General features: G+C 44.9%; 5 protein-coding genes across 6 annotated transcripts; 4 read left to right on the top strand and 1 right to left on the bottom strand.

Annotated features, from left to right (window-relative positions):
* Window positions 1-71110: 71110 nt before the first annotated feature.
* On the bottom strand, window positions 71111-81795 carry maneal (mannosidase endo-alpha like; the record flags this gene model as incomplete). The annotated part of the gene is made up of 4 exons (XM_084312901.1): window positions 81276-81795; window positions 80195-80304; window positions 74883-74959; window positions 71111-71747 (listed from the first exon to the last, which is right to left on the bottom strand). The coding sequence occupies exons 1-4, from the start codon at window positions 81784-81786 to the stop codon at window positions 71111-71113; spliced, it is 1335 nt and encodes a 444-aa protein (XP_084169027.1). The 5' UTR covers window positions 81787-81795.
* A 20276-nt stretch (window positions 81796-102071) lies between these two features.
* LOC311226537 (protein lin-28 homolog A-like) lies at window positions 102072-220403 on the top strand (the record flags this gene model as incomplete). The annotated part of the gene is made up of 4 exons (XM_084311957.1): window positions 102072-102288; window positions 196393-196568; window positions 207555-207733; window positions 220184-220403. The coding sequence occupies 4 exons, from the start codon at window positions 102072-102074 to the stop codon at window positions 220401-220403; spliced, it is 792 nt and encodes a 263-aa protein (XP_084168083.1).
* A 7637-nt stretch (window positions 220404-228040) lies between these two features.
* pdik1l (PDLIM1 interacting kinase 1 like) lies at window positions 228041-255698 on the top strand. Of its 2 annotated transcripts, none has more exons than XM_084313052.1 (3): window positions 228041-228168; window positions 234852-235147; window positions 250122-255698. In XM_084313052.1, the coding sequence occupies exons 2-3, from the start codon at window positions 234863-234865 to the stop codon at window positions 250863-250865; spliced, it is 1029 nt and encodes a 342-aa protein (XP_084169178.1). In that variant the 5' UTR covers window positions 228041-228168; window positions 234852-234862; the 3' UTR covers window positions 250866-255698. The 2 variants fall into 2 exon arrangements, with proteins under 2 accessions (XP_084169178.1, XP_084169179.1); XM_084313053.1 differs by lacking the exon at window positions 228041-228168 and adding an exon at window positions 228464-228769.
* A 1172-nt stretch (window positions 255699-256870) lies between these two features.
* LOC311226536 (replication protein A 32 kDa subunit-B-like) lies at window positions 256871-260723 on the top strand (the record flags this gene model as incomplete). Its single annotated transcript, XM_084311956.1, has 5 exons — window positions 256871-256969; window positions 258243-258362; window positions 259819-259899; window positions 260327-260421; window positions 260648-260723. The coding sequence occupies 5 exons, from the start codon at window positions 256871-256873 to the stop codon at window positions 260721-260723; spliced, it is 471 nt and encodes a 156-aa protein (XP_084168082.1).
* A 441-nt stretch (window positions 260724-261164) lies between these two features.
* Window positions 261165-283966, top strand: ppp1r8a (protein phosphatase 1, regulatory subunit 8a; the record flags this gene model as incomplete). Its single annotated transcript, XM_084312904.1, has 7 exons — window positions 261165-261214; window positions 266548-266608; window positions 269536-269689; window positions 271212-271429; window positions 273785-273929; window positions 280101-280165; window positions 282825-283966. The coding sequence occupies 7 exons, from the start codon at window positions 261165-261167 to the stop codon at window positions 283182-283184; spliced, it is 1053 nt and encodes a 350-aa protein (XP_084169030.1). The 3' UTR covers window positions 283185-283966.
* Between the last annotated feature and the right edge of the window lie 4392 nt (window positions 283967-288358).

The raw sequence follows: 288358 nt of genomic DNA, 5'->3' as shown, positions 1-288358 counted from the left end.
TTTCAAAGGTAAGCATGAGTGTAACTCCATCCACGGCTGGCAGCCAACTGACTGTCAGGACCCCTTGTGCAGGTATACATAACAGGGAGGTGCGCCTGGCGCGCCTGGCGCGCCTGTCGTAAAATGATATATTCAAGGCATGAATATTACACTTGTTTCAAGCAACACTGTCACTTGATTGTGAGGACGTTCTTGTTTTGAAACAAGTTAATTGATCTCAACACACACACACACACGCACGCACGCACGCACGCACGCACGCACGCACACACACACACACACACACACACACACACACACACACACACACACACACACACACACATGTTCTTCATTCCTTCTATTTTTCTTTTTTTCTTTTTTTCATACAGTCTGATATCCATGTGACCTAACATGTGACTGACTAGATCCCTCAATCATAGGCAAATAACTATATTAGCTATCCATGTTCAAAAGGTTGCTCAGAAGCATAGTTTGTGGATTTCTCTAAGTATTTTTGCATTAAGAGGGTGTGACTACGTCGGTTCACCTCCCTACACCCTGCGGTCTGGCTTCTATTGAGCTCGACAGGAAGAGGCTGCGAGGGAATCAATTATAACTGTCCTCATTTGTCTGTGTAACTAAGTCACGTCTGCCTGCATTGCTCCAATCAATCTAATTAATGTCCCCAGGCACGTGCACACATATGGCCCAAGGGGGGCTTGAGCCCCTGCCCCTTTGGCCTCGAAAGTCCAAAAGTGCCCCTTTTTTGGCTGGTGTTAATTATATAAAAAAAAATCTATTTTTTTTTCTGTAATTCTATCAAATATAAAGAGGGAAATAATATCCATGAAGAAATACACCTCATCAATTTAAAAAGTACTCCACTCTCCAACCCCCTACAAATGGTTTTGTCTCAATCAATCAATCAATCAATCAATCAATCAATCAATCAATCAATCAATCAATCAATCAATCAATCAATCAATCAATCAATCAATCAATCAATCAATCAACGTTGCATCTGACTTCCAACATTCTGAATCTGACATGAAAAGCAGAAAATAATTAACAACTTACAAACATGTAATTCACTTCTCAAGTTCTGTTTTGTATAGTTTCTCAAACTTTTTACACCAAGTACCACCTGAGAACGTAGCTGGCTCTCCAAGTACCACCATATGACCGGCGTTAAAATACAGTCTATTCAGCTATGCACAGTTCACGCAGGAGGGAAATGTTTTCCTAATACCATTATTTATTGTTAACTTTTGTCAGACACAGCCACAATGTACAAAGGGATAGCACTAGAACTAGCAAACGCTTCCACACAACTCATACAATGCAAGGGGCATTGAGAACATAATAACTAACATTCTCACATAGCAAGTGAGAAAATTATAACAACTGTATTTCAGCAAATGTACTTAATTCTCTCTCTCACACACACACACACACACACACACACACACACACACACACACACACACACACACACACACACACACACACACACACACACACACACACACACACACACACACACACACACACACACACACACACAATTATTTTGTTACAAAAACTTAATTTCCTGCATTCTGGTGCAGGAATTTCTGAATTTTTACCCTTTAAATGCCAGTGTTTGTGATGGGCATAACAAATTATTGTAAAAAAGAAAAGAAAACACATATTCAATACATTTTTGAATGTTTACCCTTTAAATGCCAGTTTGTGTGATGGCATCACAAATTATTGTTAAAAAAAAACACACAAATACAAAATCAAATGGGACATGGACAGGATCAAGTACCTAGGGGTGAACATCACAAGAGGGGTGGGGGGGCTATACGATGCAAACTATACACAGATAAATCAGAAAATCAAGAGAGATCTAGAAAGATGGACGGTGATGCCCCTAGATTTCAGTTCAAGGATCGAAATCATTAAGATGAACATATTACCAAGGTTACTATACCTATTTCAATCCCTACCTATATTAATACCACAAAACAATTTAGGGAATGGGATAGACAGATATCAAGATACATTTGGGGGGGGAAAAGGCCAAGGATCAGATATGTGACTCTACAATTACCAAAGGAGAAAGGAGGGATGGCAGTGCCCAGTTTAGAAAGCTATTACTATGCAGCACAGCTTAGAACAGTAGCATGCTGGTGCAATGTGAACTATGAGGCCAAATGGAAAGATATAGAAACCAAAAGAGAGGGATTCAAAGTGCAGGCACTGATAGGAGATAGGGAGCTGTTCAGAAGACAGGAACAACTACTAGATCCAATTACCAGATTCACTATAAACATATGGAACACAATAGTAAAGAAATACAAGCTAGAAAAATAATCTAAGATACTGAGATGGATAGCACACGACAACAAATTCAGACCAGGGATAGAAGACCATGGGTTCAAGTGGTGGGAACGGGGGGGTATAACAGCAATGTGCACAATGACAGAAGGAGGGGAGATGCAGACTCTACAAAAATTGAAAGAAAGATACGGACTAGAGAATAGGGACCACTTTAGATATTTACAGATTAGGGACTACTATAACAAGGAAATAAAGCAAGATAGAGACAAAGAACAGAATGGGGTAATTAAGATAATGGTAAAGTCATACGAAGGACGGAAGGGGAGGGTGATATCAGCACTATATCAGGCAATAATGGACAGTAAGGGAAATACAACATGGGAAAGAGAGTTGGAAATAGAGATAACAGAGGAGGAATGGTATGACACATGTAAGACACAACAAACAACCACAGGATCAAGGATATGGAGGGAGTTTGGGTGGAAAAATATAATTAGATACTTTATAACACCAGAAATACAGGGCAATTACACACCAGCAAAGAAAACATGTTGGAGGGAGTGTGGACAGGAAGGGGTGAACCATACACACATATTCTGGGGATGTCAGAAGATAAGGCACTACTGGGAAGAGATAGGAGGGATAATAAATGAAATAATAGGATACGAAATACCCCAGGGAGGCCAAGTGTTGTATTTGGGGAATCTGTCACAGGAAGGAATCCAAGGGGAAGACAAATATTTGATTAAGATATTGATAGTGGCAGCCAAGAAAGCTTTAACTAAACTGTGGTACAAGGTAGAAGTGCCGACAAAGGATCAATGGATAGAGTTGGTAGAGGGGATACAGGAAATGGAGAGAATCACACATCTGCTGAGGCTGCAAAAAGAAAAGTTTGAATGGAAATGGGGAAAATGGGAAGAATACAGGAGGGGAAGTAACGACATCACAGAGGTTTGAAAACGATACAAGGAAATGAATAAAAATGTAAATAAATAATGCAAATGTAGAATGGACCGAAGGACCCATGTCACACTTTTTCTTTACTAATTTTTTGTCTATTTGTTTTAATTTATGTACTGTGTATTGTCTATGAATGTTGTCTATGTATGTTGTTGAAAAAATGAAAATAAAAATTTAAGTTTAAAAAAAAAAAAAACACAAAAAGTAAAATATTTTCAATATATCAAATGCAAAGTACATTTTTCTGGGGGGGGGGGGGGGGGTTATTACAGGCTAGGCATGTGTCAATGATTAGCAGCAACACAGATTTTGATGGATTTTTTGTAATGTCAGATTTAACACAAACTCTTTTCAGAAAAGTGGGAGTATTTCATTTTTTATCTGACATTACAAAAAATCTAAAAAAATAAATGGTTATGATCAGGGCTGAAGTTGAATTAAAGATGTATGACTGTTTAGACTGCACTACTCTCTGTCACAGTGATCTCCTGGTTGTTCCCCACTTAGGTTATCTAACTATCGCGCCACCGCAACCAGAAACACTGGCCTGGCCTGCTTCTAAGTTCAGTGGCCTGACTGCAAAATGTTTTTTTTTTTGCTTTTTTGTAAATGTTTTCAAGTACCACCAGCAGTACCACCAAGTACCACTAGTGGTACGCGTACCGCAGTTTGAGAACCACTGGTTTAGGTAGTTTAGTGATTAATAATTAATCTTTTCTTTACAGCCAGTTTAAAAAAAAATTATGTTTAACCTCCTCCGCCCGTGTGGTCCGGTGCCGGACCGCAAATGACATCACATCATAAATCAAGCTCTCCAGACTGTCTGACATAATTATTATTATTTTTTTTTTTAAACGTATTCAAGAATAAACATCATAACCATGTCACAACAGCAGTTATAATGTATATTTTCATCAATACGTTTGTTTACCAATAGGTTAAAGTGTTAGTGAGATTTTAGTTTAAAAAAATTTGTTGTAATCACAGAAATCGGCCATTTTGAGTCATTTTGAGAAGAGGACATCCAGAGCTTTCAATGAGCGTTGGAATTTTTTAAAACTACACTTCCCAAAGGCTTCTATTTCTATATAAAAACTATTCTAAAAAACAATTTTTTTATGTAAACATGTAGGTACCCCTACAGAAAATGTAGTATCATATATATGTCTGTTTAAAGGTTTAATTAGTCTCTTAATACACCAATGTACCATATATACACACCATATACAAATGCATATAGATACATGTATACATACCTATACATAAAAAAAGGAGGTACTACATACCCAAGTACCTCAATTGAAAATAACACAACTTGAGGTGTCTGCAGTACGAGACAGGTGTAGGCTGAAGCTACCCTTTTAACACCACTTCATATTTGACTTCAAACGGTTACGTCCAGCTGGAAATAACGGGACCATGCTGGAAATAAGTGTTGTCACTTTTGCATGTCATCCCTTCGATTTGTTGTGTCTTTGGATCCATAAATAAAATCAATCAATCAATCAATACGTCAAACAACAAATATCAAAAACAAAAAAATATATATACAAAAGAAAACAACTTCCATATCCTGTACCCACAAAATTACACAACTCTTGTTGCTCTGAACAGTGGGATTTCTGCAAGTTAATCATCCTCTTTAGTTCAGCCATGAAATTAACGTAGCAAATTTGCACTGATGAATGACCCATTATGAATATGAAGTGTGATGGCAGTATGGTGATAGTTTTGAGCTCCTCTGCTTTCTTTGGTGAATTAAAGGGTAATTACACCCATTCGAAGATTTTACATGTGTTGTTCCTGTGCCCCAGGACAGTATTTGTGAACATGCACTTTCTCCTAAAGCTAGAAATCTGAGAGAGAACCCTTGAATTTATGATGTCACTTTGATGTAAAACTCCAAGACTGCTCCATAGACAATGAATGGGGTCATTGTCTTTGTGGACCCATGCAATACGTGTATGTATGCATATTTTCACCCAAATTGTGTTTGAATTCTGGTTCAGACCCGTTTGCATTTCTAGAATCTAAACCTCTAGTCTAAATCTAAATCATACAGGGATATTGAAGGGACTGGATGCAGGCAAACTGCAAAGAGGAAACAAAGGCTGCGTGTTATACGAAGTCAGTCAGTACCAGGGTATTAAGACTAGCAGTCAGTGCATTAAGAGTACCAGTCAGTACCAGGGCATTAAAAGTAGCAGTCAGTACCAGGGCATAAAGAGTAGCAGTCAGTACCGGGGCATAAAGAGTAGCAGTCAGTACCAGGGTATTAAGAGTAGCAGTCAGTACCAGGGCATAAAGAGTAGCAGTCAGTACCAGGGTATTAAGAGTAGCAGTCAGTACCAGGGCATAAAGAGTACCAGTCAGTACCAGGGCATAAAGAGTACCAGTCAGTACCAGGGCATAAAGAGTAGCAGTCAGTACCAGGGCCCTCATTTATCAACGTTGCGTACGCACAGATATGTGCGTAACCCCTGCGTACGATCATTTCTAAGCAAAGTGTGGGACTTAACAAATTTAACTTGTGCTTGACTTTGTGCGTATATCTAAGCACAGCTCGGACCATGCGTAGCTGACGCCCGGTGGTAGAAGATGAAGCCTGCATGTCTGCAACGTGGAAATAAGCTTCCGTGCATTACTTCCAACACTGGCGTGTTCAACATATAACCCGTAATTCATTATAGTTCATTGTAAAATAGCGACAGTAGTGTAATTATAACGGGCTCACGCGCAAACAAGAGGTTGGCTGCTTGTTTGGCACAGGGGGGCAGACGCAGAACACCCACCTCCAAACGCGATTAAATATTGTTTCCAATAAAAAGCGACATACTATTATTTTGTGTCATGTTTCCAAATAATATTGGCCACAACGAAATGCTTTCTACTTCAATTTGTTGGTTAGAATAGATTACCTTGCTCCGTTGAAACTTCACTGAGACTAAAAGTAAAAGACAGTATTTTTTTCTTTTTGTGAGCTCCGCGCACAGACGTGATAATAATAATAATAATAACAATAATAGCTTCATTTTATATAGTGCCTTTCAAGCGACCAAAGGTCGCTTTACATAGATAGGGGGGGGGGGGGAAATAACAAAGTAATAAACATAGTGGACATACACAACATATGAATATGATGATGGGATTCAAGTTCGCGTTTTTATTGATCGGCTATACATGGCACGGTCCATCTTGATATTTTAGATGGATCGAGCAATAGCTGTTACTGTACCACCCATGTAGCTGTCAAAGCTCCATCACAAATGCAGTTATGTGAATAGAAAGGGATTCCACTCAGTGATGGGCATTTGCCTGATAAATGTCGTTGCTGCCGGGGGGAAAGGAAGGCATGCTGCATGTTTTCAATTCATTAAATAAAACGGATACTTTTTGCAAGGGTTTACTGACTGTCATACAAATAATCAACCAACTACATACTGTAACTTTTCAGCGCATTCTTATTTACATTGTGACAACAGCCTTGTGAGCTCCCGCACACAGACATGATGGAATTCAAGTGCAAGTTTGTATTGATCACATATAGGCAGGCTACATCATACATGGCAGTGAGATTCATTGTTCTTGTATATGCTCTCGTATTATTGTTTATATAGGCTACCCAATACCGACATCAAAATAGATTGTATGCATCTACAAATCATATGCAGCAGGTCGAAAATTTACGGGAAATCCGTCGCGATTTGGAATAAAATTGAGGAGAACTTTAATCCCTGGGTATTAATCGAACAAAACGGAAAAAGGCAGTCATATTCCAGCACGGTCTTTATTAGTTAATATGGTCTTTAAGTTAATAGATATCATATCCGACATCACCGTACATGTACATGTCTGTCAGCCTACGTATTTCTCCATAACACGCTTCCCTCGGCTTAGTCCACTTTTCCACATTTCATGGGGGTTGTAACTGAGGGGTTACAAAACCCTGACTGTATTAAAGATTGTGATAGATTAAACCACTACTACATATTATTATTATTATTACTTGCCAGACAGTACAGTTAACTATGGCAGACACTCAGAATAGACGGCACGGTGACAAGGAGATATCATTTACAGTATTTATTATTATGCAGAAGATACAACTGATAAATTACTGGGTCGCTCTTTTATGGCGAATGATATTAGAAAGTCAACAAGTAGCAAAGTCAGTGGGAATGAATAATTCCTAGGCTAGGTATACTAGACCAGACGCCGCCTGGCGTGGGATGGCAATATAGGGGGGCAAAACGAGGGTACAGCTGGAGACTGGTGATATCCTCCCAGAGTTGTAAGCTCCAGAGGAAGGAAGAATGTACGGATACTCAGGCTGTTCACTTGAAGAAAAAGGGGTTCTCATACGGATCCGGTCTTTATAATCCAAGTGCTCGGCAGCAAGGTAATAGCTGTAATCCAATGCCCGATAGCAATGATGATAGCCAGCCAGCTTCGTCCCCGAAGCTAGCCCGATGTAGAATCTTCAGGGTAGTTAAATCCAAACGACGAGGGTATTAACGATGCTCTTCTCCACGGTACTACGTTTCCACAATCACTATAATCCAACCAATAATGGTTCTACAATATCGCCGCGGTAGGTTCCAATGCGCACATGTCCAATAGTTCTGCTACTAGGCCCACCTCGTGTGCTGGCACTAATTACTTTAAGTCCACACACACTTGCTAAGGTTCACGCTAGTTACTAAACGAACAAACTGCTTGTTAATGCTGCACACCGAACGAACTGCTGTAATACGATTCACACTAAATGACAACTCTTTACTTCACATTAAGTTAGGTCGAACTTGACTCTGCTATACGCTAGGTTCCACTACTGCTGTTGCATTACTCCGGACGAACTTCACGTTACTGCATTAGGTTGAACCGGTACGAACTGCTACTGTTTGCGCCTTCCACAATATATATACTTAGAGGGCTTTCTAGTGCGCAGCCGAAGCTCTTGTCTGGGATCAATGCGCTGGCCCCAGGCATGTCCCAACATGTCCAGACTCGTCTTTGAACTTGTCTCAGGGGCGCGATTCTAGGCGCCGCCGACGTCAAGGGCATTATCCAATGAGGAAAGTGAATAATGCTATGATTCAAACGAAGGCTTAAAGGGATATAGCTTATATATATAAATAATATACAAGTTATATAAAACAATAAAACGTAGATTCTCAATGTTAATCTGGCCCTTCAGAACAGCCGCCTCCTAATTAGTCCGCACCTAATTAGTAAAGGGAGCACAGATTAATATTAGGGTCCAGTCAACTTCTCCATACTTTGTTGTGAGGAGTGGGGCAATCTACAAAGTCAGTGGGTCATGGTCGTCGTCAGGGGAGTCAGGGATCTCCGGCAGCTCTATCAACTTAGCCACAGGTCGGGTGTAAGTCCGCCCTTGGACTATGACTTCTGCCGCTCTGACCTTCCCATCGGCACCAGTAATCACTCTGCTCACGCGGCCGGCCGGCCACGTAGCTCGGGGTAGTGACTGGTCTATTATCGTGACGACTGTGTCCACCTTCAGGTTGTCCCTGTCCTTTACCCACTTCTGACGGGCTGGAAGGGATGGTAGGTAGCGTAGGAGGAAGCGGGCCCAAGACTGGTCGATCTGTGCTTGGTTGTGTCTCCACATCCTCTGTCCGTTCCTGTCGTCCTGTCTGTACACCGTCTGAGGAGGGGCCGGGTCCGGCCGCCCCATCAAGAGGTAGTTTGGGGTGATGGGTTCGAGGTCAGCTACGTCGCTTGGAGCGTAGCTGAGGGGGGTGGAGTTCGGAACTCCCTCTTCTTGAGCCCACGGTTCTCTCACAGGCATCTTCGTCCGCCTCAAGAGTGGGGCTGCGCGTCCGAACACTCCGTCGACCTTGACTCTCATAGTCTTCCGATCCAGCAGAGCGATGGCGTAGTTGTCCTCTTTGGGCCGAACCATCCTGCGTTCGGTCTTGAATGGCATCGCGTCTAATGTCCATAGCCTCTCAACGGGCTGTACGAGAGTGTTGTCTGTGTCGCTCACCTTTGTGTAAAGGCAGCGTGTGGACGTTGGTTGGCTGGCAGGTCCATAGAGGGGGCCCTGGAGCGTCCACCCCAGTCAGGTCTTAACCGCGGCTGGGCATCCTTTGGGTCCGATGTGGGCCGCCTTGGTTGGGACAATGAGGTCCGCGTGGTCGGAGCCTATGAGCAGGGTCGGTGTGGTGCCGTCGATGAGCGGTATAGGCAGTCTGCGTAGGTGCGCGTACTTCTCCATCAGCTGTGGGATGGGGTAGTCATAGCGTGACAGACCTATGTCGTGGCCTGTGAACGCCTTGGTGATGCTGTGCCGCTTCTCGGGCTGCTCGACCGCTGCTATAGTGAATGAGACGTTTTCACCCTTTATTGTTTTTAAGTCTCGATGAATGGTACGGATTGTCATTGTTTCCTCGGTACCCCGCAGGCCCAACTGGGTTGCGGCGGAAGCGAGGAGGAGAGTCTTTTCTGACCCGTCGTCGAGGACGGCGTAGGTGTCGAGGACCTTGTCCTCGTAGCTCAGGAGCACTCTGACCACCTTGATGAGCACTCGGGGGCTCCCACTATACGTGGGGTCGATGTGGAGCACTTCTGTTGGTGAGTTGCCTTGTAGAGCTACTCTTGTCTTGTGGACCTTGCGCAGTGATTCGCAGTAAGCGGAGTCATGCGTGTTAGCCTTAAGCCGCTGATCCATTTCAGCGGGGGTCAGTGTCTTGTGGTCGTCGCACTGTGACAGCCAGTGTCCGCCGTGGCAGTAAAAACAGGTGATCTTCCATTCCTCTTTGGCAGGGGGGTTGAGGCTGGCCTGTGGTGACCCCGACTCGGCCTGGTACATCACCGTGATGGGCCTACTTTGGTTTCCTGGTGGGCGTTTATTGCTCTCATGCAGGACTTCTAGGTGGGTGCCGTCACACTTGCCGCACCTTTTCTTGAGGCGGCACTCAGCTGCCATGTGGCCGCGCGCGCAGCGGAAGCAGCGGCGGTTATCCTTAAGCCACTGACCTATTTCGGCTGTAGTCAGTTCTTTGAAGGCGTCGCACTGTGACAGCCAGTGTTCACTGTTGCAGTACTGACAGGCAGCCTTCCATTTCTCCTTGGCGTGGGGGTTGTGACTCGTCTGCCGTGACACCACCTCGGCCTGGTGCATCACGGTGACGGGCCTGCCGTTGTCTTTAAACCTTCTCTGTCCATCTTTAGGGTTAGAGCCACCCCACGCGAATGTGTCTATTCGTAGACTGCTGACCTCCCTGGCTAAGAAGTCAGCAAGGTCTAGGAGGGATTGTTCTGGGCCGTGGGGGTCACGGTGGTCTCTTTGCCGCCGAAAACTTTCTTGGCGGGCTGGGGGGAGCTTCTCTAGTATCCGCTCCACGTTGTGTTAGGGTTTGTAACCGACCCCAAGCGCAACGGCACAGAGAGAGTTGTTTCAGAGTTAGCCAAAAACAAGGGCGTGTTTATTTTCAGAGTCACAAGATTGAATTAGGTGGAGAACAGAACAAACGGGGAATCTGGCATGTGAAGAATGTTTGCGGCTCTGCAGATTCTCCCAGAAGGTGATGGTGAGGAATTTGCTTGTGACGTCTGAGCCGCTCTGCAGATCCCCACAGCATACACTCCAGGTGGAAACGGAGGGGGAGAGAGAAATCCCAGTTAGCTCAGCGCACAACAGAAACAGAGAGGTGACTGATCCAAAACAAATATCCAAGTGACTTGATCTTCGGTGTGATACACACAGTTAGCAGAGTCCAGAGAAAAAACAATACGGTAATCCAAGGTGTAAATCCAACAACAAAAAATAGGTGAGAACAGTATAACAAAAACGGGATCTCTTCGGTGTTTCACAAACACACAAAAAACGAGTGATCCAAAAAGAACTGTTTCCAAAAACTCACCAGAGCGCAACGCATAAAGCGGGCAGATAAACGAGGCGTAGCTTCGTACGGGGAATCAGGTTCTCCAACAGGGATACTTCACAAGAGTCCTGGGGAGCAACAGACAGCGACGGGAAAGAAAGGCAGATGCAGGGAATATTCAGAACGATCCAACATCGATATTAGGGAGATCAGGGTATATAAAGCCACGGGGCGCTAATGACAAGCTGAGACAGCTGCGGGATGAAATTGATCATTGCTCCAGAAGCGTGTGGTGGGGAGAGCACCAATCAACACGGCATCTTACAGGAAAGAAGCGTGAGGCGGGGAATGCAATTAATTAACAAAATACCTTAAAGGAACGGAGCGAGTGGGTGGGGAGCGGACAAATCATCACAGTACTTTAGGAAGCCTGTGGTGGGGAAAGAACCAATCCTCACACGTTGGAGTTGGCGTATAACTCATACATCCCCTTCTCCTTCTGTGACCCGAGCATCCCTACCAGGGATTGTACTTTAATGGATAGGTCATCCAGGGCTCTATTGTCTTTAGCTGGGGGGAGGCGTTCAATCTCCCGTATCTCTTGAATTACATAGTCCCATGTACGTCCATAACGCGCGTCGAGGGCCACCAGGGCATCAGAGTAGGGGGTCCTTGAGTTAGAATATGCCAGCGCTATGTTGTGCGCTCTGGGTACTTTAAGGTGCTTGAGGAGGATGGCATATTTGTAGGACTCGTCCTGTACTTCGGACATAATGGTCTCTAAACACATGCGTAGTTCAGTATACTGCGCTCTGTCTTCACGCGTAAAGTCTGGGAATGTGGGTGTCCCAATGTAAGATGCCATGGATGGCTGTGACACTGATGCGCGTAGGGGGAGAGGCCTCCTTGGCGAGTTTCCCCGTACGTGGGGTCATGGGTTAGTGCTGGGTGGGAACCAGAGGCCGGGCCCCCAGGTACTGCTCCTCGGACTGTTGATTAAACTCACCCTTGGGACGGGTTGGGGGTTCGTAACGCAGCGTCTCGGGGCTGAGGTCGGGGCTGTACTGTTCCTCCTGGACCGAGATGGGTTTGTGCGTGTGGGCTTTGTGTCCTCCCTCGTCCTCCGCTAGGCTTTGTAGTCGCTTGGTTAGTTTCTCGGCGACGTAGGCAGGTTCTTCCCGTTGGCTGGGTCCCGTATAGATTGGTCGGGGAGGGGACTCGGCGACGTAAGCAGGTTCTTCCCGTTGGCTGGGTACCGTGTAGCTTGGTCGGGGAGGGGAAGGTGCCCTCGACCCGTGTCGTGATGATCTCCGGGAGCTCCGGGTGGAGGAGTGGGGAGTCGCCCTCTGGAGCACTTGCTCCATCATCTGCGCCTGCAGACGGTCTCTTTCCGCCTCGCGCTGTGCATTGGCGCGCTCGCGCTCCATCGTTTCTTCAGCCTGGAGGCGCCTCTCTTCCAGTCGGATCTGTTCGCGCTCGCTCTCTCGTTGCGCTTGGAGACGTTCTCTTTCCGTTGAAGAATGTTCGCGCTCACTCTGTAGGCGGTTACGCTCACTCTCTTGTTGCGCTTGGAGACGTTCTCTTTCCAGTCTGATGTGTGCGCGCTCACTCTCTCGTTGCGCTTGGAGATGTTCTCTTTCCGTTGCAGAATGTTCGCGCTCACTCTGTTGTTGCGCTTGGAGGCGGTCACGCTCACCCTGGATGCGGTCTCTTTCGGTTGAAGCTGTCAGCGTGGCGATCAAGACCTGCGCCAGCCTCTGGTCGGTCTCGCTCGGGGATGACGCTGATGAGGGTGATCTGGAGTTTACAGGACTTGGCGTTGACCTGTTCTCTTTACTCGCTCCGAGGTCCATCTCGAGGGCGCTGCTTCTTATCTTCTCCCGCACTCCGAGGTCCATCTCGGAGACGCGGTACTCTTTTCTTTGGTGCGCGCCGAGGTCTATCTCGGGTGCGCGCTCTTTATCCTCTTGCGCTCCGAGGTCCATCTTGGTGGCGCTATGGTCTTTGGGCATAGTTACATCATGTCCCGCTTGTCCCCCCCGTCAGCTAAGTCAGTTTCGTTTAAACCAGCTTGGGTCTCTACTAGTGGGGCTGACAAGTCGATAGGGTTGGGCATACTTAAACTATAAATTTTATCCGTGCTTAACGTCTTTTTAGATAAGCTAGGAGGTAAAACGACAGCGTAGTCCTCCAATTGTGGAGGGGGCTGGCGTTGGCGCCTAGGGCGCACTAGTTTGGGAGAGCCGTTTGGAGAGTGTCCACCGCTGGCCATATTACTATTAATATGATTTGTATTACTGATACCCTCCGGCTCGAAGGACCAATTGTAACTGAGGGGTTACAAAACCCTGACTGTATTAAAGATTGTGATAGATTAAACCACTACTACATATTATTATTATTATTATTACTTGCCAGACAGTACAGTTAATTATGGCAGACACTCAGAATAGACGGCACGGTGACAAGGAGATATCATTTACAGTATTTATTATTATGCAGAAGATACAACTGATAAATTACTGGGTCGCTCTTTTATGGCGAATGATATTAGAAAGTCAACAAGTAGCAAAGTCAGTGGGAATGAATAATTCCTAGGCTAGGTATACTAACTAGACCAGACGCCGCCTGGCGTGGGATGGCAATATAGGGGGGCAAAACGAGGGTACAGCTGGAGACTGGTGATATCCTCCCAGAGTTGTAAGCTCCAGAGGAAGGAAGAATGTACGGATACTCAGGCTGTTCACTTGAAGAAAAAGGGGTTCTCATACGGATCCGGTCTTTATAATCCAAGTGCTCGGCAGCAAGGTAATAGCTGTAATCCAATACCCGATAGCAATGATGATAGCCAGCCAGCTTCGTCCCCGAAGCTAGCCCGATGTAGAATCTTCAGGGTAGTTAAATCCAAACGACGAGGGTATTAACGATGCTCTTCTCCACGGTACTACGTTTCCACAATCACTATAATCCAACCAATAATGGTTCTACAATATCGCCGCGGTAGGTTCCAATGCGCACATGTCCAATAGTTCTGCTACTAGGCCCACCTCATGTGCTGGCACTAATTACTTTAAGTCCACACACACTTGCTAAGGTTCACGCTAGTTACTAAATGAACGAACTGCTTGTTAATGCTGCACACCGAACGAACTGCTGTAATACGATTCACACTAAATGACGACTCTTTACTTCACATTAAGTTAGGTCGAACTTGACTCTGCTATACGCTAGGTTCCACTACTGCTGTTGCATTACTCCGGACGAACTTCACGTTACTGCATTAGGTTGAACCGGTACGAACTGCTACTGTTTGCGCCTTCCACAATATATATACTTAGAGGGCTTTCTAGTGCGCAGCCGAAGCACTTGTCTGGGATCAATGCGCTGGCCCCAGGCATGTCCCAACATGTCCAGACTCGTCTTTGAACTTGTCTCAGGGGCGCGATTCTAGGCGCCGCCGACGTCAAGGGCATTATCCAATGAGGAAAGTGAATAATGCTATGATTCAAACGAAGGCTTAAAGGGATATAGCTTATATATATAAATAATATACAAGTTATATAAAACAATAAAACGTAGATTCTCAATGTTAATCTGGCCCTTCAGAACAGGGGTGTTCCATTACCGTATATGGTTAATTATGGGCGGTGCTATATGCAAATACCTAAAACTGTGCACGAGCTGCAGCGTAGGATCAAAGTTATATTTATCAAGACAGGTGTGCGTACGACCTGTGTACGCACGTGTGATAAATCCAGTTTTTTTTGTGCGTACACACATTCTAAATTCTGTGCTTACGAACGAAAGTAGAAGACTTTCTAAGAACTGTTGATAAATGAGGGCCCAGGACATTAAAAGTACCAGTCAGCACCAGGTAGGGCTGTCCCCGACTAAGGATTTGGATAGTCGACTATGATTGGCCGAAATTAGCCGATATTAGTCGACTATGAAAAAAAAATTGGAAGAAAAAAAAGTATAATTATTATTATTATATTTTTTGGGCTGTGGGGTGCTTAATGTCTGAAGGAGTCACGCTTCTAGGCCTCTTTTCTTTTGGAAAGAATGATACATTTTTTATTTTTTTATTTTTTGTATTCGACTAATAGGTTGGCAGTCGACTACGGCTCCTTTCGATCAATTAGTCGACTATTCGACTAATAGGGGTCAGCCCTAGTACCAGGGCAGAGTAGCAGTCAGTACCAGTGCATTAAGAGTACCAGTCAGTACCAGGGCATTAAGAGTACGAGTCAGTACTAGGGCATTAAAAGTACCAGTCAGTACCAGGGCATTAATTAAGAGTAGCAGTCAGTACCAGGACATTAAAAGTACCAGTCAGTACCAGGGCATTAGTACATACTGTAGATGTATGTACAGTGTTATAGTATTATTATATACAGCGATACAGGTACAGTATAAAGGCCTCATACTGGTCAGCAGTATAACTATTAAGGAATAGGTATAGATATAGTATCTACAGGTATGTAAAATGATTACATGCAGATGTGGATAAATATATATATATACAGTAAATATAAATATATATATGTACGGTATATTGTTCATGCTATCATACAGAGTTATGTGTGTCGACTATAGTTTGATGTAGGTTACAGTGTAAGGCAGTAGACAGTGACAGTTTTCCCACATTGTCTGATGTGAAGGAGATCTAAGGTAGGTCGTTTGTTGTCAGTTCTAAGCTGTTACCATGACACATCAATACGCTATTGCTTTCTACTCCAAGCCCTCAACAAATGGAAGCATTTGCATAATCGGCATGTTAGCGAATTAAACATTATTTCTAGCAGATCACAAGGTCATAACCATACGTGTGCAAAGTTATTTGATTTGGGTGTTGTTACATGCAGTGTTTCTAAAATGAATTATATCCATTATTAGTTGGGGGGGAAAAGTTGTTGTATCTATTAGGGCTAATTGTTGTATCTATTAGGACTAGTTGTTGTATATATTAGGGCTAGTTGTATCTATTAGGGCTAGTTGTATATATTAGGGCTAGTTGTTGTATATATTAGGGCTATAGTTGTATCTATTAGGGCTAGTTGTTGTATATATTGGGACTAGTTGTATCAATTAGGGCTAGTTGTATCTATTAGGGCTAGTTGTATATATTAGGGCTAGTTGTATATATTAGGGCTAGTTGTTATATCTATTGGGGCTAGTTGTATCTATCAGGACTATTTGTATATATTATAGCTAGTGTCGTAACTTATATAAACATACTAGGTTAGTTACAGTATACACAGCCTGCTGAATGGAGAGAAGACAGTGGAATAGGCTTTTCCCCCAAGGGGGGAAATAAGTCGGCAGTCCACAACAGATATTGAATTAACCCATTGTTTTATTTCCTGAGGCCCAAGTGAGAGAAGAGCAGCACAGCACACAGGGCATAATCTTTTAACAACTATGAATACATGGTTATAGACACTCTCACATTCCTGGAGCCCATCATATTGGCTTTACACATCTAATCAAACTAACAGTTCAGTTTTATACATTCAAACAAGTCTATACTCACATATTCACATGCTTGTCAATTGAAGAAATGGGGACAGAGGAGGCCCAGACTGGGTGTCTGACCTAACCTCTAATACTTTTTAAATGTGGGTTTTATACTCAATATGACATCACACACTGTCTGGCCTTGTCTGGCCAATTAAAAGTTACATCCAAGGCCTTGTCTCTGCTCTGGGCCGGTCTTTCCAAATATGGTCATGTCATTTCACACCTGACGTCCTGCTGCCTGTGGCATCTGCTTATTCCTCCCTCCATGAGAGGAAGATCCCTCAAAGTAATTTCTTGTGTAACATTTGAATAATAAAAAATGTCTAAGGTCTATCCTCAGTGTAATGAGTTACATATATCCAGAACTAAAACAATGTATTTGTTACCTATAGTTCAATACCAGACATTCTATTTAAGATGACACCAAACCTGTATTTACCAGACTGAACTTATGGATTGGATACTGAGATTTCCATAATATATATATATATATATATATATATATATATATATATATATATATATATATATATATATATATATATATATATATATATATATATATATATATATATATATATATATATATATATATATATATATATATATATATAACATTTTAACAGAGAAGTAGAATAATTGTTCTATTATCCTCATAGACAGTTGAAATTCTAATGACATTCAAATATCCCTTTTTATCTAACAAGTCAGATTAATGTGATATAGCCGTGACAAATTATGCCATGCAGTGTTGGGAAAGTTCACTTTCTACATGAACTAGTTCAGTTCACAGTTCACAATTTTTTAAATGAACTAGTTCAGTTCATAGTTCATAATTAAAATGTTTGAACTAAAGTTCATGCTTTCAAAAATGAACTAATTTAGTTCTTTTTAGTTCTTTTTTGATATTTTTTTTTGAATATATTTTTCACGTACAGTTACTTACATTACAAAAACACACATTGGGACAAGGAGTGGGGGGGGTCCTCCAGTTCATCTCTATGCCATCATCCACACCATAAGCAAGCAAAAACAAAACAAAAAGAAAAACAAGCAGAAAGGAAAGCAAACCAAGACATGCACTGTACAGTATTGCACTTGCCTCGAGCCCATTCACATGTAGACATACATATATTTATTTTTTCCTATCCTAGGTCTGTCCATACACTGGGCCTTTAGAAGGATCCGAGAAATTTCAACAGGAAAATAGTCTAATAGTGGGGCCCACACCTCCTGAAAGGAAGCGTTGTTGCCTCTATGCATTGCACAGTGTCTTTCATGGGGTAGCACACCGAAGATCTTTCTATACCACATTTGTAAAAATGGAGGCTTATCCTTAATCCAGTTTATCAGAATGCATTTCCGGGCTAAAAGTAGAAGTTTATCAAATAGTTTGAATTGTAAAGGGTGTCACCCCTCCTACCCAACTTACTCAACTACTGCAGATTTCATCTCTACAGTATATTTTCAAAAACATGAGGAAAAACTTTGCTTGAATTGTCTTTATTATGAAAACTAAAACAGGACGTTTGCATATTCTCAATGTTGCTGTCGACGACTCTACGTCGGTGTACGGACTTGCTTCTTCAAACCGGGGGACAAAGTTTACAGACAAACGTTAGATTGTTTCCGTCTGAGTCAGTACTGACTTTAACGTTAAACTCTTTTAAATGCTCAAACGCCGACGCAACGTCTGACTCTGAGTGAGTGCTGCTGCAGCTCTCGGCTCTGCTCGCAGATTCCGCTGGTCCACTGTTGTTGTGAGGAGGAGTCTGATGACGTAGCAGGGGGTGACAGGCGCGTTGCCAGATCGGGTGGATTTCCGCATAATTTTGAAGCCTGTTTACAGTGTGTTTTAACTGGGTTTTCGGCTGAAATGCTTATGAAATCTGGCACATCTTTGAACGCCGTTATAATAGAGTGCTGAGAATGAACCCACTTTTGAACTCCGTTACACAGCGCTGAGAATGAACGCGTTCTCAATTACGTTCATTTAGCGGATATACAGTACGTTCAGTTCAAGTTCGCCCAAAATACGAACGCGTTCATGAACGATCGTTCATTGAACGCATTCAGGTACATCACTGATACCATGATTCTTGAGATATATTTCCAGAGCAAGCTGGGGCCTTGGTCAGACCACCACCTGTCTCTACTATGAGCTAGTCACAGTGAGGTGTGACCTTTGGTCTCATTGTTTTAGCGCTGACCACATTAACATTCTCCATTGTCTGTGTTTCTCTGAGTATACAGTCAGAAAAGTTTCCCACGCTAAGAGTAGTGAAACTCCCTGTCAGGAACAAATCATTCATGTATTCTATATTAAACACTACAGTTCAATACTAAGCAGTCTATATTTGAGTTAAACTATAATAACAGACATTGGCATTTACAGTGATGTACCAACAGCCTGCTTGGCAGTTACTTAAACTAATACTTTTGAAATAGTTCTCTAGAGACTGGTCTAACCAAATCGGTGTTCCTGTTTGGTTCCCAACTTTCACAGCATGCGACCTGTGCCCAAAATGCTTTGATCAGCAGCTGAACCCACTCTGCTCCAAAAGGTATTTACATGATGTTATTGCATTGCTCATTGAAGTGAATCATTCCAAGTCAATTTACCATACTAGTTGTATCTATTAGGGCTAGTTGTTATATCTATTGGGGCTAGTTGTATCTATCAGGACTATTTGTATATATTAGAGCTAGTTGTATATATTAGGACTAGTTGTTGTATATATTAGGGCTAGTTGTATCTATTAGGGCTAGTTGTATATATTAGAGCTAGTTGTTGTATATATTAGGGCTAGTTGTATCTATTATGGCTAGTTGTATATATTAGGGCTAGTTGTATCTATTAGGGCTAGTTGTATATATTAGGGCTAGTTGTATATATTAGGGCTAGTTGTATGTATTAGGGGTAGTTGTATAATATATTAGAGCTAGTTGTATTGTTACATCCCAATGTATATATTCCCCAGTGTGTGTCTCCATGTGTGTGTGTTCTCCATTTTGTTTGTTTCCTCCCTCCAGCCATTGTTCCCTTCACCATTGGTCAATTCTTCCATTATTGCAATACAGCACCGATTGGTGGATGGCTTCAGACTCCAACACTCAATCCACACCACCCAATCATGGATCACCCCACACCTGTTAAAACATGGCTTCTCACTTCAGTCTTTCTCTCTCTCTGGCATGAGGCTAGGCTTGTTGTCATTTTGGTAAACCTGTAACTTTGACAGTATTGCATTTCATTTATTGCCTTTGGTGCTTAGTAGTAATTTCCTTGTGTGTGTATGGCCACAGAGAGAGCATTGCTAGCCATAGTTTGTTTTTGTATATATTCTGCTTTTGTTTCTGTATAATTAATGTGTTTTTCTCTCTTTCTCAGGAAGCACAGATGGGGTGAGCTGCCATTTCCTTTGGACATTGTTTTCTCCTGTTTTGGTTAGGTAAGAGTAGTTTAGGTAATGTAATCTCTTTTACCATAGATTAGATTGTGTTTATTTGGAGTATAGTGGTGTTTGTTTGTTGTTTTGGCCTGGGCTCACCCCTGAGCTACATGTGCTTCCTTTGCCTCTATTCAATAAATATCATTGTTGTTTACAAACCTGGTCCATCTTTTCTGTCAACCAACTGTTATGTTACAGCCCTTTACCCTTAGACTCACAGGGGTCGTAACATAAATGGGGGCTCTGCCTGGATTTTGTAACCCGTGTTCAATTGTTGGTTGATGGATTTGGTGAACTGTGTTTGTTTACACTTGTATAGTTATTAATTAATTTGTGTAAAAATGGCATTTGTGTAAAAAAAAATAATGGCAGTTAGTACTTTTGATCTGGGGAAATTCTTGAGCAATCCTACTTGGGAAGCGCTAGATAGCTGCCGCAAGGCAGACTTAGTGGAGATTGCCACACATTTTCAACTCTCGGTTCAACAAAAGCATCTTAAGCAGGATATCAGGTGTCTTGTGGTAGATAAGCTGTTGGAGCAGGGGACGCTTGTTTTACCTGCGGTCTCTGATGAACATGCAAGTCCTCCTGGTGAACCTACGGAAGCACCGCCTTCTGAGGAGCAAGCCCATGGTGCTGAAAAGGCAGGTGTGAACGTCACATTGCCACATTTTCACTTGACCTCTCCTGTGTCAACTGGGTCTCGAGAAGGGGCCCAGGTCAAGGTTAGAATAGCCCGTCTCCAGATGGAGGCTCAGGAGAAGGCACAAGCACGTGAGGCGGAGTATCGGCTTCGTAAAATGGAGCTTGAGGCGGAAAATGAAAGGGCTATTAACATCCGTAGGTTGGAGCTTGAGGTGGAAAAAGAGCTCAGACTGCGGGAGTTGGAGCTGGGAGACCAAAGGAGTGGATCCAACTCTGCTACACCGACTCCTCCACAAGGCCCGGGTATGTCCTCCTCCACAGCTTATTCATCACACACTTTTGATATAAGTAAACACATTGCTTTGGTGCCTCCGTTCCGAGAGACCGAAGTTGATACTTATTTTAATGTGTTTGAGCGTATTGCTGCTTCATTGCGCTGGCCAAGAGAGGTCTGGCCTTTGTTGCTTCAATGCAAATTGACTGGTAAAGCCCAAGAGGTTTGTTCAACACTTTCCCTAGAAGATAGTCTGTTGTATGATACTGTGAAGGCTGCCATCCTTCGTGCATATGAGCTTGTGCCCGAAGCTTATAGGCAGAGGTTTCGCAGTCACAAGAGAGCTGTCAACCAGACCTTTGTAGAGTTTGCTAGAGAGAAGGGAACTCTCTTTGATAAATGGTGTGCAGCAAGCAAGGCCTCAGATCTTAACTCTCTCAGAGAACTCATTCTATTAGAAGAGTTTAAGAATCGTTTGCCAGAGCGTATTGTAATTTACCTGAGTGAGCAGAAAGTGTCCACTCTGCAGCAAGCTGCTGTATTAGCTGATGAGTTTGCGCTAACCCATAAAACTGTGTTTGTAGATAGGCGTGACTCGTTTCCCCCCCATGATTTCTCTCAGAGACCTTCTGTCCCCAACCATTCAGAATTCACACACCCCCGACCAAAAATGTCACCTCCACGCTCAAAAGAGGAGCGGACATGTTACTACTGTCATAAATCTGGTCATGTTATTTCTGACTGTTTAACATTGAAACGTAAGCAGCAACCGTCCTCTCAGAACTTTAGACAACCCAAAGGGGTTGGTCTGATTAAAATGGCACCTGATTCCGATCAACAGATGCACAATGATCAGGATGTTCTCGATCCTTGTTTCAGGCCATTTACTTCCAAGGGTTTAGTTTCCTTGACAGGGGATCCAAAAGATCAGTGTACAGTTCAGATCTTACGAGATACTGGAGCCTCACAATCCTTTATCCTCTCTGATGTACTACCTCTGTCTGAGAAATCTTCCTGTGGTTCTAGTGTCCTAGTTCAAGGTATTGAGATGGGTTTCGTGCCAGCCCCGTTACACTGTATTCATGTACAATCTGATTTGGTCACTGGTTTCTTTAAAATAGGGGTGAGACCTTCCTTGCCAGTTAAAGGCATTTCCTTTATCATGGGAAATGATTTAGCTGGAGGACAGGTGAACGCTGTGCTGGAAGTGTTGGATCACCCAGACACAGATTCTCTGCCTGATGACTTGTCACAGAACTTCCCTGAAGTTTTTTCTGCAAGTGTTGTCACTCGGGCTCAATTGAAAAAGAGAGGTGATGAAATTAATTTGTCTGACTCTGTTTTTGCTTCAGCCTTTGTCAGGGAGGAGTTGCTGGCTCCAACTTCTGATACCGCTGACAAACCACCGACTCATAGTAAGGTACCCCCACAGACAACTGTAACTAGTTCCGACGCTTTGAAGTTACCCGTTACTCGTGAAATGCTAATTACTGCCCAGAAGGCTGACCCTTCTCTTGCTAAATGTTTCTCTTCTCTTGAAACAGAACAGAGGAGAGAGTTGCATTCTTATTTTGTGGATGAAGGAGTTTTGATGCGTACATGGAGGTCCCATGGTACTAGACTGGCAGAGCATGCACAATCGGAGATAGGGCTACCAGATCAGGTACCAGACTGGAGCACTGTTTATCAGATTGTTGTCCCTGCAGTTTATCGTCAGCATGTACTGTTCTTGGCCCATGACCACCCTTGGTCTGGACACTTGGGAGTCACTAAAACATACAACAGAATACTTCAACATTTCTTTTGGCCCGGTTTGAAGTCCGATGTAGCACAGTACTGTCGTACCTGTAGTACTTGTCAGATCACCGGAAAGCCAAACCAGGTAATTCCACCTGCTCCCCTCTGTCCTATACCAGCGGTCGGTGAACCATTTGAACATGTCATAGTTGACTGTGTTGGTCCGTTGCCAAGGACCAAAGCCGGCAATCAGTTTTTGTTGACAATAATGTGTACCGCCACCCGTTTCCCTGAGGCTATCCCTCTTCGCAGAATTACAGCGCCTGTAATAGTTAAGGCTTTGACGAAGTTCTTCTCCACGTTTGGACTGCCTAAGGTAGTACAAACGGACCAAGGCACCAACTTCCTGTCTAGGTTATTTGAGCAAGTGTTACAGTCCCTGGGTATCCGACATATAGTGTCCAGTGCCTACCACCCTGAAACTCAGGGGGCTCTAGAACGTTGGCATCAGACCTTAAAGTCCATGCTGCGTAAATATTGCTTAGACACAGAGAAAGATTGGGATGAGGGTGTCCCCCTTGTTCTATTTGCTGCGCGAGAGACCATACAGGAGTCTCTTGGTTTCAGTCCTGCTGAGCTCGTTTTTGGGCACACTGTTAGAGGGCCTCTGAAAGTTCTTAAAGAACTGTTCATGTCAAAGGGTGCCAGCACACCCACTAATGTTCTAGATTTTGTTAGCCAGTTTCGAGAGCGACTGCATCAGGCGTGCTCTCTCGCAAAAGAAGCGCTCTCTTCTTCCCAGAGAACTATGAAACGGCGCTATGACGAGAAAGCTGTTTCTCGATCTTTCCAGCCAGGTGATAAGGTTCTAGTCCTGTTACCTATCCTTGGTTCTGCTCTTTCCGCTCGTTTTTCCGGACCGTATGCAATAGACAAGAAGATAAGTGATACAGACTATGTGGTTCGCACCCCTGATCGTAAACGTCACTCTCGTGTTTGCCACATCAATATGCTTAAACCATATTTTTCCAGAGATAGTGTGCAGGTGAAGACCTCAGACCAGACAGCCGGACTGGCCGTCTCTGCTGTTGCCTCAACTCCAATAGTTCCGGACTCTCCTGACGTTAGTGGTGAGGACGTAGATGGCTTGGAGTTGCGCAATGCAGCCCATCAGGGTGCTAGATTGTCCAACACTGAGATGTTATTGAACCTACCCACTCACTTAGCACACTTACCTGAGGAGCAGCGAGAGGACATCACAAATTTGATTCAGGCCTACATGGCTCTGTTTGGTGATGTTCCCTCCTGTACTTCTGTATTGGCCCATGATATTAATGTTAACAATGCTGTGCCTATCAAGCAACATGCATACCGTGTTAACATCACCAAGAGGGCCATGATGCAACAGGAGGTTGACTATTTGTTAAAACATGGTTTAGCCAAGCCAAGTTGCAGTCCCTGGAGTTCACCTTGCTTGTTAGCTCCCAAATCGGATGGAACTCCTAGATTTTGTACTGATTTCCGAAAGGTAAATGCTGTCACCGTGCCTGATTCCTTCCCACTGCCCCGCATGGAAGATTGTATTGACAACCTTGGATCTGCCACCTATGTTAGCAAACTAGATTTGTTAAAGGGTTACTGGCAGGTCCCTTTGACCCCCCGTGCCTCGGAAATCTCGGCGTTTGTTACTCCTGACAATTTTTTGCAATATACTGTAATGCCTTTTGGAATGCGTAATGCCCCGGCCACTTTCCAGCGACTGGTGACCCTAGTCCTGGCTGGTGTTCCAAATTGTAATGCCTATCTCGATGACCTGGTTGTCTATTCGACCAACTGGCGTGACCACATGACAACCTTGCAAACTGTCTTTGACCGCTTGGCTGGAGCCTCCCTGACCCTTAACCTTGCCAAGTGTGAGTTCGGCAAGGCTACGGTTACCTATCTTGGTAAGCAGGTAGGACAAGGCCAAGTGCGTCCGGTGGATGCAAAAATATCTGCAATCACAACTTTTCCAGTGCCTACTACTAGGCGGGAATTGCGTAGATTCCTTGGGATGGCTGGGTATTACCGTGGTTTTTGCCGGAACTTTTCTTCTGTCGTCACTTCTCTCACTAGCCTGTGTAGCCCGTCCAAACCATTCATTTGGACAGCTGATTGTCAAAATGCATTTGATAATGTTAAAGCTCTCTTATGCAGTTCCCCTGTTCTCTCTGCTCCAGATTTCTCCCTGCCGTTCCAGCTGGAGGTGGATGCCAGCGGGGTGGGAGCTGGAGGGGTGTTATTACAGGAAGATCATGATGGTGTCAGTCACCCGGTTTGTTATTTCTCCCGGAAATTTAACAAACATCAACTAAACTATTCCACTATTGAAAAGGAGACTTTGGCTATGTTGTATGCGTTGCAACATTTTGAGGTGTATGTCGGTTCGAGCGTATTACCAGTGGTAGTATACACCGACCACAACCCATTGGTTTTTCTGTCGCGGATGTACAACCACAATCAGCGCCTCATGCGTTGGGCGCTCATAGTGCAAAATTATAACCTCAGCATAAAGCATAAGAAGGGGTCTGATAATGTGTTGGCGGATGCTCTGTCTCGTAGTTGAAATCTCTGTTGCTGTCGACTCGTTGTCTGTTGCTGTCTACTCGTTCTACTGTATATTGCTGTCGACTTGTTCTATTTTGCTGTCGACTCGTTCTACTGTATATTGCTGTCGACTTGATCTATTTTTTCTGTCTACTCGGTCTATGTTGCTGTGGACTCGTTTTATGTTGCTGCTAGTTTTTTCATAGCTCTTTGTTTTGGAGTGCATGTTATCTCAGAGATGTTATCTCATTGTTAAAAAAAAAACATGTTTAGTTGGTGTTAAGTGTCAGACATGTTTTTTGTCTTATGTATGGGGGTGTTACATCCCAATGTATATATTCCCCAGTGTGTGTCTCCATGTGTGTGTGTTCTCCATTTTGTTTGTTTCCTCCCTCCAGCCATTGTTCCCTTCACCATTGGTCAATTCTTCCATTATTGCAATACAGCACCGATTGGTGGATGGCTTCAGACTCCAACACTCAATCCACACCACCCAATCATGGATCACCCCACACCTGTTAAAACATGGCTTCTCACTTCAGTCTTTCTCTCTCTCTGGCATGAGGCTAGGCATGTTGTGTTTTTGGTAAACCTGTAACTTTGACAGTATTGCATTTCGTTTATTGCCTTTGGTGCTTAGTAGTAATTTCCTTGTGTGTGTATGGCCACAGAGAGAGCATTGCTAGCCATAGTTTGTTTTTGTATATATTCTGCTTTTGTTTCTGTATAATTAATGTGTTTTTCTCTCTTTCTCAGGAAGCACAGATGGGGTGAGCTGCCATTTCCTTTGGACATTGTTTTCTCCTGTTTTGGTTAGGTAAGAGTAGTTTAGGTAATGTAATCTCTTTTACCATAGATTAGATTGTGTTTATTTGGAGTATAGTGGTGTTTGTTTGTTGTTTTGGCCTGGGCTCACCCCTGAGCTACATGTGCTTCCTTTGCCTCTATTCAATAAATATCATTGTTGTTTACAAACCTGGTCCATCTTTTCTGTCAACCAACTGTTATGTTACAGCCCTTTACCCTTAAACTCACAGGGGTCGTAACATGTATCTATAAGGACTAGTTGTATATATTCAAGCTAGTTGTATCTATCAGGACTAGTTGTATATATTCGAGCTAGTTGTATCTATAAGGACTAGTTGTATATATTAGAGCTAGTTGTATCTATAAGGACTAGTTGTATATATTAGAGCTAGTTGTTGTATCTATTATAGCATTTTCTTTTATATATTAGGGCAATTGTTGTATCTATTGGGACTAGTTGTTGTAGACTAGACTACTAGACATTCCAGTAATCCAGGCATGAATAATAGGACACGTTTACACGTTGACACCAGGGGCGGATTTAGGATTGTAGGAGATCCGGGGCTTAGCCCAGATGGGCCCCCCTTTTTTTTATACTTTTTATTTTTTAATTTCTTTTAAAAAAAAATGTTTTTCTTTTTTTTGCAGGCAAGGGACAGATTTTTTTTTTATTTAATGAACCTGTACGTGCAATTTCCTGCAATATAGAGCCTTCAATCTTGACCAATAAAGCTGCTCTTTTCACTATAAAACTCAGTTAACCATAACGTAGTTATGGTTAGATTTTTTTATTGGGGGGGGATATATCATATTTTTCATATAAACAAAAAGTGGTGGAGCAAGATCATACCTTTGCTCCCCCAAGTTCAATAGTGGGAGAGCAGAGATGCTCCGAATGCTCTTATGGCCAGGCGTCTATGATTCACTGATACAAAGTAAAATAGTGCAGTGCAATAAAATAGTTAGTAAAATAGAATAAAATAATGCAATAGTGCATTGCAATAAAATAGTTATCATCGTATTTTTTCGGGAGGCCGGTAAGGAGTGCATTACAGTAGTCGAGTTGGCTTGAGATAAAGGCATGGATCTGGTTTTCAGCGTCCTTTTGATTTATAAATGGCCGTACTTTAGCTATGTTTCTAAGGTGGAAGAATTAAGTGTTTGTCAACTCGTTGATTGTGATTTAAAGCTTAGGTCTGAGTCTACCATAACACCAAGACTTAACTCACTCAAATACAGTTAGCAGCTGGATAGACCACAGATGGAAATTAGCTTCTGCTAAATCTGGTGCAAACATATTTTCATGTAACAATTATGAATTGTAAAAAAAAAAAAAAAAAAATTTAAATAGATTCGGGGCTTTTCAGAATACATCCGGGGCTTGAGCCCAGGTAGCCACCCCCTAGCTCCGCCCCTGGTTGACACGGTTAATTATAGTTGTTGAAAAGTAGTCATGGGGTTGAAACGTCTTCTACAGAAGACAGAAGCAGGACCTCTATAGCGCCTGACCACAAGACTTGCTTTTATCGAACATTCCTCAAATTCTTAATGGTGTCTGTCTTCCTCCCGCTGAGTCAGACCCTCCGCTGCGGGTTGATGTTGGAAGGATTGGGGGAGTTTGTTTCAGTCGGCCAGGGTGGTACTCAGCACTCGGCACTGCTCCGTTCTCTCAGAGCTTCTTATTGGGACATTTATTCTCCAGACATCCTGGCTGTCAGCACATCCCAATGAGCCTATTTATCCACATCCACTCAGGAACGCTGACATCACACATGGTGGTGGGGGGGGGGGGGTGGAGACTACAGAGCTGCTGACATCACACATGGTGGTGGGGGGTGCAGAGACTACAGAGCTGCTGACATCACACATGGTGGTGGGGGGGGCGGAGACTACAGAGCTGCTGACATCACACATGGTGGTGGGGGGGGGGGGGCGCAGACTACAGAGCTGCTGACATCACACATGGTGGTGGGGGGGGGGGGGGCGGAGACTACAGAGCTGCTGACATCACACATGGTGGGGGGGGGCGGAGACTACAGAGCTGCTGACATCACACATGGTGGTGGGGGGTGCAGAGACTACAGAGCTGCTGACATCACACATGGTGGTGGGGGGGGGCGGAGACTACAGAGCTGCTGACATCACACATGGTGGTGGGGGGGGGGGCGCAGACTACAGAGCTGCTGACATCACACATGGTGGTGGGGGGGGGTGCGGAGACTACAGAGCTGCTGACATCACACATGGTGGTGGGGGGGCGGAGACTACAGAGCTGCTGACATCACACATGGTGGTGGGGGGGCGGAGACTACAGAGCTGCTGACATCACACATGGTGGTGGGGGGTGCAGAGACTACAGAGCTGCTGACATCACACATGGTGGTGGGGGGTCGGAGACTACAGAGCTGCTGACATCACACATGGTGGTGGGGGGGGGCGGAGACTACAGAGCTGCTGACATCACACATGGTGGTGGGGGGGGGTGGAGACTACAGAGCTGCTGACATCACACATGGTGGTGGGGGGGGGGCGCAGACTACAGAGCTGCTGACATCACACATGGTGGTGGGGGGGGGCGGAGACTACAGAGCTGCTGACATCACACATGGTGGTGGGGGGGGCGGAGACTACAGAGCTGCTGACATCACACATGGTGGTGGGGGGGGGCAGAGACTACAGAGCTGCTGACATCACACATGGTGGTGGGGGGGGCGGAGACTACAGAGCTGCTGACATCACACATGGTGGTGGGGGGGGCGGAGACTACAGAGCTGCTGACATCACACATGGTGGTGGGGGGTGCAGAGACTACAGAGCTGCTGACATCACACATGGTGGTGGGGGGGGGCTGAGACTACAGAGCTGCTGACATCACACATGGTGGTGGGGGGGGCGGAGACTACAGAGCTGCTGACATCTCACATGGTGGTGGGGGGCGCAGACTACAGAGCTGCTGACATCACACATGGTGGTGGGGGGGGGCGGAGACTACAGAGCTGCTGACATCACACATGGTGGTGGGGGGGGGGCGGAGACTACAGAGCTGCTGACATCACACATGGTGGTGGGGGGGGTGGAGACTACAGAGCTGCTGACATCACACATGGTGGTGGGGGGGGGGCGGAGACTACAGAGCTGCTGACATCACACATGGTGGTTGGGGGGGGGGGGGTGGAGACTACAGAGCTGCTGACATCACACATGGTGGTGGGGGGGGGGCAAAAAATATATATATATATATATATATATTATTATTATTATTTTTTTTTTATTTTCTTTTCCACGGGAGCGTGTACAGCATTGGAGGTTATGCCAAGACGAAGAGGACGGTCGTTCGGCAGATGGACTGAAGATGAAAGTTGTTGCATGTTAGAAAGTTCAGTCAGGTTAGCCATGTCGGCTTAGCTAAAGGCAGGGACAGCACGTTATCGAGTGCTAACGTGTGGTTCAGTCGGACTAGCCATGCCGGCTAGTAGCTTAGCTAAAGGCTAACTAGCGTTAGCTAACCTAGCTAGCTAGCGTTAGCTACGTTATCGAGTGCTAACGTGTGGCAGATAAACAGGAGAACAGACTCCCAAGTTAATCCCAACGGGGGGGACAATATGGGGTACAGGTAAGGTACAGGCGGCCGGCGTGCGTCTGACTATTTCCACTGGAGCGCGTGCAGCATTGGAGGTTATGCCAAGACGAAGAGGGCGGTCGTTTGGCAGATGAACTTCGTCAACTCCACGGTTGTCTCCTTCCTCTTGGACGTTTGGTGAGTTTTTAATGCACTCTATTCTATTCCCGCCGTGGATGTGGATCTCTCTCTCTCTCTCTCTCTCTCTCTCTCTCTCTCTCTCTCTCTCTCTCTCTCTCTCTCTCTCTCTCTCTCTGGCCTTGCTCTGGTGGAGGGTGTGCCACTGTGTGTATGCCATCATGTTAACGTTAGCCTCAGTTAAACCTTGCGACGCCTCGTTAGATGAAGCTGTGTTCTGAGGTGTCCTGTGTTCTGAGCTGTGTGCTGAGCTGTGTTCTGTGCTGTGTTCCGCATGTGTTCTGTGTTCTGAGCTGTGTTCTGAGATGTGTTCTGAGCTGTGTTCTGTGTTCTGAGCTGTGTTCTGAGCTGTGTGCTGAGCTGTGTTCTGTGCTGTATTCTGCATGTGTTCTGTGTTCTGAGGTGTCTTGTGTTCTGAGCTGTGTTCTGAGCTGTGTGCTGAGCTGTGTTCTGTGCTGTGTTCTGCATGTGTTCTGTGTTCTGAGCTGTGTTCTAAGATGTGTTCTGAGCTGTGTTCTGTGTTCTGAGCTGTGTTCTGAGCTGTGTTCTGTGCTGTGTTCTGCATGTGTTCTGTGTTCTGAGCTGTGTTCTGAGATGTGTTCTGAGCTGTGTTCTGTGTTCTGAGCTGTGTTCTAAGCTGTGTTGTGTTCTGAGCTGTGTTCTGAGCTTATATAGTGCTTTTACTAACTATATTATATTTCTCTCTCCTTTGGTCAGGGGCATTGCCGGGTCTGTGCAGCGATAACACTGTATATTGACTGTAGAACGGGAGCTGTCTCTCGCTCTCTCGCTCTCTCTCTCTCTCTCTCTCTTGCTATATGTTGGCTGTATCATGCCCAGCCTCGGGCAGCGCTATTATTTAAGAATATGTTGACTGTATGAAAAAAATATATATATATATTATTCTTTTTTTTTAACCCATTCTCTGCCACCACTTTGATCATCCTAAACCATTCTCTGCCAGTACTATAAGTCTATGGAGATGTTCACCTTCTTTGCAGGGCTATAACTTTTTAAATTCTATTGCTAAATTGACATTACTATGGCCCATTCAACATCGATTAGCTATCGTTCAGGATGTAGGAACGTTTTACTTTTTCATTCACACATTCATACGAAAATACTGTCTAGAGTATAAATATGTTTTTATCGTTTTCTGCAGTATTTCCTAGAACGTGAGATATAGACATAAATGCATATTAGATTATCAAATGCCGTTTGATACCGATCAACGTTATATAAAAAATGTCAACTGTACATGGTCCTAAGCGTTATGACTGATCATCCGCGGGTGAACGGAGGGGGGGGGGGGGGGTCGTTTATAATTCCGTGACCGACGTTAAATGATTTATGTAGTATGGGTGATATATAGATCAGAGCAGTTTGTATCGAAAATGATAAAGAAAAACGCTAAAACTCACGGCAGCTTCCTCGTAGCGATGGGCGATGAGAGTGGAGCAAACAGATCCCAGTTATGTGATGTGGATCGATGCGATCCAGTTCCGGTTTGTATAATACTAATATACGCCCAAATCATGTGGATTATTGAATTATGGCAAATATCCATATCCACGGTGTGTGCCTTGAGTCCAGGGACGATAAACGAGTGGCCGGACGGAATAGGGAGACGCACCGGTATCACAAGTGATCCACTTCCGGTTGCAACTCGCCGATCAGCCACCAGGTGGCAGTATTGAAGCGTTGCCTTTTTTGAAGCGTTTTACCTTTAGGGGGGGGCTCGCGTTTAAATCTCGCACAGGGCCTCGCATTTGTCCCAGGCGGCACTGTACACATGAATAAGCAATCTGAGGAGGACGCAGCTGATATCCTGTATAGCCTCCCCATATGGCCGTTTGGTGTCGGGAGACAGCAAATTATATTAATTATAGCGCAATATTGCAAGTGACGAGAATTTGGCGTCGGTCTCTACTGCGCATGGGTATTGGGCATGAACGGCTCCGTATCTGATCTGCGCAAATTACATGGCACTGTTGTCGGCGAGTTTTCAAAACGAAAACACCCTTTCAGCGTTGCCGCTAGGAAAACGCGTTTTCCTGCCAAAACGGCGTTTCCTTTTAACTTGGACATGCATACGTAATCATTCGAAAATACAACGTTGCTGTTTTCTCCCAGTGTAACCATGGCCTTAGTACCCTGTAATACTCTGTAGTATCCTATAGTACCCTGTACTACCATGTAGTACCATGTAATACCAGTTATTTAACAACTTCGGACCAAGTCTCGCTGAAGTTTATCCTCTCCTCAAGACTGCAAGACTCTCTGGTTGTGAGATGGGCTGGTTTGAGTGCATGAATGTCTTCTTTAATCTTATTTTCAGTACCCCAGAGCTTCACTTGTCCATGTTAATTACCCTCAACCAATAGCCTCAAATCCATAGCCTAATACTAAATCAGTAAGCCAATGTCGTCAAACAGCAACCTCTAGGCAAAGGGGCCTCACTTGGTATTGCACTTTGTTTACATTTTTATTCACAGTATAGTAAATTACTATATCAGTATATGTATAATATGTTATATTAGCTATAATATAACATTATATATATATAGATACACATGTTACAGCTATCTTGTAACTTATTATACTGTCAATTTCTATATAGTTATCAATTATGTCCCTCATGCTGCTATATGCGGATATGAAGGGGATCAATAAAGGAATATCTTATCTTAACTTGGACAAATATGTTTTTTTTTAACAGATTGTTCAATAAACTACTGAAAAAGGCTGAACAGCATCTCTACGGCCAATACACTCATCATGCTTTATGCCGCGTTCACATTACGTGGGAAGTAGCGGAAGAACCAGAGGACATCTCGTTGCTACAACTAGGAAGCCTTCACCCGTTGACTCGATGAAACGCCAACATCCATACTTTCGCAATTCGTGACGCGAAGTGGGAGATATCGGGGTCTATAAAAAAATCCCATATGTCCTAGTAGGAATTACCACTAGGAGGCTGCCGTGAATGGTTTTTCCCAGTCGGAAGCTGGTTCTTCCGCTTCTTCCCGCGTAACGTGAATGCGGCATTACACTCAACCTATTAGTGACATCACACATGCAACTCTGATTTCAGGGAAGTACAGAGAAGCTATCCCTCTCCAGGGGAACTTGAATGTTTTAAACTCCAGGTGAACTTATTATCCCTTTGGGATGAACTTTGATTCCCCTTTAAAGGTTAAAAAAGAAAAACCTTATCTGAATCCTCATTTGAGCTGCATTGAGTGGTGTATACAAATTTGAGACATTTTGTAATGATGGTACACTACTGATAATAACTGGGATATCTGCTTATTATCGTAGCTATTGCGTAAAATAACTAACAAAGTAACTGAAAATTAGTATGTATTACATTTGACAGTAACCCCAACGAATAAATGGAATGGAATGCCAAGTTCAGTATTACATTGTCAATATGTTTATAGAGCTGTGGTTGTTTTGTGTCATGTATACAAGCCTATTGTCTATTGTAATGAATACTGCATACACAGTCGACATGGTAAATACATCTGATATCAATAAAGAGACTCATGCCAGATTTCATTAGACTATGTAGTTATCATCCTCTTTTAAACCCTCTGATGTTGTTCAGCATAGTGTCCTTCATGCTTACATTGATATATTTTGCACATATCCCTGTGAAATGGAGCAGAACTTATCTACACTCTTTAAAGAGGAACTACAGACAATTTCAGAAGTCATACAAGGAAAAAAAGAAAAATTGTGAACAAAAGCAACTCTAGAGTGCTAAAACTCTTTGTGATGTCATCAGGTAAAAGGTCTGGAGCTGCTCCATAGACAATCAATTGGTAAAGATGTTATAGTTAACACTGAATATATTCTGAATATATTCTGAGTAGAGGTACATTTTCTGTTTCAGCACTGAGACCGCTATACAGAATTTAGCTAAGCTAATTTGCATATAATTTTTTTTGTGTGTCCACAAAATCAGACTCCCATTCATTGTGAATGGAGCAGCTCCTGTCTTTAATACCCGATAATGTCACAAGTTTGAATCTTATTTCTCTGGTTTCTGGTTTTGGGAGAAAGTAGCTTGACTTCCTCTTTTAATATCGCTCGTACAGAACACCACGAGTACAGAACAACAACTTACCAAACTTGATAACAAAATTATGCAGTTATGCATGTAAACACAGGTTGTGGATACCAAACAGAAGGTAAAGACAACTTTGAACTTTGAACAGTAATCCAGAATTATTTTATTGTACTGTAAAAAAAACTGAGATTTTATATGTCTGCGCTCATTTTACGCTTGCTATTATTTTACTTATTTTTACTTTTATCTCTACACCCCACTATCCGCTGGGGGCATACTATGACCTTTATCATGTTTTGTAACAGATTACAGAAATGCAAGAAGCCTATTGAAATGTGAGGTTCTGATATGGTTTTGATTAATATATCTACATTATTTTATCCCACTTTATGCTTTGCTCTTGCTGCTTGTTTTACATAAATGTTATGTCTTATTTCTTACTGATGTAAAGCACTTTGAACTGCAATCCCCTGTATGATAGGTGCTATACAAATAATGTTATTATTATTATTAGAGAAATATGCTGCTATCTTCCATGTCCTAAATGTCCTAAACGATGTACGCTACTGGTTTATGTAGGCCGGTAGTTCTCAATGTGGGGCCCGGGGACCCCCAGGGGTCCCTGAGACAGTGCCAGGGAGCAGTGGCGGCTGGTCCATAGAGGGCGCTCGGGCGCTGCCCCCCCCCCCTGGTGGAGAGAGAAGGAGAAGAAGAAAGTGTTTTTTGATTTTAGACCCCTAAAAATATAATAAACATGTTTAAAATAAATAATAATTACTCATTTTAAGTATGTTTGTGTTTAAAATGCACAATAACGTTAATATCAGCTCTATCTTTAATCTTTCAAAATGTTCAGTTGCTATCGCATGCACTTATATGTGTTTCACCACACATATGAGTGCATGCTTACCAACTGTTTGCCTGTTTTACTGCAACACTACTATCACCGACATCTAAGAAGGGAGATCCCTCCTTGAATGTCCCTTCTAAGGTTTCTCTCCTCCACATTGCCTGTGGTGAATTTATTCCTATTGCTAGGTTTTAGTGAGTTTTTCCTTGCCTTCGCTTGGGGTATGTCTGGGAGTGTTGCATTTATAAAAAAAAAATCGACTTTATGGTGTTTTTGTTTTGTTCTTGACTTATGGACAGGGTGAGCAGCTTTAAGTACCTGGGGGTCCACATCTCAGAGGATCTGACATGGTCAACACACATAGACACAGTAGTAAAGAAGGCGAAACAGCGCCTCTACCACCTGAGACAGTTAAGGAAGTTCAGAGTATCGGGGAAGATACTCCAGTCCTTCTACTCAGGAGCTGTAGAGAGCATCTTGACCGGAAACATCACTGCCTGGTATGGAAACAGCACGGCACAAGACAAGAAGGCCCTACAGAGAGTGGTGCGCTCAGCCGAGCGTACCACGGGTATTGCACTACCTCCCCTGCAGGTTCTATACAACAAGAGGTGCAAATCCAGAGCCTGCAGGATAATGAAAGACCCTCACCACCCCAATAACAGCCTGTTCCAGCTGCTGAGGTCAGGCAGACGCCTGCGAACCCCAGCTACTAGGACAGAGCGGCTTAGGCTCAGCTTCTTCCCCCAGGCCATCAGAGCCCTGAACAATGAACATTGAGTGCCACAGAACACTGAACTACCCACACACAAGCACACATGAACACACACACGACACGCACGCTGTGCACGCTCACACACTAGCAGCCACTTAACACTTTAACATGAGCGGGCACACACTCATGTCGCACACACGCACACTTATGGCCAAAAGGAAAGGCCACTTTAAATTAGAATAACAGGAACAGTGTATTGCACTACCAAAGCTACCTAGCATGTCCTATATGCTCTGTAAATAACTATGTACAGATACCGAGATGTCACACCATGTTACCTGTTAATTGCACAATGTTGTTTTTGATTGGATTCTATTATATGTTGTACCACTGTATTGCACATCGTTGCGGGCAAGACCACCCGCATTTCATTGTATACTTGTATGCCGTGACAATTAAAACTCTTGACTTGACTTGACTTATTGTGATGTTTCTTCTTGACTTGTTTAAAGAAGACGTGTCCGGCCCATGGGGACATTAACACTTTGAATGCCCAGCAGGGGGCGCTCATTTAGTGCTTGAATGCCCAGCACCACTCCAATGTTAACGTTAATATCGCCTAATCTATGTTTTAAATTATGGCTGTGTCTAATCTGCCCGTCGCATTATCAATGACCCATTTCCAGTCAACATTGTCGAAGCGGATTGTTTTTTTATCGGTTAATTTCCATTTGATAGCATTTTGAAAAGCCCTCGTTTTCACGGAAAAAATAAGAGATTCCATGATAATCGCCCTTTACTGTAATATTCTAGAACGTTGTCATTTTTCGGCCTATTTATGAATCGTTTTCAAATAAACGCTAGATTATCGATAGTATATGTGTACGTGTGCACGCTGGTGCTGCGCACTGAAAATCGATTCTCTCAGTTCCTGATCACTCTTACAGTCAAACAGCCATATCACATTATAGGGGAAACGCTTATATCTCTGTGAAAAAAGGTCTGATTATCCTAATACTGGTCAAATGGATTCCTTACCTGAGATCAGATGGTATCCAAATGGATTATTCCAATTCCTGATTGCCATTCCGAAAATCGGTCCTTTTATTGATCCAATGCTACGTACTGTAAAACACAGTAACCACGCTGTCCTAAGAGTCCAGGATGAAGCTGATCGACTCCGGTTACATGCGTGAGAAGTAAAATGTGGAGTCCGGGTTTTTTTTTCTCATGCATTTTCATTGAATCCAATCCAAAAGAGTGAATTACCATCTGGGAGACGATAGGGGGCGCTTTTTTCACATCTGTGCGCCTGGGGTGGCTGAATTACCAACGGTAGACTCGGTTGATGAAATATGAATTCAGATCGCTAATAAAAAAAAAGAACGAGAAAAAACGAATATTCTCGTTATGGGCATTCAACCCGCGGGGGGTAAACCCGAGAAAACTCGGGTTGGGCATTCAAAGTGTTAACATGTGTTGTCGGCCGGGCCTTACAAATAAATGTGATTTGATTTAATATATCAAATATAAATCATTGTTTGTTTGTCATCCCCCCTCTGTTTGTGCGTCATGTTATCCGGGTCTCTTCTGGGTGCTAGCCATTAGCTCCTCACTTAGTGGGCGTCATTGCGCAACGCAGCCGGTCCTAGCCAGAGCCTAGCATGGCTAGCAACTAAATTGAGCCAATCAGCGTCTATATGGGTCATATCATGTGATGTCTGAGGGCGCTGTTTTTCAGCACTCGGCAGAGTCACGTGGTGTGATAGACCACTGCATTTTTGCGTTACATTGAGCTCATGGAGGAGAGATAATCACAAGATACTGTACATTCAGACAGTGTTGGATCTAACAAAATGGATTTATATGGACACTTTTATTATCATGGAAAGTTCAAGCTCGGACCACAAAGCTTCTCGAAGCATTAACGCGATGGCTTGAGGCTCGTTCCGTGATGCAACAAAACAACAAGTGAGTCTATAACAATTATGTACTGTTCTGTAGTTACTGAAACTGATTGAATATGGCAAGATTCAAGAGGTTTATTTGTCACATACACAAGGCATACAGTGAAATTATATAAGGCACTGCGGCTCTCTCTCTCTCTCTCACACACAACGCAGTACGCACACTCCGAGACTCGGGCCACGTTATGACTTATGTCATAAGTGAAAAAACAACTCACCAAAATGGACTATTTTACAAAATAAAATATCTGGATGTCCCCCCCCCCCCCTTTCCTACTATACGGAGCACCGGCAGGGAGTCCCCAGCTAATAATTTAATATCACTATTATTTCATTAACTAGAGGTTTTCCCAGAGAGAGAATGTAGGCTATTGACTATTCTCTCATCATCTCCCCTACTGTATAGACAGCTATTCTGCACTAAATCACATTGAACAATTACAATATTCCCCCTATAGACAACATCTTATGAAATGGAGGCCTGTGGCTCAACACAAAAAGGTTTGAGAGCCATTGATGTGGGCTACCTGAAGTTCTGCTGTGCTGCATCCTGTGCCGTCTGTCCTTAATGTATTTTTTTTATTTATTACATGTCTGGTGGCGCTCAGTTTATTATGGATTGGTCTACAAACATATCCCTGGGGTATTGTGGAAAACAAATTGACTTTGACACAAATGCTGCTGCTCTTGCCAGATTATTTGTACACTCTGTCCTGCTAGAAACATGTATTTTGACATTTAGGTAATAATGAGATAACATTTTCAGAGACAACTCTTTCTTGGGAAATAAAATGGAAAAGCATTATTACATTGTCATTATGTTTCATAATAACTGCAAACATACTAAAAAAGCAATAATTGTTTTGTTATATAACCCACGGTTGAGGCGGTTAGGTGGCCGAGCGGAGATTGCGTTCGTCACCAACCCCGGAGCTGTGAGCTGGATTCGCCTGTTCGAATCCATCTCACAGCTCCGGGGTTGTCACCAGCTTGGCTGGCCGTCTGCACTAATACAATTGGCTGTATTAGAGGGTGGGAGAAGCTGGCGGGGTGGGTCCGGGTCGTTGTAAACAGCGACTCCTACAGTTCGGTCGGGGCGCCTGCTAAGCGCGGATAGGACTTGAGGGGGATAGTGTGGTCCTCCCACACGCTACGCCCTCTCGATGAGAATCCGCGCTGCCAGGTGAAAAGAAGCGGTGATTGGCTGGACGTGTGTCGGAGGAAGCACGTGGTAGCCTCCACTCTCCCAGATGATCTGACTGTGGGGGGTAAGTGCGCAGCGACCAGGAAGGGACTGGGAATTGGCATACGACTAACATTGGGATGGGAGAAAATCGGAGGAAAATGGAGGGGGAAAAAGATCAAAAAAAAAAAAAAAAAAAAAACCCACGGTTGAACATCTAATATGATAAAGACTTTTAAGCTTTTTCACGCAGTAAAGGGTTGCAATGATCCTCTCGTGTTGGAAAAGCTGTCTTAAACTTAAAGGAACAAGCCAGAGTCATGGGAAATCCACTTAACGTCTTCTCCAGAGTCAGACAAGATACTGTAGATACAAATTTTGTTAGGGATCGGTGTTGGCGAGGACCCAATAGCGGAACAGAACGAGGAAAGAACAGGCAGGACACAGAGGGTAGAGGTCAAAATTATAGTTTTACTTAAAAGGGCAGCAACAAAACAAGGAATATCTCAAATGAGAGCACACCACAGGCTGGCAGAGAGTAGGTACAAACTAACTACAAATAAAACACTAACAAAACAAGACAAACTGAAACACGAAAACAAAAGGTGGAACCAAACAAACACTAGGAACACTTACTGACACAAGGAGACTAGGAACAAATGACAGCATGGAATGAGGGTTACAGCAAGGACAGGATAACCAGGAAACATGAACATCAACAATGAACCGACACTGGAGGACTGGAAAGGCATAACATATATAGACAGACTAATTAACAACACAAGGGTGATTGGGAAACGAGACACACCTGGGAAAGAACAGACTAAACAAACTGGGGTAAAGACTAAATATACAACACAAGACCAAACACACTGGGGACAACACTAAAGACAAGAATAACAACTAACAAAAGCACAAGAGCACACAGGGTAACAGACACACCGGGAGGGACAGCAAAATGGGGAGAAAACAGAGAAATACGGACATCTTAACAATACATAAATGGAGGAGGAGGAGTAATGAGAGCATCTGTCCAGTAGGTGGGGGTACAGGACCACAGATGGAGAGAGAAACAGAGGGGGCTTGAACCTGGGTGAAGAGGGAATGAGGGTGCAGTCTTTGGATGGGGGGAGGAACGTGGGGAAGAACAGCTGGACCGTGACAAATTTCCTCTCTGTGCGTTCAGTAGAAAGCTATCCAGCTACAAGCAGGCCTAGCTTAGCTTGGAAGTACGGACCACTAGCCTAACTTACAAAAGGAGAGGTGTTCTTGGCCAACAGTTAGGCTAGCTGGTCCATATCCACTTCCATTAATTTGTGCTAAGATAGTCTAGCTTGCAGCCGGATAGCTTTCTACTGGACGCACAGAGAGGAAATTGGTATCTATATTCTGGTCTGACTCTGGAGAAGACGGTAAGTGCATTTCCCATAATATTGGTGTGTTCCTTTAACAGCTTGGTGATAATGTTGCAGGATGTACCAGTATCTGCTTTAAAGCTGTGTGGTATATTCTAAGCACATACCTAAGGTTATTTACAGTACACTGAGGTTGTTATCTGGAAGGAGGGAAAGATCATAAGTGATAGAATGGTCTCCTCAATCTGACTTCAAATATAGCCAGCAAGGAATAAACGTGCAGTCAAGACCACAGAGTTATAATTCAAACTCATGTATTTATTGCCGAGAGGCCCAAAGGTGAGAATGCATCAGTTACATACAGGGATTATTCATCATTTTACATAAGACATGATGTACAAAAGGGTTGATGAGGTTTACATATTTATAGCCCATTCACGGTGGCTCTCACATCAACACAAGTCTGCACATAAAATTATTCATGTTTATCAATGGAATAGACTACTACTTTTGCAACCACATGGTTAAACCTGGTCTAATTTAGGCATCTTACTTTATATCACAACAAACAGTGATTATTCCATACAGTTTACTCACGTCGCGGCAAGAGCAGTCTGTGGAAGTGGTGGAGGCCAGAAATCCCTGGGGGTGGGAATCTGGCCTGTCTCTCTCATCAATACATCCTTATTTATACTCTGATATCTACCAATCCTAGCACATTCTAATAATACGGTTGGTCCAATTAGATTTGTTGATTCTATATATGGAGTCTCCTCTGTTCCTTGGGTCCCCAATCAGATGATCTTCTGGGGGAGGGTCCGCCCCCCCTGATTTCCTTGTCGGTGTTGTTCTTCAGTAAACAGAGGGGTCTGCTTTTGGCCCCCTCCTTTGCTGCTCAGGTCTTCTCAGTCCAGGGGGTCTGTGGCTCTTGATGAGCACAGAGTCTTAACCCTAAAACCTTTTCTATATCTGTAGCTTTAATGTAATGAGTTACATATGTATTCAGCATTTAACCCATGTGGAGTTTGTCTATATTTTAATACCAGATTCCCTATATAAAGTATACTGAATTAATAGTTCCTTGGTTTTAGATTCTAGCAAGCTTTACAACCAGAGTGAAATAGCATTATTACTTAACCAGTTTGACATTCTAAATGATATTCAAATACCTTTTATCTACTACTTCAGATAGATTAATATGATATTGGTTGAATTAGTTTCAGTCTAACCTTCTGTAAGTACATTCTTCTTTTAGCAAGTCTGTTCTCTGTTTAGACCAGCTGCCCTCTGCAAGTGGGGTGTAATCACCTACATTTACATACAGTCAACTCGAGAAGGTGTTGTTTGTTCTATAGATTAGCCATTGCTTGAGTGGGGGTTGAATGACTGTTGGGCTGGTCTGCTGGTGCAGCTGTTTATAGCATGGTTCCTCATTTAGCACTGACAACTGAAACTCAGTCTGTTCCAAACGGTACACCAGGCTCTTTGCATATATTTCTAGTTATAGACATATGGATTATGAAATACACAGTCAATGTTACCACAGCTGCACTATGGAAGATCGCCACCCTGTGGCCATGAAATATAACTGCACCTTGTTTAAACATAGCGGATGAGAGAGAATGGCAACAACAAAGACATTTCTTCAGGCAATTCTTCTCTGCTAACAAGTTAACGTCATCAAACGGTCAGACATGTTACGACGCATCACTGTTGGCAGGGTTTTCTCTTATTCAGCTCAACTCTGCACAACTCCCATGATTTATCTTGCTATGGAAGCTGTATTTTTTCCCATGAAAAAGGTTACATGGCAGGTTTAAAATAAGTCTGTGATGGCAGGATTTTGTCTAGACGATAACCATATCAGGATGGAGTTGGACATTGGGGGGAGGGCAGACATGGCTGGGAACTAGTAGCCGAATAGCTCTTCCTGATAATAAATTGTTTCAATTACATGTAGGTCTATGCCCAATGCCTTTCATACATTTATAACGCGTTTCACCATGCCAAGTCAAGTCAAGTCAAGTCAAGTCAAGAGTTTTATTTGTCACGGCATACAAGTATACAATGAAATGCGGGTAGTCTTGCCCGCAACGATGTGCAAATAACATATAATAGAATCAACATTGTGCAATAAACAAGTAACATTGTGCAATAAACAAGTAACATGTTAGGGCATATTGGTATATGTACATAAGTTATTTACAGAGCATGGAGGACATGCTAGGTCCTTTGGTAGTGTCTTTCTGTACATGCTAATTTATACAATCTCCGGTTATACTATACTATTTTTAAAGTGACCTTTCCTTAGTGGCCATAAGTGTGGGCGTGTGCAGCATGAGTGTGTTGTGTGTTGCTCATGTTAAAGTGGCTGCTAGTGTGTGAGCGTGTACAGTGTGTGTGTTGTGTTGTGTGTGTGCTCATGTGTGCTTGTGTGTGGAGAGTTCAGTGTTCAGGGCTCTGATGGCCTGGGGGAAGAAGCTGAGCCGAAGTCTCTCTGTCCTAGTAGCTGGTGTTCGCAGGTGTCTGCCTGACTTCAGCAGCATGAACAGGCTTTCATTATTCTGCAGGCTCTGGATTTGCGCCTCTTGTTGTATAGAACCTGCAGGGGTGGTAGTGCAATACCCGTGGTACGCTTGGCCAGTGTTCGAATTATGAGGGGGCCAATGGGGGCTCAGCCCCCATAGCTATAGTCTGAGCCCCCATAGTCAAGACCCCCTGTGGGGGTCTCTCAAAAAATGTATATAATTCTTTTTTTTTTGTACGAATTAGTATTATTTATGTTACCTAAATAAATTGTTAATAGATCATATTTTTCTTTTCAGTTTTTAAAAGAACCGAGTAATTCATGTTGTGGAATAGGCTGCATTTCACCTCCAAGCCGCTATGCTACTCAACCACCACAATGCTGGGGTCCGAGTCAGTGGAACTTTTGGAAAAATAAATATGACTGGTTATTTGCCAAGGAGGGATGCATTGGCTGCCTTCCATGTAAAAACGCCAAGATATTGTTAAATAAATCATTTGGAGCCCATTTGGCAGAGCAGTGGATGAATGGGACTGTGACTAGCTCTCAGAGCAAGAAGTTGAGGAAGAAGATATAGTCGTCACTACTCGCTTTGGATAAAAGAGGTCAGTGGTTTGAATCCCGGCTCTTCCAGTCTGCATGTCGGTGACATGCTGCAGTAGTTACTTTTCTTCTTGTTGTTCTAAGAAGATGCTGCTACTATTTTTCATACAGTTCTTGATTACCTGTGCACATTTGTTTATAACATTATTTATTTAGATTTATACAAGTATTTATTTTATGTTCATTTTATTATCCGATGATAATGTTACTTACTGTATCCTGATAAATGCTGCTGTTGTGCCATACAACTATTTATTTTCCATTAGATTATTTTGTTAGTTTTTGATTTATAAGTGCAGAGACAAATAAATGTTAATTCAAGTTAATAAATTTGGTCTCATTTTTCAAATTAAATTGTTGTATTTTATCAGATGCAAAATGCAAATAAGTAAATATGGCATTATATATCAGAGGTGAGTAAGAAAATGAACAAATATTGATGGTTAAGAATGAGCCTGAATAATGACATCACACAATAGTCTAATGATTAGAATGTTGTGTGATGTCATTATTACTTAGTATTAGACTAATCCTAATGAGATATTCCTCTAAATATGACTTCGAAAACAGCCACAATTCCAGGAAAAAAAATAGTAAAAAAAAATATTCAGGGGGCCCCCATAGCTCTCAGGTGATAATTCGAACCCTGCGCTTGGCTGAGCGCACCACTCTCTGTAGGGCCTTCTTGTCCTGTGCCGTGCTGTTTCCATACCAGGCAGTGATGTTTCCAGTCAAGATGCTCTCTACAGCTCCGGAGTAGAAGGACTGGAGTATCTTCCCAGATACTCTGAACTTCCTTATAGTCTATTTGCCAACACAATGAACCCGGAAATTTTGGAACTACCAAACTTTTATGATAGATATGGACAGTATGGGTCACCAGCACTTAGAAACTGCCGGATGCTAAGTTGTACATGTTGGGCAACTTTTTTTATTTGCATAATTAGCTACATTTGCATAATCACCTAAATGGACAAATCTCGGAAACTACTTGATCAATTTCAACAATGTTGGAGTGGTTTTGGGTGTTATTCGGGATGCTGAATCCATTTATGATACTCAAGAGTTTCGGAATTGCAATATTTACTGGAATTTACCAAATTTCAATTTCAAGAGAAATTCTGCTGAATAATATTATGGGGAAACTTACTCCTTGCTTACAAGTCTTGGTTATCATAGACTCAGGTCTACTGTAAGCTTTAAGTCCCACATTAACAAGGTGACAAAAACATAATTCTTCCACCTTAGAAACAAAGCTAAAGTACAACCATTTATAAATCAAAAGGATGCTGAAAAACGGATCCATGCCTTTATTCCAAGCCGACTGAAGAAAATACTTCAGCTTATTCAACTCTCAGCTAGGCTATTACACTGGCTTCCGGTAACATTTCAAATTGATTTGAAGGTCCTCCTCCTTATGTACAAAGCCCTAAATGGAACCAGACCAAGCTATATTGGCAATTTTCTTGTCAACTACATGCCCCCAAGAACACTACGACCATCTACTTCTATCATCTTGTATTTTTATTTTCTGCATTGCATTTATTCTGTCTATTTTATGCTCATTTGATGTATTCTAGTGTATTTTCTGCTGTGAAGCACTTTGGGCTGCAATTCTTGTATGGAATTTGTACAAATAACGTTTATTATTGCCATCCTTAGAGTTATTTGCTACAGTACCTCTATCTAGCAGGGCTAAAATTATTTGAAATGGTTTTGTTAACCCTCCTGTTATCCTCAAATTGAGTTTACACGACTTTATCCTTGGGGACATTTTGACCCCAGCAGTTTAAACCTCCAGAAAATGATCATAATCAAAACTGTTACCCAAATGTATGTTTCAGGTGCTTCATGTTACTTTGTTGATTACCTAAATAACCATTTAAATAAAACATTACCCCTACTCCCCCCACCCACCCAATTATACATACATAATATATATTATGTTGTTCAAGTGGGGAGTGGGCCCATGATAACTTTCCGTTTTTGGAAGCATCTGCACTAAGGGTCTCATTCTCATCAGAGGAGGATGCCTCATAATCAGGGTCTCAGACACATTCTCTCCTATGTCACTTTCACAGTCAAATATTTGTGACAAAACTTCACTGGCAGAAAACTTTTTCTTCAAGGTAATTTTCAAATTAGAGTTTAGAAGGCTGCTATGCAAGCTATGTTTGCTCCTCCCCTATGTTGCGTAAAGTTTAGGTAGTCAAAAATCACAAATAACAATAAAAATACAGTCCGGGATATACATTCTAAAATATATACATTCTAAAATATACAGCCAAAAATATACAGTAAAATGTACAGTAATAAATGTAGAATTTTTTTAATAAAAATGTTTAAGTGTATATGTAAAAATAAGAAGTCAAAAGTCCAGGAAGATTACCAGAGTTTGTACTGTCACTCTGTGGTGAGGCAGTGAGGCACAGTGATGCGTTGTATACTCTGATGGTTGTTGAAATTAAGGACTTCCTGTGCCGTTCAGTGTTGCATCTAGGGAGTCTTAGTCTAACACTGAACATGCTCCTTCTATCAGCCAAGTCTGTGTGTAGCGTGTGGGAGGGGTTGTCCATGATGGCGTGGAGCTTAGCAAGGCTCTTCCTCTCTGACAGAGGAAGAGTCTAGCTCCACCCCCACCATGTTTACTGGCTTCAGACAGTAAAAGAAAAGAAAAATAAAGACCAAACACTATACAAAATATACAAACTAGTACAAGTACACAATGCAAACAAATGCAAAGATGAGTTAGAGAGGTAGTGCAAATCTTTTACTAATAAATAGATACAATATGGTGTAGTGTTAAAACATGTTTAAAGTGAAGAGTGAGTTAAAGGTGAGTATTATTCCATACACATGGAATATGTATCTCGATACGATAGAGGGCACACATTGTGAAAACAAAGAACAATTTACCGCCTAATAGAGGCCTTGCACAGAGTGTTTAGAATGCCCATTTCTCCTTGTTAGGGACCAAGCAGTGAGACAATGAGGAAACGGGAGTTGTAGATGAAACCTGGGTTTTTATTTACCCACAAGGTGCAAAACCATTGCAAACCAAGAATTTGATAACTAGGCCTATAGATGGGTTTCTCGTCCACATCAGCAAGGAGGCCAAAAGGAACGTAATAATCCTGGTCAGAACAATGGGGCAGACTGTATAGAGGATACTTTGTAGGACATGACCTCGAGAACATTTGAAACTGTTTGGGGAGAGATTTCACAGACACAACCAGGAATGAGGAAGATATGGATAGTGGTTTACCATTGTATCTCTTTGTTCCTGGATTGTAGCCAGCTCTTCATAACAACTCATCAACAATAGTCTTCCGGGATTCTGAAATCGGGGAGGAGATAGCGGGGGGAGCAAATTAATGAATGTGGATGAGAGCCGTGATGTAAGTGGTTGCAGCTACGGCTGTGGGGGTGCTGGAGACATGATCAAATAGACTTGTATGCGCCTGAATCTCCTGAACACGGCGCGACCCATTCCTAATCGATCAGAACTAAATCGGCAGAGAAAAAGCCCATTTTTAAGCACCTATTCCCCATGCACAGATTGCCCACGGATTGTGACGCCACGCACACCCGCCCTGGACTGTTCCATCAGAGGGGGGAGCTTCGGTGGTAGTGTGAGTGGCTACAGACCACTGCACTTAAATATAAACATTAGTCTACCTGGAGACTCAATGAGGTAATTGTAGATGTCGCCATAAGACGCGTCTAGCCATTTAGTGGGATCATTGTTTCATTATCCTGTTCGGCTGAAAGGACACTGGCCACCGAAGCTCGCCCCTCTGATGGAACAGTCCAGGGCGGGTGTTCGTGGCGTCACAATCCGTGGGCAATCTGCGCATGTGCATGGGGAATAGGTGCTTAAAAATGGGCTTTTTCTCTGCCGATTTAGTTCTGATCGATTAGGAATGCAACCACTTACATGACGGCTCTCATCCACATTCATTAATTTGCTCCCCCCGCAATCTCCTCCCCGATTTCAATGTAACGCGGAAGTGTAATGGTCTATTAGGCGCTCTACAAATGAAAGTTATTATTATTATTATCATTCTGTTTACAATTGAACATTCCATGAAAATTATCTATAAATTCTGCATCTTCTGAAACATTTATAAACAGAAAATTCATAAAAAATTGCACCACAATTTGGTAAATTCCAGTAAATATTGCAATTTTGAAACTTTTTTCTTCTCTTAAGTATCATAACTGGATTCAGTATCCCGAATAACCCCCAAAACAACTCCAACATTGTTGAAATTGATCAAGTAGTTTCTGAGATTTGGCCATTTAGGCAATTATGCAAATGTGTGCTAATTATGCAAATAAAAAAAGTTGCCCAACATTTACAACTTAGCATCCGGCAGTTTCTGAGTGCTGGGGATCCGTACTATCCATATCCATCATACAACTTTGGTGGTTCCGAAATTTCCGGGTTCACAATGGGGCTCTATGGGATGGAAAATATACTATTAACTGTCTCAGGTGGTAGAGGCGTTGCTTCGCCTTTTTTACGACTGAGTCTATGTGTGTTGTCCATGTCAGATCCTCTGCGATGTGGACCCCCAGGTACTTAAAGCTGCTCACCCTGTCCACGGTAGCCCCGTTTATCCTCAGTGGTGTGTGTGTCTCCTGCTGTCCTCTCCTATAATCCACGATCAGCTCCTTGGTTTTACCAATGTTCAGGAGCAGGCTGTTGTCCTGGCACCAGCGTTCCAGTACCTCAACCTCCTCCCGGTAGGCCTTCTCGTCGTTGTCCGAGATCAGCCCCACCACCACTGTGTCGTCCGCAAACTTCACTATGGAGTTGGAGCTGAACTTGGCCACACAGTCATGTGTGTATAGTGAGTACAGCAGGGGGCTTAGAACACAGCCCTGGGGGGACCCGATGCTCAGGGTGATGGTGTTGGAGGTCTGACCCCCCACCTTCGACACGAGAAGTGGGTATCGAACTGGAAGCCTTCCGATTACCAGGTGACCGCTCTACCTCCTGAGCCACTTCCTCACTTCCACAGAACTTCTTCACTTTTACAGATGGGGGGGGCTGCAGCCAGGCTGTCCTTCAACGGGCGGTGTGTGTGTGTGTGTGTGTGTGTGTGTGTGTGTGTGTGTGTGTGTGTGTGTGTGTGTGTGTGTGTGTGTGTGTGTGTGTGTGTGTGTGTGTGTGTGTGTGTGTGTGTGTGTGTGCTGGCGCATTCATGCATTTTTTATATTTTTTTAAGGTATTGATTGAAGAAATGTGTTTTTATTTGACAGCGAAAGATTTTCGGCTGTCCTAACAGTGGTGGGAAGTTCGTTCCACCATCTTTGATGACCCTCCCGGAGCTTGGATAGGAGTGGGTCTGAGGGGGCCAGAAGATGCAGAGCAGAGGGGTCTTAAGGTTGTGTAGTTAGAGACCTAAAGCTAAGCTAGAGACCTAAGCTAAAGGAGGAAAGTATCAGGGCATCGGCATATTTGCCGGGAGCGTGTTCTCAGACATTCCAGGGGATTAATATGGAGAAGAGTAGTCAGGCAGCGTCTATTCGAAACCCAAATGGTTCGTGCTTCCGTGTTCGTGTTTTCCGCTCTGATTGGCCACTGACCTACGCTACGTTTTGCAGACGCCGGTATGAGCGTAGAAATAATGCGTGGAGAGCGGAGAGCAAGAACAGAGAGACTCAGACTCAGCTTCTTCCCCCAGGCCATCAGAACACTGAACACTGATCCCTCACACACAGGCACACATGAACACGCACGCACGCACGCACGCACGCACGTACGCACGCACGCACGCACGCACGCACGCACGCACGCACGCACGCACGCACGCACGCACGCACGCACGCACACACACACACACACACACACACACACACACACACACACACACACACACACACACACACACACACACACACACACACACACACACACACCAGGGGGTGTAATTATGTAAATAACATGCAAAGTGGTCTGCATTGGACACGCAATCGATTACGTGGAAAACTTTCAGATTTTTCACAGGTGAAATTCATTCATTGCCTGGAATTGTTTGTAATTTGCTGCAAATGGGGTTTTGAGGGCCTATCCCATCAGTCACTGTATTGTACGTCATACACATCCTTTTAAGCCTTTAAGAACAGCCCACAGGCTTGTCTACTTAATTACTTCATCCCTCATTAGCTACCACACAGATGTGCATACACGCACACTGCTCAATACACACACACACACACACACACACACACACACACACACACACACACACACACACACACACACACACACACACACACACACACACACACACACACAGATATTTTTTAACATTACCCATTTCCAACAGAAACCACAGTCCTATAGTATTTTGAAACAGCTGATAGCCCACGTTACCTGTGAACCTGCTCTGGCGCGTAGTAATACACTGGCATTTCTCAAGAAACAAAAGGTATCTACTCTGACCACTATACAGTTTGCACTGGAATTGAAAGCTGTAGACTTCTATCCATACTTGTGTGGCTTTTTTGTGTGTGTTATTTATTTATTTATTTATTCAACTCAACATTAGTCTCTGCACAATTAGCCACAAACGTATTTTTTATACTTTTGTAAAAGTACAAACCTAACTGAACTGGGTGGCGTGAGTGGACGCCGCACGAGATAATAATTCACTTTCCTCCTCAACACATCACATAACAGAGATAAATGGTCTGACCATTGTTTTTGTAGATGCAGACCTTTGACTGCATTAAACCACGCACACAATCCTCAGGAAGAGGTTTTGTAAGTAATGTGAAATTGATTTGTCTGGCTCTGTGCCTGAAGCCTGTTTCGTGACTGCTGCTGTGGGTGGAAGCAATCTTCTCCTGCCGTTGGATAACTTCTTTCCCACCATCACCAGAAATGAACATGAGTGGTCAACACCTAATTCTGCCCTCCAGTACTACCGATGATGATGATGATGATGATGATGATGATGATGATGATGATGATGATGATGATGATGATGATGATGGTGTTGTTGTTGTTGTTGTTCTTGTTGTTGTTGACATAACCTACGAAAATATCTGTTGACAGAGTCACTTATGGGGCGGCAATAAGTTGGTCATGACGACAAGGTCTTCTCACTTAGCCATTAAACGGCGTGGTTTATTATCACATTGCACCCAACAGTACATGAGAGTCCTTCTCTTGTGAGAGCGACGGAGGAAGAGACAGAGGGGGAGTTAACATCTCCTTTTATACCTCTTACCTGGCGCCAGCATTAATAGCTCCGCCTATAGCGCCCTCTTGTGGAAACAGTTAGACAGTTACATGCAATCATACATAACATCTAACTTCAACACTCCCACTTATGGTTGTCTTGTATACTGTACAACTATTTCAAAAACATCTTTTAAAGAAAATAGCAGTTCAGAGCATCAAAAAGAATATGGCAGTCAATACTACATAACAGTCAATATTTATACACCAAACATGACCTCTGCAAATCTTCTCAATTTCAGTTTGGAAACAGGCTTCGTCATAGCGTCTGCTACCATGTCGTCTGTCGGACAATAAATCAGTGTTATCCTTTCTTCCCTGATGACAGATCTGATGAAATGATATTTTATATCCACATGTTTACACCTCTGTCGGCACACAGGGTTTCTCGCAATTGCAATGGTTCCCTGGTTGTCTTCATAAACAACAGTTTTCTGTGAGAGTGGGTTTTAAGCAGAGCCCAATCGCTGAACACAGGAGAGGAGAATGGAGCGTTTCAAGGGGTTTTAATGGTATTCCCAAGCAGGCAAGAATTACATCCAGAAATGTACAACAGGTATGAATAGGGGGATAACGGGGGCAGGCGCACTCCAGTGCCATTGCAGACGGGAGACACGGTTTCGTGTTTGAGAGAGGGAGCTGGAACTCCTCGGTAAGCTCCAGAGGAGTGCGTGGTGGATGGAAGGGAGGATGAAGAGCAGTGCGTGGTGAATGTGAGGGGAGAAGGAGGGGGAGTGAAATACGCTCTCGCTGTGATTATGACAGGACCCCCCCCCCCTCTACGGGCGCCTACTGGCGGCCCAGGCTTGTCAGGGTTTGCCCGATGGAAATCCCGGACGAGGTCTGGGTCCAGGATCATCTGGCGGGAGATCCAGCTGCGCTCCTCCGGGCCGTAGCCCTCCCAGTCGACCAGGTACTGGTAGCCGCGGCGCCGCACGTCCAGCAACTCCCGGACTATGTAGGCCGGGTGGTCGTCGATGACCAGCGGAGGAGGAGGCTCCAGAGCAGGGGGAGACAGGGGACTGGAGACCACCGGCTTCAGCTGGGAGACATGGAAGGAGGGGTGAATCCGCATATGGGAGGGGAGCTGGAGTCTGACGACAGAGGGATTGATGAGAGACAGGATTTTGTAGGGACCAACGAAACGGGGGGTTAGTTTACGGGAAACAGACTTGAGCGGCAGGTCCCGAGACGAGAGCCATACCATCTGACCTGGTTGATAGTCGGCGAAGCGACGGTTCTGGTCCGTGGAGCGGAGAAGCGCGGCCCTTGTGTCCTCCCAAATTCTCTCTCCAGCGCCCTCTCAAGCATCTACGCTGCATTTTGGACTATAAGAGTTTGTCAGCCAAGCCGTCATCCGTTTTGTCCAATGATTGCTCCATGATCCAGTGGCGTTGCGTGGGTAAAATAACAGGGGAAACCAAAAAAAATTATTAAAAAAAAAATTATTAAATATTTTTATTAATAATATATATTTTTTTTAAGTCAAGCAGTCACCATGTACACTACAGTATGGCTCGGCGGCCAGTCAAACTTTATTTTTATTTATTTAACAGATTGCAGAATGGGTACAATACAGTACGGCTCAATACACACAATTGTATAAGGGGATGCAGACCAGAGAAAGACGTTTGTCTTGTTTACATCAGGGTCATTAATACTGCTCGAGCATTGGTTCATTTTTGGTCCGATCTTTCCTTGCACGATTTTGCGCGCCGCGTGGGAGCAAATTCGAGACACATATTCGGTTGCAAAAAGGTGTCCCACGGTCTCCTCTATGGCCATGCATATTTTCACGCGGATCGGAATCACGGCGCGCCCGTGCGACACTTTTCCGTTTCGGCGAGTTTATTCCACGCTTGCGGCTTTCCTTTTCTAAGCATTTTCGGGGCTACATGAGAATGAGTAAAAGTTGCGGGACGCCCAGATGTTTCCACGATAGAAAGCTCGCATGGATCCCATAATAGGCTCACTTAATACAGCGTTTTTAAAATCACACAACATTTTCAGGGTCGCGAGCCGACCTTTTCCCCTCGTTTTCGATGATGGAAGTGATTTAGGAAAAGCTTCGGCACGCCGAGAGGTACCCGTGGATTTAATCTCGCGAGGATCGGGGCAATATTCGGCCCATGGGAGCAGTCACGGGTTAATACAATGTTCAGAGTGCAGAGGGGAGGTGTGCAGAGGGGATTCCACACTCATGATTCTTCTCACAGCCCCGTTTTAAACTTTTAGGGTGTGGCAGTCAGCTCGAATCTGATTGGCTAGTATCGGTTTTGGACTCTACATACATGAATCACATGGTTGAGGCTGGAGAAAGAGACCTACCCCCTGCCTCCTCTCCTCTATAGCTGCAGTGAGCACAGTGAGTCTGACAGTGTGTTAGAGAGAGTGAGAAGGAGAAGAGGGAGACATTAAAAAAAATAAAAATAAAAAAATTATAACACATGCACAGATGAAAAAGAATGTAAACTATATTAAAAAATATATATATATATATATATATATATATATATATATATATATATATATATATATATATATATATATATATATATATATCTTTTTTCTTTCATATTTCATATTTGATATTAATTCATATTTTAATAGGGAAGCCTGGCTTCCGTTGGCTTCCATAAGGATTCGCCACTGCCATGATCAGAATACCAGGGCCGTCATTTATCAACAATTCTTAGAAAGTGTTCTATTTTTGTTCAGTTTCAGTGCCGACCTTGTTTACATTTTTACCCCGTTGAATGCCATCATCCACTTCAATGTTAGCGTTAAACACGCCTAATCTATGTTTTAAATTATGTGTCTAATCTGCCCGTCGCTTATCAATGACTTGTTTCCAGTCAACATTGTCGAAACGGATTGTTTTTTAATCGGTTCATATCCTTTTTATAGCATTTCGAAAAGCTATCGTTCTCTCTAAAATTTACGGAAAATTGAAAGATTCCCTCATAAACTGCATTTATTGGAATATTCTCGAATACACTAGACACGTTGTCATTTGTCGGCCTATTTATGAATCGTTTTCAAATAAACGCTAGATTATCCATAGTATATGTGTACTTATGCTATAGACGCAAGCTGAGAAATCGATTCTCTCATTTCCTCAAGATCACACAGCCACACACACACACATGGCACATAGGGGACACGCTGTTATCTCAGTGAATACAGCTCCGATTACCCCAAGACTGGTAACATAGACTCCTTACCTTAGATCAGATGTTCTCCAAAAAGATTATTCCAATTCCTGATCGCCATTCCAAATATCGATCACGCTTATTGATTGATTATTGGCTGCTGTAAATATATATTCCAGGATGATTTCCGTCTTGCGATCAGATCCCTCATCATCAGATCCATCGCCAGCACAATGGAGCCAGTTGGCTCCACCTCTACAGATCTACAGATCCCAGGTCAGTCTAATCGACTGACCTGCAGTTACACAGCGATAGACGATAGGGGGCGCTTTTTTCCCATCTGAGCTCCTGGAGGGGCTGCTGTACCAACGGGAGACTCGGTTGATGAAATATGAATTCAGATCGCTAATAAAAAAATTAAACGACATTTGTCGTCGTCGGCACTCACCGGGGGGGGCTGATAAAACGAGATATGTCGTCGCTGGCACTCAATGTGTTAAGCACAGAATTTAGAATGTGTGTACGCACAGAAAAATCGGGATTTATCACACGTGCGTACACGGGTCGTACACACACTCAGTGTTGATAAATACCATCTGTTCTACGCTCCGCGCTCGTGCGTGAGTTTAAGTATTTGCATATAGCACCGCCCGTAATTAACCATATATCTGGTAATGAAACACCCCCATGAAATGTGGAAAAGTGGACTAAGCCGAGCAAAGCGTGTTATGGGAGAAATACGCGACAGGCTGACAGCCATGTACATGTACGGTGATGTCGGATATGATATCTAGTTCTTCCTAAAGACCATTGCTGCCTGGCAGCGCAAACACTAATAAAGACCGTTAACCACTGTTTGCCATTGGTGTCATTAATAACCATGCTGGAATATGACTGAATTTGATTCCAAATCGCGACGGATTTTCCGTCAATTTTCTACCTGCATATGATTTGTAGAGGCATACAATCTATTTTGATGTCGGTATTAGGTAGCCTATATAAAACAATAATACGAGAGCATATACAAGAACAATGAATCTCACTGCCATAGCCTACGCCATGTGTAGCCTATTATGTGAGCAATACAAACTTGAACTTGAATTCCATCATGTCTGTGTGCGGGAGCTAAATAAAAACGTGCACTGAAAAGTTACAGTATGAAGTTGGTTGATTATTTGTATGACAGTCAGTAAACCCTTGCAAGAAGTATCCGTTTTATTTAATGAATTGAGAACATGCAGCATCGCCTTCCTCCCACGACATGTATCAGCAACGACATGTATCAGGCAAATGCGCATCACTGAGTGGAATCCCTTTCTATTCACATAACTGCATTTGTGATGGAGCTGTGACAGCTACATGGGTGGTACAGACAGTAACAGTCTATTGCTCGATCCATCTCCAATATCACGATGGACCGTGCCATGTAGCCTATGTATAGCCTGCCTATGTGATCAATAAAAACGCGAACTTGAATCCCATCATCATATTTATATGTTGTGTCTGTCCACTATGTTTGTTACTTTGTTATTCTTTTCCCCTATGTAAAGCGACATTGGGTCTCTTGAAAGGCGCTATATAAAATGAAGCTATTATTATTATTATTATTATTATTATTATTATTATTATTATTATTATTATTATTATTATTATTATTATTATTATTATTATTATTATTATTATTATTATTATTATTATTATTATTATTATTATTATTATTATTATTATTATTATTATTATTATTATCACGTCTGTGCGGGAGCTCACAAATAGACTGTCTTTTAGACTCTCAGTGAAGTTTCAACAGAGGTCATCTATTCTAACCAACAAATTGAAGTAGAAAGCATTTGTTGTGACCAATCTTATTTGGAAACATGACACACAAAATAATAGTATTTCGCTTTTTATTTTAAACAATATTTAATCGCGTTTGGAGGTGGGTGTTCTGCGTCTGCCCCCCCCGTGCCAAACAAGTAGGTCAACCTCTTGTTCGAGCGTGAGCCCGTTATAATTACACTACTGTCGCTATTTTACAATTAACTATAATGAATTACGGGTCATATAGAACACGTGCCAGTGTTGGAAGTAATGCACAAAAGCTTATTTCCGCCTCTGCACTGCAGTCTCCATATTCTACCGCTGGGCGCCAGGTACGCACGGTCGGAGCCAGTGGCGGCCGCTGTGAACTACATTTTGGTGGTCGCAAGTTCATTCATACTACACTAGTACACGTATCATCATCAATCCAATAATGAACACAATAAGGACAGTTTCAAAAAGAAACTCAAAGGAGCCATAATCCGGAAGGAAATTAATATATGTCATGCATGAGTGTAGCTGCAGCCATGTTATCCAAAACTTCTTCTGATTACTTTGTGTGTTTTTTCTTTTCTTTTTAAAGGTATGGTGAAATTGATGTTTTAGTAACATTGATGAGCATTCTAAAAGCAATTCTTAAAAATATTCAATTTTAAAAACAATCTTAAATTGTATTTAACACTGTATTTTGTATTTTGGTTTTGTTTTGTTTTTTTGTTTTCTGTTTCTTTGCTTGCATGTAATTTTAGCCATCTTAATTGTTAGTTTCATTGTGTATTGTATGTTAAGTACTGGCTTTTAATAATTCTGTTTTGCAATAATTGTTTTTGTATGTTTTTTTGTGTGGACCCCAGGAAGACTAGCTGGTTGCCATGGCACCAGCTAATGGGGATCCGTAATAAAATCAAATCAAACACATATATATCTTGTCATTTTAAACAAGTTACCATTCATTCATTCAGCCATTATGCATCATGCGCTGCGAAATTAACACACTGTGTAGAGAGAGAGAGAGAGAGAGAGAGAGAGAGAGAGAGAGAGAGAGAGAGAGAGAGAGAGAGAGAGAGAGAGAGAGAGAGAGAGAGAGAGAGAGAGAGAGAGAGAGAGAGAGAGAGAGAGAGAGAGAGAGAGAGAGAGAGAGAGAGAGAGAGAGAGAGAGAGAGAGAGCGCGTGCGTTTGAGTTTGAGCGTTCTGATGTGCCATAGCCCATAGTTTACCAGACCAGGATTTTGTCAACACAGTTGGAACCTGGAAGCGATATAAAGAAACGAATTGCCAATAAATGTGAAGTTATCAACCTCTGTTGTCAAGCCTCCTCAATATACCCCCCACCCCCCTTTCCTCACTAATGGAACTGGTATCGCGGAATCACGTTAGTTAGTTAGTTTAGCATTAGCTGAGTGGCTAACAGCGGCTAACGTTAGCTGAGTGGCTAAGAGAGAGAGAGAGAGAGAGAGAATTAACTCACTTTGTTTAATTGAAACGTGGTCCAGCCGGAGGGCTTGATAAAGTGTATGTCCACTGACTGTCCCACAGTCCCAGACTGTTGTCGATGTATATCCACTGCCCACTGTCCAGACTCCAGACTGCATCACAACACAACAGCATTGAACATCCTGCAAACTACCTGCCGTTCTATCGCCCACTTCTAAGCCAAACCGAGAAATGCGGCTACGGAAAAGTACTGGCGTCGGCGCGTCGGCCAATCAGAGAGCGTCTCCGAGAAATGCGGCTATGGAAAATACTGGCGCTGCTTGCTTAGAATGATAATAGATCGCTTGGGAAAGCGCCCGGCTTCCATCATAATACATCATATTTCAATGCACAGCGCGTTACGCACTGATTGGCTGCGACGGATACAGCGATGAAACCAGTGCACGGCGTGCACGCCCACTGTAAGCGCTATTGCGTCTAGCCCGAGAGAAATGCGGCTACGGCTAGCCCGAGAGAAATGCGGCTACGGAACGTATTCTCTATCAGACAGTAACTTCCTGTTCATGAAAACAATTATTTATATTTGATATATTAACGTTATATTGTGCATTGGAAACACAAACATACTTAAAATGAGTAAATATTATTCATTTTAAACATGTTTATATTATTTATAGGGCTATACAAAAAAATATATATATATATATATATATATTTCTTCTTCTTCTCTCTTTTAACCAGGGAGGGCGGCGCTCTAGCGCCCCCATTGACCAGCCGCCACTGAGCTGTGCGTATATATACGCACAAAGTCAAGCACACGTTCAAATTGATAAGTCCCACACTTTGCTTAGAAATTATCGTACGCACGGGTTACGCACATATCTGTGCGTACGCAACATTGATAAATGAGGGCCCAGGATCCTATGACAAAGAAACTATAAAAGAAGGAAGGTCCAAATAATCACAGTCGGGGTCATCCAAATTGTGAAATATTCCATCACGTCGGGGTCACCAAATTGTGAAATAATCACTTGACACAAGACCAAATAATAAATAGGTATTGGTCAGGTAGTTAGGATTGGATTACAACAATTAACACAGACTCTCGTCTCCTAACAGGAGCTGTTGTGAGGAATGCGAAAGCATTCCCTGTATGAACACACAGCTTTACAGTGAATAACAGTTGATTGTACACACTTGTTTAAGTAATTTACAATAGATATAATTATAGACAGATAGATATGGTAGATTATAGATAGATACCTTTCATGGATATTCTTTCATTAGCAAAAACCTGCCTGGATCTGACACCTCCCCTCAGCTGCCTTTTCATTACAGTTTGTAACAGAAACACGCTTATGGCCCACACTCCACTCAGTTTCTGAGGTGTTTCGCAGTCAGAGGGGAGGCTGAACTGGTCACTGCACAGTGGCGGACTTAGGCTGTTTTAGTGGCAGGGGTGAAAAGAAAAAAAGGGGCAGCAAGCAAAAAGCTATGATGCGTCATGTATGGTGAAATAGTCTTCATCCTTGATTAAGATTAACATTATGTAGACCTAGTCTAGGCAATCCAGATTAAAAGTATATAACTATAAAATATTTTCGCCACTCAAAAGGGCACTTTAGCGTGACATCTTTCAACTGTGGGGGCACATGGTCAGGTTTAGACCATTGAAATGGCACCAATGGGGCACATCCTCTAGTTTTTGCCACTCAAAAGGGCACTTTATGCCCCTTTTCCACTGCATGGTACCTACTCGACTCTACTCTACTCGGCATTTTCGGTTTTCCATTACCAAAGTACCTGGTACCAGGTACTTTTTGGGTACTTTTTGGGTACTTTTTTAGTCCCTGCTCTGTCGAGGTTCCAAGTGGGTAGAAGTGGTACCAGAAAAGTCACGTGAAACACTGCAGACCAAGCCTCGCGTAGGATTTCATTATGTTTGCAGCAGGAGCAAGTGCAATAAACAAAAAATTATACAGTCACTGTGTATTCTGCCTCATTTATTGATGAAACAAAACCGACATCAACACAATTTGCCACCGAGCGGAGAGTTTAGTCTCACAAAAAGATAGCTGCTTTGTTAAGCTTGTTGTGCTTGTTGTGCTTAGGTGCTAATGTGCTAGCGTTTTAGCATGGCTATTGTACATAGCGTGATTAATGTTATGGTTTGACACCGACCCCAAACGCAACGACACAAGAGAGTAGGATTCAGAGTTGCCAAAAACAGGGGCTTGTTTATTGAGACTAATTAAACAGCATAGAATAGGAAGAGTCTAAACAAGACAGGAATTCAAGCAAGGATGAAAATGTTCTGCTGCTCTGCAGCTTCTCCCGAGGTGGTAGTAGGGGGTAGCAGATGCTGACGTCAGAGCCGCTCTGCAGACTTCTCTCGGCAGAATCTCCGAGGTAATGCGGGACCGAGAGAGAGAGAGAGAGAGGGAGCGAGTCAACACAGGGTGCAGGTAGAACGAGCAGGAGAACAGGAGAGGTGACTTGTACCCAAAAACAAAAGTTATCCAAGTGAACTAATCTTCGTGTAAACACACACAGTGAGCAATGTTCCAAAACACAATCCCAAGTGAAAAATATCTTCGGTGCAAAAATAGACACTGAGAGCGAAGTCCAAAATACAATCCAATGTGATAATATCTTCGGTGTGATAAACACACAGTGGGAGATGTTAGGTCAAAATATTATCCCAGTGAAAAACAATCAAAAAGGCAACCGCTGGGTGAGTGACTGTCTGATAAAAAGGTGGTAATCTTCAGTGTTATAAAAACACACGAAAACGGAATTTGATCAAAGACAGTCATTAAAAACTCACGGCGTTGTGCGTAAAGAGCGCTGGAACAGCAGCGGAGCGAGCGCGTCGCCACGGGAAAAAGGTGTCCAAGAGGAAGGCTTCTTGGATATCCTGGAGGTAAAGCACAGGGAACAACAGCAGCAGCAGGAACGGCGAATGCAAACAGAAAATATCAAAACGATCCAACAAAACTTGAGTGGGGAAACGGGCTATAAATAATACGGGATTGATTGATTGACAAGCAGTGACAGCTGGGGGATGTGATTGAAAAGCGTGTGGACGGGAGAGAACCAATCAACGACGTCTCTGGGAAGAAGCGTGTGAATGGGGGAATGAAATGATTAACAGAAACAAATGGAAAACAGAGCGAGGTGGTTTAAAGGAACAGAGCGAGTAAGTGAGCAAGGACAGAAACCTCACAGTACCCCCTCCTCCACGGGAGCCACCCGGCGACCAGGCCGACCCGGCTCGTCAGGATGGGCACGATGGAAGTCAGTGATCAAGCTGGGATCCACGATGAGCTGCCGGGAGACCCAGCTACGCTCCTCAGGGCCGTAACCCTCCCAGTCCACCAGGTATTGGAACCCCCGGCCCCGCCGACGAACGCCCATCAACCGGCGGACCTGCCACTGGGGGTGACCATCCACCAACACGGGAGGCGGAGGATCAGGAGCTGGAGGCATAAGGGGACTGAGGGAGACGGGCTTAACCCGGGAGACATGGAACATGGGGTGGATGTGCATGGACGCAGGAAGTTTCAGGCGCAGGGCCGCCGGACTGAGTACCTTCAGGACCTCGAAAGGTCCGACGAAACGGGGGTTGAGTTTCTTGGCCGAGGACCGTAGTGGCAGGTCCTTTGCGGAGAGCCACACCCTCTGCCCAGGGCGGTAAGTCGGCGCAGGAACCCGGCGCCGGTCGGCACCACGACAGGCGCGCTCAGATGTCCGGAGCAGCGCGGTCCTGGTGATCTCCCAAACTCGTCGGCAGCGGTCGAGGTGGACCTGCACGGAGGGAACTGCCACTTCCGCCTCCTGTGCGGGGAAAAGAGGGGGTTGGTAGCCCAGGGAAACCTCAAAGGGTGAGAGGCCGGTGGCGGAACTGACCATTGAATTGATGGAGTATTCAACCCAGGGAAGGAAACGGCTCCAGGATGCCGGTCTCTCGGCTGCCACACACCGAAGAGCGGACTCCACGCTCTGGTTCATCCTCTCCGTCTGCCCGTTAGTCTGGGGATGATAACCAGAGGAAAGACTGACCGTTGCCCCCAATCCCTTGCAAAAGGCCCGCCATACCTGGGAGGTGAACTGGGGCCCCCGGTCAGAGACGATGTCCTGGGGAAACCCATGAAGGCGGAACACGTGGTGAGTCAGGAGGTCCGCCGTCTCGGCCGCCGAGGGAAGCTTGGAAAGGGCCACGAGGTGAACCCCCTTGCTGAATCGATCCACCACGGTCAGAAGGCAGGTGTTCCCCTGGGAGGAGGGCAGACCTGTGACGAAGTCCAGTGCCACATGTGACCACGGACGGCTCGGAACGGGAAGTGGCTGCAAGAGCCCGGAGGGTGCCTGGTGAGAGGCCTTGCTGCGGGCACAGACCGCGCAGGCCAATACGAACTCCTTGACGTCGTTCCGCATGGTGGGCCACCAGAAACGACGAGCCAGGAAGGAGAACGTGCGATGGACGCCAGAGTGGCAGGCGAACCGGCTGGTATGGCCCCAAAGCAGTACCCGGGACCGGGCAGAGTCGGGGACGAAGAGACGATGCATAGGGACGTTGCTAGGAGCACGCTGGAAGCGTAGGGCACGCCTAACCACACCCTCGATGCCCAAGGTGATGGCTCAAACCACTCGGGCCTCCGGGAGGATGGGAGTAGGGTCCTCAGAGGGTGGAGCCCCCTTGGAGTGTAACCGGGACAGGGAGTCGGCCTTCGTGTTGCGGGAACCGGGGCGGAAGGTCAGCGAGAAGTCGAACCGACTGAGGAAACTGGCCCATCTCGCCTGCCGACCGTTGAGGCGCCTGGAAGCGCGGATGAACGTCAGGTTCTTGTGGTCCGTCCAGATGGTAAAAGGCTCCTCGGCACCCTCTAGCCAATGACGCCACTCCTCCAACGCAGCCACGACCGCCAGCAGCTCCCGATTGCCGGTGTCGTAGTTCCTCTCGGCAGGGAGGAAGCGACGCGAGTAGAAGGCGCAAGGATGCACCTTCTGGTCCGAAAGAGAACGTTGGGATAGGACAGCGCCCAGGCCAGTATCCGAGGCGTCCACCTCCACAATGAACTGTCTCTTGGGGTCAGGGTGGAGCAGGATAGGGGCGGAAGTGAACCTCTTCTTGAGGGAGCGGAACGCAGCGCATGCCGCTGGGGACCAGTCGAACGGCAGAGCGGGGGAGGTCAGCTTGGTAAGTGGCTCCGCCACTTGACTGTAGTTCCGGATGAACCTTCGGTAGAAGTTGGCGAACCCGAGGAAACTCTGTAACTCCTTCCGAGTGGTGGGTTCTGGCCAATCCTCCACAGCCTGGATCTTGCGAGGATCCGCTCGGGTCAAGCCCTTCTCAACAATGAAGCCCAGGTAGTCGACGGAGTCGGAGTGGAAACGGCACTTCTCCGCCTTGACGAAGAGCCGATTGTGGAGGAGGCGCTCCAGCACACGGCGGACATGCTGGATGTGTTCCTCGAGGGTCCTGGAGAAGATGAGAATGTCGTCCAGGTACACCACCACGAACACCTCCAGCATGTCACGAAGGACGTCGTTCATGAGTGCCTGGAATACCGCCGGGGCGTTGGTGAGGCCGAACGGCATCACTAGGTACTCGTAGTGGCCCCTGGGGGTCTTGAAGGCGGTCTTCCATTCATCGCCCTCACGGATACGGACAAGATGGTAGGCACTCCGGAGGTCCAGCTTGGTGAAGAACGAGGCCTGGGTCAGTGGCTCGAAGGTGGAGCTCATGAGAGGTAGAGGGTATTTGTTCTTGATGGTGATCTCGTTGAGCTGACGATAGTCGATGCAGGGTCGCAGGTCCCCATCCTTCTTACCAACAAAGAAGAAACCGGCCGCCACCGGGGAGGAGGAAGGCCGAATGAGTCCTGCTTCCAATGACTCAGAGATGTAGAGATCCATCGCCTTCTTCTCCGGAACGGTCAGACTGTAGAGGCGGCTGCCGGGAAGGGGAGCCCCTTGGCGGAGGTCGATGGCGCAGTCATAGGGGCGGTGAGGTGGAAGGGCCTGAGCCCTGGATTTACTGAAAACCTCCAAGAGGTCGTGGTACTCGGGAGGTATGGACGAGAGGTCCGGAGGCAACTCACCAGCGGGCCTCCGGGGCGAGGGACAGGACGCCGCCTGCAGACACAGGGCGTGACAGGAGGAGCTCCAGCCCTTGATGGTACCGGAGGACCAGGCGATGTGGGGCTCGTGCAGCGCGAGCCAGGGCCTACCCAGGACCACCGGGACAAGGGGGGATTGGGTGATGAGGAACTGGATTCTCTCGACGTGGTTACCAGCGATGGTCAGCACGACTGGGCCGGTGCGTTGAGAGATGTCGGCCAGGCGGTGTTGGTCCAACGAGAAGATCTCCAAGGGCCTCACAAGGTCCTCAAGTGGAATGTTGGCTCGGGTAGCGAACTCGAAGTCGAGGAAATTCTCGTCTGCCCCAGAGTCGATGAGGGCCTCCACCGTGGCACGTTGGTCCCCCCAGGCCAGGGTGACGCTCATCAGATGGTCAGGTGGTGCGCGGCGCTGGGAATGGGAAAAACGGCTCACCAGGATCTCCCGGGGTCTCGGCGAGCCTGATCTTTTGGCCGGGTGGGACAGTCGGCGATTCGGTGTCCCGCACCTCCGCAGTAGAGGCAGAGACCGGACCTGAGCCTTGCCTCACGCTCCGCCTGGCTCAGATGAGAGCGTCCCAGCTGCATGGGTTCCTCCTCGCGAACCGAACGGGGAGGCCTGCTACCACCAGTAGTGTTGAGGACAGGGCGTCCAGGAGTGACGTCATGCGTCCGGGGAATCCGGGGTACCTCAGGAGGTAACAGTCGGGTCCTCTCGCGCCTTCTCTCCAGGAGGCGTCCGTCGATGCGGATGACGAGGCTAAACAGGTCCTCGAGGGAGTCGGGCAACTCCCGGGTAGCGAGCTGGTCCCGGACTGCGTCACTGAGTCCCCTCAAGAAGGTTAGGCGAAGTGCAGGGTCGTTCCATCCACTCTCCACCGCCGCCAGTCGAAACTCCAGGACATAGTCCGTCACCCTGCCGCTCCCCTGTCGGAAAGTCCCCAACCGGGCTCCGGGGTCCAGACCTCGGGCTGGATGGTGGAACACTCTGCGGAGCTCCGCCACGAAGTCTGGATAGGAGAAAACAAAATCTGCATCCATTGCCCAGGAGGAAGTGACCCACTGGGCAGCATGGCCTGAAAGCAAGTTCGTCATATAAGCCACTTGGGACCCTCGAGCAGTAAAACGGCTTGGTTGATGACGGAAAACCAACTCACATTGCATGATGAATGTGGCACACTCCTCGGGATTGCCGTCGAACAGCCGTGGGACGGAGAGACGGGGTTCCCGAGGTGCGGGATCTGCTGGGGCTGCGGTGAATGCTCCTGAAGGATGTGAAGGAAGTAAAGCATTAACGGTGTCGCTCAGCGAGTGAAGCTGAGCGAGAATACCGGATTGTTGTCCCGCCAGAGCGGCCATTGACCCTTGAATAGGCAGGACCTGTTCCCTGAGATCCTGCACCGCAGCCGCAGCCCTCTCTAGTTGGAGACTGTGATCCCTGGTCAACTCGACTTGATTAGCAAGTGGGGTTCTGACCCTCTCTGTGTCGGCTGGGGTCGTCATTTTGGTTGGATCGTAATGTTATGGTTTGACACCGACCCCAAACGCAACGACACAAGAGAGTAGGATTCAGAGTTGCCAAAAACAGGGGCTTGTTTATTGAGACTAATTAAACAGCATAGAATAGGAAGAGTCTAAACAAGACAGGAATTCAAGCAAGGATGAAAATGTTCTGCTGCTCTGCAGCTTCTCCCGAGGTGGTAGTAGGGGGTAGCAGATGCTGACGTCAGAGCCGCTCTGCAGACTTCTCTCGGCAGAATCTCCGAGGTGATGCGGGACCGAGAGAGAGAGAGAGGGAGCGAGTCAACACAGGGTGCAGGTAGAACGAGCAGGAGAACAGGAGAGGTGACTTGTACCCAAAAACAAAAGTTATCCAAGTGAACTAATCTTCGTGTAAACACACACAGTGAGCAATGTTCCAAAACACAATCCCAAGTGAAAAATATCTTCGGTGCAAAAATAGACACTGAGAGCGAAGTCCAAAATACAATCCAATGTGATAATATCTTCGGTGTGATAAACACACAGTGGGAGATGTTAGGTCAAAATATTATCCCAGTGAAAAACAATCAAAAAGGCAACCGCTGGGTGAGTGACTGTCTGATAAAAAGGTGGTAATCTTCAGTGTTATAAAAACACACGAAAACGGAATTTGATCAAAGACAGTCATTAAAAACTCACCCAGGCGTTGTGCGTAAAGAGCGCTGGAACAGCAGCGGAGCGAGCGCGTCGCCACGGGAAAAAGGTGTCCAAGAGGAAGGCTTCTTGGATATCCTGGAGGTAAAGCACAGGGAACAACAGCAGCAGCAGGAACGGCGAATGCAAACAGAAAATATCAAAACGATCCAACAAAACTTGAGTGGGGAAACGGGCTATAAATAATACGGGATTGATTGATTGACAAGCAGTGACAGCTGGGGGATGTGATTGAAAAGCGTGTGGACGGGAGAGAACCAATCAACGACGTCTCTGGGAAGAAGCGTGTGAATGGGGGAATGAAATGATTAACAGAAACAAATGGAAAACAGAGCGAGGTGGTTTAAAGGAACAGAGCGAGTAAGTGAGCAAGGACAGAAACCTCACAGTTAACATAACTCGCTATTGATTGTTTGTACTAGTAACGTTAATGCTAGTAGAATAGACACAACGTGAGGTAATCACCATCCATTCTAAACCGGTTATTACCTAATGCTAACGTTAGCAGATAGACGTGAGAGGTAACGAAAGCTTGTTGTTAGCCTAATGCTAATGCTAACGTTAACGTTAGCAGATACACGAGAGGTAGAGTTAGCAGAATAGACACAACGAGAGTCTGGTTAATGTTGTTATTGATTGATTGATTGAAAACTGTGTTTTACTCTGGCTTGCGCCAAGCCCTCACGGACATAGCTATGCTGGAGCTCTCATGCTGTACACCAGCGGCCCCGCCTCCCCACACGGAGACAAACTGAGTACTTATTACCTGCAGTGGAAAAGGAACGAAGTACCAGGTACCTAAAGCGAGTAGAGTAGAGTAGAGTAGGGTAGAGTCGAGTACAGTAGGTACCATGCAATGGAAAAGAGGCAATAGGAGTGTGAGTTCAACGTTTTTGAACCGTGGGGCACCAGGGGGTGCGGCAGTGTCACTGTGCCTTCTTGCCCCTCCCTGTATTTGCAGCAGAGCTGCTTGCTAAAAAAAGAAGAAAAAAAAGCTCTCCAGGGGGGCAACTCAGCCGATCAGAGTAAACAGACTGTTGCCCGGGCAACAATAGCCCCTACCTGTGCACATCCCTGAGTGTGGCCATGTTTACCATTAACAAAGTATAATAAGCATAGTTTTTCTATGGAACACTACTTCGGTTGTATTTTCCCCTTCCCTGACCTTTCATGCCTTCCTACATGGGTCCTGACACACTCATGTTTCATAGTCCTGCAGGGGGTGGCGGACTCATTCATCCTGCAACGTGATTGGTGAAAAACACTTTGATTTGCGTGCTCTTATCACCTGCCAATGCAGAACCATTTTCAGTTGAGCTATTTCCAGTCTGAACCATGTGTGAGGTTTGCAGTGGGCTGCTGCTGGGAGGCTGTGGACCGCGACACCACGGCGCACACGCCAAATTAATTGTCTTTTTGGCCGACGGTGAAATGAGACGCCACTCAGCTGTGAAAGAATGGCTCATATGTCAGAGGATGACAACTGAAAATGATGGAGCGGATTTGCATAACGGAAATCCTGTGGAGGGAAGAAGCCATTCTGATAATTGAAAGAAGCCCCGAGTCCTGAATGAGAATTATTATTTCAGTCAGCGTGAGTATCAGTCAGTGGCCTAGGATTTAAAGGTGCACTAGCTTTAAGGTTTTTGGATCATCTGAAATAATGAGGAGTATGTAGACTCAACCACACACACAATAAGTAGGTAATTTAGTGGTTGAGTCTACAAAGTCCTCATTGCTGGACTGTATCGACTAAAAACACACTTTTTCAATCAATATCTAAATAAAATAAATCAATAAAATAATGCTAATTTGTGTAAAGATAACATTTTTTATAAATGTTCTGTGGGTCCTTCAAATCTGTCTCCTATTCAATGATAATGGAGCAGCTCCAGACGTTATACCTGATCACACGTTTGAGTCTTCTTCTTCTTCTTCTTCTTCTTCTTCTTCTTCTTCTTCTTCTTCTTCTTCTTCTTCTTCTTCTTCTTCTTCTTCTTCTTCTTCTTCTTCTTCTTCTTCTTCTTCTTCTTCTTCTTCTTCTTCTTCTTCCCTGATTTCTGGCTTTGGGAGATCATGGACGAGCTTTCCTCACATATGGAAATAATGGGTGTTAAGTGCATCTGAACGGGGGATAGGGTTAAGTTAAGTTGTATCCAGTTCAACTTCCTTTTCACTCAAAGCCTTGTTTAGGGGCATCTCTTTCCCTTGCCCAATTTTGTTCTTACAGTACACAAGTTGCCTCAAAGTGGAAGGAGGCAAACAATTTAAGCTGCGTTATCGTGTAGGTCTGATATCTTGATAGAAGAAATGCATGTAAAGTGTGTTTGTGAGAGGCAGGATTCAAGCAAGTGTGTTCTAAAAAAGAACCCGACAATCTTTTGTCTCCTTCTATTTCTGTCTCTCACAGTAGACTGCCCTTCAAACGGTTGACATCCTGAGCCGGTAAGAGCACGTCTGTCACCTGAAACCGAAGATCAGCGAAGATGAGGTGCGCTGGGTTTCGGAGCAGTGGTACAGTAGGGCGCAACGTTCTGTGCATCAGCAGACAGTCGTCTTCGTGCTAATGTGTCGTCCAGGGCCTTTGTCAGAGGAGGGCGCCGAGTCATTTAAGCGTAGCATTGGACTGTCCCCTGGGATCAGCATTGCCCCAGTGATTTCTAATTGACCTCAGAGCTGAAGCCAGAGCTGCTGGGCGGCTGAGTCGCTATAGCTACTGGTTGTTTTATCACTGTTGATGTGCTGCACTGCCCACTGCCTGGCATGGTGGACTTTGCTGAAGCCAAAGGGAAGTGAAAGTAAAGCCCATGGTAGTGATGATCTAGACATGTTGTACAACTGTTCTGTAATGTTCATTTTGGCAGCATTAGTTTTTTTTACTGAAATGTTTATTTCATTTATTAACTTTTTCATAATTCAGTTCAGTATTTCTTCACAGTTAGTCAATACTATTTTAATGCCTCGTTATATTGTCCTTTTGATCAGAATTTAGTTCGTTATCTAGGCCAGCGTTTCCCAAACTTAGGGTTGCGACCCGGACCCGTTTTTATTGGGTCGCCAATACATCTTTCTTTTTTTTTAATAAAAAAAGCTGTAGATGTGTTGATTCAGTTTGGCACCACATACTTATGTGAATCTGGGTTTTCTATTCTAGCATACCTGAAAAACAAATACAGAAACAGACTAAATGCTCAGCATGACCTCAGAATAGCACTTTCAAAAAACCAAGCCCAGAATAGATCTGCTGGTTGAAACCTCTCATTAGATTTCATTGTGCCATAGATTAAATATTATACCCCTTCTAGCATGATGTCAGGTCAGTAGAATTTTTTAATAAGTCAGTACAAATTAATCAGAATGTTGCTCAATGTTGGGGTTTAAGGTTGATGGACGGAGGGAGGGGGTAAGAAATGGAGAGTTGAAAAAGGGGTGATAAATAGAAAGGAGAGTAGAACATGTTTGTTCATTTAAAAGTGTTACAAAATGTTATGTACATATGTTATGAGGTGGTGAGCAACTTAACATTACACTGATTATTGCTGTGATGTACTTTTATAATTAAATACATTTGATATACATTTGAAATTCATGGTTTGTTGTGTTCTTTATCAGTAGTTTATAAATGTATGTTATGGCAATTCATGATGTATTTTTGTAAGTTTGGGTCCCGGGGAAACACCAAATTTCTCTTTTGGGTCTCGAGCTGAAAAAATTTGGGAACCCCTGATCTAGGCCATTGGATCTGAACCTGGGGATGGGATCCCCCCAGGGGGTCATGAGATGACTTCATCTATCATGTGAGGCAAAAAAGGAACATAATCCGGGTCAGAACAATGGGGCAGATATATTTGCATTTGTTAGTCATGCTAGCGATCTAAACAATCCATTCCATTATAGGAATCAATCCATTCCAAAGCTAGATAAGTAAAAGGTGAAAGACTCACATTCACAGCCATGCTGATTTGGCAAGATTACATCCAGCCGTTCTAGTTTGAAACAACCTTTAGACAGGGGAGTGCCAGTTTCTTCATAGAGTACTCCAGTTGTACTTTTTTAGCACTGCAGCTCAACGCAGGTAGGGGGCACGTCACGTGACGTCAGTGGGTATTACTGATGGGCTCAAACACATTGTGTTTACAAACAAGAGATGTGTCTATATAATGTGAAAACCAAGTCTAGTGACTAGTAGCATAATAGCCAAGTGGCATATAGCCTATATAGAGCTAACCATGTTCATAATATCTGTGATAAATGCTTCTTTCTCAAAATAGTGAACATTTAGTGGCTTCCACCAGTAGCTAGAGTAAACATCAACAAAAAGGGGCAAATAGCTGAGAATAACCAACTTATTTAATCTAGTTTTTGGTGATTCAATGTCATTCATTGATTTGTTTTTGTCACTTATTTTTCATACATTTCTTCTACAAAATTAACACAGCTTTACTGTTCACAGGACTATCAACGGACAGGATACATAATCCAAAACAGAGTCTGTCTTAACACTTTGATTGCCCAAGGTTAAATTCATGATATACCATCCCTTGCCAGCTCTATTTAACATGGAGAAGTTCCCCTTCTTTGGGCTATAACTTTTTAAATTCTATTGCTAGATTGCCATTATTAGGGCCCATTCAATGTCCTATATGTATTGTTCATGGTGTAGCAACGTTAAACTTTTTCATTCACATATTCATACTAAAATATGGTCTAAAGTATAAGTATGTTTTCATCTCTTTCTGCAGCTTTCTCCAGAACGTGATTTATAGCCCCAAATGCATTATATTGATGATCAAATACAGTTTGGTAGGAATCTGTGCGAGATAAAAAATTTCAACTGGACGTACTTCTAGAATTTACTACACGTCATCTGATGTTGACCGGATGGGCGAGGGGGCGTTTATAATTCCGTGGGCAACGTTATACCATTCATCTAATTTGGGTCATATGTTCATCATAGCAGTTTATATCGAACACGGTAATACTACACGCTAAAACTCACCCCAGTCTCCTCGGGCCGTTGGGCGATCAGCGTGGAGTAGACCGTTTTCGATTATGGGATGTTGAAATGCCCGATCTATTTCCAGGTTGTATAATAGTATATACGTCCAAATCATGTTGTTTTTTCGAGTTATTTCCACCGATCGATGTTCACTGTGTGAAGACAGAGTCTCTCTAACATTATGGAGTATGGAGTGAGTCCTGCCGGTTCAAAGGTTGATATCCGGTTTCGATCTGCCGATCGGCCACCAGATGGCGCTCTTGAACCGCTAGAGGGTTGAGAGGAGATCAGCACTGTGTGTCAAGGCTCCAGAACGGAAATATGATTTCGATCACAGATTTTTGAAATATTGATATCAAAGACGAGTTACGGCGTCCTCGGCAACTTGAGCATGGCGGGGAATGACGAGTTCTGGCGTTTTCGGCAGTTAAAGTGTTAAAATTACTCCGTCTCACCCGTGCCTCTCTCCCAAACACCTCATTGATTCTTGGAACGTTAAACAGACAAATAACCTTTTTTAATTTTCATCATCGGAGAGAAATACAGAAGAATAGGTTGTTTAGAATCAGAAAATACACCTATGCTTAAGCAGAGCTGAGTTACACAGGCACGATAACGACTTCATTTTTGAGGATGTCTCCGTTTTTTTTTCATTTGCATTTGGACCTCAATATCACCTGTCCATCGTAATGACCTCGTAACTTCAACCAACATTATTATTCCTGTACAAAAAAAGCATTAGTGGCCATTAAAAAGTCCACGGGGGGGAGAGAAGCGTAATCTGGAATGTTCTGGATCAAGAGCGGAGAGAGGGTGGGGGCTGGGGGCTGGGGGGTGGGGGCTGGGGGTAGCACACAAAAAGGGAATAGCAACAGGAGAGTAGAAAAAAAGCAGGAGCTGATAGTCTCAACGCCTCCGCGTTCACGGCCGTAACTACATAAGACACAAAAAGCCACACAGGTCACATCAGCCACTTGTCCTTCTCCTTGTTGAAGTGCTCGGCCCACCGGCGCGTCAGCTCCAGGTAGAGGTCCGGCCCGTTGGGCTGGTAGTCCAGGTACAGGCGGGTCACCGTCTTCCGGGGCACGGCTCGCTCGATCTGCGTGCCCTCGTGCCACTCGTTGAAGGACGTGACGGTGACAATCTCGGGCCGGACGGCCAGCGCCGCCTGCAGCGACGTCTCGTAGTAGCGTCCGTTGACGCGGTTCCGCGTGTTGTGGTTGTTCCAGGGGCGCACGGCCGTGTCCACGTAGCCGGGGCCTACGCTGGGCACGAAGAGCAGGTTGTTGCCGTCGCAGAAGGCCTTGACCGCCTTCCAGTTCTGGTGGGACGAGCCGAAGGAGAAGCCGTTGGAGGCGAAGTAGGTGTACATGCCGTCGAAGCCCCCGGCCAGGATGTCGTGCTTGTGGCGTTCCTCCACGAGGAGGGCGACGAAGACGCCGTCATACGGCGTGCCGCGGACGCTGTGGGAGCCCTTGGCGGTCAGGAGCTCCGCCCAGGACTCCGACGGCGTCAGGTAGGAGTCGTAGACGTAGAACAGGGGGAGGACCCGCCCTGTGCCGGAGCGGAATCTGTAGAAGGCGTCGTGGTGGCCGTACCTGGGAGGGAGGGGGGACAAAATAATGATGAAAGGGAGGGTTTTCTTTGAGCAAGTTTTAAATTTGTTATAGAACAATGGTCCCTGAAAACATTTGGAAATCCACTAGCTGGCTCTGTGCCAGATGTAGGCTGCAATGAATACTGTTTTAGAACAATTGTACTGCTACTTTCAAAAGCAAGGCAGTGACAGGAGCTGTATGGCAGAGTAAATGCATCGTCCTTTCTGTGTTTCACTCTCTCTCACTCTCTCTCTCTCATTATTTTCGTGCAGATGGCCAGCACAGTTGGTTTTTCTAAATATTGGCAGTAACATCTAGCCCGGAAAATGCATTAAACCCAAGGCACACGGTAGCTGAGGACTTTTCTTTAACTCCAATCTATTATCCCTGTAACCATTGCACATTGCTATTCATGAGACCCGCAAAGTGCATTTCATTCTTTTGACAGATCACACTAGCTACATGAACAAATGGGACTGTCAACCCTTTGTCTCGCAGCCTATCTCCGGGGCTGTAGATGTAGTACAAAGTAGAGTGCAACGGCACCCGGTCCCATAATGATGATGGGGGGGGGTATATAGTTCCTTAAAGACTATTTAAAATGGTTACAGCATTGACAGTATCAACATTCAGATGAAAAGATGTGGCCCCATAAAGAAAACCTTCACTCTGGCTCATCGTGACCTATAGCTCTGCCAGTTATTGGTATTTCCTTTGAGGCTATATGGGCAAAACTTAGCATACTACACAGAAAGGAATCCAGCCAGAGCTCAGGCTACCTGCTGTTCCATTATGAATAGATCACAAGGAGAGGCATCTATATTTAACTAACTGTGCCTCTCTCAGACCCTAGAAGGGTTCACGTTTCACCATGATCTCCAGCTTCTAATGGCAGCAGACATTGATATGGAGAGCGGGGCGCTGCCCCTTAGTAGATGAGAGGAAAGTCTTTATTGCTCAGAGAGTAAGAGTGATAGAGTCTGGGAAAGAGACTGGGGGAGGGGAAGGGACAGTGATATAGTGTATAGGCTGATGGAGAGGAAGGGAGAGTGATAGAATCTGGGAGAGACTGAGGGAGAGGAAGGGACAATAATAGAGTCTAGAGACTGAGGGAGAGGAAGGGACAATGATAGAGTCTAGAGACTGAGGGAGAGGAAGGGAGAGTGATAGAGTCTAGAGACTGAGGGAGAGGAAGGGAGAGTGATAGAATCTGGGAGAGAGACTGAGGGAGAGGAAGGGAGAGTGATAGAGTGTATAGGCTGATGGAGAGGAAGGGACAGTGATATAATCTGGGAGAGACTGAGGGAGAGGAAGGGACAATGATAGAATCTGGGAGAGACTGAAGGAGCGGAAGGGACAATGATAGAGTGTATGGATGGAGAGGAAGGGAGAGTGATATAATCTGGGAGACTGAGGGAGAGGAAGGGAGAGTGATAGAGTCTAGATCTAGAGACTGAGGGAGAGGAAGGGAGAGTGATAGAATCTAGAGACTGAGGGAGAGGAAGGGACAATGATAGTCTAGAGACTGAGGGAGAGGAAGGGACAATGATAGTCTAGAGACTGAGGGAGAGGAAGGGACAATGATAGAGTCTAGAGACTGAGGGAGAGGAAGAGAGAGTGATAGAATCTGGGAGAGACTGAGGGAGAGGAAGGGACAATGATAGAGTCTAGAGACTAAGGGAGAGGAAGGGAGAGTGATTGAATCTGGGTGATAAACTTGGGGTATAGGAAGGGACAATGATAGAGTCTAGAGACTGATGAAGAGGAAGGGGATTGTGATAGAGTCTAGAGACTGATGAAGAGGAAGGGGGAGTGTGATAGAGTCTAGAGACTGATGAAGAGGAAGGGACAATGATAGAGTCTAGAGACTGAGGGAGAGGAAGGGACAATGATAGAGTCTAGAGACTGAGGGAGAGGAAGGGAGAGTGATAGAATCTGGGAGAGACTGAGGGAGAGGAAGGGACAATGATAGAGTCTAGAGACTGAGGGAGAGGAAGGGACAATGATAGAGTCTAGAGACTGAGGGAGAGGAAGGGACAATGATATAGTCTAGAGACCGAGGGAGAGGAAGGGACAATGATAGAGTCTAGAGACTGAGGGAGAGGAAGGGACAATGATAGAGTCTAGAGACTGATGAAGAGGAAGGGGGAGTGATCGAATCTGGGAGAGAGACTGGGGGAGAGGAAGGTACAATGATAGAGTCTAGAGACTGATGAAGAGGAAGGGGAATGTAATAGAGTCTAGAGACTGATGAAGAGGAAGGGGGAGGGATAGTCTAGAGACTGAGGGAGAGGAAGGGGGAGGGATAGAGTCTAGAGACTGAGGGAGAGGAAGGGGGAGTGATAAGAGTCTAGAGTAGGCTTGGGCGGTATGACGGTATTACGGTATACCAGGATATTTCGAGATCCCGTCGGTATGATTCTCAATACCGTGACGTCACAGACTGCTATTACACTGACACGGAGTTGATTGTAGTGCACAGCACGTGCCAGCAGAGGGTTACGTGGCTATCGTTCCGGGAGCTAACGTTGATACCTGGCTGGTGCTAACTAACTGGCTACCGTTCCGGGAGCTAACGTTGATACCTGGATGGTGCGGGCTAACTGTCTACCGTTCCGGGAGCTAACGTTGATACCTGGATGGTGCGGGCTAACTGGCTACCGTTCCGGGAGCTAACGTTGATACCTGGCTGGTGCTAACTAACTGGCTACCGTTCCGGGAGCTAACGTTGATACCTGGATGGTGCTAACTAACTGGCTACCGTTCCGGGAGCTAACGTTGATACCTGGATGGTGCTAACTAACTGGCTACCATTCCGGGAGCTAACGTTGATACCTGCTAACTGGCTACCGTTCTGTGATTTGTTCACTTGGTAACACGGGTTGCTAAGGAATTTAGGTTCGAGGTTGAAGAAAGTGCACTTTTAGGTTGAAAGAATGGCCCTAATGTCAACGTGTATGAAAAAAATGATACGGCCCAAGCCTAGTCTAGAGACTGATGAAGAGGAAGGGACAGTGATAGAGTCTAGAGACTGATGAAGAGGAAGGGGGAGGGATATAGTCTAGACTCTAGAGACTGAGGGAGAGGAAGGGGGTGGCTGGTGGTGGTGTTGTATGCACAAAAGGGCCAACCTACTTGTCAATTATGTACTTGATGTTTTCATGCATGCTCTGGTCAGTCCTGCCTTTGTATGGCTGCATGTGAAATGCCACCTGTGGGAATACAGTGAGATGCAAAGTTACTTAAACACGCATGAAGAGAGCACATGACATACACATGAATGCACATAACCTTGGAGGAATTATAATGAGCATTCAGTTTGTATGTTACGATATATTTCAGCCTACTTGTTTGCATGTTAAGAAGACCAGTGGTTCTCAACCCATCCGATGCTGCGGCACACAAAACTGGTTTACTTTTGTTCCGAAAAGTACTATTATATTCTGACATGTTTTTATTTGATATAGACTCTCAGCAAAATCTCAATTCACATCGGAAACCAACTTCAAAAGGCACAGCGGTGAGCAGCGGCATGCTAGTCGAGAACCAGAACCACTGTACGAAGACACCGCTGTGCGCGCTTACATTTAATTGGTGGTGTGTGGACCTCGCTAATTCTTTGGCGGTGCCATCTGTGAAATCCAAACCGCTCATTGAAGTGGCATGCCGACTCTGTTCCAACGACAAATCCAGGCGCTTGTTCCTTGGGGGATTGTGTGTGTGTGTTTGTGTGTGTGTGTGTGTGTGCTGTGTGCACAGAAACTCAAATACAACACACTCAAGTGAGAGTCCTTCCAGAAAAAGGCTTATTTCCGGCACCAATCAAAGTGAGGCTTATCGATCCTGTCAGGATGAGTGAGTGAGTGAAAAGCATCAAGGGTTGGTTTGGGGGGAAGTCCTTGCGACATACTAGCGTCATGTCCAAGGGGTGTACTTGTACATCAAGCTGCCTCACGCTACGGAAACAGGAGATAGGCTCCTGCCCCATGTGCCGTTACGGCTCGAGAACCATTGGTTCTCAAAGGCAACTTCTTCTCTTCTTCATGAGGGTGTCTTGGTCCCTAAGAGCTACAAGTCCTCCAGACCACTATCAGGTGGATCGTCTATAAATAGATTTCCACTGGGAGGGGGCCTTGGCCCCTAAGAGCCACAGGTCCTCCACCAGAATGCAGTCAGCACCAGGTCCTACCGGCTGGTACAAATATAGAAGGATATAGTAGAGCAGTGGCAGACGGAAGCCGAGTTTAGCCGGGAGGATGCGGACGAGTCCTGGAAAATGGAGCAGACGGGGAGGAGGGGGCCCGACTAAGGAGGTGGAGGTGGAGGAGAGGAAGGAGGAGAAGAGAAGTAGTGGAGTAGATGTTCCCCCTCCCCTGCGGGCTTCATTCGAGCCAAGGACACCGCCTGTTGTTGTTGTCATCATTTCTCAGCAGATTCTCTTTCCGTCTCCAAACTTGAGGCCTATTTCACTGACGCAGTGTCTCGGAAGTTATGTTGGGGTTCTGCTCAATATAACTTCAACAACATTAAAAGAACACTTACTGCCCCCCCCCCCCCCAGCCACCACACACACACACACACACACACACACACACACACACACACACACACACACACACACACACACACACACACACACACACACACACACACACACACACACACACACACACACACTGGGGGGCGCATTATAAATGAACATATCATATCCTATCATCATACCTTAGTAGAATTTAAACTACCATCAAACTACCATGATTACTTTTTTTTGTAAGGGAGTGCCAGTCAGTGCACGTGAGCGGCGCGGCGCGTGAGCGGCGCGGGGAGCGGAGCGGGCGGTTTTGGCGTGAGCGAGGAGTGGGTTTTAAAATGGGTCGGCGCGACGTCAGGAGGGAGAGTTCTCCTCCGCTCCAATCCACTCCAGGCCGCTCACAGTGGTTTAACACTGATGTAATATACATGTAGTACAATGCCAAAGCAACAGATGGCGATGTACAAACATGAAGGCCATTTTCAACCAATGAGAAGGGTGAACCTGTGATATCCTGTTCAGGCTTTGTCACTCACATCCTGTTAGAAAAAGTTTTGACGCCATTGTTGTTGTCGTTAGCTTACATGCTAACGTTAATGGCAGCGACCATAGCATTGTGGCTAGGCTAGCTATCATCGCTTAATAGAGCTAGTGAATGGATAAACAACGTTATTTAACATTGAAGAATGGGTACAATTACAATGCGGCTCAATACAAACAATTGTTAAGGGGCCCAGGGGGTGTAGACTGTTGTAGTTCGAGCTAATTTACACCATGCTCCAAAAAAAAAATCTGCCGAGCGATGTAGCGCGGGGAGCGCTCGATTCAAAGTGAGCAGTGAGCGAGCGGAGAGCAACTTGGGGGCGGGGTCAACATGAGCGATTAGCGGAGCGGACCAAGCTTTAAATCTTTAAAGAGCGAAGAGCGGATTTCTCGCCCGCGCCGATCCGCTCACGTGGCCTGGTGCCAGTGCCTTGGGGTAATGTCAGGAGTTACCTAGCATGCATGTCTTTTTCATTAATTTATCTATTAATTTGTTATGGTGCTGCAGGTACCTCCTGCCATTGCCCTTGACCGAGGAGCATACATACTGTATACCCTGGCAGGGGCTGAGTGATGGATATGTCCTCTCTCTCCCTAAGTCTGCCATGGGCGCTGAGCAGGATGACAAAACGAACGCGACATTGATAACACTGTGTTGAGCCGTGGAAAATTGTGGGTGGGTGGGAGAGAGAGAGTGTGTGAGAGAGAGAGAGAGAGAGAGAGAGAGAGAGAGAGAGAGAGAGAGAGAGAGAGAGAGAGAGAGAGAGAGAGAGAGAGAGAGAGCCGAACACCCACTCAAAAAAGGGCTTGCAAGGTCTTCATAAACGGTTTCCATGGCAACCAGGCAGTGTTTGGTAACAGAGAGGGAGGGGGGGGGGGGGGCTTGGGCTGTCAGTCGTCTCGGCTGGGTGGAATATCATGCAAGGCCTGTCGAGGTAAGATGCAGTTCAATCTGTCCCCTCGTCGAGCTGAGTAAAGCCCACAGGGAGGAGGATGACAAGTGACTTGTTCGCTCGAGATCATCCAACGTTTTCCGTGATGTGGAGAGATTGTCATATCTGCATTCCCGAGAGGACAGTAGCTAATGTAGCCATGAATGAGGACATTGGACAGAACGAGTTCTATTATATATATGGAACTGGTAGGACATACTACGTTTGTGTGTGTGTGTGTGTGTGTGTGTGTGTGTGTGTGTGTGTGTGTGTGTGTGTGTGTGTGTGTGTGTGTGTGTGTGTGTGTGTGTGTCTTGTTTTGTATCCAGTTTATGAAAACACCAACCCGAGGTAATGTTGTGTTATGCAGTTATCAGTAACATATGCAAATGTGGAGAAAACCCATTGCCTGAGAGTACAGGGAACGATTTAACCTGTACGTTTTTCAGTGAGAGAGAGGCTGCATCTTTGTTCTAACACGCGTCAAAGTGAGAGATGAAGGAAGTAAGGCTGTAATCTGGTTCACTCACGAGTTCCCAGGGAAACGCATTGCTATGAGGCGAAGAAGGACTGTCTGTTGAAATCTATGGGCCATGCCGAAGATTCTACATCCATATACAATTGAATGTCAAAGAAGTGTGTGTGTGTGTGTGTGTGTGTGTGTGTGTGTGTGTGTGTGTGTGTGTGTGTGTGTGTGTGTGTGTGTGTGTGTGTGTGTGTGTGTGTGTGTGTGTGTGTGTGTGTGTGTGTGTGTGTGTCTTTTCATGTATGGCCCTGTAGGCTGGGGAAGCACTATATATGAATCAGAAATCAGGACAGAGACACACATATGACATTCCCCAAGGACCACAGAGGAAAGGAACTACCCCCCCCCCCCCCCCACACACACGCACGCACACACACACACACACACACACACACATACACAAAAAGGTATAAGTTTAATGTTCCAGTGCCCTGCAGTGCAACATGGGATCGTTTATTTTGCATTAAAGACAGAAAATACACACAACAATCTTGTAATCTAGTGCAGTTTAATAATGTATATTAATGCCAATGTAATTTAGTGCAGTTTAATAATGTTAGCAACTTGAAGTGTGATTTAATTCTTTCCCCTGGCTCACGTAGCGGAGCTGTGGACAGATAACCCTCCATTGTAGTGGAGCAACATAAATTGATACCGTGGGCACGATATTATAGGGAAAGGCTTACGGTTCAGAACCGCGGTTGCTTTATACTGCATTATCCCTTAAAACAATACACCTTTACATCCCTAGCACACACACACACAGACACCTGAACCTCTATTTTCTGTGCATGAGCTTCGGTACGCTGGTTGGAACACTGTAGCATTAAGCCTCTGCTCAGCCATGAGTTACAGAATGTTATATGACGAGTCTCACTGGTGGAGATGGTAGAGAGAGACCCGTTTTTATCAGCACTGCGTTTTCATCCCCGACTGCGTTCTTATCCCTGACCCCTGAAGTCTTCCTTATCACAGGATGGGATGGAGAGGGATGGAGGAGGGGGGTGGGGGTGGGTAGGGGGCGGGGCATTTCAGTCCAATTAATTTACAGTCTCAGCTCATCACTGTAAAAAGAAAATAAATGTTCATGGGAAATTCACTGTATTATTTTACAGATTAGCCTACTTTTGCTTTTCTACTTTTTAAGTCATGCCATAAAAATACAGTAAATAACTTTTGACCAAAATATGAACCATTAAATAAAGGTTGTAATCTGTACATGTATTAGATTTTACTGTAATTTGACAGTAAGTATTGCCGTCAGACATTTACCGTTTTTCTTTTTACAGCTCAGACTCAGACCTGTCTCTTACACCTGCAGCACGTGTGTGTGTGACCCTCTCTTCCACCAGCAGCTGTGATGTACAGACATGCTTTGTTGGCACAGAGTCATGTTTTTTTCCCCCTCTGCGGCAACGCAAATCGCTGTTCACGCTTATAGGTCCTGTAGCGGAACAAAACGACTGTCTCCGATGTCTTCCCTGTCCATTATTTGAGACTATTCTGAGACATACGGATAGGGGGGTGACATCCGCTTTGCTGTTGCAAAGATGTGGTTTCCTTGTATCCAATCAATAATGCACAAGGTGGATGGGTGAAACAGCTTTAAAACAGGCTTTTCTGTTTTCTGTGTGTGTGTGTGTGTGTGTGTGTGTGTGTGTGTGTGTGTGTGTGTGTGTGTGTGTGTGTGTGTGTGTGTGTGTGTGTGTGTGTGTGTGTGTGTGTGTGTGTGTTGGGGGAGGGGGGTTGAAGTACTTTTCAGGAACCACGTAACTGCCTGCATTACACTGTGGGGAGAATCTGACACTGCAAAGGGTGCAAAAGGTGCAAAAAGAGCACCACACAATCACCGGCAGCCATTCATTCAGGAAAAGCACCAGAAATTAAAAGACATACCCGTTGTCTCACCAGTTACCTTGATGCTGTGCCTGTGGGCGGAGTCCATGACGGTGGGCACCAGATCCTCGACGGGCTCCCCGTGGTTGTCAGCCACCCCAGGGGGGTACCAGGACAGCACCAGCACCCCTACAGATATGCCACACACACACACAGAGGGAGGGTGAAGTCTGATACATGAAGACCGCTGTGGAGTTATAGTCTGTTGTTTTTACTAGGATGCAACGATGTTGGATGTCATGCTGGATCTGCATCATATCACTTTTCCCACCGAGTCTGAGTCATAAACGTTATGTATAGGTTGATAACAATCAGATTAATTGAAAATTATTAATTTTACCAAACAGTGCAGGTGTAGACTATTGGGTTGGGGTCGTTGCAGAAGAAATTATGAAGACATAACCTTTTCTTCCCTGCGTAAGATAAATATATCGTGCTTCTACATGTATTATGCAACTTGCTTTGATTTGTGACGTGTTGCACGTGGCTCTTCTTCATATTGGCCTTCGGGGAAATTCTCCAGTACGGGTAGGCTGCTGGCTTTTAGCCAGGCTGTTTCCACCATTTGATACCAGTAGCAATATTGGTGCATCACTATAAAACAGGATATCAGATCTGAGCAGATCTGAGAATACCCCCCATACTCAAATCTGATACCCAAAGTGATGGGTTGCATGTCAGAAATCAAAGCAAAAGCCACTTGACTTTTTGCATTTTGGCACATAGAAGCATGCAGATCTCTCTAATGGAGAAGCATGGATAAACTCAACCATCTTTAATAATAATAATAATAATAATTCATTTAATTTATATAGCGCTTCTCAATAACCCGAAGTCGCTGGTTAGCCTAGCCATATCCATACTACACTGATCATAGGTATGTAGCCTAATGGATTGGGTCAGTTCAGTACTTGGTATAGTTGATACATAACATTTGTGTATCCCGACCCTACAATGATGTTGGTGAGACTGACACGAAGGTCAATAAGTAGCCTATCCGTTTTCATTTGCAGACCAGAGAGAAGCGAAGAAGCAACATTAGAGAATGTTGTTGTGGGTTATACTTCTTGGTGTTCAACACGGTGGTACTGTGATCTTACCTGCTGCCGCTGCTTCTATCTGAGACATGTGTGACTCGAGCACAGCAGGGTCTCTGGAGCTGTACGGCCCCAACTCTGGGTAAAAACTTGATGCGATGTCCTCGGGAGGCGTGTGCCTTCCTTGAGCGTGGCTGGCGGCGATCTTAGGGTCCCAATGTGGCACCAAAACGTGGTCCCAATGTATATATTTATTGTCCATCTTCGGCGAGCCGTACCACAGATAATAAAATATGTGCACGTCGTAGAATATACTGTAGTCGCGGTCGGATTTGGTGAAGACCACCTTGGTGTCACTGCCGGCCAAGTGGGACTGGCCCCCCGGTGACACCGCCGGGTCTTTCGGTTCCGGTCGCCTTCTTTCGGATGATCTCTCCCCCGCGAACTCCATCCCGGGAGCCAGGTCTGAAAAGCCATCACTCGGTTTCAGTGCCCTGAGGCCCATCATTGTACCGAAAATAAACAGAGTAAACAAGAAAAGCGCAATGAAAGCTTTCTTGCGCAACCGTGTCATTGTCGCTGTCCGTGGTCCTGAAAAGTGGAGCGCTGCTCGGCGGCTGCTGCGGTGGGTCGTAGACCCGCGGAATGTTGGCGTTCTGTATTATGTATGCCAAGTAGGCCTACTGCACATGAACGCAGCCTGGTCGTCTTTGGACATGAACAGTCGTCGAGCAAGGAGCACAGGTAACATCTGAGAAATATTGGTCGAAGCATTCAACCACCGCAGTAGGCTGTGCATTGTTGTCGGAGAGTTGATGATAGTGCCAGCGCTCGTCGTGGGTTAAAACGCATTGAAACCCGGCCGAGCTCATTTTCATTTTCAAAATAAACGTCCTTTGTTGTGTTTCAAAATTGCGTTTTGGTTGTTTACTCTGCGCCAGGTTACGATAAAGAGATCTGACTTCTTCTCACCGACTGGTGTGGTGGGGGCATCGTCACAACAATGCAAAATGTCGTTGTTGTTTATTTTTTCATTCCCCCCCTGTTGCTGGAGAGCCCGTTCGCGGCGGAATCCTCGAGAGAAAGTGGAAAAGCAATAGTCATTTCAGTCAAAATCACCCCCCACCCGTGCCTTTGCAGGGAATACAAGCTGCATATAGTCTGTTCATCAGCCTCTCATGTATCCTCGATAATAGTTAATTTGAACCTGCTCTTCCGGAAGCCGAACGCTATCATCCCACCATTGGCTACAGCTCAGTAGCCGACCTTTGTTACGCGTGGGCGACGTGCCTTCGAAAAGATGCCTCCCCGTCGCCGTAATAAAAGAGTTGCTTCTACTTTTTAAAGCAGTGTTTTTATAGTGATCGTTTTATCTCGCCTCGGCGGCGGCGGATGAGAGAATGTTGTGTGTGTCGGTGATGCGGGAGCGAGCGCCGAACGGAATGGGTGGGATTGATGAATCCCGAGCGCCTACAGAGGCATATAGTGCGCGTCGGACTCGGGGAATATAAATAAAACAAACACACACACATACATACACACATACACACACACTGACACACGCACGCACACACACACACACACACACACACACACACACACACACACACACACACACACACACACACACACACACACACACACACACACACAGGTTCGAGTTATTATGGGGGGGGGGGGGGGGCATAGATAGAGTTTGTTTTACTTTATTTTATGATGATGATATACTAGGAAATCATTGGTGTTCAATATATATCATTAGGCTAAGGCTTACTTTGGCCGGGCGGCGTATTATACCATATCACTATCTATCTATCTATCTATCTATCTATCTATCTATCTATCTATCTATCTATCTATCTATCTATCTATCTATCTATCTATCTATCTATCTATCTATCTATCTATCTATCTATCTATCTATCTATCTATCTATCTATCTATCTATCTATCTATCTATCTATCTATCTATCTATCTATCTATCTATCTATCTATCTATCTATCTATCGATCTATCGATCGATCGATCGATCGATCTATCTATCTATCTATCTATCTATCTATCTATCTATCTATCTATCTATCTATCTATCTATCTATCTATCTATCTATCTATCTATCTATCTATCTATCTATCTATCTATCTATCTATCTATCTATCTATCTATCTAGCTAGCTAGCTAGCTATCTATCTATCTATCTATCTATCTATCTATCTATCTATCTATCTATCTATCTATCTATCTATCTATCTATCTATCTATCTATCTATCTATCTATCTATCTATCTATCTATCTATCTATCTAGCTAGCTAGCTATCTAGCTATCTATCTATCTATCTATCTATCTATCTATCTATCTATCTATCTATCTATCTATCTATCTATCTATCTATCTATCTATCTATCTATCTATCTATCTATCTATCTAGTGCAAATTAATTGTTCAAATGAAGGCATCCAATATGATTAACCATTGTCTTACCTTAATGCAACAAAATAAAAATACAACGTTTCGCGCATCAATGATCTTTTCTGCTTTAAGTTTGTCTGTGAGATCTTTTTCAATGTGAAGCAGACTCAGAGTTGACTGTCTCTCCTGGCGCATATTGTTGTTCTTCTTAGCCAGTTTCGGATGCGCCTCATTGGGAAAGACCGTTCACAAGTTGCGGTGCCGACGGCAATGAAGGAAACGTTTTCCGTAATTTGGATCTCATCATACTTTGAAAACAATGTACATAGTAGCTCTAAAAAGTTTCCACGGTTTGATTAACTCTGACTCAGTCTCATCATGCCCTCATAGAGCAAGCCCTTGGCCTCAGGTGATCCAGTGTTATGCCCAGGCGGCATGTAACTTGGAATGGAGTTCCAGGTCTATGTAGCTCTCACGGAGAGGGCTGATTTGCTAAATGTACTTGTCCTTAATGGAACAGCCAAGTCACCCGGTACAACAGTTCTGGTGAACCTGGAGGTGAAAAAATCGGAAAGTGGGGGTGGGGCTAGACCATGGAGGATTTTGAAGACCAGACTGGCATCGGTTAGTTTGATGATGTGGCGTGATTGGTTACTGCCTGCAGTCTGGAATGTTAAACGGCCACCACACCTACTGCCATTGACACCTTGGTTGGCCGACCCTTGCGTATGGTCACCACCGGGCTGCACCCACACACACACAATATCGTAGCCTAGGCTGCCTATAATAATGCTTGGTTTGGGTCGGCATAGCCTAGCCTGGCCTTATATACCCGCCGCCTATGACTCTTGTCCAGTGATGCGTTGCCCATGGGACGGGGCAACCAAAGTTGTGTGAGCAGAAGCGCGTGCACGCACATGCACGGATGTGCACGCACATGCACGGATGTGCACGCGCGTGCACACAGGAATGCGCTGCACTCGACTGATGCGCCAACTCGCAGTACCCACCTGGCTGCGTAAAGATTTTGCCCAACCCACTTTCAGTTCCGCGTTCGGGATCCGCGATCTGATTGGCCACTGACGTTTCTCTCAGCGCCAATCGTGTTACGCCTAGATCACTGGTTAAGCTTGGCGACTCTTTCGAAGTCGCTCTCTTTCGAAGTTGGTTAAGGTTAGAGTTTGTCTTTAGAGCAGGGCGATAGACCACCAGCCCTGATTCCAAACTCTAACCTTAACCAACCAGTATATTGATGTGATGTCAGACTTGGATAATGCTAGCTAACGTTAGCTAACGTTAGCTAGCTAGCAGGCTGTTAGAGGCAGAACTAGGCGTAACGCGATTGGCGCTGAGAGAAACGTCAGTGGCCAATCTGATCGCGAATCCCGAACGCGGAACTGAAAGTGGGTTGGGCCGGTCGTCAGGTGTTACATTCCATTCGTAGAGGCAATTAGGCACTGTCTTTAGTCTGTCCTTATGCGAGGGAACATTTATGCACATGCGCGGGAGCGTGCATGCAACCAGTGTTGATATGAGGAACGCAACACTGCTCTTGTCTATCATGTCGTGCTCCCTCCCGTGTGGAGAAGCATCCAGCTGCAGACTCGGAGAGGACCGCACTGTGAGGGACGCGCTGTGAGGACCGCTCAGCGCCACCCACCCAGTGGCTGAATTGGAGTATTGCAGCTTGGTCTCAGGAGACTGACCCTAATCCTAACGCGCTGTGGAGTCAAGCCAGCGAAAACAATCGAAAGTAAGTAACGGAGCCTAACTAACTTAACATTTAAAAAGCAATATAAATATAGGAGAATTTGAAAACAAAATTAATAGTATGATGCCGCAAGGGATTGTGTATATACAATAAATGATTGTGTACTAACGGCACTGACTTCAACGTAAACTTGAACTGTACCATAGCCTAAGTTAAGTATTAACTTGCAGCCCTGCAAAACGAATTGTTAGCCCAACATTAGTTTAAAGTTATGTCTGTGGAATCATCTAAGAACGTTCAATTTGACCAATTATTTTTGTAGGCTATCATTCATGGCCTTGCCCTACTTAAGAACATGCCATTGCTGCAGGCTGAACAGCTCTTCCTAGAAGGGCCATGTGTACATCACAGGTGAGAGTAGGGCTGGGCGATATGGCCTAAAAATAAAATCCCTGATTTTCTTTTTTTTAATCCGATTTACGATTTTAAACTAGAAACGCCAAGGAAATCATTCAAATAACCTTTGTTATATATTCGTACTGGCATCGCGTCCCGCTCTTAAGCCATACCGAGATATACCTCATCTCATGTACATGTCCATCAACGAATAAAAATCAATACACCCAGCACCTGCCAGGCCCCGCCCTACTTGCCGTACTATATAGTACTAGGCGTGGCCACCACTCACTCTTCCTCTATTTTAGTTTCCATCATAGCGGATGCATGACACCCTATGCAACTAGAGAAATTAGTTTAGAGAAATTAGGTTGAGTGCTTACTGAAGATTTGCCTACCCCTGAAATCTTCGCGGCATGTTCTGGCGGCGTTCGTATGGGTTCTGCGACTCTGCAGCGGGATGCATTTTTGATGCATTTCAGCGTCGAGTTCTGTAGTCTCCTTGTCTTGTTGACAGCAGACAGAGGGACAGCGTGTGAGGTGTAGCTATCGAGCTACCTCGCACAAGGTAGGACTTGCGCCACTAGGCATTATCGCTGGTGTTAGTAAATGCTGCTTGTTGTGAGTTGTATATTTGCGCCAGGGGCAGGATGTTTGGGTAAACGTCCCTCTAAGAGGTGGATGTTTCCCAGGCTGTCCTGGAGCGCGCTGCTAATACTAAATGCTATAAATGCTGGGTCGCTGTTCTACTGTTCCCCGCTGTGGGATGTCACTAGGCATGACAATGCTGGCATTTGTGATATGCTCGAGTTGTCCCGAGAGACAACCGAGTGTGTATTGGCGCAAGCGGCGGGATATCTGGGTAAACGTTGTTGTTTTCCCCGTTATCCTGGAGCGTGCGGCTAACGCTATGCTATATTAGGCTACTGTTTCTGTTCTGTCTCTCTGCTACGGGAATGTCTGTCTATACTACAGTCTTCCCTTCTCTCAACCATTCATGCTGACGGTCAATCGGTGTCTACTGGGAGAGTATTGCGGGGGGGGCTTTGTTTACCTTTATGGGTAAATGGGCTGAGGTCTAGGGCTGGTGTGCTGTTGTGAATATGATGAATGAATGCGGGACTGGTTCTCTGGTCTGCAACCCCTTAACGTTGTGTGCATGGGCTTGCCCATTCTACAATATATTCGTGGTGTTAGTTCATTTATTCATTAACCCCTTCATGGTGCACACCACAGTGGAGGTTGCTGGTTGCAACAACCACTGGTGCTCCGTGTTAGCATCAGTCCTTTGCTTTTGACATGTTGAAAGAGTGCCCCGCCCGGCCGACGCCATGAGGTGGGTCGGCCCGCCGAGTGGCTGGTGGGCTGCTAAAGCCTGTACCGCCACGGTATGGAATTGGCAGCGATTAGTAACTGTGTTTCGAATTGCTGTTTTTTCTATCAAAAAATGGTGTCTGGTGGCAGGGCCCTGAGGGCCAGCCGACGTCGACACATCGCGTGAGGTTGTTGACATTATTAGCTTTGACCTAGCCGCAAGCTATAACCGCTCAGGGCTCCCCTCTCCGCAGAGGATCTTGGTCTTCCGCTGGAGCGCGGGCGGTATTGTCCTAGGCCCCACACCGCCTCACACTGCGCAGCCAGAAGAAGAGAGAGCACGGCCTCGTCAGCAGCGAGGATGAGGCCCTCGACAGGCGGCTATGTTTTCCCCCGCCAGAGGTATCCTGGGCGTTGAATCGACAGGTGTCCACAAGGCCGACAGCCTTGGCGGCCGAGGGATCGGCCATGTTGGATGAGCTCGGCTTGGGATATACAAGCCGTCGCCGTCCTACCGCGAGCAGCCCGCTCTCCGATCACTCCCTCCCCCAACACCAGCGGAAAAGGGGCTCTGATTGTTTCCTTTGGCTGCGGGCCGCGTGCTTTCGTTGAAGCGCGTGCAGCCCCACTTTTCGCTTCTCATGGGGACAGGGGCTGACACCCAGTTGATGGCTGAGCCTGGGTCTGTCCGTGAGAATGTTGTGCTGTCAAGCGGCTCCCACACCATAAGCTGTGTTTGGTTGAGCCTGGTGTTACGTCTGTCAACTATAAGTGTTGTCAGCAGGGGGGCTCGAAACCTTTTTGAGGCACACAGTGCGGGCTTCCCCGACCTCGCCTTCGCGAGGCCAGGTATCATGTTGGTGCCTCCCACTCCTGAAAGATTGGCAGTGGTCTCGCAGGCGTGCGTGAATTGGGTGGTAGTAATATCACTGCAGGGCTACGGTGTGTAGGAACCCATGGGGGCCTCACACCTTGCATGTCCGGCTGCAGAACAACTCCTGAACAACTGCAGAACAACTCCTCCTGCACACTGAAATACTGGCCGCTATGAAAACCAGAGACAAAAAATGCTCTGAATTTCATAAAAGTCAGACAAAGCTTTCCAAAACCTCAAACAGTGAACTCCAAGCCCACGTGGTTGAACAAAAAATTCAAAGAAACAGACTAAGAAATGACGTAAACACCATGATCAAAACCGCAAAAAGAAATTTCATCAACGACAAAACTGAGGAAAACAAAAACAAACCCTGCGAACTTTGGAAATTACTCAATAATCAACTAGGCTGCAGTAAAAAACTTAAAACCAGATTCTCAAACATAAACATAAAGACGGACAACACGCTCATCACAGACAAGCTGGATGTAGCCAATTACTTAAACATCTTCTTCACAAACATAGCCACAACACTCGTAAACAAACTACCCTCCCACTCAGGGCATTATGGGGTAGAACTCATAGTAGCATACTACAAAAACCTAGGGGTCCACAAAGACGACTTCAAACTTGAAATGGTAACAACCGATGAGGTACTCAAAAAATTGAGCGCCCTCCAACCTAACAAGGCCACTGGCCATGACAACATCCCCTCCAAATTCCTCAGAGACGCAGCAGCCGCCATCACCCCAGTCATCACTCACATAATAAACCTCTCTATAAAACAGGGACACGTCCCCAAGGACTTCAAAATTGCGAGAGTGACCCCTCTGCACAAAAAGGGCAGCAAATTAGACCCAGGCAACTACCGCCCTGTTTCTATTCTTACCTCCATCTCGAAAGTCATGGAGAAAATAGTCTTCAAACAGGTCGAAAAGTACCTGGCGGAAAAAAATCTAATCTACGAATTCCAATCTGGCTTCAGAACGTCCCACTCCACTGACACATGCCTCCTCTATTTGAACGACCACATCAAACAAGAGGTGGCCGCGGGCAAATACTGCGGCATGGTCATGCTGGACCTACAAAAGGCCTTCGACACTGTCAATCACTCCATTCTGATTGACAAGCTAAAAGCAATTGGTTTTGATAGCTTATCAGTGAGCTGGATGCAACAGAGAACAGATGGTAGAGGTAAACGGTACTCTATCCCCCCCCCTCACAGTGAGCTGTGGTGTTCCACAAGGAAGCATACTAGGACTGCTACTCTTCCTAATTTATGCAAATGACATGTCGTCAGCCTGTGACTGCAACTTGTTCCTGTTTGCGGACGACTCAGCCCTGCTGGTCTCTGACAAGAACAAGTTGCAGGTTGAAAAAACCCTCAGCTCGGAACTAGGCAAAATCTGCATATGGCTCGCTGATAACAAACTATCATTACACATGGGCAAAACAGAGTCCATTCTCTTCGGTTCAAATAACAAACTCAGCAAGACCGACGGCTTCTCAGTTGCAGTGGGTGACAATATTGTCACAAGGAAAGACGAAATTACCTACCTGGGTTCCATCCTAGAGGCAAATCTTTCCTGTGACAAAATGGCATCCAATGTAATAAAAAAAAGTCAACCAACGAACTAGATTCTTGTACCGGATCTCCTCTCTGGTAAACAAGAATACCCTGAAGACTCTGGCAGGAGCACTCATTCAAGGGTACTACGACTATGCGTGCACCTCATGGTACCAAAGCACCTCAAAGGCGCTTAAAACAAAATTACAAACATCACAAAACAAACTGGTCAGAATACTACTTGACCTTACCCCCAGAACCCACCTCACCCCTGCCCACTTTGACAACCTAGGATGGCTTAGAGTAGACGACAGAGTACAGCAACTTGCAATGGGCCTGGTCTACAAGATACACTATACGACTAAGGTACCCATGTACATGTCAAAATACTTCCCAAAGGTCAGTGAATACCACAACCACTACACCAGAGGAAGCTCAACAAATCATGTTAAACCCAGATTCGGCTCAAACAAGGGACTAAATACGTTTCGCAATTATGCCACATCAATGTGGAACGCCCTACCCAAAGCTGTAAAGGAATGTGAATCCCTACCCACATTCAAAACCGCTCTTAAAGAGCACCTACGGGAGGCTGCAATTTGAAACTGGCCACCGTAAATGCCCAAAACCCCCACCACCTCCTAATAGACAGTCTCCTCCCCACCGCATGTATATATTCCCTCCCCGCCATATGTATATCTCTCTCCCACCCACCCACCCCCTCCTAATGTACAGTCCCCTCCCCATCATATGTATATACTCTGTCAGGATCTAGGGGTAACAGTACTGTATATTTGAATACCGTTTATGTCACAAATGTATCAGTACTAAATACCTATATGTCCCTATGCCATAAATGTCATGTATGTTGTGTATGTCATAAATGTCTATATGAATTGAAAATGAGGGACCCAGATGGAAACAAGACAAACGTCTTTCTCAGGTCTGCATCCCCTTAACAATTGTGTGTATTGAGCCGTACTGTATTGTACCCATTCTGCAATCTGTTAAATAAAGTTTTCATTCATTCATGTTCTGGAGGGGTGTTCAGTGGGGGAGATTTTGTCACCTAGAACTGATGTCAGCTTCCCCCATATCAAACCGGCCCTTTCTGTCGGGGTCCCCCCTTGGGTGCGATTGCCTCGTGGGTAGTGTCAGGGTCAGATGTCCCGACACGGAACGCTCTGCTCGCACGGGTCCAGGGTTGGCTACGCACAGCAGGTGGGACCGGGCCGCCTATCTACAGTTCCTAGCGGAGCTGCGCCACATGGCGGCGGGTGCGTTGGGAGTGTCATCACATATGGCTACAGCAGTACCATATGTCGAGGTGGATGGAGAGAACGCTGAGGCGGGGACTTGTATTTACACAACCTCACCCGTTTTCGGGTTTGGTACAGACCCTATTGTCAGGGTCACCAGCAGTGACAGCTCTGGTCAACGAGATCCAATCTCTGTGGACGAAGCAAGCCATCGTCGTGGCATTTTCCTCCCGGTGTATTCTGGTGCCTGAGAAATCGGGAGGGGGGGGGTGACAGTCAGACCCATGCTGGACCTGTCCCATGGGAAGGTTCAGCATTTTTTGGATTGTCTCCTACCTGTTGAACACTGTCAGGTGGGGGTCTGGTTCTCCTCCATAGACCTGTAGGATGCATATTCGCATCCCCGATCTTCCATCCTAGGGCTTACTTACGCTTCCTTTGCAAGGTTAGCGTATGAGTACCAGAGGCTGCCGTTCGGTTTTTCTCTGGCTCCCCGCATCTTCACCAAGTTCCTACCAGCCTGGGGTTTGCTGTAGACTGGAAGTAGAGTACACCTCTTCCCAGTCAACGGGTGGAGTACTATGGGCATCCCTCTCAGAGCGTGTTGTCGACACGCTCAGGAGGTTCCGTCCTAGGACGGTTACGGCGCTGTCCGTGATACGCCTGCTCGGTATGATGGCATCTGCTCATTCCGTGGTCCCTCTTGGCCTCCTCTTCACCCCAGGAGGGGGTTACGGAGGTGGGTTTTCCAGTATGGAAATAGACCCGGTGAGAGGCAAGTGGAAGCGGCTAAGGTTCCCGTGTCAGTACTGGGGGACCTCATGGGCAGTAGGCTGTCACACGTCACGTATTTCACCGACGCCTCCCTCGCTGGAGACGCGTCGGGCCTACGCAGTAGGGGGCAGCTGGCAAGCCATGCTGCCCGGTCTGCGCTACGTTCAATGTGTTGGTATTGAAAGCGGTCCTTCTGGTCCTCAAACGGTGTTGATCAGGACGGACAATACGACGTCAGTGTCGTATATCGACAGACAGGGAGGAGTACGCTCCCCCCGTCTGCACCGGGCGGCGGGCGGCTGGCTATGGGCGTTCTCCATCTGCGCGCCCTGAGGGCTCTCCACATCCCCGGCAGGGTGAATGTGGGTACAGGTGTAATGTCGCAGGGCGGTCCTCACCCTGACGGGTGGGGATTACGTCCGGACATAGTCAGGCAGGTCTGGGACCAATGCCGTGCCGCCTGGGATTCTTTCCCCCATACATCTGTTAGGTCAGTTGTTGGGGCGGGTACGTTGAGGAGCGCAGGTTCTTGATCCTGATTGCGCCGGACCGCGGCGCAGCTGTGTGGTTCCCGGTCCTGATCCAGCTCTTGGTATCCCGTCATGGCCTGTTCCTTGGTCATCGCGGGCCCTCTCTCAAGCGCACGGGTCTCTGTGTTAGTTCCCTGTGCTGGGCCAGCTCCTGGTGGGTTGGCTGGTGAGAGGGTGAGACTGCGTTCTTGCTGGCCATCACCTCCGCTAAAACGTGTGGGTGTGCTTTGTGCTCTCTCGGTACGGCCAGAGTGCCTGTCTTTTCGTTCCGATAGTGGTGCCACTCTGCGGCCTAATCCAGCCTTCGTGCCTAAAAATATCCGGAGAGCTTTCCGCTCCAGGGATATTATGGTTCAGGCGTTTCATCCGCCTCCCCACGCTAGTGAGTTGGAGGCGGGTCTTCACCTGTCATGTCCGGTCCGGGCTTGGGGGGTTACCTCAGCCGTACTCAGGGCCTCAGGGCTACCGATCAGCTCTTTGTCTGTTACGGTGGCTCTCGTGCTGGTAAGGCACTGTCGAAACAGCGCCTGTCCCATTGGTTGTGCGAGGGCATTGCCCTTTTGCGTTACGTTGGCCGGGCTGGCTCCCCCTGGGGACGTCAGGGCGCACTCCACTCGTGGGGTGGCGGCCTCTGCCGCTCTCCTGGGTGGGGCATTGGTGGACATCTTGCTGCGGCTTCATGGTCCTCACCGGGTCCCTTCGTAAGGTTTTACCTCATGGACATGACCGGGGGTTCTGTCTCCCAGGCGGTTCTGAGGTCTGTGGCCTCTCCTGCTTCCCGTCCTTTGGTAGGGTAGCAGGCGTGTGTGGGTGTGGGCCACAATGTGTTGTGTCACACGTGGTTCCGCCTGTGCTGTGCGTTCAAGAGGTTCTAGTTCCCTCTTGTTCACACTCGGGTGGAGTTGACTGCCGCCCCCTCTTCATTAGGAAGGATGGGGTGATGGGACTCCCCTCCCCCTGATGTGGGCTTACGGGTCCTCAGGGGGTACATTTGTCGGGCCTCGCGTCCGCTCTACCCCATATCTCAGTATGGCTTAAGAGCGGGATGCGATGCCAGTACGAATATATAATGAGGAAGCAAGCAACGAGGAAGAGGGAATTACCTGGAGGCGTGCGGCACAGGAAGCTCTCTTCGGCATTGGACTTGGCCGTGAACGGTCGCAGCCACAACGGGAGGTGCTTTGGAATAGCCCCGTTGAAGAAGTCAGTGAAGGGGAGCCCCGCCGGAGCGAGCGACGGGTGATGAGACATACTTGCTAGTGACGGGTTATCCTAGAAGTATCCGTGATAGTGTGTGAGTAAGAGAAACCGAACCCAAGGACTAACGTCTAAGCTAACGAGACTAACGTCTAACGTTATCGGGTTATAGTAGTTACTGTGTGCGGTATAGTAGCATGCCGCTAACGGCTCCGTCTGACTTGAGTAGACTACCGGGCGCGAGGCGCTGAAGAGGCCGGTGGTATAGTCAGCCACGTTGCGTTAACAGTATAACCGAATAGCAGGAGGGTGCGCTGAGACCCAAAGCTTAGCTGTGTTTAAGGTAGCCAAAGTATTAGCTCGCGCAACGGAAGCAAGCCAGCAACAGCAGCAGTGGACGTTTCCCAGACGGTACAGAGGACGCCTCTTCCCACCAGCAGAGGACGCCATACAGCCAGCTCTGCCCGCTAACCACTGCCTGCTGTTCGCCCAACCTGCTGGCTGTGCTCGCGGATTGCCGACGCCATCTTGTCATCCGGACTAGTGGTGACAAGAGTGGGTCCGCCATCTTGGCTAAGTACTAACAGTACCACGTGTGTATCAACAGCAACGTCCATTGAAGTGAACGCTAATCACCAGTGTCTAAGGGGTACCCCAAACAATTTAAGCCGGCTTAGGTTAGGTTTTCTTTGATAACGTGGGCCCACATTTATTGGTTATTTTTGTTATTGGTTTATTTGACTGTTTGATTCTGAGACTCCCAATGTGTCTACGTTCTATGCCTGGGTTCCCCCAGTACAAGCGGGGTGGTTTAATGTATTGAGCACTCGGTGCCTATGGTGGGAAGAGCTTCCCCTACATTAGTTACAAGAGCACCCGGTGCCATATGAGTAAGCATTAACGTTGTAATGTATAATCTGCCCAGGCTTCACTAAACGTAGATTTAATTGGGATCATTGTGTGTGTCTCTTTCTTTGAGTTCCATTTTGTAGGAGCCAAATCCTATGATGATAAATTGTATCTTTATTGCCCCCTTAGAAATATATTTTATTATGGTATTCGTGCTTTGTGTTTATTAATATTTGTCAATGAATTCCAAGATGGAGACTTACCTGGTCAACTCCCCTTTTTTCCCACGTTCCCCCTAACCACTCCTATAACATGGCAGGTAATTTAGAGTTCATGCAGGCCCAGGTGGAGCGGTACCATATAGTTTTTGACCACACTCAATTCGCACTCAATTCACATTTGATCGACAGTTTAAGTTCATTTCCATAACCCTTTTTGTTTGTTTTATAGTGGTAAGCAGCTATTGGGGCTGTTGTGACTCGCTTCCCAATAAATCCTGTTTGTTTTGAAAGTACATTGGACCAGCGTCATCTTTTCTTTTTGGATTGCAATTCGGAGCGTGTCGGACTAACAACGCATTACCTGGAGCCTCAAGGCAACTGTGGTTCGTATGATTGCCTTTACACATTTGCTATTTTATTCTCTGGGTAAATATTGTGACGGCATAATTATTTAACCCTTACACCCCATTTACAGAATAGCATTTGAAGGGTCTATACAGGTGGTCAAGGAAGGGTACTGCTTAAAGGGAAGCCCAATAATACTATTGAACTGACAGTCACTGGGTGTGGGAGGGCTGTCGGAGGTACTGAGGGAGTGAGGGTGTGTGGGGAGCTACTGCTGACCGCCTTGGAAGGCGAGGGAGACCAGAGTACGAGTCCCCAGGTTAGTCATTCCTGGGCCCCATCCACTCCAGCTGCAAGCCCTCCAGTATGACGTTCCGGGCCAAAGACGGGGGTACTTATAGGTCCAATACTATAGTATCCTACTACCCAGTGTCTGTGTACTACTACTCCCACAAGCAGGGATAATCCACCCTTCTACACTAGGATGTGTTCTACCCCAAAATGCCCTGAGTGGGAGGGTAGTTTATTAAACAGTGTTGTGGCTATGTTAGTGAAGAATATGTTTGGCAACATCCAGCTTGTCTGTGATGAGAGTGGTCCTCACAGTGCGGTCCTCTCAGAGTCTGCAGCTGGATACTATTGCCCGTGTGCGCTGTATAGCCTATGTGAGGGGGATCCTGTTGCCCTTGTTCCACTTCCAAGCATGTCTGCTTGGAATTCATCTACAATCTACGATTAATTGAAAATGGGGGACCCTGATGTAAACAAGACGAAAGTCTTTATCTGGTCTGCATCCCCCTAACAATTGTGTGTATTGAGCCGTACTGTATTGTACCCATTCTGCAATCTGTTAATAAAGTTTTCAATCAATCAATCAATCAATCAATCAATCAATCAATCAATCAATCAATCAATCAATCAATCAATCAATCAATCAATGCTATAGGCTATAGTGGAACGTTGAATGTTTTGATACTCATTTACAAGATACAAGATACAAGATACTTTAATGCCACACAACGATGGTTGGTGGTAATTGTTTGTGATACAGTTTGTTGGGACATCAACATAAAACATCAGACATCAAACGCCCCCCCTCCCACCTCCCAATCCCCACAATAAATACATACAGGCAGGCACGTGCACACATAGAGGCCAAGGGGTGCCTGAGCACCTGCCTTTTTGAGCCTCATCAAAAAAGTGCCCTTAATTTTTTTTTTTTTTTTACTGTTACGCATATAGACTGCCCTTCCAACTGAAAAATGTCAGGATAGAATCAAAATATTAGGTAAAGAGAGAGAGATGCCCCATATTCCATTGCAGTTTGCACGGCCTCCTCAGCATGCCTCTCCGCGGACCTCTATATTTTATGCATAGCGTGGGTGGTGATGATGATCATGATAGAAACCGCTGTTGAATGCTGGTATTACACTCATTGAGGGACACAAAGAAGTCATGTCCGATGGGATTTGGGAATCTCAAATACAAATCGGGATTGGAATAAAAAATGCATTTATATTAAACAATACAGAATATACAGCACTTCTTGGGGTCTGTAGGGTAAGCACTTATTCCCTCCCCCCTGAACATTTATGGAGATGTATGGGCCTTTTAAGTCAGTGATAAAAGTGTCTTTCAAGGATAAGTGAGCTCCTGCACTGATTATTATAGTTCAATATTTGATCACCAAAACCCCACAAAAAGCATAAAAAGGGGGCCCCCCGCCCGAAAAGGGCACTTGAAAATCGCGCTTGCGCACTACGCGCGCTCGCTTAATATATACACACAAGTGTAGTGCCCTTTTCAGCCTTTGAGCACCTGCCCCTCTAAAGTCCTGTGCACGTCCCTGCATACAGGACAGTCACATGTAACAGTGTCAGTCAGTGACGGATGCTTGCCCGTCTGTGCGAAGGGGGGCGGGCCAGGGTGTTTAGTGTTCGGACTGCTGTAGGGAAAAAACTGTTTGTGAAGCGTCTGTGTCTGGTTAAAATGGACCTGTAGAAATGTGTATTTCTTTGCACTGTTGTCACTAGGCTTGTGAAATGTTTTTGATTCTGATCATGAAAAAGGGAATATGCCTTATTTTCACCTTGTAGCTGTAGATAGGCTATATTGACTATACAAACCAAACTCCGTTCTTGTTTGCTATTGCAATTGTACATCCGTATCCAAATAATCCACTTAGGACCATCGGCGGTTCCACCAATATTTAGTTTGTCTATTGTTAATGACGTGCTCAGTTCAGTGTTATAGGCGCAACAACTTCTATTGGGAGTAGAACGATATTACCTGCATGTAAGTGCATGGTTTGGTGGCCAAAAGAGGCAGATGTTGAAAGAGATGGTGCACGTCCATATATCACCGATAGGGGGTGTCCGTGTCATTTGGAATAGACAAAGTAAGAAGTGCTGGTGCCTGGGGGCACTCAATGGATGACTATCTCAATGTTTTGACACGGATATTTTCATTATTGAATAACGATATCAGTTGACACGCGATCAGTAAAAACTGCCAAGTGTCAACCTGTGGTCGAAGATCAACTCCATGTTTAAAGCTGTCAACATGAACTCAGTGCCCTTGGACATGATTCCCTCGTTCGTTTTGGTTTAAATTGTAAATCATTTGCACCACCAATGCTTACGTTGATATACTAATCGTCGTTCGAACAGAATCGTTGATAAGATCTCAGAAATCATAGATGGGGATTGTGTGGCGAGGACTTTTTGTTGGCGGAGCTGTCCGTGGTGCTGAAATTACAGTCTTCTGTTGATCGCGCGCCCCCTCACCATGATGTGTGGTGTGGCACAAGTTATCGACACCCGCAGTGACCTGTAATGGTAGTTGTTGGTTGTTTGCCTTGTTTGTTGTCAACTTTTTCATAAAGCCTATACCCCTCGAGCCTTAGTTCATTCTACCTCTGCTGAGTGCAGCTGAACCCATTTGACAAATGATTCGATCATCCGACCAATCCGCTCTGTCAGTGTCACGACTCGAGCATTTGATGCATGGCCTCTTGCGCCAGATGGTTTGGTCGAAAACCCCATTCCCTTAATCATATAATCTACATAACAGCATTAACATGTCATCATTTCAATAGTGTAATTATAATTGTATTTTTAATCCTACTCCATATCCAAAACGGTCTATTGTGGTCAACGTTGGCTGACCACTAATGAAAACTAATATGTTTGTATAAAATGATGAATGACAAATTTCGTAGACTGATATGAAATGAAAATTGTCAGTCAAATCACCTAATGGCCTTTGGAATATGCTAGTCAAATATGTGTAGGTGTGATATGCCTAAGGTTCTTACTTTTTTGTGGGTGCATGTGCGTTTATGGGTATCTTGTCTTTTGTGTGCCTGAAGTTAACGCGTGTGTGTGTGTGTGCGTGCGAGCTTGCGTGCGTGAGTCACGGTGCGCGCGCGCGCGTGCGTGTGTGTGTGTGTGTGTGTGTGTGTGTGTGTGTGTGTGTGTGTGTGTGTGTGTGTGTGTGTGTGTGTGTGTGTGTGTGTGTGTGTGTGTGTGTGTGTAGATAATCGAGTTCATTCTCCTGTACACTTGAATTGAGCCTATTGTTATGGTTACAGACGGGTTGTGGTTTTATATTCTCCTGTACCCTGGAATTGAACCTATTGACCTATTGTCATGGTTACAGATGGGTTGTGGTTATTCAAGCAGGGTGCTTGCATCTTATGGAGACATCCTGTCACTTTCTGCACACAGAACAATCTTTGTATAGTCTTAATGTTATGAAGATACAATATAAGTTCATACACACTATAATAAATGTCTATGAATTATGTTGCATCAGTACATATAAACTGATGATTAATTTCCCACACTATCAGTGTGTAAAGTATAGCTTCAGGCAAAGCTGTCATTGTTGAATGTGTTGCCCCTGAGAGCGACTGTGCAGCAGGCTTCCATAGCTAGAGGAAGCTTGTTGTGGGAGGCCTGTGTCAGTGTGTATGGATTAGCTATTGATCAGGCTTATTGATTGATGTCCCTCAGGAGGAGAGGTGGAAGGTGAGCTGACAGCTTCCCTGGTGGGGCCACTGCTTATACCCCCCCTTCAGCCCTGCAATGACCCAAACACTTAGTTCTAAGGTGTGCTTTCAAGTGTTTTTCACTCACACACGCACACAAGTGCATGCACGCACACACACACACACACACACACACACACACACACACACACACACACACACACACACACACACACACACACACACACACACACACACACACACACACACACACACACACACACACACACACACATATGGCACTTCTTTTATAATTCATCTCTAGAACAGGCCGCTTATCTACTACAAGAGGACTTACTTTGTCATGTAGAAATCAAACAGATGCTCCACTCTCCATCTCATTCAACCTCAGTGTAGTAAGACCCACATCCTTTCAATCAACATGACATAACTTCCTGTGCGTGTGTGGGGGGGGGGGGGGTCGCTGAGTGAGCACGTGCCGAGGTATTGTTCCCCAGGTCCTCTTGGGTGACACTGGGTCACCTTAAGGGCTGCTTGTTTTGTTGGGTGACAGGCAGAGGGGCCCTCCATTGCCATGGTAACCCCACGGAGGCCTGCTGCAGGGTGCTCTGAACGAGCTGTTAGAGAGGCGCATGAATGGAAGCGGTCATTTGATCGTAATTAGGTAACACCTCTCTCTCTCTCTCTCTCTCTCTCTCTCTATCTCACCATCAGTCTCTCTCTCCCTCTCTCGCTCTCTCTCTCTCTATCTCTTTCTTTTCTCTGTCTCTATATCTCTGTGTATTTCTCTCTCTCTCTCTTTCTCTCTCTCTCTCTCTCTCTCTCTCTCTCTCTCTCTCGCTCCCATCTGACTCTGTGTGCTTCTCTTTGGTTCAAATTCAAATTCAAAAAGGCTTTATTGACAGGAAACACACTTAGGCTATATTGCCAAGGCAAGGAAAATAAAATTGAAATACATTTGCATCCATTTGGAAACTTTGAAGAAACAAACAACTAGTGATTTACTATAAATAATGAATTTGATACATTAAATCAAAATGATGGTTTCTCCATTATCTTTCGCTCTGCCCTTCTCTCTGTCCTTTCAGTTCAATCTGAATTAAAATGATTGGCATGAATGGAAGAAGACCAACATTACCAGAGGTGGCCCACATCACACTGTAATAAGTAGTATGTTGACTTTAGAAACAACTTATGATGTAATAAGAAAATAATTGTAGCGCAATAACTCAAACTAAGCTACATAACTGAGTGAATGGACATTAAAGGTGCACTCTGCCTTTTTTGGGGGGGGACTACCTTAGGATATTTTCACTTCTCTGCCCTCCCAAAACGATGTAGTGCGTCAACATAATTGGCTGCTGTGTATATAGAAATGCAGAATTTTACTGTAAATGTGTTTTAATTACACAAAATGACACTGCTAACCAAGTGCTACTAGTCGTTTAAAGGCGTATTTCACTTTACATTTACATTTACATTTAGTCAACCTGTTAAGCCTGTAGGTCCCCCAAATGGGGGACCCTGCTTTTCTTTATCATATATCGATCAATAGAGACCGTATTAGATCTCCAATTATCATATTATGGGGTATCATTGGAAAGCCACACTCATTGGCTACAATCCTGTCCAAGAATGTTCGAGATCGCCAAATGATTGACGGAGCAAGAGCCCCGGGAGTTGGGGGTGGTAATGTGTACTTTGGCGCACGCCTCACATATTGGCATGTAACTCGAGAACCGCTGAACGGATTTTGTCACCTGAAAGGCAGGGGTGCAGTGCTGGGCATACGCGGTCAAACGACGTTTGGGCTTCGTCACTGAGGCAGAAGTACGCGCATCCTATTATTATGCAAAGTCTAGGTGATAAGTGCCGGCCGGCCACACAAAAATGACTCGTTGCGCCGTATACCCCGGCCGCCGGCACTTATCACCTAGACTTTGCATAATAATAGGATACCGACAACCAAATACAAGCCCTGTAGGTGGGGGGTTGCTTGATCTCCCGACTGGAAGGATGAGACAAGTTGTATCATCTGTTCTGTGCGCAACCGAGGGAACATGAGCAGCGCATGAGCGCGCATGAGCAGCTCGTGCACAAGGTGCACAGACATGAACAGAAGAATGCCGCACAGAGGTACCGCCCCAGAACAGAGTGGACAGAGAGAGCGAACAGAGCGAGCGACACAGACACACGAAGGAACTGTGGATACTGTGGGAGCAGAGCACACAAGGAAGGAGATAACTGTGCAGCTAGAGGGAAACAATGCACGAAATGCGGAAAATGGAACCACTTTGCTAAAGTTTGCAGGGCCGGTAGTTTCCAGAAAAAGTCAGTACACGAGATTAGCATGCGCTCTGAGTCAGGCGAAGAGTCAGACGAACTGTATGTAGACACCGTGACAGACAGACGGTTTGATGAGACAGAACAAGCTTTCGCAGACATACAAATAGGAAAACAGGGCACAGAGCTTAAATTTAAGCTAGACACAGGTGCACAAGTAAATGTAATTCCTTTGAGAGAGTATCACAGTTTGCAAGATAAACGCAAAATACAGCCTACTTCACGCAGACTGACAGGATATGGTGGAGAGAAACTAGTAGTAAAGGGCACATGCACGTTAAAGTGTAAATACAAAGAGCGTGACATGCTGTTAGACTTTTACATAGTAGACCCAGACGCCACGCCAGTAGTCTGCCCACTGAGAAGGACACCGATCGCCCTGCGTAGCCGACTGAAAAAGGAGCTACAGAATATGGAAGACACACAGATCATCGCTAAAGTCATTGAACCAACGGAGTGGGTCAGTGCACTGGTCATTGTTGAGAAACCACGCACAGGCAAGCTCAGAGTATGTTTGGACCCTAAGGAGCTAAACAAGGCTATCAAGCGCCCGCACTACCCTCTGCCGACACTGGAGGACATCACACCCAGACTAACAGGCGCACGCTATTTCAGCGTACTGGATGCAAGGTTGGGATACTGGTCCATCAAGCTCTCTACAGAATCATCGAAGCTGACGACGTTCAACACACCGTTTGGACGATACAGATTCCTACGATTACCGTTTGGACTCGCCTCTGCTCAGGACGAATTCCAACGGAAAATCGACGAGACATACGAGGGACTGAACGGAGTAGCAGCTATAATAGACGACATCCTTGTCTATGGCGCGACCAGAGAGGAGCACGACAAGAATCTACATGCAATGTTAGAGAGATCACGGGAGAGAGGCGTTCGGCTCAACGCAGACAAGTGCACCATCGGAGCCACCGAAGTGAGCTACTTCGGGCACGTCCTTTCAGCTGACGGCATGAAGCCTGACCCAGGCAAGATAGCTGCCATCAAGGAGATGGAGGCGCCAAAGAGCCGTGCAGAACTGGAGACCGTGCTAGGTATGGTCAACTACCTGGCAAAATTCGCCCCAAGCCTCTCCGAGATCAACGCACCCATGAGACAGTTACTAAAGCAATCGAATGAGTTCCTGTGGGACGGGCAGCACGATGCTGCATTCCAGAAGATGAAAGACATACTCACCAGTGAACTGGGGCCAGTCCTCATTTACTTTGACCCGGAAAAGGAGCTCAGCTTGCAAGTGGACGCATCAAAGTATGGTCTGGGTGCTGTGCTGATGCAGGAAGGAAGGCCCATTTGCTACGCATCCAGATCACTCACAGACAGCAAGGTCAACTACGCACAAATCGAAAAGGAGATGTACGCAGTCCTTTATGGATTCAAACGCTTCCACCAATATGCCTACGGTCGCCATGTTGTGGTGCAATCTGACCATAAGCCCCTGGAGTCGATCATGAAGAAGCCGATCGCCGCAGCTCCACCGAGGTTACAGAGGATGATACTACAACTACACAAGTACAACTTCATGATCGTGCACCGCCCTGGGAAAGACATCCCAGTTGCTGACACGCTGTCCAGGAAATCACTCACCTCTCACAACGACGGACTCAGTGAAGGGATGGACCTTCAGGTACACATGGTGTACAACAGCCTACCTGTACACGACGACAGGCTACAGGAGATCAGAGAAACAACAGACAATGACAAACAGCTCAAGCTGCTTAGCCGGGCTATCATGGAGGGATGGCCTGAGGAAAGAAAACAATGCCCCCAGAACATCACTGAATACTGGAACCACCGAGATGAACTATCCAAAACGAATGGAATCATTTTCAAAGGGGAGAAAATAGTCATCCCTACCAGACTCAGAGGAGAGATGCTGATCAAGATCCATGCAGGCCACATGGGCATGGAAAAATGCAAACTGAGAGCACGAGACATCATGTTCTGGCCTGGAATGGGTAAACATATAGAGCAAGTCGTGGAAAAGTGCTCAATATGTCAAGTGCGCCGCCCATCAAACACCAAGAAGCCCATGATGCCTCATCGTATCCCAGACCGTCCCTGGCAGGTGGTAGGGACAGATCTCTTCAACTGGAACAACCAGGACTACGTTGTGACCGTCGACTATTACAGCAGGTTCTTCGAACTAGACAGACTTCACAGCACCACATCGGCAGCTGTAGTCCACAAGCTAAAGGCAGCCTGTGCCAGGCATGGCGTCCCAGAGACTATTGTCTCAGACAATGGACCACAATACAAGTCTAAAGAGTTCAAGGCATTCGCCAAGTCGTGGGAGTTTACACACGTCACGTCGAGCCCACATTATCCGCAGAGCAACGGACTAGCGGAGAGAACCGTAAATACAGCAAAATCACTCATGGACAAGGCTAAAGCAGACGGAAGAGACCCTTACCTAAGCCTCCTTGAGTATCGTAACACCCCAGTCGACAACTTCAAATCGCCGGCAGAGCTGTTGATGAGCCGCAGGCTGCGCTCAACCCTCCCGAGCACCAACCAACAGCTGCGGCCAGGGGTAGTCAGCCCCAAAGATGGACATGACAAGCGAGTGCAGAGACAACAGCACCAGAAGAAATACTATGACAGGTCAGCTAGACCACTGCCCCCACTACACTGTGGTGAATCTGTCAGGCTCCAAGAGTATGGACGCTGGAGGCCAGCAGTAGTCATACAACCAGCCGACACTGCGCGGTCATACCACGTTCGCACCCAAGATGGACGCGAATACCGCCGCAACCGCAGGCACCTGAGGGACACAAAAGAGGAACACTTCCAGGACAGCGACGGTCTGCCAGGTCCAGAAAGCGTCGATCAACCACCGGACACCAACGCCCCTGAACTGTCAGAGGACTCAGAAGCGAACTCAGCTTCATACTACACCAGGTCCGGCCAAGCAGTGAAGCCTCGGGACGTACTAGACCTGTGAATGTACAGGGTGTAGGCGGATCGCTGCCCTATTATAACATAACGTTATACCCCATTGAAAAAGAAAAAAAAGGGGTGGTGAAATGTAACTTATATTAATGTATACTGAAATGGATGACTTACTATGTGTGCTGAAATTTATGACTTACTTACCTGTTTACTTGTCAGTATGCTCCCATTTTGTTAGCAGGTTACTTCTATGAATAAGAGCTACATATGGTAAGAGTTGTGAGACACACGATAATATAAGCTTTGAATACATACCTTATTCACAGCTGAAGTGTTCAAATATTCAAGCAGACTTTCCAGAATAAGAGTGCACACAATACGAACTGTAATGCCTTTGATACAAGAATCTATATTTTTATGTTTAACATATTAATGCTTACCTGTTTACATTGCCTGGTCCTGACACAGTGTAACGCACATGGTTAATGTTTACAAAGAAATTCTTACAGAGTATTGCACATTTTTCTTTATTTCAATCTATGTTCATAGCTTATAAAGCTTTCTTTAAAAGAAGGAGGATGTAATATTCATGCCTTGAATATGTCATTTACGACAGGCGCGCCAGGCGCACCTTCCTGTTATGTATACCTGCACAAGGGGTCCTGACAGTCAGTTGGCTGCTAGCCGTGGATGGAGTCACACTCATGCTTAATGTTGCAATAAACAACTTAACGTAATTTCCTCGTCCTGAATGATTATTCTCTTTAAATCGAATACGACAATGTTCACCTTCTTTGCAGGCCTATAACTTTTTAAATTGTATTGCTAAATTGACATTACTATGGCCCATTCAACATCAATTATCTATCGTTCAGGATGTAGGAACGTTTTACTTTTTCATTCATACAATAATACGGTCTAGAATATAAATATGTTTTTATCGTTTTCTGCAGTATTTCATAGAACGTGAGATATAGCCATAAATACATATATTAGATCATCAAATGCAGTTTCAAATTTCAACTGTACATGGTCCTAGACGTGTTGACTGATCATCTGCGGTTGACGGGAGGGGGGGGGGGGTCGCTTATAATTCCGTGGCCGACGTTAAATCATTTATGTAGTATCGGTGATATATAGATCAGAGCAGTTTGTATCAAAAATGGTAAAGAAAAACGCTGAAACTCACCCCAGTCTCCTCTTACCGTTGGGTGATGAGAGTGGAGCAAAAAGATTGCTATTATGGGATGTTGATCGATGCGATCCATTTCCGGGTTGTATAATACTAATATACGTCCAAATCATGTTGTTTATTGAGTTATGGCAACAAATCGATATCCACGGTGTCTGGATGGAGTCCCGGGAGCGATAACGAGTGGCCGGACGGAATAGGGGACGGACCAAGCACTTCCGGCCACTTCCGGTTTTGGCAACTCGCCGATCGGCCACCAGGTGGCGGTATTGAAGCGTTGCAGAGTTGAGCGGAGTTCTACAGCACCAGCCAAGACTCTGTGGGTGAAATGTGACTACCATGACGAAAATATGAAATATTGATGTCAAAGACGCCGTAAGCCGTCATTGGCAGATAACGCATGGCGGAGAATGACGTGTTCACACGTCATCAGCGGAGAATGGGTTAAGAGTTAATGTTTTTTTTATTTATTTATTTTAGCCAAGAGTAAAGACCATAACCATATCAAAACAGCAGTCAAAGTGTATATTTTCATTTTTATCAAAGTTTTATACGATTTACCGAAAATAAGAATTTATTTATTATTTATTTATCGTAAAACCGAAAGGAAATGACTAAATCCAGATTTAACCCTGCCATTCGAAAGAGGAATCTACCTGTAGTTAACACTGAGCTTTATTTAGGAATCTATAGTTCTGTATCGTATCGCTCTCGCTCGGCATCGCTCTCTGCACTATCTCGCATATGTGCACGGTGCACGCGCACTGAATAAAGACCACAATGTCCTGTGCGTTGAGTTGCTTGAGTGCCTCTTCGCACGGTCGGGTCCGTCGCCCTCCCGTGAAGCCCCTAATAGGGGGGATGCCCTCCATTAGGGGGGGTCGGGGGGGCTCGGCCCTCCCTGTTCTGATGGTTTGTGGGGGGCTGTCAGCGGGGTGTATTTGTCGGCCGTTGGCTCTCGCTCGGCCTCCCTTGTGCAGAGAGCGATGCCGAGCGAGACCGATACGATACAGAACGTTAGGTTATGACTATAACCAAGTTCTGTTAGTATAGCGACGCTCGGCATCCGACGCCGCTGCAGCCTTTGACCTCGCCTTGTGGCGAAAGCTTGGGAAGGAGGCGAGTGGGTGGCCCCACCCCTGCTTATATGGGTAAGCTGATAGGGGTGTGGTCAGACGAATATTGGGATTAAAGGTACATTGTGGTCTTTATTCAGTGCGCGTGCACATATGCGAGATAGTGCAGAGAGCGATGCCGAGCGTCGCTATACTAACAGAACTTGGTTATAGTCATAACCTAACGTTAACACTGAGCTTTATTTAGGAATCTACCAGTAGTTAACACTGAGCTTTATTTAGGAATCTACCAGTAGTTATATACTCGTACTGGCATCGCGTCCCGCTCTTACGCCATACCGAGATATACCTCATCTCATGTACCTAGTGTACTCCATCAACGAATAAAAACAAATACACCCAGCACCTGCCAGGCCCCGCCCTAGTGATGTACTATATAGTACTAGGCGTGGTCACCACTCGCTCTTCCTCTATTTTCGTTTCCATCATAGCGGATGCGTGCACCCTATGCAAATAGTTGTCATGAAAAGTTTCAAGAAATTGCGTAATATTGAGTGCTTACCGGAGATTTGCTTACCCCTGGAATCTTCGCGGCATGTTCTAACGACACGTCGGGTCTATTCTGATGTTTCCTCGTCTTGTGGCAGCAGATCGAGGGACAGCGTGCGAGGTTTGGCTATCGAGGTGGCTCGTACACAGGTAGGCCCTGTGTCATCAGGCATTGATGCTAGTGTTAGTAATGCTGGTTGTTTTGTTACACAACCGAGTTGTGTGTCGGCGCCAGGGGCGGGATGTTTTGGTGAACGTTCTCCTAAAGTGGACGATTTCCAAGCGATCCTGGAGCGCGCTGCTAACACTAATGCTAATGCTAATGCTACAATGCTGGGTCACTGTTCTAATGTTCCCCGCCGTGGGATGTTGCCGCTTTTCCCTCCTCTTAACCGGTTCATTGATGAAGGTCAGTCGGTAGCTAATGTGGGGGGTTTTGCTGAGTCCTATTTACCCTTTTTACGGGTGACTAAGTAGCCAGGTAGCATCGATCCTGTGCCCCGGCGGGGTTGAACGGTGTCCCACCCGGCCGACGCTTGAGAGCGAGTCGGCCCGGAAGGTGGCAGTATGGACTGATGAGAGCTATACTGCTGCAGGATGGAATTTAGCGGCGGCCAGTGTTGTGGCTCAGCTGACGGTTTTTCTGTCCACATTAGCGTCGGGTAGTGGGGCTACAGGACCAGCCGACGCTGAAATTGTTTTGCATGTTTTTGGTGTTATAAAGATCTTGACTCAGTCGCAAGCTATAACTGTGGGGAGGATTAGGATGCTATCAACGCTTGTTAATAGGCATTTCTGGTTGGAGCAATCTCCTCTTGGGGAAGAAGAAAGGAGACGCAGGCGGTTGTTGATCTAGGTCCCACACCGCCTCACGCTATGCAGCCAGAGGTTGGAGCACGGCCTCGTCAGCGACTGTGGCGAGGCCCTCGACAGGCGGCCATGTTTCCCCCGCCAGTGGTACCCTGGGCGGAGAGTCAACAGGGGTCCACAAGGCCGACAGCCTTGGCGGCCGAGGGATCGGCCATGTTGGATGTACTCGGCTTTGGAAGATACAAGCCGTCGTCATTCTGCCGCGAACAGCTCGCGATCACTCCTCTCCCCGTCACCAACGGAAGAGGGGCTCTGATCGTTTTCCTTTGGCTGCGGGCCGCGAACCTTCTTTGAAGCGCCCGTCACGGGGAAACAGTGGCAAAAATTGCCTAAAGGCCAACAATATGTATATATGGTAATCCCTTAACAGAGAAGAATAGTGTTAACAGAATTCGGCTATAGGGCGACAATAATGTGGTCAAGAGGCATGGTTTCTATCTTGAGCCTTAACTGGCATGGTTTATTATTCACATGGCAGAGCACTACAGGTCTTCTCTCACTGAGAGACTGGGGGAAAGAGAAAGAAGTGGGAGGAGACACCTCTATTTATACTCGCCACCTGGTGGTGTTCCTGAGTGTCTCCGCCTAGAGCGCCCTCTAGTGGAAACAGTTATATATGCAGTTAGACAGTTACTAGTGTAAAAGACAGTTACTAACAATCCTACACAGAACCTCTGCCTTCAACACTCCCACTTAGGGTTTAGCATACTGGATAACTTCTTGGAAAAACATTCTACAAAGGAGATAATATAATCCAAAAACATCAACAGGGTATGACAGTCAATACTTTCACATTAAACATGACCCTTGCAAATCCCTTCAATTTTAATTTGGAACAGGTTTCCTCATAGTGTCTGCTACTCTGTCGTCCGTTGGACAGTAAACCGGTGTCATTCTTTCTTCTCTGATGACAGATCTGATGAGATTATATTTTCTATATTGGCGTGTTTACATCTATGTTGACCAGGGCCGCCTCAGGGGGTGTGCGAGTCGCACAGGGCCTCGCGGGAAGGCGGGCCTCGCACAAAAATAAATAAAAATAAAAATAATTTTTTTTTCTTTTTTTTGCGAGGCCCCCCTTCCCGCGAGGCCCTTTTTCATCACAGACCTAAAATCTAGTTTTGCTTATATGCTTATATATTTCACATTAGACACGTTTGTAGAATGTGTCTGACTTGTTCCTGCCTCTGCGGCTCTGCAGACTGCAGTGTTCCGGTTTCTGCGGCTCTGCTGCTCTACAGATTTTAGAATAGTGTTTCCGGGCTCTTCCCGGACCCACGAGGTACAGGATCTATTCAGCACTATTCAGAGGAGCGAGTGGATGTCTTTTCAAAAGCAGCATGGAGCAGAAGAAATTACATTGTGTGCCATAAACTTGTTATCAATACCAAGTATGATGGTTATGCCAACTTTGCCAAGACGAAGAGGATGTTCGGCAGATGGACTGAAGATGAAAGTTGTTGCATGTTAGAAGAACCTTCAGTCAGGCTATAGCTATGTCGGCTAGTACTAGTAGCAATTTGCTAAAGGCAGGGATGCGTAACTAGCGTTAGCTAACGCTAGTTAGCTAGCGTTAGCTAGCTAGCGTAACGCTAGTTCGCTAGCTATTGTTAGCTAACGCTAGCTAGCTAGCATTAGCTAACGCTAGTTACGCGTCCCTGCCTTTAGTTAATTGCTAAGTTATCGAGTGCTAACGTGTGGCAGATAAACTAGGACTCCCAAGGGACTGGTACTTTTCATCTCCACGGAAAGGCTCCTTCCAACTTTGCCATTGATACTGCGTTATGGTGAGTTCATGCAACCTATTCTATTCCCGCCGTTGAGCTCTCTCTCTCTCTCTCTCTCTCTCTCTCTCTCTCTCTCTCTCTCTCTCTCTCTCTCTCTCTTTCTCTCTCTCTCTCTCTAAAACTGTCTAACACACACACATACATGCTCTCTCTCTAAAGGCGCTCCCATAGTCGAGCAGACTGTACACAGAGCAGACTCCGCGGATGTCCGCGCGTCAGAAAATAGTAGCTTCGCACCTGTGGGTCTGCTGTCCGCACACACACACAAACAGACATGCTCTCTCTCTATCTCTCTCTTTCTAACACACACACAGACATGCTCTCTCTATCTCTCACTCTTCAATTCAAATGGGCTTTATTTCACATTCTTGTATTTCTCCCAGTAGGTATGGGAGTTTTGAGTTATTGTCCATGTTTTCAAAGTCTCTTTGGGTGTTTGCAATTTGTGGGAAGTATATGTCTCTGATGTCTTGGTATAGTGGGCAGGTTGTTAAGAAGTGGAGCTCGGTTTCCACCTCATCTTGTGTGCAGTGGGTGCATAGTCTGTCTTCGCTTGGGAGCCAGGTCTGCCTATGGCGGCCTTTCTCGATGGCTAGGCTGTGCTCGCTGAGTCTGTACCTAGTCAAGGATCTTCTTAGTTTTGGATCAGTCACAGTGCTCAGGTATTCTGCCACTGTATACTCTCTGTTTAGGGCCAAATAGCATTTCAATTTGCTCTGGTTTTGGGTTGTTTCTTTCCAATGTGTGTGTCTCTCTCTCTCTCTCTCTCTCTCTGGCCTTGCTCTGGTGGAGGGTCAGGGGCATTGCCGGGTCTGTGCAGCGATAACACTGTATATTGACTGTAGAACGGGAGCTCTCTCTCGCTCTCTCGCTCTCTCTCTTGCTATATGTTGACTGTATCATGCCCAGCCTCGGGCAGCGCTATTATTTAAGAATATGTTGACTGTATGAAAAAAAAAAAAAAAAAAAAAAAAAAAAAAAAAACTTTGGGGGGGGGGGGGGGGGGGGGGGGGGGGGGGCGGGGGCTCGCGTTTAAATCTCGCACAGGGCCTCGCATTTCTCCCAGGCGGCCCTGATGTTGACACACTGGGTTCCTAGCAATCACAATGGTTCCCTGGTTGCCCTCATAAACAACAGCCCTCATATATAAACAGTGTCCATAATTTTTAACTGATGTTGACAAAATGCCCCTCATCTTCAAAAACTGCCTTATCGGGTATAGAGAATACTAGGGGTGGGACGGTACGCATCCGAACCGTGTACCGTACGGTACGACCCCCACGGTTCGGGGCGTCTGTGTATCGTATGGTTCAGATGACGCGCAAAAAAAAAAATCATTTGGCGGAGCCGGGAGAGGTGAGCACTGGCTGCAGGCAGCAGCAGCAGCAGCACTGCAGCCAGGTGCTAGTCAGTTTGTGTAAAAATGGCAAGCACAATATAAATCAATCTTCATTACGACTTTAAAAACATTGCCATTAACATTACATAGGCCTACACACATCTTGCCATAGAGTTAGCAGTTTGTACAACACAACGCACGTTTTAACTATGGTAGCACTAGCCCCAGCTAATACAGTCAACGAAATGTTACCGTAGCTACTAGCTAGCAGAGGAGGAAATGAGAGTCTGAGAGGCGGGGTGTTTAAAGACAATGATAGGCATTTATTCAACATCCAAGAAGGCTAACATACAACTGTGCCGCTTTCGTGCTGCTTGTTGATGTTATGAACTCCTCCTAAGATGAAGGTCCCACACGCTAAAATGTCTGTGGGGACCCGCCAACCCATAGATAGTTCCAACTCACCGAATTACGTAATCCACCACAGTTGCACTCAATATTTTAATAATGTTAGTCTAAATAAATGTAGACAGATAATGTACGTATTTTAAAAATAGAATGAACAGAGCAGTGTTGTTTTTAAACAGTACAGTGTGTGTGTGTTAGTTTGATGTCTGCTGCCAGTTAATACTTTGACAAATGTAGCTTATATTTTTCAGTCAGTTCGGTCTTTGTGTGCCAAACATTATTTAAGGCTGTAAACACTGTAACACTGTAAACCTTTTTTATTTGTTTTAATAAATGAAGCATGTTTAGATTTTTGAGTGTTAAATTTTTTTAATACAAATTAACGTATATCGAACCGAACCGAAAACGGTGACCCCAAAACCGTGATACGAACCGAACAGTCCATTTTGTGAACCGTCCCACCCCTAGAGAATACATTCCAATGACCTATTACATATTAAACACCATTGTGGGCTGCTTCTTTGTTTTCCCACGAAACCAGTGAGCTGTCTGTATTCAAACTCACACAATATCCTGCACCTTTAAGATAACAAAAAAAACATGTTTGGCTGTAATCCAAATGTTCCTCTATGGGGTCAGCCAAATGCTGTGACAATCCACTCTCTACAAACCATTTGTCAGGGCGGGTACACATTGTTAAACAAATGAGGCTAGCATCCTCCTGATAGTCTAGTCTCCGATCACATGGTGTTTCCCTTGATCTACATTCTTAGATGTCTAAATGTTTCAGGGTCTTTCCCACATAGTTACATCATTGAGAACATGGTAAGTCATCCACCTCTGTACTTAAACATGGAATTAAACAATCACCCACCTCTGTACTTAAACCTGGGATTAAACATAGGATCCATTTCAGTATTTAGACATGGACTCGAATCAGGTATTTAAACCTGGATTCTACTCCTCCTGTATTTAAACCTAGAGTATCCTCCTCCTGCCTTTAAGCAGTGTAGCCACCCTCCTTCATTATTTAAACATGGAGTACCCTCCTTCAGCGTTTAAGCAATTTTCTACGAACCACACTTTGTATTTGTCGTGGCCTTCAATCCCCTCCTGGATTGAATACACCCATTTCCCTCCCACTGTCTGTCTGCCCTCTGGTAACTTGGTTGAAAACACCCATTTCCCTCCCACTGTCTGTCTGCCCTCTTCGGGGGACAATGTGACCTCTTTAAAGGTCGGGGTTACCCCACTGACTACCCTGTATAGTAATCAACGGGAGTAGGTGTACTGTCCTCTTCGTCACTCCCTTTCCGGCCATAGTCTGTCAGATACTTTGGGGGTTTCTGTTCCCTTGAGGGATACCTCCCACTGCTTGGGGCACTTGACGTCACCCTCGGGTGCTCCTCGTCATCGCCCTCTGAGGGTTGCTGACTGTCTGCCTGCACGACCGTACTATGTACACTGGGCTGATGTGTCTCTGTTTCTACACCCCTTACTCTGGAGTCCAGCTCTGGCCCCTCTGTCTGTGTCTCCCTCTCACATGTTGCCTTTGTGACAAACTTGACTAGCATGTGTTTCTGCACTCTCCCATTACCGGGATGATAAACTAGGAAAGCGGGGCTTCCCTTGTCGTGTCCTACGAAAAATCCTTTTACACCTCTGGCTTTCCCCTGTCCTGCGGGTACGCATAACACACTGATCCAAATCGGTGCATTCTGGCTAGATTACACTTCTTTCCTGTCAGCGCTGTGGTGCCCGAGTGCTTATTAAAGCACCTGTTTCTGGTGTAAGCGGCTTTTTGCACCGCATAATGCCATAAGCTCTTAGGTAAGTTACTATCTACTAGCTTACACCTAGCCATTTCGAAAAGGGTGCGCCATTCCCTCTCTGCCACCCCGTTCTGGTGTGGGGGATATGGACATGACGTCTTGTGTCTTATCTTGTACCTTCTCAACAGTGATTGGAACTCTCTGTTTGTGAACTCGATTTCGTTGTCGGACCTCAAGCATCCTACGTTACCATAAGGGGCTACGTCTGCCAGGAATTTCTCTGTGGCCTGGGGTGTGTCACTCTTTGCTTTGAGAAAGTAAACAAACACTGCCCCTGTGCACACATCTGTAAAAGACTGTACATATCCAAAGCCTCCTATGGACTCATTGCTTACTGGGCCGGCTAGGTCCGTGTCAACTAATGCAAGTGGTACCCTTACTCTGTCTGTGGGATTTCTGTATCTCGGTTGAGTAAACTTCCCCGTTTTGCACACTGCACAATTTTTGTCAGGTCTACGCTTTTCTCCTTCAATGTGCATGCCTTCTGACACTACTTGCAGTTTCAGTAAATCCTCGTAATTACAATGACCCATAAGCTTGTGCCACGTCTGAATATCGTGACTGGCCGTCACGCTACACATATCATTATTATCATTACACTTGTCGTTGTCATTACACTCCGTTTGCAGATAATATATTCTCTGGTACATCTTTATGTCAAACCGTGTACCGTCAGGTTCTACAAGAAAATGTTTTCCTTTATCGAAGAATACCTTGGCACCGCTTGCAGTAGCAGCTATTACAGAGAATAGTCCTTGTGGGAACGATGGTACGTAGAGAGCGTTCTTTAACGTCACCGTACGCCGGCGCCCCTTACTGTCCGTGAGGCATACCTGTGCTTCTCCTCTCTCTTGCGCCAATCCGTAGGTGCGTCCGGAGCGAGAGTTCTCCTCCGCTCCAATCCACTCCAGGCCGCTCACAGTGGTTTAACACTGATGTAATATACATGTAGTACAATGCCAAAGCAACAGATGGCGATGTACAAAAATGAAGGCCATTTTCAACCAATGAGAAGGGTGAACCTGTGATATCCTGTTCAGGCTTTGTCACTCACTCCTGTTAGAAAAAGTATCGACGCCATTGTTGTTGTCGTTAGCTTACATGCTAACGTTAATGGCAGCGACCATAGCATTGTGGCTCGGCTAGACAGTCTTTGTGCAGTCGCTTCTCCGATGGCCTTTCTCTCCGCATCGCCAACACGCCAGTTCCGTTGTGGTCCTGGTCCTCTCCCTTGGCGTCGCTCGGGCCTTTAGCACCCTCTCTCCCGCCTCCGCGGCGGCTGGGTAAGTATCTTCTGAGGCCTCGAAGTTCCTTAACTTAGCCATGAACTGTCCCAACGTCATGTCCGTTGAACCGTGTGTTACCAGGAGTGTGAACGGTTTGTACAGCTCCGGTAGTCCTCTCATCATCATCGCCATCATTAGCCCATCGCTTGGTGCTTCTCCGGCACTCCTCAATGGCGTCATGATCTGCTCCGCTCTGTTGACGTATTCGGTCACAGTCTCGGTGGGCCCCTTCCTCAGGGCCGTTAGTGCTATGTAGAGGGCCACGACTCTGGGTCTTCCTAGCCCGATGTAATGCTATCTCAACACCTCCAGGCTTTCTCGGCCTCGGTCTTTAGTGTCGCGGAATATCAGCCCCAGGCTGGTGTCGTCGAGCAGCGGCGCTAACTCACAGTACACGTCTGCGTTACGCTGGTCGTCCAGGGCTTGCTCATCCGCCGTCAGTTCTCCCGTGGGGGCTGCCAGGATCGTCTCCTTCAGTCCCGCACCGTGCATGCAGCATAGCATGCGCTCTTCCCAGAGCTCGTAGTCCTCTGCTTTTCCATTGAATGAGGGCCATTTGCCCCTTCCCTTGTTTTCCATCCTCTTCGTTGGTGGTAGGCTTAGCTTTAGCTCTTGTTGGCCTAGCGTCTAGCCACACGGTGCTCCCGGCACTAACCTAGCCTTTCTTTAGCTAAGCTTGCTACAGTACCCTTATTATTTCGTCCCGGCGTTATCTGGGCCCATAACCTGTTAACAGAATTCGGCTATAGGGCGACAATAATGTGGTCAAGAGGCATGGTTTCTATCTTGAGCCTTAACTGGCGTGGTTTATTATTCACATGGCAGAGCAGTAACACTACAGGTCTTCTCTTACTGAGAGACTGGGGGAAAGAGAAAGAGGAGGAGACACCTCTATTTATACTCGCCACCTGGTGGTGTTCCTGAGTGTCTCCGCCTAGAGCGCCCTCTAGTGTAAACAGTTATATATGCAGTTAGATAGTTACTAGTGTAAACAGTTATATATGCAGTTAGACAGTTACTAACAATCCTACACAGTACCTCTGCCTTCAACAAATAGGCACAGAGGCCAACAATATATATAACCCCACACAAAGTGGAAACAAAGGGCAGCATTGAAATAATCCACTCAACGGTGGAAAACAGAGTAAATATATATATATATGTAGATATCCACTTAATAGTGGTGAACGGCACAGAGGCCAACAATATATATAAAACCACACACAGTGGAAAACAATGGCAACCTCCAATGCTCTGGTCACTGGCAATTGACACAGAGAGGCGCCAGGATGTGTGTGTGCTGTCAGGTATTTATCCACCCGCCCCTCTCGAGGCGATTGCCGTCAGCTGCCACTCATCAGGCAATCAGCACTCTTCAGTGTAGGGACGGGCGGCACCTGACAGAGAAAGAAAAGGGACAGCATTAGCTACCATGGCACACACACATCACATACAAAACATAACACATTTACATATACTAACCTGATGTTCAGATGGTGTCATAAATACAGTAATAATGGTAATGACCAACCCACGTACAGTACCCATGTACGTCACAGAGCCATATGCAGATTTTGCCTAGTTCCGAGCTGAAGGTTTTTTCAACCTGCAACTTGTTCTTGTCAGAGACCAGCAGGGCTGAGTCGTCCGCAAACAGGAACAAGTTGCAGTCACAAGCTGACGACATTCATTTGCATAAATTAGGAACAGTAGCGGTCCTAGTATTCTTCCTTGTGGAACACCACAGCTCACTGAGAGGGGGGGATAGAGTACCGTTTATGGTTAAGGTTAGGGTTAGGGTTAGTTGGTTAAGGTTAGGGTTAAGGTTAGGGTTAGTTGGTTAAGGTTAGGGTTAGGGTTAGGGTAACAGCCTGCTGGCGCGATTGTTAGGAGTAACGCGATTGACGCTGAAAAAAACATCAGTGGCCAATCAGATTGTGCAAACCGAACGCGGAAGTGAAACTCCGTTGGGGAAAATATACACGCAAACGGGAATGGTCTTTTTAGGTAGGATTATTGATGTGTAAAGCAATTGTATACATTGATAAAATAATATGCCGACTCACTGTACGGGTAAGTCTTCTTCGATGTCGGGGAACTGCTTTTATACGATAATGATTTTGAAAATAGAGAACAGCTATACGTGATTCGGGAACTATTTCCTTATATAGACTATGTGATATTGAATGCCAGACTAAAATAATAAAAAAAAAATGTATCCAAGATATCTTCAACCGGTTGGTAATAAACCTTCGCAATGGCGAGTGGACAGAATGCATGGACTTTGGGATCAACATGGCCAAACAAGCCAGTCAGGTAAATGTTTTCTGCTCCATAGCATGGTGTATAATGTAATATCTTCTTGAATTAGTTGAAGATAGTTGACCTTACTAGTTGATAGCTCGTTGGGAGAACATGCAACCAAATATGTGCTATGCATACTGAAAAGTCATTGTACGGATTCCGAATTATGTTTATTTATTATCTATTATCTATTATCTATTAACTATTATCTAGTTGATAAATGGTAAGAAGATAATTCTTGAGGAGTTATCTTTGAGAAATTATCTCCTTTATATATGATTGGCATAGTTAGCCTTCAGCATGGACAAATTAATAATACCCTTTGAGGTGTAATATGAGCTCACATGCAAGATCGAGTTTTGAGAACTGATCGGAATCAGAAAGGTCTTTATTGCCAAGTAGTTTTCACATACAAGGAATTTAGTTCGGTTGATTTCGGTGCGACATTAACGGACAGACAATAACGGACAGATAATAAAATAAAAAGGTGGAATAAAATAAAATGGAATATTAACTAAATTAAGATAGAAGCACAATAAAATAAAATAATTATGAAAAAAATAGGCCAGGGCTGTACAACTGTAAAATAAAAGGTGGAATAAAATAAATCGGATATAAACAAAAACAAAAAAAAATTATTAACTTTTTCTCCCATTTTCTTTTTTTGTATTTTCTTTTTTTATTATTTTTTAAACAAACACATAAACAAACATGACAACACACAATAGGATATACAAATACACATATGCTCCAGCTCGTACCCCCCTCTCCCGGACCCCCCATTGGATAATCCAACCATTATAATTTGTTCCTAACCAGACACTACCATTATATGCTGGCTTTTATTCTCTCCACCACTTCTAACCACATTGCCATTTTGGATTCATTGAGACCCAAAATTCTAGCTGTTGATATTTCTTGATAAATCACATCGAGATATGTAAGAATCCAGACCTTACGGCACATTTTTTCCGGTTGAAACCATCGTGATGCTATCAGCTTTTTAGCCACTGTGATACCGGATAAAACCAATCTCTTTAGCTGTGGAGGTACTGCATGCTCAAAGACATCATTCAGCAGTAATACAGAGGGGTGTACAGGTATATCCAGAGTTAAGAGATTTGACAATTGCTGGGTCACTTCTTTCCAAAATATCTTAACTGGTGGGCAGTCCCAGTACATGTGCATAAATGTCCCTTCGTCCCCATTTGTACATAAGGAGCATTTGGAGTCTTGTTTAAGACCCATTTTGTTCAGTCTTATAGGAGTTAAGTATGTCCTGTGAATATAGTTAAGATTGATTTGTTGATGGTCCGGGTTCCTTGATGCAAGGCGTACATTTGCCCAGGCTTCTTGCCAGTCAAAGTCTATCTCCAGGTCTGGTATATCCCTCCTCCAGACTGAGTCTAGATGTAGGGTTTCATACGAGGCCGTTAGTAATTGATGATAAAAATCTGAAACAAAACCTCTCGATGTCTCTCTTTCATAGAAGAATTTGTGGTATCTGTGGTGTACAATTGGTATCCTTAATGGAACACCGTGAGCCTTCAAACATGCCAATAACTGTGCGTAAAAATAATATGAGGACTTGGTGAGATTAAATTTTTTGCATATCTCATCAAAACTACAAAAACCCTGTTTGTTGAAAACGTCTCCTAATGTGTGTATGCCTTGCTTTTCCCATCTAGGGAATCTTATAGGTTGTTTTCCAATCAAGAGTGCATTGTTATTGAATAAGGGAGTATGATTATGCCATTTATGTGGGATAGAGTCTTTTTTTTGTGTTTCACGCCATATCCGGATTGCATGAGTGATTATGGGGCCAAATTTCCATTCGCATTGCTTAATTGATAATTTGGTGTACACTATGTCCTTCAGCCTATGTGGAGCTACTATATTTTCTTCTAAATTTCTCCAGGATACTGATGCTTGGGGATCAAACCATGTTGTCAGTGGTCTTAAAGTGTATGCCTTAAAATAGTGGTGGAAATCTGGAAATGCCATACCACCGTCTGCTTTGTTTCTCTGTGCGGTGGATCTTTTTATACGTGGTGGTTTGTTATTCCAAATAAATTTGTATGTGGAGGAGTGTAATTCTTTCCAGTAACCCTTTGGAGGGGGTAACGGTAGTGTTGTGAAGGGCCAGATTAAACCGAATATATATATTTATTTATATATATATATTTAATTGTATTTGTATATTCTCTAATATTCCCTGATATCCCTTGTATATTCCTTGTACAATATGCATTGAATATCCATTCTAGCCTACTGAACATCCCATAATAGTCTCCATTCTACTATTGGTCGAGACCTTGGTGCCAGGCTGCCATACCCCCCAGACCCAGTTCAAACGTACCGCTCAACATGTACGAACAAGTCCTAGTTCCGCGTAGGAATCTGGCTACCGCACCACTAACGGTACTATTTGTTCATAGTGCGTATATATACTGCGCTACTAAAGTAGGACTTCCTTTTTAGTCCAGTTTCTTACCCTCCAATAGAGTGACAGACGTAAAGCCTCCCCGCGACGCCACGTGTGGGAGTAAGGCCAAGTTCGGCCTACCATCGGTATTGAGACATCGTGTATATTAATATTTGAATAGTCATATTTGGCACTATATCGTCGAGTTGGACGTAGTCTATTAAGCTAATAATAGTCTATTCATATGTAGTGCTTCGTGCGGTGAGAATACTATCGTAGTCAGTACCCCATCGTTTCGGGCAGAGAACTGGCTGCTTATCCAGGGTGGCCAACCCCATGTGAGGCTGCACCCGAGGAGCCCCAGAGCCGACGAGCGAGTGGACCTGCATACCGGATTATTCTACCGACGACAGCCCGCCTTCCCAGGCACGGATTATGCTTTGTGTACAGTGATTATTCCATGGATAAAGACCCCCGACACTGCCGTGTGTTGGAACCCCCCCCCCTGGAGAGGACGCAAGGTGAGGAGACGCTCTGCAAGACGAGGTCGCTTCACGTCTCTCCCCCGTGGACCGGAGAGAGCCGGCTCACAGAGAGTCCACCTGCTTTCATCTGTGGTCCAAGGATCGCTGGCGCACCGAGCTGCACAACTGTGGGTTCACCCAGGATACCCTTGGCCGGACGAGGCAGCCAGACTCTACCCCCCCCCCCCCCTCCTACTCCTGTTGTCTTACAAGCGACCGGATTATCCCCCCTAGTGTATCCAGTTCTATAATCATTAAAGTATCATTGCTATTATTCCTTAACTATTCCAGGTCGTATATGTACCACCTGCGCCTTCAGAGATTGGACATTCTCTATTGATATACCGACAAATACTCTTGCCATAAAAGTGCATACTAATTCCCATTCATAAATGTGATTGATTTGATTAAGTGCTTGCTCTACACACCATCGCTGTGTAGAAATAAATACCTATTTCTAATTCGTACATTTGTGTTGGATCCGTTTCATCTACGTGACAGTGTTCATCATAATATATTTATGCCGAGTACTGGGTGGCCGAATATTAAGTACAAAGGTAGTGGTAGTAAGTATCATATCTAGTAATACAGTCAGGGAATTGTACCCCTCAGTTACAATTGGTCCTTCGAGCCGGAGGGTAATTAGTGTAATATTAATATAGTGTTATTAATATTGAAATGGCCTATGATGAACACTCCACGAAACGATCCTCCTAACCAACGCCCGCAGCGCGAACGACGGCTCCCTCAGTACTTAGAGGCTTACGCTGTCAGTCAACAACCTAGTCTTCTACTAACAGTAAACGCGGTAAAACTAGAAAGTAAAAGTATGTCTAACCCCAACGCCCAGACTACCCGGACCATAGAGGCCCCTACGGGTTCTAATGTAACTGACCAAGTTCACGGTGGGGACGAGTGGGAACCAGACATGACTTCACACCCCGCCAGTACTGAAGAAGTAGTCCCCGATGAGTCCCGGGAGGAATACAACGCTACCGAGAGAGAACTCGGCACGGAAGAAGACGGGGAGAGCACCGTGGAGATAGAGCTCCAAGGCTCCGCAAGGAGTACCCCGAGGGAAGGCTCCCCTATACAACCGCCTTCTCCCAGCGAGGCAGAGAGGACCCTACAGCAGGCCTTCCTCATCAGCCTGAACGCCGCTGCTGAACGCGACCGACTGCAGATCCAGCAGCGGAGCGAAGAAGAGCATATACGTCTAGAAATAAGACGCATTCAGAGAGAAGAGAATGTGGCCCGAGACCGAGCAGACAGCCAGCGAGCAGCTGCTGGTGCTCTACGGGACGCAGAGCGCGACAGACAGCAAGCGCAACTAATAGAACAGCTGATCAGACGGACAACACCCTCTCCCTCCGCCAGAGGCTCCAGGAACTCGTCTAGACACACCTCCAGGGCGGCATCCCCTAGCCGAGTAAACAACCCTGAACTTGACCAACAGACGAGGTCTATACCCCCCACAGACCACCTCCCCCCACCGGTCCAAGCGAGACCTAGCAACCGGGAAGGAGCAGCATATCCTGTGGAGAGGCTAAACCAGAGACTACAAGCACTGGATGACCTAACTGAAGACGAAGAGGAAGAGGAGGAGAACCACGCCCGACGACAGCACAGTACTCTACCGGACCAGGAGGTCCGGTACAGCCCAGGCTATACTCCCACGGAGCTGCGCTACAGACCCCCGACTCTATACCCGGGTGAGCACGACGCACGACCCGCACCGAGGAACAGCACCTGGACAAGCGGGCCATGGTACACTGCCGGTACCAGCCCCTACCAAGGAGCGGGAGGAGACTCGCCTAGGAGGCCTCTCCCCCAACGCTCGCCGATGTATCCACAGTCAGCGTCATACATTGGTACGCCTATGGTACCCGACTTCACCCAAGAGAACCGGGCCCAGTATACAGAACTCCGCATGTGTCTGGAGACCATGTTGGTGGATGTATTGGATGAACGCCATAAATACGCCATCCTACTGAAGCACTTAAAGGTACCCCGCGCACATAATATAGCGCTCGCCTACGCGACTTCCACCACCCCATACACAGCAGCGCTGGTAGCATTGGACCAGAGGTATGGGCGCATATGGGATTACGTGATCCAGGAGATCCGACACATCGACCGCTTACCCCCAGCAATAGACAATCGAGCACTGGACGACCTGTCCATCAGAGTGCAGTCCCTGGTAGGGATGTTGGGAGCGCAGAGAGAGAAGGGGAGGCATGAACTTTACGCCAACTCAAATGTGGAAAGGATCTTGGAGAAGCTGCCGCCCGCTCGACAGGAGCGTTTTAGGCGGCAGAGAGACCACCGAGACCCGAATGGCCCCGAACCGAACCTCCTCGATCTAGCCGACTTCCTGGCGAGAGAAGTCAGCAGCCTACGGCTAGATACATTCGGACGGAGCACCCCTGGCTCCAGAGAAGGAACCAGACGACTAAATGATGGAAGAAGATCGGTGACTGTGATGCACCAATCGGAGTCAGTACCGAGCAGCAGGAGCCACAGTACCCCCTCCAGAACGGAGAAGTGGAAGATAGTGTGCCCCTACTGTGAGAAAGAACACTGGCTAGCGCAATGTGACTCCTTCCCCAAGCTGAACGCGGAGGAAGCAAGTCAATGGATAAAGTCCAACAAGCGCTGTTTTCGCTGTGCGCGCTCACACATGGCAGCCGAATGCCGCTTAAAGAAAAGGTGCACCAAGTGCGATGGAGCCCATCTGGACATACTTCACGACAGTAACAGACGGCGCCCTTCACCCGCACCATCCAGCAGCAAAGCGAGCGTCATGTACATCGATCCCGCCAGCAGCAGTGGAGCCCGAGTACTCCTAAAAGTAGTGCGTGTGACACTAAGCTACCAGAATAAAGTCCTGGACACTTACGCCGTCCTCGATGACGGGTCAGAGAAGACCCTTCTGCTCGCCTCCGCTGCGGCCCAGCTAGGGCTGCGGGGAAGCGAAACCCAAATGACAATTCGGACAATAAGACGAGATTTGAAGACGATAAAGGGCGAGAATGTCTCATTCTCTATCGCAGCAAGCGGCCAGCCTGAGCGACGGTACCAGATTACAGACGCTTTCACCAGCCAAGAAATAGGACTGTCGCGGTACACATACCCCGTCGCCAAGCTGATGGAGAAATATGCACATCTGCGCAAGTTACCGATCCCGCTCATAGACAATGCTATGCCGACCCTGTTGATAGGCTCCGACCATGCAGACCTCATTGTCCCGATAGACCGGGTTCATACCGGACCCCGAGGCTGTCCTGCAGCAGTCGAGACCCGTTTGGGATGGACTCTCCAAGGCCCGCTCGCCAAATCTCTCAACCGAAGTACAGCCACTAGATGTCTCCACTCCCGAGTCACAGAGGGAGAAACCGCACTCCTGCAACACGTAGAGCGGTTATGGACCTTGGAACAAATGCCCTTTAAGAACGGAAAGAAAGACATTCGCTCTAAAGATGACATTTACGCCATTCACCTCCTCGAGACAGGGACCAAGAGAGTCCCGGTCAACGGCGTGTTGAGATACGCCACGCCACTCCTGCGGCGAGAAGGAATGCCTACTTTCCACGCCAAGACAGACGCCACAGAACGGTACCTGCTGAACACGGAGCGGCGCTTAGCCAAGAACCCCGCCCAAGAGAGTGTATACCGCGCTGAGATTGAGAAGCTCATCACAGCGGGACACGTCACAAAGATGGACATTAAAGAGGCTGACCAGACCACTGAATCGTGGTACGTGCCTCACCACAAGGTCCATCACAACGGTAAAGACCGCATAGTATTTAACTGCAGCTACCAGATCGGATCCCGAAATCTGAATAAAGAGTTACTGCCCGGTCCCACACTCGGCCCCTCCCTACTCGGCGTTCTACTCCGCTTCCGCCAGGAAAAGGTGGCCATCAGCGGGGACATTAAAGGAATGTTCCTGCAGGTGAGATTAGTAGAGGAGGACAAGCCCCTGTTACGGTTCCTATGGAGAGAGAAGCCAGGAGATGAGCACCCAGCCATCTACCAATGGGAAGTCCTCCCCTTCGGAACGACGTGCAGCCCCTGCTGTGCTACATTTGCACTACAGAAACATGTAGCAGAGGACCCAGCAGCGGACGAAGAGGTCCGACACAGCGTAAAGAACAGCTTCTACGTAGACAACTGTCTACAAAGCCTTTCAACCCAGGAAGAAGCCGAGGCTCTCCTGATTAAACTCCGCGCCTCATTGATCAAAGGCGGCTTTGATCTCAGGCAGTGGGCCTGCAGCGATCCGCAAGTACTGCGCAGCCTCTCCTCCGAGGACAAGGCAGCCAGCAGCGAGACCTGGATGGCTACAATCCCGGGAGAAGCCCAGGAGATGACCCTGGGATTGGTGTGGCGATTCAAAACAGATTCGCTTCACTACAGACACAAGCCCCTGACTACGGAGCAGGGAAGGCCGGCGGCGGCGCCGACCACCAGACGGAGTGTGTACACAACACTCGCCCGACAATATGACCCGCTAGGATGTATTCTACCGTACACCACCAGGGCAAAAATGATTGTACGAGCATTGTGGGACAAGGACCAGGGCTGGGACGACCCCATTCCCGCACACCTTGCATCCACCTGGAGAGAGTGGGAGATGGAGCTCCACTCACTCCCAGGCGTTAATATGCGCCGAAGCTACTTCCCACCCACGGTGAGGCCAGAGACATGTAAAATGGACTTACACGTCTTCAGTGACGCCTCAGAGGTCGCATACGGATCAGTAGCCTACTTGCGGGCCCAAGAAGAGGGGGGAGAGATCTACACAGCATTTGTCCTCGCCCGCTCGAGAATAGCCCCACGCAAGCAACAATCTATCCCACGCCTAGAGCTCTGCGCAGCCCTAGCCGGAGCGCACCTAGCCACGCTCATCCAACGTGAGCTCACCATACCGGTGTCTAGAACAATCCTGTGGTCAGATTCCACGACAGTACTCGCCTGGATCAAATCGGACTCATGCAAGTACAAAGTCTTCGTGGGAGTCAGAGTCACCGAGATTCAAGACTTAACCGAAGAGTTAACCGGAGAAACAGAGTGGCGCTACGTGGATACAAAACAGAACCCAGCTGACGTCATCACCCGGGGAATGCCCCTAGATGACCTCACCCGTCGCAATGTCTACAGTGACGGCCCAGCATTCCTAAAGCTCCCGGAAGGAGAGTGGCCCACGCCTATCCCGAGGGAAGCCAGTCAGGAGGAGGCTGAGAATAAGAAGCCTGTGTTCTGTGGATTGAGCACTGTTATCTCCGCAGACCCCAACATAGATGATTGCACTACCATAGAGAGTGCACAACAAAGGACAAACTTCAAAGGCGGCGAAAGAGAGCTGAGAGAGAGCTTCCAAGCTATGGGCCCAGAACTTAAGACCCACCTCGCTCCAGCACAGATTGACTTCCAATTCAACCCCCCAAACGCACCCCACTTCGGTGGTACTTGGGAACGGGAAGTGCGTTCCATAAAGACAGCCCTGTACGCAGTACTTGGGGCCCAGACTGTGGCGGAAGAAGTCCTAATGACAGTCCTCACGGAGATTGAGGGAGTATTGAACTCTAAGCCCCTCGGCTACGTCTCCAGCGATGTGGCGGATATCGACCCAGTTACCCCAAACACACTCCTGATGGGGCGGCTAGATCCCGCGTTACCCCAGACAATGTACCGGCCTGAAGAAGCGAACGGCCGACGAATGTGGAGGTACAGCCAAGTATTAGCCGACAAGTTTTGGAGCAGTTTCCTACTGCACTACCTACCGTCTCTACAGACCCGCCAGAAGTGGGTAAAGGAGAGAGACAATTTGACAGAAGGAACAGTCGTCATGATTATTGATCAATCACTGCCCAGAGCTATGTGGCCGGCTGGCCGCGTAAGCAAAGTGATCACCGGTGCCGACGGCAAGGTCCGAGCAGCTGAAGTGCTTGTCCAGGGTCGCACTTACACCCGTCCCGTGGCGAGGCTCATAGAACTGCCCCGACTCCCAGACACAATCGATGATGACCATGACCCTATAACCATATGACTTTGTGAAGTTGACTGACCCCTACAGCAAACCCTTATGTGTAAATAGACAACGCGATTAATCTGTCTCTGCTTAACTGATTAGGTCTGGGACCAATCAGGGGGTGGCTGTTGTGAAGGGCCAGATTAAACCGAATATATATATTTATTTATATATATATATTTAATTGTATTTGTATATTCTCTAATATTCCCTGATATCCCTTGTATATTCCTTGTACAATATGCATTGAATATCCATTCTAGCCTACTGAACATCCCATAATAGTCTCCATTCTACTATTGGTCGAGACCTTGGTGCCAGGCTGCCATACCCCCCAGACCCAGTTCAAACGTACTGCTCAACATGTACGAACAAGTCCTAGTTCCGCGTAGGAATCTGGCTACCGCACCACTAACGGTACTATTTGTTCATAGTGCGTATATATACTGCGCTACTAAAGTAGGACTTCCTTTTTAGTCCAGTTTCTTACCCTCCAATAGAGTGACACACGTGAATCAACTCAGACTACCATTGACCTCATTCTGACCTCCGACAAGTCCAAGATCTCCAAGAAAGGGGTTATAGCATGCGGGTTAAGTGATCATTATATGATATTCTGTACCCGCAAAAAACTAAAACAAAAGGCTGGCTGCCACAAAACAGTCACATCTAGAGACCTCAAAACCTACTCTAGCGAGGCCTTTAACCTTGAACTGGAGAGCCTGGACTGGTCAGATGAACTCAATGGTACACTGGTTGAAGAAACATGGCTTGGTTTCAAAACCAAATTCTCAACAATACTAAACGACATGGCCCCCCTAAGAACCACCAGGGTAAAAAATCGCGCTGAGCCGTGGATGCACTCCGAAATACTGGCCGCTATGAAAACCAGAGACAAAAAATGCTCTGAGTTTCGTAAAAGTCAGTCAAAGCTTACTAAAAGCACGAGCAGTGAACTCCAAGCCCACGTGACTGAACTCAAACTAGAAAGAAACAGACTAAGAAACGACGTAAACTCCATGATCAAAACTGCAAAAAAGAATTTCATCAATGACAAAACTGAGGAAAACAAAAACAAACCACGTGAACTTTGGAAATTACTCAATAATCAACTAGGATGCAGTAAAAAACTTAAAACCAGATTCTCAAACATAAACATAAAAACGGACAACACGCTCATCACAGACAAGCTGGATGTAGCCAATTACTTAAACATTTTCTTCACAAACATAGCCACAACACTGGTAAACAAACTACCCTCCCACTCAGGGCTTTATGGGGTAGAACACATAGTAGCTTACTACAAAAACCTAGGGGTCCGCAAGGACGACTTCAAGCTGGAAATGGTAACAACAGATGAGGTACTCAATAAACTGAGCGCCCTCCAACCTAACAAGGCCACTGGCCATGACAACATCCCCTCCAAATTCCTCAGAGACTCAGCAGCCGCCATCACCCCAATCATCACACACATAATAAACCTCTCCATAAAACAGGGACACGTCCCCAAGGACTTCAAAATTGCGAGGGTGACCCCTCTGCACAAAAAGGGCAGCAAATTAGACCCAGGCAACTACCGCCCTGTTTCTATTCTCACCTCCATCTCGAAAGTCATGGAAAAAATAGTCTACGAACAGGTCGAAAAGTACCTAGCGGAAAAAAATCTAATCTACGAATTCCAATCTGGCTTCAGAACATCCCACTCCACTGACACATGCCTTCTCTATTTGAATGACCACATCAAACAAGAGGTGGACGCAGGCAAATACTGCGGCATGGTCATGCTGGACCTACAAAAGGCCTTTGACACGGTCAATCACTCCATTCTGATTGACAAGCTAAAAGCAATTGGTTTTGATAGTCTATCAGTGAGCTGGATGCAATCCTACCTTGAGGGGAGGGAACAGATGGTGGAGGTAAACGGTACCCTATCCCCCCCTCTCACAGTGAGCTGTGGTGTTCCACAAGGAAGCATACTAGGACCGCTACTGTTCCTAATTTATGCAAATGACATGTCGTCAGCTTGTGACTGCAACTTGTTCCTGTTTGCGGACGACTCAGCCCTGCTGGTCTCTGACAAGAACAAGTTACAGGTTGAAAAAACCCTCAGCTCGGAACTAGGCAGAATCTGCATATGGCTCGCTGATAACAAACTATCATTACACATGGGCAAAACAGAGTCCATTCTCTTCGGTTCAAATAACAAACTCAGCAAGACCGACGGCTTCTCAGTTACAGTGGGTGACAATATTGTCACAAGGAAAGATGAAATTACTTACCTGGGTTCCATCCTAGAGGCTAATCTCTCCTGTGACAAAATGGCATCCAATGTAATAAAAAAAGTCAACCAACGAACTCGATTCTTGTACCGGATCTCCTCTCTGGTAAACAAGAATACCCTGAAGACTCTGGCAGGAGCACTCATTCAGGGGTACTACGACTATGCTTGCACCTCATGGTACCAAAGCACCTCAAAGGCGCTAAAAACAAAATTACAAACATCTCAAAACAAACTGGTCAGACTACTGCTTGACCTTACTCCTAGAACCCACCTCACCCCTGCCCACTTTGACAACCTAGGATGGCTTAGAGTAGATGACAGAGTACAGCAACTTGCAATGGGCCTGGTCTACAAGATACACTACACGACCAAGGTACCCATGTACATGGCAAAATACTTCCCAAAGGTCAGTGAATACCACGATCACAACACCAGAGGGAGCTCCACAAATCATGTTAAACCCAGATTCGGCTCAAATAAGGGACTAAACACGTTTCGCAATTATGCCACATCAATGTGGAACGCCCTACCCAAAGCTGTAAAGGAATGTGGATCACTACCCACTTTCAAAACCTCTCTCAAGAGACACCTACGGGAGACTGCAATTCAACACTGGCCCCTGTAAATATCCTAACCCAACCCCCTCCAATGTACAGTCATTTACCTAGTATGGTTTTGTCAATAGTCCAATGTACAATTTTGTTTGTTTGTACAGAGTCTCCCCCCCCTCAATGTACAGTTTTGCTTGTTTATACAGTGTGCCCCCCCCCCCCCCCAACCACCTCCAATGTAAATTACCCAGTATGGTTGTCAATATCCCAGTGTACCCAACCCCCCCCCACCCAACCTCCTCCAATGTACAGTTTCTACGTCAAATGTATATACTCCCTTTTCTTGACTCCTTCTGTATCTCAAACAGTACTGTATTTGCAAATCTGGTATGTCATAAATGTATAGATGTAGCAGTACTGACTATCTGTATGTCATGTATGTCATATATGTCCTGATGAATTGAAAATGGGGGACCCTGATGTAAACAAGACGAAAGTCTTTCTCTGGTCTGCATCCCCTTAACAATTGTGTGTATTGAGCTGTACTGTATTGTACCCATTCTGCAATCTGTTAATAAAGTTTTCAATCAATCAATCAATCAATCAAGACAGACGTAAAGCCTCCCCGCAACGCCACGTGTGGGAGTAAGGCCAAGTTCGGCCTACCATCGGTATTGAGACATCGTGTATATTAATATTTGAATAGTCATATTTGGCACTATATCGTCGAGTTGGACGTAGTCTATTAAGCTAATAATAGTCTATTCATATGTAGTGCTTCGTGCGGTGAGAATACTATCGTAGTCAGTACCCCATCGTTTCGGGCAGAGAACTGGCTGCTTATCCAGGGTGGCCAACCCCATGTGAGGCTGCACCCGAGGAGCCCCAGAGCCGACGAGCGAGTGGACCTGCATACCGGATTATTCTACCGACGACAGCCCGCCTTCCCAGGCACGGATTATGCTTTGTGTACAGTGATTATTCCATGGATAAAGACCCCCGACACTGCCGTGTGTTGGAACCCCCCCCCCTGGAGAGGACGCAAGGTGAGGAGACGCTCTGCAAGACGAGGTCGCTTCACGTCTCTCCCCCGTGGACCGGAGAGAGCCGGCTCACAGAGAGTCCACCTGCTTTCATCTGTGGTCCAAGGATCGCTGGCGCACCGAGCTGCACAACTGTGGGTTCACCCAGGATACCCTTGGCCGGACGAGGCAGCCAGACTCTACCCCCCCCCCTCCTACTCCTGTTGTCTTACAAGCGACCGGATTATCCCCCCTAGTGTATCCAGTTCTATAATCATTAAAGTATCATTGCTATTATTCCTTAACTATTCCAGGTCGTATATGTACCACCTGCGCCTTCAGAGATTGGACATTCTCTATTGATATACCGACGAATACTCTTGCCATAAAAGTGCATACTAATTCCCATTCATAAATGTGATTGATTTGATTAAGTGCTTGCTCTACACACCATCGCTGTGTAGAAATAAAGACCTATTTCTAATTCGTACATTTGTGTTGGATCCATTTCATCTACGTGACAGTGTTCATCATAATATATTTATGCAGAGTACTGGGTGGCCGAATATTAAGTACAAAGGTAGTGGTAGTAAGTATCATATCTAGTAATACAGTCAGGGAATTGTACCCCTCAGTTACAGGTAGCATTGAGCTGAAGAAGTTGATTCTAGGTAGGACGTCCATCTTAATTATTGATATCCGTGCTTGTACTGAGTTTTTAAGTTTTGACCACCTGACAAGGTCGTATTTAATTTTGTTTTGAATTTGTATGTAATTGTGCTTCACCGTTTGGCTTATGGTAGGGAATATTTCAACTCCCAAACATCTAAAGTGTTTTACCATCGGTATCTCTTCTGGGAGGGTTATATTTCTTTTTGCAGGGGCGTTAAGTGGGAGGAAGGCCGACTTCGGCCAATTTATCCTAAATCCCGATAAATCTCCAAAGTCCTCAATCAACTTGAGAAGATGAGGCAATGCGGTGTTGGGGTTTTGCATGAACAGTATTACGTCGTCCGCATATAAACTAATTTTGTGTTGTGTGCCCTTGATTACGATTGGTTCTATGGATTGGGATTGTCTTATATATTGTGCTAAAGGCTCTAATGATAGATCGAATAGTCCGGGACTAAGGGGGCAACCCTGTCTGGAAGACCGTGATACTGGAAAGATTTCGGAGGTGATTGTACCTGTTGTAATCATGGCCGATGGGTCTTTGTATAATACTTTAATCATATCAATGAATCCTTTTCCTAACCCCATCCTTTCTAACACTGCCCATAGATACGACCATTCCAACCTGTCAAAAGCTTTCATTGCATCCAGGGACAGCATCGCCTTAGGTGTGTTGTCTTCCTTGTTAGCATCTAGTACGTGTAGTAATCGTCTTATGTTATCAGTGATCAGGCGGCCTCTTATGAAGCCTGTTTGGTCCGGATGAATTAAAGACGTCATATGCTTTTGTAGTCTGATGGCTAATACCTTAGAGTACAGTTTGATATCGGTTCCGAGGAGGCTTAAAGGTCTGTAACTACCGCACTCGGTGGGGTCTTTGTCTTTTTTGAGGAGGACTGTTATGAGTGCAATATTGTCATTCTTATGGAAGTTCCCCTCCTTGACTGAGTATAAAATCATATTTAGTAATAAGGGTCCAATTATGTCCCAACAAGAGAGGTACATTTCTGGTGGGATACCGTCTCTTCCAGGGGCCCTTCCACTTTGCATTTCAGATATGGCCTCCCTAAGTTCATCTAGTGTGATCGGTGTTTCTAACTGTTTAGCGTCATCCTCTGAAAGTTTAGGGAGGTTAATTTGATTAAGATATGTGTCCATCTTGTTTTGATCGAAGGTCGTTTCTGATTTGTATAAGTTGGAGTAGAATTCTTTGAATGTCGTGTTTATTTCTTTGGGTTCTGTAACAAGTCCTTGTTGTGCTCTAATGGTAGTTATATCTGCAAATTTTGCGTTGACTCTTAGTCGCATAGCTAATAGGTGACTTGGTTTGGAACCTTGGGAGTACTGCTGTTGTCTTGTGCTACGTATTTGCAATTCAGATTGTTGTCTGTATATGGCGTTAATCTCTTTTTTTAGTATATTGACTTGATTTTCCAGTTGAACCGAGTTGTTGTATTGCAAAGAATTAAATAACGTTGAGTAAAGTGTTTCCAGTTCAGCCAGTTTTGAGCATCGATTCTTGCGTATTTGGGAGGAAAAGCTATCAGTGAAATCCTTGATCATTCCCTTTGTCGACATCCATAATATTCTGGGGTCCTGCACCGAATTCACATTTATCCGTAGGAATACCGTAAGAGCTTCTTTGATTTGTGTAATGAATTCCTTGTTATTAAGCAGCATCGTGTTAAATCGCCATCTTGGGGCTCGGGATGATAGTATACCAAATGTTCCTTTTAAGAGTAAATAACAGTGATCAGACAATGCATTGGGTATCATTTCCACATCGTAGTTATCAAATAGTCTCGGGGTTGTGAAAACGTAATCTATTCTGGATAATGTATTATGTCTCGCAGATCGACAAGAGTACTTCCGGGTCATGGGGTTGAGTGAACGCCATAAGTCATTTACACCTGTAATCTTCGACCAATCCTTTAATGCATTAGATGCATTTTTTTGTTCATTGGAAAAGGAGGGGTTTGATTTGTCCATCCTTGGGTTCCAAATGGCATTAAAATCCGCACCGATTATAAATGAGTATTCGGGAAGGTCTAACATTGCTCTGGTAAGTGTAGTGAAGAAACTAACTTCGTATAAATTTGGGGCGTATACCGCTACCAACGCTATTTTTCTGTTCTTATGTAAAATCTTAGCTATAGTTATCCGACCATCTGCATCAGACCATACTCCCTTCAATTCAATATTCAACTTCCGTCTAACGACTATGGCTACTCCCCGAGTTCTCGTTCCAAAGGAAGAGTGACTGATGTTATGATATGTGTTGTCCGCTAACATATCTATGTCTTTCTCTAAAATGTGCTTTTTCTCCCATTTTCTATTTTTCTCCCATCCCAATTTCGTATTGTCCAATTCTACCCTCCCCTGTCTCGAACGCTGTTAGGTCATGCCTCCCACAGGCCGGCTGCAATGTGGACAAAGCCTTGCATCACGTGTCCCCTCCGGTACACAAGGAGGCAGCCGTCGCATCTTTTCACCTGCACAGCGCAATCTCTCAGCGGCGAGGGTCTGCGTGGGAGGGACACGCCGCCCCTGTTGCTTCCTGATTCTGCTGCGCAGGCGCACCAACCGACCTGTAGGAGTCGCTGGCCACAACGTCCGATCCCCACCCACCAGCTTTCCACCCCTAACACTGCCAATTGTGTTAGTATGAACGACCAGCCAAGCTGGTAGCAATGCCGAGAGCTGGGCTGGGTAGATTTCAGCTAGTCTTACTTTGCTGTAGTGTACTCTGTGTACCACCTTTAGTTGTATTAGGCTGAGTCTGGCACAAGTGGAGGAGGAATTCACCCTATCCAGTGCTCCCCCCACCACCCCTCTGTCAGTTCCACCCCCAGCTCCTCCTCCCACCTGGATCTCGTCTTAGCGCTTTTGTCTTTGGTCAAGCACATAGTATTTTGATACATTTCAGATATAAGCCCTTTTTGGTTTGGTGATAGACCCAAGAGTCTCTCCCAATTTGATCGTTGAGGGGGGCTAGGAAATTAGTCAAATTGTGAACGTACAAAATGACGTATCTGAAGATAACGAAATAAATCGGAGCGTGGAAGACCAAATTGGAGACACAAGGAGCTAAAACTGGAGAAAGTGTCACCGTCATATAGATCCTTGAAACTATTTATTCCGAGTCTGTTCCAGCGTGTAAAAGATGAGTCCAGAGTGGAGGGAACAAACAGGTGGTTATTACTAATAGGCCCCAAGACTGATGCTGAACAGAGTTTAAAGTGGCGACGAAACTGTATCCAAATCTTTAAAGTGGACAGAACAACAGGGTTTGAGGAGTGCCGGGAAGGAGAGAGAGGGAAAGAAGAGTAGACCAGAGCTGCCAGGGAGGATGAACGGCACGATTGCGCTTCTAAGCTACACCAGTCAGTTTCTGGGGCTTTCAACCAAAGAATCATTTTATGGATGTTGACAGACCAGTAATAGTGCATGAAATTAGGGAGCGCAAGTCCACCTGACCCCCTAGGACTAGGTCCTTGTAGGATGGCTTTGCCTATTCTAGGGATCTTTTCCCCCCAGATAAAGGCAGATATTGCTTGGTCTATTGTGAGAAAAAAGGATTTGGGTAGAAATAGAGGGAGACATTGAAAGACATACAGGAATTTGGGCAGGATATTCATTTTAACACATTGTACTTTACCGGAGAGTGAGAGGGGCAGGCTGCTCCAACGTTGAAAGTCAGCTTTCATGTTAGTGATTAATGGGGGGAAGTTAGCTTCAAAAATAGAGTTTAAGGTGTGGGTGATCTTTATGCCCAGATATTTAAAGCCTGATTGTGACAGACGAAAGGGAATTGAAGATTGTGTAAATTGTAAGGCTGAGTTGTTAATGGGGAAACTGTGAGGATTCGCCTGTTCCCTGAACTTTTCCCTGTCTACTCTCCTTCACCAGCCCCCACCCTTGCGATGATTTACTCTCCTCTACTCTTCACCAGCCCCCACCCTTGGACTTTCTTGTTCAATTACCATCACGCAGCTGTCATAGTTTGTGATTAGCGCCCCTGAGGGCTTTATATACCTGGACCTCCCTTCCAGTCCGGGTCGGGTCGTTCTGTATTTGTGTTCACTCTGTGTTCATGGAGTTCTGTACGTTACCATCCTGTACGTTACCATCACCTGCCGCGTCTCCGGCGTGAGACGACGTGCCAGCCATCACCACCTGTCGCCGTTTGCCTGGAGTGGGACACCGTCTTCGCTCTCTAATTCTCTACGGGAGGTTTTCCAGTGTTCCCACTCCAGACGTCAAGCCAGCTCGCCATCGCTCCCGATTCCACGGGAGGAAGGCGTCTCTTCGTGATCCTCGTTCCTGGGGTGAGGCTCGTCGTCGCTCCCTAGTATTCCACGGGAGGACGGCGTGTGCCCATCCCGTTCCCCTTGGACCCAGGCTCGTCGTCGCTCCCTAGTATTCCACGGGAGGATGGCTTGTTCCCATCCCGTTCCCCTGGGACCCCCTTTGTTCTGCGCTGCCCGTCTGCAGCATCCGAGGAGGAGGAGGATCTCCGTGCCCGGCCCCCGCTGTCGGGCCCCTGTCTCCGTGCCCGGCCCCCGCTGTCGGGCCCCTGTCTCCGTGCCCGGCCCCCGCTGTCGGGCCCCTGTCTCCGTGCCCGGCCCCCGCTGTCGGGCCCCTGTCCCCGTGCCAGGCCCCCGCCGTCGGGCCCCTGTCCCCGTGCCAGGCCCCCGCCGTCGGGCCCCTGTCCCCGTGCCAGGCCTCCGCCGTCGGGCCCCTGTCCCCGTGCCAGGCCTCCGCCGTCGGGCCCCTGTCCCCGTGCCAGGCCCCCGCCGTCGGGCCCCTGTTCCCGTGCCAGGCCTCCGCCGTCGGGCCCCTGTTCCCGTGCCAGGCCTCCGCCGTCGGGCCCCTGTCCCCGTGCCAGGCCTCCGCCGTCGGAACCCTGTCCTCATCCCTGTAAGCAGCTCTGGCCCTCGCCCTGTCCAAGGCCTTAACCCTGTTCTCTGTCCCTGTCTCCAGCCCGCCTCTCCGGGCCTCTGTCCCTGTCCCCCTCTCCAGTGCCCCTGGTCCTGGCCCTGACACTTAGCCCTGGTCCTTAGCCCTGGCCCTTAGCCTTAGTCCCTTAGCCTGTTCGCCTCTTAAAGGCACAGTGCCGCATTTTCCATATTTCCTTGACTCTAGTGTTTTTGTGTTTTCCCTTAAAGGGACTGTGCCGCTTTTTGTTCTATAATAAATATTTGCCCTGTTTTGGCTTACTCTCATACCTGTCTTGTGTTGTGCGATTGGGGTCGGTTACAAACCATAACAGTACGACCCGACCCGTCGACGACCCCAGCCAGCACAGACAGTGTATTAGAGAGTCCCCTGTTAGCTCCCCTGTTAGCTCCCCTGGTAGCCTCTTTAGCTCCCCTGTTAGCTCCCCTGTTAGCTCCCCTGTTAGCTCCCCTGTTAGCCTCGTTAGCTCCCCTGATAGCTACCCTGTTCCCCACAGCTAGGACTGTCCTTTCAGCTAGCTTGTTCTCATGCTGGTCCAGCCCTGTCTGCTAGCCTAGCTCCGGCAGCTAGCGCAGCCTCTATGTTAATGTAGCAGTACAGCTAGCATAGGCCCTGTAGCTAGCAATGCTCTGGCAGCTACCCTGTCCCTCTGCTAGCCCCACTTTAGGTGTAGCTTCCCCTGCTTGCATGGCCCATTTTTTTTTGTTTGTTGCTTTGTCTTGTGCCCTGCCCCGCTGTCTGATTTTTCGGTCACCTGGTGGCTCCCGTGGGGGGGGGAGGTACTGTGAGGATTCGCCTGTTCCCTGAACTTTTCCCCGTCTACTCTCCTTCACCAGCCCCCACCCTTGCGATGATTTACTCTCCTCTACTCTTCACCAGCCCCCACCCTTGGACTTTCTTGTTCAATTACCATCACGCAGCTGTCATAGTTTGTGATTAGCGCCCCTGAGGGCTTTATATACCTGGACCTCCCTTCCAGTCCGGGTCGGGTCATTCTGTATCTGTGTTCACTCTGTGTTCATGGAGTTCTGTACGTTACCATCCTGTACGTTACCATCACCTGCCGCGTCTCCGGCGTGAGACGACGTGCCAGCCATCACCACCTGTCGCCGTTTGCCTGGAGTGGGACACCGTCTTCGCTCTCTAATTCTCTACGGGAGGTTTTCCAGTGTTCCCACTCCAGACGTCAAGCCGGCTCGCCATCGCTCCCGATTCCACGGGAGGAAGGCGTCTCTTCGTGATACTCGTTCCTGGGGTGAGGCTCGTCGTCGCTCCCTAGTATTCCACGGGAGGATGGCGTGTGCCCATCCCCTTCCCCTTGGACCCAGGCTCGTCGTCGCTCCCTAGTATTCCACGGGAGGATGGCTTGTTCCCATCCCGTTCCCCTGGGACCCCCTTTGTTCTGCGCTGCCCGTCTGCAGCATCCGAGGAGGAGGAGGATCTCCGTGCCCGGCCCCCGCTGTCGGGCCCCTGTCTCCGTGCCCGGCCCCCGCTGTCGGGCCCCTGTCTTTGTGCCCGGCCCCCGCTGTCGGGCCCCTGTCTCCGTGCCCGGCCCCCGCTGTCGGTCCCCTGTCCCCGTGCCAGGCCCCCGCCGTCGGGCCCCTGTCCCCGTGCCAGGCCTCCGCCGTCGGGCCCCTGTCCCCGTGCCAGGCCCCCGCCGTCGGGCCCCTGTTCCCGTGCCAGGCCTCCGCCGTCGGGCCCCTGTTCCCGTGCCAGGCCTCCGCCGTCGGGCCCCTGTCCCCGTGCCAGGCCTCCGCTGTCGGAACCCTGTCCTCATCCCTGTAAGCAGCTCTGGCCCTCGCCCTGTCCAAGGCCTTAACCCTGTTCTCTGTCCCTGTCTCCAGCCCGCCTCTCCGGGCCTCTGTCCCTGTCCCCCTCTCCAGTGCCCCTGGTCCTGGCCCTGACACTTAGCCCTGGTCCTTAGCCCTGGCCCTTAGCCTTAGTCCCTTAGCCTGTTCGCCTCTTAAAGGCACAGTGCCGCATTTTCCATATTTCCTTGACTCTTGTGTTTTCCCTTAAAGGGACTGTGCCGCTTTTTGTTCTATAATAAATATTTGCCCTGTTTTGGCTTACTCTCATACCTGTCTTGTGTTGTGCGATTGGGGTCGGTTTCAAACCATAACATTCACTTTTATGAAAATTTAGCTTATAGCCTGAGAAAGAGCCAAACTGTCTTAACATAGATTTTATGTGAGGGATGGAGGTAATAGGATGCGTCAAATAGAGCAGAAGGTCATCAGCGTAAAGGGAGACCCTGTGTTCGACTCCGTGACGGGTGATACCACGGAAGTGGGGCGAGGACTTGAGTGCAATGGATAGAGGTTCAGCGGCGACGGCAAACAATAACGGAGACAAAAGACAACCCTGGCGTGTCCCTCTGGAAAGTGGGAAATAAGGGGAGTTTATAGAGTTGGTAGTGACACAGGCCAAGGGGGCGGAGTAGAGTAGCCGGACCCATGAAATAAATGTGTCCCCGAACCCAAATTTCTGCAGAGTCGTGAACAAGTATGCCCTGTCCACTGTTGGCCATTTTCGGGGTACCGGCTGAGCCTCTCCCTATTAAGCCAAACGATACTGACATGTTGGCTTTTGCCTAGCCTGGAAACTGTCTACACCTCCCCCCTTCTCCGCCTGGCTAAAAGATATGGTCTCGTTTCTAAAACTAGAGAAGATTACAGTGGCGGCTCGCCACTGGTGGCGCTAGGGCGCCGACCCACCTGTTAAATGAGAGAAGAAGAAAAAAAAACGTTTTTGTTTTTTGTTTTATAGCCCTATAAATAATATAAACATGTTTAAAATTAATAATATTTACTCATTTTAAGTATGTTTGTATTTCCAATGCACAATATAACGTTATTATCTAAATTAAAAAAACAGCGTTTTCATGGGCAGGAAGTGACGTTTTTTTTTATTTTTTCGTATTTCTCGCCCGGGCAAGAAGCGATAGCGCTCTGCGTGCGCGTCACAGTTTGATCGCTGTCTCCGTCACAGCCAATCAGTGCATACGGCGTTGTGCGTTGAAATATGACTATTATGTTGGAATCCGAGCGCGATTTGAAGCGGTCTAGCCCAGCCGCGTGAACTTCCGTGAAGAATTTTCCATAGCCGCATTTCGTGGAGACGCTCTCTGATTGGTCGACGCGATGCCAGTTTTTTTCCATAGCCGCATTTCTCGGGTTGGCTTACAGAGAGCAGTTCAGTTGACTCGTCAACAACAACAGCAAGTAACTACACTGAGGCTAAGCTTAGGCACTCTTTCAAAGTTGGTTAAGGTTAGAGTTTGTCTTAGAGCATGGCGATAGAACGCCAGGTAGTTTGCAGGCTGTTCGAGGTGGACATGGACAAAGGCACAGCTCTTCACTCACACAGCTTGCAAGCTATAATATGGATGCAGTCATGGAGGGACATGTATGGACAATGGATGGACATCAACACAGGCTGGATGGACAATGCCATGGAGTGGATATACTTTATCAACAACAACAAGCCAACAACAAGGTAGATTAGCGATCTTAACTCTAGTTTAATACATGATACGTTGTCTACTGATGCCGCATAACGTAACGTTACAGTACTGCTAGCTGTTAGCTCCGTTAGCCGGCCACTTTTATAATTCCTGCATGGAAACGGAGTAACGTTAACGTTTAAACGTTATGTCGAGGTCATACAATACTACAGTCGACATAAGGTTAACGTTACCCCGTTTCCATGAAGTGTTTAAATAGCAGCAATCTTGTTGAAAATGTAACTTTACTAGTCAAATGCTCTCGCTCTCTCTCTCTCTCTCTCTCTCTCTCTCTCTCTCTCTCTCTCTCTCTCTCTCTCTCTCTCTCTCTCTCTCTAATTTCGCTGCATGTGGGACATAACCACTCAGACAATGAATGGTAACTTGTTTAAAATAACGAGCTTTACAAATGTGTTTATTATTGAATGGTTCTGACATCATCTGAGAGAGAGTGAGAGAGCGAGAGAGAGAGAGAGCGAGAGAGAGAGAGAGAGCGAGAGAGAGAGAGAGCTGTGCGTGTTTGTGTTGCTGCTGATGCATAATGAATGAATGGTGAGTTGTTTAAAATGACAACATACATGTGTTAATTATTTGATTTGATTGATCCGAGAGACAGAGAGAGATTGCTCCAGAGCATCTCAGATCATTACATTTTCAACTCGACCTATTAACGAGAACTGCGACCTACAAGGCACCAGCGTCAGCGGCCGCTACTGGAAGATTAAGTATGCACTTAGAGGAGTTAACGAAAAATTCTTTAAGAAGTGGCAGCCGTTCATTTCTTACTTTAACAGCCTATCTGTTCTCCCTCCTGACTGAGTGTCTTCCTTCTTTGAGTGATCCTCCCATCTAACCAGGCCCAACAGTACTATGTAATACCACCAGATAACTATGTAGATACTCTATAATTGACTAATGTACCATATCTGACTCAGACTATTTTCCTTTTGTTTATTATTATTATTATTATTATTATTATTATTATTATTATTATTATTATTATTATTATTATTATTATTATTATTATTATTATTATTATTATTATTATTATTATTATTATTTTTTTTTTTTTTTTTTTTTTTTTTTTTTATTATTATTATTATTTAATTTGTCTTTGTTATTTTTGTATTTTGTATTATTTAATTTAATTTAATTGTATCATTGTAAGTAGCAATTGTTATTATTGTCTGTAATTTAACCTTTTCCCTTGTTGCGTGGTATGTATGTAACCCTACCTGTTGATCCGTGGGGTGGGTTTGGGGGTGGGTTTGGGGTGGGATGGGTGGGGTAGATTATACAAAAAAAAGGGAAAAAAGGGTGAATGAATAATTCTGACTTTGTAATTGTACAAACTTGCTTCACCAATAAAAACGTTTGCTTTAAAAAAAAATTGTAACATGGTGTTATTCACCGGCACAGATGCAAAAATAAATCATAATTTATATTCTCCTTTTTTCCATTACAATTTACTCAAGCCTAGTAACAGACACAATATTTTTGACACTGGAAATACATACCCCCAGGTCCCTAGATATTTCTAGATACCAAGAACATGCAAATTGGCCTTGTAGAAGTGGAGCAATCTTCCATTTACTTAGGCATGTACCTTTAGAGACGAAATTTCTGAAAATAGGGCTACAGCTGATGCTTTTATCCAAAGCGACTTACAAGTTCTGTACGACAAGTCATCAGGAAGGGCACAACTCTATCAGCTGAGTAACAATGTTCATCAAAGTGTTGCTTGCTACAGTGTAGGTTAGTTTATTAGGACAAGTGCATGACAGTAAGGTTAGTTAGGGTTAGATTTCTTTATTTTTTTATTATTATTATTATTATTATTATTATTTTTAGATAATGGTTGAAGAAGTGCGTCTTTTAAGTCAAGTCAAGTCAAGAGTTTTATTTGTCACGGCATACAAGTATACAATGAAATGCGGGGGGTCTTGCCCGCAACGATGTGCATAATACAATAGTAATATATATTAAGAATCCAATAGAACGACATTGTGCAATAAAACAACAAAAGTAAACAAAGTAGGGCATATCGGTATATGTACATGAGTTATTTACAGAGCATGGTAGGACATGCTAGGTCCTGTGGTAGTGCAATACACTGTTAGCTACGGATGAGGCACTGGGTCTTTATGTACACTGTTATACATGCTATATTATATAATCTCAAGTTATACTATACTATTCTTAAAGTGACCTTTCCTTTTGTAGGGGCCATAAGTGTGAGCGTGTGCAGCATGAGTGTGTGTGTACTCATGTTAAAGTGACTGCTAGTGTGTGAGCGTGTACAGTGTGTGTGTTGTGTGTGTGCTCATGTGTGCTTGTGTGTGGAGAGTTCAGTGTTCAAGCCTCTGATGGCCTGGGGGAAGAAGCTGAGCCGAAGTCTCTCTGTCCTAGTTGCTGGTGTTCGCAGGCGTTTGCCTGACCGCAGCAGCATGAACAGGCTGTTGTTGGGGTGGTGAGGGTCTTTCATTATTCTGCAGGCTCTGGATTTGCACCTCTTGTTGTATAGGACCTGCAGGGGTGGTAGTGCAATACCCATGGTACGCTCGGCTGAGCGCACCACTCTCTGTAGGGCCTTCTTGTCCTGTGCCGTGCTGTTTCCATACCAGGCAGTGATGTTTCCAGTCAAGATGCTCTCTACAGCTCCGGAGTAGAAGGACTGGAGTATCTTCCCAGATACTCTGAACTTCCTTAACTGTCTCAGGTGGTAGAGGCGCTGCTTCGCCTTTTTTACGACTGAGTCTATGTGTGTTGTCCATGTCAGATCCTCTGAGATGTGGACCCCCAGGTACTTGAAGCTGCTCACCCTGTCCACGGTAGCCCCGTTTATCCTCAGTGGTGTGTGTGTCTCCTGCTGTCTCCTCCTAAAATCCACGATCAGCTCCTTGGTTTTACCAATGTTCAGGAGCAGGCTGTTGTCCTGGCACCAGCGTTCCAGTACCTCAACCTCCTCCCGGTAGGCCTTCTCGTCGTTGTCCGAGATCAGCCCCACCACCACTGTGTCGTCCGCAAACTTCACTATGGAGTTGGAGCTGAACTTGGCTACACAGTCATGTGTGTATAGTGAGTACAGCAGGGGGCTCAGAACACTGCCCTGGGGGGACCCGATGCTCAGGGTGATGGTGTTGGAGGTCTGACCCCCCACCCTGACCGCCTGGGGCCTTTCACTCAGAAAGTCCAGTATCCAGGCGCTCAGAGCGGAGCTCAGACCCAGCTCGATCAGCTTGTCCACCAGTCTGGTGGGGACTATGGTGTTGAACGCTGAGCTGTAGTCAATGAACAACAGTCTCACATAGCCCCCCTTCTGACAGTCTAGGTGAGAGAGGGTGTTGTGCAGTACTTGGGAGACCGCATCATCAGTGGACCTGTTTGGCCTGTATGCAAATTGCATAGGGTCCATATCACTGGCGAGGGAGGCACAAATGTGATCCTTGACCAGCCTCTCAAAACATTTCATGGCCACAGAGGTGAGTGCCACCAATCTGTAGTCATTGAGACCTGTTGGGGAGGGTTTCTTTGGTACCGGGATAATGGTAGACATCTTGAAGCAGGCAGGGACCACTGACTCCGCCAGGGATCGATTAAATATGGTGGTAAACACAGGGGCTAGCTGGTTAGCACAGGATTTAAGTATGCGTCCTGTTATTCCATCTGGGCCAGCAGCCTTTCTGGTGTTCACCTGCATAAATGCTCTTCTCACACTGTGTACCGTCAATGAGAGAGCGTCCCCGCCCCACCGCGGATGCCCCCCCCCCTCCACAACAGCCGGCGCGCCAGTGACGTCCCTAGCCGTTGAGCTAGCGGCGCCACTGTTTGCACCAAACCGTGCGTAGAAGGTGTTGAGCTGGTCCGCGAGAGAGGCGTCGTCGCTCCCCCTTGAGGGGGCGCTGACTTTGTAGTCAGTTATCGTCCTCAGTCCCCGCCATAAGCATCTTGTGTCATTCTGTGCCATTTGTGTCTCCATCTTGTCAGCATACGTCGTTTTTGCAAGTCTTTAGTCGACGGCGAAAGATTGGACGGGTTTCGGCTGTCCTAACTGGGGTGGGTAGTTCATTCCACCATTGTGGGGCAAGGACTGAGAATAGGCAACTTCTCTTTGATGACCCTCCCGGAGCTTGGATAGGAGTAGGTCTGAGGCGGCCAGAAGATGCAGAGCGTAGGGGTCTTGGGGGTGTGTAGTTAGAGACCATTGACCGGAGGTTGGCGGGAGCGGTTCCCTTTACCGCACGGTTTGCCAGGTCGTGGGCAGCGCGGTCTCTCAGTGGCGAGGAGTAACGCGTGGGAGGCTCACGCTGCCCCCGATACTTCCTGACTCTGCTGTACAGGCGTCACCCAACCGACCTGTAGGATTCGCTGTCCACAACGTCCAATCCCCACCCATCGACTTTCCACCCGCTACCTCTGCCAATTGAGATAGTATGACGACTGGCCCAAGCCGCAGGCAATGCTGACTCCGGGAGTCGAGACCGCAGCCTCTTGCATTGGTGACGAGCGTAATCTCCGCTACGCCACCCAGCCGCTACGTTCAAGTGTTTTAGAAAGGAAGGAGAGAAGGGAGACAGGACGATAGTTGCCTATGACGGTGGGGTTCAGGGTTGGTTTTTTTATGAGAGGCGTGACTCTGGCTTGTTTTAGGGAGGTGGGGACCACCCCTGAGTTGAGTGAGGAGTTGATGGTTGCAGATAGGAATTGGAGGATGTCTGGTGCTATGGTCTGGAGGAGTGGGGAGGGTACCTGGTCCAGCTGGACGGTTCGACATTACCAGTCTCGGCTTCTGTAATGGGAGAGAAAGATGACAGAGTGAAGGATGAGGTTCTCGATTCAGTATTTGGAATGGGTGGGGGTTGGGAGAAGGAGCTGCGGATGTTCTCCACTTTTTCCTCAAAGAAGATTGCAAAGTCTTCGGCAGAGAAAGTTGAGGGAGGAGGGGGTGGGGGGGGGGGGGGAGTGAGGAGGGAGAACATGGTAGCATGCAGTTTGCGAAGGTTCTTGGCAGAGGCCTCGATCCTATGGTGAAAGAAAGAAGCGTAAAAGTGTATTTCACTTTAGTAGAACTTGTCAAGGTAATACATCTGCAAAGACACATCAAATGCCAAAACAAACACATACCGTCCTTTGACTCAGAATTGTGTTTTATTGAAATTTTTGTTTGTTTATGCTTCCGAAGTATGATATTTAGACATGGTCCCCAAAATTAATAGAAGTAAATGAGGAGCCTGACACTTGAGAGGAATGGTGGTCTTGACAGCAGAAGACAGGGACAGCAGTGGCCACTAGCTTACTTGTAGATAACTTTAGACAACAAAGGTAAGACTTTGACTTCTGATGTTTAGACAGGTTCTACTGAAGTGAAATATCCCTTTAAGAACATTAAGAGATGGTAGAGGACTGGAACAGCTTTTTTCAAATTCAAATTAAACATTTAATTTAGTCTTTGTTTCTCTATATCTTTCTCCCTCATTCTTTCTCTCTATCTGTCTTTCTGTCTCTGTTTCTTTTTCTCTATCTGTCTTTCTGTCTCTGTTTCTTTCTCTCTATCTGTCTTTCTGTCTCTGTTTCTTTCTCTCTACCTGTCTTTCTGTCTCTGTTTCTTCCTCTCTATCTGTCTGTTTCTTTCTCTCTATCTGTCTTTCTGTATCTGTTTGTTTCTCTCTATCTGTCTTTCTCTCTATCTGTCTTTCTTTCTCTCTATCTGTCTTTCTGTCTCTGTTTCTTTCTCTCTATCTGTATTTCTGTCTCCGTTTCTTTCTCTCTATCTGTCTTTCTGTATCTCTGTTTCTTTCTCTCTATCTGTATTGCTGTCTGTTTCTTTCTCTCTATCTGTATCTGTTTCTTTCTCTCTATCTGTCCTTCTGTCTCTGTTTCTTTCTCTCTATCTGTCTTTCTGTCTGTTTCTTTCTCTCTATCTGTCTTTCTGTCTCTGTTTTTTTCTCTCTATTTGTCTTTCTGTCTCTGTTTCTTCTCTCTATCTGTCTTTCTGCCTCTATCTGTCTTTCTGTCTGTTTCTTTCTCTCTATCTGTATTTCTGTCTGTTTCTTTCTCTCTATCTGTCTTTCTGTCTGTTTCTTTCTCTCTATCTGTCTTTCTGTCTCAGTTTATTTCTCTCCATCGGTCTTTCTGCCTCTGTTTCTTTCTATCTATCTGTCTTTCTGTCTCTGTTTCTTTCTCTCTATCTGTCTTTCTGTCTCTGTTTCTTTCTCTCTATCTGTCTTTCTGTCTGTTTCTTTCTCTCTATCTGTCTTTCTGTCTCTGTTTCTTTCTCTCCATCTGTCTTTCTGTCTCTGTTTCTTTCTCTCTATCTGTCTTTCGGTCTCTGTTTCTTTCTCTCTATCTGTCTGTTTATTTCTCTCTATCTGTATTTTGGTCTCTGTTTCTTTATCTGTCTTTCTGTCTCTGTTTCTTTCTCTTAATCTGTCTTTCTGTCTCTGTTTCTTTCTCTCTATCTGTCTTTATGTCTCTGTTTCTTTCTCTCTATCTGTCTTTCTGTCTCTGTTTCTTTCTCTCCATCTGTCTTTCTGTCTGTTTCTTTCTCTCTATCTGTCTTTCTGTCTGTCTTTCTTTCTATCTGTCTTTATGTCTGTGTCTTTCTCTCTATCTGTCTTTCGGTCTCTGTTTCTTTCTCTCTATCTGTCTTTCTGTCTGTTTCTTTCTCTCTATCTGTCTTTCTGTCTCTGTTTCTTTCTCTCTATCTGTCTTTCTATCTGTTTCTTTCTCTCTATCTGTCTCTGTTTCTTTCTCTCTATCCGTCTTTCTGTCTCTGTTTCATTCTATCTATCTGTCTTTCTGTCTGTTTCTTTCTCTCTATCTGTCTTTCTGTCTCTGTTTCTTTCTCTCTATCTATCTGTCTTTCTGTCTGTTTCTTTCTCTCTATCTGTCTTTTGGTCTCTGTTTCTTTATATGTCTTTCTGTCTGTTTATTTCTTTCTATCTGTCTTTCGGTCTGTCTGTTTCTTTCTCTCTATCTGTCTTTCTGTCTGTTTATTTCTCTCTATCTGTCTTTCTGTCTGTTTATTTCTCTATCTGTCTTTCGGTCTGTTTCTTTCTCTCTATCTGTCTTTCTGTCTCTGTTTCTTTCTCTTTATCTGTCTTTATGTCTGTTTATTTCTCTATATCTGTCTTTCGGCCTCTGTTTCTTTCTCTCTATCTGTCTCTGTTTCTTTCTCTCTATCTGTCTTTCTGTCTGTTTCTTTCTCTCCATCTGTCTTTCTGTCTCTGTTTCTTTCTCTCTATCTGTCTTTCTGTCTCTGTTTCTTTCTCTCTATCTGTCTTTCTGTCTGTTTCTTTTTTCTCTATCTGTCTTTCTGTTTGTCTGTTTCTTTCTCTCTATCTGTCTTTCTGTCACTGTTTCTTTCTCTTTATCGATAGGTTATGTATATAACCTAGTTATATGAGTATTGGCTGAGCGTCCCGCTCAAGCCTATTGAGATACCCCTTATCTCCTTGTACCTACTGTACACCACCACGAACACAACTTATACACCCACACCTGACCGGGTCCCGCCTCTATGGAGGCGTAGCCTGTAAGACCATGGTCCTGGTCACCAAACACCCTTCCTCGCCAAAATCCTGTTCCAGTAAAAGATCCCTCAAAAGGGAACTCAGGGCCGCTTAGAGCGGGACGCTCAGCCAATACTCATATAACTAGGTTATATACATAACCTATCGTTATATTTCATATGGCTTATCGCGTCCCGCTCAAGCCTATTGAGATATGGGTTAGAGCGGACGCGAGACCCGACAGATGTACCCCCTGAGGACCCGTAAGCCCACATCAAGGGGTGCGGGGAGCCCTGTCACCCCATCCTTCCTAACGAAGGGGGGGCGCAGTCAACTCCACCTGAGTGCGAAAAAGAGGGAACTAGAACCCCTTGAACACACAGCACAGGCGGAACCACGTGTGACCTAACACACTGTGGCCCATACCCACACACTCCTGCTACCCTACCAAAGGATGGGAAGCAGGAAAGGCCACAGACCCCAGAACCGCCTGGGAGACAGAACCCCCGGTCATGTCCATGAGGTAAAACCTTACAAAGGGGCCCGGGGAGGACCATGATCCTCCACCGAAGCCCCACCCAGGAGAGCGGCAGAGGCAGCCACCCCACGAGTGGAGTGCGCCCTGACGCCCCCAGGGGGATCCTGCCCAGCCAACGTGTAGCAGAGGGCAATGCCCTCGCACAACCAATGGGACAGGCGTTGTTCGATAGTGCCTTACCGGCATGAGAACCACCGTGACAGACAAAAAGCTGAACGGTGACCCCGAGGTCCTGAGTACGGCTGAGGTAATTCCCAAAGCACGGACCGGACATGACAGGTGAAGGCCCGCATCTAACTCACTACCGTGAGGAGGCGGATGAAACGCCTGAACCACAATATCCCTGGAGCGGAAGAACTCCGGATATTTACAGGCACGAAGGCAGGATTAGGCCGCAGAGTGGCACCGCAATCGGACGAAAGACAGGCACTCTGGACGTACCGAGAGAGCACAAAGCACACCCACGCGTCAGCGGAGGTGACGGCCAGCAAGAACGCGGTCTTGAACGACAGCTGTTCCAACGGCGCCTGCTCAAGCGGCTCAAACGGGGCCAAGGACAACCGACCGAGGACCAATTGAAGATCCCAAGTCGGAGCCAAGGAGCGTTGCACCGGCCTAACGCGTCGAGCGCCAAGCAGGAAACGCTTCACAAGAGGGTGGCTGAACAAGACATCCCCTCAAATCCCTCATGATAGGAGGATATAGCTGCTGCATATACCCTCACCGTCGAAGGCGACAGTCTATCAAGGAGAGACTGGAGGTAACTAAGGACAGCATCCAGGGGGCAGGAGACTGGGTCCCGGCCCCCCACCTTACACCACACTTGGAACATACGTCATCTGCCCGCGTAAGCGCGACAGTGGAGGGAGCATGCGCATTCCGGATGGTAACACCATCAGGATCAAGAACCTGCGCCCCTCAACGTACCCGTCCCAACAACTGACCTAACAGATGTATGGGGAAGAATCCCAGGCGGCACGGCATCGGTCCCAGACCTGCCTGGCTATGTCCGGACGTAATCCCCACCCGTCAGGATGAGGACCGCCCCGCGACAGTACACCTGTACCCACATTCTCCCTGCCGGGGATGTGGGGAGCCCTCAGGCCGCGCAGATGGAGGACACCCATAGCCAGCCGCCCGCCGCCTGGTGCAGACGGGGGGAGCGTACTCCTCCCTGTCTGTCGATACACGACACTGACGTTGTATCGTCTGTCCTGATCAACACCGTTTGAGGACCAGAAGGACCGCTTTCAACACCAACACATTGAACGTAGCGCAGACCGGGCAGCATGGTTTGCCAGCTGCCCCCTACTGCGTTGGCCCGACACGTCACCAGCGAGGGAGGCGTCGGTGAAAAACGTGACGTGAGACAGCGCCGTAACCGTCCTAGGACGGAACCTCCCGAGCGTGTTGACAACACGCTCTGAGAGGGATGCCCATAGCCCTCCAACCGTTGACTGGGAAGAGGAGTACTCTACTTCCAGTCTACAGCAACCCCAGGCTGGTAGGGACCTGCCTGGTACGAGACCTGACGATCCACCTTGACCGCGAAGGACCCGAACGTCGTCAGGGCAGAATACACTCCGTAACCCCTGACGACGCAGAGGCCCCCGTGCGGCCTCCACGCACTTGGTGAAGATGCGGGGAGCCAGAGAAAACCGAACGGCAGCCTCTGGTATTCATACGCTAACCCTGCAAAGGAAGCGTAGGTAAGCCCTAGGATGGAAGATCGGAGATGCGCATACGCATCCTACAGGTCTATGGAGGAGAACCAGACCCCCACCTGACAGTGTTCAACAGGTAGGAGACCATCCAAAAAATGCTGAACCTTCCCATGGGACAGGTCCAGCCTGGGTCTGACACCCCCCCTCCCGATTTCTCAGGCACCAGAGAACACCGGGAGGAGAACGCCATGATGAAGGCCTTCTTCGTCCACAGAGATTGGATCTCGTTGACCAGAGCTGTCACTGCTGGAGACCCTGACAATAGGGTCTGTACCAAACCCGAAAACGGGTGGGGTTGTGTAAACACAAGTCCCCGCCTCAGCGTTCTCTCCATCCACCTCGACATATGGTACTGCCGTAGTCATATGTGATGACACTCCCAACGCAACCGCCGCCATGTGGCGCAGGTCCGCCAGGAACTGTAGATAGTTGGCCCGGTCCCACCCGCTGTGCGTAGCCAACCCTGGAACCGTGCGAGCAGAGCGTTCCGTGTCGGGACATCTGACCCTGACACCACCCATGAGGCAATCGCACCCAAGGGGGGACCCTGACAGAAAGGGCCGGTTTGATACGGGGTCTTTCTAGGTGAAAAAAGCCCCCCCACTGAACACCCCTCCAGAACATGCTGAGGAGTTGTTCTGCAGCCGGACATGCAAGGTGTAAGGACCCCATGGGTTCCTACACACCGTAGCCCTGCAGTGATATTACTACCACCCAAATCACGCGTGCCTGTGAGACCACTGCCAATCTTTCAGGAGTGGGAGGCACCAACATGATACCTGGCCTGGCGAAGGCGAGGCCGGGGAAGCCCGCACTGTGTGCCTCAAAAGGTTTCGAGCCCCCCTGCTGACAACACTTATAGTTGACAGACGTAACACCAGGCTCAACCAACACAGCTTATGGTGTGGGAGCCGCTTGACAGCACAACATTCTCACGGACAGACCCAGGCTCAGCCATCAACTGGGTGTCAGCCCCTGTCCCCATGAGAAGCGAAAAGTGGGGCCGCCCGCGCTTCAACGAAGGCACGCGGCCCGCAGCCAAAGGAAACAATCAGAGCCCACTTTTTCCGCTGGTGTTGGGGAAGGGAGTGATCGGAGAGCGGGCTGCTCGCGGCAGGACGGTGACGGCTTGTTGTTCAAGCCGAATCCATCCAACATGGCCGATCCCTCGGCCGCCAAGGCTGTCGGCCTTGTGGACACCTGTCGATTCAACGCCCAGGATACCTCCGGCGGGGGAAAACATGGCCGCCTGTTGAGGGCCTCGTCATCGCCGCTGACGAGGCCGTGCTCTCTCTTCTTCTGGCTGCGCGGTGTGAGGCGGTGTGGGGCCTAGGACAATACCGCCCGCGCTCCAGCAGAAGACCAAAATCCCCTGCGGAGAGGGGAACCCTGAGCGGTTATAGCTTGCGGCTGGGTCAAAGCTAATAACGTCAACAACCTCGCGCGATGTGTCGACGTCGGCTGGCCCTCAAGGCCCCGCCACCAGACACCATTTTTTAATAGAAAAAACAGCAATTCGAACACAGTTCTAATCGCTGCCAATTCCATACCGTGGCGGTACAGGCTTTAGCAGCCCACCAGCCACTCGCCAGGCCGACCCACCCATGGCGTCGGCCGGGCGGGGCACTGTTTCAATATGTCAAAAGCAAAGGACTGATGTTAACACGGAGCACCATTGGTGGTTGCAAACAGCAACCTCCACTGTGGTGTGCACCATGAAAGGGTTAAATGAATAAAATAACTAAACCACAAAATACTGTAGAATGAGCAAACCCATATACACAACGTTAAGCGGAGGCGGACCAGAGCGAACTAGTCCCGCCTTCATTCAAAATATTCACAACAGCACACCAGCCCTAGCTTAGCCCATTTACCAAAAAAGGTAAACAAAGCCCCCCCCCGCATACTCCCCCAATAGACACCGATTGACCGTCAGCATGCATGGTTGAGAGGAGAGAAAGCTGTAGCATAGACAGACCTTCTCATAGCAGAGTGACAGAACAAAACAGTAGCCCCTACACTACTACAGCCTAGCATGAGGCGATGTGGAACCCAGATCAACAACCGCCTGCGCACAACACGCAACATGTTTACAATGTCGGCTCGACCCATAGCCCCACTACCCGACGCCAATGTGGATAGAAACTAGCCATCTGAGCCCTAACCCGCAGTTAAGTCCCATCCTGCAGTAGTATATGTAGTGGCCGACTGTCATTCCTGGGTGTGTTGACAGTCGTCCACGATGCACCCGCTATTGCCTTTTCACACTGTACCAAAGTTGTAGATGTTAAATGAGTTGAATGTCCACAGTTGCTCCTCTTACGGTGTACAGGGTTTATTGTTGTCCAAATGTAAGTGATAGTGAATTAAAGGTTACACAGAACAGTCGTCAGTTGCTCCGTGGTCGGTTCCAACAGTAAAACAGTGTTTGAAGGTAAGTCCTCCGCAGGTGCACAAGATTCCATTGATTACCTTGGCTATTTATAGGAGTGGGCTGTAATGGGTGGTGAGCCCTCTAGTGGCCAAACATAAATAAGACAGTCTACAGGTTCTAATATATATATATAATATAATATATATATAATAATAATATAATAATATATAAATCCACCAAGTCGGTTTCTGCCTCTACACACCGGCCCCTTAATTGTGCACCAAAACACAATTATAAAACTATATATGCATCAAAAGAGGCAAAGAAGCCGACAACCTACAGTCAATGCTAATGTCCTCAATAATAATAAACAATATGAAATCACAATTCTAAACACGAAGAAACTTGACTGGGTCCTGTTGTTTTCACCTGTTGTCCCTGAGCATGGGAAGAACAAATCAGTTAGTGAGTCAAATAACAGTCAATAACATTCAAAATGTTTCAAAGCATTAGGCTGTTGGTCAGGCTCCGGTCCAACAACCGGTTCCGTTATTATTATAAACATACAAAATCAATTTGAGCCAAAAAAATAATGCCCCTTTTCTTTTCCCTTTCCCCTTTCCCCTTTTTTTTTTTTTTTTTAATAACAGAGCCATATAACTCTGATAGGCTATATGCATATGTCTATTCAATGTTTATTCATTGTTCAACAGAGCCCTATAGCTCTGATAGGCATATAGCCAATGTCTACTGGTTGTGACCTTCCATCAGAGTCGTCAGGACTGTCTGCGGTAAGTCGGTCAGGAAGTCTCAGCCGGCTTTCCCAGGTTTCCCTGCTATGTCTTCTCTTATAATTCTTTCTCTTGGAAACTGGCATGATTGCAAGTGTTTGGTCATCACCGGCCCCGGTAACACCATGCCCTGCTCCATCATCATCAGCTTCCTTGTCTTCTCCATCATCTGATGCTAGGTTGCTGCTTCCGCTTGTTTGGTGTAGATCAGTGTGAGACTGAGGGGCTTGGGTATGAGAGGTTGTTGGCAGCACATGCCGGCTTCGACCAGCAGGGGCAGCACATCTTGTCTTATGGCTTGTAGCAGTATGGCTTGGCCGCTGGCTCACCTCTTCTACCTCTTCTTTATCATTGTCCTCCTCCTCGTCTTCATCACTGTCCTCCTCTCCTTCATCACTCTTGTCCTCAGTAGGTCCTTGCAGAGTAGAGCTACGTTTACATATACGAACATGAGGCACGCTCGCTTTGTCGTCCTCTTCTTCATCATCGACGTCATCGACGCCGTCCTCTTCTTCATCATCGACGTCATCGACGCCGTCCTCCTCACCACCATCATCATCATCATCGACGCCGTCCTCCTCACCACCATCATCATCATCATCGACGTCATTGACGCCGTCCTCCTCACTACCATCATCATCATCATCAACGTCATCATCGCTGCCCTCTTCTTCATCGCTGTTCTCATCTCCTTCATCACTGTCCTCTTCTCCTTCATCACTGTCTGACACAGCGACTTCCTCTGTCACTGCTTCTTCTTCTGTGGAAACAGACTTTAAACAATCATTTTCATTGAAATTGCTTTGAACAGTGTCAACTGCTTCAGCTGAGAATGCATCTGTGTTGTCCTCTGAAGACTTTAGTAGGGCATAACTGGTATGTGCAAGTTGGTAATGTCCATCACTTCTCACAGCAGAGTTCGACATAATTTCCACAAATCTTTTGTCTTCAACAGACATCTTCTTCTTTTCCTCACAACTTGATAGTGTTCTTAATGTTGCATCTGCAGCGTCAATGGCAGTTTTCATCTCAAGCTCCTCTTGTAAGGTATTTAATGCTGCTTGTCCGTTTTCCAATTCACGATTTAATGCTGCTAGTCTGTTTTCCAATTCATGCTTCAAATCCCTTTGTTGTTTTTCAAGGTCATTTTTTTTCTTTAAATTGGCAAGACGTGCCATCATGGCAGCTTTTTCAGCTTGAGTCCTTTTAAGCATAGATGAGGCTGTTGAGCTCACACTACTTCTATGACTGCTTGGCTGGCGAGGCACGTACTTTCCCATCTTGGCTTCAGACATTGTTACTGTATTTATTTTATTCTTTACATATAACAAAGTGTAACTTTAAATGTTATAATCGTATGGCGACGTGGTGTGACGTCAGAGCCTTCAAAGTGGGTTTATTTTCTTCCCGCTGATGAATGCTCTGCAGTAACATAGTATTGTCCACTGCTATATATGTCGGAATTTAAATCAGACAGTCCATTGCGTTACATTTAGTGTCCATTTTCCACACGTCCAGATAATAATAATTGTGACGGTTCCACACAACACGGCGCATAGTCCGTTCCATTATCCACAGTATCACAATTTAATTAGTCCGACACTAGAATGCTCCACAGCGTTTGCAAGGAAGCGCACACAGTAGCAATGTCCTGAGTTGGTTCCATTCATAAATACAGCAGCGTTATCCGTTATCCAGTTCTTCATCAATGGAGGTTTTATTTAAAATCTTCTTACCTCTTGCTTGTCCTTGGTGAGGGAGGTTATCCAACTTTATACTCACATGTCCTTCTATAGTGAGGGTAACTTCAAACTTTGTACTCACGTCCTTCTGTCGTGAGGACACTTTCAAACTTTCTTCTTTTCACTCACGTTCTTCTGTCGTGAGGGAAACTTCAAACTTTGTATTCCCATGTCCTTCTTTCAGGAGGAGACCTTCAAACTTTGTAGTGGCCGACTGTCATTCCTGGGTGTGTTGACAGTCGTCCACGATGCACCCGCTATTGCCTTTTCACACTGTACCAAAGTTGTAGATGTTAAATGAGTTGAATGTCCACAGTTGCTCCTCTTATGGTGTACAGGGTTTATTGTTGTCCAAATGTAAGTGATAGTGAATTAAAGGTTACACAGAACAGTCGTCAGTTGCTCCGTGGTCGGTTCCAACAGTAAAACAGTGTTTGAAGGTAAGTCCTCCGCAGGTGCACAAGATTCCATTGATTACCTTGGCTATTTATAGGAGTGGGCTGTAATGGGTGGTGAGCCCTCTAGTGGCCAAACATAAATAAGACAGTCTAAAGGTTCTAATATATATATATAATATAATATATATATTATAATAATATAATAATATATAAATCCACCAAGTCGGTTTCTGCCTCTACAGTATAGCTCTACTGCTACACCGCCGAGCTCACGCATCGGCTCCCAGATGGGGACACCGTTCAACAGACCCTGCCGGAACACAAAGGTAACGTACCTGGCTAGGCTACCTAGCCACGGCCTACCCTGTTGTCAACCCATTTACCCGTAAAAAGGTAAATAGGACTCAGCAAAACCCCCACATCAGCTACCGACTGACCTTCATTGATGAACCGGGCAAGAGGAGGGAGAAGTGACAACATCTCACGGCGGAGACATTAGAACAGCGTAGCAGTAGAGTTCAGCATGTAGCATTAGTATTAGCATGTAGCTAGCATTAGTTGTTTAACAGCACGCTTGCAGGACCGTTTGGAACCCGTTCACCGCAGTGAACGTTCACCAAACCATCCCCCCCTGGCGCCGACACACAATATGGTTGTGTAACAACAACCCAGCATTACTAACACTAATACTCGTGCCTAATGACACAGGGCTCACCGTTGTACAACCCGGCTCGATGGCCAACCTTGTACGCTGCACCTTGATCTGGCTGCCAAAATATGAGGAACATCAACATAGGCCCGTCGTGTCGCTGAAACATGCCTCGAAGATGCCAGGGGCACGCAACCTCCGGTAAGCTTTCAACATTACGCAATTCCTCCAATCTTTTTCATACTACTAGTTACATAAGGTGCATTGCATCCAATATGATGGAACGAAAATAGAGGAAGGGTGTTTGGTGACCAGGACCATGGTCTTATAGGCTACGCCTCCATAGAGGCGGGACCCGGTCAGGTGTGGGTGTATAAGTTGTGTTCGTGGTGGTGTACAGTAGGTACAAGGAGATAAGGGGTATCTCAATAGGCTTGAGCGGGACGCGATAAGCCATACGAAATATAACTGTCTTTCTGTCTGTTTATTTATCTCTATCTGTCTTTCTGTCTGTTTATTTCTCTTTATCTGTCTTTCTGTCTGTTTTTCCTCCCTCTCATGTCTTGCAACAAACTCATTTTCTGTAAGGAAAAGTAGTTATATATATTCGTACTAACATCGCGTCCTGCTCTTAAGCCATACCGAGATATACCTCATCTCATGTACCTAGTGTACTCCATCAACGAATAAACCAAATACACCCAGCACCTGCCAGGCCCCTGCCGTACTATATAGTACTGGGCATGGCCACCACTCACTCTTCCTCTATTTTCGTTTCCATCATAGCGGATGCATGACACCCTATGCAACTAGTTGTTATGAAAAGTTTAGATAATATTGAGTGCTTACGGAGATTTGCTTACCCCTGGAATCTTCGGGGTATGTTCCAACGACACGTCGGGTCTATTCTGATTGAGGGACAGCGTGCGAGGTTGGCTATCAAGCCGGCTCGCACACAGGTAGGCCCTGTGTCATCAGGCATTGATGCTAGTGTTAGTAATGCTGGTTTGTTTTGTTACACAACCGAGTTGTGTATCGGCGCCAGCGGCGGGATGGTTTGGTGAACGTTCCCCTGAAGTGGACGGTTTCCAAGCGATCCTGGAGCGTGCTGCTAAACACTAATGCTAATGCTAACACTAATGCTGAAATGCTGGGCACTTTTCTAATGTTCCCCGCCGTGGGATGTTGCCGCTTTTCCCTCCTCTTAACCGGTTCATTGATGAAGGTCAGTCGGTAGCTAATGTGGGGGGTTTTGCTGAGTCCTATTTTACCCTTTTTATGGGTTGACAACAGGGTGCAGGGCGGGTGTGCCGTGGCTAGGTAGCCAGGTAGCATCGATCCTGTGCCCCGGCGGGGTTGGACGGTGTCCCACCCGGAAGCCGATGCTTGAGAGCGAGTCGGCCCGGCGGGTGGCAGTAGAGCTATACTGCTGCAGGATGGAATTTAGCGGCGGCCAGTGTTGTGGCTCAGCTGACTGTTTTCTGTCCACATTAGCGTAGAACGCTATGCTATATTGGGCTACTGTTTCTGTTCTGTCTCTCTGCTACGGGAATGTCTGTCAATACTAGTCTTCCCTCCTCTCAACCATTCATGCTGACGGTCAATCGGTGTCTACTGGGGGAGTAGTGCGGGGGGGCTTTGTTTACCTTCATGGGTAAATGGGCTGAGGTCTAGGGCTGGTGTGCTGTTGTGAATATTATGAATGAATGCGGGACTGGTTCTCTCTGGTCCGCCTCCCCTTAACGTTGTGTGCATGGGCTTGCCCATTCTACAGTATGTTCGTGGTGTTAGTTCATTTATTCATTAACCCCTTCATGGCTCCCAGTGGTGACCTCAGGAAGCTCCAGGTGGTCCAGAACAGGGCAGCACGGTTGGTACTGGGCTGCTCACTAAGGTCTAATGTGAGCCGTATGCATGCCCGCCTTGGCTTAACGTTGAAAATAGATTGTCTTTTAATACACTTGTGCTGTTCAAGTTGGTCATGAGCAGTAAAACTCCTGTTTTTATACATAATCAGATTGTTTTTAGTAATACTGTGCACAAGCATTACACTAGAGGTTCCAGTAGTGGGCAGCTTGAATTGCCAGGTCCTAGAACCAGCGCTTTGGGGAGATCTTTTATTTTTAGATCATTAACTCTGTGGAATGGCCTGCCTCGGAACCTCTGCTGCATTTACAGTAGATTCACTTTTAAAAAGAATCTTAAATAGTTTTTAAATAGTTTTTAACACTGTAAAGTAATTTTTTGTTTTTGTTTTACACTAATGTAATTTTAGCTATATTAATTGTTACAGTAGGTTCATTATGCATTGTGTGTACTGACTTTTAATAATTTTGTTTTTTGCAATAGTGATTGTTTTTGTGTGTTTTTTTGTGTGTGGACCCCAGGAAGACTAGCTGGTTGCTATCGCACCAGCTAATGGGGATCCCTAATAAAATAAAATCAAATCAAATCAAATGGTGCACACCACAGTGGAGGTTGCTGGTTGCAACCACCACTGGTGCTCCGTGTTAGCATCAGTCCTTTGCTTTTGACATGTTGAAACAGTGCCCCGCCCGGCCGACGCCATGAGGTGGGTCGGCCCGGCGAGTGGCTGGTGGGCTGCTAAAGCCTGTACCGCCACGGTATGGAATTGGCAGCAATTAGTAACTGTGTTCGAATTGCTGTTTTTTTCTATCAAAAAATGGTGTCTGGTGGCGGGGCCTTGAGGGCCAGCCGACGTCGACTTATCGCGCAAGGTTGTTGACGTTATTAGCTTTGACCTAGCCGCAAGCTATAACCTCCCCTCTACGCAGAGGATTTTGGTCTTCCGCTGGAGCGCGGGCGGTATATTGTCCTAGGCCCCACACCGCCTCACACCGCGCAGCCAGAAAAAGAGAGAGCGCGGCCTCGTCAGCGGCGATGACGAGGCCCTCGACAGGCGGCCATGTTTTCCCCCACCAGAGGTATCCTGGGCGTTGAATCGACAAGTGTCCACAAGGCCGACAGCCTTGGCGGCCGAGGGATCGGCCATGTTGGATGGGCTCGGCTTGGAATATACAAGCCGTCGCCGTCCTGCCGCGAGCAGCCCGCTCTCCGATCACTCCCTCCCTTAACACCAGCGGAAAAAGGGGGCTCTGATTGTTTCCTTTGACTGCGGGCCGCGTGCCTTCGTTGAAGCGCGGGCGGCTCCACTTTTCGCTTCTCATGGGGACAGGGGCTGACACCCAGTTGATGGCTGAGCCTGGGTCTGTCCGTGAGAATGTTGTGCTGTCAAGCGGCTCCCACACCATAAGCTGTGTTGGTTGAGCCTGGTGTTACGTCTGTCAACTATAAGTGTTGTCAGCAGGGGGGCTCGAAACATTTTGAGGCACACAGTGCGGGCTTCCCCGGCCTCGCCTTCGCCAGGCCAGGTATCATGTTGGTGCCTCCCACTCCTGAAAGATTGGCAGTGGTCTCGCAGGCGCGCGTGATTTGGACGGTTACGGCGCTGTCCGTGATACGCCTGCTCGGTATGAGGGCATCAGCTCATTCCGTGGTCCCTCTTGGCCTCCTCTTCACCCCTGGAGGAGGTTACGGAGGTGGTTCTTTTCCAGTATGGAAATAGACCCGGTGAGAGGCAAGTCAGGACGGACAATACGACGTCAGTGTCGTATATCGACAGACGGGGAGGAGTACGCTCCCCCCGTCTGCACCGGGCGGCTGGCTATGGGCGTTCTCCATCTGCGCGGCCTGAGGGCTCTCCACATCCCCGGCAGGGTGAATGTGGGTACAGGTGTAATGTCGCGGGCGGTCCTCACTCTGACGGGTGGGGATTACGTCCGGACATAGTCAGGCAGGTCTGGGACCAATGCCGTGCCGCCTGGGATTCTTTCCCCCATACATCTGTTAGGTCAGTTGTTGGGGCGGGTACGTTGAGGAGCACAGGTCCTTGATCCTGATTGCGCCGGACCGGGGCGCAGCTGTGTGGTTCCCGGTCCTGATCCAGCTCTTGGTATTCCGTCATGGCCTGTTCCTTGGTCATCGCGGGCCCTCTCTCAAGCGCACTGGTCTCTGTGTTAGTTCCCTGTGCTGGGCCAGCTGCTGGTGGGTTGGCTGGTGAGAGGGTGAGTCTGGAGAGGATGGATCCTTCTGTGGTTGGTACTGTGGGATATTTGTAGATATCCTGAAGAAGAATGTTCTCAGTCAACCGAGGATTGGATAATAACAAAGGTTTATTAACCAAACAGATAGAATACATAGAGAGAATGGCTGAGGGCTTCCCCCCAGGTGATCAGCTGAATTTACCCAGGTAAGAAGACCTGGATAGATCTCAAGAGGAGATCTATATAGGTAACAGGGGGGGGGGGGTGGTCCCATTTGATAGGTCAGATGGGGGGGAGGGGGTACAGGTTTGGGGGACACAGGGGAGGGGGGTGTCTTATTCCACAGAGAGGGGGGGGGGCACAGGTGAGGGATATAGGGGAGGGGACTATATTTACATGAGAACATTAGATATTATACCACAATACTCACTTTTCTTTCTTATAATGTGGGTGAGATTAATGTATAATATACCAGGATTGTTTGGAACAGGTAAAAGTGAAAATAGAAAACAATTAAAATAATGAAAATTTTGGCCAATGTGATCTGGTTGTTGGCATAACAGTTTAAAATAGAATTATTTACATACATGATTCATGACATGATCGACTGGACTGCGGTCTGTGTTATTTTGATATCAGAGATGTGGGAATAGATATCACCCTTTTCTTTTATTAATCGCTCAAAATACCTATATCAATGAGTGGTCCTCAACTCTGATATCAAACAACAATTAACATAATCATTAGAAGCTATCGCTGTGCAAATATCTTGGCATACCTTCAGTCGTTCATGTCGTGACTCAGGGGAGCTAATGTCATGGTTGTACATATACAAACATAGTAATATTTACAATAGACATTACCTTAGTGGCTAATGTGTCAAAATAAAATTGAAAACCGTTAACCTAGTGGTTAATATAAAAGGTGATTATGATAATCGTTATGCATTGTTCTGTGGTGCATACTATCAATGGTCAAAACAAACTTGGTGTCTTGGAACAATCCAACTGGTTCTGCCCTGTTTAACAATACCATTTTGCAATGTGACTCTGTGATCATTTCTCATTGTCATTATAAAATTGGTTAATGCAATCTTACTGATTGTATTTCATCATATTCCTAGTCAATAATTTTCCAGATACATATGAACTCTGTGAAACAGTTCTTGTTTGTGAATCTGACAGTTGCTGTGAAGTGTTGATCATCTGTTCTCGGTCTGTCGTGTGGCAGGGCCAATACATACATAACAATGTGGACAATGTGTGTTCAGAAGTATCTTGTTCCACAGGTCTCTGATGATGTCTCTTCTTGACGATGCAGTCGGGAACATTCACTGGTCGTCATTCATTCAGAGGGGGCCTACAGGAGGTCGCCGTCCGCTCCCTGTGTACCTTGTCAAGGGTCACCGGTAGCAGTCAACTATAGTGGTCTTGCAGACTCTTTTCCTGCAGCCTATGTTGTTCTCCACCACCATCACATGTCTGCCACTGTGCTCACGCTTGGCCCCTATCAGGCCTAGAGACATGGTGGTCAGGGCGTTCTTGAACGTGCTGTGTGGTGGTTGGTCCCCCCCGTTCCTCGTCATCGCGGTACTAGAGGGGCGAGGGGGCGGGCGTTTTTGAATGTGTTGTGCTGGTTTCGCTGTCCTCTCCTCGTCATTGCGGTACCACTTGATGGAGGGCGAGGGCCCGCCGGTGTAGTGGCTAGTCAGTAGGACGCTCTCTCTCACACGGATGACAATCTTGTCATGGGAATCCACCTTGATGGTCGGGGACTTCAGTTCCCGTTTGCAGATGGTCTGCCGCGGGTCGCTGGGGTGAGGCTGCATGTCGTCCTTTCTGTCTCTGCTCCCCTTCCTTTGGGGACGTCTGTGTTGTGTGGGCTGGTGGTTCTCCCACGGTTGTTGTCGTCGCCTCTGGTTGTGTCCGCAGCTCCTTGGCGGCGTCTCTGGTGGTAGTATGCTGTCGTGGGACGCTCAGGTCGCTGGGTTGTGTTCCTCTCTGCCTGGTCCTGCCGTCGTTCGTGGTTCAGGTCACGCGTCATCTCACTCCTTCTCACTTGTCGTGTCCTCTCACCAATATGATCTGAGGATGATAAAATTGCCTTAGAAAACCTCCTCACATAAATGATTCAACGCCTTTCAACTAAAGAGGAAAATCATTTTGGGATTAATTCAATTCATTGTAAATAAAATCACTTAATTGAAAATAGGAAATGCAAGCCAATTGCATTAGCAGTGATTCCTTATGTCAAGAAGGTCACATTCACTACAATCTTATCAGATCTTGTATCTAACTAGATCTTACAGCATTAAGCTTTAAATAAAATTGTAAATGAATGGCCAAAGTCTTGAATCAGATAAAATAGCTCCTTGTCTTCATATTCTGATGGTCTTAAATTGAAGTTGATCTTACCTCAGGCTGTGTACGATGGTGTGCTTCTTCAAGATACTTACCTCGCCATGACTTCTCGGTTGTTCTTCCCATCTCAGTGTGGCTCATCATAGCATAGGAAAAAAACATAAAACCTAGACAGCCAGTTAATTTTGCATGAAAAACATTCATTAGTTTTGTCATCTAACCCTAACTAACCTTACTGTCATGCACTCGTCCTAATAAAATTAACCTACACTGTAGCACTCAACACTCTGATGAACATTGTTATTCAGCTGATAGAGTTGTGCCCTGCCTGATGTCCTGTCGCACAGAACCTGTGAGTCGCTTTGGATAAAAGTGTCAGCTAAATTACCAATATTGATGTTTCACTGGTGTTCTTGATATTTGCAGTCATAGAAATGTATTCGTTTTTTAAAAGGAAGTCATGCATGTTATTAGTTAGTGAAAAATAGAATTTCCTGACTGCATTCATCAGTTACCAGTGAATCATGGTGTTTGCTGTAGGCATTTGCATTGATAATATCTCATTCATGCCCTACCATTTGGGTTTCAAGTGCCCACGCTGAATAGCTTTGTTCCTGTAGAACAAAATTTACATGTGGGTGTTTGGATGCAGATTGGTTTTAAATGGTCAATCGATTGTCTCTCAGCTCTGCACTGTCTCTCGGTTGACATGCAAATTGTTGGATTTTCTGTCTTTTGTGATACAATTTGGGTGTAGTCATGCACTGTTTTGCATCTCGCCTCAGCGCCAGATCTGTAAATACAAACACATGTTAATTTTCCACTCTTTTCTAAGATTCTGGGTGAATCCTCTTTGACTGTCTGTGTGCTCAACAAACATTAGCTAGTCCTTCTCTATTTCATCATCTCACTCATCAATGTTACTGTGGAAAAAGAGGAGGCATGATTTTGGCCTCATTTAAACATTATCTGCATTTATTCATTATCTCTAAAGAAAGGTTGTTATTCTTTCTTTAGCTTTTAGATCAAATCTATCCAATTGATTAGAATCCTATTTAAAACTAGCTTTATGTGACTTATAACGTGTAAATTAAAGCAACATAAACACTCAAGTGATCTGAGATAGTTGTAATTTACTGTAACTGAGATGATAGTTGTGTATGTACAGTTTCTACGTCAAATGACTCCCTTTTCTTGACTCCTTTTGTATCACAAACAGTACTGAATTTGCAAATCTGGTATGTCATAAATGTACAGATGTAGCAGTACTGACTATCTGTATGTCATGTATGTCATAATATGTTCTGATAAATTGAAAATGGGGGACCCTGATGTAAACAAGACAAGGGTCTTTCTCTGGTCTGCATCCCCTTAGCAATTTGTGTGTATTGAGCTGTACTGTATTGTACCCATTCTGCAATCTGTTAATAAAGTTTTCAATCAATCAATCAAAGCATCTATAATTATGATTTTCATACTCACCGGGGAAAGCTGTTGTGTTCACGTTGGATCCTCACAGTTCAGTTCAGTTATTGAATAACCATATTAACTTACCCCCTATTTGTGGCCATGTGTATCTTTAATCGAATAGTGGTTCCTGAGGCTGTCGCACGTTACGTGTCGTCAATGCAATGTTCGGCTCGTTTCTCCGGTGGTCTGGGATAATGCAACCCGCATCTCGCCACCGCAACTCAACATTTTCCAATAGCAGCGCGCACATACAAATAAAACATATACTACAAGTGGATTTCACGCACCTTCGGCCTTGGGCACATTAAACTTTACGTTCGCCTATGGATAGTTTAATATAAATTCATAACTTCACGGCGCGCATGGCGTGACGTCATCGCTCCATGCGACGTTCGTGCGTTCTCATTCGCCTCGGAAATAACGCTTTGCAATTCATACAGTATTTTTCCCACAAGCTCTCAATAGCCTGGAATTCCTAAACCAGCGTTTTGTTACCGAATGAACGCGCCTGTGCATATGTGAAACGTAAACAAACTGAAACGATAAAACTATACTTCCCCAAATCATGCCAAATGGTCGTTCCCGTGGGCCGGTTTTGTTGATTCCGGAAATTACTATCCTAGTTTGTCGCGTGAACTGCACTTCAATGTTATTCTTTGTATAACGGTAACTAGTCTCTCAATGCTCGTCGCGCTATCCGCAGCCGGTTCTTGGCTCAATAAAGCAACGCGACGGGTCCTATAATACTTGTGCACATACAAACGAGACTTAAACAGACAAACAAACATTAATACATATAAGTTAACGTGTGTATATATCTGACTGTATTGGATCGCTTGTTCGTTTAGTCGGCCAGCACTCTGCTGCGACAAGGCATTTATACCCTTGATCTATCTATACATCGTTATTAAAGTCATAACGACCGAACCTGACTTCGAAATTTACCAGCGATATATTAGATGTGAATATACCGTTTAATCATACTCTCGGCCTCTTAACCCGCGACTAACGTCCTGTTTAATGTACTTTCCGCGACTGATGTCCCGTTTAATGTACATTCACGTACTCCCGGGACATCGCGTAATCATGTACTACTAGGACATCGCGTGATCATCTTCCCGCTATCTGTATTGATCAATTGGATGAACATTGTATCAACAAATGTGCTTTGTTTTGTATTAATTTAGGGTTGTGCCATTATTATTATGCAAAGATAATAATTGTGATTAATTCTGTAATGAGTTGTGTGTTTCTAGCATCCTTGACACCCAAGGACAACGATGGAAATAAGTCAAGAGGCTTTTACGTTACTATCCTTGACAGCAATGTATGCTGGATTAATGATCTGTATATGTTGTGGAGTCTAAATAAAAACCTGAAACCTGAAACCTTGGTTAATTTAATCCAAAATACATCGTTTTCAGGAATGGAAGAGATTGTGGGCTTAGTTTGAGGTTGAAACAATGAATATTATGACGCTACTCTGGTAATTTAATTATGATTCCATCAGCTTCTCGGTCCTAATTTCCCGCCTCTTTGCAAAGGAATCACAGAACGTTTTTAACAGAGTAGCGTTTTCAAGGATATCACATCATAATAAGCTCACGTATCTTCTTTTGTTGCCTATATTTTTAGTCTGAATTAGACTTGGGTTAGCAATCCGACAACCTTACTGTGTGCCTTAGCTTTTGGTCGGCTCTGACTCGACCAGGAATAGCACTTCAACCTTTGTGCCTAAACTTTTGGGAATAGCACATATAACCCATCCTTTCAGAACCGCCTGATAAGGACCCAGGTGCACGCGCGCCCTGGTAACGATTCTCAATACAGATCAGATATATTAATGCACATTATTCTTACTCAGCCATGATCTCAATATTTGACAACATTCTGTAATGTTCACCTGGCACAGAGAAAAGCGGGAAGGTTTTAATTCCTTGCCATACAATTTTGGTCGACCATCCTATTATACTCACTTTTCTCTGTATAGCTGAAATGATACAGCACGCCGGGAGGACGCAAAAAGGTCCGTCACAAGTTCGTAGACGCCAATAATTGTGGGATATTTGTAGATATCCTGAAGAAGAATGTTCTCAGTCAACCGAGGATTGGATAATAACAAAGGTTTATTAACCAAACAGATAGAATACATAGAGAGAATGGCTGAGGGCTTCCCCCCAGGTGATCAGCTGAATTTACCCAGGTAAGAAGACCTGGATAGATCTCAAGAGGAGATCTATATAGGTAACAGGGGGGGGGTGTGGTCCCATTTGATAGGTCAGATGGGGGGGGAGGGGGTACAGGTTTGGGGGACACAGGGGAGGGGGGTGTCTTATTCCACAGAGAGGGGGGGGGGCACAGGTGAGGGATATAGGGGAGGGGACTATATTTACATGAGAACATTAGATATTATACCACAGTACCATCCGGAACGTGCATGCTCCTTCCACTATCGCGGGTTACGCGGGTAAGTGGCGTATTTTCCAAGAGTGGTGTAAGGCCACCCTCTTGTGAAGCGTTTCCTGCTTGGTGTTGACGCCTTAAGCCGGTGAAACGCTCTTTGGCTCCGAGCTGGGATTTTCAGTTGGTCCTCGGTCGGTTGTCCTTGGCCCCGTTTGAGCCTCTTGAGCAAGCGCTGTTGGGAACGGCTGTCGTTCGAAGACTGCGTTCTTGCTGGCCATCACCTCCGCTAAAACGCGTGGGTGTGCTTTGTGCTCTCTCGGTATGGTGGTTTTTGTTTTTCTCCATTTTCGCTCCGCTGCACGACATTTCCTTTTTTCTTTGTTGACAGTATTATAGTTCAACCAGGGCGAGGCTCTAGTTTTCTTCTTTTTCGTTTTTAATGGGGCGACAGAATTTAATATCTATGACATTGCATCATTGAGATTTTCTACCATTTCATTTAGAGAGCTGTCATGATTGTGTGGTTCATGTAGTCTGATAAGATCAATGATCAAAAGCCTTGTCGTTTAGGAGCCTCTTTTGAACTATGATTTATTTTTTTGTTTTAGTAAGGGTTATTTGAGTATCAAAAAATATACAGTGATGGTCGGAGAGAGGTAATTCAGTTATTGAGATATTTGTTATGCTTAGCCCAGTTGTTGTTATAACTAAGTCTAGTGTATTCCCAAGCCTGTGAGTTGCATTTGTTATATGCTGTATTAGGTCAAAGCTATCCAGTAGATTTTTTAGTTCTATAGTTTTGGAGTCTGTTTTCTTATTGAAATGGATGTTCAAGTCTCCATTTAGGATCACCTTATCATATCCGGTAACACATAGTGAGATCAGTTCAGAGAGCTCCTGTATAAATATTGGTGAGTGTCTAGGCGGGCGGTATATTGTGACGATAATAGTTGATTCTGTTTTGAGCTCAATGGCAAGATATTCCATCGACATGAACTCACCTAGTTCTGTGATTCTAAACAAGAGTTTTGAGGAGAAGATTGCTGCAACTCCTCCGCCCCTTCTATTTTTTCTGGGTATTTGAAAAAGGTTATAGTCTGGTGGACAAGCTTCTATCATTATTGATGTAGCTGTGTCATTATTTAGCCATGTCTCTACTAGGCAGATGCAATCTAAGTTATTTTCTTTAATCAGATCATTTACTAACAATGTTTTATTATTCAGTGATCTGACATTTAGGAGGGCTAATTTTATTTGTTGGACTTCTTTAGAGGAGGTCTGCTTTGGCTTGACCTTGATGGCCCTGAGGTTAATAGCAGGTAAACGCATTGATGGCGTATATTTTTCACCATGCCATTGGCTGGTTATGATTACCGGTATGTTTTGAGAGATGGCATGGCAATTGTGCTATACTGCACCATACTGACTGTACTGTGCTTTCGGGGACATTTGATCAGACGAGATGGCCTTGTGTGATATGGGGGGGGGGGGGGGGGCGCCTTGTGCTGCTGCTGCACCTCGTGGCGAGATTGTGTCCTTCGTGATTATCTCTCGTGCTGGTATGAGTTTGATATTCTTGGAGGCCATTAAGGCATGACGCATGTTTGCTGCTAGAAGCCTCGAACCTAAGCGATTTGGGAAGAAGCCATTTCTTTGAAAACATTCTGGGTTATTCCAGAAAACATTGAAGTTGTCAATGAATTTTAGGCCGTGTATAAGACATGCAGACCCTAACCATGAATTAAAATTTAGGAGTCGACTAAAGGCTTCTTGTCCTCTGCGAAAGCATGCAATTGGTCCACTGATGGACACATCAGTGTCTATGTACACAGACTGATGTTTGTCTAGTGTGTTCATTAAACGTGTGAAATCGTCTTTCAAAGTCTCTGTGCCAGTCTTCTTTCGCAGGATGTCAAACGATCCAGAGTGAATGACAATTTTTGTTATGCCCGGTCTGATGAGTGTTGGAAGTATTTCGGCCAGCTCTTTCACAGATGTATTGTCTAGACAGATATTTTCTGTGTTTGCCATCTCCACATACCTTGTTGTGGAATCTCCAATCAGTATGCAGTCTGTTTTCTGTGTGAGGTTAGCATTTTTCTTTCCAACAGTTTTGGGGCCGTTTGTTTTTGGGCTAGGCCTAGTCTGCCGGTTCTTACCACAGTCCTGTGGCCTTGGTGAAGCCTCGCTAGCTTTCTCAATAGCCGGCATGTTAACGCTGGTCCCGTACCTTCGGCGTTGGCTACCGCGACGTTCTCCTTGGCGCATGGTAGTCTTTTCGCTGTTAGCCGTTAGCTCGGTCTGGGTCGTGTTTGCTAGCCATGTCGCTTGTGGCTCTGTTTTCCTCGTCGTCTCGTCGTTAGCGTGTGCTCCGATGTGCCGGCTGTTAGCTTTGCTAGCATTAGCGTGAGCTCCGGCATGCAAGCTGTTTGCTTTGCTAGTGTTAGCGTGAGCTCCGGTATTCCTGCTATTAGCGTCGTTAGCGTGAGCTCCGTTCCGCTCGCTGTTTGCTTCGCTAGCGTCGTTAGCCACGCTTCTATGTCTCTTTGCTTTTGGTGTTGATATGCATGTTTCCGAGAGTAGGTTGAAACTATTTCCTGGCGGTACCAGGGGCGAGGTAATAGTCGTGTTCCTGGTTAGTTTATTTCTCCTTTTATCCTTGACGGTGGTCCACTGCTTTGGTCTAGCTCCTTGCTTGTGCCAGGGACCGTCTTTTGAGTGGTGCTAGCTAGCCTAGGCCAGGTCTCAATCATGATATCGTTGGCTATATTTGTAGTAGCTTCAAAAATAGAGTCAATGAGTCACTCATCCTGTTGGATTTGGTGCAGGATAGTAACTCGAGCCTCCAGCTCTACGATCCTCTTACTCATCCTCATGCAGCTAGTACATTCTGTGGGAGAGCCGAGTCCCGGCATCTTCCCTTATTAATTGTCTTTTTAGGTTAGGCTAAACTGAAGCTAAGCTAGGTACTTAGCTGATTATGGTGGGTCTTGTTTTCTTTCAGCCGGGGTCTTTATGAAGTATTCTCGCCTTTCATAAATATCTTCGCCTTCAGCAGTGCCCGATATAGTCCTTTGTGTGTAGCTGATAAGACGGAGATTTCTTCATCTCGCTGGTCCTCCCACGGAGAGATCTCGCTACTCTCCTTTCGGCGAAGTACTGCGGTCATAAATCTAAATAAATTAATTCACAGTTCTGGAGAAGTACCATAGGAACTGGGAGTTAACATACAGAGTATTTAGAATTGAAAGGGCTATAATAAATCATTAAGGTAGCTGTAGTGAAGCTCTTGGTGGTTAGGAAATGTATTCAACAACACGGGGTGTCTAGTCAGGACACGGGAGGCAGGAACGTTCTTTGATGAGTTTTATTATCAATGGTCAGACAGATGCACAGGCAATTTCTACTTCTATTTCCCACCATTAACACGGTGGGAGTATGTGAGAGTGTGTGTGGTTCTAAATGGGGAGGAAACAAAGACATCAGCGTTACTAGTACTTATTAATCAGTCTGTTATATACTATACAATATACTGTTGCTACAAGTAACATAAACCTCACGAGTGGAACTACCAATGGGGATAAGCAGTGCTTTACCTATACTAGTTACAGGGATAAACTGTGCTAAACAGATACTAGATACTATAATCAACAACATAGATTATACCCAATAGGCTAGATTATCACTATAAACATACTGGTAAATTGCTTCCTAAACAGCTGGTAGAATTATAACATTAGTATAAGCCTTAACCATATAAATCACCAACAATAACTAAGCGTCCTCATTATGCACATATTTAACACTTGTGATCAGGGACGCACACATGAACTGAAGGAATCACTAAAGCCCACTAGTATATATAGATGCTGGCTATCGACTGACATGTCTAGACATGTTTGAGAGGCATCCAGTTGCAGAACAGCAGAACAGCACCCCACAGCCTTTATGTCTAAGAGGCGTCCAGCTGCAGAACAGCAGAACAGCAGAACAGCACCCCACAGTCTCTATGTCTGCCCAGTCCTTGGGCCTTTTGTACAGTAGCGATAGGTAGAAAAACACGGAGCAACAGTGAAAATCAGCTTGCATAGCAGAAGCACGAAGCAGAAGCAGGAAGTATTATGAACAAGATAGTCAAATGGCTTTGTCATGTTTTCATTATGACAGATTACTCTGTAAGTGTTTTCCAATGCAAAAAAGTAAGATATTGGTGACACTACCTGAAAATGCTCAAGACAGCACTATACACTATTTGCACAGCCATTCTCTGCTGTTTTATAACATTATCATTTGCTTAGGTCATGTCAGTTAAAATTAACTATACTAATGACTGCTGAATAGTCATTCCCTATAAAACTAATAGTCCTTCCGGTTTGAGAACGAGATGTAGCGGTCACGTTTGGTCAACGCTCCGCTCCCGTTAACGTTAATTTCGCTTTGTACAACACTAATGTGTTTAAACCTCATCGTATATATTAAATAAGACCTTCTACTAACTATATCAACAGAAAGAACCAGCATGGGACCAAAGAAAGAGAAAGAAATTTGAAAGAGACACGGAGTAGACAATATAACGGTCCCGGCGGTGACTCGCTCCGTGAGGGAGATAGCAGTAGACAATATAACGGTCCCGGCGGCGACTCGCTCCGTGAGGGAGATAGCAGTGGATATTGAAAAGGAAATATCCGACAATACCACCGATCCCAACGCTCCTGCAACCTCACCCGAAACAGACATGGAGAATACACCACACGATTTCGAGTCTCTGACTAATCTGATAAAGGACCTGATGGATAAAGCTGACGTCAAGGCTGACGCTTTTAATTTATATATCGAGGCTAAATTCGAAGAGATTAAAACAGCGGCTGCAAAACAAACCGAGCGTATTACTGCAGTTGAAAACACAGTGGTCGAATATACACTGAAAGTCGAGGAGAGCAAGAAGGCTCTTCATGAAGAAATCATGGAGCTAGCGGGGGAGATGCAACAGGTGGACAAAGAGCTTTGGCAGAAGATACATGACGAGAAATCAATGGAGAGGTTGCTCGAATTCGAACGTCACTCTCGTAGATTTAATATCCGTATAGTGGGATTGGATGAATCAGTCAAATGCACAGACGACTCATTTCCATCAGTGTCAGTTGAAATTCTAGGCAAAGAAATCCTCCCTACAATACCGATGGTGGATCATTGTAACAGAATCGGCACCCGAGACCCCAGCGGCAACAAAGTAAGAGTGATTATTGCTACTCTGCGTAAAACTGCACATAAGCAATGGGGAAAACTGAAATACAAAGATACACCAGTGTCGTTCTACGAAGATTTGTGCAGGGAGGCTATGAACCGACGAGCCCGTTACAAGGATGTGATGCAGAAGCTCTATAAGAAAAATCTCCAACCCAGCCTACGCTATCCAGCGTTTCTTTCCATTGTGGGGGAAAATGGAAAAAGGATCGGGATACGCTCGCCTGAAGATGCCGAAAAGTACATGAAGGAAACACTTCGTGATCCCGGCCTCTCGGGGCCGGGCGCATCACCGGCCAGTCTCGGATGACAAGCTTATTCATATTTTTTTTATTTTTTTTTTTGGATAACTTTGCCATGGCTCTGACTTCAAAAACGGCATCAAACAAGCTTGTTGACAACATTGAGGCACAAATAGTTGAATACGAAACGCTAGACACTGTATTTATAGATTTATGGTTTTTGTGCAGGCAATGATCTGATGTTGACATTTTGGAACATTCTGGAACATTCTGGATTCTTTTTTCGATCGCTCTATGTCATGTTGGAATATACTGGAATACACTGGAATGGCATGGGTCTTTGGTGGGAAGAATACTCTGGAATATAACATCAGTTTTATACAAGTCATGATCGGTGGCTAACTTTCTAGAATGCACTGGACTTTTACAATGAAGGCCTGGGCCCCGTTCCATGTACCGGGATAACCGAGTTAGCCGGATAACTTTATCTGGATAACTCGGTTAGCCTGACTTTCCGATTTCATGTACCTGGATTTCCCAAATCACCATGACAACATATCCAAAAGTTTGAGCCTGGTCGAAAGCAGAGTTCAAGTTCAAGTTAGCCTGAACTATCGCCACGCCCCCGCAAAGAAGTGACAGCCCGTTTCCTGAAACTATTCCCACAGTCTACGATCTGCATTATACCATTCTGAATTACGTTTTTGTGCTCCATTCTTCCAGAGGGGGCTTTTGAAATGTAAAATAGACCCAAAATGCTGATATTAACTTCACTTTGTCCTAAATAATGCACGTTATATATACCGTGGCGACGGTGGCGCTCGCTCGTGCGATGTACACAAAAATGTGGTTATTTTAATTGTAACTGGGATTAAGATGTCTGATGAGATGCGCTGTTTGACGGATTTGAGAAATTGAATGAGCCGTTGACGTCACATGAATGAATGAGGATGAAGAAATAAAACTTCATTCAAAATAAGGAATATTCTAAACACGGGTCTCTCGTTCATTAATGTATAAACAATGAGTTTATCCTATCTGGCACAGTGGCCCAGCGGTAGTGCTCATACCTGCCAACTTTTCGACCCGGGTTCAAATCCCGGTGTTTCCAATATGATTTTTTTGAATATAATATTAATGATTATACGCCAAAGTAGCCTGGTTTTAAGTTAAAATATTATAAATCTACATGCATTGAGGATGTCATTCTTTATATAGCTCTCAACGTGCACCAAATTGAATTATTCCTATATTGCAAAAAGAAGGACCCCGGTCTTGAACCCGGGACGTCCGTGTGGAAGTCAAAAGAACAACCCGTTGGACCACATTGGAGATAAGTTAAACATTGACTATACATCAATCAATGGGCAAGAAAGCCGTCTCGTAATTCTGTATAACAGTTAACTAGTTATTTTCGCTAGCAAGATCTCATTTGATTATTCAATCCAGCAGGCAAGTTTAAAGAAATATAATCTGATTGATTGAGGTAATGAAGGACTTAGAATTAGCCTATAGATAACGCATTTAACTTGTCGGCGAGGCGATTGAGCCTATTGCAATCTGTCAATAAAGTCTTAAATCAATTAATCAATCAATGCCGTTGAGAATCAGGGTCTCTGCCATCGATACGTGCTGGCTTTCCACCTAAAACGGGAGCGCGCATCTAGCCTGACTTGAGCCTGACTCTCAAGTCTGGCTTGAGTTAACGAGACTGAATCCTCCTTTGTGAAACAGGAAAATCCCGGCTTTGAACATCGGGTTAACTGAAGCTGGATAATGGACATGTTGATCGACTTAGTTGAACCACGTACATGGAACGGGGCCCTGGGAACAATAACATTCGGTATGTACCTGCACATGAACCAGATATGGAAGATCAATAAACCCTCATAACGGTTTAATGCCCATACTTGTCGGGGTACGAACTGCATACAAGGATTTAAAAACCTCACTTTCATCTAAAGGTGTAAGCTTGGCGAAGTTATTTAAAAATTTAAAGCAATTGCTCCCTAACTTTAGGGATTTCTATTTTTTTTCTCCTATTTTCTTTTTCTCTGTTTTCTGTAAGGTTCCAACATATACATGTTAGTAGAAGGTTCAAATGAATATGCTAATTGAGGCATATTTCTAATTTTTAATTTTATTTTTATTACATTAAAGGGAGGGTGTCTAGGCCACGAGTGACATTCTATTAAATTAGAATTAAAGTTTTAGATCCTATGGCAATTAGCATAGGAAAGTTAAGGATAAAAGGCTCACTCTGGGCTAACCGGTGGTGTAAGGGAGGGAGTTATACGCAAAGGTTGTGTCTAAGGAACACAGCCTTGTACGGCTCCCTGTGGGAGGGGGGTTTAGGGGTTTATTTGTATATGTATATGCATGTTTTTAAGCTCGGCTCTCAACGGGACCTCAATAGTTGGATGTATATCCATTGTGAATTCGTACTCCAGACGCATTACCAACAAGTACACAACAACATGTATAGATTATGGCTAGTTTGAATATAATGATCTGGAATACTGGGGGAATAAATAATCAACATAAACGCAAAAGTGTGCTCACACTGATGAAAAACAAACGGGCTGATGTGGCTTGTGGAATAATATAATGCCCTCATGTAAAGACATTCCCCTCCCCTGTGTCCCCTTACCTGTGTGCCCCTCCCCCACCCAATTGACCTATCAAATGGGACCACATCCCCCCCCCTTTTAACTATATAGGGCTCCTCCCGACCACAATCGAGGTCTTTTACCTGGGTGATTTCAGCTGACCACCTGGGGAGAGCCCCTCAGCCATTCTCTCTATGTACTATGTATATTTGTATCTGTCTGGATAATAAACCTTATTATCTTGACCTCGGTTGACTGAGTACATTCTTCAGGATATCCACAATATCCCACAATTGGCGTCTACGAACTTGTGACGGACTCTTTGCGTCCCCCCGGCGTGCTGTATTGTTTCATCTATACAGAGAAAAGTGAGTATATAGAATGGTCGACCAAAAATGTATGGCAAGGAATTAAAACCTTCTGTGATTCCTCTGCAAAGAGGCGGGAATTAGGACCGAGAAGCTGATAGAATCATAATTAGATTTACCAGAGTAACGTTGCAATATTCATAGTTTCAACCTCAAACTAAGCCCACAATCTCTTCCATTCCTGAAAACGATGTATTCGGATTAGATTAACCAATTGATCACTACAGATAGCGGGAAGGTGACTATGCGACGTCCCGGTAGTACGTGAATGTACATTAAACAGGACATTAGTCGCGGGTTGAAGGGACTAAACGGTATATTCAAATCTAATATAGCGCTGTTAAATTTCGAAGTTCAGGTTCGGTCGTTATGCTTTAATAACGGTGTATAGTGTATATCGAGGGTATAAAAGCCTTATCGCAGCATGGTGCTGGTCGATTAAACGAACAGCGATCCAATACAATCAGGTATACAAACACATTAACTTATAATGTATTATTGTTTGTTTGTCTGTTTAAGTCTCGTTTGTATGTGCACAGTATTAGAACCCACCGCGGTGCTTTATTGAGTTAAGAACCGGCTGATATCGCGCCGAGCATTGGGAGACGAGTTAACGTTATACAGGGAATAACATTGGGGTGCAACTCTCGCTACATGCTAGGAAAGTGACGTCCGGTTGGGAATTGTAGGTTTATCGTTTCTGTTTGTTTACGTTTCACATATGCACAGGCGCCTTCATTCGGTTACAAAACGCTGGTTTTAGGTGAATTCCAGGCTATTGAGAGCTCGCGGAAGAGTACTGCATGGATTGCAAAGCGTTATTTCCGAGGTGAATGGGAACGCGTGAACGTCACTTGGAGCGATGACGTCATACAAATGTGCACCATGAAGTTATGATTTTGATATGAAACTATCCATGGGCGAATGTAAGGTTTAATATGCCCGAGGCCGAGGGTATATGAAATCCACGTGTAGTATATGTTTTATTTATATGTGTAAATACACGCTGCAAGGGGGTAATATAATATGGTTATTCAATAACTGAACTGAACTGTGAGGATCCAACGTGAACACAACAGCTTTTTCCGGTGAGTATGAAACAAACCTTGATGATGCATGACACATAATTATCAGTTACTGGGAATTACAACTATCCAACAAATCATTTCTATTTTAAAACAGTGTATGTTTTAACTCCCACATTTTGATACAGGGTACCATAGAGAAGCATGCATCAAATATAACGTATTCTGCAACAGTAGATTAGACGTTATAACCTTAGATTACAAGGAGTGAGAAATTAACATGTGTTTGTGTTTACAGACAACCAAGAGATCTGGCTCTGGGTCAAGATGCAGAATGGGGTGTAAACACAAATTGTATCACAAAAGACGGAAACTCCAATGATTTGCATCTGAACACAGACATAACACAGACTGAGTGATAATCTACATTTGAACACAAAGCAGTTTGGACTAAAGGGAAATCAATTGACCGTTCAAAACAAATCTACATCATGTAAATTGTGAGACGATAGCAGGCACTATTCAGAATGGGCACTTGAAAACCGCAGGGCAGGAGACAGACAAAGCTATGCAACAGCCTGCACTCTGACCACACAAAGTATCATGATTAGATTTACCACACAAAGGGACTTGACTTAGCACCATGAGCTCTACAGAAACCAAGAACACTAAAGTATCGCTTTAGATGCAGATCTCTTTGTTTACCACCGAGACTCACCTGACAATGGATAACAACAGGGAACCACAAAATGCATTGAATGAAATGTTTTAAACCAAACATGCCCCCTTCATTTATGTAACATGAATTAAACACAGGTGATGAATTTGCAGTCATGAAAGGCTACCATATTTCCCATACTAACAGAATAACTAACCAGTTGTTTTCATCTCTCTCTTTTCAAGAAGGCACACGAATTAGAGATATGATTTCTGAATAAAATCAGACAAAGTAGAAATGCCCAAAATGAAAGATTAATGATGAAAATAACATAACTTGCATGCTATCTCCTCCTTCTATCCTCTGCTTATAAACCACTAAATCCTTCTATTTCAAGTACTTTCCATGACTGCAAATATCAAAACCACCAAATTGGAGCACAATTATCAACATGTACAAGATGTAAATTTACATTGGTCATTTAACTGACACTTTTATCCAAAGCGACTCACAGGTTCTGTGCGACAGGACATCAGGAAGGGCACAACTCTATCAGCTGAGTAACAATGTTCATCAAAGTGTTGAGTGATACAGTGTAGGGTAGTTTATTAGGACAAATGCATGACAGTAAGGTTAGTTAGGGTTAGATTTATTTGTATCAGTTGGAAGCAGGATAATCATTTACACAATGATTATCAAAATGCACAAGGTGTATTAGAGGTAATTAAATTAATGCTACTTAAGAGTAGACAAGAAAATGAATGGATGTATTTCATGCAAAATTAACTGGCTGCCTAGATTTTTATGTTTTTTCCCCATGCTAATATGATGAGCCACACTAAAGGTGAGAGGAAAGCCAGAGAAGTCGTGACGAGGTAAGTATCCTGAAGTACACCCACCGCACGCATCCTGAGGTAAGATCAACTTCAATTTAACATCACAGACTATGAAGATAAAGAGCTATTTTGTCTGATTCAAGACTTTGGCCATTCATTTACAATTGTATTTAAAGCCTAATGCTGTAAGATCTAGTTAGATACAAGATCTGATAGATTATAGTGAATATGACCTTCTTGGCATAAGGACTCACTGCTAATGCAATTGGCTTGCATTTCCTATTTTCAATTAAGTGATTTATTTACAATGAAATGAATTAACCCCAAAATGATTTTCCTCTTTAGCAGAAAGGCGTTGAATCATTTATGTGAGGAGGTTTTCTAAGACAATTTTATCATCCTCAGATCACAAATTGGTGAGAGGACAAGACGAGTGAGACGACGCGTGACCTGAACCACGAACGACGGTGGGACCAGGCAAGGAGGAACACAACCCAGAGACCAGGGCGACCCACGGCAACAGAGGGCCACGAGGGACGCCCCCAAAGAGCTACGGACACAACCTGAGAGAGCATCCTACTGACTGGCCGCTACACCAGCAAACCCTCGCCCCTCTGGTACCGCGATGACAGGGAGCGGGGGGACCAACCACCACACAGCACGTTCAAGACCACCCTACAGCCATGTCTCTAGGCCTGATAAAGGTCAAGCGTGAGCACAGTGGCAGACATGTGATGGCGGTGAAGAACAACATAGACTACAGGAAAAGAGTCTGCAAGGCCACTACCGGTGACCCTGTGACCCTTGACAAGGTACACAGGAAGTGGATGGCGACCTCCTGTAGGCCCCCTCTGAATGATGGAGGAGTGAATGTTCCTGACTGCACCGTCAAGAAGAGAAACATCATCAGAGACCTGTGGACCAAGAGGCATCTGAACACACATTGTCCACATTATTATGTATTTATTTAATTTACTGTGTTACTGTTTGGCCCTGCCACACGACACACAGAGAACAGATGGTCAACATCTGTCAGATTCATGCCTTCACAAACAAGAACTGTTTCACAAAGTTCATATGTATCTGGAAAATTATTAACTAAGAATATGATGAAATACAATCAGTAAGATTGCATTAACCAATTTTATAATAACAATAAGGAATGATCACAGAGTCACATTGCAAATTATATTGTTAAACAGGGCAGAACCAGTTGGGTTGTTCCAAGCCACCAAGTTTTGTTTTGACCATTGATAGTATGCACCACAGAACAACGATTATCATAATCACCTTTTATATCAATTTTTATACAAACCACTAGGTTAACGGTTTTTAAATGTTTTTATACATTAGCCACTAGGTTAATGCCTATTTGTAAATCCTATTCCTGATAATTATGCACACGATTTTGTGTTTTCACCCTGTGCACTCTGACCACACAGAGACAGTGTTCACATGTATTTAATTGGGTTATTACTATGTCTGTATGTACAACCATGATCTTAGCTCCCATAGATATTATCATGAAGACACATAGTTACCACTTAAATGTCTGAGTCACGACATGGGCGACTGGAGGTAAGCCAAGATAGGCACAACCAGAGCTTCTAATGATTATGTTAATTGTTGTTTGATATCAGAGTTGAGGACCAATCATTGATATAGGTATTTGAGATTATTAATAAAAGAAAGGGATGATATTCCCACATCCCACATCTCTGATATCAAAATAACAAAGACTTTAGTCCAGTCAATCATGTCATGAATCACGTATGTAAATATTTCTATTTTAAACTGTTATGCCAACCAACAGATCACATTGGCCAACATTTTCATTTATTTTAATTGTTTCTATTTCATTCATTATCTGATAACCGATGGATTACATCGGTCCCATTCTTTTACCATATCTATTCACGTTTCAATATTTTACCTGTTCCAAATAATCCTGGTATAATATATATTAATCTCACCCACATTATGAAGAGAAAAGTGAGTAACTGTGGAATAATATATTGATTCCCCAACTCTCTCATGTAAAGACATCCCCCAATACATTAATCTCACCCACATTATAATAGAGAAAAGTGAGTAACTGTGGAATAATATAATGCCCTCATGTAAAGACATTCCCCTCCCCTGTGTCCCCTTACCTGTGTGCCCCTCCCCCACCCAATTGACCTATCAAATGGGACCACATCCCCCCCCCCTTTTAACTATATAGGGCTCCTCCCGACCACAATCGAGGTCTTTTACCTGGGTGATTTCAGCTGACCACCTGGGGAGAGCCCCTCAGCCATTCTCTCTATGTACTATGTATATTTGTATCTGTCTGGATAATAAACCTTATCTTGACCTCGGTTGACTGAGTACATTCTTCAGGATATCCACAATATCCCACAGGCTCTTCTAAGCTAAACGCACCTTTTAGTGGAAGACAAAGCAACACTAGCGGACAACATATATCATAACATTAGTCACTCGTCCTTTGGAACGAGATCCCGTGGAGTTGCTATAGTCGTGAAACGGAAGTTGAATATTGAATTGCAGGAAGTATGGTCTGATACAGAGGGTCGGATAACCATAGCTAAAATTGTATACAGGAACAGGAAAATAGCATTGGTAGCGGCATATGCCCCAAATTTGTACGAGGCTAACTTCTACGCTACACTTACTAGAACAATGTTAAACTTTCCTGAATACTCATTTATAATTGGCGCGGATTTTAATGCCATTTGGGATCCCGGGATGGATAAATCTTATCCCACCTTTTCCAATGACCAGAAAAATTCATCTAATGCGTTAAAGGATTGGTCTAAGAATACAGGTGTAAATTACCTATGGCGATCACTCAACCCTACGACCCGGAAGTACTCTTGTCGATCTGCAAGACATAGCACATTTTCCAGAATAGATTATGTTTTTGCATCCCCTAGACTATTTGATAACTATGACGTGGAAATGGTACCCAATGCACTATCAGATCACTGTTATTTACTCCTAAAAGGATCATTTGGTATACTGTCATCCCGAGCCCCAAGATGGCGATTTAACTCGATATTGCTGAAAAACAAGGAATTCATTACACAATTCAAAGAAGCTCTTGTTGTATTCCTACTGGAGAATGCGAAATCGGTACAGGACCCCAGAATATTATGGATGTCGGTAAAGGGATTTATCAAGGATTTTACCGGGAACTTTTCCTCCAAAATACGCAAGAATCGTTGTTCAAAACTGGCAGAGCTGGAAACGCTTTACTCTATGTTATTTTCCTCTTTACAATACAACTACTCGGTTCGATTGGAATCTCAAATTAATGTGTTAAAAAAAGAGATTAATGCCATTTTTAAACAACAATCTGAAGTTCAAATACGTAGCATAAGACAACAGCATTACTTTCATGGTTCTAAACCAAGTCACCTACTAGCTATGCAGTTACGAGCCAACACAAAATTTGCAGATATAACTACTATTAAGGCACAGCAAGGACTTGTTACAGACCCTAAAAAAATCAACGAGACATTCAACGAGTTCTACTCCAACTTGTACAAATCAGAAATGGCCTTCGATCAAAACAAAATGGACATATATCTTAATCAAATTAACCTTCCTAAACTATCAGAGGATGACGCAAAACAGTTAGAAACACCCATCACACTTAGGGAGGCCATATCTGAAATGCAAAGTGGTAGGGCTCCTGGAAGGGACGGTATCCCACCAGAAATGTACCTCTCATGTTGGGATGTAATTGGACCCCTATTACTTAATATGATTTTATATTCAATCAAGGAGGGGAACTTCCATAAGATCGACAATATTGCACTCATAACAGTCCTCCTTAAAAAAGACAAAGACCCCACCGATTGCGGTAGTTATAGACCCTTAAGCCTCCTCGGAACCGATATCAAGCTGTACTCCAAGGTATTAGCCATCAGACTTCAAAAGCATATGACGTCTTTAGTTCATCCTGATCAGACTGGCTTCATAAGAGGCCGCTTGATCACGGATAATATAAGACGGTTACTACATGTGCTTGATGCCAGCAAGGATGACACCACACCTATAGCGATGCTGTCCCTGGATGCGATGAAAGCCTTTGATAGGTTGGAATGGTCTTATTTATGGGCAGTATTAGAAAGGATGGGGTTAGGAAAAGGATTCATTGATATGATTAAAGTATTATACAAAGACCCATCGGCCATGATTACAACAGGTATAATCACCTCCGAAATCTTTCCGGTATCGCGCTCCTCCAGACAGGGTTGCCCTCTTAGTCCCGGACTATTCGCTTTATCATTAGAGCCTTTAGTACAATATAAGACAATCCCAATCTATAGAACCAATCGCAATTAAGGGCACACAACATCATATTAGTTTATATGCGGATGACGTAATATTGTTCATACAAAACCCTAACACCTCAATACCTCATCTTCTATAGTTGATTGATGACTTTGGCAATCAATCGGGATTTAGGATAAATTGGCCAAAGTCGGCTTTCCTTCCACTTAATACCCCTGCAAAGAATACACTCCTTCCAAAAAAATACCAATGGTTAAACACTTCAGATGTTTAGGAGTTGAAGTATTCCCTACTATAAGCCAAACGGTGAAGTACAATTACATAAAATTCCAAGATAAGATCAAATACGACTTTGACAGGTGGTCCAAACTCAAAAACTCAGTACAGGCACGGGTATCAATAGTTAAGATGGATGTTTTACCTAGAATCAACTTCATTAGCTCAATGTTACCGTTACTGTTATGGTTTGTAACCGACCCCAATCGCACAACACAAGACAGGTATGAGGGTAAGCCAAGAAACGGGCATTTATTGAAACAAAGGGAAACCGGCACTGTCCCTTTAAGGGAGAAACACAAAATACTGGAAATAACAAGAGGGGAAGGAACAGGCTAAGGGAACGCTAGGGGAAGGTTAAGGGAACACTAAGGGAAGGCTAAGGGAACGCTAGGGGAAGGTTAAGGGAAACACTAAGGGAAGGCTAAGGGAACGCTAGGGGAAGGTTGGAAGAAACAGGGAGGAACTAGGAGGACCGGACGGGAGGACTAGGAGGAACTAGAGAGGGGAGAACTAGGGACAGAGGGACAGGTACTGGGGGACATAGGGAACAGGTTCTGGGGAACAGAGGGCCAGGTTCTGGTGACAGAGGGACAGAGGCCCGCGGAGGCGGGCTGGGGACGAGGAGGACTAGAAAGGGGAGAACAGGGACAGAGGCCCGCGGAGGCGGGCTGGGGACAGGGAGGACTGGGAGGACTGGTGGGAAACATCAGGGCCGCTCTGCAGAACTCTCTCGGCAGATCTCCGAGGTGGGTAACGGCGGCCGAGAGGGAGAGAGGAGAGGGTTAAAGTACAAAGGGGAAAACAGAGCAGATGCAGGAGAGGTGACTAGTCCAAATACAAAAGTTATCAAAGTAAAAACTATCTTCGTGTAAAATACACAAAGAGCAAAGTTCCAAAAACAATCCAAAAGTGAATACTATCTTCGGTGTGAACAAACACACAGTGGGAGATGTAACGTCCAAAATAATATCCCAGTGAAAACAAACAGAGGCACACGCTGGGTGAGTGACTGTCTGATTAAAAAGGTGGTTATCTTCAGTGTTAAGAAACACACGAAAACGGAGATGATCAAGACAGTCAAATAAACTCACCCAGACGTAATGCGTATAATGCGTAAAGGAGCTGGAACAGCAGCGGGGCGAGGGCGTCGCCACCGGGGAGCCGGCTGTCCGAGCCGAGGTCAGAGTGGTGCTGGAACAGGCAGCGGGGCGAGAGCGTCGCCACCGGGGAGCCGGCTGTCCGAGCCGAGGTCAGAGTGGTGCGCCACTGCTTGGAGTGCGCGCCGGAACCGAGAGACGCATCTGGGGTGCGTCTGCGTGGAGGAGTGTGCCAAGCTTGGAGGTCTGGATGATGCGCGTCTGTGCGCTGGTACGGAGGAGCGTGCCAAGCTCGAAGGTCTGGAAGATGCGCGTCTGTGCGCTGGTACGGAGGAGCGTGCCAAGCTCGAAGGTCTGGAAGATGCGCGTCTGTGCGCTGGTACGGAGGAGCGTGCCAAGCTCGAAGGTCTGGAAGATGCGCGTCTGTGCGCTGGTACGGAGGAGCGTGCCAAGCTCGAAGGTCTGGATGATGCGCGTCTGTGCGCTGGTACGGAGGAGCGTGCCAAGCTCGAAGGTCTGGAAGATGCGCGTCTGTGCGCTGGTACGGAGGAGCGTGCCAAGCTCGAAGGTCTGGAAGATGCGCGTCTGTGCGCTGGTACGGAGGAGCGTGCCAAGCTCGAAGGTCTGGATGATGCGCGTCTGTGCGCTGGTACGGAGGAGCGTGCCAAGCTCGAAGGTCTGGAAGATGCGCGTCTGTGCGCTGGTACGGAGGAGCGTGCCAAGCTCGAAGGTCTGGAAGATGCGCGTCTGCGCGCTGGTCTGGATGTGCGTCAGGTCGATAGCTGCGTGGGGGTCTGAAGTGGATCACTGGGATGCCTCCCGTGGAAGTCTAGGGAGCGCAGACCAGTCTCCCCCTCAGGCAACGGCGACAGCAGGCGAAGGCTGGAGCAACATCTCTACGCCAGAGAATCAAAACAGCATAGGCAGAACAGAGGACCTCCCGAAGGAGTCTTGATGTTTGAGAATATGATACGGCATGTTTACAACACGACCCCACGCCGAAACGAGGGGAAGAGCCCTGGTATTTAAAGCCCACAGGGGAACTAATTAGCCTGCCACCACAGGTGCGAGAGGTAATTGATAATCGAACTAAAAGTGTGAGTTCGGCACCAGACCAATCAAACACATAATGACAGGTAGTCCAGGTGTGGCCACTGAGAGTAAACGAGAGTAAAGAACGAGAGGGTGGGGGCTAGAGAGAGCGAGCGAGAAGGGAATTCCCAAACAGTAGGCTTAAAGAAAACAGAAAGTTGGTGAGCAGCGGACAAAACCTCACAGTACCCCCCCCTCAACGGGAGCCACCCGGCGACCCAAAAAAAATACAGACAGAGTGGCAGGGGGCAAAACAAGGCAAAAACAAAAGGTACTGGCCAAGCCAGCAGGGGAAGCCACCACAAGAGTGGGGCTAGCAAAAGAAACAGGGTCGCCGAGGGGTAACTAGGGTAGCAGAGGGGCAACTGGAGGAGCTGAGGGGTAACCAGAGGAGCTGAGGGGTAACTAGAGGAGCAGAGGGGTAACCAGAGGAGCCGAGGGGTAACTAGAGGAGCAGAGGGGTAACCATGGTAGCACCGGGAAAAGGACTAGCAGAGGGAAGGTTAGCTGCCAGGGCACTGATAGCTACAGGGCCTATGCTAGCTGTACTGCTACATCAACATAGAGGCTGCGCAAGCTGCCGGAGCTAGGCTAGCAGAGGGAAAGGGTAGCTGCCAGGGCACTGATAGCTACAGGGCCTATGCTAGCTGTACTGCTACATCAACATAGAGGCTGCGCTAGCTGCCGAGCTAGGCTAGCAGGGGGAAAGGGCAGCTGCCAAGGCACTGATAGCTACAGGGCCTATGCTAGCTGTACTGTTACATCAACATAGAGGCTGCGCTAGCTGCCGAGCTAGGCTAGCAGGGGGAAAGGGTAGCTGCCAAGGCACTGATAGCTACAGGGCCTATGCCAGCTGTACTGCTACATTAACATAGAGGCTGCGCTAGCTGCCGGAGCTAGGCTGGCAGACAGGGCTGGACCAGCATGAGAGAACAAGCTAGCTGGAAGGACAGTCCTAGCTGTGTGAGATAAACTGACCTTGCTAGCTGAAAGGGCAGTCCTAGCAGTGGGAATACTGACCTTGCCAGCTGAAAGGGCAGTCCTAGCAGTGGGATAAACTGACCTTGCTAGCTGAAAAGGCAGTCCTAGCAGTGGGAGCAAACTGACCATGCTAGCTGAAGGGGCAGTCCTAGCAGTGGTAGAGAAACTGACCTTGCTAGCTGAAAGGGCAGTCCTGGCAGTGGGAGATAAACTGACCTTGCTAGCTGAAAGGGCAGTCCTAGCAGTGGGGATAAACTGACCATGCTAGCTGAAAGGGCAGTCCTAGCAGTGGGGATAAAACTGACCTTGCTAGCTGAAAGGGCAGTCCTAGCAGTGGGAGATAAACTGACCTTGCTAGCTGAAAGGGCAGTCCTAGCAGTGGGGAAACTGACCTTGCTAGCTGAAAGGGCAGTCCTAGCAGTGGGAATACTGACCTTGCTAGCTGAAAGGGCAGTCCTAGCAGTGGGAATACTGACCTTGCTAGCTGAAAGGGCAGTCCTAGCAGTGGGAGAAAACTGACCCTGCTAGCTGAAGGGGCAGTCCTAGCAGTGTGAGATGCTACACAAAAAAGTGGAGGCCATGCAGAGGGACCGGGTTAGCTGCTTGGGCCTGGCTAGCTACAGGGCCTATGCCAGCTGCAAGGCTGCATTAACATAGAGGTTGTGCTAACAGCCGGGGCCAAGCTAGCAGACCGGGGCCATGCAGAGGGAATTGGGTTAGCTGCCTGGCATGGCTAGCTACAGGGCCCATGCCAGCAGCAAGGGCTGCATAAAACATAGAGGCTGTGCTAGCAGCCGGGGCTAAGCTAGCAGACTGGGGCTCTGCTGAGGGACTGGGTTAGCTGCCAGGGCAAGGCTAGCTACAGGGCCTATGCCAGCAGCAAGGGCTGCATAAACATAGAGGCTGTGCTAGCAGCCGGGGCAAGGCTAGCAGACAGGGGCCATGCTGGTAGTAGAGGCCTAACAAGCTGCAGGGGGGTCAAACAGGGCTAACAGGGAAGCCAACAGGGCTAACAGGGGAGCTAACAGGCTAACAGGGGAGCTAAACTGGGCTAACAGGGAAGCCAACAGGGCTAACAGGGGAGCTAACAGGGGAGCTAGAGGGGAACTAGAGGGAACAAGAAAAAAAAGGCAAACTCAACATACACCGTCTGTGCTGGCTGGGGTCGTCGATTTGGTGGGGTCGTACTGTTATGGTTTGTAACCGACCCCAATCGCACAACACAAGACAGGTATGAGGGTAAGCCAAGAAACGGGCATTTATTGAAACAAAGGGAAACCGGCACTGTCCCTTTAAGGGAGAAACACAAAATACTGGAAATAACAAGAGGGGAAGGAACAGGCTAAGGGAACGCTAGGGGAAGGTTAAGGGAACACTAAGGGAAGGCTAAGGGAACGCTAGGGGAAGGTTAAGGGAAACACTAAGGGAAGGCTAAGGGAACGCTAGGGGAAGGTTGGAAGAAACAGGGAGGAACTAGGAGGACCGGACGGGAGGACTAGGAGGAACTAGAGAGGGGAGAACTAGGGACAGAGGGACAGGTACTGGGGGACATAGGGAACAGGTTCTGGGGAACAGAGGGCCAGGTTCTGGTGACAGAGGGACAGAGGCCCGCGGAGGCGGGCTGGGGACGAGGAGGACTAGAAAGGGGAGAACAGGGACAGAGGCCCGCGGAGGCGGGCTGGGGACAGGGAGGACTGGGAGGACTGGTGGGAAACATCAGGGCCGCTCTGCAGAACTCTCTCGGCAGATCTCCGAGGTGGGTAACGGCGGCCGAGAGGGAGAGAGGAGAGGGTTAAAGTACAAAGGGGAAAACAGAGCAGATGCAGGAGAGGTGACTAGTCCAAATACAAAAGTTATCAAAGTAAAAACTATCTTCGTGTAAAATACACAAAGAGCAAAGTTCCAAAAACAATCCAAAAGTGAATACTATCTTCGGTGTGAACAAACACACAGTGGGAGATGTAACGTCCAAAATAATATCCCAGTGAAAACAAACAGAGGCACACGCTGGGTGAGTGACTGTCTGATTAAAAAGGTGGTTATCTTCAGTGTTAAGAAACACACGAAAACGGAGATGATCAAGACAGTCAAATAAACTCACCCAGACGTAATGCGTATAATGCGTAAAGGAGCTGGAACAGCAGCGGGGCGAGGGCGTCGCCACCGGGGAGCCGGCTGTCCGAGCCGAGGTCAGAGTGGTGCTGGAACAGGCAGCGGGGCGAGAGCGTCGCCACCGGGGAGCCGGCTGTCCGAGCCGAGGTCAGAGTGGTGCGCCACTGCTTGGAGTGCGCGCCGGAACCGAGAGACGCATCTGGGGTGCGTCTGCGTGGAGGAGTGTGCCAAGCTTGGAGGTCTGGATGATGCGCGTCTGTGCGCTGGTACGGAGGAGCGTGCCAAGCTCGAAGGTCTGGAAGATGCGCGTCTGTGCGCTGGTACGGAGGAGCGTGCCAAGCTCGAAGGTCTGGAAGATGCGCGTCTGTGCGCTGGTACGGAGGAGCGTGCCAAGCTCGAAGGTCTGGAAGATGCGCGTCTGTGCGCTGGTACGGAGGAGCGTGCCAAGCTCGAAGGTCTGGATGATGCGCGTCTGTGCGCTGGTACGGAGGAGCGTGCCAAGCTCGAAGGTCTGGAAGATGCGCGTCTGTGCGCTGGTACGGAGGAGCGTGCCAAGCTCGAAGGTCTGGAAGATGCGCGTCTGTGCGCTGGTACGGAGGAGCGTGCCAAGCTCGAAGGTCTGGATGATGCGCGTCTGTGCGCTGGTACGGAGGAGCGTGCCAAGCTCGAAGGTCTGGAAGATGCGCGTCTGTGCGCTGGTACGGAGGAGCGTGCCAAGCTCGAAGGTCTGGAAGATGCGCGTCTGCGCGCTGGTCTGGATGTGCGTCAGGTCGATAGCTGCGTGGGGGTCTGAAGTGGATCACTGGGATGCCTCCCGTGGAAGTCTAGGGAGCGCAGACCAGTCTCCCCCTCAGGCAACGGCGACAGCAGGCGAAGGCTGGAGCAACATCTCTACGCCAGAGAATCAAAACAGCATAGGCAGAACAGAGGACCTCCCGAAGGAGTCTTGATGTTTGAGAATATGATACGGCATGTTTACAACACGACCCCACGCCGAAACGAGGGGAAGAGCCCTGGTATTTAAAGCCCACAGGGGAACTAATTAGCCTGCCACCACAGGTGCGAGAGGTAATTGATAATCGAACTAAAAGTGTGAGTTCGGCACCAGACCAATCAAACACATAATGACAGGTAGTCCAGGTGTGGCCACTGAGAGTAAACGAGAGTAAAGAACGAGAGGGTGGGGGCTAGAGAGAGCGAGCGAGAAGGGAATTCCCAAACAGTAGGCTTAAAGAAAACAGAGAAAGTTGGTGAGCAGCGGACAAAACCTCACAGTTACCCCCTCCTGATGGTTACTGGAAAAAATTACACTCCACCGCATACAAATTTATTTGGAATAACAAACCTCCACGTATAAAAAGATCCACCGCACAGAGAAACAAAGCCGACGGAGGTATGGCATTTCCAGATTTTTACCACTATTTTAAAGCGTACTCTTTAAGACCACTGACAACTTGGTTTGATTCCCAAGCATCTGTATCCTGGAGAAACTTAGAAGTAAATATAGTAGCACCACATAGACTGCAGGACATAGTATACACCATATTATCAATTAAGCAATGCGAATTGAAATTTGGCCCCCTTATTACTCATGTGATCCGAATATGGCGTGAAACACAAAAAAGATATTCTAACCAACATAAATGGCATAGTCATACTCCCCTATTCAATAACAATGCACTCCTGATTGGAAAAAGACCTATAAGATACCCTAAATGGGAAAAGCAGGGCATACACACATTAGGAGATGTTTTCAACAAACAGGGTTTTTGTAGCTATAAAGACATACATAAAAAAATGTATCTCACCAGTTCCACATATTATTTTTACGCACAGTTATTGGTTTGTTTGAAGGCTCATGGAGTCCCATTAAGGATACCAATTGAGCACCACAGATACCACATATTCTTCTATGAAAGAGATACATTGAGAGGTTTCGTATCAGATTTTTATCATCACTTACTAACATCCTCGTATGGAATCCTCCCCCTAGACTTAGTCTGGAGGAGGGATATACCAGACTTGGAAATAAATTTTGATTGGCAAGAAGTCTGGGCAAACGTTCGAATTGCGTCACGTAACCCGGACCATCAACAAATTAATCTTAATTATATTCATAAGACATACTTGACTCCTATAAGATTGAACAGAATGGGACTTAAACAAGACTCCAGATGTTCCTTATGTACAAATGGGGATGAGGGTACATTTATGCACATGTATTGGGATTGCCCACCAGTTAAGATATTCTGGAAAGAAGTGGCCCAGCAATTATCAAATTTCTTATTTCTGAACATACCTGTACACTCCTCTGTATTGCTGTTGAATGATGTTTTTCAGTATGGAGCCCCTATACAGCTAAAGAGATTAGTTTTATCTGGTCTCACAGCGGCTAAAAAGCTGATAGCATCACAATGGTTTCAACCGGAAAAAATGTGTCGGAAGGTATGGGTTCTTACATATCTCGATGTGATCTATCTAGAAATATCTACAGCAAGAATTTTAGGTGTCAGTGAAGCCAAAATTGCAATCTGGTTAGAAGTGGTGGAGAGAATAAAAGCTAGCATATGAATTGTAGTGCCTGGTTAGGAACGAATGATAATGGATGGATTATCCAAGTGGGGGTCCGGGGGGGTGGGTGAGCGAGAGCATATGTATGTAGGGTATTAGATAGCAAGTATTAGGTGTATATCTCGTATACTACATTTATTCAAATGGTGATTTCATTGGATGTTTACTGTTAATGCTTGTATGTCTAATTTTATGTTATGTTTAAAAAATAATAAAAAAATAAAAAAAAATCCTCATTTCATTGCTTGAGTCATTACATACAAATATGTTGAACTAGTTGTCAAAATCTGTCAAGCAAATTTTATACATTTCTTTATAATTTTACATTTCTTTATAATTTTTCCCCTGAAAATGTCTCCCAAAATTAAACAATTTCTCTCAGGTGAACCTCAGCTTTCACTGATGAGGAAGAGTGTGTGAAGCATTAGTTGTAACCAATGATAAGCCACTTCTCCACAGTCACTCAGAGCTGAATCCCATGAACCCTCAATTGACAAGCATATATGAACAGAGCTGGACACCACGCAATTCTGGTCACACAGTGGTTTGCAGCACATGAAAAGGCAATGTAAACGTATGTTTCCCATGTCAATAAAGCCCATTTGAATTGAAGAGAGAGAGAGAGAGAGAGAGAGAGAGAGAGAGAGAGAGAGAGAGAGAGAGAGAGAGAGAGAGAGAGAGAGAGAGAGAGAGAGCTGTCATCACGTAGCCCGCTTGAATGAACTGCGAGAGATAATTCATCATAACTCGTATACACACACGCGCACTCTGTCTCTGCCATACAGTAGTTAATGTTTTAGCGCGATGTGGGTATATACACGGGCGAGGATGAAAAGCATGTTAAGTGGTCTGCACACGGCGGGCGACAGACGTCGCCTGGCGATGCGATCGCCTGTTGCTCAACGACAATCGCGTATCCCCCCACACCAGAGGCGACCGTCGCTCTGTCTAGCTGGGGGTGTGGTTACTTGTTTCCCCCCGGGAGATATAGGAGGACGGACCGCCGGGACCGGACGTCATGTTGTTGTGAAGTGAGCATATTAGCAGCTCTTCACTAGCACTAGCAGGTAGCTGTGTTGCGCGTTACGAGGGAATATTAACCTGTAAAACCCATATTGAGCTGGAATTAAACCACCATATAAGAATACAACCTCTCCTCATTCTTCCTGACATTACTGCATGCCTGATCGCTACGATACGTTCATTACCAACGATTGGACAAGTATTGTTATGCAGCTGCTGAGAGAGTGTATTTTTCACGGAAGACGCAAACTGTTTTGTTCTCAACCATAATTTTCTTTGGACAATAAACCTTACAAACTACATCAGCTGCAGCCTGGACATTAAACTCTGTCAACATCCACAACTTCTTTTGTTACCCGAGTATAAAAACACTAGTAGATGCATCGTGGCGCATTGTTCATTTATTAGTTAATGACAAGCGGCCACTACAGCTTCTCAAACTAACGTTATTTATTTAAATTGTTCCCATTAATAATAATGAACATAAGTAGCATGGTAATAATACGGAGGTTATTGATCAATGAATGTATTGAATGATACATTAATGGTGTACAAATGATACACCAGTAGAACTACTGTAGAAGTCAGTTATTTCCTCATTGTCCTGCCTGCCGTCGCCTCCAAAAATAGGATCGAGGCGATTTTGAGCGAGGCGACAGAAATAGCTGCGCGACTGTCGCTTCAGAATCTCCTGCCGTGTGGGTTCTCTCATTCATAACAATGAAGGCGATACAATTCTGTCTGTCGGCTCGCTAAAAAAAACGGTCGCCTGGCTAAAATCGCTCGCCGTGTGGGGACCCCTTTAGACTACTTTTAATTCATAACGTTCCGTCGGGTCTGCGACGTGTATTCTCGAGAATGATAATAATAATAATGCAGGACCTCTTCAGATTATATTATCAACGACAGACAGCGACAATGTGAGAAACACAATCCCTCCCCCTCTCGCTCTGAAGCATATGCATATTAGATCACTCAGTGATTTAACACCTATGCGCTGTTTGTGTGTGCGCGCGTGCATGTACATGACGCGTTGTAGTTCCGTGAATAGAGGGATAATTTAGAACTATACAATTTAGCAAGAATTAAACATATTTACAAGTCGTATTACGTTTAGCAAGTAAGGAGACATATAGATTACATGTCAAAGCACTCGAAATTGTAATTTTTCTATTTTTACAGATTTCTGAAAAGCGCGACTTCCTGAGCATTTCTGAGACATTCTAAATCATTTTGTCCTCCGCACACGGGTTCAAAAAGCCCCGTCGACCCGAGAGAGTTAAGAGTACTGCTTTGGGGAGCGAATATATCATCCATCTTACTGCCATCAGGTGTGGGAGGGCTCAGGAAGTATTGGGGGAAGTGTGGGTGTGTGGGGAGCTACTGCTGATCGCCCTGGAAGCAAGAAGGACCAGAGTACCATCCCTAGGTCAGTGAATCCTAGGCCCCATCCACTCCTGCTGCTCGACCTCCACTTCAACATTCCTGGCCTACAGTCAGGGATCCAGCTGGACTCAGCTCTGCTGCATTCTCGCTACCAGGTGGCCGTGTACAACCACTCCCATAAAGCAGGGATAATCCACCCTGCTACACCAGTATAAGAGAACATCGATGCGTTATGGTGTTATGTCTTTAATCCTTATCTTGGTAGATTGTCTTGTAGGTTGTCTTGGTGGATTGTCTTTTACTTGTTGTTAGGATTGACAGGAAAGTCAATAATCCACCCACAGTCATGTCGCAAGTTCGCAACTCAAGAGAAGGAAGGCGAAAACACGTCACCGGATACCAAGTGGACCAAGTCTCGTGAGACTAAAATAATTGCACAAACAAATAGAAATCGTGCGCCACTCTTATATCTTATATAAACCCATAGGAAATACAATGAAATACAATTGTGTGTATTATTATTAATATGCAAAAAATAAGCATATAAAATTGTAAACGAATATAACTATATTAACCAACTGTTAACCATAGCTGCAGTTACACATGCCATAACACTGTCATAAACGTGACATAACATCTGAAATAAGCATGAATTGATGTAATGTTAATGAAACGTTCATTGCAAAGTTGACGTTTTTTTCCGGATGTCTTTGTCACCTTGACATTATTAATTAACCAAGGTGTCATAAATTGTAGCAATCTCTCTCTCTCTCTCTCTCTCTCTCTCTCTCTCTCTCTCTCTCTCTCTCTCTCTCTCTATGTAAAAATATGGTGTAGCAATTAATTCCCAGAAAGTTCCCTAACAAAGCAAGAATTTGGTCCTGTGAACATCATGTAAATGTATGCTAGATTGGCTCGATTCACACATAAATACACGCACACACACACGCACACGCACACACACACACACGCGCGCAAGCTCTTTGTCGCATTACCGGAAGAGGGCTCTGATGATTCAGCTGTGATGATGAGGGACAAGTTGGCTCAAGCGCAGCGCGACGCTCTCCACACAGCAGCTTGAAAGCGTCTATTTAAACCCGCGTTATTTGAACATGAGTCAGTCAATTAACTGATTGTTGCCTATAGACCACCTTTTCATTTAGCAACCGCAACAGGTGTATATGATCCTCCTCACAAGACAAACCAGCCACCCAGCAGTCATCTCATTATACCCAATTTGATTGAATGATCATCCATGTGTAATGCCATCTGGATAGTTTACCGGAACTGAAATGGCTCTGTAACTATAGCCCACTACTTGTAGGCAGATTTGCTGCATATCCCGTAGCAATTCTTAGTCACCGAGAGATTAATTATGCGACATTCTGTCAAATGATTGTGCCGTTCCGCCCTGCGGACTATAAAAGCCTGTTGAATAGGCTATAGTTTTAGATTAGCTGAGCTCCAACAACAACAACAACAACTGGAACTGAAACAGTCAGTTCTCTTGGGAAATGAGTTCAGAACGAAAACGAGAGAGTGGTGAGTTGCTTTCTCTCTGTAAACTGCCAATGGGTTGGAATATTTAGATTATTGCTAACTATTCATTCTCTCTCTCTCATCTCTATCCACCAGCCTCTCTTTCTCTACATTTATGTCTCTTATTGCTCTCTGTTGGTTTCCCTTTTATTTCTCTTCGTCTCTTGTGTATTTCTCTCTCCTCTCAAACAGTACTGTATATCTGTATGTCATAAATGTCATTATGAATTGAAAATGGGGGACCCTGATGTAAACAAGACGAGCGTATTTCTCTGGTCTGGTCTGTGTATTGAGCCGTACTGTATTGTACCCATTCTGCAATCTGTTAATACAGTTTTCAATCAATCCTCTCTGTCCCTGACACACAGAGAGAGAGAGAGAGAGAGGGAGAGAGGCCTGCCCTTGCATTGTATTGTTTACAGTTAGTAAGTTACAATGTATGTATATGTATTGTTGTATTTTAATTATGCATACATTCAATATATAGGCCTACCTTGCCTTTGAGCTCGTCATGATAAATTGATTCAGAAGCAGATTCCATACATTTTTCCAAATGTTTACACGCCTAAAGTTATTGGTTTCAAAAAACATTTGAAGACAATTATTTCAATCGAATTATGATTGCACAATCACATGATGCAGGGAGTGCTGTGCAAAATGTTTAAACTGCCTGTCTTTGAAATGCATAAGGGCCAGCGCCATATTTACACACATTTAAATGCCATTTATCTTCGACGTCCTGGGTTTGGAATGTGGAGGGGCAAGGTTTAATTTGAATGGTTTCCGTAAACCCACCCGTGTCTCCATTCAACTGCTTTGGAGCGGGGTGGGGGATGTGAGTCTCCTGTCCGAAAGAGAAGGGTGACTGCAGACATACCCCCCCCCCCCCCGGCCCGAGGGAGAATTCTCAGTTAACTGTGGTGGTGGTCCAAAATTCTGATTGGCTACGCTCTGAATTTTTGCCCTATCATTTGGTTGGTCTGATTTTTATCAGTGAGAAGATTGCTATGAATCGCGTGGACTTGACCGAAAAGGTGTGTGCGTGTGGGTGGGTGGGGGGGGGGGGGCATGATTACTCTCTAGCTTGCCACAGGAGGGTCAAACTGTGGCAAACTAGCTTAATTAAGATGAACCATGACTTCCTGTGGAGACGTTTTGCCTTCAGAATAAAAGTGTGGAAAATGACAGTGAATTTGATCATGCGTCTGGCTCAGGATCGGGACCCTTGTTGACGGCCTATGCCCCAAACGGGGTAAAAGGTGTAAGTAAGTAAGTCTGGCAGTACAGCACAATAACAGTAATATCACAATACTCTGGGGAACTTCTACATTAAACATAGTGTAGTAAAAGCTGGAAAACAATGATTAAGTAATTATGGTGACTGCTATTTGTCATGTATAGACTAGGACCTGTTACTGTCTATGGGCTAGATCAGGCTCTGTCGAACTCAATTACCAAGGGGGCTGAAATGAAAAATACAGATGATTTTGCGGGCCGGATACATAATAATACAATACAAGCAATTGTAGATTAAATTGGTCCTGGACTATTGGAGAACAAAGTATAGAATACAGACACACAAAACATCTCTCACCTCTCTTTCACTATTATTTCCACAGAGATATAGGCGTGAAATTAATTAAAATAATAAGGAATTTGCAAGATAATATTCGGTTTCAATAAATTATTCACCCACAAGAGTTTGTATTATAACTGCGATTTGCATAAAATATCAAATAGTTGAAGTTTCTTTCTTTATTTGCATGTGTAGGTTAACACAAGGTCAACGGTACAATGAAATGTGTTTGGACGAGAGAACAGGGCAGCTCAGCATTCGATGCATTACAGCACTAGTCATATAAAGATAAACATAAAGTAGATCAAATGTTATAATTATAAGGGAAATAATTAGCACTATATACATAGGCTATATGAAAATGAGGATTTGCTGACCCTTTCAACCTCAGCCTCCCCAATGTACATGTACTGATTGATTGATTGAAAACTTTATTAACAGATTGCAGAATGGGTACAGTACAGCTCAATACATACAATTGTTAAGGGGATGCAGACCAGAGAAAGACTTTCGTCTTGTTTACATCAGGGTCCCCCACTGTAGATGGGGATGTCCCTGATGTCCCTGCTGTCTCCTGTAGTCCACGATAAATCTCTTTAATTTGACTGACATTGAGAGAGAGGTTGTTGTCCTGACACCAGCTGGTTAGTGTCTTCTCTCTGTTGGCTGTATCATTGTCCATGATGACGCCCAGGATGGTTGTGTTGTCAGCATACTTCTTTTAGCCTTTTCACTTTTTCTCCCACCCCCCAATTCTGTTGTTATGCCAATTTCCTCTTGGTTGTTGCCCTGCCCTACTGTCGGTCTGGGGAGGGGGTAGACTACCACATGCCTCCTTTGATATGCCAGCCGCTTCTTTTCACCTGACGGCTATGAGTTTCACTGGGAGAGCGTAACACGTGCAGAGGTTCACACCATAAATGGCTGAATTTATATAGCGCTTTTATCCTAAGCGATTTATAATTTGTTCCTCACATTTGACTCAATTCACACACCAACGGCGGAGGCAACCATGCAAGGTGACAACCTGCTCATCAGGAGCAATTAGGGGGTCTTGCTCAAGGACACTTCGACACGCTGCGTGAATCGAACCGGGAACCTCCAGATTGCCAGACTGCTCTACCTCCCGAGCCACCATCTCCTCCAGATCCATTAATTTGCTTTCTTTTGAACTTTGATATATTTGACACAGAAAACATTGTATAATGGAATTGTGATGGTGACTTTTATTTTGATATTTCTAGTCGATTTGAGACCGGAAGTAGAATTCTTCATTTAAACTGGCTTTACACTGGTGGAGGGTCAGGGGGCTCCGCGTATTGTGCAAGACAGAGAGATAGGGGGAACCGAGGAAAACACATTCTTGCACCAGGGAGGATTACAAAAAACGTGCACGGATGTAAAGTATGCAGTCAACACATTTTGTCTAATTTTTGCTGGAGTTGCAGGAGTCTCTGGAAACGCCAAGATATGGCAGAAGGTAGGCATTATGGGCGATGCACTCTTTGAATGGTTCAATGGGGAAAGACCTGTTTTTGAAGGGACAAACAGGAGGGGTTGGGTTTCCTTACACGTTGTCTTTCAGATTTTGGGAATTCTATTCAGAAATCCTCCCCAGAATTCTTTCAACGACTTGTTGTTAGGGAGAAAGTATGCCTTTGTTTTCCGTGTAGAACCTATGGTTTAGCCCTACTCCTCTCCTTCCAAGTGCAAGCTCTATGTGGGAAAGTGTTGCTACCCTGAAGGTGGCCAGTTGATTGGGGGGAAACGAGGACACCAACCCGTGGAATTAATTGCAACCACGGCAACTGAGCGAGATGGGCTCAGTTTCTCATCAGAAATTCCCAGGTATCTCAAGTGCTTCTGTAAACCTTGATGAGGGCTCTTTAGAAAATGTTCAAAACTGCTTTTTCACATATAGGCCTTCAACTCGTAAAACATTTACTTTTACAATTTTGAGTTTGGTATGCTTGATGAGTTCTGTTCTGGCATAAAATAGGATGGTAAATGGCAATTTCCCCCTCTTTATATTTTGGTTGGTGATTATCAAGTATTCAAATGCAACGGGGCTTCATTTAACTCGTTTTAGGCGTATTACATGCGGATTCGTGTTTAGGTTGCTGTCATTCCTCGTTTTCGGGCTATATGTAGATTTGTGAACATGTGGGTGCTGAAGCGATACATGATTGACCATTGTCTATAATGATCTATATTATATACAAATTTGAAGAAGGCTATATGGGTTATGGTTTCACCAAAGCAACTTTAGGCGACTTTAAACAATAAAATCTCGAATGTTTGGGTTATTTTTTTCGATTATTATTTGTAACGATAATAATTATGTTTTATTATTGTTAGAATTATTGTAATAATAATTGTTATGTTATTGTTACTTAACATGCACATGATAATATGATTGAACAGATTGCAGAATGGGTACAATACAGTACGGCTCAATACAAAACAAACTGCTAAGAGGATGCAGACCAGAAAAAGACTTGTTTACATCGGGGTCCCCCATTTTCAATTCATCATCATGACATTTATGACAAACTGATAACGGAACTGTGTAGTAAGAAGAGATCATCAAAAATATATTCGAAGGGGAAGAAACTGTAAATATTGTATTAGAGGTGGCCAAGTTATCTCGTTCTGATGATTAATTTCAGGACATAATAATGCCCTGCGTTGACATTGTTGACAACTGTTTATTGCTGAATATGTTCCATTACGCAACACGGATCCCCCCATGTCGCATCATGATCCTTAAGTAGGGGCTTTTGGTAATGGCTACTTGCTCGTATTATGCCGATAGTGAGTCAAGTGTGTGGTTTGATTGAAGCGTTTTAAATCCCGTGTATACTGAGTTCAATTTTATATTTTTAAAGGGGGATGTTCAAAGACCGAGGAGGAAGAGGCGACAGGGTCCGAGGAGGATGCGGGTGCGTCGCTGGGCAGCGGCGTGTGCAAGTGGTTCAACGTGCGAATGGGCTTTGGCTTTCTGTCTATGACTAATAGAGATGGAACACCCCTGGGAGAGCCCGTCGACGTGTTCGTCCACCAGGTGAGGTCTTATTGTTGTGTTTTGGTCGAAGAAGCAATATGGGCTTAGTTATTTGTTTGCTTGGCAATATTCTACTGTCAGGCGGCCTACTCTTCCATAATCTGACATTTTAATCTGAATTGAATTCTGTACAGGTGATCAAATGAACAAGTATCTGTGGTTACTAATTGGTATACAGATATAAGCGTATCCGAATGTGCTGTAAAATGAAACGGCCAAGCAGGAGAGCTGTTTTCATATTACTCTATTGTAGCAACTTTAAGATATAATCGACTTCATCCTAAATGTTGAATGGATTGTCACCGCCATGACTCATGCTCCATGTAAGTCCCATTGATGAAATGCAGAGGGAATAGGCTATGGAGTGAATTTTATTATCGGACACTTTGTTTGCTCCTGAGACCAAATGAGCACATTACTTTTCAGTCAAGAGAGATGGCTCATGCATACCGACAGGCCAGGTTACAGGGAGAAGGAGAGAGAGGGGGGGGGGGCATTGAAGTGTGTCTATTGAATATTATTTATTCTTTGTTGTTGCATTTGAAAGCAAATTCAAAAGTTCACAAATACATGCTGTTAATTTGAAATCGAACTCCAGTAGGTTGGATTGAGCACACAATTCCACGCATGTTGTTGTCATGGTATTGCGTGTGAAACGCTCTTCACATAACTATCACAACACCACACTACCCCCACGTGAGAAATTACATTGTAAACTCATGCTGGCTTGTGTGATTACATGCCATAATTTGAAAAACGCGTACATATAAAATAAAAACTGACCCTTCCAGTGGCTGGCCTGCCTTGGACTTTGTGTGTGTAAAATTACCTGAGAATTAGCACATCTCAAAGTCTCAACCATGCTGACAGGAGATGCCCCCCCCCCCCCCCCCACACACACACACATGCACACTAACCTCTTGCCTCACATATTTTCTATGGAACTTAAAAAGGTGCAAATGGACGGATGGTCTGTGTGTTTTGAGGGGGTTAGGCTCAAAGATTTCTATTTAAAAGGGGTAAGGGGGGGGGGGGGTTAGGTTAAGCAGAGATAACAAGCCTCGTTCCTGCTTCCTGTTATAAAGTCATTAAACCATCAGGGAACGCGGGGCTCTTGTGAGGAGCCCACCCAACCCCGGGCCCTCTGTCCTAACTCACATGGTGGGGGGAGTGGCAGGACACCCCATCTCAAGTTTCCCTGCTCCACGTCGCAGTAAATCATCAGATGAAAGCAAAAAAAAGGGGGAGGGGGGGGGGGGGGGGGGGTTGGTTGTAGTTATTAGAAGGATTGTTTATCCACTGGGTCGGCTCCCACCGGTTACATAGATGTTTTATTTATTATTATATATATTTTTTTAAACGCCACAGAACAACATAGGCTACATCTCATTTAGCAGCCTTTAGGCCAACATACAGGCTATGAGTCAGTACTACAGATTGGAAATAATGCAAGGAATCCCAAGTCTTCATTGCCTGACAACCCTAGCATTCCTCCTCACCCTGTCAGAAATCCCTGACCTCCTGACACTCTGCGCCACAAAGTGTTATTGTTGTTATCGCTAGCGGAACAACTTGTGTCGTCCGGTTCTGTGCTTTTGAGCTAACGCTAGTTTCCAAAGGAGAGGAGAGAAACACCGCGGCTCACATGTGCTCAGTGGTGATTTCATAAGGGGTTGTACTGTGTTTTAATGACATCACGCGCACTCCCGCGCATGCGCATAAATGTCCCCTCGGCATGCGCACAGAACAGCTCCGACCAGCATTATGATTATAATGATGATTATGTGCATATATGTAGGAAACATGTTTGTATAGGAAATTACTAGTTTTAGTTTAGTTTTTGTAAATATTGCCTTGAGATAGAGAAGCTGAAAAAGGTAGCAGGATGTAGCCTTCAATATATAAATTAATTATATTGTCAACAGATATGGTGGAAAAACAAACAATGTTTTAAATGTAATTGTAGTTACAATTTCTTTAATTGAATTAACTTAAACTAGAAAAGTAAATACAAACTAAATGAACAATGTAACTTACATTGTTAATTTAGTTTGTATTTACTTTTCTAGTTTAAGTTAATTCAATTAAAGAAATTGTTTTACACACACAAACACGAAAGCAAACTTAAAATAATCAGACAACTTGTGTTTACTTGAACTTCTTTATTTTGAGAAATTACACAACATCACTTAAATTTTTTCAATGTAATTTGTTTCACAACAGTGGTTTCAAAACAGTCAAGCAAGCCCCCACCAATGGGTACAGACCTAATCTATTGAATCAATATTGGCCTTTGTTGAAAATGTTAGCCCTCTGTACAACACCCTAATATTCCAGAGGAGGACAGTTTCCGTCTGAAGCACAACTTAAGAAATGTCTCATCCTTCCAGTCGGGACCATTTGTCACATAGTGAGAGGTTCCACAGCTCAAGCAAACCCCCACCAATTGGTACAGGAATTGTATTTTGGTTTTGCTCTTCTCGTTCTTTGTTATGCTATTGTTATGCAAAGACAAGTAGCCAGGTGGGTGCTTGGCGCACGGCACGAGTAGTCGAGTGAAAGTTGTGGAACGCATTTTTGTGTGCATGTGCGTGCACGTGCTTCTGCTCAGAAAGGAGGTGGAACGGCGTGCTACCGCGTCCCATGAGATCTGCACCACTGCACGCGCTGCTCTGGCGGCGGAGGAAGGCGAGCACAGAGACTGAAAATGCTGTGACGCTGCCACAAATGTACAAAATAAGTCTTTCAATAGCTTCAGTGTATTAGACTTCGCTCTTTTATTTTTAAACCCCTCGACCGGAAGTATTATTGTTGTTATCGCTAGCGGATCAACTTGTGTCATCCGGTTCTGTGTTTTTGAGCTAACGGGTAACGCTAATACAAATGTTGAGATTGTTGGTGAACAAGCGACTAACTGCGGCTATGTTGTATCATGTTTCTTTTTTGTTGGCTGGGTTTGCGCATGCGGATTAAGGAAGAGGTGGGCTATTGCGTCATCGGTTCAGGAAGGATGCATACTGGCTTGTAAAGACGGAAACGCAAGGCTGGCGTCTACAGATTTGTTCACTCTGGGACCCGTTTTCAGAAAATGGCGTATTCAGGCTCTCAGAACATGGTTCCGTGTGGACGAAACGTGCACTGCATACGATAAAATACTTTGGCGGATACACCCAAAATCGTCACCGTCTGGACATGGCCTAAGGCTCTAGTGAATTAGTAGCTTTCAGCAGAACTCATTACTTTGTATTTGAGTTCTGGAGCGCAGCTGTAGCTAGCATGGGCTTTAGAGGAGAATAAAAAAAAAGATAAATCAAAATGCACGACTACTGCAATGGAGGTGGAAAAGAAGGCATTTTCAGAGAGCTTAGAATCAATCTAGACTGTGTAGGTCACAAAGGCATGGATTTCACATTGTAAAAAGTGAACGACTTTAGTAAAAAATTTACTTTTAGTCCAAACGTTCCTTGTCTGATTGCTGTTTTGATCATTGCTGCCCCTAGAGGGTTTTGTATGCTACGGCAGCAAGCAAGACAACAGTCGGATGAGGAGAGGCTAGATTAAAAGTACATAATTTAACTTTAAATTATTAGGATGCTGAAACCATGTGTTTGTGACCTACACAGTTTTAATACAGAGTAATGAGAGTTTTGAAACCATGCGTTTGTGACCTACAGTCCAATACAGAGTAATGAGTTTTGAAACCATGCATTTGTGACTTACAGAATAATGAGTTTTGAAACCATGCGTTTGTGACCTACACAGACTAATGCAGAGTAATTTGAGTTTTGAAACCATGCGTTTGTGATCTACACAGACTAATGCAGAGTAATGAGAGTTTTGAAATCATGCGTTTGTGACCTACACAGTCTAATACAGTCGAATACAGAGTATGAGAGCTCTGGTCAGAGCGCTACAAAATGAGATGTGTGTTTTTTCACTGCGCTGCCCTCCTCTTTAAGTATTATCAAAGCACCTTTTTAAATTAGTAAGTTACTAGTTAATGTTTGTCTTGATTGGCTGTCGAGAGTGGAAATTGATCATGTTCAGAGCGACGTTCTTTGGTTGATGACTGAGTCAGCTGGGCCTGGTGGACAATGGACATCGTTGTCAAGCCTAATAACACAGGAAATCCTGCCAGATCCGTTCCTGAGCAAATCTGTGAATGAGAGGTGTGTGTGGTGTGTTGCACATCCTAGTTGGGGAGATCTCTCATTGAGTTGCCCATCTCGGGTGTCTTCCCTTTTTTTTTCCTCAATGTTTTTTTCTCTCCATCTTCTTTTAGGGGGTTACGCCAGAGGGTGTTTTACCTTTTGTTGGCCTGTGAAGCCCATTGAGACATGTAATGTGATTTTGGGCTATACAAATAAATCTGACTCTGGACTATTTTCTTTGTTAAAATAAGTGTTTAGTAGTTCTACATTCCGACAGCCATCACTGAGTGTTGGGTCTCCCAGTCCCTCCGCTTTGCAGTAAACGGGAAAAATCCATTTTCTGGTATCTCGTTCCAACTTTATCCAAACTCTACAAAGATGGGCACGGGGAGCAGAAAGAAAACAAAAGCTTGCTCGTAACCCTCTTTTTCCACCTAAAGCGGTTCACTAAAATAATATTTCGGACAACATTTCAGGCGAGAAATGGGATATGCAATTGCTGGAACACCTAGTTTGACAGTTTGATCTGAAGTGTCCGCGGGATAGTTCTGGGGTCCCTGACGGGTTGAAGAGGAATGCTAAAGGTTGTCAGGCATTCTGGGCTTGGATTTCTTTCCCACCACGATCACTTCAGTCACCCCCACCCTACACACCCATCAGCCCACCCATCCACCCAACAACCCCCCCCCCCCCCCCCCCCCCGACGATGACAGTTAGGCCATCTAAGGTTAAGCCTAGCGGCTTGCAAGAGGCCCAAAATTGACCAACCAACTACAGCCCTCCCACAATCAATTTGCAGTTCACAAGGTATTAGACCTTGACTTGAAATTAAAACTATGCTAACTATAACTAGGAAATGTATAATAACTATGCCATGAGGAGGAAATATAATGACTATGCCATGAGCAGGAAATATAATAATTATGCCATGAGCAGGATTGAAGAGTGTAACGGATTATGTCTAATGGGATTACAGTCATCGGATTACAAGAAAACGGTATTTGCAATCTATTAGTTACTGTTTTTGTAGTGCAATTTTGTAATGTAATTTCATAATTTTGAAAGTAACCAGATTACGCTTCTGGGTTTGAGAAGGCTATTCCAGTGGATTTAATTACTGACATTTTAAGCAGATATTCAATGATCTGTATTGGCATCAATGCACCACTGTTGCATTGTTCTTTTTCTTTTATCCAACCTAAAATGCACATTTTTCTCAGCTCTTTAATTGCTTTGACAGATACAGATCTGCTATGTTTTCTATAGATTTTAGGTCTTGTAATGTACTGCTAGTTATGCACAGTTTATTTATTTCTCTTGTTTTGTACAGTGTCCTTGGGTGACTTGAAATGAGCTCATGAATAATTTTCTTTTTTATTATTACTTTGTGTTCATTGCACAGCAACATGCACACAATTTTTTTTATACCAATGCAACAATCAACCAAAGCTTTGAAAGCATTCCGAGCTCTCGGAACAGCAGCGCTAAAAGCAATTACGACAAAAATTTTTAGAGTAAAAGTCTTGAGGTTTTTAAAAGTGATAAGAAAATGTTTTTTTCCCCCCTCAAGGTGGGACACATTCTTGCCACCTCTTCTCGTGTGCACTTTGAACAGCTATCCTAGGAATGCACACCTCCCCTCCCCCCTGCCTTTTTCCCAGCATCCTCCAGTGGTAGTGGTCAGTTTGGGACTTGACCAGATGGACTCATTTTGGAGTTTTTTTTTTGTGTTGCCGTATGGTGGTGGTGGCGGTGCTGAGGAAAGAGAGGGGGTTGGGGCTTGGAATGCTGAGGCTTGCTGGGGGAAGGGGGCAGTGCTTTATACACACACTCACACACACACACACACACACACACACACACACACAAAATACTGTGGGGGGTGTAAGAAGGCATTGATGTTTTAACAGGGCTGTCAATAGGATTGGATTTTCGGAGGGACTGAGCTATCCCTGAGAGAGTGACACATGGGAAGAGGTTTTCATTGATGCATTTAAATCTATGCAAATTGTTTTGAAGTGTCCAATTAAGCAACATCTCTTTGTAGTAACTACGGCACCGCATGGCTGGCGAGTGGCAACTGGCCGTCTTTCCAAAGCAGGAACACTTTCTTTGCAATAAATATACAGGAAGTTGTCTTTGTGAAATTACTTAAAGGTAAGAAAGTTCAGAATTCTGGGACCCCTAGCCCCATTTCCTACTTAGCAATGATGTTGTCGAGTCCTTTCTCTGCACGATCCACACCGTTCTTCTACACTAGATACCCGCAGCTCTGGCCAGTTAGCCGCAACACTAATGCAAAGGGACCATGCTCTGGTCTGTACAAGCCCTGAAATAAACGCTGAAATCTACTCGATAGTCCATAGCAATAGGTGTAGTCTGACGTCACTTTAGTTTCCCGCACGGTCCACCCGTATAGGGATTTATCGTTGGGAAAATGTATTGTCGGCTATTGTAATAATTCTGCCTCATGAACATTGGCAAGCTTTCCATTTTGCACAAAATGAGTTCCCTTCTATCACTAACATTATTGTTTAAGCATTTTTGGTTGAAATAAAGTTAGTTATAACTAAGGTTTTTAATTTGTCGTTGACCCATTCCCTGCCACCACTTTGATCATCTTATACCATTCTCTGCCAGTACTGTCAGTACTGTAAGTCTATGGAGATGTTTACCTTCTTTGCAGGGCTATAACTTTTTAAATTGTATTGCTAAATTGACATTACTATGGCCCATTCAACATCGATTATCTATCGTTCAGGATGTAGGAACGTTTAACTTTTTCATTCACACATTCATACGAAAATACCGTTGTATAAATGTTTTTATCGTTTTCTGCAGTATTTCCTAGAACGTGAGATATAGACGTTATGACTGATCATGCGCGGGTGAACGGAGGGGGGGGGGGGTCGTTTATAATTCCGTGGCCGACGTTAAATGATTTATGTAGTATGGGTGATATATTGATCAGAGCAGTTTGTATCGAAAATTATAAACAAAAACGCTGAAACTCACGTCTGTCTCCTCGTACCGTTGGGCGATGAGAGTGGAGCAAACAGATCCCAGTTATGTGATGGGGATCGAGGTGATCCATTTCCGGTTTGTATATTACTAATACACGCCCAAATCATGTAGATTATTGAGTTATGGCAAAGATCCATATCCACGGTGTGTGTATTGAGTCCCGCGACGATAAACGAGTGGCCGGACGGAATAGGGAGACGCACCGGGATCACAAGAGATCCACTTCCGGTTGCAACTCGCCGATCAGCCACCAGGTGGCAGTATTGAAGCGTTGCAGAGTTGTGCTGGCTCACACAGCATCCGACAAGGCTCCGTGAGTGAAATATGAATACCATGGCGAAAATATGAAATTATGATCAGAATCACATCGTATGCCGTTATTGGCAGAATTCGCATGAACTTGAAACCCGTCGTATGACGTTATTGGCGGAGAAAGAGTTAAAGAACTAACGTCACAGTCACCAAATGCGTCCACATTTTTATAGGATTCTATCACATTTTCATAACAATAGCGAATATTACTTACCCTGCGCCGTTTTCATTGAGGTTTCTTACAAATTAACAATGTTTTATTTGTCCTATATATGCGGATAACATTTAAAATCTTAAATTGTTCCATTTGTTTCCCTTTAGACAACAAACATAATGCTAATGATGCACTTTTGTTAAGATAATTCGTTTACTATTCGCGGTCACTGTACTGAGATCGCATTAATAGTTTACCGCTGTTCAGCTCGCGTCAAAGAATAGACGCCTCCCAGTGACCTGTGACCTGTGCTAAAGGTCTTGGGAAATGTATTCATGTAGTTTTCAACATTTTCACCTTTTAATTTTAAACCAATGCTGCCATCTACTGACAACAGAAAGTGTTGTGTATCGTCAACTTGAGAGGCACTTCCGTAAACACCGTCGCCCAAAACCCATTCTAGAGATTCCCACTTTTTACTGGGAATGGGGCGTGGCCGAATTTAGTCCGAGACAATAAGAGTGACTGAGATTGGTCTACGTTCCCGTTACACTTACCAGTGGAACGCCTGTCGCTCAGTGCTGTTGCCTAATACAGCCAGGAGTCTATGCTGTGGTTACGTTAGTCAGCAGCGCCAAAGTGAAGTGTAGTTCCTGAGTGAACAAAAACATAAACGTTGTTATTTTGCTACTTTTACGATGAACTCATTCAGCGCCAGTGGTCGCTGTTTAACTTCTGGGTAGAACGCCATCGCTGTAAGTCAATGGGGAGACTGCGAAACTTGCGAGTGCTTAAAATATATGAAATATTATAGCTATGGATCTAATAACACCATCGATTGTCAGTGAGTTGCTTCTGGTCAACATGCAAAAAACAGATTGTTTTTTCATCCGTACATTTCCGTTTTCTATTGTTTTGAATATGAGTATAGCTTGGGTGATTCTTAGTAATCCCAGGAAAAGACGCGATAATAGCCCTTTAGTGAAATCCAGTTATCGCGTTGTAATTTTTCGCCTGATTATCGAATCTTCCTGAAACCAATGCTAGATTATCGTTATTATTCTTACTCATGCACCTATGAAATGGGGCTTGGACCGGCGCGGCTCCCCCCATTCCCCCCCACCCACCAACGGTAAACAGCCACACACAGTCCACACAGACAGCTTCGATCGCGGGAGAAAAAAATATCAGATCAACGCAAGATTGGATATAGTGTCCTTACCTTGTCTCTGATGTAATGCAAAAAGATTAATCCAATTCCTGATCGCCATTCCAAATATTGATCGCGTTTATTGATCAAACGTTATATGTCCAAAAGGCATAATCCACGCTGCTCTGAGTCTCCCCAAACTCTGTTATAACGTTAGTCATGCCGGAGTAAGAACCTGGACCGGACTTCTTAGATCACTGCACAGCCCAAGGGGGAGGGATTTCAATGATGTGCAATACCGCCTGGAAGGCGTAGGCGGCGGTATTTGCCCTTTGTGAGCTCAGACCCATTCCCAACGATAACATCAGGCTGGATGGATGAAAAATCTATGGATATAGCTAATAAAAGAAATAACGATTAAAACCCGAGATTTCTCGTGATTGGTGCTCAGCGCATGGTGAGTTAACCCGACTTTTTCCGTGATTGGCGCTGAATGAGTTAATTGCGATGTTTTTCATGTTGAGCTATAGATTGTGGATGAATACACACAGAAAGGTACACCATGCTAAGAATGCTTTATTTGTTTTAAACGAGACGATTTAGAAATGGGTCCATTGGAAATACATTGCAATTTCAAGGAGGGAGGACCGCACGGGAAACACCAATGACGTAACCACTACACCTCCCTATACCGGTTTCCCACGGCTCCGGCTAGTCGCGCAAAGTCGAGGCCTCAAAGTACGAGGAGCGTCATGGATCGTGCTGAGAAATGACTGCACCGATCAACAACATCAGTGCTAAGGAGGAAATGGGGCTGTGGTTCAGCGTTTCACAGAACATTCTGACATGTACACGGCACAAGGATAGTAGTACTTCACAGGGCAAGGAATTCTGTAGAGAGGGTAGACTATATCACTCTACTCTACTTGTACATTCAATACTCTGTACATTTAACGCTTTTGCAGCATGGAATAGACTAGAATAGAAATACTTTATTCATCCAAAGGGAAATTTGGCACTACAGATCGGTCACAGTAAACGGTAAACATTTAGGTAGACAAAAACAAAAGTCACGAATAAGAATAAAATACGGTCCGGGATTAGGGCTGGGCGATATATCGAGTATACTCGATGTATCGCCACTTGTTCTACATGAGATGTAGTAAATTACTATATTGTGAACATCAAGTATGTTGTCACGTCAGTTTCTAAGCCGCCGTGGCTGAGATGAGACTTGCTTTAGCGCAGAGCTTTCCCCTCATTTCAATATAGACAGCGTGGACCTTCAATGACATGCAATTGAATTGACGCGAGCAACGGGCTAAACCTTAGCCGCTAACTCTGGAAACGCTCAAAGCGGAGTGACTCCACGACACCAGTTCCATTAGTGAGGAAAGGGGGGGGGGGGGGGGGGTATATTGATGAGGCTTGACAACAGAGGTTCTAAGATCACATTTATTGGCTATTCGTTTCTTTATATCGCTTCATGCATCGGGCTCCTCCAGGTTCCATCTCCGTGTGTTGATGTGTTGACATCCTAGTGTGACATCATCAACTACGGCAACTTAGATGCTCAAAACGCAAACTTAAAACAAAACCACGGGGGGGTGGATAGAAAACACAGAACTGTGCAAAAGCACCCAAGAGTTTTAATTAGTGTGTCAGTAGACTACTCTTAGTACATTTTCATTTAATTATTTTTGAAAGCATCTTCATGGTTTAATGCAAACATATGTTGCATGGACTATTATAATCATCATATTGGCATGACTGTATGCATCAAAGGGTTAAATCAAGCATTTTTAAGTGCTTTAGAGAGGAAATGTCAATATCTATATCGTGATATGGCGATATAAATATAGCGATATCATTTAGAGGCCATATCGTCCAGCCCTATCCGGGATATACATTTTCTATGTTATGTATATACATTGTAATGTAAAATATACAGTAAGTGTACAGTAAAGTGGTTCCAGTGAGAATGGACAAGAAAGTGTTCACTTTGTGCCACAGAAAAACAATAAATCAAGGGACCGTCTTGATAATGGTCGTCACAATGAATTTTGAAATGAGCAAGAAAAGGGTAATGTCACACTTGCATCTGGTAGGTAGAGAAGCATACACCCTCCTTTTGAACTGTTTTGAATCCGTCCCCATTCTACCCCCCCCCCCCCCCCCCCCCTCCATTCTAACAGAGCAAACTGCACATGGAGGGTTTCCGCAGCCTCAAAGAGGGCGAGGCTGTGGAGTTTACCTTCAAGAAGTCCTCCAAAGGTCTGGAGTCTCTCCGGGTGACCGGGCCGGACGGAGCCCCATGTGTGGGCAGCGAGAAGAGGCCCAAGGGGGCCCAGAAGCGACGCTCGAAGGGAGACAGGTGAGCAGGCGTTAAAATGTCCCACTCCCCTCTTTTTGTCTCTCCCTCCTGTTCTCCTATCTGGGGGAGATATAATCTAAAGCTGCAGTTATGGACTTTGTGGTGATCAGGCTCTGTAGCCTACTACTACATTATTCTATTTCTATGATTATGGACTTTAGACTACTACAGTTGTGTTGGACTTTGCTATATAAATGGACTTTTGTCTGTATATTTTCAGCACTACGTTTGTTTACAGATGTTTAAAAAAAAATCTGAAAATAAGAATTTAGCGAATTATATCCATTTTATCGTAAAATCGCAAGGAAATTACTAAATCCAGATTTAAAACTACCATTGGAAAGAAGCTTTTTCACTATCTATAGATATATGATTTGGCCATAATAAGGTAATTTATAGTTCATAATAAAATTTTGAATGTATAATTCAAATGGATTATAATTTATTACTGTATCTACAAATCCTTCTGTTTAATTATCTTCCCTTTATTCATTTGCTTATATTTTCTTTACACTTGATCTCAAGAAGGTGCTGAATGAGCTCAGTGAGCGAGGTCGGATGCAGCACAATTATAACATGGTGTTATTCACCAGCAAAGATGCAAAAAAAAAAAAGACACAATATTTCTGACACTGGGAATACATACCCCCAGGTCCCTAGATGTTCCTAGATCAGTGGCGGCCGCCACTGGGGGGCGCTAGGGCGCCGCCCCCCCTTCAGGCCCTGCCTGGTTATATGAGAGTAGAACAAGAAAAAGTATCTTTTTGTTTTTTGTTTTATAGCCCTATAAATAATATAAACATGTTTAAAATGAATAATATTTACTCATTTTAAGTGTTTGTATTTCCAATGCACAATATAACGTTATTATCGCAATTAAAAAACACTCGTTTTCCAGAGCAGGAAGTGACATCAGGTTTTTTATATTTTTTCGTATTTCTCGGCCCGGGCTATACGCGATAGCGCTCTGAGTGCGCGTCACAGTTTGATCGCTGTATCCGTCACAGCCAATCAGTGCATAACGCGTTGTGCGCTGAAATATGACTATTATGTTGGAATCCGGGCGCGATTTGAAGCGGTCTAGCCAGTAGCGTCAAGAATATCTGTAGCCGCATTTCGCGGAGACGCTCTCTGATTGGCCGACGCCAGTATTTTTTTCCGTAGCAGAATTTCACAGAGACGATCTCTGATTGGCCGAATCCAATTTCTAATGTTCCAATTCTAGGTTATTCCGACTAGGTTGGTTCCTAGGTTGGTCGGTGGAGATAGTTGTGTTGTTGTGAGAATGATGCAGGCAGCTGTTTGTCTTAGCTGACTGCAAGTTCTTTAGACTGTTAAGCTTAGGCACTCTTTCAAAGTTGGTTAAGGTTAGAGTTTGTCTTAGAGCATGGCGATAGAACGCCAGGTAGTTTGCAGTCTGTTCGAGCGGAAATGGACAAAGGAATGTACTTGTGTTGTGCTAACGAGCTAACACTTGGCTAACAAGCTATATGGCGGATGTAGTCTGGAGACAGACTACAGTGGACAGTGGTCTGGAATACATCATCAGTGGATTATACACGTTTATCAAGCTCTCCTGCCCTGGACGTTTCAACTAAACAGTGAGTCTCTCTCTCTCTCTCTCTCTCTCTCTGACTCTCTCTCTCTCTCTCTCTCTCTCTCTCTCTCTGACTCTCTGACTCTCTCTCTCTCTCTCTCTCTCTCTCTCTCTCTCTCTCTCTCTCTCTGTGGTTAACGTTTGTAAATAGTTTTTTTTAGGAGCAGTACTGTTAGGCTACTGCTGGCCATTCATGAAGCGAGACATTGCTGATTGTTTATTTATTTTATAACACAAGACTATGACTACCAACTGCCTAGCCAGCCGTGTATCAATCTTGGATGCAATAATAACGTTACGTCGTTACCACACTGACTATGTCGATGGCTCATTGATTTAACTACTGCAGCTCTCTCGGATTGAAAATACGTGGATTATAGCTTGTTCAATATCGTCTATGTTTGAATGAATGAATGAATGAGAACTTTATTAACAGATTGCAGAATGGGTACAATACAGTACGGCTCAATACACACAATTGTTAAGGGGATGCAGACCAGAGAAAGACGTTTGTCTTGTTTACATCAGGGTCCCAGATTTTCGATTCATATCGATAGTTTAATAGCTAGCCTTGGCTCGTTTAACAATATGCAAAATATGTGTACAGCCCTGTACTCATACTGAAGTTATTCTTGGTATATAATAGGTCTGATTGTGTAACGAATCGATTCCACGTCGCGCTGTGTGTGAGAGAGAGAAGGAGAGAGGGAGAGATCTGCCTGTGTTTGGAGACGGGCGAGTTTTGTTTCTAACTTTTCTATTTATATATTGTGTTTCAAGTTGTGAATTAGAGTCTAGACTATACTTTATTTGACTGGTTGTGTGTTGTTGTAGTAACAGCTGAGCGACTCGTTCATAAGAGCCAATTCATTGCCGTGAGCGTGAGTCGAATCGCTCACGTCTTGCCATGAGTCTGTTGCGTGGTACTGTACTGTACATGTTTGCAAAATGTTTGGTATAGCGCCCCTAGTGGCGAAGTACCCACCGGCCGCCACTGTCCTAGATACAGCTTAACAGGTATCAACGTAACAGTGTCTTAGGTCTAATGCCAGTGTGTTTGTATCTCACAGGCTTTGGGAATTACGGAACACAGTCGGATACCATTTGTTTTGAACTGTATTCCAATCTTGACTGCATTTTTTGTTTTTTACTGTGATTGGACTTCCCCCTTCAATTGAAACCAATAACTGCAATCAACCAATTGCAACCAATCCTTCCTTACTCCTTGTTCCAATTGTGCATCTGACAGAGAGTATACATTAGAGGGAAAGAGAGCGAGACTATGTTACCTCTTAATTCTACAGCTTGTTAAAAGCCAACATTATAGATTAATAGAGCGAGATACAGTACAGTATGTTGGACTGTGGTAATTCCATGTACGAATAAATAAATGATGATGATGAATTAAATAGATACTGCAACTATCATGTCTTTATTGGCATAGTCTTTCAAAAAATATCTCCTAGTTTACAGCTTGTTGCAAGTGCGCATCTGGGTGAGAGTATACGTTAAAGAGAGAGTGAGATGTTATAGCTTGTTCAAGTCCACACACTGGAAACATTATGGAGAGAGACGGAGATGGATACGTTACCCCTTCTATTGTAATGAGATCAAATAATTATTCCCTCTTGGCATACGTTTATAAACCTTGTAAAACCATAAGAAAATGCCCCTATCTTACACACACCCCGTCTATCACTGTTGGCTGTCATAATGCTAAAGTAAACGGTTCATGGGAGAGAGGAGCATTATTCCTTCTTTATTGACTTAATTAGAAAACAGCAAATCTAGACATTCCTCTAGTTGTTTTCATTCTGCTGAAGTTGAAAGTGCTGGCTGCAAGAGAAGAGGAGAAACGTATCCAAGGACACAGCAGTGTCCTCTCTCCACCTGGTGCAGCAGCCCACTGCATCCTGTCTCATTGAATGACAATTATATATTGTAGACCTTTTCAGAAGTATTCTGTTGCTAGGGGAACAGTTTATTTTCATCCGAAATTATATTAACAAACCTTGCAAACGGAAAATACAAAGGGAAAGGGGCCTAATTTGGTTTTGTGCACTGCAATGTAATGACTAGTGTAACAAATTACCTCTCCCAGGGCAGGGAGTAATGTGTAAAGTAATATTTGTTACTTTTGAGAGTTAACTACCCTGCTTATTAGCTCGCTCTCGCCCCCCCATCAGTCTTGGTCTCGACTCCTCAATTCTTGGTCTTAACTTGGTCTTAGTTTAGCTGGTCTTTATTACAACACTGATCATAAATGCCACTGGTATGGTCCAATGTACAGTACACCTGAAATTATCTCTCTCTCCCTCCTGTTCTTCTGCCTGGGGCAGATAGAATCTAAAGCTGCAGATTTTGTGGTGATCAGACTCTGTAGCCTACTACATTATCCCATTTCTATGGATATGGACCTTAGGCTACTACAGTTGCGGGACTTTGCTATACAAATGGGCTTTGTGCTGATTGGTCTATTGGTAGCCTAGTGTTGGTTTGGTTGAGGAACAGGGTGTTTTTGTCAATGTGGCTCCTGAGTTGTCTGAGTACCACTGCCCTAGAGTATCCATTCATTATGCTTAGCCTATACGTGTAGGTATTGGAATGCCAACATTATGGGAAATGTGTCTGACGTCTGGAGGAGACGCTAAGCACATTGGAGGAATATAATATCACAGGCCGGTTGTGGCCTTGTCTCAGTCCGTTCCCGACTCCATGTCTAATTTAAATAAACATTTGTACTGAACTAAAAGTCATGTTATTGACATTTTCTTTTCTCATAGTTGGCATTCCAAAAGTAACCAGATCAATTACTTTAACCCAATAGTTAAAATACTTAAAAAATCCCCTCTCAAATAGTTGAATTACATAAAATGTATTACATCTCTAGAACCTTTTTTGGAGGGCCAAAAATAATGTTATGGAGGGAATTTACTTTGGTCAGCCCAGGTATAGCCTCAACCATTAAGTTTATCTGCTTATTCCACATATTTGTAGGGGGTTGATTCAGGGTCTAGACTTTTTAAAATGTCATTATACAGTATATTCACAACAGATTGCGCCACACGAGTGTTCTCAAAGTACAAAAACAACAAAAAGAAAAAAACACACGCGACGCATACATCGACAGGCACCTGGAGAGATGGAGAGACACAGTGACCAGCTCGAACAAAGTGGCTCAAAAGTCGGGCAAGTTAACAGAGGAGTTACGATGTAAATTTTAAGATCATGGTGATCAACGAAGCAGTCATCAAACAACTGTCGAGTAGCCAAGACATATGCTGTTACAGTGTAATGTTAGCAGATGGAGAGCCACAAAAGACCACCTTAGAAATGCAAACAGTCAGAGAAAAGATGTTAAAAACAACAGCCTATTGTTTTATTCAATGTTTTTATTATTATTTTTTTTTTATTTTACCAAAAGATGATCAAAATAACATACATTGAATAAAACAGATGTGTTTTATTATCATTGTTCTCAAATAAAATAACTTTCTTTATAAAAACAAGATTTGGTCGTTAAGAAAACCTTTTTCCAAAGATTTGTCTTGTAATCGGGGTCGTCTTATATTCGGACCAGTACGGTACGGTGCTATGTAAGCAATCTGTCACCGCCTCGTTCCATTTGCCCCCGTGTAACATATCTGAAAAGATTACGCTGAGTCTGCTCTGACTTTCCGGATGGAAACCAAAAGAATCCTTTTTGAAAGCTTGTTTGTAGGCACAAACACCCTTTTTTGTTTTGTTTGGTAATTTTGCTCCAGTATAAACTAATTCTACTTGCAAGTACATGGTCAAGTAGAATCCAGAATTCTCTTGAGGTACTAAAACTGTGGGATGACCAAGAACCCCTGATCAGTAGACCTGATGAACTTAGTAGTATAGTAAGAAATACACCATGTAAATACCATGTGAAGCTTAGTAAACAAACAAACAAACAAACTTTTTAAATAAATAAATAAATACTAAAATAAATTAACTGGGAGACGGCCAGTACAGGAGTGATGTAGTCCCTCTTTTTAAGGAAACAGAAGCTCAACAAAGGACTATTTAGCTGACCAAATGGAAGCGTGGTTGCCTTCTTTCCCCAGCAGTGATCTGACCTGGATCAATAGATTATTTGAAATCCCCAAGCATTAGGGAGATATAGCCACACAGAGAGCCTCAGCCGTGTACCCCCCCCCCCCCTTCCTTCACCTCTACATCCTAGCTGGCCACATACAATTCTTAGCAGTTATCATAGCAGAGCCACAGGATGGATGCAGTCATGGAGGACATTTGCTAAAGCCATTTGTTGTTTCGAAGTAGATTTTATTACTTTCCTTGAAGTATGTTTTGTTGGTGGTATGCAGGTCAGTTGAAGGTACCTCTGCTGTTGTAATAGTACTGTTTTTGGTGCATACTATGTTATCAAATTATATCCTACTGCTTCCTGTCATTAAATACCAGCTATATTTGATTGTATTCAGATGTTCCTGTCCTTTTTTCTTTTACCCACCATACATAAATGTTGTATTCAGGAGAGGAAAGGATCCTATCCATTTAATTGATAACAGATGTAGGTGCCTGGGAGAGGTCAAAGGTGACCACTGCCATGGCAACAATGGGGTGTGGTGTGTAAATGGGGTGGGGGCAGCGAGAGAGAGAGCTAGGGTCAGGGTTCAGAGGTCACAGCAGGACTGAAACAAAGGGCTCCCTCTCCCACCCTCGTGGCCACACTGATCAATACCTAACCTCTCTGTAGAATGGATGGATGGAGGGGGTTGGGAGGCGCAGGGTGACGAAGAGGAAGGAAGGAAGTGACATTTAGCTTTGAGATGCTCCAGAGTTTGATCTGAGAATTCAGTTTCCACATTCATGCATCAGAGGCCTCATTCTGCCTCCATAGCTGGTGTCTTTTTATTCAAAGGCCATAGCGGCATATGTTCAGTGGATGAGGGCATTATCGCCACCACAGAAATATGAATTTCTACAGTAGATGGAATGAATGAATAAATAAATAAGGGCTCCAAATAGGTTATAAATTAAGTGCGGTTTTGTTGGGTTCAGGACTTAAGAACATTTTTGGAAAAGGTGAGTGTTCTTGAGGGTAAAAAGTTGTAAATGTTAAGGCAAATGTGACTGTTCTTGAGGGTAAAAGGTTGTAAATGTTAAGGAAAAGGTGACTGTACAGTTCTTGAGGGTAAAATGTTGCAAACGTTAAGGAAAAAGTTGGTGGTCTTGAGGGTAAAAGGTTGTAAACGTTAAGGAAAAGGTTGGTGTTCTTGAGGGTAAAGGGTTTTAAACGTTAAGGAAAATGTTGGTGGTCTTGAGGGTAAAAGGTTGTAAATGTTAAGGAAAAGGTGACTGTTCTTGAGGGTAAAAAGGTTGTAAATGTTAAGGAAAAGGTTGGTGGTCTTGAGGGTAAACGGTTGTAAACGTTAAGGAAAAGGTGACTGTTCTTGAGGGTAAAATGTTGTAAACGTTAAGGAAAAGGTTGGTGTTCTTGAGGGTAAAATGTTGTAAACGTTAAGGAAAAGGTTGGTGTTCTTTAGGGTAAAAGGTTGTAAATGTTAAGGAAAAGGTGACTGTTCTTGAGGGCAAAATGTTGTAAACGTTAAGGAAAAGGTTGGTGTTCTTGAGGGTAAAATGTTGTAAACGTTAAGTAAAAGGTTGGTGTTCTTGAGGGTAAAAGGTTGTAAACGTTAAGGAAAAGGTGACTGTTTTTGAGGGCAAAATGTTGTAAACATTAAGGAAAATGTTGGTGTTCTTGAGGGTAAAATGTTGTAAACGTTAAGGAAAAGGTGACTGTTCTTGAGGGTAAAAGGTTGTAAAAGTGACTACACTCTTAACATTTTGAGACGGTTGAGTTGGGCAACATTGCCACTAACTTGGAGAAGGTGTTGCTTGTGTCGTGTAAGAAATCTTTTCTGTTTCTTTCTGAAAGAATCCTATCCATAAATATGTAGAATAAAAGGCGACAATCTGCATATTCTACCTAGGTTTATATGAAACTTTAGTTTAAAATACATAAAACAACTTAAGATTTAAAAATAAATAATATACAAATATAACGAGGAATTATACAAAGAATATGCTGTCTTATCAAAAGCTGGAGTTGTTGGTTCTATAGTTTATTTTGCATACAGTACATCCTGTATAGCTTCATGTCATAGTGAATATATCTGGGTTTGAATAAACATTTATTCAATACAAATTGTGTCACAGTAGGTCCCTTCAAAAGGAATCCTTATCGACTCTGAAGAATACCAAGGTAAACCGACAGTCGTAAACCGACAGTCAGAAAATATACTAAGTGCTAAGTAGCAGCATGCATAGGGTGTAAAATTATCCTATATTGCAACTATAAGACACAAGCTGAAGGACCCTTGAAGATGCTAAGTAGAATTTTTATTTTGAGTGCATCTGTAAATAAAAAATAAAATAAAAACTAAACTAAATCAATACATACAAAAAGTGTATGGCAAAGGGGCTCCATGTTGGGAGATACGATTCTGAAGGTTCTGCTCACAACGTTCCTATTATTTGGAGAATGCTCTTTGCAAAACAGTAGCTTAGGCTAAATGTAAACTCGTCTGTTAGGTCATGTTATCAGAAGAAGAAAAAGGACATCTCTACAAATGTTTATACTGTAATAATTTTCCTTCATGGTGTGAATTTGCAACTATAGTCATCCAGGGGTGTGTGATTGGGCAATCGCACGTTTTGTCGAATCTCTGGAGAAATTGGCATAGTTCCAAGAATAGAAGGAGCCCTTTCTTTTTAAAACGGCCCAATAGACACGTTTGAACAGATGTGAATGGTCGGTGTGAAGCAGCCAATTGCCAAACACATGGGTGTTGTATTAATCAGAGCAACTGTGTTTCCTCTTGAGATTATTATGCAGCAGAGGTGTTCAGGGGAGATCTTTGGTTTCATGTCTGTCCTAATTTTGTCTCCAGTGCAGGTTGCAGCACTAAAAACTCTTCTTATTTAGGTAGTTAATCACAATGACTGAGTACTATTTCTTAACACTGGACCTGGATCTTTTTTGTGCTTTTTTAAAGGGGAAATTAGAATGTTTTGTTGGTATTCCATTTTGTCTAGTGGCGGGGGTAAGGTTAGAGTTCTGGTGCTGTGGTGGTGCACCATTGACGAATTAATGTAGTGGAAACACTGGGAGAGACGGAATGATTAACCTTCTAAAGTATTGTACAGTGTAGGTAGACTACACAGTACGACATGTATATGACCCATCAAACTGAATGTTCTTTTTCCTCGGATGAACCGCTTCTTTCTGAAGTATAAATGAGGCCTTGGAGAGGGTTATTGAGGATTTAAAATGTTCTTTCCCAGTCCATATTTCCAATCTCTATTTCAAAATCAGTTTTTATGTGCATTTTATTCTTTTCTAATTCTTTCAGAATGACTATGTGCTGTGTGAGCCTTGGGGACTAACCCATGAACAGAAAGCCTCTCATGAACATGAACAGGTGTTTCCTTATTAGCTCATCAACACAACAAAGTGGAAAGCCAATGTGATATTAAGTCCACCATTGATGAGTCGATGTCGATAGAATGTGGGGGATACACCAGAATTGTACTTGGTTATCTGCACAAGAACATAACGGCAGCTAACAGGTTAACACACAGGGTACATGACCATGGACGTCTCACATTGTGGAGGTGACCAGGGTGGATTGGGTCAAAGGCAATCTTGGCGCTCTGAGTGCGGAGATCTTTGATGGATCTTCTCAGCCGAGCCAATCACTCTGCAGCCTGGTCTTAGAGGAGGAGGAGGAGGAGGAGAACTCTGCAGCCTGGTCTTAGAGGAGGAGGAGGAGGAAAACTCTGCAGCCTGGTCTTAGAGGAGGAGGAGGAGGAGGAGGAGAACTCTGCAGCCTGGTCTTAGAGGAGGAGGAGGAGGAAAACTCTGCAGCCTGGTCTTGGAGGAGGAGGAGGAGGAGAACTCTGCAGCCTGGTCTTAAAGGAGGGGGAGGAGGAGGAGGAGAACTCTGCAGCCTGGTCTTAGAGGAGGAGGAGGAGGAGAACTCTGCAGCCTGGTCTTAAAGGAGGGGGAGGAGGAGGAGGATAACTCTGCAGCCTGGTCTTAAAGGAGGGGGAGGAGGAGGAGGATAACTCTGCAGCCTGGTCTTAAAGGAGGGGGAGGAGGAAAACTCTGCAGCCTGGTCTTAAAGGAGGGGGAGGAGGAGGAGGAGAACTCTGCAGCCTGGTCTTAAAGGAGGGGGAGGAGGAAAACTCTGCAGCCTGGTCTTGGAGGAGGAGGAGGAGGAGGAGGAGGAGGAGAATTCTGCAGCCTGGTCTTAGAGGATGGGGAGGAGGAGGAGTAGAACTCTGCAGCCTGGTCTTAGAGGAGGGGGAGGAGGAGGAGGAGGAGAACTCTGCAGCCTGGTCTTAGAGGATGGGGAGGAGGAGGAGAACTCTGCAGCCTGGTCTTAGAGGAGGAGGAGGAGGAGAACTCTGCAGCCTGGTCTTAGAGGAGGGGGAGGAGGAGAACTCTGCAGCCTGGTCTTAGAGGAGGAGGAGGAGGAGGAGGAGGAGAACTCTGCAGCCTGGTCTTAGAGGAGGAGGAGGAGGAGAACGAGAACTCTGCAGCCTGGTCTTAGAGGAGGAGGAGGAGGAGAACTCTGCAGCCTGGTCTTAGAGGAGGGGGAGGAGGAGAACTCTGCAGCCTGGTCTTAGAGGAGGAGGAGGAGGAGGAGGAGGAGGAGAACTCTGCAGCCTGGTCTTAGAGGAGGAGGAGAACTCTGCAGCCTGATCTTAGAGGAGGGGGAGGAGGAGAACTCTGCAGCCTGGTCTTAGAGGAGGAGGAGGAGGAGGAGGAGAACTCTGCAGCCTGGTCTTAGAGGAGGAGGAGGAGGAGAACTCTGCAGCCTGGTCTTAGAGGAGGGGGAGGAGGAGAACTCTGCAGCCTGGTCTTAGAGGAGGAGGAGGAGGAGGAGGAGGAGGAGAACTCTGCAGCCTGGTCTTAGAGGAGGAGGAGGAGGAGAACGAGAACTCTGCAGCCTGGTCTTAGAGGAGGAGGAGGAGGAGAACTCTGCAGCCTGGTCTTAGAGGAGGGGGAGGAGGAGAACTCTGCAGCCTGGTCTTAGAGGAGGAGGAGGAGGAGGAGGAGGAGAACTCTGCAGCCTGGTCTTAGAGGAGGAGGAGAACTCTGCAGCCTGATCTTAGAGGAGGGGGAGGAGGAGAACTCTGCAGCCTGGTCTTAGAGGAGGAGGAGGAGGAGGAGGAGAACTCTGCAGCCTGGTCTTAGAGGAGGAGGAGGAGGAGAACTCTGCAGCCTGGTCTTGGAGGAGGAGGAGGAGGAGGAGAACTCTGCAGCCTGGTCTTGGAGGAGGAGGAGGAGGAGGAGGAGAACTCTGCAGCCTGGTCTTAGAGGAGGAGGAGGAGGAGGAGAACTCTGCAGCCTGGTCTTAGAGGAGGGGGAGGAGGAGAACTCTGCAGCCTGGTCTTAGAGGAGGAGGAGGAGAACTCTGCAGCCTGGTCTTAGAGGAGGAGGAGGAGGAGGAGAACTCTGCAGCCTGGTCTTAGAGGAGGGGGAGGAGGAGAACTCTGCAGCCTGGTCTTAGAGGAGGAGGAGGAGGAGGAGGAGGAGGAGAACTCTGCAGCCTGGTCTTAGAGGAGGAGGAGGAGGAGGAGAACTCTGCAGCCTGGTCTTAGAGGAGGAGGAGGAGGAGGAGGAGGAGGAGGAGGAGGAGAACTCTGCAGTCTGGTCTTGGAGGAGGAGGAGGAGGAGGAGGAGGAGGAGGAGGAGGAGGAGAACTCTGCAGCCTGGTCTTGGAGGAGGAGGAGGAGGAGGAGAACTCTGCAGCCTGGTCTTAAAGGAGGGGAGGAGGAGGAGAACTCTGCAGCCTGGTCTTAAAGGAGGAGGAGAATTCTGCAGCCTGGTCTTAGAGGAGGAGGAGGAGGAGGGGGAGGAGGAAAACTCTGCAGCCTGGTCTTAGAGGAGGGGGAGGAGGAAAACTCTGCAGCCTGGTCTTAGAGCAGGAGGAGGAGGAGGAGAACTCTGCAGCCTGGTCTTAGAGCAGGAGGAGGAGGATGAGGAGGAGGAGAACTCTGCAGCCTGGTCTTAGAGCAGCAGGAGGAAGAGGAGGAGAACTCTGCAGCCTGGTCTTAGAGCAAGAGGAGGAGGAAGAGGAGGAGAACTCTGCAGCCTGGTCTTAGAGCAAGAGGAGGAGGAAGAGGAGGAGAACTATGCAGCCTGGTCTTAGAGCAGGAGGAGGAAGAGGAGGAGGAGAACTCTGCAGCCTGGTCTTAGAGCAGGAGGAGGAAGAGGAGGAGGAGGAGGAGGATAACTCTGCAGCCTGGTCTTATAGGAGGAGGAGGAGGAGGAGAACTAGACAGTAGGTAGCATCATGCATACAAGACTCCTGAAAAAAATTATATTAAGGGCTTTATGAGGACAAGTTTAAAACCCCATAAAGGTGCAATATGAACGGTTTTTATTCAGGGCTTTCAAAGAGTGGCCTTCCCCACCTACACAAAACCAGAAGAGGAAGATCTATTGTAACCATTCCTTAGCAACTGTTTACATACTTGTCTAAAACTGATGGAGTGAACAAGTGCTAGATTGAGCAATATGAAACTAAATGTGAGAGTGTGTTGCCCTCTGCTGGAGCAATATGACTATGGCACTTTGATAAAACCTGTGCTTTTTGGTGTGTGTGGGGGGCGGGGTCCAAGCTATGATGACGCTATTGGCTATTTGACCCTGAATGCAATTATGTTTTCAAAGGGAAAATGCATCTTTTATATAATTGTATCAGTTTATTTAATTATTCTACTTGGTGCTGACATGTGTATTGGTTACTGTTGGTTGCTGATCCCCTCCCCCCTCTTTCCCTGTGGTGTAGATGCTATAATTGCGGAGGACCAGACCACCACGCCAAAGAATGTCAGCTGCCGCCTCAGCCCAAAAAGTGCCATTTCTGCCAGAGTGTTTCTCACATGGTCGCCAACTGTCCAATCAAAGCACAGCAGTCCTCTCCAGGCTCTCAGGGAACAGCGACCTCGCTGAGGGACGACGAGGAGGAACAGAGCCCCGCCCCCCAGCCCACAGAGAGCTCCGATTGACCGATTCAGGGATCCAGCAAAACTCCAATCAAAAAAGGTCTCCCCCTCCCCTTCCCTCCCACTGGAATGCTGCTTACGGACCTAACTACCTCAGGTTTATATTTAACAAAAACGACAAAGAAGGAATGTTACTTTGATACTGTTGTAATGTGCTGTTTAGTTAACTCAGCATTTGATTGACTGCTGAGAGACACACCCACCCGTGAAACTCAAAAACCTCTTTTCTTTGTCTGCTATTGTTTTTCTGCCTTTAGAGAGAAGTGTCTTAGTCTTGTAATGAAACAATCAGAAATATGGGGATGTTTCCCAGGTTTCGATTCACCCTTTTAAAAATATCTTTTGCAAAACTTGTATCGTGTAGCATCCAGACAGAATTTGTAGTTTGGTTTTGGCGTAAACTGAGCCTGGGAAACTGACCTTTTTGGTATTTACACAATGCAATAAGCCTTGTCATGTTACAGCTGCGTGTGTGTGGAGCATACAGTAGTACACACACAGTAGCCTGTGCACAGCATTGTGTTTTTTCCTGAGCAGCACCATCAGAGCTGGTTCATGACTGGTTCAACTGAAGTTAAGAGGAGTAATGAGGATCATCCTTCTTTATCACCCAGTAACTACTACTTAACTTGAAAAGATTGAAATATACAATCATGCACACGAATGTACCGACACAGAACATATCCCGGGCTTTGACCCCCGACAATTACCTTGTGAAAATGCTCGAAGATGCACTTAAGATTTACTTAAGTTTACAAGTCCTCATCCGACACAGTACAGCAGTGAGGACCCTTCTTAGACTCGACCGCTAAACTACGTTCTTATTCCGCATGATTGAACGAGGTTGAATTATTTTAAATCCTCGCTTCGAATAATCAAAACTTGTTGTTGGTGCATCTTCTAGTGTGTGTCTCTGCGTGTTCTCTTTTTCAGATATTGATAAGCGATCTTTATTCATTTGTTTGGCCCAGTGAATGTGTAGCTAAATGAATGTTATTAATACCGTTGTTGCCAACTGGACTGTGCATAAGCTGACTGTGCATACGTTGACTGTAAGTGCCATATAGCCTCAACTTCCTATGGGACTGTTGAGGTCTGCTTCCAAGCTCCGGAGTCCATTTCACTGAGGGGAAAGAAGACGATTTGATAATACGACACAGATATTCTAGACATTAGCGTTGACGTTGTCAGGAAATGACTTCTGAGATACCAAATAATTATTTAATTATTGGAGGTTTTATGCAAGACCAACATTGATTGTATGGTAGACTTTTGTCTGCAAAAGAAAATAAGTTTATATCAAAATGGCTTGTCTCTCGCACATTTCTCAAACGCTGCCAAAGATGAATTATTTAAATGTTTTACTTGAAAGCTGTAAGGTGAAGCCAAAGTGATGCTAATGGCTTTCTTGGAAGGGGTTGAGATGTGATTTGTTTTTTCCTTTTGTAATTAGCCTACATATAATGATTTTTATGATCAAATTCTCAGGCCTTGTTTTCCTGGAGAGGCTGGGTTATTTTCACCACTAAAATGTATATAGATATTATCTTTTTTATATTTATTTATTCTCCCACTTTCAAACTCTCTACGTACTTTCCATGGCTTTTTGGTTCAAGGGCTGACTGACAAATTGATGGGTTATTTTTAGTTGAGCTTTCTGCATTTGTTTATGGTTGGAGGTGTGAAGTCAGAAGTGGGAAATGCATCATCTCTAACCTATGTGCGCTCGAGCTACAAAGTCGGAAAAACATGGCTGCTTACACTAAACTTTTTGGCAATTCTTTCTTACAATTTGTCCTGCATGAACTACAACTCGCAAAGACTGTTTACAATGAGATATAGCTAATGTACCTACAAAAGTACTTTTAAAACGGCTAATAACAACATTAATGTTCATATGATGTGAGTGGCCATGTTGAAATGACGTCAAATGGCGCTGAGGATTGAACTCTGAGTCGACGCATCGTTTTATTCGATTTTTCCTAGCAGGAAGTCGGAATTTCCGACCTCCAAATTATAATCAAATGCAAATGCAGCATTACTAATGTCTCTCTTCAACCATGTGTACTAGTAATACTTGTGTTGTGTATTGGTAATGCAGCAAGAACGATGTACAGCTGTATTTACAGTACCATCTTTTGTGATTTCTAATTGATCACGTGTTATATTTACATCTTGACTGCATTTTTTACTGCACAGGTAACATCACTGTGCTCTAGGGGTGGGAAGAAAATTATTCAGTATAATATTCAGATATTTTCCCCTCCCAGTATTATGTTATGTTGAGGTCGATATATTTTTCAGTATAACTATTTTCACTTTTCGCTCAAGGGCTATTATATCAGATAGCCTTTTTTTTCTTTTTTTTGCAATCTAATGAAAGTAAATGGCAATATATAACAGTATCAAATCACAATATTTCAGGTATCGCAGAACATTAACAATAATAATATATCATGGCCCAGATATCTTGAAAATATCATATTGGGAGATTCTTCTCACCCCTACTGCAAAAAGTACTGAGTGTTATTACATTGCAACTTGCATTTTCTGTGTTTTTATATAAAATTTGCCAAAAGCAATGCAATGCGACCATACTCCTCGCTATCCTGGATATGGATCGAAATGCTTTGCTCATCCCACTGACTTCAACCAGCATAAATTTAGCTGGCGTCCCTCACTTTGAAGTCTGGGAGAACTTTTCAGTTTCTTTTTTAGCAGATGTCTTGAGTGTTTTTTATTTATTTCGATGTCTTGGGTTGCCGGGAAACCCAGAGCATTGATGTTGCCAAATGAGCCATGCACTATGTTGATGTTCCTATCCGAAGGGCAGTGTTGTACAGCAAGTATTATAGCAAGTAATTATATTAACCTAGTCCCTTTATGACTTCAGTTTTTAACCAAGTGATTTAACCAAACAATTTTTTTTTTCTTTAGATAAATATTATAACCGCGTTCACTATGATCACGATCAAGTGTATGGGGTAGTTTAGTAGGTCTACGGATGATGACATTTAAAAGGGGTTTCCTCCCATTTGTAGAATTCACATGTTATTCATGTGCCGCAGGACAGTTGCGCTCTCCTAAAGCAAGAAATTACAGCAAATCTTTTAATTTATGATGTAATCTGGATGTAATGACCTGGGACTGATCCAGACACTGACTCTGTGGGCCCTTAATGCAAGCTTTAGAATATGAACCTCATATGGTTGTGAGAACCAACACCACTGCGGCTCCACAGAGTCGGTGCCACTCATTGACTACCGGTATGAACCAATACCACCAGACTTCACATCCAGGTGACATCACCAGGTGACAACATGTGAATTCTAAAGTGGGGAGCATTCCCCTGTCATTTTGACTTCTTTTTTTAGATCATTAATTGAGATGGTCAAGGGGACCTGGATCAGTAATCCTACAGAGATGTTCGGTAAATACAAGCCCCAGCCCCAGTGTCTAGAACTAGCACACGGTTAATGGCCACCATAACAGCTTAACGTTGCCCTTACCAAATCAAAGCATGGCACTAGATTAAAAAAAGAAAAAGCAAAAAAAAAGAAATGTTTTTACTGTACATATCCCACTTCTTTATCGCAGCATTAATATAATATTGTTCCTTTTTGTGTCTGCATGTTAGTCAGGTGTAGAATTATAGTAGAATAGCTTTCCCGGGATGGTAATTGCGAACAAAGTGAACAAAGCAGGTTTAAAAGCCCTCTAAACGCTGAAGAGCATTCATATTGATCATTATGCCACTATTATGTACATGTGTTCAGCATAATGCTTGTTTCGCTGTGTTACGATGGGGCCTAATGTCCCATGTGTATCGTGTCTAATCCATTCCATGTCCTGACGATTGGAATTTTGTCCCTTGTCTCTTTCATTTAGGACTGTAGTTTATTTTTTTAATGTGTGATCAAGACAGGAATTGTCTTGTTAAAAATCTATACAAGTCTACCTCAGGATGTTTTGGGATAATGGTTTTTTTAAATGGGACAGCGTTGTGTCTGTTACAAAGGGTAAACAAAGACATGTCCATAAAACCATTTTGTAAGATTGTGTTTAGCTGATATTTGTTTTGTATGTTTGAAATATTTATATATATATTTTTTTTTTTTTTTACATTTTCTTTTCAATGCAAAGTGTTCTACCTCAATGAAGTTATGTTCAATTGCTGTTATAATTGTATAGGTCTATTGTGTCTTTACTTAAAAGCTACGTTGTCATTTTTGATTTATGCGTTTTATAATGAAAGATTATGTACTGAAGACCAAAGGCAGAATTTTTTAATAACGTCTTAGCATTGTTGTTTATTTTGATGGTTGAGAGAGATAATCGCACACTCGCACAAGGCGAGACATTTTCAATTTCAAGGAAAAACCTCAACACCCCATATCTGTAGTTGCCAGAGTCACCACGCCCACCAGTTTTGCCATCCCGGGGGTGTTGCTCTGCCAAAATGCAAAAGATATTCCAGAGGAGATATTACTGTTATGACAGTACATTATATCTTTGTGATATTTTCTTGCAAATACATGGAGCTGACTTAAATACCTGATGACTCTTTGTTATATCATTATTCAATGCTCGGGGTTCCACACAACACATGCCTTATGAACAGTGATGCTTGTGTGTGTATAGCTCTTCTCTCGGCTGACTGTCTCTCCAAGGCTACAATTCCAATATTTTGTGCTGCAATGCAACGGGAAATTAAAGAAGGATGAACAAGACAAAGATAAGTGTTGTGTTTCATTGACCTGCGTGTACTTTTACAGTACATTTGATTGACTGAGACCTTTTTTGTAACTATTTTTCTCAGTGACCACAGTCATGAGACTGACCTCTTTCTGAAGGACAAGCTCTCAAATAATTGTATAGTCTTCTTTTACAGTTTTGTAAAGGGCCTTCCTTTTGTATGACCCATCATTTTGACAGCTGATTAATAAAGAACTGGTCATTACCTACTTTTAGTTTTTAATGTTTTATGAATACGCCCCACTGAGCACTCTGGCTTTTGCTTCAGGGCTCCATTTCTTTACTGACTGTGGACAGACACACAAACGGATGTAATGATGTCTAAAGATGTCAAACTATAATGCTGACCATGCATGGGGTTGGTTAAAAGAAAAAGTTCCTTTGACATTAACCTGACATTATGAGGTTACAGCCTAATCTATTCTCTATATATCCATTATTATTGGCTATGAGAGATGTTTGGGCCAAATCTGTTTCAGGAAAGTAGGACGAAGTGTAGACCTACAAGCCTATAAACGTATTTATATATTTCTACAAAAATATTATATTTTTTCATAGTTTACCCTCCACTACAGCCCCTTGTATTCATGACTGATACAATGAGCAATTATATTATGTTGCCATGTATGGTGGTGGAAAACTAGGCAACTGTTTTTTGAAGATTAAAAAAGGGACGCAGGACACAAACATAGGGAATTCAGATCTCCTTGAAAAAAAAATGTGGTTTAGCCCTGTGGCCTTGAACCAATGGAAGACTTATACAGTATCGGGACAGAGTGGGACCTGAACCAGGGTAAAGTAAAGAAGGCTATAGGCCTGAAGATTGAAAGCTATGTAGGCCTACAATGGTCTGGTCTCTCATGGTGGTCATTGGGTTCATGCAACAACTTGCAAGTTGATGAGATGCACTACCAAAGGCATCAGGCAATAATGCAACCATTATTATTTGTATTTTGTTGTATTAACTCTGTAGACCTATACATGGTTTGGTTGTTTTTAAGTAGGCTACTATTTATAATTATAACCATCAAACCTTGGTTTGAGAGCAAACAGTGACTGCAGACTTGGGAGAGGGGGCAGCATTTCACACATTCTCTGACTGTTCAGGGGAGAAGCATGCAGCTGCAGAGCCGCAGAGCCAGCGGCGCTCTCAGGGCCGCGCTCTCACGGCCGCGCTGTGAGGGCCGCTCAGCAGCGCCACCCACCCAATGGCTGAATTGGTGTATTGCACTGTGCGGGCACAGCTGTGAGATCCGCGCGAGGCCAGAGGATGTACATACTGTATGAGTAAATTAACTATACTTTTGCTCACACAATATCTTGAATGAATGCGTTTATTTATTTTGAACATAAATTGAAAATAAATAATAATAAAAAACAAGTAAACAGATTAAAAAACAAACAAGCAGGAGTGTAGGAGGATGAAGTGTAAATGTATGTATTCCTACCACCTTGATTGATTGAAAACTTTATTAACATATTGCAGAATGGGTACAGTATGGCTCAATACACACAATTGTTAAGGGGATGCAGACCAGAGAAAGACTTTCGTCTTGTTTACATCAGGGTCCCCCATTTTCAATTCATCATAACATATGACATACAGATAGACAGTATTCAGTATTCACACTCTTATCTTATGCAACTCATATTCACTCCACAAACTGAAATATACATACATTGTTGAATGAACAGCCTGTTTCTTGAAGTTAGACTCTCCTCTAAATTGTAACCCCCCTCTCTACAGAATTTTTGGATGTTACCCGGGAGTGAATTGTTTTGTGCTTTAAACATGATTTGTGCAGTCTTAAATTCAGCCAGGTCCCTGAGTTTCATGGCATGTGATTTAAAAAATAGTGTGTTTGTGTGTTCCAGATATCCTACCTTATTGATAATCAAATCAAAATCAAATTTATTTGTAAGGCCTGACAACACACGTTAATGTCTCCATGGGCCAGGAGGTAACGGTATACTTTTGCTATGCTATACACTAGTCTATGATGTGGGTATGATGGTAATTAAGGAATGGTGAATATTATGTTTAATGTAAATGTGTATACTGGATATGAACAGCAGTATTATAGGCCTACAGCAGTGTACAGCAGTATTGTACAGCCAGCAATATTATACATTATTATACATGACTATTCTATGCAAGTAGGCTATGTCTAAGCTATTTTACAATATTATACATGAACTATGTGCAATTATGCATAAGACTACATAATACACTATGTGGGTATGTCAGGTGGCCTTGTGGTCAAAGTTATGTCTGTGGAATCATATATTTATTTAAAAAAAATTGGACTTTATGGTGTTCTTGTTTTGTTCTTGACTTATTTACTTGTCATAATAGAACATTCTAGAACATTTGTGGGCACAGTAAGATGTCATAATCAAACATTCTAGAACATTTGTGATGTCACAGTATGATGTCATAATCAAACATTCTAGAACATTTGTGTATCTATTCAACAATTCTCTCAGAATATCTCATTGTGCATCTTGAAACAGTACTGAACAGTACTGAACAATTAGACTGTCACTAAACAACATAGATTGAAGCCTGCATTTCTCAACCAAGGTGCCTTTGCTGTGGAAAGAGACAATACAGACCCTCTCCCATTGGCCAGTGGTGCACAGGCATCACCCACACTTTCACAATTTCCCCACGCGGAATTGTCTAGTTTTTTTTTATTATTATTTATTTTCAATTTATGTTCGAAATAAATAAACGCATTCATTCCAAGATATCTGGCCTCGCGCGGATCTCACAGCTGTGCCCGCACAGTGCAATACTCAAATTCAGCCATTGGGTGGGTGGCGCTGCTGAGAGCGCCGCTGGCTCTGCGGCTCTGCAGCTGCATACATTGGTTCCAGCGGCAGCTGCACGCGCTCCCACACTGTGGCTGCGCGAGAGAGGAGAGCACGTACTGGTACTGGCTGCTAGTACTGCCAGGGGAAGAGAAGAGAACGGAAGACAACCAATGAATAATTGAGACAAGACTTAAAGGTAAGATGACGAGGAAAACGTATACAGTCTTTAGCTTCTTACTCACTAGAAGCGAGGTGTTTTTGTCTGGCGTTGTTTGTAGCTGTGCTGCGCCTCGGTGCGCAGGTGTCCGCCTCGCCTGGTGTGTGTGGGGGGGGGGGGGGGGGGGGGGGGGGGGGGGGAGACTTCAAACACACAGTGTGCCCAGAGGACAATCAATTCTCCTTTTACCATTATGCTGGTGTTAGCGCATTCTTCATGTATTTTGTCGAGCAGTAACTTATTTTAGCTTTGAAAGTAAAGAAACTAACTAACGTTAATATTATCAATGTCGAGTGTGCTGCTGGAGACAATTGGACTCTTTGTTAGCTAAACGTCATTAGCAGCCGAGCAACAACAGGCCAGCTTGTTAGCTGATCAGCTAAGATCGCATGTCTGTCGGTTGATGGCAGATCAGATCATACATCGGCGTGTTTTTGGAGTGCTGTTGTGTACGTTTTTGTCATCATAAGTCGTCTCAAGATTCACATTAAAAGTAGTTTATAAACCCATCCCTGACCACTCCCACTACCTATACATTAAAAACACATGGGCCGTGGCCGTGGGATCTAGCATCTACCAGGTCAGTCTGTCATGCTAACTAACCCTAACCCTAACCTTGTCTGTCTCTACTAAACACCGTTGTTTTGGTACGGTATCCGTTTGAACCATGTAAACAGTAAATGCAGCTATTGCTAAATAACGCCACATGTTTGCAAATTATTTGTTGCTTAGCTATTGAACGGTATCAGCAGCAGGGGTTCAGAAAGTGCCAGTTAACCGAGTTGCACTGTCATAAAGTTTGCTGTCAACACTTGTTGTTATGGCTGGTCAGCATGTTCAGAGCGGTGTTGTTTACTCGTTCAATGCTAACGTGTGCTGCGCCCCCTAGAGGGCAGACTGACCCCTGTCACCCCTTGTTGCTTGTGTCACTCAACTGTATTTTAATGTCTCGTCCTGTGGCCACAGCCAGGTGAAGCACATTGACAAGCGGAACATGACAGATATCAGACCATTCAATTATTGCCCTGGCCTAGAGCGTTCTGAAGGTTATGTTATCATGATAATTACTTGCTATAAACATATTATTCTAGTTTATTGTAAAAAATAGAATTTTCACTTTTAAGAAGTAGTGTGTTTTTATTGTCATACAATAACTACACGTTACCATTCTGGTATGTTACGTAAATGCCCTAGATATGTCGTTAAGAGTCACTTCTGTACACTGATCACTGATCCATGCAAAGTCACTCCCCAAATGCAAACAAGGTGTCATGGATGCCCCACCACGTCCCCATGTCTGTCAGGTGTTACAGAAGTAAGAGCATGAGAACAGAGACTCTACTTTTATTATCTCAGTGTTAACTCTTCATTCACTGTGCCCCCCCCCCCTCCAAAAAACACCATCATGGGAATTTCTAATGATAGAAGGCAATAACATACATATCATATAAGATAAGATAAGATAAGACATTCCTTTATTGATTCCCTTGGGGAAATTCAGGATATCATCATGTAAGTGTCCACACTGCAAGCCTTAGTGCTGCTCAGCTGGATTCTGTTTCTGTGTTGCTCTGATCATTTGGCTTCTTCTTGACTTGGAAAAGTTTAGGAAACCGCAGTCTAAACGTTGCAGAGCTGAGACAGGTTGTGTTGATTCATGGCACGTGGGAAGGAAAATGCACCAGGTGCATGATAAGGGATTAGTGGGAGGAGAAAGGATGACCTGATTCTCCAGAGCTGTTTGATATTATGCCAGAAGAGGAGCTTAAAACCTTGCATTGCACCACAGGCCAGGAATAGTGGTATGTTCTATAGCCGAATTCACGTTTCTATCACTTTGCTTCCGATTTAAGAGAAACGGGAGTGTCAACTAATACTTTGTTAGCTATGCAAACAATTGCAGTCACACTCACAATTGCCCTCTGCAGATATTTTGTGAGAACTGTTTTGTGTCCTTCCATTAATTGAATTTGGGTTGGGTGCAAGTGAAAACAACCCATTGTTGTGTGTTAACATTATTCTCACATACTTGTTTTAACTGTTAACCTGTAGCACCATCATCACCTCCAACTCCTCAAATCAAGAACAGAAAGGCACAATAAATCCCTAATAATCAGTGTCATCCATTGCCTCTGCAGAATTAGAATTTAAATGCCTAATAGCTCCCAACACACGATTCTAAAACACAATCTAGAGACTTAAAGTTTGGTTTGTATAACTTATAGGGATGCCCCGATCACGTTTTTTGCCACCGATACCGATCACCGATCGTCTATGAGCCATATCGGCCGATACCAATACCGATACCGATCGTTTTTGGTTTAAAAAAAAAAAAAAATATATACTTTTTTTTAATATAAAATATATATATTATAATTAATATACTTGTAGTTGTATTATCTGCGAGACATCGCCACCATGCAACAAGTCAAAATGCTCGCTATCTGCAAATAGCGCCACTGTGTGTGTCAGGGTTAGAAAAAAATAAAAAATTCAAGGGCTTTTTTTGCCCCCCTTAATTGATTTTCGGGGGCTTTTTTTTGTATTTCGGGGGCACTGAATTTTTATGATAAACGGTAGGTGTGGGACGGTTCACAAAATGGACGGTTCGGTTCGTATCACGGTTTTGGGGGTCACGGTTTTCGGTTCGGTTCGATATACGTTAATTTTTATTAAAAAAAAATAACACTCAAATCTGAACATGCTTCTCATTTTTATATATATATATATATATATAAAAAAAGGTTTACAGTGTTTACAGCCTTAAATAATGTTTGGCACACAAAGACCGAACTGACTGAAAAATATAGGCTACATTTGTCAAAGTATTAACTTAGTGCAAACAAACAATATGCTCAGCCAGCACTAGACTTTCCTTTCTATAATATAAACACAAAAAAAACTAGACTTTCCTTTCTATAATATAAACACAAAAAAACAATGTCAACCATGTTTAAATTCCCTGATTGTCAGTTTTTAATGGAAAGATTCGTTTTCTGCTTGAAATTATTATGTATCTACATTTATTTAGACTAACATTATTTAAATATTGAGTGCAACTGTGGTGGATTACGTAATTCGTTGAGTTGGAACTATCTATGGGTTGGCGCCGGGTCCCCACGGACATTTTAGCGTGTGGCACCTTCAGCTCCGGTCACGTTAGGAGTAGTTCATAACATCAACATGCAGTGGGAAAGCGGCAATAGTCCCGGTTGGAGTTAGTAAAACACAGTTGTATGTTAGCCTTCTTGGATGTTGAATAAACGCCTATCATTGTCTTTAAACACCCCGCCTCTCAGACTCTCATTCCCTCCTCTGCTAGCTTGTAGCTACGATAACATTTCATTAACTGTATTAGCTGGGGCTAGTGCTACCATAGTTAAAACGTGCGTTGTATTGTACAAACTGCTAACGCTATGGCAAGATGTGTGTATGCCTATGTAATGTTAATGGCTATGTTTTTAAAGTCGTAATGAAGATTGATTTAGATTGTGCTTGCCATTTGTACACAAACTGACTAGCACCTGGCTCAGCAGCAGCAGCCAGTGCTCACCTCCGCCAAATGAATCTTTTTTATTTGCGCGTCATCTGAATCGTACGATACACAGACGCGCCATTACCGGATAAATATATATAATTAGTAAACTGTCGGGGGCATTTTGTGCCCCCCTTAACTGATTTTCGAGGGCATTTTGTCCATTTTCAAGGGCTTTATGCCCCAAGCCCCCGTTAATTTCGAACCCTGAGTGTGTGTATACTCTGCTTTGTTCAGCATGCCCTCACGTCCCCAGTCAGAGCGATAGTTCAACAGGGTCTGAAACGTGTTATGAAGCATGATAGCTAATTAGCCAATGTTCAGCTGCAAAAACGAATAATGTCAATTATGTTATAAGACATTGATATCAGGAGCTATCTGTAGCTACTGCTAGCCGGCTAGATGACGTTAGACAATGCATCATGTATTAAAATAAAGTGAACTATTTAGTTTACTGGGTAATTTCATTAAAACTAACGTGAGCTAACGTGAGCTACCTAGCTAACGGAGGTCTCATGCTGGCACATCCCTATCATTCTTAAACTGAAATGCGCATTTGTTGATATCAGGAGCTATCAATAGCGAGCCAGTTAGACAATGCATCATGTATTAAACTAAAGTGAATAGCTGACTGTCTAGTTTTGTTTAAACAGTAACGTTAGCTCGGTAGCTAACGTTAGCTCACGAGCGATAGCTAGTTAGCCAACGCTAGGCAGCCCAGCACTTGCGAAAACGAATACCAAACTGATGATATCAGACGTTGATATCAGGAGCTATCAGTAGCTAGATAACATTAGACAACGCCTCATGTATTAAACAAAAGTGAATAGATGACTGGGCCATTTTATTTAATGCTTGTTATGTTGAAAGAGGAGCTCTGCGGTGCTCATGCAGTCGAGTCTTGCCGAAGGGTTTGTTGACATGAGATGGGTCTGGGAGGGGGAGGAGGAGGAGGAGGAGGAGGAGGAGGAGGAGGAGGGGCAATACGTGCAGCAGCAGAGTGTGGCTGTGAGAGAAGAGCGAGTGAGAACTCCGCAGAGAATTGGATCATGTTTTCCGTGTCATCGATCGGTTTTCACGATCGGCGAAAATAAAGCATTATCGGAATTCACCGATCTCATATTTATACTGAATATCGGCCGATCTATCGGGGCATCCCTAGGGGCATCCCTACTTATAAGCCTATATTGTGACAATTAGGGATGCACCGAATGGGAAATTCTTGGCCGAAACCGATACCGAAAATAGAAAACAGTTGGCCGAAAGCCGAAAGGCCGAAAATGATTCATAGAATAGATTTTTTTTTACCAATGTTGTGGAACATTATGATTATGGAAAAATATATGATTATGGCAAAACTTAACTTAAATAATAAATAATCACTATTATGGGTCCATAAAACATTTATTCAGCACTTCTGAATGCATACAGTACATTAATTCCATCTTTTCTCTGGCTGCCGCAGCGGACATCTGTGCTCTACTGAGCGCACCTTTCTAGTCCCCAGCTGAATGTGCTCGCTTGACTCTGCACAGTAGACGCGCGACAGACAGACAGCGTCAATGTGAGAAACACAACCCCCCCCCCCCCCCCTCTCGCTCTGAATAATATGCATATTAGATCACTCAGTGATTAACCGCAACGGGCATATAGTAAATGAGGATATAAAAGCATGTTAAAGACGCATTTATTGGACACGTTGCGCGCAGAGTTTAACATAGAAACAGCGCGACTCCCGACAGCGCGACATCATCACAACAACACGCAAATAATATGCATATTAGATCACTCCTACCGCGACGGGCATATAGTAAATAAGGATATAAAAGCATGTTAAAGACGCATTTATTGGACGCGTTGCGCGCAGAGTTTACATAGAAACAGCGCGACTCCCGACAGCGCGACATCATCACAACAACGCGCAAGGTTGTTAGGTTGTTTCTGTTTCGGTGATATATTTTCTGTGAAAAAACTCTTTCGGCCGAAAACCTTCGGTGCATCCCTAGTGACAATCATGCCATTCATTTTGGGTTAAAGATAACCTTGCAATAACTTTATGAAAAAGTCATAAATCACACTTACCACTTCCTCTCTCCACACAAACCATGTCCTTGGCTTGTAAACAAGGAAGTCGTTTTTTTTTATTTTTATCAACCGGCCTAAGGAGTGTGACAAAAGTTTAGTCAATCATGGATTTACAAAGTACAAACAAACTGAAGTGTGGACTACTTTTGGACTGTATTGCTGTCAATGGGAGTTGCAAGGTTAAGCACAACCACATCTAAAACTAAAAAAATAAACTGACTGTAATGGTAATTAGCAGATGTTTAGGAAAGCCAACAAGATAACGCAAATGATTTATACCCCCCCCCCCCATAACAAGTCTATAAACAAAGCTGAGCTGCACAAAATAACATGTATTATGTTATGTTGGGAGCTGCAGCAAAGTCCCATAATCTCAATAGGACTCTATCTTACCCTATCCGGGCCTATCGGATCAGTTCTTTTAACTATTTCATTGCATATTCTGTTCATCACAGTGTCTTTATAAATGCTTGTGACATTCAATCTACTTGTCGCTAGGGCTGACCTTCAAATTTCTTTTTGGAATTCGAAGCTTCGGGGCTGAGATTCGATTTTAATTCGAAGCTTCGAAATAAAAATTAAAATAATAATAATAATATATATATATTTTTTAATGTTGTGGGACTTGTACAGCACTTTGTTCAACTTTGTCAGTGCTGTAAAGTTTAAACCTTTTTAAATCTTAGACAAACGAAACGAAATATTGTAAGCCGTCATTTGAGGCTTTATAAAAGCAGCACAATGAACATAAATCTGTCAGTGCCGAGTCCGACCTCATCTTAAATAACAAACAGCATTGCTTGTTGTAGTTAACAAAGAGAGGCAGAGTTGATTTTGCAACAAAAAAAAAAGTTATTAATTTAAAATTATTATTATTATTTTTTATAATCGAATTTAATTTTCATATTCGAATCCCATGCCCATCGAACGAAGCGTCGAAGCTTCGAAGTATTTAAGACAGCCCTACTTGTCGCTACCATGTTGGGTTATAATCCTGTAGGCTAACTGAACCTTTATGTCCGCCCCCCCCCCCCTACTGAAGTGAGGAAGAGGATGGTGAGCAGCCAGCCGAAGTACGACCTGATCCAGGAGGTGGGGCGCGGCAGCTACGGTGTGGTGTACGAGGCGGTGGCGAAGTGCACGGGCGCCCGCGTGGCGGTGAAGAAGATCCGCTGTCACTCCCCGGAGAATGTGGAGCTGGCTCTGCGGGAGTTCTGGGCGCTCAGCAGCATCCAGAGCCAGCACCCAAATGTCATCCACCTGGACGAGTGCGTGCTGCAGCGCGATGACCTCGCCCAGAGGATGAGCCACGGCTCCAGCTCTCCGCTCTACCTGGAGGTGAGGGCCCAGCCAGAGATGTTTCTGCTAAGAGCTGAAACCATGTGTCAAAAATCATATTGATATGAGGCCATCAGAACACTGAACACTGATCTTTCCACACACAAGCACACATGAACACACACACACACACACACACACACACACACACACACACACACACACACACACACACACACACACACACACACACACACACACACACCACACATCCTCACTTGCACTCGCTCACACACAAATACACTACAAAGGGTGGCTGGATGGCGCAGCGGACATTGCGCTCGTCACCAACGCAAGAGACACCGGGTTCGAATCCGGCTGTCGTCGTTTGCCTCCGGCTTGGGCCGGCCGTCATATTAACTCAATTGGCAGAGTTAGCGGGTGGGAAGTCGAAGGGTGGTAGTCTGGTCGTTGTGAACAGCGACTCCTACAGGTCGGTTGGGGCGCCTGCACATCAAAGTCAGGAAAAATGTCGGGGGCAGTGTGAGCCTCCCACACGTTACACCTTGTCAAATGAGAGTCCGCGCTGGCAGGTGAAAAGTTGTGACAGGCTGCCTCCACATGTATCGGAGGGGACATGTGATGCAAGGCTTCTATCCTCCCTACAACCGGCCAGTGGGGGGCATATGCGAGCAATGATCAGGACAGGGGATGGAGAATTGGCACAAGAGGTAAATTGGGATGGCGAGAAAAATCACAGAAAAAGGGAGGAGAAAAAGTAGATACAAAAAAAACTAAAAAAATACACTACAAAAAAGGTCACTTTAAAAACATAACTGTATATTTGTATATTATTGTATATAGTACTCATTACTAGGGGTGCACCGATATATCGGTCGGGTATCGGTATCGGCCGATAAGCTCAAATGTGCCGATAGCAGTCGCCGATAAATAACCATCTTGTGTAGCGTCAAAAGGCAAAAAAAATAAAAAGTTCACTCGCGACCTACCTGCACAACGCCCGCCGTCCCCCACACACACACACACACACACAAGCTACTGCATCAGTTACTACTTATGATTAACAAGGCATTCGTTTTGTGGCATTAACGTTATATAGTTAGTGTTACACGGACAATAACATCAGCATATTATTATTACCCATAGCAGCAAGGCATTACTCCGAGTCCGTTCATAGCTCAGTTCCATTCCGTTGCAGCATGAGCTACCGGGAGGCAGAAGACTAACGTTACTGGTGAAAATGTGATTTACGTTGGAATACTCCTTTGACAACTTGCTGTACTTTGCTTGCAGGTCTGCAGCCATTATTGCTGGATTATGAATAGCCCCAACTTTAGCCAACGTAACGTTATGGCTAAACCTTTAACATTAGTTAACGCTAGCTTTCGGTTAGCTGTTCAATGCTAATAACACAACCAAGCGAACCCATCAGAGCTCCCATCAACACCGCTCTGTCGGGAGGATGGCATTTAAGAAAGTATCTGCTGTTAAAATGACACAAACATTCGTTTTGTGGCATTAACGTTATATAGTTAGTTACACGTTCAAATACATCAGCATAGTATTTACCCGAAGATAGCAAGCAAGCCGTTCATAGCTCGGTTCCATTCCGTACCCAACTACCCATTCTGCAATCTGTTAATAAAGTTTTCAACCAGACAAATGTATAGAAAGGCTTTGTTTTATTATAACATTTGTTGCAGTAAAATCATTGTGTCTCGTTTGGCCATCCTGTGGAGCGCGCTGGTCGGCGGGCACTGCCGGGCAGCTAACGTATTAGCTTGTTGTGGTTCTGAGTTTGACTCGCATTCTCGCAAGCAGATCAATGGCGGCATGCCCCCGAAGTAGAAAATGAATAAACGCTTGCCGATTGGTGGTAAGAACAGCAGGAGGTGGGTGCTAGCGGTGTGGCGTAATTGGCCGAATCGACTGTCAATCAAAATGGTTCCATTGCATTGGTTGAAAGCTCTGGTTGAGAGAATAGTATCCCGCTGCAGGCCGCCAGAATGGTTCCATTGCATTGGTTGAAAGCTCTGGTTGAGAAAATAGTATCCCTCTGCAGGCCGCCAGATGATACTGGGAGATAGTGATACCATAAACATATTTCTTGATGTTTCCTTTTTTTAAGTAAGTAGAGGCCTACAAATACAAACATACACATACAAATATACAGTAGTTTCATTAAAAAAATTTAAAAAATTAAAAAGAAAATATTAAAAAAAATATTAAAAAAAATTACAAATACTTATTTTTTGCCACAAGTATCGGTATCGGTATCGGCCGATTGTGTTAGTTGAACTATCGGTATCGGTGGCCAATTTTCATATCGGTGCACCCCTACTCATTACCTTTATTTTATTTTAAGCTTAGTATTTTATTCTTATTCTTCTTTTTATCATGTCTATTTTATTTGTATTTTTGCACATGAATGTGTGAGAGCACAATATCCATGTCATGCGATGTGGGCATTTTCAACTTTAAAACCCATTTGGCTAATGTGATCATTGCAGGTAGGCATGGCCTGAATCTCTGGAGTCGGGTCATGTTATTTGCTGATGGAATGACCGTTCCTAATTGTTGTGAAGGGCCAGATTAAACCGAATATATATATTTATTTATATATATATATTTAATTGTATTTGTATATTCTCTAATATTTCCTGATATCCCTTGTATATTCCTTGTACAATATGCATTGAATATCCATTCTAGCCTACTGAACATCCCATAATAGTTACTAATACTATTTTCATGAAATTTACGCCAACTCAAATGTGGAAAGGATCCTGGAGAAGCTGCCGCCCGCTCGTCAGGAGCGCTTTAGGCGGCAGAGGGACCACAGAGACCCGAATGGCCCCGAACCGAACCTCCTCGATCTAGCAGACTTCCTGGCGAGAGAAGTCAGCAGCCTACGGCTAGATACATTCGGACGGAGCACCCCTGGCTCCAGAGAAGGAACCAGACGACTAAATGATGGAAGAAGATCGGTGACTGTGATGCACCAATCGGAGTCAGTACCGAGCAGCAGGAGCCACAGTACCCCCTCCAGAACGGAGAAGTGGAAGATAGTGTGCCCCTACTGTGAGAAAGAACACTGGCTAGCGCAATGTGACTCCTTCCCCAAGCTGAACGCGGAGGAAGCAGGTCAATGGATAAAGTCCAACAAGCGCTGTTTTCGCTGTGCGCGCTCACACATGGCAGCCGAATGCCGCTTAAAGAAAAGGTGCACCAAGTGCGATGGAGCCCATCTGGACATACTTCACGACAGTAACAGACGGCGCCCTTCACCTGCACCATCCAGCCGCAAAGCGAGCGTCATGTACATCGATCCCGCCAGCAGCAGTGGAGCCCGAGTACTCCTAAAAGTAGTGCGTGTGACACTAAGCTACCAGAATAAAGTCCTGGACACTTACGCCGTCCTCGATGACGGGTCAGAGAAGACCCTGCTGCTCGCCTCCGCTGCGGCCCAGCTAGGGCTGCGGGGAAGCGAAACCCAAATGACAATTCGGACAATAAGACGAGATTTGAAGACGATAAAGGGCGAGAATGTCTCATTCTCTATCGCAGCAAGCGGCCAGCCTGAGCGACGGTACCAGATTACAGACGCTTTCACCAGCCAAGAAATAGGACTGTCGCGGTACACATACCCCGTCGCCAAGCTGATGGAGAAATATGCACATCTGCGCAAGTTACCGATCCCGCTCATAGACAATGCTATGCCGACCCTGTTGATAGGCTCCGACCATGCAGACCTCATTGTCCCGATAGACCGGGTTCATACCGGACCCCGAGGCTGTCCTGCAGCAGTCGAGACCCGTTTGGGATGGACTCTCCAAGGCCCGCTCGCCAAATCTCTCAACCGAAGTACAGCCACTAGATGTCTCCACTCCCGAGTCACAGAGGGAGAAACCGCACTCCTGCAACACGTAGAGCGGCTATGGACCTTGGAACAAATGCCCTTTAAGAACGGAAAGAAAGACATTCGCTCTAAAGATGACATTTACGCAATTCACCTCCTCGAGACAGGGACCAAGAGAGTCCCGGTCAACGGCGTGTTGAGATACGCCACGCCACTCCTGCGGCGAGAAGGAATGCCTACTTTCCACGCCAAGACAGACGCCACAGAACGGTACCTGCTGAACACGGAGCGGCGCTTAGCCAAGAACCCCGCCCAAGAGAGTGTATACCACGCTGAGATTGAGAAGCTCATCACAGCGGGACACGTCACAAAGATGGACATTAAAGAGGCTGACCAGACCACTGAATCGTGGTACGTGCCCCACCACAAGGTCCATCACAACGGTAAAGACCGCATAGTATTTAACTGCAGCTACCAGATCGGATCCCAAAATCTAAATAAAGAGTTACTGCCCGGTCCCACACTCGGCCCCTCCCTACTCGGCGTTCTACTCCGCTTCCGCCAGGAAAAGGTGGCCATCAGCGGGGACATTAAAGGAATGTTCCTGCAGGTGAGATTAGTAGAGGCGGACAAGCCCCTGTTACGGTTCCTATGGAGAGAGAAGCCAGGAGATGAGCACCCAGCCATCTACCAATGGGAAGTCCTCCCCTTCGGAACGACGTGCAGCCCCTGCTGTGCGACATTTGCACTACAGAAACATGTAGCAGAGGACCCAGCAGCGGACGAAGAGGTCCGACACAGCGTAAAGAACAGCTTCTACGTAGACAACTGTCTACAAAGCCTTTCAACCCAGGAAGAAGCCGAGGCTCTCCTGATTAAACTCCGCGCCTCATTGATCAAAGGCGGCTTTGATCTCAGGCAGTGGGCCAGCAGCGATCCGCAAGTACTGCGCAGCCTCTCCTCCGAGGACAAGGCAGCCAGCAGCGAGACCTGGATGGCTACAATCCCGGGAGAAGCCCAGGAGATGACCCTGGGATTGGTGTGGCGATTCAAAACAGATTCGCTTCACTACAGACACAAGCCCCTGACTACGGAGCAGGGAAGGCCGGCGGCGGCGCCGACCACCAGACGGAGTGTGTACACAACACTCGCCCGACAATATGACCCGCTAGGATGTATTCTACCGTACACCACCAGGGCAAAAATGATTGTACGAGCATTGTGGAACAAGGACCAGGGCTGGGACGACCCCATTCCCGCACACCTTGCATCCACCTGGAGAGAGTGGGAGATGGAGCTCCACTCACTCCCAGGCGTTAATATGCGCCGAAGCTACTTCCCACACACGGTGAGGCCAGAGACATGTAAAATGGATGACCTCACCCGTCGCAATGTCTACAGTGACGGCCCCGCATTCCTAAGACTCCCGGAAGGACAGTGGCCCATGCCTATCCCGAGGGAAGCAAGTCCAGAGGAGGTGGAAAATAAGAAGTCTGTGGATTGAGCACCGTAGCCTCCACCGACCCTAACATAGACGATTGCACGTCCATAGAGAGTGCACAACAAAGAACATTCCTGCGGTACCACCCGGAGTGCAAGTCCCCCGCTGATATGTCAGCAGCAAACTACGAGGAAGCAGAATTGCTTCTACTGCAGCGAGCCCAGAGAGACTCGTTCCCCGATGAATTGGCCTGTCTACAGGGAGGAAAGCCCGTCCCATCCGACAGCAGATTAATTCACCTGGCCCCCGAGAGCGACGCTCATACCCTCATCAGAGTGGGTGGTCGCCTACGCAGAGCCCCCAATCTACCGGATGACATTAAATACCCGATCGTATTGAACAGCCGACACAAGGTCACAGAGCTGATTATAAAGAAATACGATGAGGATGTACATCACGCAGGAGCAGAAAGAGTCTTCGCGGAAATCAGACGTCGTTACTGGATCCTACAAGGAAGAGAGGCGGTACGACGCTTCCAGCGAACATGTCTAGACTGCCGCAAGTGGCGCGCGCAGCCCAGCATACCAAGGATGGCTGACCTTCCTCCATGACGCCTCCGAATCGGTGACAAGCCATTCCACTCAACGGGTATGGACTGCTTTGGCCCGCTGCACATAAAGAAAGGAAGAGGAACCGAGAAGCGGTGGGGTATTGTATTCAAATGCATGACCACCAGAGCGATACACATCGAGCTTCTCCCGACCATGAGCACAGACTCATTCCTTATGGCCTTCCGAAGATTCACATCACGGAAAGGAAGACCGTCTACCCTATTGTCCGATCATGGGACAAACTTCAAAGGCGGCGAAAGAGAGCTGAGAGAGAGCTTCCAAGCTATGGGCCCAGAACTTAAGACCCACCTCGCTCCAGCACAGGTTGATTTCCAATTCAACCCCCCAAACGCACCCCACTTCGGTGGCACTTGGGAACGAGAAGTGCGCTCCATAAAGACAGCCCTGTACGCAGTACTTGGGGCCCAGACTGTGGCGGAAGAAGTCCTAATGACAGTCCTCACGGAGATTGAGGGAGTACTTAACTCGAAGCCCCTCGGATATGTCTCCAGTGATGTGGCGGATATCGACCCAGTTACCCCCAACACACTCCTGATGGGGCGGCTAGATCCTGCATTACCCCAGACAATGTACCGGCCTGAAGAAGCGAACGGCCGACGAATGTGGAGGTACAGCCAAGTATTAGCCGACAAGTTTTGGAACAGTTTCCTACTGCACTACCTACCGTCTCTACAGACCCGCCAGAAGTGGGTAAAGGAGAGAGACAATTTGACAGAAGGAACAGTCGTCATGATTATTGATCAATCACTGCCCAGAGCTATGTGGCCGGCCGGCCGCGTAAGCAAAGTGATCACCGGTGCCGACGGCAAGGTCCGAGCAGCTGAAGTGCTCGTCCAGGGTCGCACTTACACCCGTCCCGTGGCAAGGCTCATAGAACTGCCTCGACTCCCAGACACAATCGATGATGACCATGACCCTACAACCCTATGACTTTGTGAAGTTGACTGACCCCTACAGCAAACCCTTATGTGTAAATAGACAACGCGATTAATCTGTCTCTGTTTAACTGATTAGGTCTGGGACCTATTCAGGGGGTGGCTGTTGTGAAGGGCCAGATTAAACCGAATATATATATTTATTTATATATATATATTTAATTGTATTTGTATATTCTCTAATATTTCCTGATATCCCTTGTATATTCCTTGTACAATATGCATTGAATATCCATTCTAGCCTACTGAACATCCCATAATAGTCTCCATTCTACTATTGGTCGAGACCTTGGTGCCAGGCTGCCATACCCCTCAGACCCAGTTCAAACGTACCGCTCCACATGTACGAACAAGTCCTAGTTCCGCGTAGGAATCTGGCTACCGCACCACTAATGGGACTATTTGTTCATAGTGCGTATATATACTGCGCTACTAAAGTAGGACTTTCTTTTCAGTCCAGTTTCTTACCCTCCAATAGAGTCACAGACGTAAAGCCTCCCTGCGACGCCACGTGTGGGAGTAAGGCCAAGTTCGCCTACCATCGGTATTGAGACATCGTGTATATTAATATTTGAATAGTCATATTTGGCACTATATCGTCGAGTTGGACGTAGTCTATTAAGCTAATAATAGTCTGTTAATATATAGTGCTTCGTGCGGTGAGAATACTACCGTAGTCAGTACACCATCGTTTCGGGCAGAGAACTGGCTGCTTACCCAGGGTGGTTGACCCCATGTGAAGCTGCACCCGAGGAGCCCCAGAGCCGACGAGCGAGTGGACCTGTATACCGGATTATTCTACCGACGACAGCCCGCCTTCCCAGGCACGGATTATGCTTTGTATACTTTGATTATTCCATGGATAAAGACCCCCGACACTGCCGTGTGTTGGAACCCCCCCCCCTGGAGAGGACGCAAGGTGAGGAGACGCTCTGCAAGACGAGGTCGCTTCACGTCTCTCCCCCGTGGACCGGAGAGAGCCGGCCCACAAAGAGTCCACCTGCTTTCATCTGTGGTCCAAGGATCGCCGGCGCATTGAACGGCACTACAGTGGGTTCACCTGGGATACCCTTGGCCGGACGAGGCAGCCGGATTCTACCCCCCCCCCCCTCCTACTCCTGTCGGCTTACAAGCGACCGGATTAACCCCCTCTAGTGTATCTATTATATAATCATTAAAGTATCATTGCTGTTATTCCTTAACTATTCCAGGTCGTATATTTACCACCTGCGCCTTCAGAGATTGGACATTCTCTATTGATATACCGACGAATACTCTTTGCCATAAAAGTGCATACTATTTCAATTCATAAATGTAATTAAGTGATTAAGTGCTTGTTCTACACACCATCGCTGTGTAGAAATAAAGACCTGTTTCGACTTCGTACATTTGTGTTGGATCCGTTTCATCTACGTGAGAGTGTTTATGATAATATATTTATGCCGTGTACTGGGTGGCCGAATATTAAGTACAAAGGTAGTGGTAGTAAGTATCATATCTAGTAATACAGTCAGGGAATTGTACCCCTCAGTTACACTAATCATAACGATAGCAGCTACAACTACGTGAATGCGCCTTTTCCCCAACCAATGAGAGTTTTACTGGTGGCATACTGTCCAAGAATCATCACTGGAGTTATTATCTCCACACCTTCAATACCATTATATTGTAATAATAATAATGAAACAAGACTTAGAGAGTCTTAAAGCCCCACTAATGGTCCCTAGAGGCCGTGCTGCTCCTTAACACCCAACTGGGCCAAAGTGGTTTGGGCGACCGGCATCCTTAGATCCCCGCACTCTCACCCAGAGTCTTGGACTTTGAACAGAGGTCCTGCTTGACTGCAGGTTTTCTAAAAAAAAATATATGACATTGTCTCTGAAAAGATGCAGATTGTTCAAGGTATAACTTCTCTCTGGTGATCTCCTTGATGATAATTGAGGCCATATCCCAAATCAAAGAAAACAATGTAATGCATTCTTGGCCAGCAAATCGGGGGCTAGTTCCAGCCAATGGGTTTGGCAGTATTAGTTGTGGTAGTTGGGGGGTGGAAAAAGGTAACACTGGGCATAGGTTATACTATACAACAGGGTCAAGTTTGTGAGATTAAGTTTTAAATATTCTTGCAGCAGACAATCTTAAATTTGGATCATGCTACAGTTTTTGGTGATGTCCCAATCCGATCTCAAAGATTGGTATCGGGCCCGATCATGGCTTTTTTTTTTTACTGATCGGTATTGACTGTACTAAGCCCAATCAAATTCCAATCAAGAAATTCCAACCAAAAAGCTATGATGCAGGCTAGACATCTGCTTTCACTCCGTTTAGTCACTGAGGGGGGAGGTTACTGTACACTGCGCACACACACACGCACACACACACACACACACACACACATTAGGGGTGGACGGTATAAACAGTATACGGTATAAATGTTATGAATTTGCGCTACGGTATGGATTTTGACTATACCTTGTGACCAGTAGACTAGAGCAGGGGTTCCCAAACTTTTCAGGCCGGGACCCAGAAAATAAGGCGTCAGAGAGCCGCGACCCAATGCACATCGTCAGGTATTTCTTTTTTTGCCAGGCGACCGATTTCTTAAGCCAAATATCACTTCAATCCTATTAAGTTAGTTCAATTTAGTTATTCATTTATATGTGCTATTTATGAGAGGGCTAACTTGTTGCAAAATAATAATGATAATAATAATAGCCTCATTAAAATACTATTGTTGCTTCGGTTGTTTTCAGCGTTTTATGTGCATAATCTGTTATTTAGTTTGAAATGTTCGTTGAAATAAGTAGATTTTTCATTTTAGTTTATTTATTAAGTTAATATAAAACCATATACCGGTAGTCACATTTTAGAATACAATAGAATAGAATTTTAGAATACAACTAGAAACACTGTCCTGGCCTGCTTCTAAGTTCAGTGGCCTGACCAAAAAAAATTTTGGGTCGCGACCCCGACTTTGGGAACCACTGGACTAGAGCAGCTCTAAAGTAGCAATGACCTTAACGTTACTTGACGATTCACTTGACGTTTGCAGTGGTCGTTGCATGGTGTTTAATTGTACGGCGTTTTTCTCCACTTGCTCACGGAACTTGCCATATAGTTTTGGCATTTCAATATGGCTATGGAGGATGAGAGGAGACTTGCTTTAGCGCAGCAACGGGCTAACGTTAGCCGCTAAGCTAACTCACGTTAGCCGATAACTAATGTTCAAACGTGACTCCGTGGCAGTTCCATTAGTGAGGAAAAGGGGGGGGGGGGGTTATATTGACGAGGCTTGACAACAGAGGTTCAAAGATAACTTTGTTTCTTTATATCGCTTTATCCACCTTTTCCAACTCTGTGTTGACAATGACATCCTGATGTGATCATCAACTACGGCAACTTAGGATGCTCAAACCTCAAACTCAAACCTATTACATCACGCGATCTCTCTCTCTCTCTCTCTCTCTCTACGTTGTCAAACATGTACACTAAAGTTAAGTTATGTTGGAGTTTTATTGTGCTTGAGGGAAAGAAACCTCCTGTCCTGCTGTAGTTTCTATTTTCAATTTGTGCCGCTTGATTTTATTGTATTTCATGAAAAAAGTGTTTTTCAGAGATGGAAGTAACTTGAGAAAAGGTTTTGCATTTTTCTATTGCAGTTTTGCACAATAAATGTTCTTAAAATACCTCTGTACTATGTGAAATATGTCCTAGTAATACAAGAGTACAGTAAAAACCTAAAGCTGTAAAGGAATGTGAATCACTACCCACTTTCAAAACCACTCTCAAAGAACACCTACGGGAGACTGCAATTCGAAACTGGCCCCTGTAAATGTCCTAACCCAACCCCCTCCAATGTACAGTAATTTACCTAGTATGGTTTTGTCAATATTCCAATGTACAGTTTTGCTTGTTTGTACAGTGTCCCCCCCCCCCCAACCCCCTCCAATGTACAGTAAATTACCTAGTATGGTTGTCAATATTCCAATGTACAGTTTTGCTTGTACAGTTGTACAGTGTCCCCCCCCCCCCCCAACCCCTCCTACCCAACCCCCCACCCAACCCCACCCAACCTCCTCCAATGTACAGTTTTTATGTCAAATGTATATACTCCCTTTTCTGGACTCTTTTTGTATCACAAACAGTACTGTATTTGCAAATCTGGTATGTCATAAATGTATAGATGTAGCAGTACTGTCTATATGTATGTCATATATGTCCTGATGAATTGAAAATGGGGGACCCTGATGTAAACAAGACGAAAGTCTTTCTCTGGTCTGCATCCCCTTAACAATTGTGTGTATTGAGCTGTACTGTAGTGTATTCTACCCATTCTGCAATCTGTTAATAAAGTTTTCAATCAATCAGCTGCCATACCAGTGTTTACCCCTTCAGAAGCATTTATATAGACATTTTAAGATAAATACCGTGATATATACCGTTACCATCTATGCTTCAAATCATACCGTGATATACATTTTAGACCATACCGTCCAGCCCTAACACACACACACACACACACACACACACACACACACACACATACAGACACACACACAGTCGGAAAGGAGAGTCAGAGAACAGAGAAGCACTGAATCATCCGTGTTTGTGTGTGTATTAATCATGTCTGGGTGCGTGCGTTCATTCTCGCCTGTTATACGAGGGGTTTGTCCACAGTGTAATCCATGTGGTTTATGAGATTATGAAGCCAAACTGTTGACGTGATCAACAGGGGAAACATTTAAAAGCTCAAAGTTACAACAAATTACCAAGTAGGCTGTAACTCTGAGCAGTCTCTGCAAAGTTGGTAGAATTAAGTGAACATGGTGACAACAAGCTGTATGATCTAATCTGTTAGGAACAGTACGTAGCTGTAGCCACTATCTTTATGATTAGGAACAGTACGTAGCTGTACGTAGCTGTCGCTGCTATCTATATGATTAGGAACAGTACGTAGCTGCTATCTATATGATTAGGAACTAGGGGTGTAACGGTACACAAAAAACACGGTTCGGTACGCACCTCGGTTTTGAAATCACGTTTCGGTACAGTGGGGGAAAGTTTGGCTTTCCATGTTCCACTCAGGGGTGATGTAGTGTGCAGTAACTAATTGTACTTGTAAGGCTGTCAACGAATATTCTATATTGAAATTAATAATTGATTTGTTAAATAAAAAATTAAATAAAAATCATATTAGATTGTGAAAAAAACAACTTCCGGTGGGCGGTTGTTAGTGGTTAACATACCGTTGTATTCGTTCGGTACACAGCCGTACTGAACCTTAGGTCCAGTACTCAAACAGTTTGGTACGGATACGTGTACCTTTACACCCCTATTAGGAACAGTATGTAGCTGGCTGTCTTTATGATTAGGAACAGTACATAGCTGCTGTCTTTATGATTAGGAACAGTACATAGCTGCTGTCTTTATGATTAGGAACAGTACATAGCTGCTGTCTTTATGATTAGGAACAGTACATAGCTGCTGTCTTTATGATTAGGAACAGTACATAGCTGCTGTCTTTATGATTAGGAACAGTATGTAGCTGCTGTCTTTATGATTAGGAACAGTATGTAGCTGCTGTCTTTATGATTTAGGAACAGTATGTAGCTGCTGTCTTTGATTAGGAACAGTATGTAGCTGCTATCAATTCGATCAATATCATACACGTATGGGATTTCGATACCCAGCCCCACAGCTAATGCAGACTTGATATGTTGTTGGTAAATCTAATTAATCCAAGACATTTATTTTTTTACTTTTAAGAGCAATGCATTGTGACAGGTATGCACTTATTTTCTGTTCGTAGCTTAATGGACCTATCTCAAACCCCACCTTCTTTTCTTGATCCTACCAATCACGAGTCACGACTGTTGTTGGGGGGGGGCTTGAGAGGTCACTTGGGTCAGACTGGGTTAACAGTTCTACCCCTCCGTTGTTCCTGACCACCAACGTTTTTGTAATTTACTGCAGAAAACAGTCCTTTTTACCTGTTTGTCCAATATCCACCTACGCTGTCTGCCCCCTGCCTGTGCACAGATCACTGCCACGATGTTGCAGCGAAACCCACTTATAATACACCAGCTTGCATCCTAGTTTGAAAAACGAGTTTCTATTTATTTATTTATTTATTTGTATCCACCCTCTCTCCTGCCTGGTTGATGGATCGTTGTCATCTCGCTGTTGACAGTGTTTGATGACGGAGCACGTTCCTCTGCACAGATGTAGGCTACATGCACAGTAGCGCTCACATAAAATGGCTAGCGTGTTTGCCAGTACATGGGACCTGCCATCAGCAGTCAGACGGTGTCGTCTTCTCGTGTACTAGATTCTCTGTCAAAGGCTTCAGAGTGCTAGGGCTGTCACTTTTTCCAAAAGTTGGAACGAATCTATAGAATTTCTCAAATTGAACGGAACTTGTAATGTAATCAGATTCCTCTTTTTAACGCCCCAGGAGCACTGGGGAGCAGCTTGTGAAATTAATGGAAGGGCTAACTGCATCCACACACGCATCATTGCAGTTGGAATATGAAACATTTCAGAAGGTTCAAACTGTAGTCTGGTTTCGGGAACAGAAAGCCTCAGCCCCTGGCACGCGTGTATGTGGGCGTGCGTTTTGCACGTGATCAAGATCACGCTGCCTGTGGCCAACTGTAACTCTGGGATGTGAGATAACTGGCCTTTGTCTCCTCTGGACTCGCTCTGCGTTCACATGCGTGTTGTTGTTGTCAGGTGTTGGCCCTGGGCACGGAACGCCGGGCCCCTGCCCCGGTCGACCCGGCTACAGCCTGTCAGGTCCCCGCTGCCCCCCGCTGGCTGACGGAGGCCCTTGAAGGGCCTGGCTGAGCCTGATTATAGCCTCTCGGTGGCACGTGGGCTATTGTCTGACCGCTCGTTAAGCGCTCTGCTGTGTCCATGTTGGACACTTTCCCAGAACCCCCTTTTTATTCTAGTTCTTTTCTCCCTCTCTCTCTCTCTCTCTCCCCCCTTTTCTCTAATGTTCCAGTGCACGCCTGCTGGAAAACAAATGATAATAGGGAGGGAGGTTATAATCGGACCAGAGCAACTGTGGGATTTGTTTGCACCTATTCTATTATGTGAGTGGATGCCTCTGTTGGTGGCATGTCAAACAATTTGTGACCCGTTCGCTCACAGCATGGGTCCCTGAATGGTATTGGCCATGATTTATTTTCTTGTTCCTCCTTCTTCTTCTACTGTCAATATTATGACCCGCTTGTTAACAGTAATTCAAACCCAAAAGCGTTTAGGCTGTGCTTTTTTAACGTTACAGATTGAACCCAGAGAGCCTTCTATGTTAGTGTTATGTTATGTTATGTTATGTTATGTTAGCATGTTAGTTTTAGAAGGCAACTCAAAAGGGGTGTAGTTTTATTTTCGTAGCCATTCACTTTCAGATTCAGATGAATCATTCAATGGACCCCAGACCTCATTGTCATTCACAATAATTAACATGCGACAAAAAAATAAATCATCCATCAAACGAGCCATCACACACACCCCCGTCTGATCCTATATATTTATTTGGGTGGTGTGCAATATATATCTGCATCTCCTTTCATTTGATATTGATGAAGCGTCATAGGTTTTCTGGTCGGCTGTCAGAAGTAGTAGTTGTGGTGGAGGAGGGTGGATGAAAAGGAATTGAGTTCCTCCCGTCTGAAGGCTTTAAAGATGAGAGGCTTCTTCACAGATGCTTTGATTAAAAACACAGCAGCCACAGAGACGAGGCTCCACAAAGGACCGACGGCGAACATGTGGTGAATACAAAGACTCCGCTAACGCGCCGGGGCGCCGCTCTCCTCAGCGCTCTCTCTAAGTGCCGTAATGACGACAAGCCCCGCTATCATTCGTTTATCGATAATCATCACTGTGTTTTAGTTGGCATAATAAATGTTTTTCCTATCAAGCGGATGTGTCTGGTGACGGTGCTGAAAAACTAACACTTAACTTTCTGTTTGCTGCTTGCTGTTAAATGCGGGTGTGAAGCCGTTTTGCTCTTGCTCTCTCCGTCCGTGGTGATTTGTTTGTCTTCAGTTGTATCAGTTGAGCTTCTATCCGGCTGTTTGTACAGCATTGCGTCCCTGTTTTGACATGTCTTTCTCTCTTCTTGTCCCCGCCCTGCCAGCTGGTGGAGACCTCTCTGAAGGGCGAGATCACCTTCGACCCGTGCTGCACCTACTACCTGTGGTTCGTCATGGACTTCTGCGACGGCGGCGACATGAACGCCTACCTGCTGTCGCGCAAGCCCAGCCGCAAGACCAACACCAGCTTCATGCTGCAGCTGGGCAGCGCCCTGGCCTTCCTGCACCGCAACCAGATCATCCACCGCGACCTCAAGCCGGACAACATCCTCATCTCGTCGGGCCGCACGCCGGCCGGCTCGCCCGAGCCCACCCTCAAGGTGGCCGACTTCGGCCTGAGCAAGGTCTGCTCCTCGGCCTCTGGGCTCGACCCGCAGGAGCCGGCCAGCGTCAACAAGTGCTTCCTGTCCGCGGCGTGCGGCACGGACTTCTACATGGCGCCCGAGGTCTGGGAGGGCCACTACACGGCCAAGGCGGACATCTTCGCCCTCGGCGTGATCATCTGGGCCATGGTGGAGCGCATCACCTTCGTGGACGTGGAGACCCAGAAGGAGCTGTTGGGGAGCTACGTGCAGCAGGGGGAGGACATCGTCCCGCTGGGGGAGGCCCTGCTGGAGAACCCCAAGCTGGAGCTGCTGATCCCCGCCCGCAAGAAGAGCATGAACAGCCACATGAAGCAGCTCATCAGGGACATGCTGTCGGCCAACCCCCAGGAGAGGCCCGACGCCTTCGAGCTGGAGCTCCGGCTGGTGCGCATCGCCTGCAGGGAGCTGGACTGGGACACGTGATGCACAGCGGGGCCCACCTGCGTGTAGCGGTCGCAGCACATGTGCACACCGGGGCCCCTGGTGGAGCTCTTTTCTTCTTTCTTTTCTTTTCAAGGGAACAATTAGAATAGTGGGTTCTTTTGCAAGTGGGATTTAAAGCATTTTAAGCACATACTGACTATTGCCCCACCACACACACACACACACACACACACACACACACACACCTACACACACACACCTACACACACACACACACACACACACACACACACACAATAACTCTCAAAATAACCTGCGCAGACCACAACTGATGGGAAACGAGGTCAAAACCGGTTTTGGGTTTCAGCAGGTCGACACTCGTGTTCGATGTCGTCGTTGCGTCTCTCTTACAGTCAAAGGTAGTTTGTCTCAAAGACTCGGTGCTACTCCTGTTTCCAATGCAATATATGAGACACTGTGATCGTTTTGATATAGATTTATTCAAGGAGACGATATACGACACACACACACACACAAACCTCAACGCGCAGAATGTTTTTAAGTGTCGAGTGGTTTCGACAGAACTCCGTGGCCACTTCCTGCTACTTCACCACTTTGTTAGAAACAGATCTTCGTCCTCGTATGTCACCAGCAGCATCTTTGATTTCCAGCATTGGGTGTGTTTACATGGACAGTGATATTCTGGTGTGATTAGGGCTTGTTGGGATGTGTAATATAAGCAGGGATACCAAATGTCCCATTTACCGTTGGGTTTTGTGGTCTCTTCCCTGTTTCCATGGTAATACTAGCAATATTCCATTCGCTCATGTATACCGGCATATTGTAGGGATATGAAAATGTCTATAAATGCCTTATCCGGTTTAAGACCTTAACTGGGACGTTCGCTGGCATCTGGAATATTATGTTGCATGTAAACGCATTCAGTGTTTGTTGACCATTCAATAACAATGTGATTGGGCAATCGACCTATTCAGGAAACTTTGGAACCATGAATCCGCATTAGTCAGTCTATGTTGATGCATTAGTCAGTCTGCGTACGATGCATTTAAAATGGTTGCAATTGATGACACCCTGGCATACGCACATGCCACTAAATGCTCAGGTAAAAAAAGCTTGATAAAATTTGTAGACAAACCTCTACCTAAACTGCAAGAGCTTGTCTCCCACGTAGTCTGTTGGGTGGAGGTTTGGGGGGCACACACACACACCCAGACTTTTGTGTTTGCAGATAAGCTTTCTTAGGGCTGTTCTTGTGGGTGTTGTCGTCGGGCCCGGTTATCGGTTATCAACAAGTGCCAAACCAGCAGGTGCTTGTGTGACTCATGTTTTCAGTTTTGTTGTTTTTCTTTCCCGACGCCAGCATCACGCCAAGTTAATTTGCAATTAGGCCACTGTGGGATCAGGAGATGTAGTTAGTTGCAGACTCAGACGGAACCCTAACAAGTGTACCACCCTACAGACTCGGACGGAACCCTAACAGTGTACCACCCTACCGACTGAAGACGGATGTTTACCACCATGTGTAATGATTGGAATTTGAGGAATGAGTTTTTTTTTTATCGACTTTTTTCGAGGTATGTAATAAAAAATTACTAAGGCGAAAAGCTGCTTACAGTGGATGCATAAAGAAATCCCTGTGTGTGTTGCCTCAACAGAGATGTACTTAATCGAGGAGCGTGCTGCTTATATTATCATAAGAGAGCTGCTGTGAGCTGTAACTTTAACTTTTCTTTTCCACAACTAAAGGTCAGTGTAGAAAGAGAGACCTGTGTGGCTAAAAGCGGCGGGGGCTTTGAGTGACGGCCACCTGGATGCACTTTCCCCTCCCCTCGCTAATCCTTTTGTTTCCTAATTTAATGACCCCGTCGTCGCACGGAGACTCACTCAAGAGAGCCTGTGTTCTGTGCGATAACGGCAAGCGGTGTGCATTTACCAGGAGAACACACTCGTCGACCCCAGTCTACTTATGCATGCAATGCCTCTCACCTTCGGGGCAGAGGAGAGAAGACATCGACGACGACACACGCAATCCTCTGTCAGCCGGAGGATATTTGGTTTTTCTTGACACATAATACCGTTGTATTTAACTTGATCTCCTCTCAGCTCGTCAATGCTCCCCCCTTGGCTCGGGACGACGTACAGTATACCGGTAATCCCTCTCTCCATGCTTTCCGACTGGCTAATTCTAAGCCTATTAAGTTGTTGCGTCGTCAAGAGGATCGCTCTCTGGACCCCTGTTGCCTTTTTTTGGGGGGGGGGGGGGTTATAATTTGTGCACTTAACGCACATCCGGCACAAACAGAAAGGAAAAAGGTTCAACTGAAATCCTGAGCTTCGTCGCTGCCCCGGAAACACTTAGCGGACACTTTGGTGTTGTTTGTTGTCCACATTTCATCTTGGATGACGGCCTTTGAATCCCTTCATTGCCGAAATCTAGTTTTTAATTATTTCCTTGAATTAATATTTTTTACCTTATTTCCAAAATGTTACACCCCGTATTGCGCAATACTACTACTTATCTGACACATAAGAGGCAGTGGCCTCGTGAGGTCCTTGCTATCAGACGGCAGTGAGGTCATTGGTATCAGACGGCACTATTGGTATCGGATGGCAGTGAGGTTCTTGGTATCAGACGGCAGTGAGGTCCTTGGTATCAGACGGCAGTGAGGTCCTTGGTATCAGACAGCACTATTGGTATCAGACGGCAGTGAGGTCCTTGGTATCAGACGGCAGTGAGGTCCTTGGTATCAGACGGCAGTGAGGTCCTTGGTATCAGACGGCAGTGAGGTCATTGGTATCAGACGGCAGTGAGGTCATTGGTATCAGATGGCAGTGAGGTTCTTGGTATCAGACGGCAGTGAGATCCTTGGTATCAGACGGCAGTGAGGTCCTTGCTATCAGACGGCAGTGAGGTTCTTGGTATCAGACGGCAGTGAGGTCCTTGCTATCAGACGGCAGTGAGGTTCTTGCTATCAGACGGCAGTGAGGTCCTTGGTATCAGACGGCAGTGAGGTCCTTGCTATCAGACGGCAGTGAGGTCATTGGTATCAGACGGCAGTGAGGTCATTGGTATCAGACGGCAGTGAGGTTCTTGCTATCAGACGGCAGTGAGGTCCTTGCTATCAGACGGCAGTGAGGTCATTGGTATCAGACGGCAGTGAGGTCATTGGTATCAGACGGCAGTGAGGTTCTTTGTATCAGACGGCAGTGAGGTCCTTGGTATCAGACGGCAGTGAGGTCCTTGGTATCAGACGGCAGTGAGGTTCTTGGTATCAGACGGCAGTGAGGTCCTTGGTATCAGACGGCAGTGAGGTCCTTGGTATCAGACGGCAGTGAGGTCCTTGGTATCAGACGGCAGTGAGGTCCTTGGTATCAGACGGCAGTGAGGTCCTTGGTATCAGACAGCAGTGAGGTCATTGGTATCAGACGGCAGTGAGGGCCTTGGTATCAGACGGCAGTGAGGTCCTTGGTATCAGACGGCAGTGAGGTCATTGGTATCAGACGGCAGTGAGGTCATTGGTATCAGACGGCAGTGAGGTCATTGGTATCAGACGGCAGTGAGGTCCTTGGTATCAGACGGCAGTGAGGTCCTTGGTATCAGACGGCAGTGAGGTCCTTGGTATCAGACGGCAGTGAGGTCCTTGGTATCAGACGGCAGTGACGTCATTGGTATCAGATGGCAGTGAGGTCATTGGTATCAGACGGCAGTGAGGTCATTGGTATCAGAGGGCAGTGAGGTCCTTGGTATCAGATGGCAGTGAGGTCATTGGTATCAGACAGCAGTGAGGTTCTTGGTATCAGACGGCAGTGAGGTTCTTGGTATCAGACGGCAGTGAGGTCCTTGCTATCAGACGGCAGTGAGGTCATTGGTATCAGACGGCAGTGAGGTCCTTGGTATCAGACGGCACTTGTCCACACACACACCTATATTTCATATAGGACAAGCCCACTTACACTAGTGCTTTAGACAATGTTGCTTTGAGAATGTGGATAATGTATTCTGCCGGTCTCTGTACGAGCGCTGAAAGTTTGGACTCCAAAAACTAGGTCACCCATATCCATATCCTCCGAACTACAGGCAGAGAGGAGAGGATGCTGGGTAGAGCTGCCTGCGGCGGTTTGGCGGCCAGGTTCTTCATGCTCCTCCCCCTTTTTAAGACAAGAGCGAAGAGAGGACCGCTGAACCCCCCCCCCCCCCCCTCCAAAAAAAGCTTTTTAGACATTTTGCCAAACAAAACGCTCGTCCTAGATATCGAGAGATGCCACGCTCTGGTTTTGTTCTATCAAATTTCTTTGCACATTTGTAAATACTGTATAGGAATCACACAGGAACAAGGTTTATGGGACATTTTGACTGTGGATGTGCTCTGTTTTCAATAGCCTTATTTTGTTTTGACTTGTAAATTGCTGTGATGTATTTGTTCTTTATTTTATTCAGCTTCCATTTTACTTGGGTCATTGGAAAATAATACTTTGACATATTTACAGTTAATGCTGTTGGGAGTAGTAGTAGACTACAGGACTGGGGTCAACGCCATCTTTGTTCTTCTGTCAGGTAGTGGGGCTGTTTGTACAGGAAAGTTCCTTCAGGGTAAAAGTTACTTCAGATTCATGATTTGTATCATATTAAGACAAATTAGCGTCAATAAGTCCCCCCCCCCCCCCAATATTAGATGGGAACCACATGAACAGAAATACACCACATTGTGTCTGGATTTTACTACCGGCTGAACCGGGCCTTTTGTATTAACAGGTTGGTTTTCCTTTTTGCTCTTATGTCATTGTGAGATATTTTGAAGAGATTAAATTTATCAAAACGAAAGTGCTGTAAATAAACTTGTGTTCATTGTGGATGGATTTATGGATTTCTAAAAAAAAGTTGAAATGAAGTCAGTTTGCCTCCCCGAGAAATGGAACACAAACTGCTTTAATCTCTGATCTGGAATCGACTTGAATTCTAGATCAGTGCTTTTAATGGGTCTTTGAGAAGAGCATTGCACCCTAGATTTACATTTGTTGTAACAGCAACTGTCAGACAAATCCAATGTGATGAGTGAAAATTATGTTTCCAATACCTATATTAAAAATTGTGATTTAATTTTTATGTACACATTTATTATAGGACAATGTGAAATGCAGTGCAATATCTGTTTTAAACGGCCCTTTAAACATGATGGGAAATGTGTTTGTTTACAGTCTTCTCCAGAGTCAGACAACCAAATTCCTCCGTCTGCAAGCTAGCCTAGCTTAGCACAGATTAATGGAAGCGGATACGGACCACTAGCCTAGCTGTTGGCCTAGTTGGTCCATATATCCACTTCCATTCATTTGTGCTAAGCTAGGCTAGCTTGCAGCCTGATCGCTTTTTACTGAACGCACAGAGGAAATTGGAAATCTTGTCTGACTGGAGAAGACTAAGCGTATTTCCCATAATGTTGTGGTGTTCCTTTAACTTTTCTTTACTGTGCGTTTCAGGGCAGCTAATGAATGTAATTAAATTCACCTGGTGTCTGAGGCTCAGCCTGGTTGGAAAATATTTTCTGCAAATTGGAATGGTTTGTGTCCTGGCTTCTAATCGTGTCATAGAATGAGTTTATACTCATAACTTTAACCTGAGACACAAGATTACTTTAGCTGGCAAATGTGAGTGGAATGTTAAAAACCTCTCTCTTACTGCTATTGTTACCGCAGGGCCGAGGTGAGTCCTGAAGAAACCCGGAAACAAATGGCACCACACATTCTTTAAGCCTTTTCGTAAATGACTTGCACAAATGCACACCTGTACTGACCGTTCTTCCAACAGTACTCATACAGTAACCACAGCATACAGGTGCTCTCACATAACCCACTTGCTATATAGCAGCAAGGTTCAAAGTGAGTATGTAAACATTATTTTTCTTGTTTTTATCACTGTTGAGACTACACCACATTAGGGTTTTATAATGAGGAAAGGGGCTTCGATGCCCTGTCTTCTTCTTCATCGGTCCAAAGCTAACCTACTGCTTCCTACCGGTCCGGTACAGATGGGAACTCTCCAGATTCTACCCTGCACAGTGTCTCAGCTCCTCTCTGCCACCGAGGTCGACAATTCCTTCAGAATCGGCAACTGCCAGGTCATGCAGGTGCGTTCTTGGTTATAGAGCCACCTAACCTCACTAGTAGATGGTCTATTGTATGAACAGAGACTTGTGTAGGGCCTAGGGCCCATATTTGGCCTTCCACCAGATTATTGGCTCTCCAAAGGATTCCAGAGAGTGCAAACATGTTGCATATTGTAGTGCGTCTTGGGTGCTTTCTTTTGATGCATGTGCTTTCCTTTACTCCGGTGCTTTCTTTTGATGCAGGTGCTTTCTTTTGATGCAGGTGCTTTCTTATGATTCACATGCTTTCTTTTGACGCAGGTGTCTTGTGTGGGCGTTGTTAGGAGTGTTCTTCCCTCTGCAAGCTACATCTTGTACTCTGTAGATGACATGACCGGCCCACCTCTAGATGTGAAGGAATGGCTCGACACAGAGGCCAGTATCTTTCCCCAAACAACCTAAACCATTTCAGTTGATGATAATGAGCAATAATGATACCAGTCTATGTTTTAGGAACTACAAATGCATGTACAAAATGGGTAAAGCTTTAACGACATGCTTATCTTCAGATAATCAAGCAGTATCATGAGTGGGACACAATTGTATAAATTAAAGGTGCTATAGGTAACATTCAGCCACTAGATGCTGCACTAGAGCACCAGCATGTAATTTATCCAATTAGGTGCATTCCAACAACATTCACCTTTGACCCGCCAAACAATTTTAAATGATACATTTATTAATCAATCATTTTTGGAGGAGAAAAGCAATACTTTTATTCCACACATTTCTAAAAGCTCTGGATGTTATATTTTTATTAAAATGTATTAATCTAATTAATTATTACTTTACATAAATGTTTTATCTATAGCACCTTTTTAAAGGAAAATATTACTGAAATGTATTTGCTCTTTAAACAAAAGTCCTTGTTGGTGTTATTTTATTGATCACTTGGCACAACGCCAAGCCAACAATTATCCATAAATATGCATCGGACCGAGTTCAGGTTGAGTTTTTAAAACCCAAATCAGATGATGCCAACTGTCTCCCTAAAGTTGCACCCCAGATAATGACCTTTTTTGCCAACATCATTTCTTACAGGAACCTGTTGTGGGGCAAACGTTTGCTTCTGCTGGAACCTATGTGAAAGTTTCAGGACATTTACAGAACATCAGGGTAAATGTATGATGAAAGAATGTCAATGAAGTTCTCCTGGAGGTACCTGGGTTGCTTCCTTCCTTCTCCTACAGTTCAGTTAAAGTGAATTTGGTCACAGACTCTAGGAACATGGAAATTCCTTTCTTCGCTGCATTAGGGTCGAAGGTCGCTGGTGGCGCTCAACATCCGTTGCCTTGAGGACCCAAATGAGCTGACGTCTCATATGCTGGAGGTGGTACAAGCCAATATACAGCTGTTTGGGACTTTCTTTGGAAAGGTATTAAGAATTGGAATGAGACTTCACGCAGCAGAACATTCCATTCACATTTTAGTGCATATACTACAGAGTTTACAAACTATACAATTATAATCTTTAAGATATACATTTCCTAATCCCCCAATACAAACAGCAATGTGGACCGAGGTCATATTTCATTGTGTGTCATGAAGTCCTATTTTTCAAGAAGCAATTCTGCCTTTTTATTAGGGCTGTCAGTTTATCGCGTTAATTGGATTAATTAATTACACAGCAAATTATCGCGTTATGAAAATTAACTCAAAATTAATTACACTTTTTTTTTTAATATATATTTAATATTTTTTTTAATACTTTTTTTTTATCTCATTCATTCCATACGAATGTAGAATACACATTTACAGACTTTTTTTTTTAATATGGCCATTTGCATGTTCTTGGTATCTGATTCTAGGGACATCTATGAATCTCAGGGAATGTATTCCCAGTGTCAGAAATACTGTGGACTAGATCCACAAAGAATGGATTGCACGGTGCAAGTTGCACCCTTACTTACAATTCATTATGAATTTAAAATGGGGGACCCTGATGTAAACGAGACGAAAGTCTTTCTCTGGTCTGCATCCCCTTAACAATTGTGTGTATTGAGCCGTACTGTATTGTACCCATTCTGCAATCTGTTGATAACTTTTTCATTCAATCAATCAATCTGCGCGGTGATTGATTGAATGAACATTTTATTTTGAGTAAATTGTAATGAACCAAATGAGAATATCAATACATTTTTTTTTTTATCTTTGACTGTGAATAACACCATGCTCAAATTTACCAGACCTGAAAAATCTAAGCAAATGAATAGATGGAAGATGATTAAACCAAAGGTTTTGTAGATGCAGTACTAAATTCTTCCATCCGGACACATGCTATTTGAAATATGATTATAGAATATAGAATATCAGGCATAAAATGCGATTAATTAGATACATTTTTTTAATCGCCTGACGGCACTACTTTTTATGGATATTGAAAGCTGGGATAAAAAACAACAACTTGAATGCTTGTGGTGACAGCAGAGTTCTGAATTAAAGGCATGGAACACCCTTTTTAAGAAGCCTACTTGATTTGGGAACAAAAAAGGTACTTGGGTAATTCTGTCCAGCCAAGAAGCACTTATTATTTATTTTGATATTGGGAGAAAAAATTTACAGCATTTTAAAGTCCATGGGCGGTTTTCACAATGGAACAGAAAATTGTCATGTAGCACTTTCCCAACAGCTGTTTCACAATGTAGATAATTAAATATAGAAAGACTTTTTTTCTCCATTAACTGAAATGACATCCAGCTTGTGTAAAATCAGATATGCTTCTTAAAAAAATGGGTAGAGTGTCCTTTTTATTATATATTTTCTTTATATCCATTTTTAAAACGGGAAATATCATTGTTCAAAATGAAGTCTGGGGTGTTCTTGACCCACAGATGAGTGACGGGTCCAGTAATTCCCCTGCTTCCACCACTGATGACACGCTGACACGTGGTCTGTCCTCCACCTCCCGTCAGGTTAGTTTGTATGACTAGGAGGAATACCCACTACATTTCAGAATCAATACGTTATCCTTATAGTTTAAGACAAGTCGATCAATATCTGTGAATACAAAAAACTCTCTCCTTCTAAGCCACAAACCAGAGAAATGACTTGAGCCTGTAATGTCATCAAAATGTCATTTAAAAACAAATCTGAAGCTGCTCCATACATGAGGGATAGGAGACTGAACGTGTGGACCTTCAGAACGTCCAAGTTTTATACCCTCATTAGATGATCTAATGCAAACAGAAAATGTGCCTTTGTCCTCATAACCTCCTCACCTTATTTTTTTTTTGGCTTTGGGATATAGTTCATATTGTACATAAAATATATTTTTACCATATTAAAGTATTATACCTATTATGCATTTAAATGAATTGCCTTTGATTCTCATTATGTAAGGTTTTGAATGTAATCCAGCGCTGCCATATCAGTGAAGGCATTGGTTTCCAGGACCTAACTGGAATGCTGGAGGACCTGAACATGATTGTGATCAGGTAGCATTTGGGAGTCTTGATTACTGTCATTTAGTTTGAATACTGAGTCAATTGTTTTGGAATCTTTTCTCTGAATTGGAATTCGACACCTCCATAGCTGTCGATGTCTAGCAGTCTAAATGTACACAGTAAGGTTCACTGAATAGGACTTCTACTTGAGTAATACAGTATATCCCAGTCCTCTTTCCACATCTGACTATGAACTCTCAACTTTCCCCAAAACCAGAGAATGCTTGAAGTTCCTCCTCCAAGAAGGACATATCTACACCACCATCGATGTGCAGCATTTCAAGTCTGTATAGATTATAGTGGCTGAGTGAGTGAAATGACCTCAAAGACGAGTGATAAGTGTCTGCTTTGAACACTGAAAAGGAATTGGCCACTAATGTCTTGATTGTCTGAATGTATAATTGAATAAAGATACAGAATTGTAATATTTGTTTATTGGTTTTCTTTTCACAGACAATATTGGCATTGTTTGATTTATTGTGATTTCTCAAGCTAATATTATTGTACAGTAATTGTCTGTGTTCACTGTAGCCTAACTGGCCTCACTTGCTTATTTTCACATTTATTTTTGAGTATGAGTCATGTGTCTGTCATCATGATTTATATAAATTGAATGAATCGAAATGGGTCATAGGCTACCTCATTTTTCCCATAATGGACTACAGTCCCCATGTCTATACGCCGGCTGCCCGCGTATCCTCACTTTCCCACAATTCAAAGGGAAACGGGTGAAGATGGCAGCCAACCCAAGCACGAACACACCTACTTTTGAGTGCCCGTCATGGTAAGGGCTGCGAGGCATGCATGTTATCGGCATTTCTAGACGGCGGTATTCCAACATGCATGCAATAAAGTAGTCGATGGTCCATCGATGTCAGAAGCATGTTGCATTGGATACGACTTTGCTAGCTGTCGCTAACGAGTAACCTGATCTTTTTGGAGAGCTTGCTCCTACTGCCAGTAACACTGCTAGCTAAGTGCAGGGTTCGGTATATGGTGATAATAAATTAAATGGCATGATTGGCATCGTAAAGTGTCAAGTCAAGTGTATTGGTTGTTCTGCAGCGGTACCGGTGTGTAGCATGTCATGATTAAACCAGAAAGATGTAAGTTCTTGTAACTGCACGTTATGATTCTGAGTCATCCCCTCATTCCATGAACATTGAAATACTTGATTGATTGTTTGATTGATTGAAAAGTTTATTAACAGATTGCAGAATGGGTACAGTACAGTACAGCTCAATACATACAATTGTTAAGGGGATGCAGACCAGAGAAAGACTTTCGTCTTGTTTACATCAGGGTCCCCCATTTTCAATTCATCATAACATATATGACATACATGACATACAGATGGACAGTACTGCTACATCTATACATTTATGACATATCAGATTTGCAAATACAGTACTGTTTGTGATACAAAAGTGTCCAGAAAAGGAGTGTATATACATTTGGCATAGAAACTGTACATTGGAGGAGGTTGGTTGGGTGGGGTGGGGTTGGGTGGGTTGGGTGAGGGCTGTACATTGGAGGGGGGGGGGGGGTTGGGAATGGGACACACACACATTTTACACTGTACATTGGAATATTAACCAAGCCTTACTTGGTCATTTACTGTACAACTAGGTTAGGACATTTGTAGGGGCCAGTTTCGAATTGCAGTCTCACGTAGGTGTTTTTTGAGAGTGTTTTTGAAGGTGGGTAGTGATTCACATTCCTTTACAGCTTTAGGCAGGGCGTTCCACATTGATGTGGCATAATTGCGAAACGTGTTTAGTCCCTTGTTTGATCCGAATCTGGGTTTTACATGATTTGTGGAGCTCCCTCTGGTGTTGTGATCGTGGTATTCACTGACCTTTGGGAAGTATTTTGACATGTACATGGGTACCTTGGTCGCGTAGTGTATCTTGATTGGTGGAAGTGTCATCCCAGATAAAATGTCACAGCCCCAGTAAACAAGGTGCAAGTGGTCAGTGTATTTAAAAGCCTGGTCTTGATATCAGTGACCTTATGATCTCAGTGCAGCATGAGTAAGCACACAGTTTGCAACATTTTACATGTCTATTTTAATCATATAGACTAATGAAAATGGTTTTGATCTAGGTATAGGCTAGCCACTCCTGTCACCCAATTAGTCATATATTTTTGTTACAAAATGCATTTGGTATTGGTTGCCATTTTATAATACATTGAGCATGCTATGGCATTCTGCCACGCCAATGGACCATTTAGCACCACCAGAATATGTTATTTTAGAGCTATTGATGTCATTGCCCTATCAGAGAATATTGGGAGTTCCAGTGGGCATAATATTCAGCATGGGAGGTATTTAACCACATTAAAAAGTGAATTGGAGTAGGCTATGGTCCCTGACTCCCTGTCATCAAAAGTGGTGTAAGTGTTATATGCATAGTTCTGAATTCTCTCACCTCACAGTCACACCACACAGAAGCAAACGGTCTCATCCGCTATAATATAATCAGTTTTCGTGTGTTTCTTTGACTAGTTGGTTGATATTATGCAAGCTCAGCTAATGGGGTCTAATTATTGTTTATCATGTGTTCACTAAGTCTACCAGGGTTTGACTTTCTTGCTGGCATGGAAAGCATGTAAACATTATCCACATTCTGATAGAACAGGGTAGAACAGGATGCTGGATAGCAAAGTATGTCTTGTAACTCGTTAACCCTTTCACTACCAAAGGGTTAACCCTTTCACTGTGACAATACAGAAGGTTAACCCTTTCACAACCACACTACAGAAGGTTAACCCTTTCACTACCAAACTACATACGGTTAACCCTTTCACTACCACACTACAGACTGTTTGGTAGTGAAAGGTTAACCTGTAGTGTGGTAGTGAAAGGGTTAAAGGTGTACTAAATTTGTTTGATGAGCCTGCAAAAGACATTTTCTGTTGCGGGCCCTACCATTGTAAATGACAGCAGTGAAATAGTAACTTTTCAGGTAGCTCTCTAGCTTCAAACAGTGTTCCACGGATCCAGGTTTCCTCTGAGGACAGTTTGTTTATTCAGTTATGACTCCAACAAAACTACATAGTGCACCTTTAAGAAAATCAAAACCTGGCACAATGTGTGTACATGATTAGAGAAAGTACCAACAAACCCACCACAGTTAGGACAGCCGAAACCCGCCCAATCTTTCGCCGTCGACTAAAGACGCACTTCTTCAACCATTATCTAAAAAAAGTAAAAAAAAAAAAAATAATAATCTAACCCTAACTAACCTTACTGTCATGCACTTGTCCTAATATACTAACCTACACTGTAGCACTCAACACTTTGATGAACATTGTAACTCAGCTTATAGAGTTGTGCCCTTCCTGATGACTTGTCGTACAGAACTTGTAAGTCGCTTTGGATAAACGCGGCAGCTAAATGACTAAATGTAAATGTAAACCACAAGGTCACATTGTCAACGTTGGCTTAGAAGATGCCTCGCAAAAACAATGGGACATAGGACTGTGTCATTTGTGGCAATGCTTACACAGACAATAAGCATAATTGTTATATATGCATATATGAAGAAGCTGCTAAACATCAATCACCATTTACAACCGATCAAAATGTCACTGCTGGAATCCAGTGGCCCCGGATACAACCAATCATAGATGTGGTTGGTCTGCTGACCTCAAATTAGCAGTGCAGTTTGGGTCTGGTGGCTCTGGCCTCATGAGACTATTATGTCCACACGCTATTTAGTGGCTGCATATACATTTTTAGCATGGGCGTGGCCGTGGTGGGAATTGAACCCGTAACCCTGGCAGTGTTAATGCCAGGCCTCAACCCGCTGAGCTGCACAGGGGCCACTCATTAGAGCAAGGCTTGGGTTACAGTGTGTTTTGTAGTTGATTATACATACAAGTTGTGTTTGGAGGACAGAAATCTCTTGGGTTCTTCTCTGGCCAAGGAGGAGGCGCGGCATCATGTTTTGAATGCTACAAGGGGAGACAGTCTTAAACTAACTGGCTAAACGAGTTCGCTGCCACTCCACATAGTGGAAATTAAGTGTACTCCTTTTCAAATCACAAGTCAACATCACCCGCTACTGTAGCCCTGGGGTTATGGGTGTAAACATGTGACTGACACTGATTTGACACTTTTTAACCTTTGTCATACCGGCCCATCTGTCTGTCACCATACCCGAATCGGTCTGTAAAGCTCTCCGATTGGACAAGAGTGTAAGTAGGGCTATACCGAATGTAAATTATAATTTTTTTTACATTAGAAGCTTCTATTGAAGTTTTCAAATGAAGCTTCGAGTGTCTGTCGTCATATTTTATGACGTAAAAAATCCTCAATTTGAATAAAGTGTTTAATCTGATTAAATTTGTATTTTTTTTATTAAATCAACTTTCTTTAATGAATATAACTCGTCAGTTTCGTCAACATAAATAATCCAATAAGGGCACGGTTGGTACGAAGGTGATGGGGACGTCTTGATGGAGCGCCAAGCAGATGCAGATAGGCTACATCATTTATGATAAATGTTTTATTTAAATATTTATGACGAGTCATATACTATAATAGTATAATACTATAATATTAGTGTAGCCTAATCTTTTATCTGTAACTGTGAAGAAAAACCCCATTGGTTTAAACAGAATGAATAGACACATACAAAAATTTTAAATACAAAAATTCAAATTGGAATGTTGATTTAGAATCCGAATGTCAACGTTATGAATGAAGCTTCGAACTATTCGGTACAGCCCTAAGTGTAAGTGATTGTGATTTATTGATTGATTGACTATTTTATTTTGTGTCATCATGCACATAAAATGTTCAACCCTCATGGGTTTATAAGACACCAAAAATACTGTTGTGGTGTTCCATAATTTCATTACATAATTGAAGATTATAGCTTGGACTTAAATAAAGTTTTTCATATTCATCCGGCTCAAGAAAATCAACATTTAAAAAACGTTTTACATCCCTTACGTCTTCGTAGACGGGACATTAAAACGAAATAAATTAACCTCATTCTAAATTTTGCCTACAGTATCTCACACACTCTCTAGGGGCTAATGGTAATGTTCCTGAACGTGTCTGTCTTTGTCTTTTGTTTAAATTATACTGTGCTTCACATAAGGTTCTGCACTCTAGCAAGTAAGTAAGTAAGTAAATGGGATGATTAATGAATACACCTCTACCAAGACCAAACAGGAACTGCTTTGCAATGTTGCCCTTTGCATCACATGGTGTGATGGTGAGCTGAGACTGAATGACGTCAGCCAAGCGTCAACAAATGATTTATGAACACGGTTCATTGAGCGTTTATGGCAGTAAATAGCATCTGGGCTTGTATTTTACACTGCTGTCAGAATGTGCCCTGATTCTTCCCCACAATCAAGCAGTGATTAGCTTTGTCCTTGCCCTGTAGGAGATGAGCCTTGCCACAAAATCCCAAACAATAATTAAAGGAATGTCCAATGAATGTGAAACGCATCAAAATGAACTTGACTGTACTAGTAGAGTACCTCAGATGAAGAACCATAGAAGTCTGTTTTAAGATATCAGAGGAACAATATTTTCAATTGTTCCTAATTGTTCTAAAGATGGTAGGTTAAGAGTGTTGTGTTCACTCATAGTTAAAGACCATCGTGGTTGGGTAGTTTCTTGTGATGTATCAAATTCTCACACCAAGTGGTTTAGATTAACTTCACAACTGTAAATACATGGGCTTTCCAAGAAATTTCAAAACAGACATATAGTTCTTCAGTGTAAGGGTTCAGTTGTTTAGCTCCACAAGAAACACACGAGTAGAGAGCTGATAACCACACAGTTTTCTACACAGTGAAGAAGGTCACATGTCAATCACATAGGCTAACTGCTTCTGGGTAACTTTGCACTGTTGAAAGTCAGCTGGCAGCTGTTTTGTATTGTATAGTGAGAAAATGATTTTGAAGTCACCCGTTGTACTCTTTAAGTTAACTTTCAAGATTTTCAAGAGATTTATTTGTCATATACATACACAAGACATGTAGTGAAATGAAGGTGGCCATGCCATGATTGTGCAAAAATACAAATAATAAAATAGAATAGATAATAAACGCAATGTGTGTGTTGATTGTCATCCTTTTTATTGTCATCAGGGCAGGAAAGCCTCCCGCGGGCCTCCACCTGGATGTGGTGAAAGGAGACAAACTAGTGGAGGTAAGATCATTAACCAGCTGGTTACATGGTTTCACTGGATGTTAGGAAGACTAGTATAGTATTAGGGCTTGGTAATATGGAAGAAATTAATGTAGGACTAGGCCCTAATTATTTGTATTATGTAATATCAATATATACATATCACAATATCTCCCTACGTTATGCAAAATCACATATCGGATAATCCGATTGATGTTGATGGTGTTGAGGTATTTGGTAAAAAAGATTGTGATATTTGATTTTGACCATATTGCCCAGTTCTATCATACAGGCACGAACATGATACCCAAACATGCTGCTCCTTGTGGAGAAGAAATATGCCATAAATAAGTACCCCTGCAGTCTGGAATAACCTATTCTAATGTCACCTTAAAAGAACACGCCAGCATTTTGGGAAATGAGCTTATCATCTTCTCAAGAGAGAGACAAGAAGATAGATACCAGTTTCCTCTCTGTGCGTTCAGTAGAAAGCTATCTAGCTGCATGTTAGCCTAGCTTAGCACAATGAATGGAAGCTCATATGACCGGTTAGCCTTCGGGAGAGGTGTTAGTTGGACAATGCCTAGGCTAACCGGTCATGTCCGCTTGCCTTCGTTGTGCTAAGCTAGGCTAACATGCAGCCAGATAGCCTTCTACTGAACGCACAGAGAGGAAACTGATATCTTCTTGTCTCTCTCTGGAGAAGACGATAAGCTAATTTCCAAAAATGTTGGCGTGTTCCTTTAACGCCACACCAAACCGTGTGTAGCCTTTTTACAACGCATTTCCGGCGCTCTGATTGGCCAGGTCATGTGACATGTGCGCCCAATAGCGTGTTTGCCCATTTCCGCGTCGGACAGCCTGCAAACTACCTGGCGTTCTATCGCCATGCTCTAAGACAAACTCTAACCTTAACCAACTTCGAAGAGTGCCTAAGCTTAACCAGTGTAGAAACTTGCCGTCCCACGATTGGCGCTCATGTCACATGACCAGTGTTGTGCTAGTTACTGAAAAATAGTAACTCAGTTACTTTACTAGTTACTTCATTTCAAAGTAACTTCGTTACTGTACTAGTTACTTACACCCAAAAGTAATGAGTTACTGTGAAAAGTAACTATTTCGTTATTTAAAAAAAAAAAAAAAAAAAAAAAGATTGCTCCCGAGTCCCATGCCCCAGATACTCAAAATCGGTTGATCAACTTGACAGTTTCCATTCACATCACCGAACTCTGCTAAGCAATGTGGTCTAGATACAAACACAAATCTGACACAAACAAATGTTGTCCCGAGTCGATATAATAAGAAGTGCGCCGGTTGAAGGAACAGCCTTGATGTCGCCGGAGCGTTTCATTATAACCATCTTGCAAGTTGCAACGTTGTTTAAGATATCAATCAAAGCATTGCAACGTTAGAATAGTTAGGATATCAATTGTGCATGAAAGGACTATATTTATATTGTTTGATTAGTATTATGAGATTCCCTGGCAGATTTCGTACAGTCAAAATCCGTTGATCAACTTGAGTTTCAGTGAACACATTGCACTCACCAAAGTCTGCGGTGGTCGAGATGTAGTAACGTTAGTCCAGCTGACTCCAGCAGCCCCTCAAACATGTTCTTTATCTCGTTTCCATGTTGTATATTAATTATCTCTCCAAGTAGTTGCTAAATGGTTTGTTAGTTCGTTACTGCGTTCTTTTTATGTAGATTCATAGCGAGCGTCCTCCTGACTCTGTTTGATTTCGCCTGCGTTTGTTTTGTTTACAATAGAGAGGGTCTATTTCTTTCCGTAGCCGCATTTCTGGTTTCCGCATTTCTGATTGGCCAGTGGCCACTGACTGACGCTCTCTGGTCAGAGAACGTCAGAGAACGTCAGTCAGTGGCCAATCAGAAATGCGGAAACCAGAAATGCGGCTACGGAAAGAAATAGACGCTCTCTATTGTAAACAAAACAAACGCAGGCGAAATCAAACGGAGTCAGGAGGACGCTCGGTATGAATCTACATAAAAAGAACGCAGTAACGAACTAACAAACCATTTAGTAATGGTAACAACGTTACTGAATTTAAAAAGTAATGCGTTAGAGTACTAGAACGGCGAAAAGTAACTTCGTTACTGTAACTTTGTAACGCGTTAGTCCCAACACTGCACATGACCTGGCCAATCAGAGCGCAAAACGGGAACCCGGAAACGCGGATGCGTTACTTGTAAAAAGGCTTCAAGCCACCAAACCGCATAACAAACTAGATATGCTGTCGGCGGCCGCACAGGCCGCCCGAATCCTAAATGACACCTTGTGACCGTGCCTCTAATGTGATCTAAATGGTTTGGTGTACAAACTGGTTTTATATAACTTTTACTTGTATTAAATTACAGATGCCACACGAGGTCTAGTGTGAATCATGTGAGCGGCCTAGAAGGAGTATACTTTCATAACAATGCTAGGATATCACACAGTAACGTTTAAAATAAATGTTTTAAATGCAATTGTGATTGGACACAATAGGGATTGTGTAAATGTAATTGTAATTCTAATTGAGTAGTTGACATTTTCTAGTTTTCTAAATCAGATAGATAATGTGGAGACGTTGGGGGGGGGGGGGGCTGCATAGGTATATTTATCTCAATCCATATCATCCCATGTAGTTTTGGGAATATGCACTGTATTTTACATATCTAAGCACAGTAAGCAGATATCATGATATACACACTAGTAGAGCCAAAATCAGTGCTCCAGCAACATCAATGAGAGAAGGTCTGATGAAGGTCAGTCCGACTGGACTGTCATGCTCTTTTAAAAATAAACATTCATTTGTATGTGTCGCGCCTCCCCCCGCCTGATATACATATCAATATAGAAAGAATTCTGTTTTGATTATCATGACAACAAGCCGGCCTCAGATAGTATGGCTGACCCGGCTGAGGACGCTCCCCTTTTCCCCCTCTACAGAAGTTGATCATCGATGAAAAGAAATTCTACCTGTTCGGGCGTAATCCAGACGTGTGCGACTTCACGATAGATCACCAATCCTGTTCGCGGGTCCACTCAGCCTTGGTTTACCACAGGCATCTAAAGATAGTCTTCCTAATAGACCTCGACAGCAGTAAGTACATATGAAAGGAATATTTGGATATTTCACAACCTTGTTGTTGTTTTCACCAGGCACTTATCGCTACATTTGTACCCTGTACTAAACAACCTTTGTTAGCATTGCTAGCATTCCTCATGTAGACCTGTGGGTGCTGCTAGCATTCCTCACGTAGACCTGTGGGTGCTGCTAGCATTCCTCACGTAGACCTGTGGGTGCTGCTAGCATTCCTCGTGTAGACCTGTGGGTGCTGCTAGCATTCCTCACGTAGACCTGTGGGTGCTGCTAGCATTCCTCATGTAGACCTGTTACCCATTGTTTGAATGAACAAGTGATTGTCATGAAAAGTCAACCGCGGCCATTATTGGTAGAACATGTCATGTCATGTCATGAGAATACAATGAATATTCCAGCCACCCGCTCTCTATACACACCATAAGCACCATTCAAATATGTGTAATCACAAGATGTTATCCAATCATACAAAACAGTAAAAAGTGAAAATAGGAAGAAATTGGGGGTCAAATGTTTTTAGGGCTGTCAAATATATAGTTTTTTTTAAATATATATATTAATCACATGTAAGGCTGTGATTAATTGCAATTAAGGTAAATAATAAATACATAGTGAAATGCATCTGGAGCTGCTGCTGATGTAACGCACGACACACGAGTCATCAATCGCGCTGCATGGTGATCCCATAGAGTTAGGATACAGGCGATCTGTTTGTGGATTAAGGGTTAACACCACTAGCATCATTAGCAAAGATGAACTCCTCCTCGAGCGAACAGGCACGCGTCCCGGCCGGCCTCCAGACTTCGGTGGAAGTAACACACATCAGTGTTGTAGTACTTCAGGACCCGTGACTCGACTTGGACTTGAACACTGATGACTCTGACTTGGACTTGGACTCAAGCATTGACTACATGCAGACTCGGAAGGTGCAGACGAGGACTCAGACTTGTAAATTGATAAATACAGTTATTCAAAATAAATAATAATAATAAAAAAAAAAAAAAAAGTGAATATGCCCTAATCATTTGGCATAAGATATTGATGGCTAGTGCATTTGTTTGGCTATTGTGTCACAAAGTAAATAGCTGTCATTTATGTTTAATGTAGACCTTTTTTTATTTGTACGTCAGCTCTTTGACTGCCAGAGTGGAGTGGACTCAACCTTGATGACTTGGACTCGGACTCGACTCGGGCTCTTCTTTGGTGACTCAGACTCGGACTTGAACACTGGGGACTCGAGACTCGACTCGGACTCGAGATGTAGTGACTCGACTACAACACCGACACGCATACAACTTGGTCCAAAAGTCCATTCTACTGGTTTTCACGTCAGAGGGATCAGGAAGGTGACCACACTGCTCCCCACGCCAGCTTGTTCTTTTATGGGAGGTGTTTTTGGTCAAAAAGGGTAACGTGATTAAACCGCGTTAATTCTTTTATTTGCGTTTTTTTCTTCTTCAAACAACCCATCAAATTGAACGTGTTAATATCGACAGCCCTAGTCGTGTTGCTCTTCCTGCAGCACATGGCACTCACCTGGGACGCATACGACTGGAGCCGCACAAGCCCCAGCAGGTTCCCATCGACTCCACCATGTCGTTCGGGGCGTCCACGCGGGCGTACACCCTGAGGGAGAAGCCCCAGACGACGGCCAGCGCCGCGCCGGGGGAGGTGAAGGCCGGGGAGGACGAGGAGCTGAAAGGGCTGCTGGGGCTGCCGGAGGAGGAGACAGAGCTGGAGGTATGTGGAGGAGGTCTATTTTTTATTTTATAAAAGAAAAAGTTTACTACTACATGGCTCGGGAGGTAGAGCAGTCGTCTGGTAATCCGGAGGTTCCGATTCGATTCCCGCTCCTCCTTGAGCAAGACACTTAACCCCTAACTGCTCCCGATGTGATAAATGGATAAAAGCGCTAAATGCAGCCATTTACCATTTACTACATGTTCTATGTCCAATATTTGATTTAGGTGCTCACCACGAAAGCATAGTGACTCTAGGAAGGTACTGCTCCATGTCACGCTGCTCCATAAGGGAGCTATAGATAACATTCAGCCACTAGAGGGTGTTTGCTCATTTGTGTATGTTAATAACAAAATATCTAAAAGTCATAATACAAAAGATTGTTTATTTTGTATCCCAATTCAATGTGTACAGTTTCATTCAGATAAGATGAAGCCCCCCCCCCCCTATTATGTGGTAGTACCTCCCCTCCCACTTCACCAAACAATGCTGATTTATTTTGGACATAATACCAGACATCCAGACATAAGACGGAGAGGACCCTCTTTGCGCCGCCCCTGTGCCTCAAATAGATTCGCTATCAGCTCTATCTTCAATCTTTCAAAATGTTCAGTTGCTATCGCTATCAGCTCTATCTTTAATCTTTCAAAATGTTCAGTTGCTATTGCATGCACTCATCTGTGTTTCACTACACACTTGAGTGCATGCTTACCAACTGTTAGTCTGCAACATTTACATTTACATTTACATTTAGTCATTTAGCTGACGCTTTTATCCAAAGCGACTTACATGTTCTGTACGACAAGCCATCAGGAAGGGCACAACTCTATCAGCTGAGCAACAATGTTCATCAAAGTGTTGAGTGCTACAGTGTAGGTTAGTTTATTAGGACAAGTGCATGACAGTAAGGTTCGTTTTTTTTTTTTTTTTTTTTTTTTTTTGGGATAATGGTTGACGAAGTGCGTCTTTAGTCGACGGCGAAAGATTGGACGTGTTTCGGCTGTCCTAACTGGGGTGGGTAGTTCATTCCACCATTGTGGGGCAAGGACTGAGAATAGGCGACTTCTCTTTGATGACCCTCCCGGAGCTTGGATAGGAGTAGGTCTGAGGCGGCCAGAAGATGCAGAGCGTAGGGGTCTTGAGGGTGTGTAGTTAGAGACCATTGACCGGAGGTAGGCGGGAGCGGTTCCCTTTGCCGCACGGTATGCTAGGTCGAGGGCCTTGAAGCGGATTCATGCAGCAATGGGGAGCTAGTGCAGGTCCCTAAGAAGTGGGGTGACATGGGCCGACTTCGGTAGGTTTGAGATCAGGCGGGCCGCTGTGTTCTGAATGAGTTGAAGAGGCTTAGTGGCAGTGGCCGGGAGGCCAGCGAGCAGTGCGTTGCAGTAGTCGAGGCGGGAGATGACTGTTGATTGGACGAGGAGTTGGGTGGCTTCTTTTGTCAGGAAGGGGCAACACTACTATCACTGACATCTAAGAAGGGAGATCCCCCCTTGAATGGCCCTTCTAAGGTTTCTCTCCTCCACACTGCCTGTGGAGCATTTTTCCCTATTGTTAGGTTTTAGTGAGTTTTTCCTTACCTTCGCGTGGGGTATGTCTGGGAGTGCTTGCATTTTTTCATTTATTTGCATTTATTTTAAATTTGTTGGACCTTATGGTGTTCTTGTTCTGTTCTTGACTTATTGTTATGTTTTCTTCTTGACTTGTTTAAAGAAGACATGTACGGCCCATGGGGACATTAACGTGTGTTGTCAGGCCTTATAAATAAATTTGATTTGATTTGATTTGATCCAAAAACTAAACAGTTTTGCACACATTCATTTAGTTTGACAGTTATTGAAAGTAAATTAGTTTGAATGTGGCCACCATTGATGTCATTGGAGGCATTGAATCCTTATGTTAATTACATTACATTACATTTAGTCATTTAGCTGACGCTTTTATCCAAAGCGACTTACAAGTTCTGTACGACAAGTCATCAGGAAGGGTACAACTCAATGTTCATCAATTACAGCTCCATGAAATAATACCAATTATTGCAACCTTCATTGAGCTGTAATTAACACGACACAAGGTTTCAATGTCTCCGATGACATCACTGGTGGCCATATTCATATAAATTTACTCTCAATAGCTGTCAAACTAACAATTTGGATATGTGTGAGATCATGTGCAAAATAAATCTGCATTGTTTTTTGGTGTGTCCCTTTAAATGTGCTAGCACACTCATTAAGTCTCTTAGCACCTACATGTATTTGTCATGCTCGGTTTCTTTCCCAGAATAATTATATAGATTAAAAACAATAACACTTTTGGAAGAATAACACCGTCCAACTCTCTCAACTCTCGAGACAGAACTTGACGGAGTTCAACACGGCCCACAATAAGCGCATCTCCACCCTCACCATCGAGGAGGGCAACCTGGACATCCAGAGGCCCAAGAGGAAGAGGAGGAGCTCACGTGTCTCCTTCAGCGAGGAGGAGGAGGTCATTAATCCAGGTACACACACACACACAAACCACACACACACACACACAAACCACACACACACACAAACCACACACACACACACACACACACACACACACACACACACACACACACACACACACACACACAGACACACACACAAATACAACACACAGAATGGCCTAGAACAGTGGTGCCCAACCAGTCGATCGCGACACATTAGCTAGCTGGGTACCCAACTAGCTCATTCGCAAGGATCATTTTGCGAATGAGCTAGCTGCTAGCTTAGGCAAAATCTTGTGTAAAGCCTATGGGACAAAGCCGGCTAGTTAACTAGCTGAGACACGTGCTACCTAGCTAGCTGGGTACACAGCTAGCTGACACATTTGCAACCTAGGTAGTGAGCTAGCTCATTTGCAAATGTGTCTTTGCGAATGAGCTAGCTGGTAGCTAGGTCATCTTTGCGAATGAGCTAGTTGGGTACCTAGCTAGTTCATTCGCAAAATTCTTCCTGTGAATGAGCTAGCTAGGTACCCAGCTAGTTCATTCGCAAAGACACATTAGCTAGCTGGGTACCCAGCTAGCTAGGTCATCTTTGCGAATGAGCTAGTTGGGTACCCAGCAGTGCATGTGAGCGGATCGGAGCGCGAGCGGCGCGGGGAGCGGAGCGGGCGGTTTTGACGTGAGCGAGGAGTGGGTTTTAAAATGGGTCGGCGCAACGTCCGGAGCGAGAGTTCTCCTCCGCTCCAATCCGCTTCGGGCCGCTCACACAGTGGTTTAACACTGATGTAATATACATGTAGTACAATGCCAAAGCAACAGATGGCGATGTACAAACATGAAGGCCATTTTCAACCAATGAGAAGGGTGAACCTGTGATATCCTGTTCAGGCTTTGTCACTCACATCCTGTCACAAAAAGTTTTGACGCCATTGTTGTTGTCGTTAGCTTACATGCTAACGTTAATGGCAGCGACCATAGCATTGTGGCTAGGCTAGCTATCATCGCTTAATAGAGCTAGTGAATGGATAAACAACGTTATTTAACATTGCAGAATGGGTACAATTACAATGCGGCTCAATACAAACAATTGTTAAGGGGCCCAGGGGTGTAGACTGTTGTAGTTTGAGCTAATTTACACCATGCTCCAAAAAAAAATTTAAAATCTGCCGAGCGATGTGGCGCGGGGAGCGCTCGATTCAAGGTGAGCGGTGAGCGAGCGGAGAGCGACTTGGGGGCGGGGTCAACATGAGCGATTAGCGGAGCGGACCAAGCTTTAAAGAGCGAAGAGCGGATTTCTCGCCCGCGCCGATCCGCTCACGTGGCCAGTGGTGCAGTGCTGGGCAACGCGGTCAAACGGCGTTTGGGCTTCGAAGTGCGTGCATCCTATTATTATGCAAAGTCTAGGTGATAAGTGCCTAGACTTTGCATAATAATAGGATACCGTTTGGCCTCCGCCCATATTACGACTGCACCCCTGCACGTGGCCTGGTACCCAGCTAGCTCATTCACAAAATGGTCCTTGTGAATGAGCTAGCTGGTTAACGAACTAGCTCATTCACAAATGTGTCCTTGTGAATGAGCTAGCTGGGTACCCAGCTAGCTAGGTCATCTTTGCGAATGAGTGAATGAGCTAGCTAGGTACCCAGCTAGCTAGAAAACAGGAATAAATGTTAAAACGGCTTGCCATACTGCTACTACTACTACTGCTGCTATTACTACTACCATAGGCAACGGGTGAGATTAAGACTTGGGTAGGCACATTTTTTCCTTTCTTGTCAATACACACACCCACTAGGCTATGCGAGGCGAGCCCCACTCATTTAATATATAGTGCAAATTAAGTGTTCAAATGAAGGCATCCAATAATAGATTAACCATTGTCTTACCTTAATGCAGCAAAATTGGATGAACTCTGACTCTCATCATGTCCTCTTACACTTAGAGCAAGCCCTTGTATGCCAAGATAAAGCAACATATAGCCTCTGGTGATCCGTAGTTATGCCCAGGGGCAGCCCGGTGCAGCTTCTAAATTACTTTGTTTATATGCCTTGGAAAAATACCGTATATCCATTTAGCTTTTTGAAATTTGACTCAAAATAGCGCGCCGGTGTTCGCTACAAAGGATCGGCAGGCGGAGATTCGGAACGCAGATGTTTGCTTTACTCGGCCTGCGGGATCAGGATGATCATGTGAATGATGTGATTGGCTACATTATTTAACCTAAGCCTATGCGTGATTGGTTACTGCCTGTACCTGGAATGTGAAACACTGCCACCTAGCCGATTGACACCTTCGTCGTTGACACCTTGGCCATTATATATACATTTCAAGATTCCCAGCATAACGATTTGGGTAGGCCTAGCCCTGGCTACTACTACTACTGCTGCTGCTGCTACTGCTATTGCTACTACTTACTACTGCTGCTGCTGCTACTGCTATTGCTACTACTTACTACTACTACTGCTAGTACTACTTAATAATAATAATAATAATAATAATAATAATAATAATAATAATAATAATAATAATAATAATAATTCATTTTATTTATATAGCGCTTCTCAATGACCCGAAGTTGCTGACAGTAGTTATAGTAAAAACAAAGAAACAAAAAATGAACATGTGACCATGGGGGAAACAGGGGGAAAACAGGATGAGATAACACAAAAAGACAGAGCGACAGGAACAGACATCAATCGGGCTGGAGGGAGGGGGGGTTGAAGGCAAGGGAGAACAGGTGGGTTTTGAGGTGAGATTTGAAGGTGGAGAGTGTAGGGGAGTCTCTGATGGACTGAGGGAGGGAGTTCCAGAGTCGGGGTGCAGTGCGAGAGAACGCTCGATCACCAACGTTTTTGAGTTTGGATGTCGGGACAGTGAGGGAGGCAGTGGAGGAGGACCGGAGGGAACGGGTGGGGCGGTAGGGAAGAAGGAGATCAGTCAAGTAGGGGGGGGCCAGGCTATGGAGGGCTTTGAAGGTGAGGAGTAGTGTTTTGAAGTTTATGCGTTGTTTGATCGGGAGCCAGTGGAGAGAGTGGAGGACAGGAGTGATGTGTTCACGGGACCGGGTGTTAGTGAGGAGGCGGGCGGCTGAGTTTTGGACCATCTGCAGTTTATGGAGGGAGCGAGAGGTGATGCCAGTGAGGAGGGAGTTGCAATAGTCCAGGCGGGAGGAGATGAAGGCGTGTATGAGGGATTCAGCAGCAGGGGGGGAGAGGCAGTGACGGATTTTAGCAATGTTGCGGAGGTGGAAGTATGAAGTTTTTACAATGGAGCGGACGTGGGGGTCAAATGAGAGGGTGGGGTCAAGGAGGACACCAAGGTTTCGGACTAGGGGGGAAGGGGTACTTCTGCTACTACTACTACTACTACTACTACTACTACTACTACTACTACTACTACTACTACTACTACTACTACTACTACTACTACTACTACTACTACATAGTAGCATACTACAAGAACCTAGGGGTCCACAATGACGACTTCAAACAGGAAATGGTAACAACAGATGAGGTACTCAAAAAACTGAGCGCCCTCCAACCGAACAAGGCCACCGGCCATGACAACATCCCCTCCAAATTCCTCAGAGACTCAGCAGCCGCCATCACCCCAGTCATCACACACATAATAAACCTCTCCATAAAACGGACACGTCCCCAAGGACTTCAAAATTGCGAGAGTAACACCCCTGCACAAAAAGGGCAGCAAATTAGACCCAGGCAACTACCGCCCTGTTTCTATCCTTACCTCCATCTCGAAAGTCATGGAAAAAATAGTATACGAACAGGTCGAAAAGTACCTCGCGGAAAGAAATCTAATCTACGAATTCCAATCTGGCTTCAGAACATCCCACTCCACTGACACATGCCTTCTCTATTTAAACGACCACATCAAACAAGAGGCAAATACTGCGGCATGGTCATGCTGGACCTACAAAAGGCCTTCGACACTGTCAATCACCATTCTGATTGACAAGATAAAAGCAATTGGTTTTGATAGTCTATCAGTGAGCTGGATGCAATCCTACCTGGAGGGGAGAGAACAGATGGTGGAGGTAAACGTACCCTACCCCCCCCCTCCCAGTGAGCTGTGGTGTTCCACAAGGAAGCATACTAGGACCGCTACTGTTCCTAATTTATGCAAATGACATGTCGTCAGCTTGTGACTGCAACTTGTTCCTGTTTGCGGACGACTCAGCCCTGCTGGTCTCTGACAAGAACAAGTTACAGGTTGAAAAAACCCTCAGCTCGGAACTAGGCAAAATCTGCATATGGCTCGCTGATAACAAACTATCATTACACATGGGCAAAACAGAGTCCATTCTCTTCGGTTCAAATAACAAACTCAGCAAGACCGACGGCTTCTCAGTTACAGTGGGTGACAATATTGTCACAAGGAAAGATGAAATTACCTACCTGAGTTCCATCCTAGAGGCTAATCTTTCCTGTGACAAAATGGCATCCAGTGTAATAAAAAAAGTCAACCAACAAACTCGATTCTTGTACCGGATCTCCTCTCTGGTAAACAAGAATACCCTGTTAAACCCAGATTCGGCTCAAACAAGGGACTAAACACGTTTCGCAATTATGCCACATCAATGTGGAACGCCCTACCCAAAACTGTAAAGGAATGTGAATCACTACCCACTTTCAAAACCACTCTCAAAGAACACCTACGGGAGACTCCAATTCGAAACTGGCCCCTGTAAATGTCCTAACCCAACCCCCTCCAATGTACAGTAAATGACCAAGTATGGTTTTGTCAATATTCCAATGTACAGTTTTGCTTGTACAGTGTCCCCCACCCACCCCTCCTACCCAACCCCCCCCCCCCCCCCCCCACCCAACCACCTCCAATGTACAGTCCCCCCCCCCCCCACCCACCCAACCCCACCCCACCTGCCCAACCTCCTCCAATGTACAGTTTCTACGTCAAATGTATATACTCTCTTTTCTGGACTCTTTTTGTATCACAAACAGTACTGTATTTGCAAATCTGGTACATCATAAATGTATAGATGTAGCAGTACTGTCTATCTGTATGTCGTGTGTGTCATATATGTTATGATGAATTGAAAATGGGGGACCCTGATGTAAACAAGACGAAAGTCTTTCTCTGGTCTGCATCCCCTTAACAATTCTATGTATTGAGCTGTACTGTACTGTACCCATTCTGCAATCTGTTAATACAGTTTTCAATCAATCTACTACTACTACTACTACTACTACTACTACTACTACTACTACTACTACTACTACTACTACTACTACTACTACTACTACTACTACTACTGTACTACTACTGTACTACTACTACTACTACTACTACTACTACTACTACTACTACTACTACTACTACAACTACTACAACTGCTACTGCTACAGTACTAGTGCTGCTAATACTTCTACTACTATTGCTACTGCTACTACTGTTACTGTTACTACATACTGTGTGGAATGTCGTTTCCCTGCCAGGTACAAGGGTGAGGTTAGGAATGGGACCTTCATCAGACCTTCTCTCATTGATGTTGCTGGAGCACTGATTTCTGCTCTACTAGTGTGTATATCATGATATCTGCGTAGATATGTAAAATACAGTACATATTCCCAAAACTACATGAGATGTTATGGATTGAGATAAATATACTTATGCAGCCCCCCCCAAAACTTCTTCACATTATCTGATGTCTGATTTAGAAAACTAGAAAATGTCAACTACTCAATTAGAATTACAATTGCATTTACACAATCCCTATTGTGTCCAATCACAATTGCATTTAAAAGATTTATTTTAAACGTTACTGTGTGATATCCTAGCATTGTTATGAAAGTATACTCCTTCTAGGCCGCTCACATGATTCACACTCTCACTCACGCCCCTGTGTTTATTATATTGTCCCATTTCTCGTGCTGGTGCTTGGAGCGAGTAATCGCTCTCTCTCATCCTCTCTCTCTCTCTCTCTCTCTCTCTCTCTCTCTCTCTCTCTCTCTCTCTCTCTCTCTCTCTCTCTCTCTCTCTCTCTCTCACATCCTATCTCTGTCTCTGTCTCTCTCTCTCTCACATCCTGTCTCTCTCTGTCTCTCTCACACCCTCTCTCTCTGTCTCTCTGTCTCTCTCACATCCTCTCTCTCTGTCTCTCTGTCTCTCTCACATCCTCTCTCTCTCTGTCTCTCTATCTCTCTCTCTCTGTCTCCTCAGAGGATGTTGATCCCTCCGTAGGACGCTTCAGAAACATGATTCAGACGGCCGTTGTTCCCATAAAGGTAAATGTGAATTATGATGGTAGTCTGCTGTAATAGAAACATAGAGTCTGTCACCAAATTCACATGCTATTCCCTCTCCAAACCCAATTTGATCTGATTTGTCCCAAACTGGAGGTTATTTCAGTCCATCCAAAAAGCATTTTTGCGCCACAGTTTTGGCTTTTGGGCTATTGGAACTTTGGAAGTAGAGGTTGTTAGAATTGATTAGCGATGCTAGTGGGAGCCAATGGGGTTACACAGTATTTATCTGGAAACATCATTTTCATATACTGTAGTTATCTGTCTTGTGAAAGATTTACGAAGCTGCTTGAAAGGTACTACAAATACATTGTAGAAAACCCCATGCATCTAGATCAATGCGGAAATTGAACCATCCTCAAACTGTTCTCAGGATTTTATAATGCATCATAACTTTTCCTAAAGAATCTGAATAAAATCTTTTGGTAGATTGAATTACACCTCAATTTGATTTGGAATTGACATGTAGAAGAAAGAGTACATTTAGAACTTTGGAGCCCTATTTCCTACTTAACCTCTTAAGCTGGCCCGGTACCGGTAAGAGATTTATTTCACGTCATAAATAGATACAGTCTGTAATGTTGTGTTTCTTTTTCAAATGTAGCCAAGAGTAAAGACCCTAACCCTATCAAAACAGCAGTCAAAGTGTATATTTTCAGCACTACGTTTGTTTACCACTGATTTTAAGTGTTAATAGGGAAATATGAGCTTATGAGAATCTCTGCGCATTGCACCGGAAAACGGATGATTTAGACGGTAGAAGAAGAAGTACTCATGAAATCCTTGCAGTCATAAGAAAGAGGAAACTGTTGGAGAAAATTTATCCAGGGCTTTCGATGGACATCGAAATTTCATAAAATTACACTACCCAGCTCACACCAGCCGACCACCAACGGAAGTCCAACTATTTTTCACGTAATTTTTCTGACGTGATTTTTGTGTTTATATTTCACAACAAACTTCAACGTTATTGCCATAAAAAATACAATGTATAATATTGTTTCTTTACCTTTATGTGAACATCTAGGAAAAAAATGCATCACAATCACACACATTATACAAAAGTAACTGTACTTACAGTAGATTTCATTCACTGTCTTTGCTGCCCTGTGACGGGTGCTTGGTGGTAGTACTAAATCCAGATTTAACTCTGCCATTGGAAAGATTAGATTTCCATATATATATGACTTGGCCATATTAACACATTCGGCACCAAAATGTTAACTCCATGCGTTGGACGCCAGACTCGAGATATCTCGGGTTTTGGTCGTTTTTTCTTTTATTCGATATTTTTCATTATTCATCCACTGACCTCGTGTTGCCATAGGAAAGGATTTTGAGAACGCCAAAGTGCAATACCGGCCGCACCTTATATATATGAAACCTTATATCTAACCCTGTGTTACACTCAAATGTCTCCGGGCGCTATATTTAGACGGAGCCGAGTAAATTGCTTCATCCAATCACTTCTGAAACGCATCTGGCACACTCGATCCATAAGTTGTGCCAAATTATGTCCGGGACCAGATGGACACCAATACTGGAAATCGCAATCAGACAATTGGAATATTCTTTTTGGAATACCCCCGACCAAAGGTAAGGACTATCTGACATAAATTTCAGCTTGATCCAACAATGTTTTGATATCGATCCAGCTGATCAGCTTCTGTAGTGTTCAACACGAATGCCGTTACTGGCCATCAAAGCATAAAAAACCTACCCCCTTTCATACATTCATGATGAAACATAATACCTATTATATACATTTGATTTGGAAATAGTAGCGTGTCCAGGCAAGAAACGCCAACGCTTATAGTAGAATACACGTAGCGCCCTATAACTCAGCGTTTCAGGAATGATCCCGGATCACTCCTAAACTATACTTATATTCACCACGGGATAACGCACAAACGTATGCATGAAAAGATTATCTCTTTTTTGCATGTTCGACGGAAGAAAGTCACTGTCAAATGACTATAGTATAGCTACAATATAGAATATAGATATAGCTCTCCAAACATAGTGACGCACAGTGAAAATATGTAATGGAAACGTGGCACGTTAGCCACAAGGACCCGACTAATCCCTGGCGCTGAATGTGTTAAAGTAATTTATATGCCTGATATTCTATATTCATATTTCATATTGCCTGGCTCGTAAAATTCAGTACTGTATCTACAAAAAACCCTGTAAATCATCTGCTTTTCATTCATTTGCTTAGATTTTTTTTGTACACTTGATCTCAAGAAGGTGCTGAATTGTTCACGTCTGGTCAATGTTAGCATGGTGTTATTCACCGTCAAAGATGAAAAAAAAGAAATAAAAATAATAATAATTTATTCTCCTTTGGTTCATTACAATTTACTCAAGCATAGTAACATATGGGGATACATTCCCTGAGGTCCATAGATGTTCCTAGATACCAGGAACATGGACCTTGTAGAAGTGGGGCAATCTTCCATTTACTTGGGTATGTACTACGAATTTTCAGAAAATATGGCTTAAGAGGTTAATGATGTTGCCGATCAATCAGAAGCACAGCATGGATTGTGCTGAGAAAGGATTCTGACCTTCGACAACATCATCGATGTGTAGGAAATGGGTGTCCAAACTTCTGAACTTCCCCTTTAATATTCCTCAGAAAAAGAAAATGGAGGGCCACACCACGCTGGGCCTGGAGGACACAGCAGCGCGCAGGATGCAGAACTTCCCCTTCAGTGGCGGCCTTTACGGAGACCTTCCCCCCACCAGCAATGAGGCCGTTGGCCACCCTGCTGCGGCCCAGGGTGGGGCCACCATCCTGGGGGGCCTGCCCCTGGTCTTCCCCAACCCTGCCCCAGAGGTGGACCTGACCCCCGCCTCGACGCAGGCCCCCGTCACCCTTCACCCCGCCCCCACACCTGGACCTTACATGGCCGAACCTCTTAATGAACCGCGTAAGAAGAAATACGCCAAGGAGGCGTGGCCCGGGAAGAAGCCCACCCCCTCGCTCCTTATATAGCCTTTTTCCTGGACTATGCAAATGATATTCATTCAAGAGGGATACCACACCGTTTAACTATTTATATATGTTGCTGCTGTCTTGTATGACCATCCAATTAATGGTGTATGAACATGAATAACTCTCTCCCAAAGCCAGAGGCCAGAAAACAATAACATAGCTAAAGCTATGGGGGCGAAAGTGGCTCAGGAGGTAGAGCAGTTGTCTGGTAATCCGGAGATTCCCGGTTCGATTCCCACTCCCTGGCAGCGTGTTGAAGTGTCCTTAAGCAAGACACTTAACCCCTAATTGCTCCCGATGTGCAGGTTGGCACCTTGCATGGTTGCCTCTGCCATTGGTGTGTGAATGTGTGAGTGAATGGGTAAAATGTGTGGAACAAATTGTAAAGCGCTTTGGATAAAAGCTGCTATATAAATCCAGCCATTTACCATTTATCATTTAAAGCAGTGATGTCTTCAAGGTGTAAAGTCTGAAGCGGCTGACAAGGCTGTGATCAGTGATGTACCTGAACGCATTCAATGAAGTTGTTCATATTTTGGGCGAACGTGAACTGAACGTACTGTATTTCCGCTAGATGAACGTAATTGTGAACACGTTCATTCTCTGCGCTCTATCACAGTATAACTTTGTTCAAAAGTGTGCCAGATTTGGGACGGGCGCACACACACACACCGAAAGGTTTCGGTGTGTGCGTGTTGCGTACGGAGAGAGAGACTCGTTACGCGCGACGCGGGCCACCTCTTCAAGGCAATGGTAGGGGAAACAATTTAAATAATAAATAATCACAGTGTGATGGAAATGCCAGTATTCTGATTGCTGTCTGTGGTTCTATATGGGTTGTGGCAATAATTTTGACAAATAATAGCTTGTAGCAACGTATTGAAAAAATAACTATAAACTAGTTCATTTTTTAAACCATGAACTTTAGTTAAAAGAAAAATTATGATGAACTATGAACTGAACTAGTTCATTTTAAAATGTGTGAACTGTGAACTGAACTAGTTCATGTAGAAAGTGAACTTTCCCAACACTGGCTGCATTTTTTTTAAACTATTTTCTATTGTTTTCAATCGTTTTTTTGCGGCAGGCGCACGTCTCCTCCAAACTACTGTATGCACCTCACATTTTTGAAGCGACACTTTTTCAGGCACTCTCAGTTGAAAAAAGTTTCAACTTTAGTCGCAGAGCACACCAACATCTATTGTCACCTCGTTGTTGACGGACTAATCAAATCAACCGAGGGGAGGGATTACAAATCAGAGGTATCTGAAGAGAAATCGACAGCAAAACAAACCAATCGATAATGGAGGAGAAGCACATTTTTGTCAGGTTCCAACAAACCTTGTTTGTACGACCTGGTCTAACAACGAGATATGAACAGCAACTGACTGTGAGCAATCAATGCTAACGGTAGTATTGTATGTAACTTATGTAACGTTAGCTGAGGTAGCTGAGTGGTAATCAGTGGTACAGCTGTATCGCTCATTGTGCCCTGTGCACTTTCACTTCTCTATGTACGCTGCTGCGCCTCGTGTTTGAGTGTAAGAAAAAGGCGTCCAATGTGATCACAGCCTTATGAATGGAAGATTCTCTTTTTCTGGCTCTTGGAGAGTTGTTCATGTTCACATATATTGTTTGGACTTGTCCAAGACCAAAGGAATAACATATTATTTCTTCTTAAATGGAGCGGTAATTGCCCCAGCGAGGTCACAACCGGGCTGCTTTTATAGAGACCTTCTGTTATAAGCTGTGACTGACTATGGCCTTCAGTGGTGGGGAAGGAAGCACGAGGGGGGAAGATGAAGGTGATTTGTTTTGGTTTTGATGTTTTTTTTTTTTATTTAATTCTTTTGGTCTGATGTATTCATCTGCTTCCATTTCTCGCTCAGCCTTTTAAAGGGAAGGTTCCGGATTTTTAAAAGCCTATCCTGCTGATGACTAACATCTCAGGACATTCTAAACATTTTCATACCATAATCTTTGGTTCTGAGAAAATGCCACTAGCCTCCTGTTAGCATAATAGTGTTATGAAAATAGTATTATGGTATTTCAAAAACATTTTGGTTACTACCATCATGAAAATCGGTTTCATGGTTTAAATTGGATTATACTATGGTATTATTTAAGTACAAATTTGGTACTGGTGACGATCCATGTCTTTTGTCATGGCTGTACCATAGTAAATTATTTGTACAGTGGCTGGTACCATGGTAAAACTGAAAATACCACCAAACTAGCATGATACTTTTTTTGTACGAGTGGTATGAGAACCTTTTGAATGGCATAGGAAGAGGGTTTGATTAGTGATCAGTTGATGTGGCTTCTAAAAAAAAGTATACCTTCCCTTTAATGTCGAGGTTGTATCTGAGATATTATTAAATGTTTGCTTTAACATTTACAGCAGGTCAGTCTTCTGTACCATTTTACCAACCAGCTTGAGATCAAGACTGGGGTCAGACACGGTTGGCTATTATCTCCATTCTTATTTGGACTGGGAAATGAGAACAACTGAACAAAGAAAGAACAGAATCCAGGGGTAGTTAAAGGGGAACTTCACCCCGAAACCTACCCGGAGTGCTATCTATCCATCTAGCTTGTTTGGGTGTGATTTCATAATATTGAATGGGGGTGTAGTTCGTACATGAAACTGCTCACAACAAGGTCTGTGGATTATCTTGCGTAACCGGGTCATGATTTCTGGAAAGAGACATTGCTTTTGAGTTTTTCAAATGTATTGTGTTGGTGCATTGAGTGCCATTCACCTCCATTGTATTGGAGTGACAGCAGAAATCTCTACGGAAGATATCTTCAAAACTAGGCAAATCACACCAAAACGATAGATGGCAATCCAGGTAAGGGGGAAAATATGTTGTTGTTGTTTGTTGGTTTTTTTCTCTTTTCTTTAGTGTACTACTTTAACATCCATAAGATAAAGACGAAGATAGTGAGGATGAATGCAACCAGCGTTGAACCAATCACACTTGAAGGCAGCAGACTCGAGGAAGTGGTCCTTTACCGACCTGGGGAGCGTCCTTGACGAACGGGTACAGATGCAGATGTCGAAGCAAGCAGATCTTTCTGGTGTTCTAGAAGGATACAGCGACAAACACAAAATAAGAATCTTCAACTCCAATGTAAAGTCAGTGCTACTTCATGGTGCAGAGTCCTGGAGAATGACAAAGACCACAATCAATGACGTGCAAACCTTGATCAACAACTGCCTAAGAAGAATTCTATATCCACTGGCCAGATGAGGTCAGCAGTAACGGTCTGTGGACGAGGACACGACTACCAGCACCAGACCAAACTGGAGATAGAAGATGAAGATGGATCGGGCGCGCGCATTACAGCAGTGTTGTTGTAGTAGTGATTTTCAGGACTCGTGACTCAACTTGGACTTGAGCACTGATGACTCGGACTTGGACTTGGACTTGGGACTCGAGCATTGACTGCATTCGGACTCGGAAGGTGCAGACGAGGATTCGGACTTGTTAATTGATAATTACTGTATTTTTTTGTTTTGTTTTTTTGTAATATGCCCTAATCATTTGGCATAAGATATTGATGGCTATATTAATACCGTAACATTATTTAATTTCATGCAAGGGCAGACACGTGTGTTCCACTTACATGTGAATTCACGTCGATACCCTCATGTTAAATCAAATCAAATTTATTTGTAAGGCCCGACAACACACGTTAATGTCCCCATGGGCCGGACACGTCTTCTTTAAACAAGTCAAGAAGAAACAGTGTTTCAGTACTTAAGATGCCTAAAGAGATGCGTGGAGTAGACTCAATCTCAATCTCCACTCATCTGTGGAGTGGACTCAACCTCGATGACTTGGACTCGGACTAGGGTAATGGGGACTCGACTGGGGCTCGTCTTTGGTGACTCGGACTCGAACACTGGGGACTCGAGACTCGACTCGGGCTCGAGATTTAGTGACTCGACTACAACACTGCACTACAGTGTCGAGCACCACCAGGCCCGCTTTGACACGAAACCCTCGAGGGAAGAGGGAAAGAGGCCGGCTAAAGTACACCTGGTGACGGGATCTCCAGGCAGACGTGGAGAGACTGGGATGCACCTGGTACCAGATAGAGGAGAAAGCCAATGGCCGAGAACTCTGGAGGTCCGTTGTCGCCGTCCTGTACTCCAGGAGGGGTGTCGGGCATAAGTAAGTAGGTCTGTACCATTATAGGTGAAATTTAACCCTTGTTTTCACAGCTTCTGGTATTAGTTCCGCTTCTGTTACATATACGGTATATATTGTGTTATTATATATTTATTTCTTCCCTCTGACCAATCACTGTATGAATTCAACTTTGTTCATAGTTATACTTTGCTAATATAGGATTCACTCATAACAAGAAGGAAAAAGAAGAAAAGTCTCGAGCCAAACGAGGAACAGTAGACATTCTCAGTAATAATAGACGGCGACAAGGCTGTGAACCGCTGGCGGAGATTGACATGAAAGCAACTCAATAAAGAAAGTATTATTTGTGACACAGTCAAATTAACGTTTTATTTTTTTCTCCCTTTTCTTTTTCTATTTTTGTACCAGAAGAATGTGGCCGGTTCTTTAATAAAAGCAGGCGCTATTGTCAAGATATGCTTAAGAAGTGCAGGGTTTGTAGAGAGAGGGGGGGGGGTTATTATTTGCAAATGATAACGTATGATGGTGATTAGAATTCATCGATGTTTGATATTTGTATAATAAACAGTAATCCATATATACCTATCTTTCATATTCACTGTGGTGTGAGATGATACGGGAGGGGGGGGGGTGTAGCGAGGCCCCCCTGGGAATCATCTTGCTGAGCTGCGGCTCTTTTTACTTTCATGTTTCCCACTTTTGTCTCGGCGCTGCCAACGGTGGTGTCCACGGCTCACACAGGGAAAAGCTCTTGAGAGTGCTAATTAAGTGATTTTTTAGCAAACCGATTTTGATAGCGCGCTCTGAAGCGCATGGCGGATGTGTCAGCTGCCTCCTAGGGTGATGAATGGTGTCTCGGTTGATTCTGAGCAATATGGGGATGTTTGAGTTGTACTCTGGGTTTTTAGTGACAGGTATTGTTTTTCAAAACGGATCTGTCCGACTCTTCAACATCTTGCATGGATTTTACTCTAGTCTTTGTAGTACGAGAAGGTTTTCTTCTCTTGACTTTAT

This window comes from Notolepis coatsorum (assembly GCF_963971535.1).
Source record: "Notolepis coatsorum genome assembly, chromosome: 4".
Lineage (NCBI taxonomy): Eukaryota > Metazoa > Chordata > Actinopteri > Aulopiformes > Paralepididae > Notolepis > Notolepis coatsorum.
This window is presented reverse-complemented; position numbering and strand designations above follow the sequence as displayed.

What these genes read in the sequence shown, in the direction of transcription:
- pdik1l (XM_084313052.1), top strand. Translation starts at nt 234,863, where the DNA reads ATGGTGAGCAGCCAGCCGAAGTACGACCTGATCCAGGAGGTGGGGCGC. An exon ending in GCTCTCCGCTCTACCTGGAG is followed by an intron (nt 235,148 to 250,121) that starts GTGAGGGCCCAG and finishes CCGCCCTGCCAG; the next exon opens with CTGGTGGAGACCTCTCTGAA.